The sequence below is a fragment of the Denticeps clupeoides genome, chromosome 19, assembly GCF_900700375.1.
Source record: "Denticeps clupeoides chromosome 19, fDenClu1.1, whole genome shotgun sequence".
In the NCBI taxonomy this organism is placed as follows: Eukaryota; Metazoa; Chordata; class Actinopteri; order Clupeiformes; family Denticipitidae; genus Denticeps; species Denticeps clupeoides.
The window spans coordinates 8,642,236-8,867,918 of record NC_041725.1 but is presented as its reverse complement, the minus strand read 5'-3'; the positions used below and the strand labels follow the sequence as shown (position 1 = coordinate 8,867,918).

The window sequence follows — 225,683 nt, the reverse complement described above, 5'->3', positions numbered from 1 at the left end:
TGTTGGAAAGTTGAAGGCAGTGTGGTGCAGGGGTAGAGGGTACTTTTAATTGTAATGTCGTTTAGTTTGCGATTGTCTATGCAAGACCTAAGGCCCCCATTACAAAGTAGAACGGGGCTGCCGCAGGAGACGTTGAGGGCTTTATGGACATGGCCTGATGTTCAGCTTGTGACACAGAATAGAGACAGCCCATGGGAGGGTGTGGTTCCATGCACCAGGTTGATGGCCTGGTCATAGGCCTAATGTGGGGGCAATGATGTGACCCGATCCTAGTTGAACCCCCCAGCTGAAATGAAGATCAAAGGGGAGCCCGGTTCGAACCTTGGAGAGGTTGTGGGCACAACCTGGGCCAAAAAGCAAGACATGGGACGAAGAACATTGCTGGGCAGTGCACATGATTCAATGCAGGGTTCTGCAAGACAGGCAGTCAATGACAAGGAGTGTGGTAGGTGGTAGGTGTGGCTTAATTAGGAGCATGGCACATAGTGATTAGCATGGCTTGGCAAGCATGGGACATGATCAAGGATGTGGCTTGGCAAGGGGCGTGGTGCTTAATTATGGGCATAGTTTGGAAAGAAGTGTCATGCATGATGGTGGGCATTGCTTGGCATGGGTCTGGGTGGGATGTGGAGTGTGGACATGGGCGTGGTGGTTCCAGAGGCCAGTAGGGTGTGGTTCTGGCATCTGCTTCTGCACCTGTTTTTCTAGGTCCTTGTACTATATTGACTGGGATAAATATAAGTGCATATTAAAATATCGATTTCATTGACTAAAAAAGACTAAAATGTCATCAGTTTTCATTGACTAATTTAGACTTAAATTAATGCTCTGATGTTTAGTTGACAAACTTAACTAGCCCAAAAGAAGTCTAGACGTGATTATGACTAATAATGACTATAATTACAGCTTGATGCAAAGAATAGACAAAAGAATAAAACTGGCAGCCAAAACAAATGTAATGGCAAATTATATTTACTATGCATATATATATATTAGAACATATTGCATGAGTAAAAAATGTTTTTTTTTTCATTGTGGACTTCTTCAAAACACAACACCGCTCACGGGGCCATGTCACCATGGCACCACCGACCATATAAAACAATGCATGTGACATTTCTGAAGGAACTCCGTGGAAGGCGCAGAGAGGGGGGAGCAGATATGTGGGTCTATCTGTGCCTCTTTATCTGTCTCACCTGGAAACCCTCAGCTTCCGCCCTGAACTCTTCTTACTCATTCACCTCTGGCGCTGTCTGCCAGCTGCGAGAACAGTTTCACCTGGTGGGCATGCAGCAAGAAGGAGACATCGTTTTAGGGGGGCTTTTTGAAGTCAATTTACTGACAGTGTTTCCAGAACTGTCTTTCAGGACTGAGCCAGAGCAGCCATGGTGTCATAAGTGAGTTTGAAGACACCTGAAAAAAATCTGAAAAAAATATTCTTTTAATGGTTTTAACAGAAATAATGTGTATAAATAGTTTTTTATTAATTCATGGTTCTATGTTTTTTTTTTTATCGCCAGATTTGATGTGGAAGGATTCCAGGCAGCGCAGACCATGGCTTTTGCAATAGAAGAGATCAACAGAAATCCCAACCTGCTTCCCAACGTCACTTTAGGCTACCGGATCTACGACAACTGCGTGAAGCTGGGTGTTGCATTTCGCGCGGCAACATCTCTCATCAGCGGAACGGAGAGTTCCATCTCCAACCTCAACTGCAGCGGGACCCCCCCGGTGCTGGCCATCGTAGGAGACCCTGGGTCCACACATTCCATCGCTATATCCAATGTCCTGGGTTTGTTCCGCGTGCCCATGGTAGGCATTTGATTCACAGGCTCACATGGTTATTTTATTCATGCACGTTCCAAGCACTTCTTTTTTTCTACCTTTTGTATTTCACCAAAACAAAAAAATCTAAATCAACAGTACATCAACACATTAGTCAAGAGTAAAGAGTTTAATTTTTATTATAACATCTGTGTTATTTCTAACTCAGCGGAATGCACAGACTGTTGTTAGTTCATAATTATTTGTTAATACATCAAATTGAATGATTTCCAAAGCCTGTTGTGTGCTAATGATGTATGAATGCTGAGCTCTTATAATGCTGACAACTTATACATTCTGAATTACAAAGTGCAACGAAAAAAACACACTACTGTATGCATCACTGGTGCACTAGCGGTTTGTGCAACAATTTTAAAAGCTTTTTATCCATGTTAGCAAGTGAGAATGTGTGTGTATTTAAAAGTAAAAGAACTGCATACAGTTTATTGCTCAGTTAAATCTTGTATTTTCACTTTTCTCACTTGTAGGTGAGTTTTTTTGCTACTTGCTCCTGTCTGAGTGACAGGCGCCGATACCCATCTTTTTTTAGGACCATTCCTAGTGATGCATTTCAGGTGAGAGCCATGGTGCATATTCTGAAGCGCTTCGGTTGGACCTGGGTGGGGCTCATTGTCAGCAATGATGACTATGGCATAAATGCTGCACAGTCTTTCCACCAAGATATTAGCGAATTTGGTTGTGTGGCCTTCTATGAAATCCTGCCGAAAGACAACGACATCACAGAGATCCGGCGTATCATGGGCGTTATCCAGCGGTCCACCTCCAGTGTTGTCGTGTTATTCTCAACTGCATCTTACTTACTGCCGCTCATGGACGAGGTAGCCCAACAGAATGTGACACGACAGTGGATTGCTAGTGAGGCCTGGTCCACATCTCCCATGTTCCTTACTCCACGTCTGCTACCGTTCCTCAAAGGCACATTGGGGATTGCCATTCGACGTGGGGAAATTGAGGGCCTAAGGGAGTTCCTGCTGAGCCTCCAGCCTGATAATGACCCAAATAATGGTCTTCTGAAGAAGTTCTGGGAGCATATGTTTGATTGCAGGTTTAAGGCTGAAGAAGCAGAGATACAAACTGAGGGAAGAGTGTGTACTGGAAATGAGGATTTGACAGCCACAGATAATGCATACAGTGACGTATCTGAACTCAGACCATCTTATAATGTCTACAAGGCAGTGTATGCTCTGGCACATGCTCTTCACAACTTGCTGAATTGTGTACCAGGACAAGGACCCTTCACAGGGCACAACTGTGCCAGCCATCATGACATTCAACCCTGGCAGGTACAAAACATACAAATGGTTTTAAATACTGTTGTTTTTTTACTGATTACATGCTATTGTACATTTCATCTATTTCTGTCTCTGAATCCAGCTTCTCCACTACCTACAGAACGTCAACTTCACTACTACTTTTGGAGATCAGGTTTCCTTTGATGAAAACGGTGATGCTCTGGCCATCTATGATATCATGAACTTCCATGCAATGCCCGATGGGACAATGAGGGCTCGTACAGTGGGTGTGATTGATGAGTCACAACCTTCTGATAAAGTCCTCAGTTTGGATGAAGAGAAAATATTTTGGAATTTTAAATCCAACAGTGTAATTACACTAAAATGATTAATATTTGAAATCTCTTTAAAATATAATCAGATGCCTAAAATCCAAAATCTGACTTTTTATATAAACTGTTTACTGTTTATTTAATCATATAGACCCAATTGTAATTACATCACCTACGTCCTTACTTTACAGCCCCCTCGATCAGTATGTAGTGAGTCATGTTCCCCAGGCACTAGAAAAGCCATAAAGAAAGGGAGGCCAGTCTGCTGCTTTGACTGCATAGCTTGTGCAGATGGAGAAATCAGTAAAACTGCAGGTAAATATAACATTGTCAAAACTGCCCAAGAAAATTTATCTGCTTTTGATAAAGGTTCAACTCACGTCTCCATGCAGATTCTGTTGAATGCTTCAGATGCCCAGAGGAGTTCTGGTCAAGTCCGGAGAAGGACCAATGTGTTCTAAAGGAAGTAGAATTTCTCTCCTATGAAGATGCCTTGGGCATTTCTCTGTCCACAGCCTCTCTGTTTGGTGCGTGTGCTTGTGCTGGGGTTCTGGCAGTCTTTGCCCACCACCGTCACACTCCTGTGGTCCGTTCCAACAACTCAGAACTGAGCTTCCTGATCCTGATGTCTCTAAAACTCTGCTTCCTGTGTGCTCTGCTGTTCATTGGTCAGCCCAGACTGTGGACCTGCCAGCTGCGTCATGCAGTATTCGGCATCAGCTTTGTTCTCTGTGTCTCCAGTATCCTGGTGAAGACCATGGTTGTGGTGGCTGTGTTTAAGGCGTCACGGCCTGAGAGCCAGGGGGCCATGAAGTGGTTTGGTGCTCCACAGCAGAGAGGCAGTGTTCTGATCCTAACTGCCTTTCAGGTGGTCATCTGTGCCGTCTGGTTGTCCACAGCCTCCCCCGCGCCACACAAAAACACCCAGAGCTCAAAGATTGTGTTTGAGTGTGCTGTGGGCTCAATGGCTGGGTTTGCTACACTGCTGGGCTACATTGGTCTACTGGCTGCTGTCAGCTTCCTGTTGGCCTTCCTGGCACGAAATCTTCCTGACAGTTTCAATGAGGCCAAGTTCATCACCTTCAGCATGCTCATCTTCTGTGCTGTGTGGATCGCCTTCATCCCTGCCTATGTCAGCTCCCCAGGAAAGTATGCAGATGCTGTGGAGATCTTTGCAATCCTGGCCTCCAGCTTTGGCCTTTTAATTTCTATATTTGCTCCAAAATGCTACATAATTCTTCTCCATCCAGAGAGAAACACCAAGAAAGCCATCATGGGACAACCCCAAGCCAAATAAAATTTCCAACATTCTCACATTCTAAGCATCTAATCAGTCATGCCCTTCAAAGAACTGCTATTTAAACTATGCAAGTAATTCATTACATTAGCATCAAGCCAATAACATCAAGCCCTACTGAACAAGCCATTCTCTATCACTTTCATAAACTGCTTAATTCACAATTTGGTCACAGATAACAGAGCCTATTCTGGGTAGGCCCTGGTACTGGGACACAAGGCAGGGACTCGCATTAAGCAGGGCACACAAACACTATTCACTCTCTCTCTCTCTCACACACACACACACACACTCACACCTGCAGCCAATGCAGAGTTGTCCATGCAAAAAAAAATTCCACACCAATACTGGAAGAGCATGCAAACAAACAACTGAACACCTTGTAGGTTTGAGTTCACAGAATTAAACACTTGACCACCATGACACTATTCATTAAAAATGTAAAAACAAATGAAGAAATGTACTCTTTAGAGATTAAAAAATATTACAGAAAAGTGTTAAAGTGAAAAATTTATTACACATACATTTCAGATGTCATTTTATATCTAGTAATTCATGAAGCTTTATATCATATTATGCACTCATGCAGTAGGATGTTGTGATGTCCTAGTGCCTCTGGGCCACCATACGGTGCCACATCACATCAGTGTCTGTGTTACTGATTAATGTATATCATCTACTGCTAATCATAGCAGCTATATATATAATCTGATGTCACCAGTTCTGGTTGGCAACATTTGTTAGGTTTGGCCCTTGACCCTATTTTGGTTTATTTTTATGTTTAATAAAGCCATGTTTAAGTTATGCGTTTGTGTCTCGTGTCCTCCTTCAACTGTGCCATATGCAGAGAAACAACGGAAAAAGGGGACGTGTGAAGAAAACTGAAAACTGCCTTTGGACTTGAGTGGACTTCCTTTACTAGAAAAGCAGCTGGATCCACCAGGCAGCTCCTTGACAGAGTGGACACTAAAGAATAGGATGTCATTAACAATCTGAAGACTGTTGGAAGACAGCTTAGAAGCGGTGACTTTGTTTTTTTAAAGGGGAGGACTCTTTAGTGACTGCAAAAATATTCATGTTGATTCATAGATACACAACTGGCTGATTCAAGATTCAAAGGAATACTGTTTTTGGACTTCACCACCACATATGTCTTGATATCCAACAAGCTGATGCTGAAAGTGCTGGAGATGTACCATGCTCAATCTCTCTTTCATCTTGATGGTCTCAGCAGGACTACCTGACACAACATCAGACAGTGGGTGGGAATCATTACAATTTGCTGGCATCCATTTGCATCTCTGAAATACCAAACCCTACCATCTCAGAGTTGGACCTTTCTGTAAAAGTGGTTTATTTTAACTTTGCCAAGAGTATTACTCCTCTCCCACACCTCCTTTTTCAAAGTTCTTTTATGGAAACCATTGTAAACAATGGACAACCCTCAGGTCCATTGCAAAAAAAGTTCAAAGTGTTCCATGTAAATGACAAGGCCTTCCATACCGAGGATAGGAGGTTTGCCACCGGGTTGTTGCAACGCACCACCATAAATGGACAGACGAAGCAGGGCCTTAGCGTCTTAGAATCGGACAAGACAGGTGGTGACAAACTGGTGGACATCAGTGGCCAGAAGGGGCCTCCAGAAGGTTCAGCAAATGATATCCAATGTCTGAGTATGGCCGGGGTGACCTGACAGGGAGGCGGCATGTTCCCGCTGCAGAACCTGGGAGGGATTTCCCACCAGCAGGATTGCGAGCGTGGCGGCATGCTGGCTGTAATTTTGGATAAAATGCCTGTAGATGTTGGCGAAACCCAAGAGCAAATTAATCTGCTTGATTTATTCAGGGACAAGTAGGGACAAGCCAAACCACCACTGTGGAAACTTTTGTCGTCTCCACAGCGATGCACCATGTGCTGAGGCAAGAGAGAAGTCCTTGGGTAGGTTGGTTTTTGTTACTGTCTTTTGTCCAAATCGGCATCCTGAAGGCTTGGACATGGTGTATTGGTAAAAGTCAGGAGTTGGGAAACAGAAACAGGTACAGAGGTAATCCAGAGATTGAAGTCCTGGGACAAATTTGTTCTAAACCGGGGTAGCCGTCTAAGAATCTCCAGTAGCAACCATTCAGGAGATATGAACAAGTGTGTCTCTCTTTGGGGCCGCTGTGGCAGCACAAAGCCTGAGGGGAGTGGACCTGTGGGAGACATGACATATATGATGTGACCTAGTATAAAAAATGAAAATCTTTCAAATCTTATTCCGTGGCATTTGTGGTGCACAAACAGAACCACTGGCACTCAAAAAAAGAAACAGGTGGAGAACAAGACACAATGTCAGTGTAAATATAAGCCAAGCAAATAATTATAGAAATTCAAGCCCAATAACAAATCCTTTCACATGGTGATCGTCTGTACATTTTAATGCATATTTTAAGCCCTTTTTACAGTGGTGGGGCTCTTTAATCATCATAATGGTTTTCCTCAAAACACAACTCCCCTCAGAGGTATTGGAGAAGCACGTGTAAAAGGACACATCACGACAGCACCACCTACCATATAAAACAAGGCATGTGACATTTCTGAAGGAACTGAGAGGAAGGCGCAGAGAGGGGGGAGCAGATATGTGGGTCTATCTGTGCCTCTTTCTCTGCCTCACCTGGAAACCCTCAGCTTCCGCCCTGAACTATTCTTACTCATTCACCTCCGGCTCCAGCGCTGGCGGTGTCTGCAAATTGCGAGAACAGTTTCGCATAGTGGGCATGCAGCGAGAAGGAGACATCGTTTTAGGGGGGCTTTTTGAAATTAATTTGCTGTCAGTGTTTCCAGAACTGTCTTTCAGGACTAAGCCAGAGCAGCCATGGTGTCATAAGTGAGTTTGAAGATACCTGAAAATTTTTTTTTTCGTTAATCAGCAAAATAAATGTGTTGTACTTGTAGTATTACAAGTACAATACATTTAACTTTTAGTATTACTATTTAATTCATAATAATGCAATTGATAATGAAGGTATAATGTTTGATTTTTCTATGCAATGTTTTTATTCTTTATATTTCCTGTCTCAGATTTGATGTGGAAGGATTCCAGGCAGCGCAGACCATGGCTTTTGCAATAGAAGAGATCAACAGAAATCCCAACCTGCTTCCCAACGTCACTTTAGGCTACCGGATCTACGACAACTGCGTGAAGCTGGGTGTTGCATTCCGCGCGGCAACATCTCTCATCAGCGGAACGGAGAGTTCCGTCTCCAGCCTGAACTGTAGCGGGACCCCCCCAGTGCTGGCCATCGTAGGAGACCCCCTGACAACTCATTCCATTGCTATATCCAGTGTGCTGAGTTTGTTCCGCGTGCCCATGGTAGGGGACTGAGTGAAGGGTATTATTATGCGTAGACATTTAATGACATTAAATGATGTTACACGGCAATGTGCAATTTAGTGCATAAATCATGGGGTCTTCACGTATATAATGATGTATTATAATAAACCTGAACTTTTACTCAAGATGACCAAAGTAAAATAAGTGAGAAAATAAACATATTAACTACGTCCACAGTAATGATTAATAAACCTTTATTGACAGATATTTGAAAAATCAAGAAAATGCTAAGTAATATAATGTATAAACAGTTGGATCATGATTCCTTTCATATCTTTTCATTAATGAGTCTGTAAAGTTAATTTTACTGAACATTTAACAGAATTAACAGGGTTTAAAATGAAATAAAGCAAAAATACATATTTACAGCATTTATCAGATGCCCTTATCCAGAGATGTATACTCTACATGTACTCTACATAAGCGATTAAAACCGTTTTTGTGTAGAATATTTTCACTTTTAATGGATGTAAGCAATGATGACACACTCAGTTAACACATTATATAATTACATATGTAAATAATGTCTATCAATATGTATAATGGTGGAATGTAGCATCCATTTTTTTTATATTTTAAAGTTACCATTTTAAACTTTTTCTTACATAATTTCTCACATGTTCTATAGGTGAGTTTTTTCGCCACTTGCTCCTGCATGAGTGACAGGCGCCGATACCCATCTTTTTTTAGGACCATTCCTAGTGATGCGTTTCAGGTGAGAGCCATGATGCAGATCCTGAAGCACTTTGGATGGACCTGGGTGGGGCTCATTGTCAGCAACGACGACTACGGTCTGAATGCTGCACAGTCCTTTCATCAAGATATTAGCGAATTTGGTTGTGTGGCCTTCTATGAAATCCTGCCGAAAGACAACGACATCACAGAGATCCGGCGTATCATGGGCGTTATCCAGCGATCCACCTCCAATGTCGTCGTGGTCTTCTCAACTGCATCTTACTTACTGCCGCTCATGGACGAGGTAGCCCAACAGAATGTGACACGACAGTGGATTGCTAGTGAGGCCTGGTCCACATCTCCCATGTTCCTTACTCCACGTCTGCTACCGTTCCTCAAAGGCACATTGGGGATAGCCATTCGACGTGGGGAAATTGAGGGCCTAAGGGAGTTCCTGCTGAGCCTCCAGCCTGATAATGACCCAAATAATGGTCTGGTGAGGGAGTTTTGGGAAGATATGTTTGATTGCAGGTTTAAGGCTGAAGAAGCAGAGATACAAACTGAGGGAAGAGTGTGTACTGGAAATGAGGATTTGACAGCCACAGATAATGCATACAGTGACGTATCTGAACTCAGACCATCTTATAATGTCTACAAGGCAGTGTATGCTCTGGCACATGCTCTTCACAACTTGCTGAATTGTGTACCAGGACAAGGACCCTTCACAGGGCACAACTGTGCCAGCCATCATGACATTCAACCCTGGCAGGTACAAAACATACAAATGGTTTTAAATACGGTTGTTTTTTTACTGATTACATGCTCTTGTACATTTGATCTATTTCTGTCTCTGAATCCAGCTTCTCCACTACCTACAGAACGTCAACTTCACTACTACTTTTGGAGATCAGGTTTCCTTTGATGAAAACGGTGATGCTCTGGCCATCTATGATATCATGAACTTCCATGCAATGCCCGATGGGACAATGAGGGCTCGTACAGTGGGTGTGATTGATGAGTCACAACCTTCTGATAAAGTCCTCAGTTTGGATGAAGAGAAAATATTTTGGAATTTTAAATCCAACAGTGTAATTACATTCCTTATTTTTATGCTGAGAAAAAGCCATTGTTATTGCGAACACCTCACCATCTTACTTCCTTATTTTTCAGCCCCCTCAATCGGTGTGTAGTGATTCATGTTCCCCAGGCACTCGGAAAGCTACAAAGAAGGGCCTGCCTATCTGCTGCTTTGACTGCATACCCTGTGCAGATGGGGAAATTAGCAGCGCTGCAGGTAAAAGAAATGATCAAATAAATAAGGTTGCTCTTTAAAAATGCATTTAAGTTTAAAAGTCGGCATGCATCTCCTTACAGATTCTGTTGAGTGCTTTACATGCCCAGAAGAGTTCTGGTCAAGTGCTGAGAAAGACCACTGTGTCCCGAAAGATGTGGAGTTTCTTTCCTATGAAGATGCCTTGGGAATATCGTTGACTGCCATCTCTCTTCTTGGTGCGTGTGCTTGTGCCGGGGTCCTGGCAGTCTTTGCCCACCACCGTCACACTCCTGTGGTTCGTGCCAACAACTCAGAACTGAGCTTCCTGATCCTGATGTCTCTAAAACTCTGCTTCCTGTGTGCTCTGCTGTTCATTGGTCAGCCCAGACTGTGGACCTGCCAGCTGCGTCATGCAGTATTTGGCATCAGCTTTGTTCTCTGTGTCTCCAGTATCCTGGTGAAGACCATGGTGGTGGTGGCTGTGTTTAAGGCCTCGCAGCCTGAGGGCCAAGGAGCCATGAAGTGGTTTGGTGCTCCACAGCAGAGAGGCACTGTTCTGATCCTAACTGCCCTTCAGGTGGCCATCTGCACCATCTGGTTGACCACAGCATCCCCAGTTCCATTCAAAAATACCCAGAGCTCAAAGATTGTGTTTGAGTGTGCTGTGGGCTCAATGGCTGGGTTTGCTACACTGCTGGGCTACATTGGTCTACTGGCTGCTGTCAGCTTCCTGTTGGCCTTCCTGGCACGAAATCTTCCAGACAATTTCAATGAGGCCAAGTTCATCACCTTCAGCATGCTCATCTTCTGTGCTGTGTGGATCGCCTTCATCCCTGTCTATGTCAGCTCCCCAGGAAAGTATGCAGATGCTGTGGAGATCTTTGCCATCCTGGCCTCCAGCTTTGGCCTATTAATTTCCATTTTTGCCCCAAAATGCTACATAATTCTTCTCCATCCAGAGAGAAACACCAAGAAAGCCATAATGGGCCGAATTCCTGCTAAGAAATAATTGACATGCAGACTTGATGAAAATGATAAATAAAAGAGAAAACCTGTGTACTGTACAATTCTTGGAAAATTTTTAGAATTAACATGTGAAAGGCATGCTAATGTAAATATATGGATAATTATTTTTATAAAGTGAATAAATGTAGTAAGTGACTGCTTTATTAAAAATGTAAATACTTGCAATCTGTATTATATAATTTTGTTATTATTTGCACAGCCTCAGTCATGAGACATAGACCACGATGAAATGGGATTTACTTTAATAAATTGAAAAATAAATTGATAAAAAAAAAAAAGAATTGTCAGACAAATGACAAACTTCTAGAAAGATATGATCATTACCAATTCATGGTAATTATGGTTGGAGGAGCCTTTCTGTCGGGGTCGCTGCCCACAGGGGGCCTGCAGATGTCCATGTGGACAGCCACCCAGAAGCAGACTCGGGCGAGGTCAGCTTGGACTATTGATATATCCAGCTGCCACCTTTAATCCTCACCCACTCATTACATAGATACTGTATATACACTAGATTTAAGCTCCATTTAAATGAACGTCTATCAGGGCCAAAGTGGCATACAGAATTAAATGACCATAAACAGTCAAATTTCAGACGATATTTGGTTTGTTTTAAATGTCAGACATGTATTTAAGAATAAAATACATTTCAGTACAGGAAAATACTTTATTTTGTTATATTCAATAAGAAAGGTGAACATCTAGTTACCTGTTTATTTGGAAAAATAACTATAGACAGGACAGGTCCATGCAGAGGCATTTTGTATAAATTTGTCAAGAACAACAGACAACGTTTACTGATTTCATTACATTTACGCCAATTACCAGAGCGACCGAGAATCAGTAGTCACAGGGACAGTCCCCGTGGAGACAATCAGGATTAAGTGTCTTGCTCAGGGACACAATGGCAGTAAGTGGGGTTTCAACCTGGGTCTCAAGGTTCATTGGTGAGTGTCTTACCCCCTAGGCTACTACCACCCACTCTTCTGGATTGCCCCTCTGGTTTTGGACTGACAATGATGTCACCATTTCTCCGCCTGAACCCTGATGATCCTGAATGCTCCCCTTGTACCTTGATGCCTGCCGGAATTGAGAGCCTGAAGTCTACTAACATCCGTGCCACTTTCTTCTTCTTTAAATCTTTACATTTAAATCTGCTGTTAGTTTAACACCTGTTGGTCTGCAAATGCATCTTCAGGTTCCCCCTGACAGTTCCATTATCAACCTAAAAGGAAAGTCTAATTTTATATTTTTGACGAATGTAACCATTTGAATTGTCACAACTGTTGCACAGTGATAACAGAACAAATCCTCCACATTTGTGAGTGCTCAGTAGAGACGAGAGTTTAGGCCTTTTCATGTTCCATGCAACGTTGTAGGTGCAGCAGTTGCCTCTTCAGCCAGTTCTGTCAATTATGTCTACTTACAATTTGGTTGAATGACATTTTAAAGGCCCATTTCTAGTCCAAAAAGGGATTTACATGCATCAATTATATGAATTAATCACCATAAACGCAAGATTTGAAAAGGCACATGGAAAATGGGAGGTTTGGGTAATGGACAGTGACCCTACTGGAATCAAGCTGGAAAACTGCCCTCCCCGCTCAGTACCTTGGTTAAAAATATCTGCCACAGTCCGCTGCTGCCCCCTCGTGGCCAGTTTATGCCACTGTATGCATGTTCCTCTCACCATCATAGAATACATCATGAATTCTACTGTGTATCAGAGGGTGCTTGAAGAAGATGTGGAACCATCTGCAACAAAAAATTAAAGCTGAAGCGGAACTGGATACTGCAACATGACAATGACCCAAAGCATAGCAGCAAATACACCAAGGACTGGCTAAAAACTAAGAAGTGGACAGTCCTGGAATGGGCAAGTCAAAGTCCTGATGTTAATCCCATTGAGATGCTGTAGGGTGACTTGAAACGGGCTGTACATGCAAGAAAACCCTCAAACATCTCACAGCTGCAAGAATTCTGCGTTGAGGTGTGGGGAAACTTTCTTCTGATCGATGTCAGAGACTGGTAAAAGGCTACCAAAGGTGTCTCACCCAAATTACATCAGACAAAGGGGGCAACACTAGTTATTAGTTTTTTTTTCGTTTTTTTTTTTTAAATAAAAAGATAATTTTTTGTTGTTTAATTGTGATTAAGTCACTTTCTTTTCCAGACATACATAAAACTATGATTGGACATTGATATGTGAACATTTCCTAATAAAGAGCTGATTATTTAATGGGGTGTCCTAATTTTCTCACATGACTGTATGGTAAAGAACAGCACGCTGCCTCTCGGCTTATGCAGGAATGCAGGAACAAAGTTGAACCCAAATGCAGCCTACTGGCTCACCGACAAACACCATGGAGCTAAAGAAGCAGAATTTCGGAAAGAGCAGAAGCATGAAGCTGAGTTCTGAGTTGACTGCTTTGACAATGTGGGTGTCTTCGTTGTACACATAGACCACAGCCACTGTTGTCATCATGGCACCGCACAGAGCAATGGTGGTCAGGGTGATGCTCATAGTGTCTGTGAAGGAGAGGAACCCCACTGCCATGGCGACACATGGGTTCTTGTGACTGTTTGAATAGAACTCCTCTGGACACTGGTCACATTTCACAGAGCCTGCGAGAGAAAACAAAGCAAAAAGAGGAGGCATTTGACATGAGGATAGTACTAAAAATACAAAGTGAACTAGACAATGACAAGTTTTTTCTAACTCATCTCATTTAACAAATCTGCATTAGATGAATTGGTGTCACCTGTAGTGTTGCTGAACTCCCCATCAGCACAAGACAGACAGTCAAAGTAGGAGACGAGCTGTCCCTTTCTAGAGGCTTTCCGAGTCCCTGGAGAACTTTTTTAACGCGCCATGTTGTTAGCATGCGATTTAAACAAGACATTAATACAACGCCTGGGCATATTTACTCTCTGAAGACACAACACATACTTATGAATCATTTCATACCCCATTTCACCCTGGGGAAATCAACATCCGTGTACCGGCTCACTCTAAGCTTTGGATGAAGTACCAGAGACGCACCTGAACCCTTGCAACCAGAGCTCTTTTTTAAAAAAGTGTCTCCTGAATGGCGGGAGGGATTGAGCTTCTGAAGACAAGCCTTCAGACCAGGGATAGGCAAGGTCCGGACGGCCACTCCCAGCAAGCCCTTAGTGATGTTTTTGCGGGCCGGGTTGCTGAGAATGTATGAAATGATGCTCCGGGCCTCAATTTAGTGATGTTTGATGACACAAGCACCATATTTAAAAAAGCAAAAAAGCAGGATTGTGTCTGTGCTTATCATTTGGATGATACAAATGTACGGAAAGTACAATTTTAGAATAAATAAATAATTGCCTTGGCTAACCTCCACTAAGTTTACCCTGGCTAACTTGCAACAGTGTATGATTTACCAGGGGAACCTGCTGAGGGCCAAGGGTTCTGGGCAGTATAATGGTTTGGGTATCATAGACGAGGCATCACCAATAATCAGTCAAAATGGCCCTGTTTTATCACACATGTGATTTCCACCAAGCACAAGAGACACTGCTGCACACAAAGACCAGAGGGGTGACCGCTGCAGCTGTCCAAGATCCGAAATCCCAGCCGCACCCCTCGCAGCAGGGAAGGATTAATCTTGTCTATTGCAAAAACCATTGTACGAGCCCAGCAGAAAGGAACCATCTGGAAGTTGACTACAGTGAACTCTCTTAACAGATGTTAAAGGAGGTTAAACAGGAATAAAGAGTCTTATAGAGGAAGCAATTTGATTTTTGTCACAAACGATTGATGGCTGCCTCAGTGGCATTTGATATACAAAACCCACTATTAAAGCCACTGAACATAAATAAAAGGGATAACATTAAATTTTTTTTAGCATTTTAATGTGAAATATTTGTGAGATTTAAACTACATTTAAGCTACATTTTGTAATAATAATTACTACATTAAAAATTGTTATAATAATTATAATACATTGTGTTAAGAATTCTCAAGCAGTGTGTAAAGAATACAAATTATTGACAAGTTTAACATGTCAACATTTGTTTGGATAAATCTATATATCAAATAGAAAATACTTTTAATTAGTCAGTGCTGAAATTTAAAAGCTCAACATAACTGGAAAAATCTTATATTTTTAACCATATGCACAATTTTCTACACACCACCTGTCAGCTATGAGAAGACAGACACAAACAGAAAACAAAGGCAAAGAGAGACTCACTTTGAACCAGGGACCTGGACCTGGGTTCATTTTAAAACTCAAGTTCAGAAAAGGGGGTTGGTTATTTACAAGAAACAAGCCACTTATGTCCACATCACCATCCTGTGACCATCCATGGTCATCAACCCCTTCAGGATGATACCATGGTAAGCAGGTCTGCTCCTGCTCCAGCTCCAGCATCTGTGCCATCACCCAGGACAGGAGCAGCAATGTTGGCAAAGTTGGCAAAGTCTTCTATAAGAGGTGAGTGGTTGACTGGCGCATGGTTGGACTGCAAATGGGTATTTGTAATGGCCACAAAGCCCTGAGAGGATGAACTGCAATAACTGCAAAGACTGAGAGGACCTCCAAATCACACTTCCCATGAGACCTGGTGTTAGGGCTAATCATCCGGTAATTAGCAATGTGTTTGTAGTTGACTGGCACTGCAAAGGGAGAATAACTCATTTGGGAGTGTGGTTGAGGACTAAATTATGTTAGCATTTAAATGAGGTATCAGAATATTGCTTAACAAAAGTTTAAAGGTTGCAGCAAGCAAGAATCTAAGTACTACTGGAAACAGCTAAGTACTACTGGAATTTTACAGCATTTATCAGACGTCCTTATCCAGAGCAACTTACAATCAGTAGTTACAGGGACAGTCCCCCCCCTGGAGCAACTTAGAGTTAAGTTGCTCAGGGACACAATGGTAGTAAGTGGATTTGAACCTGGGTCTTCCGGTTCATTGGCGAGTGTGTTACCCACTAGGCTACTACCACCCTGTTGGCAGTAGTGTCTTGTCATAGAAATGCTGCAATGTGTGATAACAAGATTCAGTTCCTGGGAAGATTTGATGATCAGACAGATGTCAAAGGACTTCATGTGAAATGTTAATTCATTTTATTGCATTGGTAGGAAAATGCTCAATTAGATGAGCAACCATACAAAGAGAGAATCAAGATGCAGTGAAAAAAATACACACAACTGCAATTTACTCTAGACCAAAACCCACATCTGTATGTTTTAACCATGTCACCGTGACACTTTCTGTTCTCAAAATAAAAATAATAAAACAGTTTCACTTTTTTTGCTTTTTTTCGTATCAAAGCAATTATAAAAAAATAAAAAACTCACAGCTTTGAAATATTGTGTATCAGTCATTGACATATGCCTAAAAGAGAGCAAGCAGTTTGGAACAAGCAAGTCTATTTATTGCATCCAATGCAATAAATAGTTGTTCTGTGCAAAGTTGGGGCACAAACACATCTAAACATCTGTGCATAGTCATGCTTGACAAGTTCACTGTTGACATGCAACTTCCTAACGATGAATTTCAACAGAATCCATAGACCAAAGATGGCATAAATAAAAACTGATTTCTCAACATCAGTATGTACAAATAGTACAGACATAAAACACAGAAGAGAGGAAGACTGAGTAAAGATCTATTGTAAAGATCTATCAGAAAAGCCAACATCACAATTTTAGACAATTAAAAGAACAAGTGAAAGACCCAAGACAACAGTGATCTTCGTATAATTTTGTCTCTTAATGAATGCAGTTCATCTAAACAGGAAATAGATTTACAGTCAAGACACTGACCACGAGGGACACAAAGAGTGTAGCAGTGTTACGTTTAACTGAGCTGGAAGATCTAGGCCCCAATTCAAGACTTTGTCACAATATGGGGGTATATTTACACAAATATGAAGTCACCAGTGTCCTCAACTTCTTCATCAGCATAAACGCGGACCAAGGAATGTTGAAGTGCAGTCATAAAAGGGCAATAATCACAGTCTGAGAAGAAAGTAGACTTCAGGTTCTGAAGGAGGACAAGAAACGGTGGGCATAACAGAGTCATCAGTATAGAAGTTTTCCGCATATCCATAACGTAACATGGCACATGAACCTTCTGGAAGGCCCCGGCCCTCCAGACCCAGCTGGTCGAGATATCCTGCAATATAGGAACCAGTAGAGTGCCTGTTAATTGGCGGGTTCTGGGTGGAGGCTGACTTGTTCCTCAGGACCACGCCCGTAGAACACGCCATTGGCCGAGTCTTGAGCGCCTCTTGCCTTTCTCTCGCCCGGCTAGCGATGTGACGCACTCGACTCTGACTGCGTGAGGACAGGCGTCGGGTCAAAAATGGTGGTGGGTCTTCCTGATCATCTGTAATCCCAGCGGAGTTGAAAGCACAAGGGTGTTGAGATGGCTGGGATGGACGGATCGGTTCCTGCTGTTCCTCCAGCTCCAGGGAGACCAGTTTGCGTAGTTGCTCAGTTAGCGGGTCTGAAGACTGCTGCCACTGGGTCATTCCACCTCCTTTCCTTTTATCCCGCAAGGACGGGTTGATGAAACTTCGACTGAGGACTTTGTACTTGCTTTGAAAGTTGCAAGAAATGTCGTCAGATGTCAGGTCTCCCAGGCTCTTGGATTTGCAGGGGTTGGCATTCTGTTGAGGTTGGGACAGACCTTGGGAAAGGGCAGGTGGTGATTTGGGGCTTGGGTGCAAATGGGGATAAGAGCTTTTGGAGGAAAAGCAGTCATACGTCATTGAACTGTAAACATTACCACAACCAGCAACAGGAGAAGAAATCTCTCTTCCTAAGGGAGATCTTATTCTCTTGTGCCCAGAGAGATGGTTTGAAGTGGTGTGGCCATTATGGAAACATCTGGTTCTGTCTGAAATATACTGTAAGTCTTTAGTCTGTTGAGGGTCACCAAGCAAAGTCATGGTATTGTGACTGTCATGGTGCTGTGGCCGTTTGAGAGGGAAAGGATTGTATATTGTTTTGTGTGTGTGAGATGGCAGTTGTTTAGGTCTGTGAAAGGGTCCACAGGCAAGAGGGGGCTGGAAACCTGTGGGAGATGGCTGGCTAAAACTACTAGGATTATCATGAGAGTAAGCATGGTTTGTCAAGATTGTAGTAGTTTCCAGCGGGTCGCCATCTACATTAATCTCCACCTCCATCAAACTGCTACCGACAGAGTTCTGGCATAGCAGAAAGTCATCTGAGGCTTCGCTATTCATTGACGTGCAGCCATAGCCCTGTTGCAGGGGCTGCAATGACCTGTTGGAGAAATCGTGGTCTTCATGATTTCCCTCCATACAAGGGTGCCAAGGATGTGTGACCAGGTTGGTCTTCTGTTTGATGGGTGAGGACCCCAAGCTATCCATATGGACATTATCCGCATAGTTGCATGCAGATAGTGGGGACCCTGGGGACAGCACTTCCTCGTCCAGTATAGTATAGACATCTGGTTCAGTGGTTTCAGGACTAGCAAGTAGTGGCTCAGAGAATACAGGAGAGTAAGAAGCCCTACATGGGACACTTGTGTTCATAATTCTGCGGTGAGGAGTAAAGGAGTCCCTCAAAGACACATGTGAAACCTGGGTAACTCTGTAAGGGCTATGTGCTTCAAGGGTCCTTTTAAGGGGAGAGCTTGAGTTGTGTTTGTGCGAGTGAAGGCTTGGTGCTCTGTTGAAAGCAGAATTATTAGATATTGAAAACTCAGATGCTTTTGTCGGAGTACTTTGATCCACCGTAAGCTCCAACTGACCAATTAGGGCAGATATTGATCCACAGCTGTCGTGCTCATTGTCCAATGAGACAGCATCAATGAGTCTGGAGAGGGCACTGTCGTGCAGGGGAATTTGCAGGGATGAAGATGGAGAAAAACAAGCTTTGGGAGTCCCTTTTTGGGAGTTTAGGTCAGATCCAGTATTTTGTAAATCCCCAGGAAGGATTTCAGATTGCAGAGTCAAAGAATTCCCTGCTGTGTCCAGAGATCCCCGTTCCTTAATCCTGTTTTTCTCAGAGACTGTGAGGGGATTACCTGTGTTCTCTCCCCCTCCAATGACCAGGTATGAGCTCTCATCCATCTCATTAGGTTCGGAGTTCCTGAGGGCTACTGGCAAGACACGTCCATCAGTTTCGTTGGAAGCAGAAGTTTCAATGAGCAGGTCTACAGAGACAGACCTGGGGCATTCTGAGGTGACCAATCCTGTTGGGAAATAAAAAGCAGTAAATGTATTACTAACTTCTGAAGAATGTTGTGAAGTGGAACATCAAAACCAACACAAGCCAGTTGAAGCACAAAGACAAATGTGATGTGCAGTACCACCAAAAACACATAGGTGAGAGGAGGATAATGAAACTTTAGGTTCAGAAGGTAAATATTTTTGAGACAAAAAAGAATTCACTTCTCTAACAATATAAAAAAAATTACATCAGTGGAATGATGTAATACTGGAATGTTTTGGATGAGACAACCTCAGGAAGGTTTTTGGATTACCTGCCATGGTATCCTAGTCAGTTTTCTACTACAGAAAAGCACAACAGTAAAGACAGAACAAGACAAAGGCAAGTTAAAGTACTGAGGGGGGAAAGTGTATATGCACGAGTCTGTCATTCATAGGGAATGTTAGATATGCATAAATAAAAAAAAGAGCATGAAAGCTGTAAAATAATTAGAAGAAAAAAGATTCTGATTCAAATTTGTGAGGCAAGACTCACCAATAAGCGTATCAGCCCCTGGTTCAAGATGCTCCTGGACAGGGGATGTTAAGGTAAGCTGGTCCTGCAGCAGCTTCTCCACGGGCATGGAGGCAGGCCGGTGCTGAAGGGGCGCCCGGGGGCTTGTGTGGTGTTCCACCACCACTTCCGGCTCTGCTTGAGTGTCTCCGGCACTGCTCTTCCAGTCTGACACTGACTCGGACACTGGCATCTTAATCTTCTTGCGGCCCTTGGCAGGAGCGCTGGCAGTCCGACGCAGGATGTGGTCACTGAGAGAACGCTTCCGCAGCGGCAGTCCAGTATGAGCATCTACCGACGACTTTGAACTCCTGTTAAACAAACCTCTAATGCCTCTTAGCTGACGTCCCTGAGACATCATTTGACATCATTGAAAGGGAAAAAAGAAGAAAGTGTTGTAATAAACCCAAAATAAATGAATAAATAAATACTCATACAATATGAACATGCCAAGACACAAGCTGTATGAGCAGTTTGCCATTTAAATCATATAACATTGACATGGAATTACACCAAAAATATAAACTTCACATTTTTCCTAGTTTGAAAAAGGCAGTTACCAACTACACCTGGGTATGGTGGTGTTTTACATAAATCTGCCAGGGGAGGGCAGCCTATTCCTGACAAGCTTGTCCTTGAAATCTACATGATATTGTCAGCAGTACCAGACCTGCGTCAATTTCCTCTCAATTTCAAAGGACTGACAAAAACAGGTGACACACTAAACAGCACGAAACGAAGAAAATACTGAAGCAGAGGTGCAGAACACACTTATACAGTGTATTACACCACAATGACACACTGATGTACAGCCATGCATCAACATGCATCGACACTGAATACCCAGGGTACCTTATGAGCTCCTAAAAAGTGCATTATGGTATAGCTGGGGTTGAGGACTAGAGGGCTCCACTGGAAAGTAAAAAGGTTGTTGGAACTTCAATTTTACACTCTTGTGCCTTCCTTGTTCTACGTGTAAAATTTAGGTGACTTTAACACACTATAAAGATCAACAGATTATTATAGAATTTAACAATATACACATAGATGTGTTTGTTTATATTCACAATATTTCTGAGGATTAAAGGTCCCCCTCACCTTTCCATAGATATCATGGACTGTCACATGGACAAAGATGGAGGCCTCAGTCATTCCCTCAAGGTATACATGTCTGTAGCCTACAAGAAATATGGAATGGTCAAACTATTCAATTTAAATACAGTCACTTTATTTAGCTATGAAAGGCTTAGAGAGAAAAGAATGGCACGGTGTTAATACTGGACTCATTAGTTATCACAGTCAGGTGCAATCAAATCTCCAAATTTGTCATTCCCAGCGGTCTTGGTGTGCTTTAGCAAACGCCCATAGACTTTTATTACTGCATTCCCTTCATTCTCTGTGAGATACAGATGTAATGGACACAGCTGACAGAGCACTTGAGCTTCTGTTGTGACACCTGATGTATGAAAGAAGCTGAGATTTACGAGATTATAGGAAATAGCTTGCTTGTGATTGATTACGAAGGAGCAGACTTTAATAACTTGGAAGCACCTACCCCATTTATTATAGCACACTGGTGAATTCCCTAATTACCTGGCATGAGGCTGCTAAAAGCCACAGTCCTCTGGCCCACAAAATCTCGCCCAATGGGGTCATGATCCCAGACCAGGAATCGCACAAGGGCAACTTCAGGCATGTGAACAGTGAAAGTCAGAGTCTCCTCCCAGACAGGGTTAAAGCCTTTGCGAGAAGACATTGCAGCATTATTACAGCATAACGCACATCTCAAACTGAAACAAACATTCATAAGGATAAAATTCAATTGTATAACACATAAAAATTGTACACAAATGGCTGTTGAAGACCTACCATTATCATCCACTACTCTTGTCTGTTCTTTGCAGCAGTCAACTGGAATGCCGATGATTTCCACCTCAACAAAGGGGTCAATGATCTGTGAATGGATAAGGTAGACCTGGTAAGCTCCGTCATTATACATAATTCAACAAATACAACCCTAACACGAGGAGGGAAAAATATACAATGCAATTGGCAAATCTGTTGCATTGTGGGGAAATATTGCTTTTTGCAGTGCATGGTGAGTTACTGTCTCCCACCTCTCCACGGTCTCCCAGCATGGAGTCAGGTGGCTTCGGGAGCTGCTGCCCACTGATGATCTTCAGCAGAAGCTGCTTTTTTGGATATGCTGGGAGGGGGTCATCAGAGTATGGGTTGAATGAGCCTGGAGGGAAACAGCCAATCACATAATATAAATATTCACTTTTGGTTGTTGTCCTGATTGTAAGTCACTTTATATAACAGTTTAATGCAACCTTTAATTATATTGGCCTTGGCATTGTGTCATCAATGGTATGTAATATAGGATGATAGTTAAGAAACAAATTCTCAAGCAGAGAATTTCTCTATTATTCTGTTTTTGTACCAGCACACATAAGACAATAAAAAATGTAATTCCCGGAAGCTTCATGTTTCTCAAATTAATAGCATGCATCCTCACTTGGTCTGTAATTTGTGTAATATATCAGCATCCATATAAGAAAATGTTAATCTTCATATTATCCAGATTTCACATTTTATTGCAAAAAGGTTTTAACAAAAAGGCATAATGAACACCATTTACCCTCTCTAGCTTAAATATATTTAATAGAATCACTTCCATTTTCCACATAAACATTCACTCAATATAGAGATGAAAAAGGGTGATAATGCACACAGACCTTTGCACATGGGTGGAGGTTTAAGGACGTAGCCACTGCCACCGTTCACCATGAACTTCGCCCTGTTCAGCTGCATCATGCGCCCTTCCGTCTGGTAGTTCAGAGCCACTGGAGTGACCAAGGAGAGGAAAAACAGGATAATCATTCCATGATTAATTGATTCCTCTTTGACCTTTAACTAATTGAGTGATTGCCCTTTGTTATACACAGGATGAAAGGTGAGACATATTCAAATTTGTGTGAATAAAAAGGGCATACATCTCGCTGGTCGCTGGTCTCCAGCTGTCTAGAACCAACACTTCTCCTTGTTTACAGTCTAGTGGAATCCTGACTTTGGTAAGTGGAGCAATTATCATGGCCATTAGTCCTGATTGGATGAATCATTACAGAGTGAGTGGCACTGTGTGTGTGTGTGTGTGTGTGTGTGTTTGAATATGTGTGTTCGTGGCTCCAGATGGTGTACCGGGTGGAGCATATGGCAGACACGCCACCAGACGCATACACACCTACACACACATTCTCTCAGGGTCAGTGTTCTGAATGACAGGAAGAACTAGAGGCCCCTGATTGTCACAATTAATCCCTAATGTGCGTTCACCTAGCTGACAGCCTGCATTCCAGTAGACCTGCGGGTTGAAGTTGCTGGAGTCGATGCGGTAGGCTGAGGGGTAGATGCGGGAGAGCTGCCGCTGGTTGAAGCTGAGGAAACGCTCCACTCTGTGGTGGACCAGCTGTTGTGCTCGGGTCTCACTAAATGAAAGTACATTTAACGCAGAGCCTAATAATCAAAAGAGACACAGAATAAAAAAAAAAGTGAATTAAATATATAGAAATATATTAGAGGGGAATTTTATAAATTGGACAAACTGGAACATGAACAATTTGAGTTGTTTCAGAATTTATAGATCCTGTTTAAATCAGAGTTTGTGCCAGCAACCCCCCCCCCCCCCCTTTTCCTGCATGCCTGCATCACATAAATTGCTTAAATACTGCCACGTGCCAAAATGAAACAGGTCCCCGCGTCACCCGTCTGCTAAAGCCAGTGATATGGTTCCTGATTAATTATTCATTTGATAAGATGCTTCAGACCATTGGAACCAAGTGTACAACTGCCACCTTAATGCCACCAGTGCCACCAAGGTATCCACAGGACGACATCTCACCTTCATCCAGTCCCTCCTGAGAGGCCTGTGAGTTGGTGAGCACCACCAGATCTGACAGGTCCCTGCTTAGCTTTATAGTTTTCCTCCTCCGAACACCCCTGGATAAAGAAGCAGCAAGTTACTGGAGAACCATCGAAGCGTTCATCCAAGCAGCACAATTGCAGCACAAATCTCACACCAGCATGCAGACACACACACACACACACACATACAAACAAAATGTGCATGTGCTTGCTTTGTTTACTCCCCCGCAGAGGCAATTCTCACTTTAATTGGCAGTTTAACTAATCACGCATTTCTTTAATAAAATGTTTGTTATTTATATTTTGTTATTTTATTTCATGTAATTTTATCCCATTGTACATGTTTAGATAAATACATATACCTATTTACGTTTACATATACATATGTATATTCCAATACATACATACATATTTTGTGTTTCTAGATGTACATTTTATACATTATTGTTGTATAGTATTTTATTCTGTTCTATTGTTTTTTAATTTTTCGCTGCTCTTACCTTTGTTCTATCCACTTTCTGCCGTGACAATGCATTTTTGTTTGTTAGATGGTGCACATAAATGTTTATTTACTATATAAGTGATAGAAACAGTGGTGTTAAGGTGCGGAACTGGGTTGTCGCAGTCACATACCATCTGACAGATGTCAAAAAGCTAGTAAAATCAAGTTAAATTTTGTACTTACAATTGACAACAAATATGCATGCAACCATTATCACCTCTGTGTTCAGGCAAATTACTCACACTGCTCTATCCTCTCTCTTTAATTTTGGCAAGATCACAGAGCCTCTTCAATGGCCATGTGCCACAAATAATTTCTGTCCCTTTGTGTCCCTTTAGGGTGCCGCACATTGTCATCAAAGACCTGTCATGTTTAATTAAATGCTCTTTCATGTACCATTCTATCAACTCCTGTCCTCTGTGTTTATTATTAATTTCAGTTCCCATAACCATTTTTAAGTAACGCCATGTCCTCCTCTCCTCTGCACCAGAAGTCACTGGGGCTGGAAAAAAAGTCCTAGACATGATGACCTAGTTCCTCAGGCACATACACGCTTGCGCTGAAAAAATTAATACTGGATAAACTGTCATACCTAATATTCTAACATTGACGTAATGTACATACTAAACCAGGTTACAGCTGGTTTGGTTTATTTACATTTCATCAATGTTAGAATGTTAGTTGTGACAGCTTACTTACAGTTTTTTAAAGTGTAGTCAGTGCTCACTGTGCATTGTAGTGATGCACTCAAATACGTAGCTGTTGTTTGTTTAATGTGGGTTTTTTTTCTCTCTTTACAGCAGTTAAAAATATTAGTTTGCCCAATTTTTTTTTTTTACTTTACTATAATGCTACTGACAGCATGTTTGTTTGGTTTATCCATATTACAGCAATGCTAAAATATTAGGTGTGACAGATAAATGACATTTTTTAAGTTTAGCCAGAGATTACTTTTTCCAGTGTGGTTAAGACCACACAGACAGAGACAGACAGAGGCAGACAGAGAGACAGAGAGAGAGAGAAAGAGAGAGAGAGTACCTGTTGAATTGTCCACACGTCTCCTTTCCGGAAGCTTCCTGATGCCCGTCATCCTCGTCTGTGCTCTGACACTTCAGCTTGGATTTGGAATGCCTCTGTAGGCAGGAATATATATGACCATTGGAGGCAGAGTGACTTGTGAGTGTGTGTGTTCTTTTGTGATATGGTGATATATTATTTTAAAATATTTTCACAAAGATGTAAAAGTTGGGATAATTTACTAGCCCTCACTAAGAAAAAAAATACTAAAATATACTAACAAAGCTATAAAAATTCACGTGTATATGTGTGTGTTAACCACACATATACACATATAACCAGTACTATTCCTTATAAAAAATGTAAAAAATTTAAAAAGCAGGAATGGAGAGTGAAGATAAATGCTTATTAACGAATGTTGACTTTCCTTAGAGTGTGAGCAGAATTTCACAGTTACCGTACACACATGTGTGCAGGCACACACTCACATGCACAAGTGGAAGGGAAGAGTAAAAAGGAAGAGTAGAGAGGCGTTGAAGGAGGATGAGGAGAAGTGGCTATGAGCTCTGAAAAAAACAAGCTGCTAAGCCTGAGCCTAGTGCCACTCATGATATAAAACTAATTAATGGTGTGAGTATTAATTAATGTTTATTAATTAATTAATGGAGTGTTTATTAATCCAATAATGTAAAACACCAAATCTGTATTATTCACAATAAAATTATGAATTTGAGTTACCCAGCAGTCATTTCCAACATGTAGGATCCCTCTTTAAATAGAACAATCATAACAGGAGGGACGATGACGAAATATAGACATCCAAAAACTCAATTTAAACCTTCCTTCCTTCTGTGTCTGCACTCCTTTAAAAAAAATTGGAGGAGAGGAACAAGAGGACCAGGGCAAGCGAAAGAGCTGTGGCTGAGTCATTCCCACACCGTGAAATTTATCCTCATCCTTTAACGGGTTTAACCTATCACTACTTTAACAGCGAGTGGGCGAGCTGGCCGTTTGTTTTCTATTTCTGTTTGCTGTTGAGATTATGTTTGCGATTAAGTAAAAGTGAAGCTGTTTCATCGTGACAGTCCCTCCTATACATATGATAACACCAAACACAGCAGAAACCTCTCCAGGACCCACCAGCAGGTCCATACACCTGCAGCTTTACTGCTTTAATAAAAAGTATTTAGCAAATTGTAAAGAAGAGTAAAGATGTCTGTGGTGTTCATGTGTTAAGAGGCAAGTAGAGCTGAATTGAAAATGTGCGTATATGTTTGGCACAAATATGAGATATTTCTATCTTTTAAAAAATGGTGCCATTAGTTTCGCCTTGCATTCAGGATCCTCACAAAAACACAACACCAGCAAGTAGCATTATACGTATATTATACTTTTTTGTGACAAGTGTTTAAATTAGTCTGGAAAGGATGCATAAAGCTTTTACCTTTTAGCACTGACGCATGTAACAATGGCCAACAACTCAAGAGTCATGATATCATCTTCCCTCTAGTCCTAGCTGTACAGCACTGTTTGCATAAATAGTGTTGGTGAATTTGTTCTTTACTTTCAGTTGAACTTGAAATAAATACAAGCAAAATCTACACTCTCACCTTGTGCTTAAGGTTACTGATGAAGGAGCGACTCTGGGATTTCTTCAGGACCTCCCTGGAATTCTAAAAAAAAAAAACAAGTTAAGACTCCCCTCACTCGTTCAGAGAGGACAACTGCCAAAACGTAGTATTAAATGAAAGTATGGGAGTTCACCCAGCAGATAAAGGCTGTTGAGCTGTATGACATTAACATTATTCATTCCTTAAGCGCACAATATAAATTTAAACAACAGCCTTGACTAAACGACATGCAGATTATTTCAACCCACCCGGCATGATTTTATATCTTTGGCTGAGCGAGTTTCTAAAACCTAGCCCACAGCATGCATGCTATATGAGTTTTAAATATTCATTTATTGCATTAACCAGCAGCGGAGGGATGCAGGTTTCCGGAGCCGCAGCTGAGGATCAGAGCCGTGGCCCTCACAGCAGTCGCAGGGCAGGGAGAGCAAAGGACTGCCGGGTGCACCTGACATACAAGCAGGAGGAACCCGGAGGAGCAGGCTGTGTCTGGTGGGGGGCGCGCAATGTGGGGGTTCTCCCAGCTGAGAAAAGCAGGAAAACCATCTGCGCCAACGTCCCAGCGCTTTTGTAGCCCAGAAGGGACAGAGCTGTCCCAACGTAACAGTCACACAAGGCAGACAGCTAATCATGACCCGAGTGGCACTGCTGACCAGTCCAGGGGATGTGTCCCTCTCTCGATCCCCAGGCCGACTTATATTATTATATAATTTTTTGCCGAGGATATCGTGAAAAGGAAAGAGCACAACGGAAGCCCTCAGTGCATAATGCATGCTGCATCAAAAAGGACTCTAATAATAGGCAGGGTGCTGAAGCAGAACAAATGAAATATTAATAAAGATGCTGGAGTTTTTTTTTTTTTCTTCCCCTCAATTGTGTCGTTCTGTGTTGGTACTAGGGGTGTTGAAATTAATCGTATAATCGACGTGGACGATATTGCATCGATGCAGTGCAGAGCATAATCGATTATCATAATGATGTTGCTTGGTGATTTTCTGTTGGTGAATCTCGTTAAAAAGTAGTGCAGGTAGTGACTGTGGCGGCCTGTTCTACAGAATACAGTGCCGTTCCGTGTCGGAGTTTTACGCTGCGTGGCGTGGCGACCATGACGTATTTTTGCGGGCGACCAATAGAATCCAAAAACACGCATATTTTTCGTGCGGTGAGCATTCAGTTGAATAAAAAAAATAATTCTGTAATGAATACTATTTGGAACTAAGGTGTCAGAATAATTTGGACGTTACACGTACCAAATATTACCGCTATATTAGTATATAGCATGTTTAGTGCAGAAACATGGAGTTGTCTTTGACCTATTTTCTCCGGAAATGTGAACGAGTGCTTCGGCAGAATTAGGAGAGAAAACAACGCATGTACACGCTAAATGTGCCCTACACGCTTGTGCCTTGGGAAACTTTCGTCTTTGTGAGTATTGATGTGTTCATAAAGCATGCAGATATGTATGGGAATCACTTTTTGGTTGTTAACCAAATGTAATGCAATGCGCACGTGTTTAAGCTAGGCTAATAATTAAATGTGGCATTGAAACGTGAGTATTAGCTGGTAATTTATTTTTCCCTTTTTGAATGTTTCAGTTACAATATAAGAAAAGCGTTCTTCAAGAAAAGCAAGCCTCGTGTGGAGACCTATTTTATTTGTTCGCTGGCTGTCTAGCTTCACATGGTCACGTGTTGTGAGGACAGCACAGCGGAGCGTCCACACAGGCGAACGAGACCTTAACATCATGTGACCATGTAGAAAATGTCTGGGATGCATCGCGATGCATCGATATCGAGGCACTGATAATCGTAATCGAATCGTGAGACCAGTGAAGGTTCACACCTCTAGTTGGTACTATACAGAACATCCCTAAAACTGCATTTAGACAACTTAAATGAATAAACATGGTGGAATACTTACTTGTTTTTTTTTGTCTGCATTAACCTATGACATTGTCTTCTTCTATTAACATGTGCAGGGTGGTAGTAGCCTAGTGGGTAACACACTCGCCTATGAACCAGAAGACCCAGGTTCAAACCCCACTTACTACCATTGTGTCCCTGAGCAAGACACTTAACCCTAAATTGCTCTGGGGGGGACTGTCCCTGTAACTACTGATTGTAAGTCGCTCTGGATAAGGGCGTCTGATAAATACTGTAAATGTAAATGTGCACACACCAATAATTGGTAAGAAGCTATGTACAGATTGCATATGCATTTGTGGTGGGACATTCTGGCACACAGTCAGAAAAGGTTTTTTAGGCATTTTTTAATGTACACTAACTTCACTTCTTACTCTTCTAAAACCCAGTTGTCTCAGTACTATCTTAATACCTTTTAATATATATTAAGATAATATCTAAATATCTTAATAAAACATTTTTGTGCAGCACATTTCATTTTCTGACAGGCCAAAATAGTTTAGTTAAATAGATAAATTGTCTAGTTCTGGTTGCATTACATTTGTGGCTCACTTTGTCCAGCAGAATTGTGGTCACACATACTTGCACAAACAGCTACTAGATGAACAGTGGTCAATGACCTGTGGTGAGAAGGAAACCTCATTTAAAAGCCACACACTGTGCCTGTACCAACGTCAACCCCATTCTCTCTCTCTCACACACACACACACACACACACATTTTTTTATTTATGTCACTCCAAGGCTTTGTTGACCCAAACTATGTCTTGGTGGTATTGACCTTGATTAGGGCAAGTTCACCCACATCATGGGGTTGTTGTGTCAAGTTACTAGACTTCTTTAAGTCCACAATAATAAGCTGTTTGAGCCATAACATTAAAACCCCTATTTCAAATATCGTGTGGATCTCATTCACAAAGTAAAACAGCCCTCGCCAACCAAAGCATGGTCTCCAAAAGAACTCAGATAACAGATCTTTTAATTGCAAGGTGGAATATTGTGCAACCCAAGAGGGGTCTGGATTCAACACCTTGAACATCAACATCACTTCTTCTCCATATAAATAAGACATAGCCCCCCTGGGCATCCACATATCTAAATGAAAGCCGTCTTCAATGTAAGATACATTTCTGTAATGGCTAGCATTAAGGTCTTCAATCAGTCTGTACTACAGTTGTACCCGTCTGGCATTATAAAGACAGCTCTAGCCTGCAGTTTACACACGCACAAGTGGAGACTTGGACATCCATTACAGCTTTACTGGTTGCAGATCACTTTTGACCACAATCAGAAAAGCCCCCACACAACCTGTAGTTTTGAAGATGATCATGGTCAGACAGTTTATTATGCTCTGATCCATAAAAGATCAAATTCGTGAACTGACTGTCCACTTAGAAATCCAATATTCAATACCTTTTTTTTTTTTTTTTACCTTTCGAAGATTTTTTTGTAACCCCTCATGGGTGGCACGCAGCAGGGCTCGGATGGAGAAGCTATCTGTGTCCTCCTTGTCACCAATCTGCGATTCCTTCAGCAGTGAGTCCAGTTTCTTCCTGATGTGCGATTCTACATGGTTCTGGCTGGAGCCGTTGCTCTGGGGTTCATAGAGAGCAGGCACATGTAGGCCTTTAGTGCATTCAGAATCAATACTCTAAACTACACACATGGCACATCTACAGAAGGCAGTATAGCATTATGTTGCAGAAGAGGGTGTCTCATTTCTGCATTGCCTTTTAAGGCAGCTCTTCAAGGCAAGCTGTTTATAAGCTACAAATTAAATTAATTGTGCGGAAATTAGATGATCACATTACGTACCTGCTCATTTTTTTCAGATATGTTAATGCAAACGAGTGGAAAATGAGCTGCTAATATAAAATGGTTGACAGTTAATTCGTTTTATTCTGTTGACAGCACTCTGCCTGCGTATAATGGAAGTGTCTCTGAATGGGTTGTTAAGTACTAATTGCCCTTAAGAAAACTAATCAATATTATGAGAATGAACTAGATTAAGAGTCAGTCCTATCTAGTTCTTGTAGAATCATATTAACAATAAACATTGTGCTCCATTATACTGTTCCAAACCAGAAGACTATGTGTTATTTTATACTCTCTGAGCCCATTTGCAGGTGTCTGACACTGTGCATAAATGACAAAATGGCTCATTGTGTGACTTACAGTGGTGTTCTGAAGCTTGAAATCATCTTCTATCTCATCAGCGCTGTCATCGTCCGACACTTCTCCCTCTTCTGCGTCAGCCGATATGTATGGGGGCAGGCGTTTACCCTAAAGAGAGAGAAAAGGGCTGAGAAAAGTATTCCTTCTTGCCCCTTGAGCATTTTTTCCACAACTCTTGAAGATCTGTATGTTTAAAATGTATTTAACAGTCACACTGTGTTTCATTTGCAAATGTATTTATAGTAAAGCATATGGTGTAGCCTGAACCAGTCTACCAAACTGACAGTCTACCACATTTTCTACATTTGTTTCCTCCCACAAAGCACACTCTCTGCCTCCTCTCTCACACTCTATCTCTCTCACTTACTAACAAATACACACACACACACAGCTACTGGCATAATAACACTAATGCCTCTAATGCAGCAGCACGTTTTCGTCTCTCTCTCGCTAGCACCTCGGATTCCTCTCCAGGCTTGGCAGAGCACTTAACCTCTTCAATGAAGAGAAATCAGGCTTACCATACACTGTTCACCCAGCATTTTTCAACACGCTGTGTGTTACAGTCACAGGTCTGAGGTCAAGAGCAGGTTCTAAGATTGGAAATTCTGATTATCATTATCATTCATAAGTATTGCTGCCATTTATACATAAAAGAAGCATTTACTTTGGCCAAGTATTAAAATGTATGACTCTTGGATGGTAGCATCACATATCGAAGGTGAAGGTGAACTACATGGAACACCAAAAGCATGGCTTGCTCCTTTCAGGATGGTTGTGATGCATGACATCTGCCAGAGATTCATTAGAGTGAGATCAGTATTCAGAAACATGTGCAAATTAACATTGCAGTGGTCCTCTGCTTAGAAAAACTAGAGGGATGCCCAATAGCTGCCCAACGTTTGTTGGAAAGGTCATCACCCCCCTGTCTCTACCTTTGCATTGGGTACCTATCGATTTTAGTACTCTGTAATACTCACTATGAGATAGTAGATGAAAATAGCTTGGAGAATCTTTGCTATATGTGAGCCCTGGGTTAAAAACTGGATTAACTGATGAGTTATAATTAGGCTCACTTAAACAAAATGTAGAATGATGGAAGTGTCTCCAGGCACAGAACTAAGAACTACCGGTCAAGAGCGTGTAAAGAAGGGCAATTATCAAAAACCACATCATGTTCAAAGGCCAGAAATTTACATTATTGATACGGATTAAAAACACTGCAGTGTTCAGAATGTTAATCAGACTCTGCAGGATTCTATTCCAAACATTTCCTTAGGTCTGTGAAATTTGCTCTAATTTGTATTGATCATATTATGAGAAAGCAGTGCCAAATGAATTTACTTTCATTATGAAAAAAATGTGTGAAATGTGAAAGTCCAAGGGAGGTGAACAGTCATTTTAATCCCACTGGCTGTGAAGTCCAGTCTATTTCTAGAAAATCAATAGCGAGTAAAACAAAGCAATCTCAGACACCATGGGCCTGTCACATTCATGCACTGAAGGCAGGAAAAGGTGGATTTTCATCAAGTAAACATCAATAAATTGGGAATATTAATGACAAAAAATGCATACACATGTATACATCAGATGGAATCGGAGCAGATATAATTAATGTTTAGAAAGATGGAGATGTGGTAAATGGTTCTGTGCCCCAGTATAGGCAGTTTCAGAAGAACTTGCCTATAAATTATACACAAACATTTAAGCCTGATAGTAAACAGAAACATACATCTATACACCTGGGACAGAGGAGCTTTCTGCAGGTGAAGATGAGTTCCTGTGACCTAAAGTCTCCGAAATTAGGTCAACATGTCAAGAAGAAAGACATTTGAGGACAGTTCTACTGAGTGGCCTTCTGCTGGGACCATCTGTCCCCGGACCTGAGTTAATTTCCCACCGACTTTGTCTTCGGAAGACTCCTCTGCTGTGAAGTCTGTTCCCTGTTCCCCGTTTATGGTTTGGCTATACTTGGGGTGCACGTGTGTATGTTTGCTTCTTGCCCAGTAGGTACACATCGCTCGATTCCAGACGGCACACTGACCACCAAGCTGTTTGCTCCATTTTGCATGAAGATGTCCATGACTAATTCACTGGCCTACTTTCACTTTTTTCACTTTATTCACAGAGAAGGGAAAACACGCAATCCCAGGTGCTCAAACTAAGACAGCTCCAGAGATCAACACTAAATATGTTCATATTCATATTCTTCAAAACATTATGTGCATGACTGTGATCAAGCTGACACACTGTTATACCACAAAAAAATATAAAGCTAGTGAGCAGAACACAGATCTACAGATTTACTTTTAACAGCTTATGTATCCTTTCAGGTTTATTATGTTTCCATTGTGTTTAAGTGCAACTAAATGAAAACAAATCTACCTTTATAAGGATCTTCCCCTTTAGGCTATTGGGACTTGGTAGCTGCTTTGGGTCTTTATGCAAAGCTTCACACACGTCCAGTTTGTCTCCAAAGATCTCCTTCAAATGCTGGGCAATCTTCTTCTGCTGTTGAATGCTGCAGTGGTTCTCAATGGAGAGAATGACAGGGAACCTGAGGGGAAATAGAGATTATAACCCTGTTCCCTCATGTTCTGCCAGTTCTCTTATTCCTTCAGAATGAATTATGATATTTCTTTCATATAGGTTCCAATGGTTGCCATGCAAAAAAAGAAACCTTGATATCATGATAATCTTTTATATTCACAGTAGGAGGTAATTGAATTCATTGATTAATTCCTTATAATGAGAAATGGCTTTTTCAAGAAAAATTTACATTAGAGTAAATAATCTCATACAATCTCATTTTACTGATAAAACTGGCATTGAATATATGTCTGAAACTGATTTTGATGCATAATATTTCTCCATGTGTCAGATTACAAAAAATATCAAGGCTGTTTCTCTAGCTCATGCATATATTTACTTGTTTAGATGCTATACGTGTAAATTTCTTTCTAATACTAACTGGCTAAAAAAGTTTGGAGAGCCTATTTTCTTTATTTTTCTCAATATTCAATAAATGATCAATAACCTCTCTTTTTTAACTATGAACAGACACATTCTCCAGTCAATAATGATATTCCTGATCTCACAGAACGACACAAATACAGATGTTAAAGACATGTTGGAATAGCCTTCTATTAAAAGACACAGTCCATTTTTAATTTATGCATCTGACAATCATTTGATAAACTATAAAATCAAACTGGCATACTGACATGAATGACACTACCGCTGATGATATTTGGAAACATTTAGACATCTTTATTTATTCTTAAATGGCTATGGCAGAAACATCTATTTCAATTCAGGAAATATGAAATGGCTTGTTTATTTCCTTTCTGGAACACTGACGCAAAATGGCACCCAGACAGCAATGTGGTCTAAATGTCAAGCCTGTCTGATGGGCAGGGACACCTTCGGGGTTGAGAACTGAACACTTTGACTGACAGACACCTTGAATTTAGCTCTATGGGTACACAGCCACACAGAGATAAACACACACTCACAGACTCAGAGAATTACCCAGATACAGAATCACACACACACACACACACACACACACATCCATACAGTGAATCCAAGCTAAACACACCTGGTTTGTGACTGAGAAAATGAGGAGTGTAATTTGCATGTGATGCACACACACTCTAATATTAGGCCATTAGCCTAACAGGTATCAAAATTTGAAAATATTATACTGAAAAACAACTACAAAATGGAGAAATGGCTATTGAGTGGTGTTAGTTATAATGCACTGCAATACAAAACAAAAAAATAAGACCCTGAATTTTTTTGCTATGACTTGAAATGCAAATTAAACTTAAAAAAAAAAAAACTCCTACTTCAAAGTATAATGCCAGATAAATGAAAAAGCAACATCAAAACAAGAACAGCAATAAGATGTAAATTGTAAATTCGAACATACTCGTTGTTGATGAAGGCATACTTGTTGATGGTCTCTACTACAGATTTGAAGGTGATCTTGGAGGTAAGGGTGTATCCATGCTGAACCATGGGCTCACCGTCTGGACCATCCCAGCAGTCCACTGAAAAAAAAGGGATAAGAATTAGATGGATGGAGCCACCCTTTCAGAAGACTAAAAGTGGAAGTAGCCTAGCGGGTAACACACTCGACTATGAACCAGAAGACGAGTGTTTCCAGTGGGACTGTCCCTGTAACTACTGATTATAAGGCACTCTGGATAAGGACATCTGATTAACGTAAAGTAAATGTAAATGTAGGAGAGGGTGGATCATTGGACCTCTGGATGGACGCTCTTACCCTCAACGCAGCGGCAGCCGGCCTGAAGCACCCAGGCATACATGTCAGTCTTAGAGTGTGAGAGAAGCTGGTCTCCAGTCAGATAGGTGTTGTGTGAGGAAGCAATGAAGTAGTTAGACAGCGACTGGTCCATATCCTGGTTCACTTCATGATGGGAGGGGTTGAAGATGTCACAGGTTGGGCTGCGCATGAAATTGGTGAAGCCTGGTAAGAGATAATTGACGCTGACATTTAAGACAGTTTAGCTCCAAAGCACACATATTTGAATGCTATTATACACACTCTGTCATGACCCAGATGGAGAGGTTATGGTGCACAAATGCTTTTTGAGCCTATCTGTATTAAAAAAAGCAATATCTCCATCATTAGGTAATAAAAGCAGATGCAATAAAACCATCCATTAGTAGCTCCACTAAATAAATTGTAAAAAGCTAAAAGCATAAATTAACAGAGTGATGCTGTATGATTGGAGATGATTTAGACAGCGGGCAAATTTTGTGTGATTGATTTTGCCACAGGCAGATAAACAGTGAATGGAGTAGTGGAAAGCAATGAAAGATCCATCCTAGTCAGTGCTCTCATCACAAAGCACAGCAGGTCCATCTCTTTTGTGCTCCGTCTGTCCCTCTGTACACACACATACACACACACACTTACATTTACTACACAATCCTGGATACTACAGGGCAGAGGAACTGTCACAAAGTTCATTTGTGGCTTTTTCTATTTTCTGAGCTGAATCCTCGGGGGCTGTGGTTCAATGAGAGCAAGAGAAGAGTGCATAGGGAAGGGCACAGTGAAGTGCCCTTCATGCCCTATAACTGTCTAGCTCGCATAGTCATGGAATTTGGTTGGACACTTATTACCCAGGGTCCAGTGGCTTCCTGACAGCTGTGATAGGCTGAGTTTCTATTCAGGGACTGGGAAAAATAAATTCTGCCACAAATCTAGGAGCTTCTGTCAAAGACGCAGCTTTACAGCTGTAATGCTCTGAAAACTAAACACAGCCTGCACATGGAGCAGCGTGGTGCATGTGTGTGCTATGACCAAAGAAGGGATCTGCTGTACTATGATGACAAAAACCTCACATTCCAAATTCCTAGAAAACAACTGACAATCTTTCAGAGAAATTATTGCATATCAGTTACTCCAGAACATAAAAATAACCTTTATGATTGTGTTCCAGTGCTCGTTTTTTTTTTTTTTGTAATAAAACACTACATAACTCAAATTATAACCATACACTGCAAATGAATGACATTATTTGTACATTTTGTTGAGGGCAATTCTTAAATAAATAAATAAACTTTGTTCTGCGTGAAACATTAGATTATTTATGGATCCCCCAAATAATTTCTATTCTAATCAAGAGGCAGTGCTCACCTTCAATTCCCAGAATTCCTTGCTGTTTGTTCTCCTCAGAGACCTCAAACTTATCAATGATGTCCAGACAGCACTCCACTGTCACGTTAGTCATCTGAAGAAGAGGGAGTGCGAAAGAGAGGTGAGGACAGACAGAGCAGATATCACCCGTGACCCGTCAATCACTGTGTCTCCAGGGTGGCCTCTTCTGAGGGCAAGGCTCATCGCTTAAACATTTTTCTCCCTCTCTCCTTCATGCCATATGTTAGTCTATTCCTCAGTCCACCCCCCGCCAAACACCCCTCTCTCCCCATCGCTCTCTCCCGTGTATAGCTGTCGGGGCCGAATCACTTAGTGAAAGGCGGGAATGCATTGTCCTTAGCGCCCCGTTGAGGTTCCTTTCACACACCCAGCTGGCAAGCAGAATTATATGGGAAAGAGGTCCTCAAACTTATAGGGAAAGAGGTCCTCAAACCGGGAGCAAAGGTTCATTGGGGCAGAAGACCCATGTAAGAGTCATCATTAGAGGAAAAGGACACCAGCAAACAAGCAAAACGAAATTGATCAGTTTGGTTCATAACAGGAAAAAATTTTAAGTAGGTAAAAGGTGAAAAGGCCAGAAGAGAAGAAGAACTGCAGCTAGGTAACCCAGACGCAAGCTGTTCAGAGGGCTGGAATCCTCCAGCTTGACACAAATGGGAAATAAATATTCTTTTAAAATTCCAGGAAAGCCTAAACTAAACAGCAAAAAAACAGCATGTTCGGTTGAAATTCATAGGACTGTCAATAAATGTAATAAATTATTTAATGCTCGAATGCTCCGACGATACCAGCATTCATGTTGTATAGATTCAACATTGGTGTTCAGGACACCGATTCATCACAGGGTGCGCTCACACACACACACACACACACACACACACACAAACCAGGGCTGATTTGTCATGTTCCACTTGTAATTTTGTAAGCTGGATTCCCCTACTTCTGATTTGGAACAACTTGTGAAGACAGCAAATCTTAGCAATCGTAGTTCTACACTAATAAAAGCCCTATTTGTGTTTGTATGTATGTTATCATTGTGATACACTTCAGCGCAGCACACACAACAAAATGTGTCCCTTTGCATTTAACCATCACCCTTGGTGAGCAGGCATGAAATGCGTTCTTTGCTCAGTGGCACCTCTGCGGTTCGGGATTCAAACAGTCAACCTTCCAATTACGGCTCCGCTTCCTTACCCGCTTGGACATCATGTGTGCTAGAAATGCGAGGGGAAGACACACACTCTGCACCTCACTTAATTCATAAAGCAGTGACCCTCTGTTCTTCAGTCATTTACAAGTGGCTCGGATCAAACCTTTTGCTCTGCACGCAGAAAGTTGCCAAGCTCCTCAGCAGTCACGTGGTCCTTCTTCTCGCTGTAGCACATGAGCAGGAGGAAGAGGTCCCGTCTCAGTGACATCATCTTATAGAAGACGCTGAACTCCTCAAATGTTAGCGTTCCTTGCCGGTCATCAGTGTCTGCTTCCTGGGAGAAGAAGTGACTTGTGAAGGTGACAGCACTGGCACTAGTCTGTCAAGACATCCAATTTAAATATTGAGCACTTTAATGTAAAGACTTACCAGTTGTTTAAAATTAATAACTTTCGAAATTATGTGTTTTCAATCAGAACAGTAAAAAAAGGCCAATAGTATAAAAAAAAACAAGGCGTCATCAATTCCTGGATTTTTTTGCTTGATCCAGTGTGACACCACAGGACTCCCAATACCCAAACCATCTAATGTGGAGTGTATGAGAAGTGACACTAAAAGCCATGTTCTCCAGTCTCCAGAACAAAAAAATCATGTGCCCTCATTTCCCACAATACTCATAGTCTATGTTTACCCCTTTTGTCTCACACATCTTGAGCACAGCCTAAGGAATGAAAGTCATGCCAAGATGATGAGAGAAATGCTTATGGAAGCTAACAAGGGATTGTCTTATCAAGGCATAGACCCCTCTTTATGGAGCAAAAAATGTAAGTCTTCACCTGAAACATCTGCTTAACCTTCCTTCGTGGCAGGTTGACGTTCAGTTTATGAAGAAGCTGGTAGATCTCATCGATGTTCAAAAGGCCATCGCCGTTCTTATCCGCCTCCTCAAATGTCTGTTTCATCCATGTTGGCTGGAGTTAAGGAGGAACATGTCTCCATGGTGAAAAGATGTTATATCTGCTTCTATAAATGAAACAGGATGCTTTGTCCCATGCTTTTGAGAAGATGGTGAGAACTGCTCAGATTAGGCGCCACCTCATCACACTGGGCAGCGGGTCGTTTCTAAGCCTCTATCAACATTAGAGCGACCTGTGCTAATGGACTGCAAAGCGGTAACCGTGGACACAGCGACTGCGCTCAGACTGAATTATTTTATGCCAGTTGTCTTCTCCCTAATGAGAATGTGCTGCAATCAGTGTAATGTGATGATTTATGGCACACAGTGTCTTCTGCTGTGGCTCGGTCTCACCATGTTCTGCGAACGTGACGGAATGTCATGCCCCTTTAACGCATGGAGATGCATGGTGACACGCAAAAGCCCCCACAGTGGGTATCATCGTCCTCAATGCGATACATTATTCATATTCAATTAACGCAGCTGCACAGCTGTCACACGGGGGAGGCGAGCATGCCGAACTGTGTGTGTGTGTGTGTGTGTGTGTGTGTGTGTGTGTGTGTGTGTGTAAAAAGTGATGGTGAAACTGTGTGGGTGTTTGCCTGTGCATGCCTGCATTCGTGTAAGGACACATGAGTGGTGTTTTCAGAGCATGTGAAAGTAAGGTGGAGGGAAAATGAAAGAGAGAGAAAGAAACTAGGAGAGACACATGGAATATAAATGTTTCCTCTGGCTTGAGAAGGTGTGAGCTTTGAAAGGCAGTGCCAGTACAGGTGGAGGATCTTGGGAAGGTGGGCATGCTGCCTGGAACGAGAGCGAGTGCATCAGTAGAGAGTTTTAAAGTCACACACATGATCGAAAACAGAATAGCTGCTGACTAAACTGGGTTAAAACTATACTACTCATACACCATTGTTTCTTATGCCTCTTCTTTTATATGGGTATTCTTTTACACTGTGGATAGGAACGTTAAAGGTCTCTGTTCCACCTTCATGGCATCATTGCTCGAGGTGTGTTGTGCGTCACGCTTCAGGACCGAATCTGATGCACTGGCTGCTCATTCATAAGCAGCACCAAGACCGAGACACTAGGCACACCTAGGGCAAGGTGACAAACAACCACACACAAACACCATTCACTCAGACATATGGACAGTTTAGAGTCGATCAATCACCTTGTGAACATGCCTCTGGATGGCAGGAGAAAAATGGAGACGCCGATCTGAAACAATCCTGAGAAATCGCATGTTACAGCAATGGTTCTCAATCCTGATCACGAAGGACGCACTTTCAGGAGGTTAATCACACTCTGAAAATCCTTCATAGACTAACAATGAAGACAGAAGGTGGAAAGCTGTGTGGGCCGGGATGAAAACATGATGATGGGGGTTCCTACAGGAGCAGGATTAAAAAAATCTGCTTTTAAGAATACACTTGCAACTTTGCTGATGAAAAGGAATTATCCAGAACCACCCCTTTCAGCCCATTCTGTCCTCACAAAAGTGGCTCACTAGCTTCAAAGTAAGTGTTCTTTGCTTAAGATGTGGGCGTGAAGTTCACTGCAGAAGAGCTCTAACTGTCTAACAGGTCTGTTACAGGTCATTTCCTCATTTAGAAAGCGAAGCCAGAGAGTTCCTCTTCAGAAAAGCATTCCGTGATGCTTTCCCCTGGAGGGGAAAGTCTGTCTTTGTTTTTGCTGCTTTCGGAAAGGAAGAAATGAAGAAGTAATGCGTGCTCAGGAAGTGGCTCGCAGGGAGCTTGGCTTCCGCAGGAATGACTACGCTCGTGGTGGCGGCAGCCATATGTCCCTTCAGTGTTTTCATGACAACGCGACGTTCTATTTGCTACAGACAAGGAGGCCAGATGTCTCAGTGTTTCACCATCATCCATGTGACTCATCATTTGCACAGACCACTTTTCTGAAGGCGAAAGAAAAATCTCTCTTTTGCTCAACTCCCTTAATATTTCCACCCCCGAGTACGCTACACTCCATTGCTGGTCATTTGAGGTCACACCACCAACATTTTAAAGGATATTGGTCATGTGTGCGCTGTCTCTTTGCCAGAGAGTCCTCATCACTGATGCCTGCCATCAGGTACCTCAGTCCAGTCACCCATGTGCGGGCCTCCTCAGCATTGGAGGTCACTAGGTCAAGGGATTCCATGTGGTTGCCGTGATAAATGGTGAAGCAGCAGGCAGGGTCAAAGCTCCCCTCTGCATGCCTGTGGAAGATGTCTGACTGTCGACCTTCTGTGACCTTGTAGAGTGAGTCAATTGTGACTGTGAATAGGAGAATAGGAGATGAATGAGTGTGAACTAAAAAATAAATGACAGAATTTTTTTTTTTTTTTTTAAGCGTAACGTGTCAGTCGAATAAACATGAAGCACCATTTATTTGCAGACACCCCTTTTTTCCCTGGCCTCCTCCTCCCCCTCCTTTCCATCCATTGTTTCACTAGCAATGGCAATGGTGCCTAAAACCATATCATCCAGTAATAAGATTTCAGCTCCATCATGGCTCCCCTTCTCTCAGCCTCTCTCCTTGTCTCTGAAAACTACAAGACTGACGTTAGGCATTCGGTCACTGAACATAATTTGAGTGTTCAGCTATGTATATTGTCATTGGGCTTCAGAGAATTTGATTCTGCTCCATAAATAAACAGTAGTGAGGACAATTAAAGTTATTTGTTTTTAATTATGCAAATGGAGGCCATGTAAGAGGCTTACACAACTGGTTCACAATCAAAACAGCAGAAAGTAATACGGGGGGGGGGGGGACAATGGCTGATGGGCTGGTTGGTAATCCTCCAGCTGGGTTAGAGCATCCTGGGTAGATGCACCAGAAGACTGAACTCGGTGGGTGAGATTAAACATGGCCAGCCAGGAGTTCAGATGTGGTGAGGGGGAGCACCTGGTCAGAACAATCAGCAACCAAGCATCCGGTAATGAAAGTCCAGGAAACATCTGGTCTCTCATTGTTGGTTAAACACGGGATGGGCAGCAGAGGACTTTCAGACGATGGTCATGATAAATGCTAAAGTGTGGGGTTTTAAGCATTGCTTGTCTAAATGTGACATTTTTATGATGTGATGTAAATTTTTTAAATTATTTTAAATTGTCATTTATGCCATTTATCAGACACCCTTATCCAGAGCGCCTTACAATCAGTAGTTACAGGGACCGCATATCTGAAGACACTCAGGGTAAAGGGTCCTGCTCCTGGACACAAAGGTAGTAAGTGTGGTTTGAACCTGTCACTTTGTGGTCTTCTGGTTCACTAGGCTTAAATTTACATTTACAGCATTTATCAGACGCCCTTATCCAGAGCAACTTACAATCAGTAGTTACAGGGACAGTTCCCCTGCAATCAACTTAGGGTTGAGTGTCTTGCTCAGGGTATTACGTGGGGTTTAAACCTGGGCCGGAACCTAGGCTACTACCACCCTAATTATTCTATTCCAAATAATAAACAATTGCCATAGTTTTGTCATTTTATTAATTATTTCTGAGTCATTGGTAATGGGTTTTATTTATATTTTTAATGGAAAAAATAACCTTTAAAAAGTGCCTAAAACATTTGAATGATAGTATGAGATAACGTATGCAATTTTATTCATGCAGTATGATGCATATTGCATATCCACTTAATCATTTATTCCACTAGAGCCTTTGGTAGTGCTAAGGTATTCATGGTCTGTGTGAACTTCAGAGCAGACAGACTTACTCTTGGCTTTCTCACTCTTTCGGGACGGCCTCCATCGGATGCAGGAACGATGCTCATCCAGGTAAAACAGGCGGACCAGGCCTTTGGAACCATTCTTCAGTTTGATCATCTGGGTCCCTGACTGCATGACACTCATGCATCGTTCGACTGAAAAAAAAAAAAAAAAACACAAAAAAGGCATGAGGGTCCTGAAAATGCATTCAATGTTGTTGTTGAAATACAGAGGAAGATTAAGTGAGAGCCTGCTCAGAACAACAGGAGGAGATTATATAATATATATTATATGATAAGAACGGCGATATGTATATTTAGAATACCACAGAGACTCCACTGATCTGATGCAAGGAATCAGAGTGTTCCTGCAACGCCCTGCCTACACTCTCTCAACTCGGCATGAGGTGGCATCTATAGGGATGAGCAGAGAGTCTGCTCACATGCACTTAGCTCATCACCGCAGATCACAGGATGCACTATGGCAGCAATGCGTTTCAAAGAAAAGTTTTTGTTGGCTGAGGCAGCAACAACAGCACAAAAAAAAAAAGCCTTGAGGTGCCTTGGGCAACGGCAGTATGTTTTCTTAGATGGTGGTATCTGCACAAATTCATCACCACTCTCTGTCAGCAACGTGATGGAGCCGTTTCGGAGCAAGGGAGAAGTTTTCCTCCAAACATAGACACATTATCATGTGCCCGTCTCCTGTATGAAAGTAAAGCGTCTGAGATAAGCTCGGACTCACCAGACCAGAGAATGCTGGAATATCACACATCCACTGAAGCGCAAGCACCCAAGCCCAAAAAGGAGCGGTCCCCCGGGTGCATTAAAACACCCTTATCTCGGCTACAGTGCCCTCACCCACTAGCACTCTTTCATTTACGCTCGCCCCTCGATTTAGCCCACAGGTAATGGAGAAAGCGAGGGAAGACAATCCGCAGGGATTTACACACCCTTGTGCTCATACAGCCTCCTTCAAACTGCCATGCCAGGCACGTCTCATGCCTTGAAATAACGGATGTTTATCCGAACCTGGTTTGGGGCTAAAAGCTGACACGGCATTTGCTTCAACATGCTGCTTTCACACCAATTTTTTTTTTTTTTATTAATTAATAAACAAGAGACAGAGAGAGAAAATAATTTGTGACCGTCCACTCCATTTTCACCAACATGTGGATTTATATATAAATAGTTTTTATGCCTAGAGACGTTAGGACTAAGTTGTTTATCTGGAAAAGAGTTTAAGGGTTTATACATGACAACAAACAGTATTTATTTACCATGTGAACCAGATTACAAGGGAGACTGACTGAGGCATATGCCATGCTACTCATCACTGAGAGCGAGGGGTTTCATCTGTCAGTCCTCGGGTCTGAGGAAGGCCGAGTGAATCCGGCCCACTTTTGCTATCAGCGCGGCACACATTGTACTTCGACGCTCAATCCAATTAACACTGCGGTGTGCGCGGAAGACGAGGTCTCAATCACCCTCTCAGCCTCTCTCCCTCTCCACAAGTCTGATTACGAGACAAATGAAGAAGCATGGCGGATGTCTCAGCCAAGGCAAAACAAACAGTCGAATGAGGGCAACCATGCAGACCTACGGAGAATTATTCATCAGGAAATCCTTACTAAACTAAAACTATTCAGGGATATGACTACCACGGTTAAAAAAAAAAAAAAAGAGGTTTACTAGCAGATGCTGAATAGCATAATTTTATGTTACAGCCCATCAAAACAATAAAAGCCTGCATGCATTTCAGAAGCTATTCCACCAGCACAACAGTGCCAAGCACTGGCAATCTTGGTATACAACTGAAAACATGTCATCCATTTTCGGGAAAAGGAAATAGAATTATCCTGAATGGTCTTGTGAGTGTTTGTGTCTTTAGGGCTGCATACAGATCATGAAAGTAAAGGAAAGAAAGCGGCACCAAGCAAAACCAAGCACACTCTGAATCTAGGGTTAAAGATTAATGTTCGTAGAGCGAGGCAGTGTGAAAGAGCGTCTGGTGAGTGGTTTAAATGCAGCAAAGGTTTATAGCATATTGGACCGTCCCTGTCAAAGTCAAATACGGATTTCATACATCTTGACAGGGCTTGGAACAACACTGAAAGACAGACGTCTTGTGTGGTTTCATCACATGAATGAGACCTCATTCATAATGAGGATTTTGCTATACATACACACACATGTGGCTTTGGATTTATAACACTCTTTGTCTGAGACCATGTGTAAATAATTAGTATAACATCCATTACTTGCCATTTCCATTATCAGTCATTGAATGCATTCATCTTTGCCCACCTTTACCCTTACAGCACTAATTACAAGTAGTGTTCTAAAAACTCATTGCTTCATGTCACACATTAATTAATATTAACTACACTATACAGAAATATAAAACACCTATAGTTCTTTATTATTATGGACAGTGATCCAACTCTGAAAGTGGTGTGAAGCAGAGGAAGAGAAAAATGATGTTTCAAAACAGAATTATTTTAATCACTTCATGTAACTGAAATCCCCCATGACCCTGGTATCAGTAAAATCCGTGTCTAGATATGATCTCCTTTGCATAATCTCACTCACTCCCTGGAATAATGGAAGCAGCAAGGGATGCTTAATACGTTTGGACATAACTTGCCAGAACAAGCTGCCACTGGCGCTGAGGTGACACCATCCTTCCAAAATTAGGCATTTTGAATGGTGTTGGTGGAACACATTATCTCCCAGGCTGCCTGTGTTTAATCCAAAAATGATAATGGCATAAAACCAGTTTGTTTTTCATAAAAATGCCTGCTACTCAGGCTGAGCAAGTCAGTCAGATGATTATTCAATAATTTGGCATTTGGCAGACCTTGGCAAAGTCTTCATAGATGTATTAGATCTGCACCGGATTGAATCTGAAGAAGTTATATTTGCAAAACAAAATTCACCTGGTGATTCTGTGGAATCTCTTGGAAAAAACACAGCACAGTAAAAGTAATTCATGCAAAAATACATTTCCTCACATTCCTGAAATGCAGCCAGTATGTATGGTATAATCCACAATGAAGTACATACTAAAGAAAAACAAAAAGAAAAAAAATACCATAATATTATTTAGAATACATCATTTTGAAATTATTTAAATGTATTATCTTTACTTTATTTAGCAGACGCTTTTATCCTAAAATATGTTAAAGATGATCTGAAACACATTAATGGCCAAGGATAATGCTAAAAAAATCATTTGTGAGCATGCTGAAGATTTTTGTTCCAGCAGTATGATCACAATCTGGGCAGTACCTGGGCAGCTTCATTCTGATCCCCTCTGAATGTTACGCCTACCTTAGCTACCACACGTTCAGTTCAGTGGAGAAACTGTCTCTCGTTTCTCTGATATATTTATCAGATTGTATTTAAGTATACCCACAAAATACCAACATTTTTTTTAACTCTGTTTTAAATGATTGTGAGTCTGTAATATAATTTACTGGTTATCCTAACAGCCTGGTATAATTTACTGGTTATCCTAACAACCCTGAAACGTTTTTATTAATGTAATATGAGCACATTTTAAAATGTTTAGGTATAAAATATAGTTGGGTAGTAAATGTTCTGACTGATTATTAGTATGCAAGATTTGGTGTTAAATCACATATGGGTAAATTGTATTGGGAAAGCTCCTGTGCCACTTTGTGTCTTAAGCTCTTGATCATCAGTGACCTACTCCATGTGAGCCACTTTTTTTTTTTTAAATAAATGAATGTCTGAGTGTCAATTTCACTAAGCCTTGAAAACACAAACATGCATACTATTACCGGCTCGTTTGTTTGAGGTTGACAAGCAGGTAGGCATTATAGTGGCCTTTCAGCATTCTTTAGAGTCCTCAATACTAGACACTACAACACTGTTTTGACTTGTAGCAAATGAAAGTAGTAGGTCTCCAATAACGAGAAAAGACCCCATTAAAATGCAGCCCCCAGAGAGCAAATGACTCGAGTTTAGCCACTTTAGCAACATGGCAGAACACTTAGGAGGCGTTTTTTTTGCGTGCTGGACACAGCCAGCGCCTAGGATGTAATTAGGTAATTGTAAAGGGATTTCCCAGAGTGCAGTGCTTTGATTGACTGTTTAATCCCCCTGGTTATCTCACACACTGGGGTGTCATTAATTGCCGCCAACTTATACCCGAAAAGACTAACCTGTTTTAATGAGTTTGGGTTGAAGCGGGAGGCTTGACATGAACTCGTCCCTCCTCCACTCTCTGCTCTCCAGACTTGCTATTACCCCACACCTCCTTAGCTCATTTTAACCCAATTAGCAGTGATGAGAGTATACCTTCACGCCTGATTCCCTACTATGCCCGTATCAATGGCCCTATTAGGCTAAAGTGAGCCTTTGCCCGGCTCCTCTGATTAACTGCAGCCACTGACCACAGCCGTTGTGCCACCTGACACTAAATCAGCAGTAGCTGCGTTTCCATTACAGGGCAGCTCCAATACGTCAGTTAAACAGCGTCATTTTTCCTCTGTCCAGACATAACATGGATTTTAGAATATTACGTGGCCTGTAGATAAAAACTTTTTTGCCTTGCTTTCTCAGAACTGACAGTTTCCTGGATTTCATCCGGAGATAGGGAGAGACACCGGGAGTCTTCAGAAGGAAAATGGGAACGCAACCATAGCACTGCCCGGTTTTACCAAACACTGTCACTCATCTTGGATGGCTGCCCATCATCTCACCAAAACTGAACTATATTCATTCCAGCAGATTCTTCACCACATTAGGATCTTGCTATTTACCTGTACAACTCACAGCTCTCTCCTTCTACAACAGCCCGCAACCTTGGAGTAACAATAGACAACCAACTCTCCTTCTCAACTCACATCAGCAATCTTTCCCGCTCATGTAGATTCCTTCTCTACAATATCAGACAAATCTGTCCTTATCTATCAGCACAGGCCGCCCTGATACTGGTTCAGTCCTTAGTAATGTCACGACTGGATTACTGTACCTCCCTTCTAGCTGGTCTACCACTATGTACCATCCGTCCTCTACAACTAATACAAAATGCAGCAGCACGACTGATCTTCAACCTTCCCAAATTCTCCCACACCACCCCTCTGCTACGTTCCCTTCACTGGCTCCCAGTAGCTGCACGCATCAGGTTCAAAATACTGATGCTGGCCTACAAAGCCAAACATGGAGTAGCACCATCCTACCTCACAGCCCTTATTACACCTCGCACTGCACCTCGTTTACTCCGAGCCTCCAGTACTGCTCGCCTGGTCCCCCCATCTCTGAAGGTAAAAGGAAAACATTCATCTAGACTCTTCTCTGTCTTGGCCCCTCGGTGGTGGAATGAACTTCCCCTCGAGGTCAAAACAGCTCAGTCAATGAGCGCTTTCAAACGGCAGCTCAAGACCTACAACAGAGTGAATAAAAAGATTGTATTCATAGTTGGGGTCCTAGTGAACCAGAATTGATCACATCATCAATGGTAGCATGATAGCACTTTGTAAGTCTTTGTAAGGGCGTCTGCCAAATGCGTTAAATGTAAATATAAGTAGAAATTTTTAAAAAAGTAGAATTCATCATGAGCACAGTATAAAAATATTTAATATCATGCCTGAAACAGATTAAAGGCTTTCAAGGTTTTTGTTTTAAAGTTGTGCCCATGCAGCACAGATTTACCATGGTATGTACATAAATAACCGGAACTGGTACGTCGATCATACATGAGAAGTTACTCCAATGTAATCTGACAGCCACTAGGTAAAATATTATTTTATGTTTTGCAAGATAAAAAGAAAGAACAATCTATATTTACATGTAGACACATGAGAGAGTGATGAATGAAGGAGGGATGGGAGCTGGGTCGAGAAGAGCAGGGGAGGGTAGCCTGTACTAAACATACTGATCAGTCCCGATCTTGGCAGATGGATCAGATCAAAGCAACCTGTTACTGCCAGGCCACTGAGGAAATCAAACGTGGGATAATTGGGTCGTAAAGCCCCTAGCCTGTGATGCTCCCATCAACAAAGTGCACTGCGACGTCCCTCTGAACTATCAGACGCTAACGCACAACAGAGGGACATGCATAATGCAGGGGGACACCTGTCCCCACATTCTACTTCCCTCTGCTCGCTGCAGGTCATCAGGAGGATTGCATGAAATATTGTGGCCTAAGGAACCCGGCCTCCCTTAATCTATTACACCCACCATCATACAATCTTTTTTTATATTGTTATATCAATTATATGAGCATTGTAAATCTCTGCTAAATATCATTAAAGCTGCTGTTAACCCAGCTTCAGATAGACAAAATCCTTAAACCTATAATACTACATGAATCTGCACCACAGAGACCTCGATAACTACATTGTATTAATTAAAAAGATACACAGGGAAAATGAATTTGAAGGGCAGTTTGGTTGTTCCAAATGTGTGTGAATATGTCCATAATTAATTGGGTGTCTTTGTAGTATAGCATTTTAAATAGTTCAATGACAGTTTCCCAGGTAAATTATCATTAAAGAACTGGCCAACTGCTGATCCGGACAAATCCAAGAACCTAAATAGAAAAAAACTCCAGCCTGGAGACCACGGCCTTGTTACATATAATTCCTGTTCATTTTCACAACCTTTCAACGCTGCATATCACAGTTCATGATGCAAAATGCGTGAGTTAAAAGACCAACATGCTAACAACAGGATATAGATGAGGAGGTAAGGATATAGATATAGGTAAGGAGGAATGCTAAAATGTTATAAAAGAGGTGAGTGGGTGAAAATCATGTTAATGTGGGACTCAGTGCATTAGGGAAAAAGAAAAAAAAACTCTGACCAGACAGAAAGGTGCTATAAATAACAGACAATTCATTTCTCCTGCCTTCATTATGCAACGCATCATCTGATAGTGCGGCCTAATTTGCATTCTTAACAGCTATGTTCAGTCGTTCATGCTCCGGAACAAGCCAAAAGCACCCAACACAACCATCACAGCTCAATTGGCGGCTTGATCTGGCCGTTTAAAAAGCCTACTCCAACATGAGGAGGACAAGAAAAAACACACATGCGTGCACTTCACACGCGCTTCTGGAATACGTTACGTAAACACTTCACGAGATGCCGGTTGTCTAGAGAGAACTGCAGAATTGCTTTATAAAACAGAACACTCTCCTCCTATAAATAGCCCCGATTCAGAGCCGTGCCTTTTTGTTTTTTTTAGGGGGGTTGTCACGTTCAACGCCATCTGTTTGGAACGTACGTTACCGCCGGCTTCTGTCAGCTAGAGAGCAATCCAAGGAAGGGATTTATTACGGAGCGAGTAAAATACTCCCACAGGCGCAGGGTCCCACAGCCACACTGTGCCAGCAGGGACCAATCCTTATGGGCTCTGCGGTTCTGAGTTCATAAAAAAAAAACTAACTGCCAAAAGAGCAACTAATATTACGTTTTATTTATGCAATTTTCCGAAGGTGCATACATAATTAGAAATAAAAACTGCAAAAAAATGAAAAAACGGCACTTGGTAAAACATACAGATGACAGTCCACACACTCACCTAAAAGTGCGAGGCGGCATTTGTGAGGCACGGCCACACAGCCTCCCACATGATAGATCCGCCTGGCGAGCTGTGAGGCTGCAGAGGCCACGGACGAGCGTTCCGCCGCTCCACACAGCTCCATGCCCGGCTGGTCTCCGCCAACACCCCAAAGAACACACGCGAAAACACCCCCCTTGCCCATTTGTCCAGTCGAAAGCTCCTCTGTCTAATCTTCTCTCCAGGTCCCCTGTGCCGACCCCAACATTATCTGTCTGTCCACCCCTCTCCCCTTCCTCTCCACCCTCAACCTCTCATGGACCCCCTCCAACCAGCCTACTGATCATCCGCCGGCTCTCGGTCCGTTCTTTGAACCTTTGTGATGGAGCCCCCAGCCAAAAAAGGGATTTAACTGGAAGATATGAACACATTTTATTAGTCACGATGACCATAAGTAAAGCTGAAACATGATCAGCTGTATGCTCTAAGCTGTGTTCAAGAATAATTCTCATATCCAAACATCCAAACACATCACAACTGCGTGGGATGATTCTGCTATTGATCAAGTCTTTTTAAACACTTTTATAGATTTTCAAATGGTCAAAACAAATCCCATACGTTGTTATTCTAAAGCTGCTTGAAACTTAGGGAGTTTAAATACAGCATATAGAGACCAACCTCTAATTCCAAGGTAAAATGAAATTTGAAAACAATTTATGAAATATGAAGGCCAATATATTATTGATTTCGATTAGCCAGATTTAGGTCAAATGCATAGGGCCCATGAACATATCATTATAGAGGGAACATTCACATCAATGACTAATTGAGACAAAATAGTGTGTTTGTGCTATAGGTTTGGACATCTGGGGGAAATAAAGGCAGCACACTTGAACCAGGATCTGTGTGCTTTAGTGATTAACACTGTCCGCAACTGTCTACGAAAATTAATTAAGATTATTATATTGTAGATCAGTAAATTATTATGTTTGTTCACAGAATGAGCATTTCTATAGATGTACAGTCAGTTTAACCCCCCTCCACACACACACACACACACACATACACAATTCTGAGATTGCAGATGCAGGTGAGGAGATGAAAATCCACTCAAAATTGAATTAGTCAACTGCACTGCTGCTTGATTTGTGGGCTCTGACCCCCAGTCGAATGTGTGAAAGGATCGTTCAGTGGTTGGATGGAAAGTGCTGTGGCATTTAAGCTTCTTACAGTAAATTCTTCCACATACCAGCCCACATCTACCACAGAGCAAGTATATTTTCCGATTTATATGTTAAAATATTCTGGAGTTTTCTTGGCTGCCCTACAACACTGACATGGATGGATGGATGGATGGCTGGCTGGATGGATGGGTGATTTTAAAGTTTGGTGAAGATTGTTTTAGTGTCTTCGAATATTCTTTTTTATTCTTTTAATTTATAGGAGGAACAACTCTGGCAGGTAAAAAATTGTTTTGTACCAGACACCTGCACCTGGAAGCTTTTCTTCTGCCAAAAGGCAAAAAAATGTTGTTAGTAGTTACCAAAAAAAACCAGCCTCAGCACACACATAATTTCTATGTCCAACATTGCAGATCTACCTTTTTAACTTTTGCCTGACTGCTGTGGTGTAGTACGGCAGCAAAAATCCAATGCTGTCCACACAGGGAACAGTTGAAGCATGGAGGATCTATCATCACAGGCTCTCAGCAGCAATTAGCGGCGATGGTTCTGTTGGCACTACTGCCACTCCACACATCTATTCTCAGGAGAGCCTCTGGGAGCTCCATCCAGCTCGGGTAAAAATAACACGGGTGCATCTTAATGATTTCATAACTGCAGCTACACGGTGTTCCCGATGTAGGCTCCAAGGATTCACATCAAAGGAAGTCTGTCAGGGCTGATGGTGGGTGGGGGCTCAGCATTAACGGTTGGCGCGCATATTCCCACACCATCGTTTCTCCCCTTTTTCACCCAAAGCTGCGCTGAAGCACGTATCTCTAAGAGCAGAGGGCGAACTCGCTAATCTCAGACAAAACACACAAGCTGGCCAAAGCTGGCGGTCTTAAAACAGTTTCACGCCCCATGTGAGGTTGTGGGTGGATCTGAATTGACAGAACATAATGGATGATAGGTTGAGTTAATGGATGTGTGTGAAAAATAAAAACAATACGAGCGCCTTCATCTATTCAAATTCTGCATGAGCTGACATGCTGGAGGAAAATGAAATGGCAGTCGTCCTCCTCCGGTGAGTCTCTAATATTGAAAGTGTGCACAAATTCAGCTTAGAGAAAGCCATACCCAAATGCCTGTCCTTGAGAGATTAATCCAAATATTGTGAGTTTTTTTTTTTTTTTTTTTCCAAAAGTAATGCTAAAATTCTCACTGCTGGAAAATACATCCAGTCTGCATTTGAATGAGCAAAACAAGGACAGAGCAGCAGAGCACTAGAAATAAGGAGCACTTGGAGAAACGTTCTACTCTATCCTGCTGAGCATCATATCCTGAAGCAAAAAGGAGCTTACAGTGATGTCATTATCATGGGAGAGGCATGCAAACACACACACACACACACACACACACACAAACACCGTACATGAAAAAGCCACTTTCCCATATATGAGAAGTGAACATTTGCACAAAATGTCATATTAATGCAAAAAATGCAAAAAGTCAGTTATAATGGGCTCCAAAATCTTCAAGCATAAGGTACAACCACACAAAATATTCATACACATTCATACATTCGGCACAACTGTTCACATGATTATTGAGTCATAACCTTTGCATTAATATTTCATTCATTGTCTTAATGCAACAAGGCTCAGTCCATGGTCCACTCCTATTTTACAGAAGAGGTTGAAAAAACATCTGAAGTAAGAAAGTGGCAGCAACACTGAAGAGACACTCTGATGGCTGGCACGTTTCTGTGATGAAGAAAGCCAAATCGTAGTAGTCACCACATTTCCCAATAGCTCCACAAGACCAGGTCAGAAAATAACAGGAAGTTGCCAGCAATATCGTGCCAGCAAGCCCACGCCTCACTGTGCCGAAAATATGTCCATACCTACTTACCTCAGACTGCACATGAACATGCAGAAGGCAACCCTGAAAATAGTTCAGCATGAACAACAGCATTTCTCCACCCCATCCATGACCACCACAGACAGGTCCTACTGGCCAGGTCCAAAAACAAAGCACCTGCACAACTGACCAATACAGAATGTATTCACACACTCACACAGCATGTGACACAACATACAAAAAAAACATACATTTTCAATACAATGTCTATTGGGGGGGTCATTACATCACGTGACACATGATGACTACACAACAGCGATAGATATAATCTGAGTCCTCAAAATATTTTCTGTAAACACGCAAATGCATTACCAGGGTATTCATGCTCGTGTGGCAACAGACAATATGTTTATATTGAACATTTACACACGACAATTCCTGACAAATTGAAACTTATTGCCTCCCACTTAATTCACAATTACTGAGACATTTCCTCCAGGGTCAGTTTCTTATTTGATCAGCAGAAAGAAGAGACATATCTTCAGCGCTCAAGTCAAAGAATACAGAGCTGTGTTACAAAATAAACCGGTGAACACATTTTCCTACAGAACCTATAATCCAGTAGGCTATGTCTGAAATACTCCTTCTATAAAACACACACACACACACACACACACACACACACACACACACATGCCATTAAATGCTGGCATTCCCTTGCCTGGAGAAATTAACCCCTCAGTTGCACCTGGGGAGACGATAGAAATCAACAGGCTGGAGCGAAATTCACCGACAAGCACACACACACACACACACACACACAGGCTAGATGCGTGTGAATCATTATAATGCGTCTTTTTTTCTCCCGTCATGCACATCTCTAACGCTGCGTTCAAATGTTCGATCCATTCGACAACAACGATGTAACCTCTTTGCAAACTGCGTACATTAGATTTTTTCCTTTGCTTGTTAATAATTAGAAGTTAATTCGCTGCGTCTCGGTGGGGTGGAACTTCTCGTGAGTAAATGCAGCACCATGGACAGCTGCCGGCTGCTGCGTCTACAGGACCGTGCGCTTAACGCACGTCGCGCCTTCAAATGTCCTTTTCGATTTTCCCCCTGAAGTGCAGTGACCACACAGTGAGATGATACACAAAGACAACTCACCTTTCTCGAGGCTGAGGTTTTTAAAAACTTCTAATTCGGCCATGGCGGCGAATGTCAGGTCTGCGCCGCTTTACCCGAACAACCCCTCGCCGAAACGCAGCGCTCTTGGCGACGCTCGCGTCAGTCCGTCGCTCCGTTTACTCCCGCCATCGTTCGCGGAGAGGCTCGGGTGCGGCGGCGCCGGCAAGGGAAGAAGTTTTGGGGAGGGGAGGGCGTCGTGGGGTGCTCTGGAGACGCTCTCCATCGCGCTCCGCCGGTGCCTCCCTACCCATGTGGGCTCGGTCCGCTCCTCTCCTCCCCTCTCCCGCGACAAGCCGGTTTTCCTAACACGTTCCGCCTGGGACGCGGACCCTACCCGTGTCCCTAAACAAGGCGTTTTTCTATTAATACGGCACATGCAAATGAGGCAATTCGTCTCCTATACAAACAGGTTACTGCTTGGAACCAGGGCTGCTTACGCACTGCGTAACACTCAGTCTATAACTCTGTGGGGTCTAATTGCTTAATATTGCTTAACACGTGCTGTGTGTCCTCTACTGAAGGGGATCCCTGGAAAGGACGTGGCTGAAACACTTCCCTCTCGTTTTGTGTGCAAATGTGGGTTTAATACGGCATACGAATTGAAAATTGCTCCATGGCGCAACTCATTTCATTACACCGATTGTGTTATATTTGTCTGTAGGGTCCTATTCACTTTGTGTGCGTGTCCATTTTATGGCATTTAGCAGACGTGAGTGACTGGAGTGAGAGGGACAGTCCCCCTGGAGACACTCAGTGTCTTGCTCAGGGACTCACCTGTGGTTCATAGGTGAGTGTCTTACCCACAAGGGTACTAGACATGAGGTACCAGGTTCTGTAAATACAGAATATTGCTTTCAAGACACAGATTAGTATTGTATGGTGGAGGTTTTCCTTTTTTTATAAGAGTGGCTGACATGCAGTCCTAAGCCACCATGTACAGGTGCAGACACTTACTATTGTATCTCTCTTCCAAATATCAAATATCACTAAGACCTGTTGCAACTGATTTTCAGCGCTTGCTTCATTTGACAGGTTTCCCATCCTTTTGTTGAAAGCAAAATATGAAGACATGAGGTCCATCATTAGGCATTTATGCACTTTTATTATCATTATTTGTGCAATAATCCATATAGGGATAGTACACCAATTACATACCAATTTTCGTCAATTGGTGAATGGATTTGCCCAGCACGACTGTCTCATTACTTTCCACAAGACCTCATGAACTGGCAAACACCAAGACATTATTTTCAGCTGCAGAAATGCAAATAGGTAGTCACAGTAATGAGGGGCATGCTGGGTAATTACAGCAACAACACGGCAGCAGCCAAGCTGCACGCTCATTCCAAGCTGCAGCCTGACAAGCTTGTTGTGTGCTCTGTGTGACGTTCTTCAAGGGGCATTGTTCAATTTTGTGTACCTATAAAATGAAAATGGCTTTTCCCATGACCCGCCAATATTCCGCACCTTCCTAACTTTTCATTCATTTAACTCTGGTATTTGGGCTGCTTTCATGGGGGGTGGGGACCCCTCAAATGTCAAAAGTGTCTGTAAATATGATGGCAGGACCAGACAGTGAATTTTGACAAAGCATGGATTAGTTGGACAAATTTATTTTACAGCTCTTTAACAACCAGCCACATTAAATGATTGGTTGTGATCTGGGGAGGGTGATTACATTTTCTCTAGGGGTGGTGTATCATATCATTTATTTCAACCCTCTATTGCACCATAGCTCCTGTAAAACACAAATGAGGCAAGATCAGAGAGCCTGGTGACAGGAGGCAGGACAGTAAAAGATTAGCTGTCTTGGTTCTCGCATCAAAGACGGCTGAATTGAAATTCCATTGCTTCAGATGTTAGATAAAATATTGTCAGGCTGCATATCAGACTTTAAAGCAATAAAGATGATGCCCTCAAACCCAAATGTTTTCCGTAATTATATGATCCCTGTGACTTTCTTCACACATGGCTTCTTGAGGAAAAAAAGGCAGAATGGCAAAAAGAAGGGTCGCTTTGAAAGGCTTTTGTCATGCAGTGTTAAAAAAAGCAGAGAGCAAGATAAGAGGCAATTTCCCCATGCGCTCCCGATATAGCTGACCAAAGCAGCTAGCCAGATTACGTAATGATCTGGAAAAATGGAGTGCCATGAAGCCTTGAAGGGTTTACACAATCCTGAAGGGTCATTTCACCTCAGGCACATTTCATAAATAAATCAAAAATTATTTAAAAGCTGCTGATTAGAACGTCTGTACAGATATTTCAGTGGATTAACCCATGTTGTTTCTTTTTTTTTTCTACTGGTGTTTCTGGGTCTCCATTTTCTCCTCGGTGTGCTCTTCACTCAGATGAGTTTCATCCGTCACATGTGCCACCCAGCAGGCACAACAACAGCTGGAGTACACCATGCCCCAGCTGTGCACCAATCATCTTTAGCCCTTATGTAATGCTTCCTTAATGATCAAAGGGCCACAAACTAGCAATGGAAAATACAGCCATGAGACATGCACGTATCTAGATGTGAACATGGAAGTGGGAATATATAAATTAAGCTACATAATGTTTAAATGCTTGGACTGCTTGTTTTCTGATATGGTGCATTACTCAAACTAATAAATCCCTTTCCTGGGCACACAACCTGTAATTTGTTTGCATTTCATATGTGTCTCCAAACCATTTTGCTTTGTTTTTTGAATACTGAGAATTCGCCTCTGAGCTTGTAATGTGATCGAGGAATAGTCTCTGGTCTGAAGCACTGAGAGAACAGGGTGGAGTTTATGAATGGAGAAGGTCTGACAAATAGGCTAGAGCCAAGCCATTCAGCAATTTAAGACTAAATAAAGGAATTTTAAAACGGACTGACAGGGAGCCAGGGATTGGGGAGAGGCTAGGATAGGGGTTATGTGATCTGGCCTGTTTGTACCAGTTAGAAATCGTGCAGTTGCATTTTGTACAAATTGTAGGTGAGCTAGAGATGTCTGGCTGATCCTAAAAAGTAATGAATTACAGAAGTCAAGGCGAGATGTTATGAAAGCGTGAATCACTGTTTCCAGATTTCGTTTGGAGAGGACTGGCTTGAGTTGTCAGGCGCCTCAGCTGAAAAAAAAAGCACGATTTTACAAAATTGTTAACCTGTGCATCCCTTTTCAGAGTTGAGTCCATTTTAGCACCTAGGTTTGTAATCAATGATTTTTCACAAGGGGGTAGGAAAGTGAGGTCAATAGGGGGTCACCACTACCAAAAAGCATACATTCTGTCTTACTCTCATTTAGGTCCAGGAAATCAGTCAGACAGTCGAGGAGAGGTTGGATAGAGCTTGTTACACTTAAGGGGAAAGTATACTTGACAAACATCTGCATAGAAATGAAAGAAACATTGTGTTTTCGAAAAATAGCTCCGAGAGGATTATTTATTTGTAGCATGAATACGACCTCCATAAAACTACGAAATTTGTCATTCTGGACAGCTCTTCTCAGCTTCGGGAGCGTAGTCTTGACCTGGAAATTGATCTACAGTGTGCTCTGCCAAGTCTCCTCAAAACGAGCCCACCCCCTTCTCCACCTTGCAGATTATAGAATTATAAGAGACACTTGAATTACCGGCTCGAATAGCAGGTAAAGGCAGTGATCTAATTAAGGAGAGCTGAAAAGGCTCCTGATGGGTAGATTTCCAAGTCTAGTCCCAGGCACCCCAGCCTTAAAACATCTGCCAATGGATGAGGAGATGCCAGCCCACCTCACATGCTGAACATGATAACAGTGCTGTCATAAACTTTAGAGAGGTTATAGAGGATTTTAAAGGTTAATGAATACGATAAAATGTTTTTTTAACCTATCTTAAGTATATGTTAGTAAGAATGTTTCATGATATTGTCTCCAGAGCCAATTAAGCACAACACTATGAACCTCTGGGTGTAGTTACTTCTAAACAGTATACAGTAGTTCATTTTCTTGTTTCAAACTTCATGTCCAGGGCTTCTATGCCTATATTATAGTTCATGACCACAAAGCAAACTACTATGCATTTACAGTATTTATCAGACACCCTTATCCAGAGCGACTTAAAATCAGTTGTTACAGGGACAGTCCCCCTAGACATAGCCTAGACTATGCCATTCACCACTCTTGAAGGGCAAAGGGAGAAAACTGTGTGTGTAAGTGTGAAAAAGATTAACCTTTTTTTTTTTTTAACATTATTGTGATTATTCAAATGTGTTTTAATTAGTGGTGGGCCGTTATCAGCGTTAATGTGCTGCGTTAACATGAGACTTATCGGGCGATAAAAAAAATCGCCGTTAATCTACTCACAAAGTTGGGTTGGGAGCTGGGTCTATACTACGCAAGCTATTGTGCCGGAGTTAAATGGTTACACTAGATTTAGAAGTATGTTTCTTCTTTCCTGTGTATTTTAGTTTCTTATTTCCTAAAGACTTTTATTTTGTTTTTGAGACCCGGTTTAGTTCTCTTGGACACATGGCGTGAGTTGTGAGAGGTGTGTGGGGTTTGTGCAAGTGTGTTATTTTGTGAATATTTTTTTTAATGTTCTTTTAGTACTGTATATTGTAGAGAGAGGTGCAGAAAGACGCGATGTGACGCGATGTTCTGACGCGATGTTCTGACGCGATGTTCTAGCTTTTTGTACAGAATACACTTTGCACAGAAAATCTCTTGGGTGTCACAGCTCATCATTTGTGGTTCAAGAAACGAAATCAAAAAGTTACCGCTACACTATGATGACTTTCACCTTGATATTTTAGCGAGGATGTATACCTAGCCGAATTGCACTGTAGGGGGCGAGAACGAGTCTTCGAACTGTGAAATTACCACATCAAACGTGACGTGGAAACATGGATGCAGCTATTTAACTGAATAAACAGTTGGTAAACACAAGTACATCTTATTGAACATAATGTATTTTCATCACCAACTATCATAGTAGAACAGCTTTCTCAAGCAGTTTGTGATGCATTTTGGAAACAGGAGATGAGCCCCTGGTCTAATGCGCCACCTGGCTTGAGAAACCCGTATTTGGGTAGCACACATATTCTGAATGCCTTCGGCAGAAATCAAATGATCCATTTTAATCTAGATTCATGTAGATAAATCTAGATTAATCTAAAATATAGATTAATCTTGATTAATTTAGGTTACTCTAGATTAATTTAGATTAATTCCAAGATTACTGTGAGATTAATCTAGATTAAGAAAATTGATCTATGCCCACCTCTAGTTTTAATTCACTGTCTCAGCCCACCACAGTGTTGAAATTCAGGGTAGGTGCAGGCTAGGTAGGGAGAGGGAGGCAAAAATGGGTAAGGAAGGAGCACAGGTTCCGTAGGACTTGATTGTCACCCTCCCCTCTGTCTGTTCAAAGCCAGACAGGTCAATCAATCTTCAGTGGGCCGATAAAGTGTTTAAAGTCTGACGGCTGAATAATAGGACGGCTCTGTTGAACACAGAGATGGACTACTGGAAAATGGACCATTTCCCACCCACCGCCTGACTGCGGTCGTACATCAGCCCCCACTGATACAGTTCCCCAAGGTGGGAGGTAATCCTGTCTGGTCTTTAGCCTCAGAATGTTTCATAAATACAACAGTGAGGGTTATTCTTCAGACAGTATATGGAGGTTTTATAGACTCAATTAAAGGCGCCATTGTGAGGGCGATGAACTCAATCAAGTGATAAATGTTAAATCTGACTCCACCTCTTTTAATCAATTATCTCATGTATTAAATTGAGGGATGAAAAGAATTAACTGAACCAAGAGGTCAAACTGACCTACAGAATAGAAGATATTCCTGGACTGATCTGAGGGATTAGATTGACTACTTATGATTAAAATCAAAATAATTGTGTGCTTCTTTAGATTCTTGCAGTGGCAAGGACTGAAGGACGATAATATATTCTCGGATCAGTATTCATTTATTCATTTGTTTTAACAGAGCTGCCATCTGAGCCCCCCCCTCAACGCAGTCAGTATTTAAAAAACAGCACCTGACTAAATGTTAAAAGGGAACTGCACACAAATGCACACAAAGGCTTCTCCATCCTGTCTCATATTCAACATTCAAACATTCTGGGCTTCCAAATTGTCTAATGCACATGGAGTCCAGCTAGAATAAAAAAAGCATCTATATAAATTGTTGGGGCGGCAGGGGCAGATATCGCCCCCTGCTGGAACACCGTTCATTAAAACTGTGTAGAAATGAAGGCAAAAGGATGTGAAAACCCCTCTAATCATCTTAAAAATGAGTAATTTCTATTCTCCAGACAATGTCATGTGAAGAAAACCTGATTACCAAATATTGAAATTAAACATAAAATGCAAAATGCACATAAAAGGTTACAAATAGCCAAATAACACATCATGGCATATAATGTCTGTTTACCAATTTATGCTCATCCTTTTGAAATGCTCTGAAGCAGCTAAGCCAAGCAAACAATTTTCATACATCAGCAGTCATTAAATGCCCCAGATAATGCGCGGATTTGTAGTTAATTAATTTTTGCCTTAATCCATGTCATTTCGGGGGGTTCTGAGTCTGAAGAGATGTTATTGCATAAGGACCCACCATGAAAGAGACTGTTGTCGGTCAGGAAGTGACGGCAGTACTGCGGGCTGCCACGCCTCTCCGCCCCCCAAGAGCTCATTTTTGTGGGGAATTCGAGATGAGGGATGCAGGCAGAGATATCTGTAATGAAAACAGAAGATAAGATGCTGGATGAAAAGACCTTGAAACAGCCCTGTGCAAAAAAACGATTATCAAAAAGAAACTGTCCTGGTTTGAAAATGAAAGTGGCACATAAAAAAAAGTCATATATGCAACAGGATAAATAAAAGTGAAGTGATCGTCATTGTGAAACACTGCAGCACAGCACACGGTGCACACAACAAAATGTGTCCTCTGCTTATTACCCATCACCCTTGGTGAGCAGTGGGCAGCCATGACAGGCACCCGGGGAGCAGAGTGTGGGGATGGTGCTTTGCTCAGTGGCACCTCAGTGGCAGCTTGGCGGCTCAGAACTGGCAACCAGTGGTGGCCTAGCAGTTAAGGAAGCAGTTAATGGTATTTGCTTGCCTATAAAAAATTTTTTTTAAAAATCACATAATATTACCATTTTTATTACAAAAACAGGTACATTTCTAATACAGATGTACTACATATAGCAGTATATAACTGCTGGATATAAATGGGACATTTTAGGGTTTTCAGTGCTAATACAAATTTGTATTTGTTGTTGCAACTTCACCGTCGCCCCTCCATATCCATTCCCTGTGAAACCCTGTAAAAAGTACTAATAATAATAATAAATACTCACAACTGCCACGGAAGAACAGGATTTAGCCCCACAGTTTTATATATGTTGTATATGCGGCCGACGATGGATGAGATTTGCTAATTAAATTAATATTTCGTCAAAATATATTTAATACATTTATTTTCAACATGCAAAAATTTTACCAATCAATGTACAAACAAACGTACAAGCAGCAAATCATATGGAAAGGATCGGTACTATAGACCAGAAATTTGTTTACCAGAAACCCCACCCCCCAGCAGCTCAGTACCGAAGACAGATACCACACGAATCTCAAAACAACACAAACCTCCTCACTATTCCAATAATATCCAATAATTTTTTAATGCAAGGAGACCGTCTGCTGGTCTAGTTCCATACATGGTTCCGCTAATTCTGATCTCATACATTAAAATTCATGTAATTATTTATAGGTTACCAGTAAAAAAAATGTATAAGGACTGCAGTATTTTAAGAGCTTTAACTCTGGAGTTAAATCTAATTTAAGACTTTTAAGGATCTGTGGAAACCCTGAAAGAGATATACTACTGTTTAAATGTATAGGATCATAATTTAGAATCACTTAGAACCAAACTTTATTAGCAATGTCAACTTTATCTGTGTTGAATTCCAATAGGAATGTTTACTAATGAAAGTCTGTCAATTTCAAAGGTTCTTTGATTATTAGAAAATCCCTTTCATTTACCTTAGTACAGCTGAATTCAGATGTCATGATTAAAGAAGTTGTGCATTTATGTATAACACTGTAAATGACCCTGAACAGTAATGTATATCCACAAGCAGGTGTTTTGTCAAGAGTTTCTGTCACAAGTTCTTTTTTTGTTAATGATTACATTTCATCACTGAAACATAATTATTGTGTGCATGATCTGCAGTCAGAATTGGAAAACTAAAAAACACAGATTAAAATTGACAGATTGCACTGGTAAGATTTCTGTTTTAGAAGAGATTGCCATGTACTGCTCAGGGAGATATTTTGTGAGAACCACAACAATGAGCTACAGTAGTACGTTGTCATTTCAACAACATAATAATCCTGTTTTTAAACAGGATTCTGATACATATTAGCCGTTTCATAAATCATTCACTAAATTAATCAATCAAATAAAAAACTATGAGACTTTTCACATGTTTTACAATAAAGTGGCAGCACATTATAATCTACTAACATTTCTCTTGCATCTCTCAATTTCTGGAACAAAAACTGTGGATCATGAACTCTTATATCAGGGGATCTGGGGGCAATTACACAGAACAAAATTGAAAGCAGATTTCATGTGTGTTTGAACTGCTCTGATGGGGCCAAATGCCATGAATTGCAAATACAGCTCCCTTCATCATTAAAGATGCTTTTTATTTGGTATAATAAAGCATTAAATATTGATGGTGGTTGATTGCACAGAGGGTAGCACATTTACATTGCAAATTGTCTTTATTCTTTTTTCAGATTCTTGCCCATATTGCCAGAGGGAAGTTTTAGATTCACAAAAAAAATTACAGTTTTCTTATCTCCTCTAAAACAATGTAGCCACCCCCCACCACATTATCAGTTTTACCATTAAAAGATACATAATTATCATCACTCAATTATTGAAAAGGTGAGAAACACACATGAGGTGTATTCATTCAGGAAGTTATCTGACCTCCACTAATCACTAATTAATATTTTGAATACTTTGAGTTAAGATTTTTTAAGAATTTCAATGTTCGAAATCACAATGCAATATATAAATCACCCAATCTATGGTTCTCCATTTGTTGAGGTAAGCGTCTTTCTTCAGCTTGTGGACAGAAATGGACTGACAAATCAGTCATAAGGCAGATGAAATGGACAGAGCTCTGAAAAAAGGCTCACAGACAGCTTTAGCATTAAACCCCACAGGGTTTTAGTGTGTCTTTGAAACACTAGAAGAGAGGCAGGAAACAGGTGCTGCTTAAGGAAGGAACCATTAAAGTCAAAAAGTGAAAGTGAGATGGGTGAAAATATGGAGAGAGAACAACAAAGAGAGAGAAGGTTAATGGGTGGCATGTTTGATTGTGTATTCTGACATGAAAATATTTTAAAAGATTTAAACATCTGAAGATGTATGTAGAAATGTTATTTGCAGACATGGAATACCATGATCTCATTAGTGGTTTTAATGCCAATCTAATAAATACTGTGTCTTTGTAAGCTTAAAGGGAGTCTTTACATATAGGGAGCTCACCGGAGTTTCTTCCAAGGACCCAAAATGAACAAACAAAAGTACGTAGCTAATGGCACCGGGTAGCCACTGTGAATGGAGAGGGAGGGGTTCTATAAACCCCCACAATGGTTTTGAAATGACTTTTAGCTTTAATTTGAGGGCGTTACATCCAAATATGGTGAGCAGCGTAGGGATTACATTAGTTTGTATGCGTGCCTCCCATTTTTTGAGGGACCAAAAGTAATAAGACAATTGACTGCTCAGCTGTTCCATGACCAGGCGTGTGTTATTCACGAATTATCCCATTTAAGAGGAGCATTTAAAAGTTCTAGAGCTCATTTCAAGAATGCTATTTGTAATCTGTTGCTGTCAACTCTCAATAAGCAAACCATCACTAGCCTGAAAAATAAAAACAAACCCATCTCAATGATAGAAAGAACATTAGGTGTGGCCAAATCAAAGAATGCTCCTGTTAGCTCAGCAACGCAAAAAGACTATGGAAAAAAACTAAAGAATTCTTTGCCTGCTGAATAAAAACCCTTCCCAACAATTGACCAGATTAGGAATACTCTCCAAGAGGGAAGAAAAGACTTCACCTGAGTAAAACAGAGGGTACACCACAAATTTAACATTTACAGCATTCACCAGACCCCCTTATCCAGAGCGACTTACAATGGGCTGGTGATGTCTATGCGCGCCAGACTTCAGGCTGTACTTGCTGCAAAAAGTTAAAAAGTGAAAGCTTGTTTTATGATTGTTAATTTGTCCCATCACTTTTGGTCACTTCAAAAGTGGGAGGCACACATACAAACGAACTATTTTGAAATGCATTCTTCTGGTTTTTTTTTTGTTATTGTTCTGTCTGTCACTGTTCAAATAAACCAACCAGTGAAATTATAGACTGATCATTTTTTTGTTAGTGTGCAAACTTATCATCAGCGGTTCAAACAATTTTGTATTTTCATTTGTTGCGTCAATGCAATAAATGCGCACACTTACATGTGCATTTGTAAGCATCAGTATTGCACAATTATCACAAAAACCTGTTGACCATAGCGGGTGAGGACATTTTAGTCTCAGCTGTATAGTGAGCAGCTCTTAACACGCTCATCAGCCACACAGAGGGTTAGATTTAGTGTCATTAGTGTGCCACAGGATGGTAATATGAGAATCTTGATTCGCTGCACTGGTAGAACTATCCCGTCCGCCTGAGGGGAAGACAATCTGCTCTTCCCTGTCAAGTGGGTTGTCATTATCACGGGAGGAGCAGAAGAAGGAGATCGGCCCTTGGGAGGCCTCTGGCTCTGGATTCTCGCAGGCCAGTGTCAGAGCTGCTTAGCGGCTCCATGAGGATATCTCGGTCCCAGAGTCTCATGGGTAATGAAGAATAAAAGAGCAGCCAGAGCTCCACAGTGGGGTATGACAGTTGCCTAATGACTAAAACATGAAGCCCAGATGTAAGACAAGAGCACAAATGGGATGTGAGGAAAGGAGAAGTGGCTTTTGCCCTTCATGATATGATATGATATGCGAAGATTTATAACCATGTGGCCATGCAACAATCCACATTACCTGGGGTGGGGATCTCAAATACTGAGGGAAATCCTTTGCACAGTAGCTCTCTCTAATGGACTGTTTCAGTATTACTAGCCCTCTATTAGTCCTCTGCATATTTTATCTGATCGGTGGATCAGTAATAAAATGAAACCACGGGTGCACGTAATTGATCCAAATATTAAAATTCTTGATGCTCTGGACAAAGCAGAGACATCAGACTTTCTAAAAAAACATTTTTCTTTTTTGTACTTTTGTGTACAATTATTGGTTGCGCTTCCACGGAATGTAAAGAGAAATGTAAAGTTCACGTGTCATTATCAGGCGAACATCAATCTCCGGCATGAACACTGCGACTGGCTTCTTAGAGACCTGTTAAAGATGCGCTCTAGGTTGGCAGTTCCCAAAGGCATAAGATATATTACACTTCCATTCTCCATCTCTGCCTGTCGTCCACTCATTTTCCTCCATTACCCACACACACAGTCCACACATCTCACACGGCCACAGCTGTTTTCCTCGCAAAGCGAATCACCAGCCCCATGCCACTGGAGAAGAACTAATTCAATAAGTCATAGGTGATTGATTGCTTTTTTTCTGTCCAAAAGAAAAATTACTCCTCTAAATTGGGTTGGCTCGTGGGAGCACAGGCACAAAGAAGAGCATCTGTCTCTCATTCGCACACCGCAGTGGATCCAGTGCACATGAAAGGCGTCCTCTTAAAAACAAAATCAAGCTACATGGAAACTTTTGGCGACCCTCGTGCCCCACCATGAAAACTCGACACAAGTTCACATCTATTTACCCACACCTTGACACACAGCCACCGGCGACTGTCACACGGTGTCTGAGATTATCGTTTTATACTCCCATTCAAGTTTCGGAAAGCTGGAGCAGATCATCAGAGTGATTATTATTTTAACCATTTATATGAGATTCATGAAAAGTGACACCAGATAATGCTTGAAGGACGGAAGTGGCTGATGCAGGTGCACGATCTCTTGGCCAAAACACTGTGACACCTTTTACTTTATATCTGACACTCATTCAGTAGCTGGTGTGCTTCACCATACCAAAAAAAAAAAAAAAAAAAAAACACTGGCTGGTTTTAAAGCTTGGATGTTTTCCCTTCTTCACTCAGTTTAAGACTAAATTATGAGACTAAATTATTCTTTTATGAGTTCTGCATACCAAACATTCAGGAAGCTCTTCAAGAAGGTCATTTAGTTTTAGTCTGTGCTACAGCAGTGTTGCCAGATTAGGAACTTTTGGGTTTTGTTTTTTTTTTGCATGCTGCAATAAGTAGTTGCAGCAGTTTAATACTGGCAAGACTGTACTGCAGGCCAGACGTTTCCCCACCAATGGATTTGCTAAAAGGTAAATATCACACATCTCTTTTCATAACAAGTGACTTATTTTGAGTGTAATGTACAAATACATGGCAAAAACAGGGAAGCCTGTCAGCACCTTTCAAGCCTGCAAAGTGAATGTCAATGTACTAAAGACACACCTGCACAGTGTCAGTAAACTTATTTTAATCTAGAGATACAACTCTATGAGAGTAAAATGTCAGTGCTAATATAGCATAGAAAATAACACTAGAAATAAAATTGATATATCATTAAACATATTATTCTTATCATATTACTCTAACATGGTGCATAAACCTCAGCATTAAATATTTTTACACATTTCATTGTTAATTTTGATACTAAATTGAGTAAAATTAACTCAACACTGAAAAACAATTGCTCTAATTTTGCGTGTAAAATTGACACTTTTTACTGTTATTGTTTCTACTGTGTGCTATGTCTTTTTCAGAGCAAGTACTTTGAGCCTATGTGGCTATAAAAATATTGACAGACATGTACAGAGGGTACGGAAAGTTTTCAGACCACCTTAAATTTTTCAATCTTTGTTATATTACAGCCATTTGCTAAAAGAAAGAGTGCTCACTGTCCTGATGGAGTTGACCTCTGCCTTAATTTTCAGAACCTTGACTCAGGCCTTCATCACAGTTTTCACTTCACCAGGTGTTTCTGGCCAAAGTTGACTTAAGAGGGTGAAACCCTTCCCGGAACAGGATTCTGATAAAATTTTGAACAATTCATGGATGCACCAGGTAGAAGAACATGCAGAACCTGCATTCTCCAAAATGCTCAGAAAAAAATTCACTTTGGAAATTTCTCCGGCTGGAGAATTAGGCATTAGAGTAAATGTGCGGTGGGACAAAGCCTCTTAGCTGGCAACAGCCCTCCTCTTTCATGACCACAGAGCCTCCTCACTGTGACCACAAAAGCTGCAGTTGCCCACCGCCTCCCCATTTCACTAAGGACAAGGGGTTAAATAATTCATTAGACCTCAGCAGCAACAATGAAGCTTGTCTACAGCACAACCCAACACCAGAGCAGGTCAGCAAGTTGATACACTCTGGGGCACTTCAGTTGGAGAACGCCGGAGTCATTTTACCTCTCCACGTTCCTTCACTGAGGCACACAGTCACACAGGTGTGGGCGGGACCGAATGACAAGGACGAGATTGGTTCCCCTTGTGGGTGGAAACATTCTCTCTCTCTCTCTCTCACACACACACACACACACACACACACTAAGGAGCATCATGGACACGAACACAGGTGATGTAAACACTCGGGCCAGCTATCAGTCCCGTGCAAGGTCTGGACGCATATCAAAGCCGACTGTATCACGTGGAAAGCTAGAGCTGGGTGGCCTACAGCGGGGTCCGAGAGCTCGGAGAGCTTGATCGCGTTAAACTAACAATCTTTCATTTGAATTAAACGGTTTGCTTTATGACTGGTGCATGCCATGTTTTGGGAATCATCCTGAATCGTAAATATATTACAGAAAGCACACCAGCTAATGTATCTTATAAATAAAAAGAAATATTTCTGTAAAAAAAAACATATATACACACACATACACATATACAGTACAGGCCAAACATTTGGACACACCTTCTAATTCAACATTGGTAGATTCTCACTGAAGGCATGAAAACTATGAATGAACACATGTGGAGTTATGGTGTCTGAGAATCTACCGATGTAAATGGTCATGAAAATAAAGAAAACACATAAAATTATCTTTCAATACACAATATACTGTGCATCCTGTCGTTCTGATCTCTCGTGGATCTGGATACTTGTGGAGAAAGCAGTGCAGGAAAAACAACGTGGACCCTGTTACACCTGTGTGTCCCTGTATCGGTTTACCTGCGTGTGGGTGTGTTTGTGTGTCACACACCTCCTGCAATGGCCAAAGAGAAAGGCCACAGTCACTTTTGACTATAACGAGGAAGCGAGAGCCACCTTTGGGCCCTTGTCCCGTTGTCGTCATCTATCACGGACCACCGAGGCCTTTTCTTCGTCTGAGTAATTCAACATTTTTAAACGTCGTGTTACTGTGCGACCGTCCCCTGCTGTTTACGTGTTTGGGCTGCATTTCAGGATGCAGCGCAGGTGCGACGTGCCATTTTACACCGAGCCGCACGCAGCACAGTCACGGCTTCACGTTTTCACAACAAGCTGTGACAAATGAACAAGTGCACCACACTCGTGCTAACAAAGAACGGACGCTCGGTACTTACTCGGCTGTTGTTGTGTTGTGTTGTGTTTTTTTTAATAAAACTTTTTTTTCTGTTCACAACAAAGCATCTTCTCGCCTCGGACGCGGAGCACGTTATTACTTCCCGGAGCTGAAAGTGTTCACTGTGTAACTGTCCCGCGCTGGCGTGGGACCGGTCCCCCTCAACGCCACCAGCACAGCGGGTCCGGTTCAAACGACACGCCTGGCGGCGGATCTGGAGCGGACTGGGAGGCGCAGCGAGCTGGACTGGATTTCGCGGATCTGGAGTCTCACGGTCAAAGACCGACCGCGGTGTTACTTTCACGTTAATTATTTAAGTCGGTAGTCCTGTATGCCATTAGACTTCAATTTATTAATAAACGCGTGTACAATTATATACAGCAATGCATAACACCTTAAACACATGTTATTTACCATTTACATTTTTATTTTGCACCTCTTACTATTGGCTCTTACTAAAGGCTACACTTGATGAATTGTAACATCACAATAATGACTTATGTGACACAATATGATATTTTATAGGAATTCAGCTATAACCAATCAAAACACAGCACTGATTGTAATTGTGTTATGATCATGTGTGCATTTGAATGGATTTATAAATAATGCAGTGGCTGCACTGAGGTATGGGAATTATTGATGAAGATGGTAAATGTGCTTTTGAAATGGGACTCTCTGAAATCTGAACTCTCTACTCTCCTTGTTTTCCCTCTCACAGTTCCCGGAGAGTAACCGCCATCCTCACTGTGTCAGTTCAAAGTCTGCCAGCAGGGCCAGTAGGCAGGGTTTAATTCACCTTTTAATTCAAACGGCCTGGCCAATGGGAAGCCGGCAGCGGCTGGCAGGGAAATTTACACAACAACAAAAAAAAAAAGGAGGGAAGAAGGGAGAGAAAGGACTATCCCCTTGTCTCTCTCTGGTGGGGGTGGGGTCTCAGCTCAAACAACCCCCCCATCCTCCCCCGGCTTGGCCCATTAAGGGGAGCTGAACTGCCGCTTCTGTAGACCATGGTGGACACAACCCCCCCCCCAGCTTTATCCCAGGAGGACCTCCTGCAGATGGCTTTCACTGGGCGTACCGCGCTCACGTAGCGTTCAGGCTAAACCTCGGCCTGAAATCTCAGCCTTCTGAAGTTTGCATTTTCCCCCCATTTCCTGTATCTATTTTGTTCATAGGGTGGTTGTAGCCTACACTCGCCTATGAACCAGAAGACACAGGTTCAAATCCCACTTACCACCATTGTGTCCCTGAGCAAGACACTTAAACCTAAGTGTCTCCAGGGGGGGGGCTGTCCCTGTAACTACTGATTTTAAGGTGCTCTGGATAAGGGCGTCTGGTAAATGCTGTAAATGTAAATGTAACTATTTAGTTCTCTGGCCATGAGGATGGATCGAACTTGAAGGGAGAGGGGAAAAGACAATACTTAACAGTGTGTATAAGCTGCAACTCTGTTAAAGGTCATTAACATTTTGTCAGTGATCTTTGTCAGTTTTTACCCCTTCTTCAGCGTTTAATGTTTGACTAAAAGTGCTTTTGTAACCTCTCTCGTGTTCACAGCTTCCCCCCTCTCTCTTTTTAGACCCACGATTAAACCTGTTGACACAGATTTTGTCTTTCAGGCATAGGACTCCTTAGGAAGCGCCTTCCTTGGAGCTCAGTCTTTGCTTTGTCCTGGTGACACAGCCCAGCAGCTCCCCCATGGCTTGATGGATAAAGTAAACGGTACCACCCCCCTTTTCACCGGGGGATAGGGCACAGGGAAAATTACAAGACAGCGATTTCAGAAAAGGCCCTGTGATCAAGCCAGGATTATGATGCCACCCGGGCATCAAGGAGCGCAGCTCATGGCTCTTTCCAACTGATAACTGATGTATTGCATAGTCTATATACGATGTATAACATATTATTAAGAAGCAATATTCGCTCATTATTGTTATTCATATGTCATATTATGTGCAGCAAACAATTAAGACTCAAAAGTAGTTCAAGTTGATTAACTTAATCACGTCTCAGACTTTTACATACATTAAGTGGAATGGAACTTTTACAGAAAAATAAACTTTTCCACGCTGCATTTAAAGTAAACTTTAAACATAAAAAATCCAACTTATTATACATTTAAATATACAGATACAAATATAAATATACATTATATAGTGCAATAGCAGACTCTTTTTTTTCTAAGCTCAGTCCTCTCTGCTCTTTTACGTCCACCTGAAAATCCTCTTGAAGCTCCTGACAGCCATGTTGTCCCCAAAGGCGTCAGACATTCGACTCCAAAAACTGTCCTTCTTCCACAGTCCTTTCCCTTTCCTTTCAGCATGAAGTTCTGCCTTCAGCAAACGCCGGTGAAGCCTCCAAAAGACACGGGAATGGTGGTCCAGACCCAAAATGGGAACGGTCCTTGCTAAGCCCAGCCTCAACACCTCTTCGTTCAAGCATTTTCTGAACATGGAACCCTGATGTTCATGCAGAGAGACACAATAAAAGCTGTCAACCAACACAACAGTGTGTCCCAATAAGAACATGTACGTATATATTCATTTGTTTTAGATGATGCTGTTTCTTTTTAATAATGATAAGCCCAGTGATAAGTCAGATTGAGTGTTGTTACTCAGCGACACAATAGCAGCGGCAGGATTTGTAGGATTCAGATTTATTCAGATCTACTTTGACCTCTAAATTCAGTCTACAGGCCAGTACTCAACTTTCTTATTTGTGATCAGGCCATAAGGGTTTGTACTACAAGACTGATCTGTTATTGTGGGAGGCGGGTATTATAGAGCACATCTCCAGAACAATGACATGCAAGACCTGGCATGGTGAATGGTGTGATCTTCTCGTGGAACAGAACACCTGAAAAAAAGGGCTCTATGGGTTGATGGTACATTATACGTTAAAAAATATGTAAAAAGAAAATATAACAACTGCGGGTCAAGAAATGCAAAGGCACACGTGGGAAGTATGGATTTTTTCTACAGAGAGAGTTGGATGTTGGATCAAAACAGGGCTAAAAATTGTGAACTATGAGCCGTCCTGTAAGTCCGATACCAACCCGGTTCTGCAATACCAGGCAGTCCAGCGTCTCACCGTCTCTTCTGATAAGTTGGAGCCACACTGTCTCAGCAGGCGTCAGCTGCTTGCCAAGCCAGTCACGCCCCTCCGGGGTCAGGTCCACCCCGGCCAGACGCACCTCCAGGGGAGCATGCGGGTGACCTGCTGACACCAGAGGGACTCGGTGAGTGTGTCATACCTGTTCGATGACCCTGTAAAACCAGAGTGTCCACCGGCATCAGCATCAAAGCACGGAAGGGCTGTAAAAGGCCAAGACGTTGCAAAACAATGACCTGTTTATGAGCTTTAGGGGACTACTGTTTAACCTCAAAACCAGAAGAGTTCAAAAGAAGCCCGTTTGAAGAAAAACAAGGAACATGGAAACAAAAGCAGGGCAGTCAGACAAAATCATTACGGAAGCTTGAATCCCAAATCAGACAGGCTCTGCAATCAAATCATTGGTTTAGCAAATGCACAATTTCATGCATTGATAATTCTGTTTTAAGGGGATGGGCCTGTCAATAACTTTAATGCTGTTACTGGATTATGGCACCCTTTTAAACTCTAGACAAATACGCAAATCGTATTTTATGCATTCCGACAGCCTCAATAAAACCTTTATTTTTCTCCAAAAAAAAAAGAGAAAGAAACAAAAGAAGCAACAAAAACTGGGATTCGTAAAAGATGAACAATGCGATTTGAAGACAGCTGTCTGTATTTAGGAGGTGGTCTCTCCAGCAGCCACAGTGATTTGATTTTAATTATCCCCTAATCCTGGGGGAGCACAGACAGAAGTGGAGTAGGATCGGGGGGGGTCGGGGCTCTTACTTTTCGCCAGCATGGAGGAAAGCACAGGGACACGAATCGGGACATGTTCCACCTCCAGCCCCTTGTCTGTGACGCCGCACACCTTCCCTCGGAGGTTCACGTTCTTCTCAACGAACTGCGCCGGGATTTCAGAGGCGGACTTAAACTTTGTGAGCTGCAAAATCAAATAATGCTTCAATGTGGCTGCCCACCATACATTAACATTTACAGCATTTATCAGACACCCTTTTCCAGAGCGCCTTACAATCAGTAGTTACGGGGACAGTCCCCCAGCGAGACCCTCTAAGAGGCTAAGTGTCTTGCTCAGGGGACACAATGCCAGTAAGTGGCCACCCCTTGTAAATCAGGGGAGGGTCGAGGGTGTCGCCCACCAGGCCACCGCCACCCTGTGTAAATCAGGGGAGGGCCGAGTGTGTCACCCACCAGGCCACCGCCACACAATGTTTCCCCCTCGAACCTGTCAACTGTCCCTCGGTTGCTCTTACCGATTCCCCATCACACTTACTAGTCTAATGCTCCGTCCTAAGATTATTATGCCTGCGACCGCCAGTCCGGCGCTGATGCTCTGTATTAAAAAAGAAGAAGAAGAAGAAAAAATCCTATTTAGGTAGATTGTTTAATGCATGTTTCATTTAAAGTATCGTAGTGGTGTTAGCATGCTACTAATGTTTGTAGGACTCTGGCGAATGAGTGAACGGCTCGTACCCGAACAATAGTTAAATTGTCGTCGGCGAACTGAGACACCGCTGCTATGAAATTAGAAGAATTCATTTTGTCTGTGCGACCGTCTTGCGGAGGACGAGCTTCGGCCATGTCTACGCGTCTGTGTAGCCACGCCCACAAAGTACGGCAAGCGTCCCCGGCCAAAAAACCCTTAATAATAAAAAGAAATAACCTGTTATAAACGAGACATGACACGACTTCATTTAACATTGAAACCTTTAATACACAGTTGTTATTAAATCTCTTCAAGGTATCGCTGTAAAAAAAAAAAAAAAAAAAACAGATGATCCTTTGTACAAGCATGAAATTAAGCCACCCATAATTTCATAAATTCTAACAATTAAATTCTTCACCACAAGCTCATGAAATGGACACCAGAGGGAACTTGTTTGTGAAGCAGAGCATACTAATTTTCATTGGATTTAGTTATATTTCTGTGCAAACCAAGGGTCTATTAGAACTTAAGAAAATGCTGGTGAAATACAAACAAAATAACTTAATTATTTGGTCTGTTCAAGTTCATTAAATCAAGACAGTCTCATTAAGAACTGCGTACAGCGGCTGGCATCATAGATACCATTGTTTGTGTCTTTCAATTACAAAAATATATCCCCCCCACCTCCTTGTTGTTAGCTCCTGTCTCATCCCAGGGCTCCTTACTAGGAAAATGCTATCTATGGAGCAGACAAAAAAGCTGTATAAAATAAATGATGATAGGTGACACATCATTTAACACGCCAACACTCTCTGCACTGCTCCAGTTCATATACAGTTACGTGCGATAAGCTTAAAGGAATAATATGATTATGCTGTGGATATCAGCACCATGAAATATGGTGCATTTGTTATGTTTACTTACACATGCCAGCATCACATTTTATGGTACACTTATTACACCATAACAATTAGATTTTGTATGACCATAAAAGGCACATGAACCAAAGCAAAAAACAAAAATTAACACCCAAACGCCCCAAAAAATTTAAAGCAGCTACTTCCTTGTCTGTGTTAGAAGGACAGGAATGCCCAGTGAGACAGACGTCTTTAAGGTTTTTACACAGATGTAATTTCCAAAACAATTTTAAAAAGTCCACAGTCCAGCAGTGGTGAAACTTAAAAGCCAGAGACCAGGCTGAAGAAAGGCATTGTGGGAGCTCACAGGAGCAAACGTCTTGAAATGAAAGTAGTGCACTCAGGGTCTTGGTTAAGGTTTGCAGTGCCAGGCTGCTGGGCTTTCGTCTTGTAACCGTTTCATCCTCTTTCCTAAAAAGATCCACCAGCTGAGTCCAATGATGACACACACCAGCGACTCGACGTAATATCCATCCAGCACGGTCACACAAACTCCACCCTCTTTAACACAGAGCTGAGAAAGAGAGAAAGTAAGTTTGACAATGTAAACATCATCTTTAGTTGTAATTATCATACAAAGTTAAACAAAGTCCACATCATCACCATCAGCTTGGAATGGCCGTTCGTATTAACGCATCATTTCGTATATAATTCCATGAGACAAATGAGAACAATTACATTTCCTTTTCCTGATTGGAAAATTATGTATAATTAATCTGTCATTACACATACTGTTAAATTTTTATAAACTCTGAGCAGATAATGAACAAATAATATAGCACTTATGCTGCAAAAAACATTAGAATCTTCCTCTGCCTACGGCTTCTCCAGTTAGGGGTCGCAACAGCGGATTGGCCGGTCTGGCTGTCTGCACAATCAACATGGCAAAGTTTTATGCCGGATGCCCTTCCTTACACAACCCTCCTCATTTACCCGGCTCCAAGAGACGCACGGTCACATTATAAATGTTATCGAAGCATAAGACATGGGCCCACAGACGCTCACCCCTACGTCTTCCGGTGTACCACAGGTCTGGCCGATGGCTCCCTGACATTCCTTAGAGGTCAGTGGGTCCACAAGCCAAAGCGCCAGTGTAGAGGGCCAGTTCCCTCCTAAATTAGTTACAGTGTTTAATAAGGTCATATAGGTCCCCCCAATCACAGGGTCACTGACTTTGGCATGGAAAGCCATTGTTGCGACATACATGCTGTATAGTGCCACCTGTTGGAAAATGTTGAAAAAAAATTAAACAAATGATTTTTTTTTCCTTTTATAAAATTCACTTGAACTTCTTTTTAATTTGCAAGTTCACCTGGTGAAGAGCATAGCTCAGGAGCACAACAGCATAGTAGTAGACTGGAAAACCGTCCTCATGTTTCACGCTTGGGGTCCACCAAACAAGCAGTGCATACTCCAAACCAATCAGCAGCCTGCCAACAAAAACAACCAAAGACATTAGGGAAAGTTTTATATAAGCCTTTCATTAAAAAAAATGTCTGTAGTTCATTCTATTTAGGTAAGTAACCTAAACAAATTGTTTAGGCAATTCTGGTAAGTCAGCATTTTTCATGCTGTCCCCAAAAAGCCCCACAGGAAATATACAGATTCAGATCGCATGTGCACCTGAAAGGAAAAGCCTTGTAGAAGACATCTAAGGGCCGAGGCCCGGCTGTGTATTTACTGATGACCAGGGGCAGCAGGATCTGCAGAGGCACCATGGGTACGGCCAGCAGGGCAAGCTGCTCTTTAGGCACTCCCGCCTCGATCAGCTTCAATCCTGTTACTGCATCAGCTGCAGAAAATCCAATCTGAAACACACAAAAATATCAAAATAACAATGAGCAGTGTTGCATAGAGGTGCAGTAAATGCTGCAGCAACAGGAAGATGTGATAAATAATAGCAGAATGACAGGGTCACACAGTTTCCGTACTTTAGCTGTTAGCAGCAAACTGCAGAAAGTGAAGACTGTAGGCATCCGCACGATGGAGAAGAGCAGCCGATATGTTTCCGTAACTCCCTGGGTCTCCTCGCTGGCCGCCTTCTTATACTGCTGCCTGCCATTCTCCTTTTTCAAAACTGCCACCAGGGTGGTGGACACCATGAACACGATCCCCCAGAAAAACAGGAAATCTGGAGGAAGAGACAATATTAAAAACGCTCATAAATGAAACATTACAAATGCTCCTAAATCTGTTTGAAGACTCACCCGACAAAGTCACAATGCCCTTGTCCTGAGGCTTCATCCTGAGGTACTTGTTGCAGAAGTCAGGCGACTCCAGTGCCAGGAAGAGCACATTTCCGAGAAAGTACCCAGCAGTCTGGCCCACGGAGTTGCAGGTGGACGCGTAGCCCACATTCTCCCTGGACAGCATGGTGAGCGCCCAGCCGTCCACGGCTATGTCCTGCGTGGCTGCCAAGAATGCCAGCATGAAGAAGACGGCCGTCAGGCTGGTGACGTTCGGCCCCCTCGGATCGGCGCTCTCCAACAGAGAGTCCACCGTGACGGACAGGCACAGCATGAACAGGCCCAGCATGTACTGGGTGGGAACCAGCCACGACTTCCTGCGGCCGAAGCGCTGAACGTAGAGCGCATCCACCAGAGGCGCCCAGAGCAGCTTCAGGCTAAAAGGCCAGAAGACGAAGCTGAAGTACGCCTGGTCTTTGTAACTCACATTCTTGCTCTGCATTATGAGAGGAATGCTGCCCGCCAAGCCTAAAGGGATCCCCTGGAGGACGTAGAGGCAAAGCAGCAGCATGATGTTTCCGAGCTCGCCCCGAATTCCATTGCGGACTTTGGGGTGACCGTCCTCGCTGTCCGAGCCGCGCAGCAAGTTCTCCTCCTCGGCCTCGACATCAGATGATTTGAGCTCGCCGTCCCTCATGTCCTGATAAAGAACAGGCTTCCTCTGCCTGCCGTTTTTGTACGTGATCGAATCCGACAGCTCCATGGCAGCCTACAGCACATCAATTCTGCAACATCCACGGAAGATCTAGTACGATACAACATTATCGTTAAGTACGTTCAAGAAACAATTTCATACAGTTTGACGTGGAATTTCGTAGCTCCACTTGAAGTGCTTCCACATTAATTTATTATTGTACTACCAGGACTCCTAGAGCAGAACATCAAGCTAAAATCTCGTTTCGCAGATCGCTTTCTCGCTTCGACATCAAAACAAAAAAAAAAAACGAAAGCAAGTCTGGTAAAATGGTCACATAAACGCGGTGCGTATAAAGCATAAAGAAATTAAAGATTCAAACGAACGAAAAGAACTGAGCACATGTCACTGAAGGCGGACAGTACCTCTGAACATGAAACACCACATGACACCAAACGAATAGATGGAAGAATCAGCACCACACAGCAAGGCTCATGCAAACATTGAAGACAGACTTCCGACGGCCGATAATGTAGAGCGGAGGCTTTAAATCACAACTAAAAGAGCTAACCGGCATTAGAGGATGCTTGTGAGGCAGAATGAGGAAGTTGTGTGCACCCGTTAAATGATTCCGAATACTTCAGATGACGTGTCATACTGCTCCGGATTTTAAGTTCCTACCAAAAGATATTGTCTTCATTTTTTTTTTATTTGTGTTCTGAAAAGCATACATCAATAATTGTACCAGACAATTTAACTTCGGCTGGTTAAACAACCAGTTCTCTTGTTTAAAACAAGGACTATGTTGTCGAAATTGGTAAATTAAACTACAGTTGAATTCACTACAGTTCCCATGAGGCAATGCGACCGAAAGAGCTATGACCTCTCTGCCCCGAAAGAAACATAATTGTAAACGTTTTACAGTGGAATAAAACTTAACTAGAGCTTATGATGAAATGACAGATTAGATTTTTGTAGGGGAAAAAACTAACTATGTCTCATGTTTAGACAATGTTCGTGAGGTTTAGTAGCATTATTATTGGAGCATTTTTTATTGTTCGTTAACTGGATGAACAATTATGTCCAGCACAATCTGTTAAAAAAATAATATTTTGCATAAACTGATTATATTAAATTATATTTAGTCTGATACTGGTTTTTATCGGTTTTATTGGTTCTAATGAGAACGTTTAAACCTGGAAATATTTGGAAATATTTGAACAGTAATGTAACATGAGATGGGTGACAGTGTGATGGTATGATGTGTGCAGTACATCCCCCTCAAGTGGTACGTTTCTCACAGATCATGTGGGGGAATGCAATAGTAAACAGTTCAAGTCTGCTGTTTGAACCCAATGGAGCCATTCAATTTAAGAATCTATTCCAGCACACCTGGCACAGTATAACCTATGCCGAGACGAGATCTGACCAGTGTTTAACAGCTAACGCCTCCTCACTGGTGCACCATGATGAAATATGACTGACCCTTCAAGCTCCGCTGCATTTCTGGTTATTCATTATCCTACCCCACTTAGACATACTTCTTTTTATCCTCTCACACAGTCCCAGGGGAATTAGAGAAACAAGATCTTTTTGTCCAGTTTTAACTCAAATTTATGGGGACGTGCCTATGCAAAATAGAGCACCCCCACAACATTAAAAAAAACCTGCTTGGTATTTCCTTCTGTTACCTGTAGCCAGAATGTTAGCAGCAGAGCATTTGTGTCCAGTAAGATGTGAGGTGGGGTGGATGAAATTATATATTATACCTGTGCATGTGTTCTGCAAAAATCCGTAGATACCTGATGCATGTCATCCACACTTGTGCCATGTATTTATCATGTTAACTCTTTCATCCAAGCACATCTCATAATGTACATATATCATATATCATGGTATATCCAAAATAAATGTAACATTTTAATACATCGTGCACCTTAAAAAACAATACACTACCTGTCCTGCTTTACAATTTAACACTGTCTAAAATACATTTTTGTGACTTCAAGTGGAAAAGGCTTCTCCTCACATATAGTCAGTCGAGTCCCTGCCCAATGTCCCAGGATGGACTCCGGAATCCGCGACACTGTTTCAAAAGTAAGCGAGTGAGTTATTAAAAGGGCAAGGAGCAAGAACGTTCATGACAGGGACGACATTATTATCTTGAAAAAAGTTTAATTAATTTTTATCCCCAGTGATGATGACTGTCAATTGTTTTGTTGTTTATAGTTTAATTTGTTTTAGCACTAATTACAGATTCATTCGCTTTGGGCCAACAATGGGTTAAATTTCTTTATACAAATACATTTTCACATACAACCCTGTGTCATCTCTCTAATAACACAGCAATAGCTGAGTATATCAGGGGTGGGCGAGACTAACTAAACCAAACTAAACCGTCTGTAGGCCAGCATCAATAAAAACATGCATCTGGTAACAGATTCTCCTCAGGAGAGTGAGGTTCTTAGAGGCATGACTACTACCCGTCTGTTGTCAGTTTCTGGTGCGATACTGCGTCTGACTCAGTCTATAAAGCTAGACTGGGTCCGTTGGAAGGGGTGAAAAAGGAGTAACCTCGAGACCAGAAGGACCGTGTGAGGTGATTCCAACCCTAAGCTATAAGGGTCCATAATGAGTCTCCTCGTGGAGGGGATGACCTTCTTCTATCAAATTACTGAACTGCTGGATCACATTCACTTGGTCATTCATTCTTGAGAAATGGTAAGGTAATTTGTGCAAAATTATGAATTTTTGAGTTTTGAGTGCATGTGTGTTTGTATGTACAAGATAATGGACTGACTAATGATACCTGATCACAGGAGACTATAATATTGTGTACATAGGCTTTTATAGGCTATAGCGAGGATATAGCGAGCCATAAATGCCAATGATGTCTGCCAATAACGTCTGTTCTGTGAAGGCACTATGCAGCAGTTCACGATCGATCACAATTCAGTAAGAACTGAAAGAAGTGGGGGGGCCATGTCACATCCTAAGTATGAACTTTATTCTGGGAATTTTTTTTATAGAAAATGATGTTTTTGTAGCAATTTTAAAACTTGGTGACTTCTTTGTCACAGTGCAAATCTTTGTCACCCTGTTCAAGCACAAACAAAGAATAGGTGGCGTTGCAACAACAATGACAGTGACAGGCTTTTTTTTTTCATCATCGAGCCATGCATACAAACGGAAACAATATAAGGGCAGATATAAAAACCAAAAAAATGGCATTCAACACATTAACAAGGCATTCTTTTCACTGCCCCGATAAGAAGCCTTCACCAGTGAAAGAGGAAAATCAATTTTGTCCCTTTCTCGACTAATTAGTGACTGCATGAGTGTCTTTTCCTGTGGAACAGACATCATGTGAACTTGATTGAGTTTAAATAGCATGTGACTGGCCATGATTATAAACCTCAAGAGCTTCAGTGTTTCGGGTCCTCAGGCCTGGCCGTGCCCTTTAAAATACATTTTTTTTGTGTACCAGTGCCTTTAAATGAAAAGTGTCCCATTATGCACTTAAGATACTATCATTCAAGGACATGGCTGGTGCATAATGGGAAGGGGAAAAAATAAGTAAGATATATATATATATATATATATATATATATATATATATATACACACACACACACACACACACACACACACACACACACACTGACAGAGAAATTCAGTCCTATAAAAATACATGGCAGTACATCACACTCCTCAATCCCACACATGATCTTCTGAAACGTGTCTCACTTATTTAACTGAATTCCTACTGTGGATATAAACCGAGTACAGGTTTTGGTGATGTAAAGAAAAAAAATCAGCCCACAATCAGAATCCGGATCGGAGCCAGAATCAGCTTTATTGTCAGGTATGTTTACACATAGTGACAAAACTCTACAGTAGCAAAAGCAGTTATGTACAAAAGAGCAAAAACACAATATATAATATTGTGTGTGTGTGTGTATTATTTATATACAGTATGAAAAATACTAATAAATAAATTATGTCAAAACTTTTTTCCAGCTTTAACGCGAACCTATAACCTTTACACTTCAACCATGTGAACTTTAAAATTCCAGCCACCACCAGCGCACAACTTTGTTTTTTTCCGCGTAAACTCCTCCCCTGGTTGTCAGCGGCTCGCCGCGCAGTGAGCTGCCGACAGCGGGCGGGAACGGGCGGACTACTGCTGCTGCCGAGGAGGGGGGGGCTCCAGTCTGTTGCTACTCCGGCCGCGGGACCAGCGCTGCCGCCTACGCCAGACGCGAACGGGGACGTGGAAGAGGCCGGCCGCGCACCTTCGACTCCAGGCATCCATGGCTCTGTGCAACGGAGACTCCAAGGTCAGTCGGCCGGCCTGCTCGCGGCAGACAGCGGGAGATTGCGGCGTGATCTCTGACCGCGCTCGGGGGGCCCTGCCCCCTCTACCGCGGGTCTCGGCGGCCGGGATAGTCCCCGGTTAGGCCAAACTTGCAGCGTGTCGGTACCCTCATGCTTCTGCCTGTTGCCGCCTGATTTACAACTATAAAAAAACACACACAACAGACTGGTGTTTTACAAAAAAAAAACCCCTTCAAATTTGCACGTTAACGCGTTGTGTTGACTTGTCGTCGGAGAATTCTGACAGGGGGGGGTTTCGCGTTTCTCTTTCCGGACGGTGCGGGCTGGAAACGGCGGGACCGAGAACCGCGTGGACGCGAGAGCCCCGGCCTCGCCGGAGCCGGGCCGCCCCGACGGCGAGTCGGTCGGCGGTACGGCGGACGGCGCGTGGAGCCGCGGGTCCGTATTTTTTCTTTCTTTCTTGCGGGGTCGTGAGGACCGATGCTAACCCGCTAGCAGCGCGCTAGCTCTCCCCGGATGCCGGACAGGCCACCGCCGTCTCGCCGCCGGCTCTGCCCGCTGCCCCCAACAGAGTCTGCCCTCCTCTTTTTTTATTATTATTATTTTAGGAGACAGATAGCAGCGTTCGTGCTTTGTGAGGTTTTTTTTTTTTTTATAGGTTGGCACTTTCTTGTTTTTTTTTTTATTCCGGAACGTCAGCGCGCGTCCTGCGCTCCGGTCGAGGAAGTGAAGAGACGAACCACGTGGGGAGTCTCCGGCTTCACCGTCGAGCACAGGGACGGGGACGCGGCGTGTCGCATGGGACAAACATTTTTGTCTCTTTGTCCACACGCGGAAAGTAAAAATGTATTGATTTATTGTGTATGTGTGTTATTGACATTATCTTCTTGTGGATAATGCATATTATGCATGAATATTATTTGTGGTAATGGCCGGAATAGTTAACTTTTTCAAAATATGCATCAGCGCATGCATAGTTTGTGTTTGGATCCGTACCAATAATCATATACAGAATTCACAACACTGATTAGTCATGCATTCGTGCTGGATTCTTGCAGATGTGCCCTAATGTTAAAATGGGTTGCAGGGCCTGTAAGAGCTCAGGGATAAAATACCCTGATATTGACATTCTCCCGTTAATGTGCAGAGAATGTGGTGGTTATACCACACCTTCATTGATTGGGATGCGGTCATGGGGACAGAAATGTATTAAACTAAGTCAAAACGGAAGTCACACAGCTTTCACGTGTAAGACAGCGTGCCAATACACACATGCAATCTGAAATTAAGCCATGTGGGTATGTGGCGCCTGTTACAGGGTTTCATGTGACCAAGTGTGAATGAGCATCTGGTTCGGTGGGTGTCATGAGTTCACACTTCGTGCTAGTTAACTGCATCAAGAGTTTAATAAATAAAAAAATATTAACCTCATGAATCGCTTTGTTTCCTTTTTTCTTCTTTAGCTGGATCTCAGCAGGGAGGCAAAAGATGGTTCCAGTCAGTATGATGGCGCGGTGGTGATCCTAGATGCCGGGGCGCAGTATGGGAAGGTGATCGATCGGCGTGTGCGGGAGCTCTGCGTGAGGTCTGAGATCATGCCACTGGAGACGCCAGCCTTTGCCATAAAGGAGAAGGGCTTCAGGTGAGGTGTCAGGGAGTGCTGAAGAAATTAAAGCTCCTGTAGCTATGTGCACGTCCACAGACATTCAATAAAAATTCAAATGTGCACTAGAAGAAAATGTATGAAGAAATGAGGGAAGAACTCTGCACCTGCTGAGCTACTGTCTAGTGTAAACGCGGACTGGTTCTCGGTCGCTTCTGCACTAGACCGGCACCTGGCACGCAGTGGGCCACCATGAAATGCTCCCGTGGATCTGTGTGTGGGGAAGGTACCTTAGTAAAGGGGACCTCAGTGCCAATTCATAAGACTTAATATTATGTGTGCTTGTGCATTTCTACAATTGTGCAAAAAGAACACTATGGCCACATGAACGGGTTCCTACTAGGTGCTGACACCATGTAGAACCTGGTAGAATCTACCAGGTCCTGCTGTCACTAGACCTAAAGCATAAACCTGCCCAGTTGATGTTGAATTTTAGTTCCCATGAGTTCTGTGTATTTAATTTTAGGATTCAAATACAGGACAATGAACCAAGGAATTGGTGCAACTGTTGGAGGAAATGTAGTTTTTCACAAATGACAAAGCTCACACACAGTCTGCAGGAATAAAAATAGTGGCTTACTGTGGTCACTAGGACCATTTGTATTCCGTGTTATCTCAATTTGGGAAGGACTAATTTATCTCATGGCCGGAGAATATCGAAGAAGATGCTGTGCTTTTCCATTCTAGTTTAAATGGGAGTTTTTCTCTTTGTCTTTTTCTCTCCCACTAGACCTTTCTCAGCAGAAGCCGTTCGGTTTTTCCTGCTCAGCATCTCCAGATTCTCTGGTTCTCTTGTCTGTGCTCTTTTGAAATACCAGTCTGCTTAATGTGTGTCTGCTTGAAGAACAGGCCCACAGTTGCAGCACAAAATAGCCTGACACTTAAATCTTATTAACTAATGTTGAGTAGTCGTTTTTTCCCCCGTCTTTGGTTACCAATAGTTGACTACGTATGGAAACCAGTTCTAAATGAGTAAAAACTAGTTTGATCCTGAACCTGACATTATATTGTTATCGTTACACTGTGCGGTCATTAACTTGAACTGGAGTGTAACAAAGATGCAACTTGTGTGTACCACGCCCTTCTCGCCATGGCAGAGTGATTTAAGCGTGAATCTGGGTCATCTGTTTCTGATTAACGCTTTCTGTGTAAGTAAGAAATTATTACTGACTAAAATTTTACACAGCCTGTAGTGGCAGGAGGTATAAAAGCCAAATTCCTAAAGGGTTGTTAAATGATAGCATATTGTGTATTGTTATGAATTTGAGCTTATCCAGAAGGCATTTTATGGTTCATGATAACACTCAAATGTACTAAATAAATAACCTAAACCACTTCAGGCAGAAATATACGTGCCGTTAACTACATATGTATTAGGGGTGTTAGAAAATATCAATACATGGTTTCTGTGGATCCATGGATTTTCCAAAAATGAAGGCCTTAAATATCATTAACAATGAATAGTAATCCTTAAATCCAGAATTTAAAAGTTTAAATTTAAATTTTATACACAATAAATCAAATTAAACAAGCCTTCAAGGTTTAAAGCCTTCTGGGTTAAAAAAAAACCCCCCAAAAAAACATGGCGGTTTAGGATTTGAACCAGCAACCTTTCGGTTACGGGTCTGTTTCCTTACCCGCTAGGCCCCTCACACCCAGCGCAGCGCACGCATGCTACCATTTGTAAAGTAAGTGCTTTACGTTTGACCTCAATATAAAAATGTACCAAACCCTTTAAGATGACAAGTGGCTGTTTTAACATTTTATAGCTAGAATGGGTATGTATTGCAGATCCACAATTTCTCTTTCAGACATCCATCTTTCTAGGCGCAATGATGCCACATTTCCCATTCATGTCTATTGGGCTATTGGTCTATTTCAGATATCCAGAATTAGTATTCTACATCTGCAGTACAATTCTTACTAGGATAAATGCACATAAGAGATTTACAATCCACTTCTTACTATTTACAATATTCATTTTGAACATACAAAATATAACATTTCCTATATTCATAATGAATATCCACAATGCATTTATTACTATCTAAAAGCCATTAAGGATTACTATTACCATTAATACCATTAAATACCATTACCATCAGAAATACCATTTAATACCAGGACTTGTCGGGTCGATCTTGGACCGGGTCAGGCAAGAAAAAAAAAAAGAATATTCACATTTGCCAGGACTAACAGCCACAGCAGATATTCCAACCCAGATATTCCGACGTATATCAGCATAAATGTTAACAACTGGGTATGGATATGCATACGTTGCTCACAGCAAGTATATTTCTGGCTTTAGCTCTATGACGAGTACTTGTATGATGGGTATAACTATGCCCATGCTTGTCCTACTCAGATTTTGTCCAGATTCATCGCATTGTCTTTTATCTCTGTTGTGAATTGTTCAGAATGTCATTAACACAGTTTATTTGGGAAATGTTATTTTTGAATACAGTCAGTTAACTGTGCTTCTTCAAATCCTTGCTTAATTTCATTTTGTTTGCTTTTAGGGCTATAATTATATCTGGTGGGCCAAATTCAGTCTATGCGGAAGATGCCCCGTGGTTTGATCCTGCGATATTCACCATTGGCAAACCTGTACTGGGCATCTGCTATGGCATGCAGGTAAGAGTTGGGCAACACATAATAATCTGTGCGTCTAGAGTCTTGGACACATGAGAGTTGTTGGCTTGCTGCTTTCTAAGAATTTCTTCTGTAAAAAGTACTCTGCACGCGGGGACTTCTACCTGGCTTTGTACATTGTCAGTGATCAACAGGCTTGTTTCTCTTTGATTTGCAGATGATGAATAAAGTCTTCGGAGGCACAGTGCACAGAAAGAGTGTAAGAGAAGATGGCGTTTTCAGCGTGGCACTGGACAACTCCTGTTCTCTTTTTAGGTTGGTCCAAATCCAAAGCATCATTAGTCATGGTGGAGCCTCAGGCCACACCGAGCACCTAAACCCCCATAGCAATGAATCCTGGACAGTCCCTTTTGTCCTTTCACTTTAATTAAGTCAATACAATTTTTTTTTTTTGTTACCTTAGGGGACTTCAAAAGGAAGAGCTGGTTCTCCTCACCCATGGCGACAGTGTGGACAAACTGGCAGATGGATTTAAAATGGTAGCCCAATCTGGGAGCATCGTTGCTGGTAGGGAGACAAAAATCAATTTATTCAAATAATTTTTCATAAGAGCATCTCATTTGACACACAGTTTCCTTGCTGAACAGCTAGAACAGACAGTGTGCAACATTTTCTTTCTTTTCGTCTTTACCACCCAGGCATTGCCAATGAGCAGAAGAAGCTGTATGGGACTCAGTTTCACCCAGAAGTGGACTTGACAGAACGGGGAATGGAGATGCTGCGCAATTTCCTGTTTGAGATAGCTGGCTGCACGAGCAACTTTACAGTGCAGAACCGCCAGCAGACGTGTATTCGGGAGATCCAGGAGAAGGTCGACAAGTCCAAAGTTCTGGTAAGATCTAGCTTTTCCTTCAAAGGCTTTCTACATTTACAGCATGTATCAGATGCCCTTATCAACGCTTACAGTCAGTAGTTCCAGGGACAGTCCCCCTGGAGCAACTTAGGGTTAAGTGTCTTGCTCAGGGACACAATGGTAGTAAGTGGGATTTGAACTTGGATCTTCTGGTTCGTAGGCGAGTGTGTTACGTACTAGGCTACTACCACCCTTTCTAGTGTTTAGCACAGGGGTTGGGGAACCTTTTTGGTTGAGCAAGCCATGAACAGCTCATATTTTTAAATGTAGTTCTGGTAGAGCCATACTAAATACAAAATAAATGTATTCATTTTATGTCAGACCAACACTTTATAGTACAAAAAGGCCCCGTCCACATGGAAACGATTTTCTCTAAAACGGGTGTTTCTAAAAGAGCTGCATCCACATGGTAGCATTATCTGAAATGTCATTGTCCACACGGAGCCACTGCAGCACAACCATGAACGTGTTATCCACCATTGTTTTGTGTATGACTCATTTGGGGTTATAGGTTAGGTCAGGTGTGGCTTTACTTTGATCCAAAACTGTATATTTTTTGGATTCTTGTGTGGGCACCGCATTCAAAGTCCATGCAAATTTCTTTTTCCCGGAATCCCAAACCTCGTGGTGATCGCATCGCATGCCATGTTCTTCTTGAACACTGCTTTATTTCCACGTCGGCTCTGCCACGCAGCCCTGAATTATCAGCCCAACCTATATAGCTTAGCTGGGTCGAGTTGAGTCTGTGTTGATGTGAACTTGGTTACTGAGCGCCGTATCTTCGGCTGGTGCCTGTTTTATGTTGTGGGAATCACCTGTTTCCACCTTCCCAAGGTTATCCCCACATGAATTACGTGACACTAAAACGTCAACACTTTCACAAAAAAGCCACTCTGCCATCCACACAGAGATGTGGAGAAGAGAAATTCACTCTGGAACCCCTTTCAGAAAATAACCGTTCTGGGGCCCCTGAAACGTCTCCATATCAGACAGAAATTTGACATTTTCAGAGCAAAACGTTTCCGTGTGGACTGGGCGTAAGTCTCTGAATTCTTTTTTAATAACGTTATGTTGTTGAGAACCAATGATAAGTAAAAAAAAGACCTCTTACCATTAATGCGACTTCTGGTGCTGCGTGGTTTTGCTGATTGCTTTGTAGTCTGGTTGATACGTGGTGAAGTTAAGCTTCATGCAGGCGTCGAGACTTCAATCTGTTAAACGTGATCGCAGGTTGGCTGCCGAAGATCAAGATGTTGAGCAGGCTCACTTACTGTGCATACATTCTTAAACTCTCCCAGTTTTTTCAAAGTGTAGTAAACAACCTGTTTCAATGTCGGCGACGAAGAGTTCTATCTTGTGTAAGGGATGAGACAAAATTTCCAACGCCTTGCATTTTCACATTGAGTTAGTTCAGATGTTCAGTCATGTCCACGAGATAGCTAACATGGAGAGGCTCCTGAAGTTCTACTAACTCAGGACTCAGGGTCTCTTTCCATGTTCACAAAGAAGCGCCATGAATCCTTGGTTTTTCCCCACCAAGCACGGAGCACCATCAATATACACCGAAATAAGTTTATCTATCGGTAGATTAAAAAAAATAAATAAAATTCTTAGCAAGCTCAGTGACTAAATCCTACCTTCCTGTTGTCCCTTTCATTGGCAAAACGTCAAGACTTTCCTCACATAGTGTTACCGACAGCATACCTTGCAATCACATTTACATTTACATCATTTATCAGACACCCTTATCCAGAGCGACTTACAATCAGTAGTTACAGGGACAGTCCCCCCCCGGAGACACACAGGGTTAAGTGTCTTGCTCAGGGACACGATGGTAGTAAGTGGGGTTTGAACCTGGGTCTTCTGGTTCACAGGCGAGTGTGTTACCCACTAGGCTACTACCACCCAATCACGTATGTCGAAGTGCCGCTTTGTTTGACCGTTTCATCAATGTAATTTTATCATTGCATATTAGACACACTGCAGAACCTGCTCTCTCTGCAAAGGCGAGGAAAGTACGATACTTTTTACATTTTTTTTTTTTTTTTTTTTTTTAAGCCATCTTTTCGATAAGGGTTTCTGGTCTGTGTACCTAAGAGGACAAATTCCAGATCAGACCATCTTTGCTGCTAGCTATTTGCTTTGCTGCTAGCTATCATGACTTCCAAACTCTGAAGAACCAGTGGGTTAGTTTAATTTTCTTTGGAAAAACACAGACTCAACTTCCTGTTTTGTGGTTGTGGTTGGTGAATGGTGTTGATGACATCATTTCTGTGAATGCCCACTCACTTCTATAGGCCACATTGCACCCACTACACACTGTCTAGTCCATGTGTTCCAGACTCGAGTCTGGACATCATGGTCACTGCAGAAGCCTTATGCCAGCTTTTCACCTGTAGGCCACTGTGTTGGGAAGCTAAGATGGTTGAAGTAATTATGGGCTTTGCTTACTGAACTGTCCCTAACACCAAAACATCTCATTAAGACTCTTAGTGGTCACCCAGCTTGGTACAACTCTTACTCCTGCTTTAAGAAAACCAATTATTTGGCATACTGAAATAGATTTAACAGCTTATTCACACCAGTCTGTGAGATGTGTTCCAGGGTTTTAATGTGCATGTCTTTCTCCAGGTACTCCTAAGCGGAGGTGTGGACTCCACAGTATGCACTGCCTTGTTGAATAAGGCCCTGAACCAGGACCAGGTGATTGCTGTGCACATTGACAATGGCTTCATGAGGAAGCAAGAGAGCCAGAGTGTCGAGGAAGCCCTGACCAAACTGGGCATCAATGTTAAAGGTAAGGCTATAGCATTGAATATTACATTGAATTTGATATGGCATATGCAAATGTTTTTTTATTGAAATCTTATGAATTTTCTTAGCTTACAAATCAACTTAGCTTACAAATGTTTCTATAGTAATGTCCAAAATGTATATTTCTCACACACACACATGTATATATTTTCTTCTCTCTCAACAGAGATTGGGTTATATTTCAGCATAATGAGTTGTCCATACGGACAACGGACGAGATATAACTAATGTTTTTGTCATGTGTTCAGTTGTTAATGCGGCACACACATTCTACAATGGCACTACGACCCTGCCCATCTCTGAGGAGGACAGGACTCCCAGGAAACGTATCAGCAAAACCCTAAACATGACCACCAACCCAGAGGAGAAAAGAAAAATCATTGGTGACACCTTTGTCAAGGTATGTGGTTTGAGTGTTTCTGATCCTCGCGGTTACAGTAATCAGGATTTATTGGCATGTGATCACTCAAGCTGCCCCCCTTTTAGTGAAGTATGAGTTCATGTTGAAGTGGGCTTTAAAGTCCCTAATTATCTTTGATTTTCACTCATTGCATCAGGTGGCCAATGAGGTGATTGGTGAGATGAACCTCAAGCCTGAGGATGTGTATCTGGCTCAGGGGACATTGAGGCCAGACCTGATTGAGAGTGCTTCCATCATCGCCAGCAGCAAGGCAGAGGTCATCAAGACGCACCACAACGACACAGAATTAATCCGCAAGCTCCGAGATGAGGTAAGAGGTCGTGATCGAGCCAGTAATTACTTAATGGGAGGTCAACTGGGGTGTGAGAATGAAGTGATGATGTGGTGATGCACCGCAGCTTCAGCTTATTTTTGCAGAGTACTTATGATAAACTATGCTTTGTAAACACAGAAAATGTATTCCTCAATGTTTATCATATAACAATATTAATCGTTTTGATGAGGTCTTTACCATGAGCAACATATCAAATAGCAGAACGCTATTTCTCTCCGAAGTAAAAGTACATTATGATTATAAGAATAAAATTTGTATATTTAGTACAGTGTTTTTTGTGCTGTGTTTTGTGAAGCGTAGATTAAACGCACTTCACATACATATGTATTTGTACCTCTAGTTCAGATGCCGCGTCAGAACACATAATTCAAATACAATTCTTTATTGTTCTTTTAGAGTTTGACTGCTTTTTAGAGAGAGCACTCCTCACAATGTCCCAAAACAAACTTCATCCCTGTGCCTTTTTATTCAATATTTCAGGGTAAAGTGATTGAACCTCTAAAGGATTTCCACAAAGATGAAGTGCGGGCACTGGGTCGCGAGCTTGGGCTCCCTGAGGAGATTGTTTATCGACACCCGTTCCCTGGTGAGTCCTCCTCTTTTTGAGTCAGTGGAATTCAGGAGGTTTTCTGTACTTTTAATTAGTATCTTGATGAACTGGCAAACCGTTTTCCCCCACAGGCCCCGGACTGGCCATCAGAGTAATCTGCGCTGATGAACCTTACATGTGTAAGGACTTTGCAGAGACAAACAACATCTTAAAAATCATCACAGACTTTTCTGCCAGCGTCAAAAAGGTATATATATATATATATATATATTCCTAAGAGCTTCCCATGGGGTGAAGTATTAATGAGTTTTTATTTTTAAAGAACTGTCACGTCTCTCTTTGACTGTAGCCACACACACTGCTGCAGAGAGTCAAGTCATGTATATCAGACGAAGAGGAGGAGAAGCTGATGCAGATCACCAGCCTTCATTCACTTAATGCCTTCCTGCTGCCAATCAAAAGTGTGGGTGTCCAGGTGAGTCCGCATGGCGTCCAGCACACTACAAAAAGTAGTTTTACTCCTCTAATGGCACTTTGTAGGTGCCTTGTTAGAATTTTTGTGTGTCTAGTTTCCCTCAGCAAAAAGGCTAAAGGGATGTTAATGGGATTTGCCAAAATCTTTAGAAAAAGCTAAGTTACTAAAAACTGCACAAAATAACATGAAACTTGGGCTCTCTAACCATACTTCAAGCTTGTTTACAAAGTAGTCTGTATAACCACAGCACTGTGCTGAAAGAGCAAAATAATTTTCTTTCATTAAGATACATAAGCAAATGAATAATATATATATATTTTTTTGCAAGTAAACATAAAAAGCGTTAATTTAAATTTTTTCTGTTAAAACCAAAGTTTTAGGATCATGCAGCTCTTTTGTGTGTCAAGATGTTACTGTCTTTTGCACCCTGTCTTGAAATGGGTGAGCTGATACCGGTGTGTATGTATGCTGAAGTGAACCATTTTTCTTCATATTTACATGGATCCTTAAATTCTTGGATTTTTGGTGGTCACCAAATTTCTGGTCTATAGTACCTATTATTTTTGGTATGAATCACTGCTTGTAAATTTGTTTTTTACATGTTGTAAATAAATCTGTTAAATATTTATTGATAATGTTAATTTGATTTGCAAATCTCTTGACCGCATATGCAACATATATAAAACTGTGAGGCTAACTCCTAAACAAAACCATAATATATCAAAGAATAATATATTACCTAAGCTAAATACAATTAATACAGTATTTTAGAAAAGCATCCTGGCCCTCACAGAGTGTGACAGGAAAATGTAGTTGATGACCCCGATGAAGGGTCTTAAATTTGATGAAAGTGTCCACAAAGAAAGTCTTAAATTTGACTCTCTTAAACCTACAGAAATCCTGTTATATCTGAACCTCTGTTTGTCCTGAAAATGTTTGTTTGGCTGACATAGTGGTTAACCGCTGACTGGAAAGAGTCTCGCTCCCTTCTACTTTTCTTTTGCTAAGATGTACGTTCCATGCAGTATGAGTTGTCTGTGAAGAGTGATACACACAGATAAATTCAAATGGTGTCTGTGTCTGAGGTCCAGAATGTTTGTTTTTGCTCAGTTTGTGTCAGTAGGGATTTTGTGGTGGGTGGGAGAGGTGAGACGTTCTGTCCCAGTAGCTGCTGCTGGGAGTGTCTTACCCAGACATCCTGTTCTACACCACAGAGAGCTAAATTTACTCCGACTGAGACTGAGGGTTAGGTTTAGGTCAGTTAGTCTTGGTCCCTCTTCACCAATTTAGACTATAATGTTGTAAATATTTAGCAATATTAATATTAGTTTTGTGTGAAGGCCAGCTATAAAGTGTATTTACATTTTTTGAGAGACTAATCAAGTGTTAAACCAATATCTCTCTTTTGTTTTCTCTCTCTCTCTCTCTCCCTCCCTCCATCCCCAATTTGTGTACAGGGTGACTGTCGTTCTTACAGTTATGTCTGTGGGGTGACCAGTAAAGATGCGCCTGACTGGGAGTCCCTGATGTTCTTGGCCAGACTCATCCCTCGTATGTGCCATTCCATCAACAGGTAATACACTCCCTGTGTCTCATTTCATGATAAAACTCGGTGGCAGCAACAAATCAACAAAGATGCAAATGCTTTGGCTCATACTAATCAGGTCACTTGAGAAAACACACCATGCGGTCTTTATTAATATATATTTAAAACTTTCCAACATTTCAGTTTTGCTCATTTATTCAGAAATAGCATTCACAAAGACAAATCATTAATCAAAAACATATCAGCTAATGTCAGTATCAGCTAGCCATCTTGGCATGTCGTGACTGGGAAATCAAAATTGACCACCAACTTTTCTAATAATTCAAATGACAAAAGTAGGATTACTGCGCACAATAAACCTTGCTAAAAATAGTTTTTGTTCCTCTTTTTTTCCTCCAGAGTTGTATATATATTTGGGACGCCAGTGAAGGAGCCACCCACAGACATTACTCCCACCTTCCTTACCACAGGCGTCCTGAGCACGCTCAGACAGGCTGACTTTGTGGCACATTCAATCCTGAGGGAATCCGGTAAGGGGCAATCTGAAATCCAGTTTAAAGTGCAAGGTTTTACAGTTTTAATCTTAATTTTATTCATTTTTTTAAATCATAGTTAGTATTATTTATATCTGAATTGGTGGAGGCTTACCCAGGCCTGTTTGTTACTCTTTCTTCCCAGTGTCTGCCATAGAGTGCTCCTTTATCCATAATGGACAACTAGCTTTCAATTTCACATTTTTATATTTGTCCACCAGATGGCCCTACTTTTTCTTTCTGAATGTATGCAGCAAAGTTTAACACCTCTTGATTTATGTCGGTGTGCCTTCCTAATGAAATGTTTAGTTAATATCAACATTGATGCTGGATTGATGGTATGTGTAAGAAGTGTTGAACTTCTAATAGTACAAATGTATTTTTAGTTTTAATGTAAAGTTTTTGGCCTTCAAATAGTTAAACACTTGAAAAATATTTACTATGTATGTTATGTATGTTTTTTTTATATATGGATTATTAAATGATTAACCTGCATTCGTACCTCTGTGGTTTCTGATGTTCATCAGGCTACTCCAGTAAAATCAGTCAGATGCCTGTGATCCTGACGCCGCTGCACTTTGACAGAGACCCCCTGCAGAAGCAGCCGTCGTGCCGGCGCTCCGTGGTCATCAGAACTTTCATCACCAGTGATTTCATGACTGGCATTCCAGCCACGCCTGACAACCAATTCCCAGAGAAGGTAAATGTTCTTGGATTGTTCTTGGAGTCTGTAGCTAATTTGCCTGCTCTACGTGTCTTAACTTTGTCTTGCATGTCTGGTCCATAGGTGGTAATGAAGATGGTGAACGAAATTAAGAAGATCCCCGGCATCTCTAGAGTGATGTATGACTTGACATCTAAGCCTCCTGGCACCACGGAGTGGGAGTAGTGTGCATTGTGTGCACATGCCCACACACTGTTGTCCCCATTGTCCCATACCTTCTCTTGCCCACCCCATAAGAACAGAACATTCCCTACGATGATAGCAGGCTGTACTGTGATCTCTGCACACCACAAGCCGCTACTTTTTTTTTTAATCCTCCTCCTTTTTTGAGGTGGTGGTTCAGAAATCTCTTACTATAGGTTATCAAAGGTACTAGAATCCTTTTTTTTTAATCAGTTATCCATTGTTTGCAATTCATTGTGGGTTTTCAGTTCCTGTAAGTGCTGTGTACTGATTGATGTGAGATGTTGGGTTGATGGTCTTGGGTGCATCCAGTGTCCATTGCAGTACTGCACCCAGCCTTTTGGCTCTTTTGGCTCCTTCATGTAGCTCACCTCTTTCCCTTTATTTTTTTTTAAAGTAAGTATGGCGAAAGTAATTCATTGTTGATAAGATGTGACCAATATATTTTTTTGCTTTGCTTTTCTTTTTTTTTTTTTTTTTTTTTTTTTTCTTTCTTTCTTTTTGCCAAATGTAGAGAACGTGAGGTTGAATCTCAGGAGAATGAATTGTTTTGCTCTGGATTATCACCCCCCTTTCACACAGAACGAGCCTTACCCTGCAGACAGCAGATGTGGTATTTGTTTGAAGGAGTTTCTTAAATGATGTGACTCTTATAGAATTTGTGCCTGTTGTGTGAGAGACTGTGCAGGTGTGGGTGACTTTGTGCTTTATATATAATATATAAATACAAACATACCCTCACGTTGCATTGGGAGATGTGAAAATTTTCATCCCCAAACATATTCACCCTTCCCAGAGGGAATGATTAACATGCTGCAATGTATGCTTTTTAATACACACACAAAAATGTATTCAAGTTGGAGGAAATATTGGAACATGAAATTGTCATTGCTCACCATCTTGGTGATGTTTTGCACATAAACAGCATTTTATCCCCCCTTCATAAGGCCTTGGTGTTGTCTTATGTGTAGAGCAATAGTTTTCATTTTCAAGATGCTAAAGGACTAAGGAGAGCTGCTGTTGTCCCTGCGATCTCCTGGCAGCAATGCTCCTTAAAGGTCAAGACAAGACAAATGCATTTTTATTATCTGGCTGCCGGTTTGGACTCTTGAAGGGGACTGACACATGAACACAGGCCCAAACCAATCTGTTCACGCTGAGCTCCGTGTAGAAAACCTGCAAGGGCCAAAAGGAGCACGTCACCGAATCCCCTTCACCAGCACCTCCGATGTAGATACTTTTTGCAGTGTTGATATGGATAACATGCTAGTTATTTATTCTCTGTATGTTTTTTTTCCCATCAAAAAGTTCCTTTTTTCCAGTATTGCAAAAACTCATGGATGCAATTTGGATTTTTCTTTTTTTTTCTTTTTCTTTTTTGTGTGTGTATTTTGTCTTAATTGCAAATCTTTGTCTAAATGTTCTCTCCCAGTGTCGCCTTTGTACATGTACAAATTTTACAGTACATATGTCTACTCAGAAAATGAACTTAAAACCAATTAGATAATTTAGTAGTTTGTTCTGCAATACAAAAAAAAAAAAGTTTAATTTATGCAATTCTGTGTGAGGATTTTTTTTTTTCTTTCTTTCTTTCTTTCTTTCTTTTCTTAGTATTGTGCCTCAAACAAAGCCACCGCATGCAGTTTCAAAACTGAAAATTTGTATAATGAGAAACAAGCTTTAATAAAAGATCATGTTCAAACGTGCCTGGCTCTTTTCCTGCAATCTAATTCTTTGGTTGTGCGTATCTTGTTGAAAATGCTCTTTGTCCTACGACTATAAAGTCACATTATCATTACATAGGCTGAGCTAAGGATGCTCATTGGCCAATGTTGCTAAAAGCAAGACTTCTTCAAATCCAAGATACCCTTTGCCATGGCATGGGTAGTAGCCTATTGGGTAACAAACTCACCTATGAAACTGAAGACCAGGAAGTTACAGGTTCAAATCACACTCACTACTATTGTGTCCCTGAGCAAGACTCTTAACCCTGTGTGTCTCCAGGCGGCCGTCCCTGAAACTGCTGAATATAAATCGACTTCAGTGATGCAATTTCGCCCACTAGTGGGCTTAGTTTCCATTACACAAGTCCCGTGGGCTCGAGTTTTACACTCAACGTTGTTTGGGAGGTTAGTGTGCCTTTTCTGTTTACCTAAAAGAATGGTTCAAAATCAGTTAATAGAAATGCGCTTCGGTTCACTGAGAAATGGCAGATCCCGATCAGTGTACTTCACATTTTCATCTTACTCTTGCTCATAACTGTCTTCTGGGACGGGCATCAGAGGACACCTTTGCTTACCAACATTCGCACAAACAGGTGTCTCTGTGTGTCTCCATGACAATTCGTAATTTGGCAACATTCTTGTCGGTTACTTGATATCAAATCCAGCAGTAGAGTTCATCAAGGACGTGTCTACTTATTACACACCACAAGCCGCTACTTTTTTGCTCCTCTTTTTGAGGTGGTGGTTCAGAAATGTCCAACTATAGGTTATCAAAGGTACTAGAATCTTAATTTTTTAAAAATCAGTTATGCATTGTTTGCATTACATATGGGTGCATCCAGTGTCCATTGCAGTACTGCACCCAGCCTTTTGGCTCTTTTGGCTCCTTCATGCAGCTCGAACGTGCCTGGCTCTTTTTCAACAGTGAAATTCTTTGGTTTGGGACCCACAGGTTGTCGGTCATTGTGCGCATCTTGTTGAAAATGCTGTTTATCCTATGACTCTGAAGTCAACTTATCATTAGCTGAGATAAGGATGCGGTACGATTTGTGCATCTTTTAGCCAATGTTGCTGAAAGCAAGACTTCTCCAAATCGAACATAGCCCCAGGTTCCGATTATTTCAGAGTAACCTGGATATGTTTTCTTCTATCAACACCGGTGGATCTGTTTATTTTTTTGCACTTTTAATCAGTTGGCTGGGGGACCTGGTCACAAGGTCCCTAGGGGCCCATCAGGGCACAGGCGCTGGGTGAAGGACAAGTCGTGACAAGCACCTTGTCGCCAAAGCGTCGTACTCAGAGGACACAGTATCTGTGTTATTATTGCTATTGACGAGAGAGCACTCTAGTGCACGCGATGCCAATTAAATTAGAGCCCGTGGTGTTCCGTGTTACGAATGAAACCTACGTGGTTCCTATGTTACTTTCTTCGTTGATTGGTCATGCATCGGATCCTTTTTTAGTTTTTCCTTCTTTTTAGTTTTTCGGAGACAATCTAGTGTCTCCAAAGTATACACAGATTGTTATGTGATTGTGTGTTCTTTATCTTAATTGAGCATATGAACTGCAATGTAATTGCAGTAACACGCAATGAGATGAATATGGTCATTTTAATTTTACTGAACTAATAATAATAAGAAACTATTCCAATGGGACATTGTTTTTAATATTATTATAATGAAAGCAGGAAAGTACCACTGTGCTGGTTTTACCCTTTGTCTTATGCAACCTGCCTTAACTCCCTCTGGGACTGAAGGTGCAGCTGTCAGTAACAGCAACTATCAGTCCCTGCTCCCATACTTCCTATAAGCAGTACAGCAGACAGTCACTAAAATGGATTTTAAGGGGTGCAAACGGAAATGGCGCTTGATGGTTGGGATCTGCGTGGTTCTGGGCCTTGCTCTGTCGGCCGAGGCCAAGTCCAGTTGTAAACTGAAGGCCAAGTTTAACCTGAATGGATATAAGAACGTGGAGAAGAAGACGGTGGTTGTTGGCGGGATGTTCCCGGTGCATAAGCGCCTCGCTTCATCTGACATCAACACGACGTCGATCCCTGTGTCTTCTGCGTGCGATGGGTAAATATCCTTATTTTGAGCCAGTAATGCATAAACGTCTATATAGTTACATGTCTGAGATTTTATTAACAAGCATATTCTTTTTTTCTGATTTTTTCCTTTTTAAAATAAATGTCTATATAGTTACATGTCTGAGATTTTATTAACAAGCATATTCTTTTTTTCTTTTTAAAATAAATGTCTTGCTTGCTCTCATATGTGCATCTTAATACTGAATGATTTTGTAAGGTTATTGGAATTCTATTTCTGATCCTGACGTAAATCAGAAGTCACAGTTAAGGGTGTCCCTTGAGACTGGCTAAACCTGTGGTATCTCAGCCAATCAAAAACACACTTCAATTCTCAATGACTAATCAAATGCAACATTAATTCCCTGTGTGCTTCTGCTTCGGAACCAGTCATTACCTTTAATTAAATATCGGGGCGTTTAGTGACAGTTTGTCATCCTATGGGACACATATACAGTACCAGTTTTTCAACGCATGTTCCCCGAGGCAAATATTGTGCGGGGCAGGAAGAAAAGGACGTAATCACATGACTGACGAACACAGGGAAATTAATTTAAACAACGGGGTTGTTTAATCAGGCTGATCCTCATATAAGCATATGGGACAGCATTAAGGCACAATGACCACACGGGGACAAGACATGGCAAGGATACATTTATAGTTAACGTGACAGATGAGGGACAATGAGGGAACCAGCAAACATGAAACTCTGGCCTGAAAATCAAGACAAATACATAATTTAGGCTCGTGCTTGACCATCTCAGAATTTTTTTTTTTTTGTGGTCGGATATTTTCAGATGCCTCTGTATATTTTTGCAATGGTAACTCTCAATTGGAAAAAATGTTGAACCATTGGGCCCCAAATCTCATTGTGTCATTTGACATTTTTAGGGCACCTTTACATTTTATGTTTAAAATAATAATAATAAATGTGTTCATGTAGCTTATACTGCCCAGAACTGACTGGAAACATTCTGTAACATCATAAAATGAGATCTGACCTTGGGAGTACCAGCATAGGTTTAGAATGTTAAGTTGGATGCATGCTAGAAGCTAAATGAATACAAATATTTAATATTAAGCCAAATAATTATAGGATTTTTGAGGTTCCTATGTGTTATTGTTGGAAAGATACATGAACATGGCCAACCAATGTTTCTTTAATGTACCCAAAATGTCAAAATTTAAAGATAGCGTATGCAGTGAAAATTGTATGACCTTGTTCATGGAAATGTCAAATTTTTCTAATGGTTCAATTCTGAATTTATCACAGTGCCCGATTAAAAAGTTGTTAAATATTACTCCACAGGTTCAACTTCCGAACATTTCGCTGGGCGCAGACGATGCTGTTTGCTATTGATGAAATAAATCTTCGCTCAGACTTGCTGCCAGAGACCGACCTGGGCTACGTCATATATGACTCATGCTTCACCATCTCCAAAGCAGTGGAGGGAACTCTGACCTATCTCACAGGGCAGGATGAAGCTGTGCCCAACTACCGCTGTGGCACAGGGTCTCCCCTGGCAGCTCTGGTGGGAGCTGGGGCCTCCGACCTTTCCATTGCCACAGCCCGAATTCTCGGCTTGTACTACTTCCCACAGGTGAGGATTTTTTTTTTCTGTTCACATTGTTCAAATTTCCATGAAATAATATACATTAAATGAATTTGTAGGTGAGCTATGCCTCATCATGCTCAGTACTCCAAAGCAAGTTCCAGTTCCCCACATTCCTACGCACCATCCCCAGTGACGACCACCAGTCACAGGCCATGGCCCAACTGGTGCTGCGCTTCGGCTGGACCTGGGTGGGCACCATCGCAGCTGACGATGATTATGGCAAATACGGCATCAAGAAGTTCATGGAGGTGGTGGAAGAGGCTGGTGTCTGCATCTCCTTCTCTGAGACACTGCCCAAGGTGAGGTCACCTGACGACATCCACCGTATTGTGCAGACAGTCATACGCTCCACGGCCAACATCATCGTGGTCTTCTCCTCTGATGTGGACCTCAGCCCACTTCTGGACGAGCTGCTGCAGTACAATGTCACCAATCGCACTTGGATTGCCAGTGAGGCTTGGATCACGTCCGCCCTTATCTCCCGCCACCCTGGTGTGCAGCAGGTGCTCAGTGGCACACTGGGCTTTGGCCTCCGTCGGGCTGATATACCAAACCTGCAAGACCATCTGCTGGGCATCGACCCCTACCTTGACCCCCTTACTGAGGAGTTCTGGGAAACAGCCTTCAACTGCACACTGAGCTACAGTCGGGCTCTGCTGAATGCCAGGGCGCAGGCGGCACAGGATGGAGGAAATGCCACGGCCTCTAGGGCAGCAGCCGCTGGGGTGCCCGCGGGTATGTGCACCGGTAAAGAATCTCTAATGAGCTTGAACAACACGTACACCGATGTGTCTCAGCTGAGGCTCACCTACAGTGTCTACAAGGCTGTGTACGCTGTAGCAAATGCCCTGCACAACATGGAGAGCTGCACGCCAGGGGAAGGTCCTTTTGAAAAGGGCGGCTGCGCCAACATCAGCAACTTTGAGCCCTGGCAGGTGTGTACGATGAATCCAGAAGCACAATCATAATGGAGCTGTACTCAAGTCACTTTCAGAATCAAGTGTTTGCCCCCACCACTGCCATGTGCTTTTTGTAACTTGCAATTACTTGGTTCAGCCATTAGATGGCGATTACTACAGTACATCAGTGTGGTGCATAATATCAATTATTCTTAATAATAGTGTTAATTTCACAATTATCCAAAAGTAACACACTCGTCTGTGAAGCAGAAGACCCAGGTTCAAATCCCACTTACTACCATTGTGTCCCTGAGCAAGACACTTAACCCTAAGTTGCTCCAGGGGGGGACTGTCCCTGTAACTGATTGTATGTCGCTCTGGATAAGGGCATCTGATAAATGCTGTAAATGTAAATGTAAGATGTATTTATTTATTTATTTGATTAATAACAAAGTCTTCTTTCTCTGTAGTTGATGTATTACCTGAAAAATGTCAAATTCAACGTCCCTCACACTGGTGAGACTGTGTACTTCAACGATGGGGATGTGGATGGCTGGTATGACATCCTTAACTGGCAGAGGAGTCCCAGTGGTGAAATATCCTACATCAAAATTGGACACTACAACAGCACAGCGCCTCCTGAATCTAGGATGACCATAAACAATGCATCAATCCTGTGGAATAATGCAGCATTAAAGGTCAGTGATAGGATATGTGGAATATTCACGCATCTGGAACGTGGTTACATTTGAGTAAACCGTTATAACTAAATTGCAATCAAATATTTAACAAAGTAGCAGTACTAATTCAATATATCAAAAAAATCCATATTAAATTATGGTTATTAAATAAATTTTTTCAGATGCCACGCTCTGTGTGCAGTGAGACCTGTCAGCCAGGCACCAGGAAGGGAATCAGACAGGGAGAACCGGTCTGCTGCTTTGACTGCATTCCTTGTGCAGATGGAGAGATCAGTAACACCTCAGGTGACGGACATTTAAGAACACTGACCTAACAGAATACCCTTAACAATTCGCTGTTATGGGTCCGTTATAATGGGGTTGTTATATGTGTTTGTTTTGTTTTTTTTTAACCAGGATCGCTCATACAGTACAGGCTAAAGGTTTGGACACACCTTCTCATTCAATGTGTTTTCTTTATTTTCATGATCATTTACGTTGGTAGATTCTCACTGAAGGCATCAAAACTATGAATGAACACATGTGGAGTTATGTACTTAATAAAAAAAGGTGAAATAAATGAAAACATGTTTTATATTCTAGTTTCTTCAAAATTGCCGCCGTTTGCTCTGATTACTGCTTTACACACTCTTGGCATTCTCTCGATGAGCTTCAAGAGGTCGTCACCTGAAATGCTTTTCCAACAGTCTTGAAGGAGTTCCCAGAGGTGTTTAGCACTTGTTGGCCTCTTTACCTATACTCTGCGGTCTAGCTCACCCCAAACCATCTGGATTGGGTTCAGGTCCGGTGACTGTGGAGGCCAGGTCTCCACTTTTTGCTAAGCACATAACTCCACATGTGTTCATTCATAGTTTTGATGCCTTCAGTGAGAATGTAAATGGTCATGAAAAAAAAGAAAACACATTGAATGAGAAGATGTGTCCAAACCTGTACTGTATAACATGAGTCCCGTTGTCCAAGATTCAAAAATATTGGAGAAAACAGCTTTATTATTTAAAAAATATTCATAATTTGATTGCATGAAATATAATCGCAAAAAATACAATTTTGCCTGTTTTGACAATTAAACTCATTTTTAAGGAATTTACATCAGTACATGCCTTTGCATTTTATGTGATTTATTGCATTTGGAAGACAACCAATTTTAAAATGTTCCATCAAAACATGTGCTGGTAGTAGCCTAGCGGGTATCACACTCGCCTATGAACCAGAAGTCCCAGGTTCAAATCCCACTTACTACCATTGTGTCCCTGAGCAAGACACTTAACCCTAAGTTGCTCCAGGGGGGGACTGTCCCTGTAACTACTGATTGTAAGTCGCTCTGGATAAGGGCGTCTTATAAATGCTGTAAATGTAAATGTAGTATTTCAATTAATTTTTTGGGATTAACTGAGCATTTCTGCCACTGCAAATGCATGTCCTTTCATTTTCTTTGTTCTGGCTTTCACAGATGCCAGAGCTTGCATCCAGTGCCCTTCTGAATACTGGTCCAATGCCAACCGTGACACCTGTGTGCCGAAGACCATAGAGTTTCTGGACTTTGCCGAACCTCTGGGCATTACCCTGATTGCGATTGCTGCCTTCGGGGCCCTGGTGACCATTGCCGTTGCTGTGGTGTTCTTGATCCACATCAACACTCCCATGGTGAAAGTTAACGACGCTCTCCTGAGCTTCCTGCTGCTCTTCTCTCTGGTCGTGACCTTCCTGTGCTCCATCGTGTTCCTGGGGGAGCCAAAGCCCTGGTCCTGCATGACGAGTCAAGTGGCCTTGGCCCTTGGTTTTGCCCTCTGCCTCTCCTGCATCATGGGCAAGTCTGCACTGCTCATGCTTCGTGCCCGGGCCATAAAGTCTGTTAAGTCTGCTGCCAAGTCTGCCGCCAAAGCCGCGGCCAAAGCAGAGCAGGACCCAGACGCCCCACCTCCACCCCCGGCTCCTGCACCTGCTGCCCCAAAGACTTACGAAGACTCTCTGAAGCCTGGACACCAAAAAGCAATGGCTCTGGTCTGCACCCTGATACAGGCGGTGGCCTGCACAGTGTGGCTGTGCCTGCTACCTCCGCGGCCCAACAAGAACATGACTGCCCAGAACATCAAGATCATTCTGGAGTGCGATCCGGGCAACGTGGTGTTCATCAGCTGCATCTTTGCCTACGATATCCTGCTGGCCCTGCTGGCTTTTGTATTTGCTTTCACTGCCCGGAAGCTGGAGGACCACTTCAGTGAGGGCAAGAGCATCACATTTGGCATGCTGGTCTTCTTCATCGTCTGGATCTCCTTTGTGCCGGCCTACCTAAGTACGCGCGGCAAGTTCATGGTGGCCGTGCAGATCTTTGCCATCCTGGCCTCCAGCTTTGGCCTGCTGGCATGCATATTCCTGCCCAAGTGCTATGTGCTGCTGGTGAAGCCAGAGAGGAACACGGATGAGCAGATGAGGCCGCGGCAAAAGGGCAAAGACAACTCTGCAGTCGGCACGTCTCTCTCCCTGGCTAGCAGCACAGCCTCTGAAGCTAACGGAACCATCGTGTCTACTGTGTCTGTGGACTGAGCGCATAACTTCAAGGCCTTTGAGAAGTCATCTATTAAGCACTGGAAACACAGCAGTTAAAATCAACTTATTTGACATAGCGATAAGAATCTAAACTAATTACTAAATGCTTTGAAGCTTAGACTTCTCAGGGATCATTAAATTTATTACAGTCTACTGATTACACTTTATATTGAATAGATCCCTTAATGACAGTCAACAAAGCAACTGTAACATTTCAGCTCTTGAAGTAAAAACAGATTTGGTTAAAATACAACCTACACAAAAAATTATGGAAAACATGGTTCACCTCAGTACAATAGGGGAAGTTTTGGTTAGGTTAGTGTCAATCTGTTGAATTATCACTGAGAAAATATTCAAAATATAATGTACTGATACTCTTATATCCACACTTAATTCTACATTACTTATATTAATAAGCACAGCTGGAATGATATGGACAGAACAGTGGATATGTGGTCTTTTTACTCATTATTAATTCATTAATAATTAAGAAAGCATGAAAAATTATTATTAATATTGACACTTTATTGTAATAATAATCATAATAAAATAAATACAACAATAAATTATAGCTGTTGTTCAGTTGACACAATTGCTGAATTTATAACAATCTCTACAATGCTGAAATTAATGAACATTCAGTGCTCTACATGCAGCTATGAAAAATTTATTTAGTTTGTGTCATAACCTTTGTCCTTTGTGTGTTCACCGTATAGCAATCTTATATCTGTAGTCCAAGAGGCCTAATGGCCTTATGGTTATGGAAGATCCTGCTTAGAGTTTCTAATTCTTTTCATAAAAGTAAATCATTGTATGCAAGATTCTAGCATGCATACATCTGCCGACAGTATAACTACGTTTTTATATATTTGAGAGCTCAACTGAGATAGGATTAAGGTTATGGTTTAAACCATGTCTGGACCTCCACTTGGTTTTACTGTGTATTATTTTAAGATTTTCCTCATAAGCTGGTAGTTCCAACTCAAGTTCAGATCACTTTCTTTGTAAGCCAATACAAATATAGCGTCGCCTTGTGACTGAGTAAACAACAGCGTGAGGGTGTGCTTCTGAAAACGGACGGCACTCTAGATGCCTTGTGTGGTGTGATGATATTGTTCTATAATTGGAAGTGTAACAACACTCCGTCCATGAGGTTTGGCCTGCCATGCCGGAGGAGGACCTCTGAGTGTGTGCATGTGTGTGTGTGAGATTATGCATGTGTATGTGTATGTTACGTGTGAATCAACTGCTGCTTCACAGTTGAGGCAAAGAGTTGCAGAGAAGCGAAGAAGTCCAAAATAGGAGTCCAAGGTAAGCGCTGTAATTTGTGCCTAATTTAAACAGTTGCTGAATTAACGAGAGCTGGAGTGTGATGGGATGTGTGTAAATGGGACCTAACTCTTTTCACTTGTTACTTTAGGACTGGGAGGGACATGCAGGGACAGGAAAAAGCACACATATATTCAGTGCATGTACTTATTAATGTATGGGTGCCTCTCTCTTGTCTGACAGGACACTTAACACAGTCCAGAACGCAGCGTGGCACAGCCGTAGAGTTCACAGCCATGCATATCACCTCTTTAGGTCTTTAGGCTGTGTCTCGTCTGGGAGCTCAAGCCGACATGTGGCTGTGCTGGTTTGTTATAAATACCAGACAGTGGTTGTATCCAGCCATGGGACATAGTGATCTAGATGACCAGCCTTCTACACATTAAAATGTCATAAAATACAGGCCTGTATAATAAGACACATATATGCTAATGATTAATTAGCTTATGAATAATGGTTTAATTAAATATCTCTCACTTGCAGTTGAGCATTGGGTCAAAGATCCAACATAGAACAATCTACATGATTTTTGGAATTAGAACTATTTTTTGGTTTTATTTTATTAACTTTTTCATTTGCCAAGGACCAGAAAAAACTTGATTTAGTTAAACATCTTTTTTTTAAAAACAGACATTTCTGATAATGCATGTGTAAAAAAATTGTTTTAAAGTACATTTTTAAGAAATGTAAAGTTATGGCCAAGGCTTTTGTTGTCAATAAAATGTTTTTAAAAAGCATAATCTACACAGATATGAAAAGATTAGCCTTATCCTGAACATCCCAGACTAATTTACTGGTATAAAAAGGAGGGAATGCTGCTCTAACATTGAACCAAATAGAATATTACTTTGGACGGAGTTGACATCTATGAAGATGGAGGCAACATAACAGTCATTTCTAATCAAGAGTCGAATAACATGATTGAAATTAGGACTGAATTAAACACATTAATATAGTTCAACCTACATAAAATCAGGATCATTTCCCATGGGAGGAGTTTTGAGAGCCAGAAGATGATGTCAGCGAAGACAACAACTGATGCTCCACCTCCAGCATCCATGCTGAACTTTTTGAATCCAAGCACTTCTTGCTAGCCAGGCTGCAAGACACCAGCAGATGTAATGTATGTCTGTCTGTATGTCCTTTTTATGTCCTGACAAAAATCTCACCAATGAGGGATATTTAATTTATATACATTTATATACATATTCATTTATAAATATATGTTTTGTTCACACTCGGACTAAAGTGCTTTAAAGGTCACAGATGATTGGTATCAGTGTAACACCACAAGCCATCACGTCATGAACGGGGTTGCGTAGCAACACCAATAACTGTACAATAGGGAGTATTAGATCTAAAGTTTCTTAGCAAGATATTTGTAATATACAAACATTGATTAAAAACTGTGTTAATATCAATAAAATGCAGATCTTTTTTGCTTTAGTGTTAGATATCTCCACTGGAGTCTAAAAAAAGTTATGGATTTATGGACTGCAGAACACTAGTTGCATTTTTTATTGGAATATGGGATTATTTCATGGGATACAGTCTTTTGCTGTTTTTAACTATGCTTTTAAAAACTGTCAGAATTGATGGCACCAAGGGACTCAATAAGGATGCCGGTTTAAAAGGCACTGTGGAGCAGCCGGTTGGTACTGCAACACTCTTTGTGGACCTGGTAACTGTTTGATAGCATTTTGAGTTCTGGCAATCACCACATGCCTGCGGGCTAGTTTAAGTTTTCCCCTTGTTTTGTTTCCTTGTTAATAAATCCTTGTTTGCATTATGTGCCACCTCTGCGCTTACTTCTGGATTCTGGATTTAGCCTTAAAGACTACACTTCATTACCACATTAGAATGTTAACAGAACGCTAGAACGAAAACATTCTGCCAGGGGGACCTCCACAAATTGGACTGGGAACCAAATGTATTACCTATCTGTAGTATTTGTATTAGTATGTAGTATTAGAATTTTTATGTCTTGTTGGCTAGATCAAAATGGAGGCCCCCAAACTTTTTCACCATAGCCCCCCTATCGCTCATATGCAAATTCAAATCACCTTTTAGAGTGGAATATTTAAAAATAACAAGTATCACACATTCTCAGTGTTAACTGTGCAAAAGCTTTCGTTGTTTTTAGGATGTTTTGTTCTTGTATTAGACTATCAGTCACTGCATTCCCACTACATCAATAAAGTACAGAAGCAAAATGTCAGTGTGTCCATTCAGTGATGTTAAAAAAAGCATTCTCGCCTCTCGTGCCATATATTTAAGAGCTTCGTGTGACTTGTAAATGGAAAAAAGTGAAAAAGTTTTGAAGTGAAATTGACGTGTTTGCAATTTTAATCTGAGGCTTAATGGAAACGTGACATCAAAACTATGAATGAACACATGTGGAGTTATGTACTTAACAAAAAAGGTGAAATAACTGAAAACATGTTTTATATTCTAGTTTCTACAAAATAGCCGCCCTTTGCTCTGATTACTGCTTTACACACTCTTGGCATTCTCTCGATGAGCTTCAAGAGGTCGTCACCTGAAATGCTTTTCCAACAGTCTTGAAGGAGTTCCCAGAGGTGTTTAGCACTTGTTGTCCCCTTGGCCTTCACTCTGCGGTCCAGCTCACCCCAAACCATCTCGCTTGGGTTCAGGTCCGGTGACTGTGGAGGCCAGGTCTCCACTTTTTGTTAAGTACATAACTCCACATGTGTTCATTCATAGTCTTGATGCCTTCAGTGAGAATCTACCAATGTAAACGGTCATGAAAATAAAGAAAACACATTGAATGAGAAGGTGTGTCCAAGGATTTGGCCTGTACTGTACGAGGAACAATAGAACAAGGTATGCTGATTTAGACTTTTTTCATTTTCTGAGCACCTATTTATCACCCTTTGAATTTAACCTAGTTCATGGACTGAAACTGGTCCAAATACATCAGTGCTCTGGCTGGAGCCTGCATTTGCACTAAAAACCACAATTTTTGATAGGGCCAGTTCATTTGACCATAGTTTGTATAGGAGCTACAAATCACCACACAACGAATAATCTGTATACAACAATATCAAATTATTGCACGCGAGACAATGCAGTTTGGTTGATATCCACAGCATTTCAGTAATCAAAACAGTCATTTTTTTCCAAGCCACTCACTGGTTTTTACTGATTAGTGAAGTTGTATTTCTTCTTCACTGTAATGTTATCACTTCTAGTAATTCATCCGGTCTAACTTTTAGGAAACAGGTGCTGGAATAACTGGAATTTTGACTGAACATGATGGCTGCACAGAAGTCCGTGGCAATCCGAGGTGACAAAAAGTTCTCGGATCCTAAGATGCTGTACAGGTAAGGTTTCTTTCTTTAAGCCACAAAGTTCTCAGATGACCTGCTGTAATGGGTACAGCAGATATGCTGCACGTCACACTTTTTGCTTCAGTGCTCTGAACTGTGTTGCTTGTGGCCTGTGTCCAGAACGCAGGGTGGCCGGGCCTGTTCTTAAACACAGGGTAGTGTCCTGCATGATTGCTCCACTGGATTCTGTGTCACGGCCTTTGCCGTATAAGGAACAGTTGCCCAGGTATGAGTTTAACACATACTATTATCTTTAAGCTTTCAAATGTGTCCTGAGGTATCTGGCATAAAGAAGTAAATAATTCCTGAAGCAAAAACTACATGGACCTGAACTGGTTTTTCCCCAGCAGATGCTCAATCTGGGAATTTATACAGATGATACGGTTAATGGTTCACTAGTTGTTAACCAACAAAAACTAACTACTCACTTAATACTCAATACACCGCAACCCTTAATAAGCGCCGTGGTAACAAGATATTCAGTGCTTTTGTCTCCACGTGTCAGTGTTTTTATGTTGTGACACTAGGGGGCAGAAAACACTTTCTAGTGACAGCACGTTGCCTGTTGAAACGGATCTGTTATTTATAAGAAACTTTTACTTAGTACTTAGATTTAGATGTAATTGGATGTAATCGGTAGCTTTGTTACATTTTAATCTAGGGTTTTGAATGTTGGGTAGTGTGACAAAACTACTAGTGTAAATAATGTAACTACTGTTACTGTTTTATAAAGTAAAAAGTCAACGTCAATTATTACAAACCATGCCCAACACTGCAAAAGGGCAGAAATAATCAAGGATACGGCCAATGCATTGTGGTACAAATATTCTTCAGTTTTGAACATTCAGTGCATGGGGAAGGTCCTCCCACGGTCCATAGGGACACCACAATAAAAGTCACCCTGCTTATTACACAAGTCCATGTGGGGATCCTGGATCTGAAATGTACTTTTTTGTTCCTGTTAATGAACAAAGAGGCAAAATGGCATGAAAAGGAACTATTTTCCCAGGCTAGCAGCACTGGATACTCTGACATTTTGGAAGAATTATTCTTATCAAATATTCCAGGACACAGCTTTGTTTTTCTTTTGCTGTATGAAGCTTCTCGACGTGACAGACGTGTATTATTTCATTTCCAGTGTGGATGCTGAAAGAGCCGTCTTTATAATGATAATTAGAGTCATTTCTTATAGAGGGTGACTGGAGTGTTGCAGCGTGAGCCGCACAATGATGGTAATTTTCTCCCCCGTTTCTCCCTGCCTGTAAAGTGATTAGCTGTGACAGCTGAATCGTGGCATAAAGACTCCGTACGTCGGACTCTCCGGTTTTCACGAAGCGCGCCTGGCAGAGGAAGAGCTGCTCAATTCGTCCGCGCGCCTCAAAAGCAAAGGCCAAAAAGAGAGCAGAGAAAAAGGGAATTCAATTCGAAATGGGTCTGGCTGGATAGGGCAGAGACAAAAGTCGTCATTTAGCTGTCATTTTCTCTGGGCTTTTGGAGAAGCCCTTGCCTGTCATCGCTTGTCTTGTGTAAAGAGAGGTTTTTGGACGCAAGTTTGCTTCTGTTGTGCAAGGCTGCCCAGACAGATCTCTTCTAAGGTCTTTAACTCTCCTTTCCCGTTTTCTCTGTCGCTGAGTCAAACACTAACACTGCATGGAAAGAACAAAAAAATGTTACAACTGATCTGTAAGCTTCAATGAATGTCCATCTTCCTTAGATGTGTTAGTTGGCAGACACTTACTGGTAGATTCAGCCATTAATTGTTGTCCCTGTGTATTTTATTGCAATTTCCCACTTGTGGGACTAATAAATGTTGATCTTATCTTATCTTACTGGTACCAGTCTTCACTGCATTGCTTAGTGAGATAAAAAAAAATCTGGTCAGTTTAATAAGCTTTACTGATTAATAATTTAGGCAGTGGTGGCTTAGTGGGTAAGGAAACAGACTGAGGTAAGGAAGCATATTTATGTATGCCACTCGGAAGGTTGCCGGTTTGGATCCCAACACATTGCTCCCCAAGCGCCTATCATGGCTGCCCACTGCTCGCCAAGGGTGATGGGTCAAAAGCAGAGGACACATTTCGTTCTGTCACTGTGTGCTGTGCTGCAGTCTTTCACAATGACAATCGTTTCACTCTCTTCAGACCCTTCAGATGCAAAAAAAAAAAGTCTTAGTAAAATCCACTGGGACTAAACCAATTATAATGCTTATACATTTCCTGCGGCTTTAGATCTGTGTTTTTGCAGCAGTGATGCAAAACTCCTTCTGAAGTTTCTGTTTGAGAGAAAAAGGGTGAGAATGTGTGTGTGCGCTGTAATGTTGAATCATCTAACTAAGACTTTTATTTTATGCCACATAAAATTTATCCAGAGCACCTTACAATCAGTAGTTACAGGGAAAGTCCCCCTGGAGACACTCAGTGTTAAGTGTCTTGCTCAGGGACACAATGGTAGTAAATGGGGTTTGAACCTGTGACATTGTGATCTTCTGGTTGATAGGTGAGTTAGGCTGCTACCACCCTACTACCACAATGTATTGTACTGTTTTTTTGTAGATTTTAGAGATGCTGACAAGACCATGGAATATTTCAGTTATACGTACTTAAATATTTTTATTAAGCAATGACAACTTATTTGGCTGAAATAATTCTAACGTTAAAATAATTTGCTGTTTTTTAATATGAACATGATAATTCATACATTTTTAACTAATTTCATTTGTTCTAATTTTTCTGTATTTTTATTTTAACAATACATATTCTCTCTCCTGTAAGAAACAGAATGGAGTCACAAACAAACCCAATACAATACAGTGTCAGTGAACAGTGAAGCCGAACAGTTATGAGGACAGTATGACTTACACAATAAGCAAAGGAGAAATCTTTGAGGTCTGTATTTAAAGTACAGTTTAAATCATGTTTTTTTTTCTAATTTTAGGTTCCAGTTCCTTTCCAAAATGTTGTTTTTTCCTTTCACTCCCTTTATTTCCACTGTTTGCTCTTCCTTTTAATCTTGTATTTGTTGCTGTGCCATATTTTTTGCCAAGGTAGAGGTTGGCTTCAGAGATGTATTGTGCCATTCTTAGAGAGAAAAAGATTTGATACCATTTGTTTTGTGGCTGGGAAATGAAAAGTCTGCACAGGGTAATTTACAGGTTCACAGAATCTGCAACAAGGCAGCTGTGATGGAATATTGCATTTACTGGAAGCAGTGTGCTGTCCCCCATCTTTCTCTCTCAGCCTGTCTCTGCCCTTTTTTATAACAATCTCATCTGTCTGTCTCTACCTAAAAAAAGGAAACTATTTTCTGCATGAAGCTGGTTACCAGCTTCATACTTTGGTGTACAGTGCCTTTATTTCTGAGTAAAGAGAAGTATGTGGGTTTGAAGACTGGGTTTCCCAAAGACATTGATATCACCGTTAGTGAATGTTCGAGTGAAACTGGGTCCTGGTTGTATAGAAATGCTTGTATAGAAAACACGGTCCTGTCCTAGTGGTGTTGACAGATTTAACAAACCATGGGATGTGGAGGTCTTTTTGAAAGGACATTGAAAGCCGTACTTTGTACACATTTTGCATGAAAAGACGATGTTTAAATGACGTCATGAATGTACATTTACTCATGTACGTTCATTAGCATTGCTTGTGTCTGTCTGGGCTCGGTGTCATGGTTATAGACAGTGTGTTTTTTGAGGAGGCCCACAGGTGCTATTTGAGCTGCTGCAGACAGAGTGAGAGGAGAGATGGTCGAGAGGCCATGAACTTTAGTGGTAGACGTGAGAAGACGCCATGGAAGCTGGGAATAAGAGTATAGGCCTTGGGGGAAGGGAGTTAATGGCTCTTGTTACCAGCTTTAAATGTGCCTCACCTCAGTTGGTGAGTGAGTGTGTATGTGTTTGGCCATGTTCAAGGACAAAAAAATAGTATTGCTTATTGCTGACTGCATTTCAGCACATACCTTTGTATGCCGTCATATCAGCTTCCCAAGTGAGGGTTTTATGACAAATTAAATGTGAGTTCAATTCAAAAAACTAAATGTCAACATGCCATTCACAAGGACTAAGAGAAAATATCGACTTGGACTGAATACAGATTTTTTTTATTTTGAATACATACTGTCATCACATGTGTCCCCAAAAAGTATAGTAATGTAGAGTAGTTTTATTCCTGCCATTTCAAATCAAATCAAATTCAAATTTTATTTGTCACATGCACAGTCATACACGGTATGATATGCAGTGAAATGCTTTAGCTACTGCTATAGACCACAGTATTGCAAACATTTCAAGAATACATTGAACCAATATGCAAATATTGCAAAAATGTAGTGTTCTCTATATTAAAAATCCTAGGAGGCTCAGAAACTGGTCTTCCAAACTTAACTGCGTCAATACAATTGAACCTCACCTCGCCACACTTGAGTTTCTTTATTTATCTCCAGCAAGGTCCCACGGGGTCAACGTCTCATGGGCTCCGGCTCTCCGTTTTCTCCATTCGCTCTGTCTCTTTCCATCTCACCAAGACCTGAGGCCAGTTTCTCCATGCTCATAAAGTTCTCCCATCTGCATTACGGGAGAACCCCGAACTCAGATCGCCATTACCTCCGTTAATAATTTAGCAATGTCACTATGACTCAGTCACTATGACTAGTTGCTCGCAAGGTCAGTGGTTGCTTTTTGTTGAGCAGAGGCCTGATATTTGCAGATTATGGAATTTACTGCAAAAGCTTTTCTAGTGTTTTGTGAGGCAGAGGACACGATTCACTGGCTAAATTAATTTGAAATGAGGGACATCTGGAAATAGTTCCTCGATGGACAGGTGTAGAAAATAGCCCTCACACTGTGTTCCTAATTTCAGCCTATGACCCCTGAACTGCCTGTCTTCACTGGTTCCACTCACTGTGACCGTATCTGTTTCTCAAAATGTGGGACCTATAGCTGCTTTCCTTTCCAGTCAGGTTCCAGGTTCCTCTGCTGTCATCTGGCACAGCAGAGTTTCATTCGACACTGGCCCAGAGTTAAAAGACAGCCTACTTCACTTTCAGCATGACTGGCTTTTGCCTTCATTTGCATGCATGCTGGCACGATGCAGAAATAATGATTGAGTGAGCAGGCCAGGCAGAGTCCTTCTCATGGCCTTCAGGTAAAGCGACTGCCTTTGTGTGTGGCACTGCTGCTTTTTTGTGCATTTGCCATTTGTGCACTCAGGCAGTAAAAGCGGCCGTTTAGCTCCCAGCAATCCCCCCAGAGAGCTGACTGTGAGTTTCAGAGGTTCCAGGTTAATTCAACAGAGTGGTTCTTCTCGTGAAGGTTCTTCAGGTATGAAATGCTATTTTTTTTCTTCTTCTTCACATTATATGCATATCAGGCGCAGAGACTGTGAAGGATGTGACAATTTCAATCAGTGCCAACAGCTAGTGCTTTTCAAAACCAAATGGGAGCACAAAACAGTTTATTTATCCTCCAGTTACTCCAGTAAAAGTAGAAGTCGTCCCTTTGTACTTTTCTCAAGTGAAAGATTAATCTTCTTAAACATCAAAAGTAAAAGTACTGTGATTTAATTATTACTCACAGGACTTGTAAAAGGACTTTTACATAACCAACCCATTATAGCTGATAAAAGGAATGATAGAGTTTACAGTGCAATGGAGTTAAAAGTAAATTTTTTGAATGTATGTACATACTTTAGTAAAGTATATAAATGCAAAGTGCACGCAAGTATATTTAATATCTAGTGGGATTCTTCATGAATATGGAATGAACTTCATTGGAACTGTAAGGCCCCACCTGCAGCCTTTCGGGGGGTTTAGGGGTGGGATAATCCCCGGCCCTGCAGGGGGCAGCTGCCTGTGCGGTCTGGGTGCCTCTGACATCCAGGCTCTCTCACCTCCTTCCACCCTGCCCTGCCCAGCAGACGACCAAAGAGCCCCAGAGGATCTGATTTCAGCCCGTACATCAGAGGAGGATATAAGAGAACCAGGAGAAGAAGATCGGAGACAAAGAGCTGAGAAAGAAAGGACGAATCAGGGACGGAAAGTGGGGAAGAGAGCAGAGACACCAGAGACACGAGCAAGAACAGCGGAGACTGACAACTGTGAAGTGATCGGCAACAGCACAACCTTTCAAACCTTCCCCAGGCCAAGGGGGCATCCCCCCAGCCGAACATGTTGGCAGCTCGTAGCGGGGGCGCAGTGGGGGCTCGGGGCATCCACGACGAGCCCCCGAGGCTCAAGAAGCACTCGGTGGCCTCGCTCAGCGGGTCCCGGGCCCACCGCAACTCGCAGGACAACAGCCGCGAGAGCCGCTTGTTCCAACAGGCAGCGCTGCAGAGGGCGCGCAAGGCCGCCATCATCCGGGAGATCGAGACTAACTGGTACCTGAAGCTATGTGGCTGTGCCAAGGAGGACACCGTGGCCTGTCAGACTGGCATGCAATACAGGTAAGCAGAGAAGGAACGGAAGGAACACATTCCGGTGGGGCGCGGCCATGGTTGGAAAACCTGACGCCTGCAGACTCCATGTGGGCATGGCTTTTCACACTGTTACCTCTGTTCCTTTGGATTCTTGGTTGTATTTGTTAAATACAATATATATATATTCTCTATCATTTTCTATTTCACTTGATGTTCTTTATATTATTCAATAAACTACTTAAAACTTTTGAATCAATATTGGATCAATAACAGGGGTGGCATTAGTCTAGTGGGTTACACATGTGCCTATAAACCAGAAGGTCACAAAGTCACAGGTTCAAACCCCACTTACTACCACTGTGTCCCTGAGCAGGACGCTTAACCCTGTGTGTGTCCAGGGGGACTGTCCCTGTCACTACTGACTGTAAGTCTCTCTGGATAAATTGTTCAAAAGATTATGGTACAAGGATATTAAACAGCAAATTAAACAGGATTAAATGGGGGGGGGGGGGGGGGGGGGGGGGGGTTCAAGTCCACAACTGTGATTCTAAAACCTTTCATTGTGTTGATGAGATTTGCTTGAGCTGATCATCCAATCAGCAGCTCATCATATTGAAGGGGATGAAGTTGAAATTCAACAATTAACATGGACTGATGGGAAAATGGGACGGCTCTTTCAAGATGGAATGCCATCTTTCCTGCAACAAGTGTTCCTCCAAGCGAATGCGTAGGCGAGCACTCAGCGTGGCATTTGCATCAGGGTGGCCAGGATGCGTACGTGTCTCAGCAGCTGAGAGGAAATCCATGCCATCCTAAGTGTTATGAGCCCGTCTCAACACTGACTCGTGATGGATGGCGTGTGTCTGAAATGTGTGTGTAAAGCGCAAGTAAAGTGAAAACCTTTCTCCCGTTAGGTGCTGCGGTTCGGGTGTAAGTGGCATGGGTGTGCTTTCATATCTCATCAGGGGGGGAGGGACAGAAAGGAGAGACGAAAAGATCCCTTTATTGCAGCATTGGAGCGTTTTTTTGTCCTTTGTTTAGTCTACGTTACGAGGGAAGGCAGCGGCAAACTGACCTTCCTGACAGCGACCTCCCAGCTGGCTGCATTTCCAGCATTGCTTGCATCACGTGGCTTCTCACTTGTGCAGTAATGGACACGGGCAGCTGCAGTACGCCTAATTGTTTGCCTTCTCTGTATTTGTGTTTAGCCCGAATGCTCCATTACACGTACACTACACACCTCTTCTTTCGTCAGCGGCAGGCTCCCTTTCAGTCTCTTTAGCGTCACTCTCGGTTCCTTTTTCACGTCTCTGCTCTCTGTAGCTTAATCTTGTGTTTATGCCTCCCTTTTGTCACTTCTGCCTCCAAGCATTATCATGACGCACAATCACGCCATTTTTCCGGAAGCTCGCGGTAAAGCCGTTGCCACCTCATGTTCACAGACCTACAACTCTCTCCCCTTCGCTTCACCTCATTTCACCTGGCTTGTTACACTGCAGTGTTTGGGGAAGTAAGGCACATAGTTGGCCAGGGTGGAGCTGAGCTAAGTGATGGGATATTTACTGAAAAATTCATCAGGCCCCGTTCCTCTCCTTAACTGACCCAGCCAAATTTAAGAAAGGGGAGAGATACGGTTACACAGGGCAGGCACAATCGAGCTTCTGTGATGTGCGAGGCCTCTGAGGACTCGGAAGGAGGTCATGCCTCGCATCTGATCCACGTCTCTGCCTGGCCCCTCTGTTCATCTGCTGTCCTCTTATGAGCGTGAACTAAGACCAGCGATCGGGCCGCAGTGCTGATCTCCCACCTGAGACGATGGCATCACACAGCCGCGGGCATCTGCGCCGAAATGGCAATCCTCACTGGCAGGAGCTCCAGCCTGAAGCAAATTCTGCGAATCATCCTGATAAGACTGAGGGCACTGCGTGGGTCTTGTTTGCTTTTATAACATCAAGAACATCCTCAGGATTTAGATTAATAAATAGATAAACCTTGAAAGGAAGACCCTTTTTAATGATGTTTTGACAGGCGTGGCTTTAAATCCTCCTGAATGTTGGAATTAGTTTGCATGACAACTGTAATTTATTAAATTCGTTACAAAAAAGGATTGTTACATTACAGTACCAAGCAAACCCAGTGCCAGATCAGAAATGCTGCCTTGCTTTTCTTATAATGCAGATTGATTTGCATATTTTGTATGACCGTATGAGTATGTGCTGAATGTGCTTGAGGACACAGTGGGTGTCACATGTCTCGTGATCACTTATCAGTGTGTTTTATTCCATGACCTATTTCTCATAGCTGCTTATTAGGCATAATGGGACTTTCATGAAGCTGTGGAGGAGGCATTATTCAAAAATGACTACACAGTGACCCAGAAAAAGTGCAAGACAGCAGACTGCTCTGTGAATGACAGAGCTGGAGTCTGTTTCCCCTGATAAAAAAAATGCATTTCCATGTTCTGCTTGTATGGATTTCAAGTGTCAAGTGAAATAAACTTTCTTTTTCTTCATCACCTTCCTGTCCATGCTGGGTTCAAGAAACAGTACTGTCACGCACAGTAGAACAGTGCACAACCACCTTTGCTCAGTGGCACATCAGAGGCACATTGGCGGATTGGGATTCGAACGGGCAACCTTCTTATTACGGGGCCGCTTCCTTAATCGCTAGGCCACCACTGCCCAATGTTAACTGTCAGTTTATAATGAAATTACGAATGAAGTTTGAGGACTTTTGATGACTGTGACAAGTTACCTGAGAAGTCCAATGTTATAGGCTGCTCAAACGTTGTTCCTTGTCACTCTACAATTTTGCAAAAACAAATAAATGTCAACTCACATAGCTATTTGCACTGTGCACACATAGCTATTCACACTGTGGCTTATTAACTCTAATGATACTACAATACTACATCAATCTTGCTACGTAGTGCAACTTTTTGATGCTTTCTGTTCTCTTGTTCTTATTTGTTCAAGGTTACAATAAACGCAGGCCTGTAGGGTACAATTCATATAGGCCATCTAACTGTGCTCTTAAAATAATGACTGTCCCTAGAGCTTTTCAGTCATTAATCCAGATAGCATTGCAATTTCAGATCATTATGTTAAAATGAACCCTAATTACATTTGGGGCAAAAAAAAAAAACATCTGAAAGAGAGAAGGTGCCTCATCTTTTCCCTTGTGAAGGGAATTAGAACATTTTCAAGGTTTACCATTATACTCTCAGCCCAAATGCATTTTTCAAGGGGGAGGGGGGTGCATTTGACTCATGAGTGGAAGGGATTATTAGGTTCTCACGTCTGTTTTCTGTTTATGCACAACTGTGGACTGTGATTTGTAACAACCCCCATACTTTAAGTCTCCCCAAATCTGCATTTCCAATGTTGCTGAGCCCTATTCAGCTTTGAGACTGTTATAATGTGCCCACAGCCTCCATCAGAAGCCTCTCTACCAGTGAAAACTAATTGGATGTTTTATGCCCCCTATCCCCAGTAAGAAGTGTCAAAGAATTACATAATACCCTATGACATTTGTCATAATGGCCGGGATCATTTTTTCCATTTGGATCTACCGATGGACAGTAGGGACAACTGTGATGAGAGAGGGAGTTGATTTATGGAACATGGGAATGTGGGGTTTAGTTTGTGTGTGCCTGTGTGTGTGTGGGTCTGTCTGTGCACTTGCACAGTTTGTGTCTGTCTGTGCCCATCTACCATGTGTTTTGTCTCTGTTGCCCAGTTTGGCACTAGAGGGGGAGGTGACATTGGGGACGCAGCTCGTTGGGTTCCTGTGACCGCATACATCCCGCACTAGTTCTTTCTCATAGCAAAACTCAGTATATGGGGAAATTATGGCAGTCCCTTTCCCACAATCCTCTGGGTGGGAACTTAAGTCTGAAATTGAGTCATAGCTATGGTGAGAGGTCAGAGGTCAATCAGATCGCCTGGGCTGTGTCCAGAACATTTAGGCAACAATGGATAGAAAGAAAAACTAAGTGAATAAAAAGATTAAGGGAGAGGGGTGGAGCAAATGAGAGAAAGAAAGAAAAAGAGAGGGGAAGGGAGGGAGACAGAAAGAGAGAGTGGGGGTGGGAGGAGGGGAATGATAGAGGGAGGAAAAAAAATGTCCCAGATTCCCATGGCACTTATTAGAGAGTGAAAGCGAACTAAGCTGATCGACTGTGTTTGCAGTGGAAAATGTGATGGAAAAGGCAGCGGTTTCATCTATGACACTCCACCGACCCTTCAGCTAGGAACATCAGGACCTCTGCTGAAACTTTTTTTCTTCTGACATCTTGAAGGCTTTTTTTTCTGTCGACCGTGGGAGACCTGGGACCAAGAGAGAGACCTGAGAGACATGTTCATCTAAATCAGACCAGACAGGGACTGTTCATGTGTCAGAGTAACGAACAAGCAGGACACAAAGAGAGATGTACCTTTATAAAGCCACCTGCTCCGAGATCCCTAACCCAAAGCAGAAGGGGGCTCAGAAACCTGGCGAGAAGAGCCAGCCCAGATTCGGGGGGCAGAGTTCAAGGGTGAAACCGTACACCACGATTGGTTGCTGGGGTGGACTGAAGGCCAAATCCCATCTGGAGCTGAAACACCTGGAAGAGTTTCTTAACGTGCATTCGCTCTCACTACAGGACTCGGTCAGGGCCACCACTGGCATGCCGTACAGGTACAAACACACTCACACAAACACATTTGATTTATTGGTGTTAATTAAGAAAGTGTAAAATAAATGACTTAGATACATACAGAGCTGCCTACTTACATATATGTAATAGTAAATTTAAGGAATGGGTATGGGGGAGATTACGTTTTTATGTTTTCAGTTTTTTATGTTGGTCCTAATGGGGACCAAGAGAATGTACACACAACCGTACAATTCACTCAAACAGACACATATATAACCCTGCATGCATACTCTCTTTAAGAAGTCACAGGAGCGTGTGCTCACAAAGCTATGTGCTCACACAAAGAGATTGAAAAGCTGCTGATGTGAGAACTGTGGGGGAGGAGCTTCATAGAAAAAAGTCTGAATTGGGCAGCATTGCACACCGTTATGATGGCAATTAAGCTCTCATGCTTCTCACTGTTTCTCTGAAATTTGATGGTTTAGTGGAAGAATTCCTTGTTTGGTGGTGAAATCTGGTTTGTGTTGAAAACCAAAGGGGTTTATGTGCCTAAAAAAATGCAGTTCATTGCTTCGCCCACATGCTTCGCACTCGGGTCCTGAAGAAGATTATTTGAGAGATTCGTCTTTGTGGAGCTCATAATAATTACCGCTGCACCTCTACATCATAATAAAAGTAAACACAAGCCAAAGCTCATATAGGAACAGATTAAACTTCTATCTATTTGGATTCTATCTATTTTTCTTTCACAGAACAGGTGCCCATCCGTACAACGTGGTTATTAACTGTATTCTTAAAGTCTATAGTTAGATTTCTTGATATTTAACTGTTCTGGAGGTTTTTAATGTATTGATGTATTTGTGGCAGCTATTTAGCCAAAGAACTTCATCTTCACTTACTTGCCTTGTACATTCTGTGTTTGAGATATTTATGGCAATATTGTGGAAGTGAACAGCTGGCTCTGTGTTTATGTGAACATACTCATATGTTACTCTGATTTGGCATGTCAGGGGCCAACAGAGAAAGTTGGAGAATGACATGAAGCGAGCTTGACGGTGTGGGGACTAAGCTAATAAAATGTCACTAGAGTTAATGAGATTTCAGGCAAGCGAAGGGTTAGTGTCTTCAAAAATCCATAACTTGTGACCTTGTGATGTAGCACACCCATTTATCCATAAGTGTCCTAAGGGCACAAAACTCAAATTTAATGGGATAGTATTGGGATAGATTTAGAGCATGAAGTGTTCTGTGTGTGTGCTGGTGTTGACAACAGATCTTTTTTCCTGGGCACGAACTTGCGTACTAAAAGTGGCCCATGATGACAGTTGAAAAGTATTTGTTTGTGTGTGCTATTCCTCCCATCATGCTCTCCATTTGACTACTAGGACATCCCACAGTTATAACCACACAAAAATCATCCTGTGCACTAGATAATAGATTTTTACAAGGCACTTTTTAAAGTGATTTAATTATTTCTTTCCTCCGTTTCTCTTTCTTGTTCTTTCTGCCCGTATATTGAATCATGACTGCAGCACTTTTCCACAAATCAATGACAAACCACTGTGATCCCATCCTAATGCATTGTGGGACATGATTGACCACAGGCACAAAGAACAGATGCCGGTCCCACAGGCCAGTGGAGCTCACAGCCAGCGACAGAGACACGCCTCTTTCCATGTTCACAGCCTCAGAGGAAAAGTGTTTTTGAAATGTTCATATTACTATTTTTAAACCATGCAAACCTTGAATAGATATTCATGCATATTTCTTACCCATATATGGACTGTTTAGGGAATGTTGTTCAATTTATCATGTCTGGAATGTAAAGCTGTCACTGACATAACTACTTATTACAGTCCTGCAATGTGCTTTCAGGACTTGTTCATTTAACTGCAGGTCTGATCCCCCCATTCCCTAAATAGCTAAAAACCGTGTCCAGTCCGGTTTATTGTCGCGAATTAACATTCTTAGGGACTGTTTATACCCTGGGACGGTGCATGCAGCGCTGACTTTCACTGGATTTCCTTGGAGTGTCTAGGATGACTGGTCATTTATATGATTATATGTGTCAAGTTAATTTAGGGGGATTTACAGTGCCCGATATTATCAAGGGCTGCAGCACATGTGCGACTTTTATTGAGGTACTGACACTTCTTGTCTAACCCATGTCACTCAGTGTGTTCTCATATTACATGCAGTGGCGGGGCAAGCATTCTTTTCTCTGTTTGTGGGTTGGTTTATTTATGTCTTTGCTGGACACACATAATAGAGAATGGATAATAATTCGATTAATAAACAAAAATGAAAGCACAAAAAGACTTGCGTTTTGTTGCCCATGTTTATAGGTTTAGAGGTAGTAACACATTTATAATATATATGTTACATTTTCATTCATCACAAAAAAATGTTCCTATTTGTATATATTATGTACTATATATTAGTTTTCTGTAAATTAAGTTCTAAGATGATGGGATGATGAAGTTTGATATGTGTATGTTCGATAAATGGGACAATCTTTTAATCCCAAAGAGTGAAGACCGTGCTTGTGTCAGGTATCTGGTTTTATTTTGAGATAAGCTGTCCACAAAGAGTAGGTCATGGAGCAGTTTAAGAAATCACCTCAAATGTGCCAAACTCTGATCATTTATTAATCTCGGAAACCCAATAAATACTTAACCAGGGATCCGTAGGTGATCACATTTAATTCTTAATTGGCCCCACAAGCTCTCTCTCTCTCTCTCTCTCTGTGTGTGTGTGTGTGTGTGTGTGTGTGAGTGTGCACGTATTCTAAGATGTGTTTACTTTGTGTGTGAGCTGTAACAAAACTTTATATCATTGTGTGTTCATCATCTGGTCTGTATTAAGAAGATTATGTCATTTTCACAGGAGACCTGAAGACGCTCTTTCTGATTTATGGATGCTACCTGTGACAGACGTTCGGCTGTTACCTCCTCTCTCTCACCGTCAAATTTTTTTTCCTCTATCTATAATTCAGTAATGTCGTTCAGCACTCCACTGTGCACAGAGCAACCACTCCCCATGTGACCCTTAACTTATGGTAGCAGCTCCAATGATGACCAGGGCAGCTGAGGTTGTTCCTGCATCGGTGATTTACGCAGCCACGTGGCTTTCCATAGTCCCCGTGGTTTAACCTTGAGAAGCCAGCACCACACACAGCGCCTTTTTAATTGTACACATCTCCATTTTATTAGCGCTTGTAAGCGCATGGTATGAATACGAGTTAGAGGAGAGTGTTAAAGGGTTCGTTTCTGTCTGCTAAGCTTCTGTCACATATACACTGGGAACAGCACCTGTTGAGATTCTAAAAAGGTGGCAGCTGAACACTCCTGAGTGTATGAATATATATTTGTATTCACTGATCGGTAATAACATAATGACCAATGACAGGTGCCATGAAGAAGATTGATTATCTCATTACAATGGCAACTGGCAGCGGACGGCCAGTAGAGAACATTTTGTTCTTGAAGCTGATTTATCGGAAGAAGACAAAATTGGCGAGCGCAAGGATTTGAGCGACCTTGATACAGGCCAAACTGGGATGCGTCCAGTAATGCAGCTCTTGTGAACGCTCCTGGTCTCCAGGGGTCATAATCTGACTAAAGATCGCTTGCTGACCTGGGACTTTCAATCCAACATCTGCAGCTCAGTTTTGCTGAAAACATTTAGATTTACATTTATGGCATTTATCAGACGCCCTTATCCAGAGCGACTTACAATCAGTAGTTACAGGGACAGTCCCCCCTGGAGCAACTTCGTGTTAAGTGTCTTGCTCAGGGACACAATGGTAGTAAGTGGGGTTTGAACCTGGGTCTTCTGGTTCATAAGCGAGTGTGTTACCCACTAGGCTACTACCACCCTAGCTGCATATCTGCAGACAAAGTCAGGGTGCCCATGCTGGCCGGTGTCCAAGGACAAAGGCACCTAAAATGGACACATGGGCATCAGCATTGGCGAAATGGCAGAAGATGGCCTGGTCTTTGACAATAGCAATGCAAGTTATCCTGCAAAAAAAAAAAAAAGAAAAAACATACATGAATGTTTCAAAGGATGCAGGATTATTTAACTTTAAAATAATGAGCATCCTGCAGGTCGTGTTACTCTCAGTTTGAAGCGTCATGCTGTTCCTTATCTAGAAGATCGTAATTTCCAACACCCCCCTTTCTTCTTGCTTCAGCACATAACTGCATTATTGATTAGGGGCTGCTTAATGGTGATTAAGGGCATACTGCTGCAGGATGTGTACACTGGTCTTGATAAGTATGAACACTTCTACTGCGCTGCGGCAGCTCGCCGCGCCATTTTCAGCAAGCTGGCTCTTCTCATTAACCTAACAGCACCACCGCATGGGTCCTCACCGAGGAACACCTCTGTTTGTTCTGCTAGGTTGACTAATGATCAAGAGAACGGATGATATTTTCAGGCTCACGGACGGAAAGTGATAGGTGCTTCCCTGGAGATCTGGTTACGTTGTCGTGAGTGGGCAGCTGGTGGTTTTGACGGATCCTTCTCGTAGAGGGTTTGCTGATCCACCAGCAGGAGGTGCTCTTCTGTCAGTCATTCTCCCATATATATATATACACATTTCCTGGAGGGGAGAACTTTCACTGACAAAGCTAAAGACCAAAAGACCACGTGGTTCCTCGTGGTAATGAGCTGGTGGTGCTGAAGGAGCACAGCGCACCGCCTGGTTGCGCTCTGCAGTCAGTGCGTTCTTCCCGGTGGGAGACCGCCGTCATTTAGGCCACTGGCAGCATCGCTGTGGTGGGCTGCTGTCTCCTTGCCCTGGAAGCCTCTGTTGGCCCCGGGCTGCAGCTGCTCCACTCGGTGATTCAGTGTCCTGGCTGGGGGGACCAGTTTTCTCGGGTAGGACGGGGATGAGCTGATTGGCTGTAAAAGAGCCTGCAGTTTGTTGTTTTTTTATTCACCCTTTTCCAGCTCTGCTCGTCTGCTTTGCCACTGATTCTGTTCTGCAGAACCATCTGGTCTGTGCTAAAATGTATTTTTCTTGTGTTATTTCAGCTTATGGCTGGATCAGTAAACCCCGAAATGTGTCTGCAAAAACAATTATTGCCACTTTGCATTCCTCATTGTGGAGCGGCTGTCAAATTGCATTGTAACGTGTCCTCACATGGTGCATTTTCTCCTTCGTGAGACAGTGGAACGGTTTGCTAGTACTGCACGTTTCTCATGGCTGATTTGCTTGGCCGGTGATACAGGGAGGTCATGCCAGTCAGTATGTTAAAGAGAGAATTAGGAATAATGAATTTTCATGTCAGTCCAACAGAAATTGTAGCAAATCATGCTTCTCAATATCAGACTAACTCAACCCGGATCGGAAAACATTGCGTGGACAACCTGCGCATGGAAAGACACTGAATAATCTGTCACGACGTTGCATGGTAGGGATACATGTCAGCAGATGTGACTCATTTTCATGGCCATCTGTGCTATGGAACATGTGTAAATGAAGGGTTGTTTGTGTGTGTGTGTGTGTGAGAGAGAGAGAGAGGGAGAGAGAGAGGACCCAATTGTGCCTTGTCTGCTCTACTTTCCTCTGTGCAGTTTCATACACAGATTTAGTGCACAGGCTCTGTTCAGCCTCAAAAAAAAAAAAACCTGCTTTCCCTTTCATATTCATAGTACTATGGTTCTTGTGTGAAAGTGGCTGGGTGACACATGAGTGGGAGACTGTGGGACGTTTGCTGGAGACAATCCGGCTGCTGGAAGACTTTTTTTCTTTGCAGTGTGTGGCTCTGATAAGCCAGGGCCTGTTAGACAGTCTGACTGCTTCTCAGATGGGACAAGGAGGACAATCTGCTGGGTTGGCAGGAGTCCCATGTTCTTCAGTGTTTCCATGTAGGAAGGCTGGTAAATTTATGGACACTGTTTCAGCTCTTTGGTTTTTTTTATGGGGTTTTTTTGCTAGAATGATGAAAATACATCCTAATACATCCAATATTTTGGGAAGGGACATTAGCTCCGCTGAAAAAAATTGAAATGTCAGGGGAAGGAGCTTTTTGAATTCTCTTTTCTCTTTAAAGTAGAACCAAGACTGGCAAGTGCAAGTGTCCATCTTTATTGTGACTAAATGCAGCACAAAATGAACCACAGCTAAGCCAAGAGGAAGACGAGAAAATGGAGGGAAGGGTCTTATACGCGCGGGAAGGTGAAGGGAGGACAGAACAAGGATATCTTTCAATCGAGGATACTGGGCTTCCTGGAGGCAGGTGTGAGGAGGAGCCCAACGAGACCATGACAAACTGAATCTACACAGTGAGCTAAAAATATGTTGGCGAATTGTACTAGAAACGTTGTCGCCTCCAGTTGCCCAACTCCGGTCCGCACACATCTTTAATCAAAGCTCTTTAACTTAAAATAAAAGGCTTAATAATTCTGAATTCCTCGATTGCTGCATGTATTTTAACCCAGTGTCCAAATTAACATGAAATAATGGAAAGACCTTTGACTCCTCTGCACTCCTGAAAAGGACACATATTTGGCTGGAGGTGAACCTTGCACCTCTACTATAATTTTAATTTTATGTCCTTGCTGGGCTGCTCGGCATAAATCTTCTTGCAAAGAAAGGAAAGACCAATGACCACAAATGGACAGACACACACACACACACACACACACACACACACACACACACACACACACACACACACAATGCATTAGCCCACTCAGCCTTACTCCTCATATTTTATTATTATTGCTCTCATTATTAGTGAATTGCCACAGCCAGGCCTTAAAAAAAATTCACATAATTCTTCATGAAGTATGTTTATTCTGCTGCAGTCGATCATCTTTATGGCTGCCTTATTGTTTCACTAGTTTTTTGCTAAAATGAAAACGTCACATTAAACTGTGTTTATGCACTCTGTGTCTAGCTGGTATGGCTTAAGTGAATTTTACCCTGATAGTAAAAGCACAATGATATCACGTCAGTGGCTGTTACTGTTCCAGGGTCGTGACATCCCCATAATGCTGGTGCCGCATAGTTTAGTTGCCGCTCTCTTTGTCAGTCTAACTTCTTCATATGTCTAGATTTTATGACCGCTCTGGAGCCCTTCAGATTTGCCCTTGTAGATAATATGCATACTGTATACGCCTCTTGTTCTTCAGTGCCTTCAGTGACTGAGAATGGGATTGAATGGGAATTTTGGGAGACAATAGGATTGTGTTTTATTTTATTTTATCAGGATGGTGCACCGATTACCTTGTGCACTCTCCCAGGATTTTAGTTGCTCAGCATGCAGATTGATGCAGTTATGTGTGCAGCCAATATACATTTTTTATTTTTTTTGGAATGGAATGGAATGCTTAATAAATAGAATTCAGAATGCTTTTTTTTATATGGTAAGCTTAATAGATTGATGGCAGATTTATATTATAGAAATAAAGTCATCCATAACATCTTCTCATGAGAGTGTGTGGGGATGGTGCACCTTGGCTGATCGGGATTCGAACCGGTTACCGTCCGCTTACTTAACAGCTAGGCCACTACTGCCCTCATACATTATATGGAAAACTATACAACAAAAGCTCTAACTGTATTTCTCTGTTATTGCTTCCACATGTTTATGCTGTCTTTCCTTTAGGGCACCCTGATGCTCCACTGAGCCTCGTCTTTTAAAGCATTTGAATGGTTTTCAGTGACGTCAATCCATGTTATATTCTGATGAAACCAGTAGATGGAGACATTTGGGCCTCTCTCTCTTGCTGTCTCTTGTGTGGTCTCTCTCTCTCTATCTGTCTACCACCTCTCAACTGTCAATTTACAGTGAACACTTTACACCACCATTAAAGCAATGATCAGAAACAATAGTTCAGACTGTCCCAGACTGTCCATACTGTCCTGCTACTGGCCATGACTCAAATTTTTATTTTTAGACCGAGTCAGACTGATTGTTTGGAGGGAGGGGGCAGATCAAGCGAACAGAAAGATGATGCTTACCAAGTTTTTTCATGACTGGTGATAGTGGTTTTGGGATTAGGGGGAATTGTCAGCGGTTCTTCATACCCTTCTGATTCGGCAGTAATTAAAAACTAATTAGAGCACAAAATGTATGCAGCCATCAGGCCGAGCGCAGGTGTGTCCTCTGCTCCACTCATCAGCTTCAACATTGAAGGAAACTTGCAGACGCAATGATGCTTCTTCTCATCATGGTGTTATGAATATGATTACTACTGTCAAATCACCATCTGTGAGATAATGGAATTTAATCAGTTACTGTTACATAGTAACATTATCATGACTGAGAACACATTATATATTTAATGTGGTGAATTTTTCTCGTACAATCAGTAGATTTACGGTAGTGACCTCTACCTGTGGACTTTATTCGTTTATTAGTTAAACCTGGCCTTACCCACTATTTGCCTTTATACGGTGCATCTTCAAAGTGTTCACAGCGCATCCACATTTTGTTATGTTACAAATTAATTCCTTAATGGATTACATTTCCTCAGAATTCTACACACAACACCCCATTGTGACAACATGAAAAAAGTTTACTTGAGGTTTTGGCAAATAATAAAAAAAAAAGATCACAGAGTTGTCCTGAAGTCACTTCTTTCATATCTTGCCTGCGTGTTTAGGGTCGTTGTCCTGCTGAAAGATGACCTGTCTCCCCAGTCTGAGTTCAAGAGTGCTCTGGAGCAGGTTTTCATCCAGGATGTCTCTGTACATTGCTGCAGTCATCTTTCCTTCTATCCTGACTAGTCTCCCAGTTCCTGCAGCTGAGAAACATCTCCACAGCATGATGCTGCCACCACTATGCTTCACTGTAGAGAATCTTTCTCTCATTAGACCAGAGAATTTTGTTTCTCATAGTCTCAGGTCCTTCAGGTGCCTTTGGTCAAACTCCAGGTGGGCTGCCATGTGCCTTTTACTAAGGAGTGGCTTCCATCTGGTCCCTCGACCATACAGTCCTGACTGGTGGAGTACTGCAGAGATGGCTGTCCCTCTAGAAGGTTCTCCTCTGTCCTCAGAAGACCTCTGGAGCTCTGACAGAATGACCATCAGGTTCTTCGTCACCACCCTGAATAAGGTGCTTCTCCCCTGATCACTAAGTTAAGGAGGCTGGCCAGCTCAAAGATGAGTGCCAGTGGTTTTGAACTTCTTCCACTTACAGATGATGGAGACCACTGTGCTCATTTCAACCTTCCTGCCTGGTTTGTGCTCTGACATGAACTGTCAGCTGTAAGACCTTATATAGACAGGTGTGTGTCTTTCCAAATAATGTTCAATCAACTGTTTTTTCCATATGTGGACTTCAATTAAGCTTCAGAAACATCTCAAAGATGATCCGGGGACACAGGATGAACATGAACTCAATTTTGAGCTGCATGACAAAGGCTGTGAATATTTATGTACATACAGTATGTGCTTTCTCAGTTTTGCCAAACCCTCGTGTAAACCTTTCTTACTTTGTCATTAAGGGGTGTTGTGTGTACAATTCTCAGGAAAATGAATTTGATCCACTTTTGGAATAAGGTAGAAACATAAAAACATTATGTCCCCCTTGACTTTATTTTACCCTTTTACACTTGTGCCTGCTTATCTCTGACTTTCTGTGGTGTGAAAGCTACTTTTCCATGCTTTACTATCAAAAAGGGCATTATGTGACACCCCCTGCACTGTAAGTGTGCCACACTTTCAGTTCTTCTGTGATTTGCAGAGAAAACTGAAGTGAAAGGGAAGAGACAACCTCTATGGGATGGAACTTATGAAATTACACATTCAGCTTATAACAGATAGAAAACAAGATGATTCAACAGTGCAAAGACTTCACATTCACCTAATCAGAAATGGAGGTAAGCCAACAAAATCCTGGCTGGATCCTTTCTTCACTCCTTCATGTTGTAGAGCAACATGGATGCCATCTATTTTGTCATTGTTGTTACTGAGTAATAAAGAGCAGTAAACATTCTTGGAGTTTTAATGGTAAATTCCCTCTTAAATATATTAACAAATAATTACAGTTGAATTTATGCCCTATAAAATGCCCTATCTCTTTACAGAGAAGGTACTCTAGAGGCAAGAAGCTTTTAATGGTTCTGGAGATAAATAAAGAGCATGCATTTTTTCCAAGAAAATTAAAAAAATTAATAAAATAAGGTCCAGCAAGATGTCCTGATGTTGGAGAACTTGTGGGTATTGGTACACAGATGTTATTTACCAGTGTAATGCATGTTCTTCTCTCGCCATGCACAGTTTCCATAGCGATTCTAACGTTGAGATCAGGGGTTCGTTTTTTCATTCACTTTCAAGTGTGCTGCAGCACAGCAGACTAAAGAAAATCTACTTTGAATCCTCTGAGTTTAGACAACTAGTGTGTTCCAGATCTGCATTCTGATAACAGTGGAAACCATAACCCGAAGATGCTATACATAATTGCACTTGCTTTGTGTTTTATTCTGCTTGGTGCAGTCCCTCATTGTGACTGGTATATTATTCCCTCTGTTTTGATCTGTTTAACCTCAAGTAGCTCTTTTAATATCAGTCTTTAAACTAGACCCCACTTGCTCTGGTATGAAAGTCACTGTTGTTGAGTCTGGTGTCTTCCTTTCGTCTTTTGTGAACGTCAATGACCTCTTGCATTCCAAGACCCCAGCATGCTGAAGTTGTACCAAGACAGCAGATGGTTGATAGATGAGTCGCTAAGGAGTGAAGTCAGTCGCAGCGGACGTGTCACCTCCGCAGCCCCACGCAGTCAGCACTGAGCTATTGCTCTGGTTTTCCACTGAATGCTCCCACATACAGCGCGCGAAGGCGAAACCCGGATCTAATGCTGGGAAGAGCGCAATATCTGCTTCATCGGTGTGTGGGATTACTGCCATCTTTGCTATAAATCACCTTACAGTAAATGTGTGTTACACTGCATTTTTAATACAGTACATGCTTTTACCTGTATGTGATTGTATGTCGTGATTTCTGGCAAATGCGTCTTAATGATGCTGATACACAATATTCACAATCACCAGTAGATTTCATGTGGTGTGTGATCTTCCAACTGATCCATTAACTGCAGGAATAGAACTGAGAGTCAATATTCATTTAAAGGAATAAGACAGCATCCATATGGGGATTAATTTTTCTTTGCTATTTTATTGATTTAAGAGAGAGAATGAGGGGTGTGTTGGGGAGGCTGCTGGTGCTACGTGATCTGTGTTACAGCCCTCAAGTCAGAAGTCCATTACAGAAGTGTAATAATTGCCTGATTGCATCATTGCATCTTTATTCCAGCAAATGGAGGGGAAAAAAAACAGAAATGTTCATTAGAAGCTTGTGATTGGCTTGAGCTGGACAAAATTGAAATGACAACGTGCGTCTTTCCATCACTGTGAAGCCCTCCAGTGGTGTATGAGCTTCTGAGGGAGGCAATCGGATCATTCTTCATTCAATGACACTCCTGTGGACATACAGCCGTTAAAATTCAATACAAGCCGTAGAGTCACCAGCTGGGTGTCAAGGTCTGACTGTTTGTGCTCTTACAACAGTGTGCTGAATCTCAGTGGCAGGTTGTTTTTACTTTATATCTTCACCCAATCAAAATTAAGGCTACCCAACAGCAAAGTAAGGCAATAGGCTAGCCCATCTTTTATGATGTCGTTGTGAACAAGAGCTTAAAATGGAAGGATCCTGATGATTAACAACTCTCACACATTCTTCTTCCTGGTTTTGACCTTACGGCAGCAAACAAGCCCCATGCCTTAGTGCCAGTTTGAAGTCAGTGTTTAACACCACTAGAATACAAATTAGTACAATACTGTGCAATTTATTATGGAAGTTGAAAGAAAATCACTTGAAAGAAGCCACGCGGTTGCCTGTTTGTGTTCTTGCACTGCCAAGATCCATGCTGTTCCATGCTCTGGCAGCATTGTTGTGGGCTTCTATTATACACAATAAAGGTTTTGCCACTGCTGTTTCAGCCTAAATTTGTTGGGTTTTAAGAGAGCTACTGGTTGCTTGACAGAATCTGTTTAGACTGAATGGGTGGAGTCATTGCCAGGGAATTCATGGTATCTCACTATAGCATTCAAACACTTTTTAACACCTGCTCCAGCACCTTAGCACCCCAGCAGGGTTTGCCAGTGTTCAAATGTGTATGCACCTCCGTCAATAAATTATCCTGGAAACTTGAGCAAGCAAACAAGTAGATGTGTGAACCTTCACTGGTCTCATGATTTGATTTGATTTGATTTGATTATTATTACGATTATCAAAGCCTCGATATCGATGCATCAAGATTAATCCCGTACATTTTCTACGTTGTTTTATGATGTTTTTTAAATACTAGAGTTAAGGTCCCTGTGGACCCTTTGATTTGCTACAATGAGCAGAAAAACTGTTGCCGTATACTTGTAGTTCCCTTTTAAATGCACACGACACTGTGCTGCGGGCGGAGTTAGTCATCTGCCCTGGCCCTGATGCAGATGAACTCTCCACCAAGCTGAGGAACTGCGATGTTTTCTCCTGGTAACTCCTGGCAAAACAATAATGTTGTGTTGTGGATCTCTGGACACTCAGAGACTGTTAAGAGCAGCTTTTTCTCCATTCCCGCGTGTGTGTTTCGAAGTGGCAGAAAGAACACTCACCCGCTTTATTCTATTGGTCGTGTGAAAATACGTGCTGCGCTGCGCAGCATGAAACTCCTTCCTGGAGAGGCGCTATACTCAGACAAGGCCGCCACAGTCACTACCAGCACTGCTGTTTAGCCAGTATTTTTATGCCACCGCCAGAAATTCACTAAGCAATGTCATTAGGATATAACTGATTTTATTCTGCATTGCATCAAAAAATAAAATATATTAAACACATTTCACCTCAGAGTGCAGGTTTTGTACGTTTTTGCAAGTTGTGATGTCTGGGCTGCTGAGGATCTGGAATATGGAAGCAACCCATGCAGCACCACGTGACACGTTTCATTGTAAATCTGTCAAAGAGCGAAATGGCTGAAAACGGAGCCGAGAAATAGTCATGGTTTTATATGTTTATAAAAAATAGAAATTTATGGTCTTAATATACTATGAATACATTATATGTTGGATGGTACAGTATAATACTTAGCTTAATGCAATACCTTTTGTCATTGCAGTCTGTCATCGTTCTGTCCTCAGTGAACTGTACTGCACTGTACAGGTCAGCACCGTGCCTTTGCTGTGAGCTCCAGTTCTCACATGGCCTGGAGATCTTGCTCCATCCATTTTTTTTTTCATTTGTTTACATTGCTGGGAATGCTGTCTGTTCATATCACTGCTATCATGGGCATAAAAGCATGAAGAGGGACAAGTGCAAGGGGACTGGATGAGGCTGGGGACACTCCGGGCAGTGTGAATGTTTCATAGTGACAGGTCCTTGACAGTGTTTGCGTGTGTGTGCACTCCTTTCACTTAAGTTGTTACACAGAAAAGTTTAATAAAATTTGGATTTTGATGTGACACAGTATTTTGGAAATGACATGGGTTGTGGTGCATGAACAGCTGCCACCTTGTCCTGCTTTTCACCTCAGCGTCCATGCAAGCGTGACATGGACAAATGGGTTTTAGAGTCTTGCTGGATGGACGCGATGGATGTGAAGCGAGTTTGGCCTTGTTGAATTACGTTTGAAAGTGAGAGAGGAAGTGCAATCACTGAACAGTGTTCCTGTCCCTCAGGGTCTCCCCTGTGTAGCCTTTAGGTGCTATGACCATGTGGCAGGTTGGACCCGTGCAGCACACATTTCTACACATTCTACGCAGGATTACTTCGGGGATTATTCAATTTATAAAAATGTATTTCAGTAAAAGGGAAAAATAACCCGAAAACGTGTTGTGTAACTACACCAAGAATTTTTTGTGGTGTCATTGTATTTTAATGACAACAGGCTTTGTCACAGTCATCCATCTTTGGCATGTAATCTAGTCCCATTGCTTCACTTGGATGAGCACAAGGGGACAGTTCCTGGTCTTGCTTCAGCATGGTCAGATTCAGTTTTTGTGTGGAAAGGGGCTTTTTGTGTGTGTGTGTGTGTGTGTGTGTGTGTGTGTGTGTATATACGCTTCCAATATATATATATATGGGTGGTGAAGCAAAATGCAGTGTGGACCTTTTATTATTTCCATGTTTGTGTACAAACTACTTGGATTTAATGTTTTTCACAAGCTGTTAAAAGCAAATATTAAGCCTGTGAGTTTTCCCACAGCAATGACGCACCCAAGAGCTGGTATGAAAATGAACATAAATGGTTTGTAGGTTTTCTTTTGTTATTTATGTATGATCATTTAAGATAGGGTTTGTGGTAGCCTAGAGTCTTCTTATTGCAATGCAAGCCTCATTTAAAAATATATGGCAAATACATTAATCCACCCCTTTTTCAGTTGAGGTGTTTGACAGAAACCGTAGGAGCCCTTTTATTCGGTTAGGATCGAGACTTTAGTACCATGCATGCACAGACATGTAAGTGCAGAGCAGCATTCCAAGGCCCAATAACAACAACATAAGAATCACAATCCAGATGGCCACAACAGGAAAAATGTTTAAATGCATGGAGACGTACAGTCAGAAAATGGAATGTTTATTTTATTCGTTGTTCATTTCAAGAACCTTAATGTTCAATTTAAATAACACAATGTTGGATGGCTTTTAGAGCTTTTTGCTTTTCAGGGGTGCTGAGTTTCCCTTGGCTCCCTCCGTAATTCAATCTATGACACTGACTATAAAATACGTGAACGCTGTCGCTTCATCGCCTTCTGCTGTATAGCAATGAAGCAAAAATGTTACCCCTGTGTTGACAGCATCTGTACGGTAGAAATGGGGTCAGGAACGGTTGCCCCCCCTGCAAGATGCTGATGCTGCAGCCGCTCTCATTACTTCATTCTTAACCGTAACCACACCTTTATATAGTAGAATAAAGTAGAATAAAAAAGCTATGCTCTGCAGCCGGCCAGCAGGAGCAAAAGTCCTTATGGTGGCTTTGCTCCTTGTGTTGTTTTACAAAGATTGGGACTAAATGAACGTAGGGAAATGGGAGGTTCTGTTGCCAAGGGGATTGTGGTACTGTGCTATGCCGTTTCCATCAGCTCGGTAACAGCGCTCTCTAATGACCTCACTCTCATTATCACCTTTTTTCGCTGCTCCTCTGTTGTCATGCCTGAGAAGAAGCACCTAATCTGTCAGGGGGGTCTCAGAGGTCATCACCCACATGCAGATCATTCAGCTTGCCACCCCCCCACCCCTCTCCAGGTCACAGAAAAGAGGGAGTGGTGACGTGGTAAGGTGGAGAAAATGTGCTGTGGTGTGAAATTGTTCTTCTGCGTTGGCTGCTGTGTTTTGCCCTCCATAAAGTTATAAATTGCGAGAGGAAAGGTCACCTGTCTCAGGACCGTTGAACTTTGTAGCAGCTCGTATGGATGACATTTACAGAGGCCGGCGCCTTTCTACACCACACATCAGTGAAATGACTGGTTGCGCTATCAGGTCGACGCAGACCTTTGAAAACCCGCTGATATGCAATGGCCCTGAAATGTACGGAACGGAACAGTGACACGTTCTTCACCAAAGTCTGTCATCGAACCTGCAGAAAACGATTTAGCCAGATGGTCACAGGGTACAAAGTGGAACTATCGCAGCCCATGAAGAAGACGAAGACCCTGGGACACCGCAGCTGACGCAGGGGTACGCTGTAAATGGATCACGCTTCTGTGCCTACTGTTACTGTTTCTTCTCGACCACGGTTGCCAACTCTCGTTTGTGCGCAGTCTGCATTTTGTGCAGCGTTTTTTTATTTACCTCGTGGGTAAATCTTTCTTCCTATCTCCATCTGTCTCTCTCTCTCTATTTCTCTCCATTCGCCTCCTATATTATCCCTATATCTACTTTCCATTCTTTCATTTTTTTCCCCTCTTCCAAATAGGCTGCTTGTAGTTTTGTGCAGTGAAAATGGATACTGTTATCCAATAGAAACACACTATGTTTGTGCCAATTTATTAAGTCAGTGCTGTTATTGTTCTACTGTCAGAGTGTGTGTGTGTGTGTGTGTGTGTGTGTGTGTGTGTGTGTGTGTGTGTGTGTGTGTGAACATATGGAGGACTGTGTGTGGACTGATTCATCCGGTTCTTAACACTCTTCAGAAACGATGTAAAGAAGAAATGCGGAGGGAGCTGACAAAAGAGATAAAAGAGAGCGCGTGGAAGACAAACTATAATGCACACACTGAGAGAGAGAGAGAGAGAGAGAGAGAGAGAGAGAGCTGTACTGAAGTGGACGGCTGCCTGCCTCTCACTCCCCTGGAGCTGCTGCAGCGCACATGAAGCTCCACAGCTGAGATCACCAGGAGAGAAGAGTGGAGGAAGAGGAGTGCAAAGCAGAGAGAGAGAGAGAGAGAGAGGGATGCAAGCACATTAATGGACAGAAGAGAGCAGGTTTGCACACGAGAACGGGGGGGAAAAGAAGGGAATAAAGAGACGAGACGAGCAGACGGTCCTTTGCCGAGTCCTGGAAAGCGATGGTGCGCTGAAGGCGACAAAGCGTCCCGGCCGGTCCCGAGGACCTCCTCTCCAGCCCCCTTCTTCACTCCTCTGACAGTCCCACCCCTCCCCTCCCCCGACACCCCCTCCAGCGCGGGTTTTTTTTTTTTTTTTTTTCTTGTCGCTGACCCCAGCGGCAGCCAGCCATTCACATCCTCCCGACACCTCCTCCTCTCCGTCTTCAGAGTCGCACGCAGTGTCCAGCGCGCCATACGCTCTCACACACTCTCTGTTGCTCCGGCTCTGAGCGGGAAGACAAAGGGAGTGAAGTTTTACCTTCTTTATCCTACGCTTTTCATCCTTCTAATACGGCTCGGGGACAACTTTTCATCTGTGGACAAGCAGGCCTCTTTGGGACCCTGGAAGCCCCCCGGAGAGCCCAACCTCTGCTGACTGCTGTCTCCACCTGCCAGCCCCTCCACCTCCAGCCATGCAGGTCTCCATCGCCTGCACCGACCAGCACCTGAAAAGCCGTAATGGGGACCACAGCAAACAGAACGCCACCAGCCCCAACGTGGTGAACGCAGCCCGGGCCAAGTTCCGCACCGTGGCCATCATCGCCCGCAGCTTCGGCTCCTTCACCCCGCGCCACCACATCTCCCTCAAGGAGTCCACGGGCAAATACACGGGCATGAAGTACCGGTGCGTCAGTCTCCTCCTTTCACGCCCGTCCACCTTCATCCGCTTCGTTCGTGGCGCCTCTTACCCCTTCTTTCCATTCCTCCTTCTCTCTCTCTTTTCACTCTCTTCATCAGTTCATCACTGCGACTATTCAGCACCCCTCATGGTATGTGACAGAACTTCCCATCTGATGCCAGCGCCTTGCGTGTATGTGTGTGTGACAGCTTTGCCGGTGTCCTGTTCACTTTTCACGCTGATGTTTTCACCTTTTGCTTTGGAGCTAATGAATGTGTAATGACTGCTGACATAAGAACCCATTGCCTTGCTTTTCAGCGCTTGCTTTGAAACAGTTTCATCGTGGCTGTGTGTGTGTGTGTGTGTGTGTGTGTGAGCTACTCTCCTGAAAACTGGACAAGTGTCCTTATCCCATCTTCCTCTCCCTGGAAGCTCGGGGCTCTTTGTCGAGTGCCCTGTTTGGGTGATGGACAGATGGTTTTACCGGGCTGTTTGTCCCCATGCGCCTGTGCCGCAGTGTGTGAAATGGATTGTGCCTCGCCGCGGCTGCACAGATCATGTAACGCGAGCGATTCGGCGACAGAGATCAAATTCTCACTTGTTGTAATTTTAATCCCCTTTCACTGGACTATGATGTTTCATGGTGTGCCTGTGTGTGTGTATTTGTACATTCTTCAAAGTTAAAGTCATATTACTGAGATCAGATTAGCGTAATGACCCCAGGTAAAGTTTTTGTGACCCTAATGTGACTTCTAATTAGGGTCAAAAAACCTAATAAAATGTCCACTTTATAACAAAATGAAGAATAAGGAAGTCCTTTTTAGTGCACCAGTTGTATCATGGTGAGTATTTAGGATCAAATGTATGCCGTAGCCCCAGCGGGGATGCTGGCTGTCATCACTCTTGAGTCCCATTAGTGAGGTCGTGCTCTGACCAGGAGCTGGGGGAGTCCCGCTGTCAGGTTTTAACACCTGCAGGAGAACGAAACGCTGAAATCTCAGAGCGCTCGGCGCCGCCGCTGACACGTGACGTAGTTTTTGGTAATTAATGCACTGTAGTCTGTGCCCTCGTCTGACTTTAACTGTCAGGGATGACGGGTTGAGTTCACGTATACATAGGTGTGTAGAGCGTGAATATGGCAGACGCTGAAGGATCTAAAACTAAAAGCAGAGGACAAAGGTCCGCCCTTTCTTCCCTTTCTTCAGCTTTTGGAAGAGGAGACCCGTCTTTCACCCCCCACACTCTGAAGATAAGGCTCAATGCTCCACTGACGGCCCGTCAAGACCACATTAAAAGTGCAGGAGGTTGCAGTATGCAGTATAGATGGCAGAGCGTATGGTGTTGCGTTTCTCGAAATGATGCCTTTCACTCGTCAAATCTGTCTGCATCCTATTGTGCAGTGTCAACATCATGCACCCCGTACGGGGGCTTCTGTGCAGCGGTCTTGTTACATGGTCACAACTATATGTGCAGTCACTCGTACAAAGGGTGCTGTAAGTCCACAGACATAATCAAACTTTTATCTATCATTAATCCCTAATGTCAGACCGAAGAAAGGGTAAAAGGGTTGCAGACGTTGAGCAGAGGTGGCCCCTGCCAGATGGACAGACCTTTCAAACCCTTTGCAGACCTCTAAAGATGATGGCTGGAGTACAGCATCTTCTAAGGTGGTGAATAGGACAAGACGATATTAAAGTAAAATTCCATTAAAACAATTCTGTCTGGATGATGTGTATTAAACCCTGTAATTCACAAACACTTCCTCTTAATTTTCAGACACTTATATCCACATTGTTATTTTCAGCAACAATACATTTTAAGTATATCTTACACAGTCAGAAGTTTGGTCGCACCTTCTCATTTATGGGTCTTGCATTTTTAACATTATAAAAAAAACTGAAGGACTATGAAACAACACATGTGATGTTATGAACTAAAGAAAGAAGGGGCAGGGCGCATTTCGTAGTGTCGCCATGTGCTGCAGTCTTTCACAATCACTTCACTTTCACTTTTTAGTGTCTGAATAAATTCTTATTAGTAAGCATAATAACCAGTTGAAAAGGACAGAAATCTAGAGTGGTAAGAGTGAAATTTCTTGGTGTGTTTAATGCTGATTTATTGGAAACTGTATAATCCCAAAATTTGTGGACATCAGAAAGTATTGTAATCCAAATAGAATCAAGCAGAATTTTATAATATCTAAAAAGCCTACTCTCACTTTCCATTTCCACTGTAATTTAATAGCCACTAATATTAGTACTTCATACTGGGAAAGCTGGAAAAAGACTCTTTAAGCTAAACTGTTCAGCTGCTTGGAACTCAGGGATTGGGAAAGGTCATCTATGTTACTGTATTTGGCTGTTCTAGAAATGAATTCTCCATGGGAGACCACAACGAAAAGGACAAAAATGAGTTCAGTCTTTATCTTAATTGGTTCTAATCACACACATTTTCTTGAAAATCTCCCTCTCCTTTTTATGACCTAGAGATCTGATTTAAACAATCATCTAATTTGTCATAGTTGACCTTTAAAGATATTTAAATAGCAGGGGAACCAGAGCCCTCGTCTGGGATCTTTTCAGCTGAAAGTTGACAGAAAGGTCAAAACATAACATTCAGACGGGTAAAGGTGCCATCGCAGAAGAGCATTAGACATTAGAATATTTCAAACAATAGGGAACCAGTTAGTTGGAATTACATTAGGGTCTTGGCCTTCAGTTGTCACCTGTAACACTGCTGCAGCTGTTATTGGTTCAGTGTCATGTCTTGCTCAAGGACAAGGACAATGGGCCATGGGGCTTTAACCTTGTTACTACAAGGCTTTGCAACCACTTTGCTAATGTACTATCCCCCCATTACTTGGCTGCAACTATGTTGCTACCATCTACTCTCAGGTGTCAGTAGCAACACGGAGATGAGGTAACGTTACTCCCATAAACTGGCAAGATGGCCACTGCCAGCTGCTCAGTCATTGATTGGCATTTGTCAATTCGACTTGGCTCCTTCTCCCGCTCAACTCGTAAGAATTGTCCTGCTCATCTTCTCACCCCTCAACTCTACCCTCTCAACCTGCTCCTTCTCCCAATCAACCTAGAATTGTTGCAGCTCACGGCGACTCTCGTTCGCATTTTAAACCGGAGCAAACTTACCTGCGTCCTTGCGTCAAATCACTCCGGGTTTCTCGTTTCTTCAAACACGCACTCACGTTCTGGTCCTGCACTGGTACCGTGACATCAGGACTATCCATAATTAACCCTAATATAATTTAAAACCTGTATAGACAGTGGATATGTGTTCAAATATTTACATACATATACATATAAACATACATTTGTTTGGTGTGACTGGTTGTGTGTTTTTGAAAAGTCAAAAGAGAATTACAGAATTCTGTGGAATTTTTAAGTGATATAAAAAAATTTCCATTGTCCTCTTTGTCCTTTAAGAAAACAAATGTTATAGAAAGCACATTTCAATTCTGCATAAATATAGTATGAAAGATTACAGAGATGTGTCACAATGGCTGGACATGGCGAGGAAGGAGGACGCATATGCACAATGTCACGAGACAGGGGTTTAATACATAACTCACCAGACAAGGGAAACATCACCAAACAATGACCCAATGGCGAATAGACATGAACATGATAGTTTTATACAATTAGATAATTATAAACAGGTGAACACGATCAGGGAACATTACACGAGACGAACATAAAACTCCGGACCTGGAGTAACCCCTGCTGGACCGGATCATGACAAGATGTGTAGGTTTGTAAACTCCCCTCAACAAAGTCACAGACAAAGGATGAATTATTGGCTGTTTTGATTATTTAGTTCAGATGTCAAATTAAATTTGCACTGGAACCTAATTTTTTAATTTTCCCATACAAATATATATTGCTAATGCTAATTCCTAATGCTTTTTCTTGTGAAATGTTTTGGAGTTGATTTCATTAGTTGCAAAGTGTAGCAGGAAGCAATTTGGTTAGGAAACAAAATGGTTAAACCAAACCTTTTCTGCATTGAAAAGCAATGTTCTCTTGCTCTGCACCTGAGCAGCTTTTAATGGCACACAAAGTACCTCCGGTGCCAAGAGCTTTTGGCTCAGATACAATGGCCTAAAAACCCACTGCCCATGGGCCATGAAATGCAAGTACCTTTCAATGTCCCCATTCCCCCCCCAAATATAAAAGTAGTGCAGAGATGCCAATCGGACTGTTCTGCAGTCAACCAGAACACTGTTGGAGTGGGCAGTTCAACCGGAAAAAAAGGAAAAGGGCCCGGGCCAGCTTGGCAGCCCCTGATTCTGAAAATTGTTAATGAATAAGATCATGATTGCCTATCAAGCATCCTCAAAGTGGCCAATGTGGCACATCATTTTTGCCTGTTTCCTTGACAACATATCATGGACTAATCTGTGTATTTGGCAGAGCAGCGTTTCATTTTCAATATCTGTGCGTAGTTGGAAACACACAATTGTCTTAGACATTGAATTCATAAATATGTTATAAATATGCTATATACCCATTTCATATGCACTAAGAATACAGTGCACACACACATATATTTGCATAGACATGACTAAAAAGACACCCCATTGGTTTCCAGGGCACTGGCACAATTGAAATCCTACACATTAAAGACCGCATGAAGTTTGTTAACATCTCATTCATCGTGTATTCCAGTCTGGAAATCTCTCCAGTCCAGTTTATTCTGCTCTAGGTTTGAACTGAAATGTGTAAGACATGACTCTCCGAGACCTGAGGCAGACCGATTGGTCAGTTGCGGGCGCCTCAGTAAAAAGATGAAAATGCCCTTTGCTTTTATCGACAGTGACAATCAGGGGCCTCTGGACTGAAAATGAATAGATATATTTTTTAGTGCATCATGGATTCACGGTGCTGAAAAATGTGTTCGAGTGACAGGCAATACTTCATTTTCTTACTGGAAAGATAACAGGACCCTTGGGAGCGATGGGAGTAAAGCAACAGTGGCTCTTTCCCTGGAGTAAAAAAGTCCTTATAAGGAGGACGGAAGGGAGCAGCGAATTTCAGCACAGGCCTTGTGGGAAATTATCGTGTTATCGTAATGAAGATTTAAGCTTTTGAAGATAAGACTAAAACCGATGAGCAGCAGCAACAAATGTTTGTTAGATCTACGGCAATGGAAGTGTCACGACACCAAGGAAGGGGAGGACCCAGGCTCAGGTGCTTGAACAAAAAACAATTTTCTACTTTGAGGAAGGGGAAGTGGAAAGGGGGAAAGAAAAGTCTCACTCACATGTAGGACACTCCACACACACACACACACTACACCTGAAAGTAGAAAACACAACACTCAACATCATAACTACAACCATGTGACCCCGAGTCAGCCGACGCAGTACCACACACATTACATGTTCACAAATCCACATTCTCACACTACACACTGTTCTGCTGACAGTGGAGGCAAACAGGTGAAGGGGGTCAGGAAAGGGCGGGGCCTATGCTGGACGCCGTTCCTAACACTGTTTTAACCCCAAGACACTTAAGGTTACCTGAAGGAGAGACAAGGGCAATCTTTTATCTCCCTTGACAAGGAAACATGCAGACCTTCGCTATGGGAGAAAATAAACCTCCTGAAAATTTCTAAACCACTGGCAGACAGTGCCTTAAATTGGCAAAATGGATCCCTTTCAGCTAATTGGTGCTGTGATTCGTCAAGGCTAGTCCCCACACACTGCTCCCGGGGAGCAGTGTGTGGGGACGGTGCTTTGCTCAGTGACACCTCAGTGGCACTTTCGGGATTCGAACCGGCGACCGTCTGATTACGGGGCCACTTCGTCCAATTAACCGCTAGGCCACCACTGCCCTCTATTATGAAAATTTTCTTTTCTTTTTTTAGCCTTGATCGTAACAGAATGGTGTTGACATTCCATGTATTCAATGTGACTTCGGCATAAGTTGATTTTGGGAAACAATTTATAACTCAAACTGCTTCAGGTTGCATTTGTCAACATGGCCGAGGTCTGGAGCATAACTCTACCCATTCAGACTTTCCACTCACTGCCTCTGTGATCGTTTTGCTGTAATAACATCAATCAAATGATTTAATGTGCAAAATGACGTTACATCTTGATCATGAAATGATAGAAACTGGACTAAACGGCTGTACTTGCCCATGGCCAACAGCCACCACTGAACCAAAATATTACATTTCCATCTCCATGGAAATGAAAATGACTGCGCTTGGGGGGGTGGGGTGGGGAAATGAGCAGTTGTCTCTTTCAGAGAACCCCACCCCCACCCCAGCCCCCCACCCAAATTACAGGGGCTGGAGTGTGTTACTGTAGGTAGTGACAGAGGGAGAAGTGAGTGTGTGGGTTGATGTAAATCCACGGACAGGAATGGTCCTGTTTGTTTCAGCTGCTGCGCATGTTTGCACACCCTAGCGACAGTGTGAAATGTGACACCACGATGCAGATATGGGGCGTCTTTTTACATATTTTTCATTCTGATGTGCATAAAAGGTCTGATCTTTTGAGAAAGCTTTTATTTTTTCCCCTCTTTCGCGAAAATCCCACTAGTTCGTTGATCCACCTGATCATGGTTCCTTTTGAACAAAGATGTGAACGTACCCAGGTGCACCTTCAGTAAGGTCGAGCCCCACAGATCGACTTGAAACTGAAAATTACACACGCACACGTAAACACACCAGATCGATGCCGCGCAGGGACAGTGGATTAGTACAGCGGGAAATGAAAGTGTCCGATGCGTGGCACCTTCGCACGAGAGCTATCGACAGCTCATTAATCACCAGAGGTGCCGGTGACGAGGCTCCGAGAGGTGACATCCGGAGTTTATCACATTTATCACTTCGTCACTATCCTCTTTTCCCCCGTCTTGTGAACACATCACTTTGAGGGCCACGACTTCTCTCGGGTCTGTAATTTTCCACTGGGCAATGGTATGTTGTACTGACATGAAATATAAAGATCAGAGCGATCCCAGCATGGCGTGTGACAGTGTCTGCTTCTGATAATTAGAGGCATGTGCATTTTGTCTGATTGTGAGGTGTTAGTGAAAGCTAAAAGATAAAAAAAAAACTAAAGTGTGTCATTAAAACCTCAGAGCTTCCTGGCGCACTGTTGGTGGCCCTAACAAAAAAATTTAACAAGAGACCTCTCCAAACACTCTTCTGGTGATGATGGTAGTAAAAGTATTGCACCAATCTCACATTGGCCCGTGTGTGGAGACTGAAGGTCAGATCATATGCCACTCAGTGCCACGATTGTGTCCTGTGGATGTGGCCACTGTCACTCCATCTTGGAAGACAGTGCTCCAATAAGGGAATTGATCGGCAGTGACCCTTCACTCTAAGCGGAGTCATTTAATCAGGTTTTTCCTTTTAACGACCAAGCTATTTACAAGAGAAAGAAGTGTAAGGCAGTGAAGTATTTGACAGTAAACACTATCATTATTTATTGCTCCGCCCCCCATCCCCCATAATTTTCTTTTTCACATCTCTCCCCGCTTGTGACACTCCCTCGGTTGCTCCGGGAGTGTGATTTTCGCAGTAGATGCTCCATCCCCATTGTGCCTTTCGTGTGTCGCAAGGCTGAGAATTCCCTGCCCCTACTGCTGTGCAGTGCTAATTAACATGACTGCCGTTTAACTCTGACCTCAGCCGCACCGTGTCACGCAGGCTCAACCCTCCCTTAGTTTGGATGCCCAAATGAACGGATGTCACACTAACAGCTTGCGTCCAACTTTGTCTCTGCTGTGCTGCATGTGCAGAAATTAGCCTGAAACTGCTTCAATCTGGATCCTGGTTAATTCGTCTGAGACTAGTAGTTATTTAGAATAAAGGCCGACCTGCGTCCATCTTGGAGTGTTCTGACAACAGGCAATGATGAGCATGATGAAGCGGTGGCCCTGTAGAACAGTGTGGGTTGAGTTTAATGACCCAAAAAATAAAAGAACCAAACTTTTTTTTAAATATATATATATATATATAGTGATGCTTTTGAAACTCTAATACTGCTTACCTGAGTCCCTGCGGGCTCTGTCCCCCGCACCCCACCCCACCCCACCCCACCCCAGCCCAACCTTTTGTTCCTCCAAGCGGATGCCTTAGCAAGCACTTTTTGCAGAACCCATTTATTACACTTTTACGCCCAGGAAGAAAATCAGAACAATCCCAGGTTTTATTTTTAACATTTTTTTGTGCTCAGCAAACATCCCGTGCCCCCTGACCTCGGTCTTCCGATTTGGAAGCTGAACAGGGAATGGAACTTTAATTACCGGTCCGAGAGGAAGAAATGCTGAATCTGTTTTTTTTTTTAGTTCTTTAGATTGTAATAAAAAAATTGACCGTGTGGTATTGTCACAGCACAAGCTGTCCATGAATAATGGATAATATTGTTTCCAGTGTACATGCTACTTGTGATAGCTGGGCTAAACATTCCTCCAGGGGCACGCCAGGGGCATGTGAGTTATCCGAGATCCAGGGTGAGCTGAGTGAGAAGAATGAACGATTGGAGGCTTTTAGAAGCACCACTCCAAGCATAATCATGTACACTATAAATACACTCAGCCATGCACAAATGCAGCATTTTACTTCCCAAAGAAAACATGGATCTCCATGCTTAGTTTTTTCCTGTCTAACAATTTGTACTGCACATCTCAAAAATCACACCAGCTTTTCATAATTGCACATTACACATAAAGCTGACCATAAAAAATCCTTCTACTGCGTGTTTTCTGAACCACATTTGTTTCATCAGGTTGTCTAGTGACTTACTGCTTTTGTGAAACCCTGATACCGTATTAAATTATGACAGCGGCGCAATTAGATCTGTTAATTGAGGTGTAATGCACAAGAGAGTACTCAGTGCATTATCGCACCCTCTGAAATAAAATGGAGTTTTATTGCAGTTGAGCCATATTTTTCTGTTTAGTAAATATTTATAGCCTTTGACTCAAAAGACTCTAGATTTATCTTCTGTGCTAAAATGCCATGTGATATTGTTACCATAAACTATTTAATGCATGCGGTGAAACGCTTATTTCACAAGCAGAGTAAATACAGATTAAACACAGCCTGCTTCCTGCTGACGTTAGTGCGGATGTTGCTGTCTTGCTCTTTCCTGGGCGCCCCTGGTTGCCCTCTCCCCCGCCCTCGACACCTTCTGTCTCCTCTCTGGATGAGCGCCGGGCGATGTGGGCCAGGTCCTCGGCTTGGCCTCTAAACCCCAGAGTGATTACCGCACTCCGGAGCAAACGCGGCTCTTTCCCGTGGCCGGGCCACGCGTTAACAAGCTGGTGCTTCTTGTGCACGTCTAAATCCGGCACGGCAAAAGTTAATCCTCCCCTCAACGGCCCATGATAACCATTCAATTAATTGTGTTTACCGGAGGTAATGCGATCCAGCTGAAGATTGATGGCGAGTGTTGTGTCTGGTGGCTCATAATGCCGACTTGTTGATGCATCATTTCTTTCCGAAGGCCTGTCATATATTTTCATGACTCTGTATTAAGAAATTACTACACTGCGACAGTTTAGGACCTCTTATAACCATAGTGTAATATATCAGCATTTATACAGCAAGATGAATGCTTTCTAGCTTCACAACGCAAAGAAATTTTGTCCTGTCAGAAAGCTGTGTTCCAGTAAATGTCTGACTCCCCTTCTTCAGTGAACTTTTACTAAAAAGTTGGTTCATGGTGACATGAAGGTTTGTTCACTGGATCTTGGCATCGTGGTGCAATAGGAATCAGAACCATGGATAGCTCCCTATGGCTTTTATTTAGTAAGGAAACAGGACATGCAGTGGTGGCCCAGCGGATAATGGAGCGGCCCTTTTGCAGGCAACCTTATCCTGAGTGACTTACAATCATTAGTGACAGATCCCCTGGTGACACTCAGGGTTAAGGTTCTTGCTCAGTGACACAATGGCAGACTTGTGGTCTTAGTGGTCTTCTAGTTCATAGGTGAGTGTGTTACCCGCTAGGCTACAACCACACCTTAAAGGACTAAGAATGCTGCAGCACAACCATGAATGTGTTATATGACATTGCTGTATGTGTGACGCATTTGGGGTTATTGGTCAGGTTGGGCAAATACGTCTGTGTTTTCACAAAAGAGCTGCTTTGCTGTCCACATGAATACCGAGAAAAGGAGAAATTCACTCTGGAACCTATTTTGGGTGCCCTTAAACTTTGTTGGACAGATCAGGTCAGATCAGACAGTTTTCTGGTGGAATGAACTACAACGAGCGTCTCCTGGATGGTGCGAGGCTGTAAATGTGTAAATGTGAGAATGCAAGGGCCCAGCCCATAAAAACTGTCAATGAGCATGCGGTGCTCAGCAATATCAGAGGCTTTCATTCATAAACCTTGTGTGTCTGAGTGTAATTTGGCAAGGCAGTCATTTGCTGGTTCAGAGATTGAATGTTGCGAAATTAAAATTGGCCTAGAAATAGAATTAGTGAAGGAATGTTGCTTGACCTTTTAAGAAATGGATTCCAACGATAAGCACCTCTTATGCTTTTGTACCCGCCTGAAGTGTTTGTAACAGTAGGGTCAAGAGAACAAGTGAAAGACTTCCGCCTCATGACTGCTGCGGTTACCCTCTCAACAACAAATCATCAGCGCCCCCCTTTTTAATATGAACAAAACAGATTTATTGCTCATGCGTTCAGCCTCCCTCTCCTCTCCCACCAACAAAATGGATAAACAAATGGAAATTGTGCTGGCTTTGGATGGTGTATATTAAAATAGTGTGTGTGTGTGTGTGTGTGTGTGTGTGTGTGTGTGTGTGTGTGTGTGTGTGTGTGTGTGTGTGTGTACAGAAGCCCTCTAGCAGCTATTGTGTTCTGTCACAGTTAAAATTGGCTTTCCCACAGGTCCTGTTGACTGTCAAGTGATATTTTATGGGTTATGTTGGTGAAGGGTGCCCTTTTGAATGATCAAGTGTGTAAAAAAACACTGTATTCAAACTCATCTGATGTTACCTGGACATGAAGAGGAATGGCACAATAGAAGTTACAAGAATTAACAGTTTCTAATTGATTAACACAGGTAGGCTACTATTACAAATACATGTAAATTTTGTATGTAAAAAGGTACCAGTGTTACAGAAAAAATCATGACTTTCCTGTCATGGCACCTCAGGCCATTTGCTGGTCTTTTGGCACCTCTTGCTTGGGGGAGGCCACAGCTTACAAGTGACCTTTAGAGGTCAGTAGTTTGCAGGCCAACTGCATGCCTTTACAGATACAACATGCCGGTTGCTTATAATTTACAAACTTTTTTATTGTATTTCTGCAGCCGCCGGACTGCCTCCAAACTAGAGAAAAATGCTTCATGTGGTAATAGTGCTCAGGCAGTCTTTGATGTAATTACGCTTCTGTTTATGCCAGCAACATTATTACCCACATTACAGCCAAATGGGTGTAAAAGTAAAAGACGTTATAAAATATGAATGATGAAACACAGCGTGAAAATCAATTGTACTCTGGCTTTTCCTTTGTGCTTGCTTAATCATTAATGCCTGCTTTGGAAGGAGTGGTCGAGATTGGGTCCGTGGCCAGTACCCAAACCGGAGCGGCGATTCATGACTGCAGGCCTGATGCTTACTTTGAATGGATCGAGAAGTTTTTTTTTTTCAATACATGGTAAATGTAATGTCGCGCCGATCAGCCACGCTCTACCTGAAGTCAGACAGTGACTTAAACTGAACAGCACGGTTCACACATCTATCAGGCGTGTCACATTCTCACTGGGAAAAGGCATTTTGTTCAAATGAATTGTACTACTTTTGCAACTTTATTATACTTTGCCCATGTCATGGCAAACAAAATGGGTAAAATGGGTAATCAAATCATTTAATAATGATCTTACTACATAAGGGTTATAAACAGAAAATTAATGAACCTCATTGCCACTACGTAATCACAAACACGTGTAATCTTTGTGTCTTTGGGGAAATTGTTTCACGAGGGTGTTTGTGTGTCAGTCAATGTTAAAGTATTTCTTCTTCAGAAGGGAGCAAACGACGGGTCTTGTGCAGGATAAAAATGTGTAAAATTGCTTGTATTGTTCTGCTGTAAACCCTACATGTTTTCCCTACAATCACTGGGGATAAACGTGATTGTTTTCCCACCAGATCTTAACACAACATAAAGGAGAACCTTTATTTATTTTTATCACTCTGCTGCTGCAAAAATGAAAGGCTTTCGTTTCACTCACTTCATGATGTGAATGTACAGATGCATCCACTGGACACGCACACACATGCACATATGTGACCCCACCCATCTTTGTGGGTCATCTGATGGTGACAGCACAGAGCCTCCTTCATCTGCTACCTGCACAGCTGCACCACTGCACCAGATTTTTGAACATGATTGTATGTGTGGGGTGTGTGGATTTATTATGAAGGCGGTTACACTGCTGTGTCTTCTGGGAAATAGATTGTAGCTTGTTTGCCAGCTTGCTAGTCAGAAAATGCCCAGATTATCTATTTGTATGTTTGTTAGAGGTTCTGAGATGTCAGTGACAGAGGTGAACATTTGATATCATGAGTAGAGAAAATAACAGGGAATGCAGGAGAAAGTGAGGAGGTAAAATTGCTTGCTGAGAATAGAGGTCAAGTAATCGAGTTAGATTTACACTCTTTAGCCAGAGCGATTTACTATGTGTTTTCATGTTACCATCAATGAAGTAATCAGTTCTGGTTCACTAGGAACCCAACTGTGCATACAATCATTGTAGTCACTGTTATAGTTGTTGTTACATAAATCATCTTATAAGACAGTTACAATTTAGTCTAAGTATTGTCTAAAGAGGAAGGTCTTTTGAAAATACTCAACTGTGCTGTTCTGACCTTGAGGGGAAGTTCATTCCACCAAGACAGGGAAGAGTCTAGATGAGTGTCTTCCTCGTATCTTCAGCAGTGGAGGGACCAGGAGAGCAGTACTAAAATTAGGGCTCTGAGGTAGAATGATGAAACCCAGTGTTTGGCTTTGCATACAAGCATCAGTACTTTTATTATGATGTGGACAGCTACTGGGAGCCAGTGGAGGAAGTGTAGCAGTGGGGTGGTGTGGGAGAATTGGGGAAGGTTGAAAACCAGTCTGCTGCATTCTGTATTAGCTGTAGAGGTCGGAGGGCATTCAGAGGTAGGTGTTACAGTAATCTAGTTTTGAGATTACCAGGGACTGAACGAATATCTGGGGGGGGGCTGTGTTGATAGATAAAGGTGAATCCGTCTGATATTGTTGAGAAGAAATCTACATGAGCGGGAAAGATTGGTGATGTGATTTGAGAAGGAGAGTTGGTTGTCTATAGTTACTACAAAGTTGCATGCCATTGCAGAATCTGTGAGTACTCTCCAAGTCACTTGGTAGGAAATCAAGGTAGGAAACATCTTTCATATAGTTAACTGTGGTGTTATTGATGCATCACGATACATTCCATAAATTTTCTACATTGTCACATGATGTTTTCAAATACAAGAGTTAAGGTCTCGTTCCAAACCCAAACACGTAACAACCTGAAGCCACAAATGCCAGAAAATTGGCATTTGATAATGTTCTGCGCTGCATCAATGCAGAATATTCCACATCTGCATTGCAATGCATTGATTATACAATTAATTTCAACACCCCGACAGAGAGGTTGAGGAGAATGAGAAGTGCCATTTCATTGGACTGACCTGCTCTGAAGCCAGACTGGTTGGGATCCAGGAGGTTTTTCTGAGAGAGATAATGTGAGAGCTGATTGTAGACACAGCGCTCAAGGAATTTAGAAAAAATGACCCTGGACCGTAGTTGTTGATGTCTGCAGGATCAACGGTGGGTTTCTTTGGGATTGGAAGAACCCAGAAGGTTTTAAAGACAGATGGTACATGACGAGATGTAATTGAACTGTTTATGATGTGAGAAATAAAGGGCAGAAGGTCGGGAGAGATTGTTAGGAGCCTTGTGGAGGGGATTGGATCCAGTGGACAGGTGATTGGATTGCCTGTAGATGTGATCTGAATGATTTCATCTGCTGGAAGTTTTGAAAATTGTTCTAGAGCCATTGGAGAGTAGAGTTGGGGTTGTAGTGGTGGAGAATGTCCGGCAGATTAATGGTTAAAGGGCAGGGGGAGTCGGAGGCTTGAGTAAAAATGAGAATATGGGTTTTTGAGGGTTGTGGGCTGAAGCTTCTAGTTTTGATCTGTAGAAAGTAGAGGTGAGGTTAGTGGAGATTTTCATAGTTGCATAATTCTGATAATACAAAAGGTCAAGCTGTGATTTCTTATATCTTCCTCTCCCTTTGATTGCTGTGCAACGTCTCAGATAGCCGGGGAGCAGGGGGAGAAGTCCATTTAGGTTTGAAAGGACAGAGATGATTCATAAAAAAGAAAAGTGAAGGGGAAGAGAGTTAGTGGCTAAGGAGTAGAATGACTCAGACGTTGGAAGATGTGAGAGAAGATACAGATGAAGGTGACACAGAGTGAAGGTTATGTCGAGTGAAGGATGGATGGAGTCAGTCTTGGATCCGGTCAGCAGAGTGACGGTGAAGGACAGAGATGTGGAGTGGAGTGCAGGAAATGTCAGTAGTTGGGGAGGTATGCCTGAAGACCAGATTGAGGAGACATCACATATCTGGCAACACTGCTTGCACTACTTTGCACTTGTGCTATTTTGACAAAGGAAGGTTAAAACTGCACTTCAGAACTGTCAATCATTAAAATTTAAACAATTACACACCAGACAAGAAGGCTCTAAATCCTGATCCTTGCTGTTGTCCTTTGTTATGCAGATCCTTGTTGTCATGCACTGTGTGGTATAGACATTAGTTGTCGTAACACTTTGCGTAACATACCAATCCCCTTAGCTTCCACGAACTCCAGATTACTTTTCTTCAATTAAGGAGCATCAACATGCTCTGTCAGTATGGCTGAAAGACATAAGTTCAAGCGCCTTGGGCTAAGACACCAGGATTCATTGCCATTATTGCTGGCGCCGTCTTACTTCATCGGCACAACTCAAAGCCTGGTGTCTGCGGCACCCCCCTCCTCAATCAGGCATTTAAGATGATCAGTGTGTGCACAGAGCTCCCCATTATCCCTCCGGCAGCCAGCAGTTAGGAGGTGCTGCACTCGTCGGAAAATGACTGGGATCTCGCACTAACAAGAGGGGGTAATCAATTGCATCCCTGGCCAACAGGGCGCAATAAATAATGCACGGGCGGAGAAGCTTGAGCTGGAAGTGGGGGAGAGCTGGAGGGGCAGACCTGAGGAACAGAGACAGTTTCGCTTGACAAAAGTAAAAATGGAACATAAACCAACAGCCCCACGGAAAGCCTCGAGTTAAGAGACACTGACAAATAAACAAATGAACTGTGGGGTTGTCTGCTGGAAAGCAGACGGATGGAAAGCTTTGGAGAAAACCTTCAAGAGCACTGTGGTTTTTTATTTTTATGTGGTTGTCTGCGCTCTCCCTGCTATACTGTACTATGAGCCGTTTGAGCTCATGAATAAAAAAAAGAGCATCGGTGCCTTCTCAACACCCACATTGGGTGATGGAGTGCCTCTGGATGTGCGCTCTGACGCGGGCTCGTGGTTGCGCTTCGCCCACTCGTTCCAGGGTTGCCGGGAAACTCATGGCCTCGCCGTCATGGCTCCTCTCCTCACCGCTGGGGCCATTATGTTAGAGAATGCACTCAGCCTGCACCGCTGGCCCTCGCAAGCCCCCAATCATGGTCAGACAGGACGAGGGAGGCAAGTCGCATGCCACTGGAGCTGTGGTATCAAGGGAATATGGTTCCCTCCTTTTTTTGCTTGCCAGTTCATTAACTTAATTAACATGATATGCGTCCCTCTGTAGTTGCCTTGTACATAACGAATCACAACCCAGACGAACTGCAAAACTGAGGGGAGCTGGACAAACCATGATTTGTTATTTACAGCATTTGTCCATGACGCCGTTGTGTTGGGTAATTGCCAGGCGGATAAAAGCCATACTGTCGGAACTCCACGGGAGTCCGTGTAGTTAACATCTTGTAGCGGCCTCGGCCAGTTCTTTTGGTGTACAGTGAATCTGAGTTTTTTGTTGTTTTTTTTTTGTAATGAAACTTTAATGGGCCTTGAATGCACTACTCCAATACTTTAGGAATTGCAGAGCTCCAGGATCTGATTCTGTCTTTCCATCCCTCTTCTTTCTACATAATTTGTAGATGTAAAACAGAGGCCTTTCCCTTTTCTGATGATAGGTGTGGCTTTTAAAGACACCAAACAAAGCAGTAATTTGCTTGAATTTGAGGTTTCAAACACCTGCCTGGTGAAATGGAAAATTCTTAAGATACACAAGGTATCACACAGCCAGCCTTCAATATTTCAGTATTACAAACACAGAACCGACCTCATACCTCACCCTTCATTGACTGTGAAACGATGCCTTTGTTTGTGAGTGTTTTCTATACAGCTGTGTTAAATTTTTCGGACAAAAATCATCGGACTTAAGTCTGGACCAAATCCATGTTGGCAGCTTTGTCTCTTCCTGATTTGCACATCTGGAGACTATTCCCAACTATTCTGTGCCGGATTAAGCACTCAGGCAGCACTGTTGAGTGGTAATTCTTTTTTTTTTTTTTTTTAGACGATGAGTAAAGTTCTTGATTTGACAGTTGCTTGTGGATTTACACAATTGTTATTTAGAAGCATGAAAACTGAACGTTGATGAAAGTAAATTGCTCATTTCTGGCCAGCCCAGTAAAATCAAATAACAAAATGTCCGAAAGATTTTGTTTAAATGAATATTATGAGGCATTGTGTGTTACATTATTTTGAATTGCAAAATTCATTTCAGACATTTAAGAGAACAGAATATTTATGCTTTATAGTATTAATGTTCATTGTTTATTTATTTATTTATTTATTGCAGTCTCTCTAATTCTGAGGAATGCTTGTTTATTTTGCTGGGCTCCATGGTGTCTCATTTCAGTGCTGAGGGAGCCTGTGCTCAGTAATGAGGTCTCTGCCAGTGAAGCCTGTGAGGAGCTTTGCGAGTTGGACCAGGCACATTGAACCCCATTAGTCAGTGGGAAGGACTGTTACGGAAATCTGGACAAACAGAGCTTGAAGCGATTGATTGAGGTTAAGCTGTTACGGCAGTGCTGAGCGCGATATCGCCAGGTCCTAAATGCATTTTTATTGGTATAGATGAAGGGAACAGGGCTTTTTAATGTTTTGCAAAAAAGTCAGCTTAATATTACTGTCATTGCTGAGACACCATATTAATGTTGATTTCCGGTCGAAATAGGGACGCTCAAGATAAAGCTTTTTTGTTGTTTTAAGTTATTTAATATTGCATATCAGCAAGTGCACATTTGATCCTTATTATTTCCACATAGTTGAACACAATTTATAATGCCAGGTCAGGGACATGCATCAGGGCACTGCTTTATCCCTTAATGTGAAAAGTACTTCTTTGAGGGACCCACTAAAATCTTAACATTTAGTACAGACATGAGCAGTTTATTTCAATTCACAATTTGTGAAATAATGGAATACATTATGTCTATTTTAAAATACATTGCTGCCAATTTATCATGACATGAGCTACGGACGTGAAGTTTCACAGTGGAAGGGATGGTGAAGAGTGTGGTGCAGTCACTTTAAAGTCTGTTTTCCAAACCATGCAGCTGATGTTGTTTTAAACTGTTAAAACTCATCGTATTCAAATGATTTGATGAAATGTGTTATTGCTTCACTCCAATCCATAGGGTGATTTCATGTAATGTCATACCAAGGCCCCAAAATCAGGTGGAGGGCAGGAAAAAAGTGAAGTGATTGTCACATGTGATACACAGCAGCACAGCACACGGTGCACACAGTGAAATTTGTCCTCTGTATTTAACCCATCACCCTGAGTGAGCAGTGGGCAGCCATGACAGGCGCCCGGGGAGCAGTGTGTGGGGACGGTGCTTTGCTCAGTGGCACCTCAGTGGCACCTTGGCAGATCAGGATTCGAACCGGCAACCTTCTGATTACGGGGCCGCTTCCTTAACCGCTAGGCCACCACTGCCCCCAAAGTGGAGTGAAGCAGTGTAGATCTGCCGCCTGAAAAGATACCCATGTTAAAGTGTAATTTACAACTGCTCAAATCATTCTAACCGAGTAAAGGAAAAGTGATTTCACCTCACAATGTAAACTTTGTGTATAATGACTCTCTGTCGCGGCACAAAATTGCTACAAAAATGCCTTGTGAAAAGGTTGGTTGGTTTAGTTTTCTTTTCCATAAAAAAGTCGGTATGAGGTGTGACGAGTTCCCACCAAGAGAACTCGTCACACTGAATAACAAATGCAAACATTCAGCTAATGTACATAGTTATCACATGTAGAACATTTTACACAATAAATTAGCCTAAACGCAGTTTAGTTCAAGAGGAATAATTAATAGCTGATCATAAATGTACATGATTTTATATAACTTGATTAGAATTATAGAATTGAATTGATTTACTTATGGAGAGTTAAATAAGGGACTTTGATGTTTTTTTGAGAAGGCAGCAGGAGACGGAAGCAGATTGGAGAGACAGTTTTTTGACGTCTCCTGAAAAGGTAGCTCTCGAATGTTTAAACAGTTAAAATTTCCGAATAGTTTTTCAAGTAGATAGGATGAGAGAATCTTCAGGGAGTATCATGTTAAGCTCCAACAGAAAACAGGAACCTATACATGCTATGTAGGCATTAAAATTAGCTAAATATCTGCCGATCCGGTTGTTGCTGCATAGACAATTTATGCATATAGATCATTTATATGATGTGACAATAAACGTGATTTGACACTTTTTATGTAAGCTGTAAAATAGAGGAGCAATTATTTCTAAACTATGTCCCACCGCCTGGGACACACCGCACATTTGGTGAAAAATATTAGCAATATATTTAATGAAGGAATGGTTTAAAGTGCCAGTACGGAAACCAGCGAAGAAGACTGTAACTCAGGATAAGGGCATCTGATAAATGATGTCATTGGATCAATAGCCTCGGATCAGTCAAAAAAAAATTTTAAATAGTGATTGTCATTGTGATACACAGCACAGCACACGGTGACACAACAAAATGTGTCCACTGCTTTTAACCATCACCCTTGGTGAGCAGTGGGCAGCCATGACAGGCGCCCGGGGAGCAGTGTGTGGGGACGGTACTCACTGGCACCTCAGCGGCACCTTGGCAGATCGGGGTTCAAATCAGCAACTTTCTGATTACAGGGCCACCACTGCCACTTCTCTTCATGAGAAACAGTCCAACATATTCACGTCCAACATATTTTTTTTATTTAATTGACTGTATCGCTGTCTAGACACTGGGTCTAAATCTGTTCAATACAGACTCTCTGCATCACTATCCTCCCTTTTCACTTCCTGCCCTCTGTTGGAGCGTCATCATAACCACATGACTGAAATCAAGCTATTCTTTTTGCTCCAAAAATGTTTTTTAAATGGCTTTTGCTAAATAATCTGTTATTTAGACTCAGCCTACATGATTGTGTTGAGTGATCTTTTTTCTGACTATATCCTAGTTCATTCAACATTTGTACTGTTTCCATAATTGGGTGTTTATACATTTAATATATTAACAAACTCATAGATTTATATCCATAGATCAGATCCAAAGAAAGACTAAAGTGCTTTTATTTTAATAAACACCCATGTGTTATTCTCAACCTGTTGATGCGCATGTATGGGACATGTCCATTTATGATACCTTGTGGATTGCCTCGGATGCAACATGTAAAATCGCATTGATTCCTCTAGCTTTAGGCCTCATCTACAAAGTTTAATCTCTAAAACAGGAAAAATCATGGGACCCAGAACGGTCATTTTCTGAAACAGGCTCCAGAGAGAATCTCTCTATTTTCTGTGTCTCCGTATGGCAGCTTGTTTTGTGAAAACGCTGACGTATTAACCCATCCTCCAAGCTGACCTGTAACCCCCAAACCACTCAACAATGGCAGCTAACGCGGACATGGTTGCGCTGCAGTGGCTGCACAACTTCATAAATCAACTACAAGAAATACTCTCTATGGTGCACATTTGTAATAAAAACACAAGGTTGGAGAACAACAAAGTTTTTAACACACATATCGGGGAGTTACAGCGCCACTTACAGGCGTGGAGGGAACCACTTTTTAGAGAAAAACGTTGTTGTGTGGAGAACACATTCTCTTAGTCTCTTATGATTTTGTGTGTGTGTGACTCAATAACTGGAGGGTGTGAAGCCATTCGTCTCTACACAGTCCTTAATGCAGTTTTACAATCCAAGTGATCAATCCCTGTGAAGTCGTCTGGAGCTCATCCAGCCTGAGTTTGCCTGGGGGAATAAAATGCACCTCGAATGCCATCACTCTTCTGCTACCTGACTCAACACATTCCGGGACAAGCACTCAAAATTCTTGACGTCACTTAAGGTTGCAATCTCCGCAGTTCTCTCTGTGAAAAGTAATTTAGTAAAAAGGATTTGGTCCAGTTGTGAGAAAGCGTACGTGCGGAGGATTGCACGTCAAGGGCGTTCTTTCTCAAGTCTCTTTCTCTGTGTTTTTTAGATGCAACACTGCACAGTTGCATAGAGCCAAGTCAATTCAAACTAGAGATGCCAGCTTGATAACTGCAGAGGGAAATGAGGTCTGAAATTCTTTCATTAAGATGAAGTAGAATTATAAATTGTATTTCATTGTCCAGGTTCGACTGAGACAGGAATTCCATGCATTGTTCCTCATCATCTGCATGTGTTTTAGACACCACTAGGTCATCAATAAAAGCTACTGGGACTTTCATGGACATCTGAGTTCCTGTAGAATTGTAGACCATGTTTTGTAACTCTGTAGTGTGTACTTTGAAGTTTTACTCATATTTTACTCTTGTCCCCGGGTTGTTAACTGAGCAAAATATGTAGTTGGAGATATTGCCAGCACCATTCCTTTGCTTAAATTATGTGCTCCACTTGCTCTAATAGCAGTGAAATCGATGCTGAGTGCTTCATAATGAGCTGATAATTTGACTTTCATTCGCTGAAGCCTGGGAAAAGGCAAGCTGTGCAAAAGTTTGGGGTTATGCTGAGTCCACACCATGCTCTGTGGTTCTGGCTTCAGTTTTGTTCTCTCAGAAGGGCCGATGGTTTTTGTAACCAAGCAGCCAGTGATCTCACTAATTAGCACCTTTTCTAGAACCCAGGGCAAACTTTTGGCTGTGGAATGGACATTGTCTTTTTCAGCGTGTTTGGCGGTGTGTGCTGGTTGATTTTTCAGCACTGCAATCCCTGTCACGCTGTATCTGTTGTGCACCTGACCCAGAGGATTACATAGGTTCACCATCAGTGCAGTGTCTCAGTAGCCCGTGAATGAACAGTAGGTTGCACAGATGTGTGGAAAGAAGACAGAAAGAAAGAGACATGTGCATCTGATGTGTTGTTGTGTGTCGGTTGTCTTGGCGATGTGGCTGGTGTTTGATAGGGAGAAGCTGACAGATGAAATGTGATGCCTGATTGGTCACGCCGGGATGGTGGAGAACAGTGAAGAACTCGCGTCTGCCCTCGCAGCAGCGGTGTTACAGTGAGTCACAACCGCTGCACATAGCCAGGCGTGGTCTTACGCGGAGTAAAGAAAAGAGTCTTAAAACACAGTGATCATTTGTTGCACACTGAACATGCCCTATGTTGCCTTTAGATGGTCATGTGGATTGATTAGGCAGTGGTGGCCTAGCGGTTAAGGAAGCGGCCCCGTAATCAGAAGGTTGCCGGTTCCAATCCAGATCCGCCAAGGTGCCACTGAGGTGCACCGTCCCCACACGCTGCTCCCCGGGCGCCTTTCATGGCTGCTCACTGCTCTCTCAGGGTGATGGGATAAATGCAGAGGACAAATTTCACTGTGTGCACCGTGTGCTGTTCTGCTGTGTATCACATGTGACAATCACTTCACTTATTGATTAGTTTCCTGTTAATGGCTTTCGATTAGAGTCTTATGTGTTTTTCTCACGCTGACCTGTAAGTATGTCTTTGAATGCGGCTCTTGAAAGCCAGTTTAAAAATGTCATGCAGAACCACCACTTTGTGACATCCTGGTAGAGATTAACATCCTCAGTGCTGCTGAAGCAAAGAGAATGATCTATCATGTTGCTGTCTCTGGCCTTAAATCCAGCCCTCTCTCGCTGCCTACAGCTCAGCTGGTCTACGCCTCGCTTTTCTACGTGATAAATTGTCTCCTTCAGGTGGGCTGTCAGATTGCGTAAAGTGCTGCACAAATAAATATATTTCACAACAAGTACACAGACAAAACTACCTATTCCTTGGGTTTTTGATAGGGTGGCATTCATAAAATATAGTTCTTTCCCATATAAAGGCACATGCCAATTACCCAGGGTGCATCTGGCTCTCACAAGAGATTTCTGTTTTCCAAACCCTTTTCCTATTCCCAAATAAACAAGAATAGTTTTGAGTTTCTGGGTTTCTGCTTGGTAAAATTAAGTTCATTTACATAATTTGTCCAGCCATTCTAGAATATTCTTCCACAATCTGACCAAGCTCAACACCAGATTGTGAAGAGTTGACTCGTCACCCTAAAAACTAGGTACAGGAGTTCCTAAATTGTAATCCCTTGTAGTTGGGATACTCTTAAAGATGGTGTTGCAGCCTTCTTGAGAATATTTTCACTAAATGTAATGGAACCTATGGTTCAGTGTCTTTTGTCCTATTTTTTCTGAGAAACTGTGGACCAACTTTCTACCTCTTACAACCCGTAGTGGTTATGGAGGCAGCTAATCCATTCCTCAGGTACTTTGTGTAATCCTTTGGGAAACTGTGGGAACATTCACCAAATAGCAAATCCCACCCCTTCATGGTGGCTGTCAGATATAAACAATAGTGCACCTTCTTTACCCTCCGCTTCGCGGTGTCCACAGACAAGGCTTGACAAAGCATTTTGGAGGAATTAGGGTAATTTCCACTTGAACTGAAAAGACCAACAATGAGGTGCTGGAAGAATTTGCCGTAGAAGCTGCTGTGTCCCTGACCTGGACACGCATGGAGACAAGAAGTGCACCGCATGTTTGTGTATCTTAAAGCAACTTGTGTGGTGACAGATAGGAAAACTGAGGTTCCCCCAAATATTTACACTCCTGTATCCTTAATATCAGAGTGTGATTAATTTGGTCTCTAGTGCTGTGTAGTAGTGCCATACTGCAGTGCACCCCGCCCTGCCCGTCAGCACTTTTTTGAGTGCCTGAAGGAGATTATTGTTGCCAGCGAACCTGCACAGGCAGCAGTCTAATGCACACTCCCGCATCCATTCTAATTCTCATGTGTTCAATAAAACAATTAGTATTATACGTTGTGCAGGCTGTAGTTCATTGTCTTTAATGGGAATGGATTTCTCTTTTGGAATGTGAATGTTTGTGAGGCCTGTAATACAAACAGAATGCCAGTACCAAGAGAGAGCAATTTTTATTGAATTATGCTTTCTGCGTATACGCTTGTACATAAACACATTTTTATATAGATTTTTTATATTCACATACTGCCGGTTGCTGCCTGTTGCTCGCATATTCGTTGGACCTCCGTTTGTACTCTGTGGTGGCCAATCCTGGAATACCTTTCTAAGCTTAAATGTGGCCCTACCCACAAACTCTTATCAGTAAATCGATTTCATTTCTAAATAACAATTTTACTCGGGGAGGACTAGAGAAACTTCAACAGTCTTACAAATAATCTTACACATAACAGCCTTCTCTGCACTGGAGTATGGATATGCTCTCATGTTTTCCTCTTCATAGTCACAAATTCATTAACGTCTTAACTTGTTCTTCTCTTTCCCTTCTTTTGTCCCTGTCTCCCTGTCTTTTTCATAGAAACTTGGGTAAATCTGGACTAAGAGTGTCATGCTTGGGCCTTGGTGAGTATCCCTGAAGTATATTTTCTGAGAAAGTGAGCCATTTAACTCATACTTTCAGTAGATAATAAATATTGGCTGCAGTTATATTTACATTTACATTTATAGCACTTGGCAGACGGCCTCATCCAGAGCAACTTAGAACTTTCATGTTACCATCAATGAAGTAGTCAGTTCTGGTTTACTAGGACTCAAAAATGAATACAATCATTTTATTCATTCTGTTGTAGTTTTCTTGCATAAGTCAGACTATAAGAAAGTTACAGTGACCTTGAGGTTCCACCACCTCGGGGCCAAGACAGAGAAGATGCATTTCTTCCTCGTGCCTTCAGCGGTGGAGGGACCAGGTGAGCAGTACTGGAGGGTCAGAGAGTGCCAAGAGAGTTGGTTGGTTGCAGTGCGAGGTGTAAAAAGAGCTCTGAGATAGGATGGTGAAACCCCATGTTTGCCATTGCAGTGGGGTGGCGTGAGAGAATTTGGGAAGGTTGAAAACAAGTCGTGCTGCTGCATTCTGTTTTAGTTGTAGAGGCCAGATTGCATTCAGAGGTAGTCCTGCTAGAAGAGAGTTACACTAATCCAGTCGAATGAACCAGTATCTGGGTGGCCTGTGTTGACAGGTAAGGATGGATCTGTCTGATGTTGTAGAGAAGGAATCTATATGAGCAGAAAAGATTGGTGATGAGATTCAAGAAGGAGAGTTGGTTGTCCATAGTTATTCCAAGGTTGCGTGCAGTTGCAGAAGGAGAGATCTGAGAGTTGTTCAGGTAGATAACCACATCCTGATGTGGTGAAGAATCTGCTTGAATTAATATTATTTTGGTTTTGGTGGGATTTAGCTTTGGATGATGGGTTGCCATCCAATATGAAATGTCATTTAGACATGCAGAGATTGTGGAAGCGGCATGTACATCTGAAGGAGGAAAAGAGAAGATGAGTTGTGTATCATCAGCATAGCAGTGGTAGGATAATCCATGTGAGAAAATGACCTCACCAAGTGATCTCGTGTAGACGGAGAAAAGGAGAGGACCAAGTACTGAGCCCTGAGTGGCACCAATGGCAAGTCAGCATGAAGCACATGTGGATCCTTTCCAATTCACTTTGTACATCATCATGTTTAGGCTAACACTATACTATAAATACAATAATGCATCACTAAATGCCACTTACTTGTCTATAAACAGGAATAAGGTGAGAGAAGTATAAGATAATGCCAGTGGTTTTGTGCATCTCTGTTGGCGGTTCGTGCACTTACGTGTACACACTTACAGACACAACGAATGTGTGAATGGGCCTGGGAGAAGTCTGTGGGACAGAAAGTTCCCATAATTAGCAGCTCATAAATCTTCAAACCAGCACAGTTTACCTCAGAGAACTATAACCGCACAGTCAGCACTGAATGCTTGTGTGTGTGTGTGTGTGTGTGTGTGTGTGTGTGTGTGTGTGTGTGTGTGTGTGTGTGTGAGTGTATGTGCATGCGTGTTTATGTGTGCGTGTGCGCGTTTGTGTTAAAATGTTTGTGTTAAAAAATGTCTGCATTTATGACATTTTATCTTTTGCAATCATATCTTAAGGGGCTACAGTGCAGTAATCAGGATTCTTTCACCAGCAGTTTGTAAACTGGAAAAGTTGGGACTTTGTTGGGAATTTAAACTAAAGGACTTTGAAATCATTAAAATCAAAATCAAATTAGAGCCAATACTCACAACAGAGAATGCACAATTAACATTACAAATGTCTAATGTTTTGCACAAAAAGTGCTCATTTCAAAATGGTTGTCTGCTAGAGGTGTCAAAAAAGTTAGAACAAGCATCTCCTCTTATCTTCAAAACAGGGCATCAGAATTATTTTTAACATTGTAATTTGATCCTATTCTTGTCTGATATAAGTTAATAGCTGTTGAAGGGTTTGTGATGTATTTTTCTTTTAACAACATGCAAAATGTTCTCTAAAGGTGAATGGTCTGGACTTTATAGCACCTGGACTCTTCTACGATGAAGCCATGCTGTTGTAATAGCTGCAGTGTGTGGTTTTGTATTGTCCTGCTGAAATGCACCAGATCTTCCTTGAAACAGATATCATATGGAGGGGAGCTTTTGTTGCTTTTAAACTTTTTTTTATACTTTTCAGTATTCATAGTTTCTTAGTTTTACCACGGTGGCAGTGGTCTCATAGCGGGTAAGGAAGCTGACTCAAAACCAAAGTGTAACCAAAGTTTGTTATGTTACCTATATTCCATTGTGTGTAAAATATTGGATCATAGGATATATGCATATATATGTGTCACAGGGGGAATTCGATGACGTACTTGCAGACATACTTTCGGCGTGGGGATAAGCCGTCGTACCGGTAGAGGGGAGCGGGGAGTCGGTTCGGGATCTTTGGGAAGGACCGGGGCAGAGGAGAACCGGAAGACGGCGGGTTTCAGGATGGTCCGGGATCTTGGACTGGACGTGAGTAGGTCTTGGGCGGCAGGAAGGTAGGGGAGCATGGAATCCCGTCTCAATCGGGACGGGTCAGGTAGGTTCAAGGTCAGGGGCAGGTAGAGGTTGTAGCCAGGAAGTTCCGGTCGGGGTTCCTTTCGTGGTTTCCAGGGGGTCAGGCAATTCTCGAAGTCGTGGGCAGGCGAAGGTCGTATTTCAGGAATCACTATTATCGTAGGTCGGGGTGAGAGAGCTAGCGTCTCTGGCGAGTAAACTCATACAAAGAGCGGGCATGTCTCCTTGGGGTTACCTCACTTTTATACTTGCCACCGCCCGCTTCCATTTCCTCTTCCGGGTCGTCGTCTCCCAGGCTGGTGAGGCGCCCTCTAGCGGGCTGGAGGCGCATTGGCCATGACAATATGCTATATACATCTTTCATTGAACTCAGTTTGCAAAATTACAAGCAATTAAGTAAGATATATGGAATTTTTTTGTATATTGCAATTTATGCTAAACTTTTTTCTGTTTTCTGAGGCATGTACTAAGTAGCCAAAATACCCTTTGTGTAACTAATAGAGGTTTTGGAATACTGGTCAAATTTGAACATGTTATTCCAGACCTATCTTCCCTATTCTCCTGACCTGTGGGGGGTGGGGCAGAATTGGTGACAGTGAGACTCTCCCCAGGTGGCCATCTTACCAAAGGGTGGCCCGTGTTTCCCACTGTGCTGCAGGTGAGCGGGACTACCACACTGTCAGTAAATTTCAGGAGGGCATTTGAATGGAAGCTTGTATGATATAAATATCCCTGAGGTAAAAAAAAAGTGTGTTATCCACTAGGCAAATATGGTCAATCAATTACTGCTAATGATCATCAATTTCAAGTATACATTGAATCACAGCCATTTATGGAACAATAAACCACTGTGTAGGAGACTATGGTGACAATGTGGAAGACACGGGACACCATGGCAAGACTAACTGCGGACTGGGGACTTGTTCTTTCAAGCTCTTGAGGATCATAGACACAGTGGCTGGCAAAGGAAACACATTCAGAAAATGTGCAGCAATGCCATCAACTCAGATCTGGCAGAAACCAGTGGGATGCAGGTTCACCCATCTACTGTCTGGAGAACTCTGGTCAGAAGTGGTCTTCATGGAAGAGGCCAAGCAGCTCAACTATTTCTGAAAACATTAAACGGCAGAAGGCAGTTTGTTCAGGATTTAGATTTCTCTCCTGTTCGTTCACTGCATTTTGTTAATTTGTGGAAATAAACTATTAACACTTTCATTACAGACATTACAGTATTTTTTCAGATATGTCTAAATTACTGTTTATTCAGATATTTAGGTTATATGATAGGTTACATAATCATGAACCCTGTTAGGTGCAGAATGTTCATTTCTTTGTCACACAGGCAGTACCACTTGCTTCCTGGAGATGATTTGTCGGTTCAAGGCACTTTTTTTTACCTCAGGGATATTTATATGATACAAGCTTCCATTCAAATGAAGACTGTTATGAGTAGACTGTCTTCATTGCTTTAGGAGATCTTGATGCTGATGCTCTCTGACAAGTTACAGAACAGAAGGGTTGGCATCAGATCCAGCAGCCCTGCATCTCGCCGTCAGATCTATTTGGATGCTGTACTCAGGGCTCAGTGCAGGGTCTACCACGTCTCCCTCAATCCACTCTGAGGACTTCCTTCACTGATTTCATTGATGACTTCTTTTTTTTCCCCCTCCCTCAAATTAATTTGTTGGTTCCTCAAGCGAGGATGTGAGCAAATTGCCTTTTGCCTTCAGTTCCGTATCTCTCTCCCCACACTGCTAGCAGGGTCTGTCGGGGTGCTTGGTGCTCATTTATTATCTGCCCGTAAAGTGCCTTAGCAGTAAAGGGGGAATTAGTGATCATGTTCATTCATTTAACCCCTCCCTACTTGGGGAAGAGTGGACTGGTTTCCAAGTGAGCAGATGCTACCTTTCAAGTGCCCCTGATTTTTACATTGTGCGGATGTCAGATGAACACGGGCACAATGACATTCCATGTGTGAATGCATGCACTGAAAGATGCACGTCTCCTTTTTTTAATTCGTTTTGGATCATGGAAAGGCGTATATTTATAGATTTTGCAATTTCGACGACTAATTGCAGGATTAGTGGTGTGATTGGTGTGGTGTAACAGGTTAACACACCAGTGCTGCTGAGGAGCTGCTGTCACAGTCGATACGCTCCTTAAATGCTCACTATAGGCCCTACGCTAATTCTGTGGGTTTGAACACAAATAACCAACACAATGCACATGAAAACAAAATCGATTAGTTCAGTCGCTCTAATCGTCAGGTGTAATGACACCCCTTATTTATCCAACTGAGAGGGATATTTACTTTATATCATTTTTATTATGATATTTATCCTGACCCGCTGGACAAACTAAATTTTGGCCATAAAACGTTCGTAACGTGTTGAATTTGTTCAGCTTTCAAGTAGTGGTGTCATTGGAATGTCAATGGAATATGTTGTTGTAAATATGGAATAATTATGATATTGGAATATGGAATAACCCATTTAATCACAATAGTATGCAGTGATTAGTAATGAGTAATCAACAGTAAAAAAATGGCAATATTTGCTTTTTTTTACTTGGAAAATGAAACAAATGCATGTGCACTCTTGAACAAAAAAATGATTTATTGACAACTGCATTTGAATTATTATAAGGGCATATGCTGGGTCGGGGGTTCTGACCTGAGTTTCATGTTTGTCCTATGTTCCCTTCATTCTGGATTGTTCTCACCTGTGTAGGCATGTTTAAAGCGGCCCTGTTTGTTTCTGTACTCCGCCAGGGTGTTTTTTGCATTAACTCCCCTGTCTCATGACGCCGTGCGCATGCGTCTTGCCACGTCCTGCAACCGTGACGATTATCCAGAAGTTGCATTTGCTCACAGTGCGACCAACCAGCTGCTGACCCAGGGGACGTCCACCCAGTTATGTCATCATGGCTTTTCATTAGAAGCAACTGAAGGGAAAGAATGCACCGTCCAGCCTACACTGATCACTGTGTGATGAACGTCAGGCCTCCACCATGTCTGCTCGGATGTGAGTGGGACAGGGTTGAGCTCACTAAGAGCCTGCCTCGTGGTAAACTATGTTGACAGAACTGATGGTGTTTACTTTCTGCCGAGACTTGGAATAAATAATGAATGAGACATACGCATTTCATGCCCGTGATTTCCTCAACACGATATCTCAGCATCTAATCCGTCATTAAAAGCCTTCACGAACTATAAATATTTCATTTGTATCTAGGTGCTGCAAGCTTTTCATGACGGGAGTAGAGCTGATCTCTTGCCTCCACTCTGTAATTGGCGTGGCATCATTCCCATCATGCCCCTGACCTGCAGCTAATTCCCTTCCTTGCTTTTGCAGTCATGTTCTTGCCCACAGCAGCATGGCCACAATGTCATGACCCCACAGACTCCCTATTTTTAACCGCCCACCCATCAATCACCCCTCTGCTTTTCTCCATGTTTTCTGCTGGTTCGAAAATGTGTTGGTAAAGGGTGTATGAAATGACTAAGAGTCAGAGATGAGTGTAGATCCAGTTGCTACTTCAGATGTTTGAGCGTTTGGATAGATTGGCTGAGGGCTGTGGCAATTTGTGGTTATGTAACCTTCTCAGAAGATTTTTTTTTTCCCCATTTGAAACTGGCCAGCTCTGTTGTCATTAGTGTCTGCACGAAGCTTGCGCAGGAGAAGTTAAGCCTCTGCAGAAACGTCTACATCAGGATTGGCAGAAATTCCTCAGGTGGATTAGTAGTCTGTCAGGGCTGATTACAGACAGCAAGAAATAAATCCCCTCCAGTACCTGAACTTCTGGTGCTTAGTTCTGCATTCGGATACTTTGTGAAGTACAGTTCATGAACTTTTATAAATGTTTTGCATTGCTGCCCGTATCTAACTTCTTAAGAAAAATGTTGAACAGACAAATACCACATGTTTATACACCAGAGTGGCAAAAGTGCTGAGAAGTTTATATTTAAATTTTTTGAGCCAAGGTGCCACTGAGGTGCCACTGAGCAAAGCACCGTCCCTGTCATGGCTGCCCACTGCTCCCTCAGGGTGATGGGATAAATGCAGAGGATGAATTTCACTGTGTGCACCGTGTGCTGTGCTGCTGTGTATCACATGTGACTTCACTTTCACTTTAAATGAAATCACTAAAACCATGTCAGAGAGCTTTCAGATCAATTTTTCATCTTTAAATTAAGTAACAGATTCATGTGCATTTTGTTTTCACTAACTGCATTAACTATACAAATCTAAGCATATTTTACAGTAAGTAGCAGTGACAATGCTTATCAGATAGCTTTGTCAGTTCAATGTTGTTTTCTTTGGGTATGGGGGGGCGGGGCGTGAAGCGCAGAGGCAGGACATAGGGAATAGGATTTATTCATAACAAACACAAATAAAACGGCACGAGGGCCAATAACAGGGGAAACAAAAGGAACTAACCAGGAACTGAAAAACATACACGAGGTAAGTAACAGGGTCCACATAAAAATGTCACAGCCTCGATGGGCTGCTGAACAAATCCTTATAACCCGGCTCCAGCCATGTCTACCGAATTAACCACGCCTGTTCCATGGCTGAATCTTACTTTGGAAATTTGTGTAGAAAGGATTCAAAAATATTCTGTTAAAATGACAATTAAGTAATAATTATATTCTAATCTTAATCAACATAATCATCATAAAGGTTGCACAACTATGGTTATGAAATTGCTGATACTCTGGTACTTAGGCACAAGTTTAAACTTTTAAACCTTTTACCTTTTGATTTTCTGTCTTCTCTCCCACTCTCTTTCTCACACATACTGAAACACAAGGTGTGCAGTTTAACCCTTTGCACAAAGTATTTTAGTCAGGTTTGCCAAGTCTCCAGAAAAGAGACTTTACCTCAGGTTAGCTGATGTCTGGGAAGCACATCCGAAAGTGCATGTGCTCTGAGACAATGTTACATGCTTATGTAAGGTAGGCTCATGCTGTGCTGGGGAAAGCTTTTTACTTCTTCTTTTTTCTTTTTGTTCTATTTTAGGGACTTGGGTGACATTTGGTGGACAAATATCTGATGAGGTAAGGATGGTGCACTCTCTACCTGTATCTATATGTGTGTGTGTGTGTGTGTGTGTGTGTGTGTGTGTGTGTGTGTGTGTGTGTGTGTGTGTGTGTGTGTGTGTGTGTGTGTGTGTGTGATAGAAATATATCGTGTGCTGTGATAAAGTCACACGGGACTCCAGGGGCACTCAGGGATTATATAAACCACAGCAACCCCTTGTGACCCCTGCCAAGGGGTCCAGAGCCCGGCCCACACTGTCCCTATTCTATCTGAATGTCCAACCCCTGTGGACAGCTCTCAAGTACTGGGAGGACATGAGCCTTAAAGTCCACACACACACACACACACACACACACACACACACACACACACAAACAGCTGACATGGTGACTCAGAATGTCTCCTGCAGTCAGGCCTCAGCTCTGAGCCTGTTCTCTCCTGTCATTAGGCGTTTGTTGTACACTGAACATGACATGCTGGTGTCTGGGGTCACTGTGCCCTGTGTCCTGTGTGTGTGCTCGGTGTTGAATATATATCTGAAGAGTGTGTGTGTGTGTGTGTGTGTCATGGGTTAGGATATAATCAGATTCATTAGAACCGAGTGCAGGGTAAAGTGCAGAGGGAGTAAAAGGAGGCGCAGAGCACATAATAGGGATTTGAACATTATGTAACATCACCCTGTAGTCTATTCACCTTTTTTTAACTTCTCTGTTTGCACGCACATAGAGTAGTGTGTTGTCTACATATTATCTACATATTTTCATTTTTTTGTCTGTTTGTCCTAGTCATGCCTTCACAGCAGATGGACAAAAACAGACAAAGTAGAATAGGTACAAGAGCATTATATTTTATATGGATTATATAGACAATATATAGAAGATACAGTTTATCCCCTCAAATCTAAGCTTTTATGTCGGGTCTGAATCATTTTGCAGTTACATGGCTTGTTGAAGGAATCAGAAAATGTATAAAACAATGTTAAACATAATGTGCTTATTACACATTTTTTAGTAGCGCAATAATTTGTTCTAGATGTGTGTGGGGCAAATCTTTACGGTGCTTTTTGCTTTCATTATCCAGATGTTATGCACTTCTTTCAGCTAATTCCGTTTAAACAGGGCTGAGCTGAAATATCCTCGCTGCCCCTGGCCCAGCACTCCAAATTGTTCCGTCCTTCTGCTCGTCTTTAATTAGGACCGTCACGTATCCAGTGACTGCTGACTAGAGTGACTGCTGTGGTTTTCTTAGTGGAATAGAATGGTTTTAATTTTTTTTTTTTGCACTTACACACAATGAAATTACCCACAAATACCTTGTAATTTTCCACACTATGGGGACATGGGGAAAAGGTGAATCTTTACAAACATTGTTAGTGATGGGGCAATGATTTTAAGCGTGAGACGGTTTAAATATAATGTTTAGACATTTGCATGCATAATTGTTGCTGTTGTTATTATTTAAGCAGAATTTCTGTTTGCCAGTAAGTTGTGTGAGCCGATTTTGACGTTTCAACTCAGGTTGCAGAGCAGCTGATGACCATCGCGTACGAAAGCGGAATCAACCTTTTTGACACTGCAGAGGTGTATGCGGCAGGGAAGTGAGTGAACGGCAAATACTTCAGAGCAAAGCTCCGGTCTGGATCTGTGAACCCTTACATCTGATTCTTGTCTGCTTTGTGTGTCCAGGGCTGAGGTGATCCTTGGCAACATCATTAAGAAAAAATGCTGGAGGTACGTGTCTGTGTGTCTCTGTGTCTGTGTCTCGTTTTTTCATCCATTAAGTTTCTTTCAGACTTTTCCCATTTGTCCAACGTGTACTAACAAATGCACCATTTTTAGACTGGTCAGATGTTAAGGTCACTGTGACCGAACAGTCTGGTGCTTTACTTCAGTGACTGTGTTTTCAGTGACTAAACATATAGCATCTGGCCAGTAATTCTTAATCATTTGAATGTGTACTCATGTTGAGGAACACAAAATAGATTTTTTAAAAGAGATGAGAGTTATAGCTAGCAGATCAGCTAGTCGTGTGGAACCCTACACTGCACACTCTCTGATCGGCCGCCTTTGATAGATATTTATATCAAAGGCTGCCGATCAGAGAGTGTGCAGTGTACACGTCACATTTTCATCCTTTTATATATATATATATATATATGTGTGTGTGTGTGTGTGTGTGTGTGAGACGTGTGTCAGAGGATCGTACTATAAACTGTTCTCTTATGACACAAGAAAGGACCTTTAGAAGGAGTGCCAGAGTCTATTGGGAGACACTCTTCATTTGCTGCTGCTTAACAGTTTCCCTCAGTAGGACTCAAAATGATCTCAGCAGTATCACAGGGGTGTAGTGCATAGTTCATCGGGACCAGGTGCTAACACAAATATCAAAAGAGAGGGAAAAGACTGCCGCTCTCCCCTCCTCCGAGGTCCGGGGCCAACAGCTAGACTCATTTCATCTGCCTGCTTCGCCTTCCCAAGTCTTTCCGGCTCCTCTCTCTCCATCTTTCAACACTTTTTCCTTCTCTTTGAGTTTTTGCCTCATTTCTCTTCATCCACACAGAGAGGCCAGTACATTTCCTTCAAGCGCCCTTTCATTTTCATTCGCTCTTCCCTGGCCTTGGTATGGCAATGTTCGTGCACCTTCACTGCCCGGCTGTTCTGTTGCCACGCAGCTCAGAAGCTGGTGCGAAACTGCCCCGGCACCCATTATCACTGAGTCAGGGAGAACAGCCCTTACACATGTTGAAGTTGAGCTTTATTGTCATATCAGATACATGTTAGACAGTACGTAGTGAAATGAAACAACATTTCTCCAGAACCTGGTGCTACGTGTAACATTTAGACAATTAAATGAAGTTGTATACCGACATAAAGTGCACATGTGCGACACATAAAGTGCAAACAGGGGACTCTGGCAGTACAAGAGTAACATTGAACATTTACAGTACCTTGCAGCCCTTAGAACACCTCACACTGCACCTCGTATACTCTGCGCCTCCAGTACTGCTCGCCTGGTCCCTCCATCTCGGAAGGTAAAAGGAAGACATTCATCTAGACTCTTCTCCGTCTTGGCCCCTCGATGGTGGAATGAACTTCCCCTCGAGGTCAGAACAGCTCAGTCACTGAGCACCTTCAAACGGCAGCTCAAGTTAATTTAGATTAACTTGTAACTTTCTTATTGTCTGACTTATGTATAGAAACTAGAACAGAGTGAATAAAAAGATTGTATTCATAGTTGGGGTCCTAGTGAACCAGAATTGATCTCTTCATCGATGGTAACATGGAAGCACGTTGTAAGTCGCTCTGGATAAGGATGTCTGCCAAATACCTTAAATGTAAATGTAAATTTAACAAAAACCATGTAAACAACAATGAGACAGACAGCGCTACACAGGTGAAATGAATAATAAAGTAAAGTAAAATAGTGCAAAAACTGCTGTGTAAATGGAACATTGCAATAATAGATGATATTACTCAATATAAAAGAGGTAATGTGTGTGTGTGTGTGTGTGTGTGTGTCAGTCCAAAGACAAAAGCCCCTGAGCTGTCTGATTGTCTGTGGAAAGAAGCTATTGCTATAATCTGGTAGTGAGGTCCCGAATACTTCAGTACCTTTTCCGGATGGGTGGTAGTAGCCTAGTGGGTTACACACTCGCCTATGAACCAGAAGACACAGGTTCAAATCCCACTTACTACCATTGTGTCTACCAAGTTGCTCCATGGGGGGACTGTCCCTGTAACTACGGATTGTAAGTCGCTCTGGATAAGGGCATCTGGTAAAATGCTGTAAATGTAAATGAAGAGTGCCTGTGAGGGGTGTGTAGAGTCTTTTTACAATGCTTGTGGCTTTCCGGATGCAGTGTGTGTAGTAAACGTGTCATGGAGGGAAGAGAGACTCCAATGATCTTCTCAGCTGCAACATGCTGACCAACAGCATGAGCCGGGTTGACTCAGTGTGTGAAAAAGTGTGTGAGTGTGTGCACATGTAAATCAGAACATGCTCATATTCTTGATCTGTGGCAGACATCGTCTTATTTGCTTCTTTGTGCGCTCGGCCTGTGGCTGTTTTACATTTCCTGGTATTACGTAAGCCTGGAATGCAGATGGTGCTCTGGGTGCAGCATAGTTGGATGTGGAGTTGGGGGGGTTCACACCACAATCTCATTTGCACTCATCTACAATGCAAATGCTCTCCGTTTCCAGAGGACGGGCAAAACAGCAACAGCGCGTTGCATGTAGGTTATGCCTAAGTTGGTCAGGAACACTTTTAAAATCTAATTAAAGAGGTGGAAACAAATGGCAAGTGCAATTATGTAGCGATAACATCATTTAACTTTTAATGTCGCCATAATTGCCGCATGATGAGTTCACACCATAAGCTGTCTCTGCAGGCCAGACACGATGGCATGGGGGAGATTGTCTAGTGGCAGAAAGGGTATCATTAATGTCTTTAAAACGGCTGGTTTAAAATGGCAGTGACTCACAAGATCTTCTGTTTTTCGTCTTCTCTCTGCAGGCGATCCAGTCTGGTCATCACCACCAAACTGTACTGGGGTGGAAAGTAAGTGCATTGTGCAAAGGTTTATGGTCATTTAGATATGTACTTACAATTGATCCGAATTTATCAAAAACAGGGTCCAGACGGCTGTACATGGCTACGGTCGATAAAAATGGCTGTTAATGAATGCAGAGAAGCCCATTATTAGCAACAACTAGTCTTCCAATGGGATGTTGTGCTCATTAATGCCAGTCTGTCACTTTAAAGGGGTTCATTTTAAAAGCTTTTTTTCAGCCTAATTGTGTTGTGGGTTCGACCGCAGGGTTATTTCCGATTTTGTCAATGGAAAAAAAGGATATTTCTAAATGTCCCTGAACTTTTTAAAAGTGGTGTATGTGTGGACATAGTCACAGACCGGATCTCACGCACGTTTATTTATGTTTTTGTTCTTCACCCATTACTGAAATCTTCTGAGCCTGTTGGAGGATTGCAATTGTCATTTTACTTCAGCCTGTGCTGTCTAAGACAAAAAAAAAAGCTTCAGTAATTAGTGTAATTGGCTGAATTGAGTTAAATACAAACCCCTCGGGTTGGAACAAAATACCACTGAGAATGTTTTCTTTCTGAGCCTGAACTTTTCAGCTCTTTTTTATTATGTCTTATTTTAGTGTCCTTTAGAAACTAAATCAGAAATTAAGTCTGGTTCTGCCTCAGAAGTGCAGAGCATTACATTTCTGATTTAAAACACAAACTGATTCAGTATACATTGAATTTGCATGTAAATCCCCCAATTACAATGCAACGTTCATATGAAAGTGAAGTGAAAGTGAACAATATTTTGCCTAATTACCATTAATTAATTGTGAATAGTCTAATTAATGTTGATTGTAGCCCTTTTGAAGAATAATGCTTCTGGGCTAAAATTGTATTTATGAAGCAATAATTCTGTCACAGACGAGAGATAATGCTGGCTTGTTTCCATTATGATGCATATTTTTCAGTTGTTTAAAATCTTTGCCTTTCTTTCTTCATTCAGCAACACTTTATCAAACAGAAAAGAGCAAAGAGTGACAGCTTCTTCCTTTCTGTTCAGAGAATGTACAAGTATTCTGTTAGCGCAAGTATGCTGGAAGTACTGATAAGGTTTGAAGAGGCCTGATTCTTTTTTTTTTTTCTGGCATTTGTCTTTTTTCATGAATAATAATCAGAAGTGGAACAGGGACTCAAAAAGGAGGACAAATGGTTTGAGAAGGATGAGTTTGTGTGAATATTTCATCATGTAATAAAAAGGGCGAAGCTCAACTCTGAGAAACACAGAGTACAAGTTCACTCAGTAAAAACTTTGCATATAACAGTGATTATATGACTTCATATAAACCAAATAGCATGCGTTAGTGAGACAAGTGAACCATCATACCTGAGATTCCCCTTAAAGAAGGAAAATATTTGATTGCTGTGGCTGGGAAGGTGTCTGTATGAATGAATCATGGTATAAAATTGCATATAATTATTAATCATTTAGGAATACAATGCTGAATCTTGTGTTGTTTGTTATTAAACAGGGCAGAAACGGAACGAGGTCTTTCAAGGAAGCACATAATTGAAGGTGAAACACAAAACTCACACAAATTCTCATATTCATCTTGTGTTTTTGGTGAAATTTATTTTACATATTTTAAGCGAAAAGCAGTGTATCCACCACACACACCATAAAGGTACATCGCCAAAGGTCACCAGACAAGCTGAAAACATAGTGACAATGGCAGCTCCTCGCATTCAGCTGTATCACTCATGTCAGATGGCGGTTAATTATGGACACACTCATTATCAAAAATTGTCCCTGAGTGTTAGAACACCAGGCCTTTTCATTTCCTGTCCTTATTAGATCTGAAAAGACTCACTGCGCTTAATGGAAGGCAGACGTTAATTAATGCACCGTTTGTCTGATGAAAGTTTAATGCATGATTCGATTGTGGAGGGGCACCAACACACCTCGCGCGGCGCTAGATAAGCGCGGTTAATAAGAAAACGTTGATAAAAAGCCATTCTTCATTCCCCATGCTCCTCTGGGTGCAGCCACATAATCTGATTGATTAAGTTCGCATATGAGTTGTTGTGGACGTCCCAGCGGGGTTTAGGTTTGCTTTATAAATGCCAAGATAGAAGATGAAGCACGTGCCAACAAGACACACACACACACACACACACACACATACACACCGTTACCTCCATGCCCCAGATAGCCTGCAGGAGGGCCCGGGGATAAATTGCATCTGGTCTGCATTGCTCCTGCTTCTGCCCTGGAGTTGTGTCTTGCTGTGCAGCCTCTTTCTTTTTTTATCTTTGCCTTTTGTTCCTATTTCCCCGCATTACCCTCCCTGCCCCTTAGCCTGTGTAACAGGCTTCTCATTACTTTCTCACATCACATTTGCACTGGATGAATTAACACTCTTTATTCATTCATGTACGTATTCGCTATTTCTTAACCCTAGATACCTTTTGAGGGGCACTGGCTCTTCAGGTGTACTTTGAGGAACCACCCTTGATAAATCAAATGATCAATATTACAGTTATCTATTAGCTAAGAGTTATCTATCTATCAAAACTAAACACTTTACCTTCTGAAGGTCAAAATAATTCTCCTTAATCTGCTGTGCTGGTTTTCCTGGTAAGAAATCAGCAATAAACGACACATTGCAAATGAAGTGGATGAGACGGAGTCTTGGTTTGTTTTGTTGCCAGGTCTGAAGGGATCCCTTCAGAGGATGCAGCTTGAATATGTGGATGTCGTCTTTGCCAACCGACCAGACAACAACACTCCCATGGAAGGTGAGCCTGGAAATTTGGGACTTTCATTCATTTCTGTATTGTTATATCTTTGCTCAGGATTTTCTTTTTTTATTGATCTTTATTTGGCTCTCTGGTACTTCTTGTACTTGACTGGTGCTTTCTAAATTATTACTGATGTGGCTCCTTATTGAGGTTCTTGAAGTTGCATAAAGTCTGTTTCCATTAATGGAGCAAAAGGTATCAGCGAGTGTCATTTGGAAAGTCATTGATAAGATATTGACACAAAAGACTGGTTAACTCTCTCTTTTAAATTAACCTTCATTTAGGAAATAAAACTTGATTTGAATGAATAATTGCTTCTTATAATGTCATTAATGTCAATAAAAATACATTTGTATTTTCTCTCTCCATCATTTTTATGATACCTTGTACTGCAGAATTTACAGTGTAGAACATGCAGTAAGAACATGCAGTAACATCAAAAGGATAATTTAATGCATCCCTGTCTAGGTTTAGGGCTGATGGTAACTACACTAAACAATCATTGCACTCTTTTGAATTGTGTTAGTAACATTCATCGGCAGAAATTATAAAAGACATGTAAACACCGAACGCTGGTCAAATATGGCAGATCAGTAGGCAGGGCCACGAATCAACCAATCCAGGAAGCCCACGGTGTGTGACAACCCTGCTGACAGAAAACAAACCATGGAAAGCGAGCGAATTGTTCTCCTACCAAAGCTTAGCTCTTCATTTTTCACCCACCACCTGGGTGAAGCACATTACTGTTTTTGGTGAGGGATGAGACCACATGAGAGTTGACACCCCATTTAACGCCTCTATTTTGCAAATGTCAACAGGAACGTGTCCTGCTGTGGCGGACAATGACCCTGTCATCGTATCTGTGCGCTGCTGGGTGGGGGGACATTTTTCTTTGCTTAAAGCCTGGTCCTGCTGGGGCTCCGGGGTCTGCTGGGGCGCCGGGCTGATGAGTAATCAGGCCAGGGCCAACATGCGAGGTGGGATCGCTGCGTGCAGGAGGAGGAGGGTATTTTTGGCCCAGTCTGCCGGCAAAAACTCCCACCGCTCCCAGCGTCTCTCACATTCAAGCCTTTGTTTTTCCATGCCATTTTTTATTTTTTTTTTGCTACTCACTTTCATTCACCTTCTCCCCCTCGTTTACTGCGAGAGTGTGAATTCATTAGTTTTTTTTTTAACTTGCTCCACTTTACAAGCTATAACACGATTGTAGCCAAAGGACTAAACAGTGCAGTACAGCATTATGAAAGGGCGTCATTACTGAGCTGTGGTTTGGGTGGAGCCCCCTGGGGTCTCTACGTCTCTCTTCAGCATTTAATAAAGTCATTTCAGCAAATGAATAAGAACAAAAACTGTACCAGGACAAGCACCCTCTAATCACTCAATCGAGAAGCATTACAGCCTTGATGTGTTGGACGGTAGAAATGACACAGAGGTCCTAATGGCAGCTGATGATGTTTTATTTTGCTGTGGCGAACGGAAGTGCCTCACCCGAGGCGCGCTGCCCTTTTTTTCGGTTCAGGAAAGGTCAGAGGCACAGTAGGGCAACACCGGCAGCCACAGAGACCCTCTGAAAATCTTCCAAAAGTAGCAATGCAGAGAGCAAAGCCACTGAGAAATGACAAGAATGCCCACCACTTGTGCCGACAGAAATGGAAGTGGCACAGGTTAATCCGGACATCTGTGGCATGACGGCATGGGGCTTTTTGGAAATTCCAAAAATTCCGGCTCCGTCCACCTGCAGCAATGAACCACTTAGAGTTCCACACAGGGAAAAGTAAGCAGGTAACTAAGGTTGTTAGAGCATTTGTAGATCTTTCAGAATGACAGCGATCGGCTGAACAAAGGGAACCACCAATTCAGTGAAAATCATTTTCTTCCAGGATTTTTTTTAATTTTGTGTAGATTGTAAGAGAACAAAATGTTTTCAGACTTATTTTTAGGAAAAAAAATTTGGACCACAATGGTATTTAAAATTATGTTAATTCCTGTTTCAATTCGTTTTTTCATTCATTTCTGATGGTTTCTTATTATTTGCACATGAAATTCTAACAACGCTTGCAAAATTTGGCCACCCATGTTGCAAACGCACACACTCACAGACACACATCGGTGAGTTTCTGTGGCCACCCACCCACCCTTTTCGGTCAATACTGCCACAGCGCAGTTGCACCTTGTGCTTCCGCAGTTCTGTTCTGATATAACTGAGCCAGTTTTCTCTGCGTGTTTACCAAGGTCACGGTGGTGCAGGAACCTAACGCCGCCTCTTCTCTGACTGACGTTTGCCATTCATATGGGCAATTGACACAATACAAAGGCCAGGAAGGGAATTAAATGTGATCATACCTCAGTATCCATCCTTGACATTTTATATTTATTTCATGGTTTTGCAGTGCATGCTGGGAGCGTCCGTGATCCACACCCGTGCTATTCTTGGGCCTTTGTGTGGTGGTACTAAGGAACAGACCTGGTCGCAAATGAATGTTTCCTCCTCATCTCTTTTCATTTTCACTGTCATTGTACAAAAGAAATAACATAATATCACAAAATTGTAAATATAGCTTGATATATTCTACCCAACTACTCACAGATCCATAAATAGTTTTCTAAATAAAGATTTTCATGATTTTCTTAATTAAACTATAGGCACGGGTCAGTTGTTTTGTGCTCTGTTTTCTGATGCCCCAGTGTACAAGGGGTGTTAAGAGCATATAGAATGAATGTTTATTGAACGTTTTTTCTGCAGTTTCCTACAGCGCTATTGGTCCCCTGTTCCTATTATTGGGGGTACATTATTAGGTAAAAAGCCACATGTAGTGATTTGGGGCTAATTGGCACATTCATTATTCCTTTGGTTGAGAGGATGAGAGTGCCTTTACTGCTTGGCCCACTTACGGGGTCCGGCCAGTTTAAAGACTATGTGTATTTTATGTCTCACTGACTCTTTTTAAAACCACATTCCGCTAACATCAAGCCCATTAAGAAGCCAAGCGTTAAGTAAAAAAAAAAAAAAATGGCCAATGCTCAGTCCGTTCATCACCAGAAACAACTCCCCTCTCTTAATCTTGCATGCACAGGCGGTGCCCGGTGCAGAGGATCTGCGCAAGTGTCCAGAAGTGCGGAGTCGTCCCTCCCCGCTGTGCACTGCATGTTAAGAGCTCCCCTGCCAGCTCACCGAGCACATTCTGTCCTCACAGGACCCACATGGCACTGCAGAGGAGTTCTGTAAATGGGCCAGCATCTCAGGAGTTGTCGCTGGAGTGCTGGTTTTACATCTCCGGTGTTCAGTGTTGGTTGGCACATGCAGTGTGTTTTACTACCCAAAATCAACAAATCAAGGTCGACCAAATACAAGGAATCTAAATATACACTACAAACTTTTAACATGCAGACACATAAAGGTACACATACATCATCTAATTAATATACTTATATTTATATTAATTTTTAAAAAACTGTAAACAGTGAGATCCCCCTCCCTGACTGTCCAGCGGTGTGGACACCACAAAATGGCATGCAATGAAACCTGTAAAACCAATTATAATCAAAATATAGAAAGACAGATGTATTATTCGTAGTGGTGTGTGACAGGACTGTGTGTTGGATCATTTGATGAGAATCAGGAAGAGATTACCGTACCATTTCCATATTTATTGGCTCTTATAGTAGTCAGATGGAACTGGGTCAAACACTGAGGTTTTATTACTCTCGCTGTCACTTCTTCCAGATGTTGCCCTGACACGCCTTTGGCTGTCAACACTGACGACATGTCACTTCCCACAGACTTTCCCGGTTATCTGTGTTTGGTGTAAGTTTTGGGGGTGTCTCTGTGATTGTCCTTTCTGCTCTGAGCGAGTTAATAAAAACTGGCACTGGCCATCCAGTCTGGTTTGTTTCTTGGACATGTAACACCTACATATTCCTCAGTGGAGAGAAGAAGAGGGTTACCAAAATAAAACCGTTTCTATAACAACAAAACAGTGGCTACACATGTCATGGAACACCGCTGAATGGTCTAGCACATCCTTTTTATTTAGCAACCATGATCTCCACCTGTGATTTGATATTGATGTTTGTTGTTGCTAAGCAACATAATTACATCATCGGTCAGTTAGGTATCATTTCACTTTACATGTAAAGGGCTAAAACAAACCGCAACAACCCACTCTGGTGAAACAATTCCCAATTACCAGTCTTGTCTGGTAAATCAAACATATTCCTTTACGGTTGTACTACATTGTGTGCGTCCATTGTTTGAAATAATGCAGGTGAAAACAGTTACAAATATGCTGAACTGAAATGTTAACAAAAAGGCAACAAACTTCTCTCAAAACAGCCAACATTTTATTTGCAAGTCAAAAACTCAGAACTGTCCAGCTGAGCCGTCCAATCCCGCAATGCTGGTAATGCAATTTGACGAACTGCAGTCAGCTATATTGCATTTTTAGCATCTTTTGCCCTCATAACCGTTGAAATTTGTCTATTGTGATTAATTATTGGATTTAAAAAAAATGATTCCTGTTTTTCAGAGATTGTTAGAGCCATGACACATGTGATCAACCAGGGCATGGCCATGTATTGGGGGACATCCCGGTGGACAGCCATGGAAATCATGGTGAGTGAAAGCATTTACATAACCAGCTCAGACACCAAATATGAAATATGTCCTCTAAATTGAGCAGATGAGACATGTTCATGAGACAATAGCAACAGAGACACAAAACGCTGAAGCGTCCCTCCGGGGAAGGTCTGTGGCTTATGAAATGGTTTCTAGCTGCTGGTGTGCCGAGATATATCTGCTGCCTGTCTGATGTGAAACCAGCCATTCAGCAATGTCACAGCAGCCAACGCCTCACGTGGGACGCCATGACCCCTCTGCAGCTTGGTCTCTGACCACTGACCACACAGCCAATAATATTTTTTTTTTTTAGCTGACTTTGAGGGCGTGATAGAAAAAAAAAAAAAAAAAGAGAAAAGGAACGAACAAAGCTTTGTAAAGTCTGGGAGGGAATGCTGGGACATCTTCAAACGTCCCCCTATTGTGAACACTTTCCATTCTGTCCTATTATTTGTCTGCTGCCCTCCGACTGGCTCGGCGGTTTCAGGCACCTCTCGCCGCAATCTCAGCGTGCGCCAGTTTCAACGTGATTTTAATTAGAACCAGTTTGAAGCCGCGGGGAGGTTAGAGCACGCCAAAGTGCTGTAATTTGAGACACATCATTAATTCATGGTTATAAATGGGGGGACTCGGGGCATGCAGATGGCGGGAGAGGAGTGGCAAAACAGAGAGCTGCGGTGACGGCATGTAATTTTTGCCAGAGTATTTGCGGCTTCATGTCAAATGGGAGTTCCTCCCAGTGCAGCCCATTCTACACCAGTAAACATCATCTCGTGGCTGGGATCCTTCCGGCGTGTTCATATATGGCTCCTTAGCTGCACGTTTAAAGTTTTAATTTGGCCCCGCCCTGTGCCAAGTGTCCCACCCAGGACCATGCTCAAGGAGATCAAGGTGCTGTGGATAGTCAAGTTTCACGTGGTAACATGCAGGTAGGGCTGGTCCCAGGTAGGAGCCACTAAGCACAGCTCACCCTCTCACAGTGAATTCTCGCCATAAATCTAATCAACTTCACACTTTTTAGGATTGAAGGATGAAATATGGTTAGGATTGATTGAATAATGTTTTATCCTATCTCACGAAATGTTTTTGCTCTGAAAGGGTTAATAATACGACTGTCTGAGTCGATCAACACCAGATGCTTCGAGCAGTGTGCTTGTGAAACACTTCATCTTGTTGGGCTTGGCTAATTCCCTCCCTATTTCCGTCTCTGTCTCTAGGAAGCGTACTCCGTGGCACGGCAGTTTAATCTCATCCCCCCGGTGTGTGAGCAGGCAGAGTACCATCTCTTCCAGAGGGAGAAGGTGGAGGTGCAGCTGCCGGAGCTCTACCACAAGATAGGCAGGTGTCGTTCATTGCTCGTCCTCCCTGCCTCTCCTGCCATCTGGTGTACACAGAAACCCAGTGGCACGTCGCCCATCTGCCTCCATTGATGGTTAAAATGACAGCATGTTAACTGTGAGCTCAGTGAGCTCAATGGTCACCACCATGAAGGAGCGTTGCTGCCATTTTCACTATAAGCACGGGGTATCGCTGTATATTTAGGCCTGAACATCCTTGGCGAAGACTGGATCTGTAATAGTCCTTTTTGTGCCATGGCTGTAGGGGTTGGGGCCATGACGTGGTCGCCGCTGGCCTGTGGCATCATTACGGGGAAGTATGAGAACGGCATCCCAGAATCTTCCAGAGCATCCATGAAGGTATGTACAGAATGCCAGGAATTAACATGTTAAACCCCTGCTGTGCCAGGCTCGTACGTTTAACGCGGCCCTCTTTGCACTCGCCTCTCCAGTCGTACCAGTGGCTGAAGGAGAAAATAGTGAGCGAGGACGGCAGGAAGCAGCAGGCCAAGCTGAAAGAGCTGGGCCACATCGCAGAAAAACTGGGCTGCACGTTGCCACAGCTGGCCGTGGGTGAGGCAGAGGTTTTCCTTTAGACACACTGTGCATGATCTTCCAGTGTAGACCATTACAAACACCCCCATTCCTCCGATCGGGGAGAGCTCATTTGCATTCCATTCTATTGGCGTGAATCTGCAGAGTGGAGACATGCAGCAACACAGTGGATGAACGGTGGATGTAAAAATTCCACACATCCCTGTTAAGATGTCAGACCGCAATAAATCGTTTCAAAAACTTTCCTTGCCTTCAGTGTGGCCTATAACCTGTGCAAATCTGCTGAAAATGTTCACATTTGGGTCAGTATGGTGCTTCATTGCCATGTGTAGCTATGCCTTCTTCTCATGAGTTTACGGTTTAGAAGCATAAAGATCAAAAAAAAAAAAAACAGAAATCAGCACCTTTTGGAGACCATGGGAAGACCATGTCTCCAAAGTGGTAGTAGCCTAGTGGGTAACACACTCACCTATGAACCAGAAGACTCAGGTTCAAATCCCACTTACTACCATTGTGTCCCTGAGCAAGACACTTAACCCTGTGTGTCTCTGGGGGGGGGGACTGTCCCTGTAACTACTGATTGTAAGTCGCTCTGGATAAGGGCGTCTGATAAATTCTGTACATTTTTTATGTAAAACTGAGAGTTGATTTATTAGCTAGAACTGGTGCAGAATCAATTTTATTTAAATGCTCTCTGTCTTTAGTACTCTTCATCCCATTAGGGGTCGCCACAGTGGATCAGGCATCTCCATTAACCCCCCTGTCCTCTGCACCTTCCTCTTCCACACCAACCACCCACACGTCTGTCTCACCACATCCATCAACCTCCATCAGTGCGTCAATGCATCCAAAGCAACACAATCTCACTTCTCAGGCTTTGTCTCCAAAACATCCAACTCCAGGCTCTCTGCCTTTAGTAGTAAATGCCTTTCACTGTGCACAAAGGAAAATACATGCACACTCAGTGAACAGGTAGAATAATAAGTGCTTACTAAACGGGTGGGGGGGGGCTGACATCAACAAACCACATGCAGGGGACGTGGTGATCTATCCTCAGAACGGGCGGATGCCGAGTCAGCAAGGGGTAGGCCAGCATGCAAGCTCCCTGGCGCCAAGCCGCTGACGCTCTCTGCAATATCAACAATAACAACACTTCATACAACTCCAATACACTCCAGCACTTTCACTCTCAATCACTTCTGGACTCACTCCCCCCCCGAAATCCTTGCACAAACTCTTAATTCAATTTCTAACTCTTTTTACCTTGCACAATTTTTTTTTTCCTGTTATACTTTGTCACTTTATACTTTGACTCCACCTATTTGCACACCTTCACCCTACCCGTTACACAAATTTGATGTTTTAGGTTAAAGACATAAAAGTGTTATATTTACTATTTGCATAGTGCAATATTTGCAATACTCTGGACTGTAGCAGTCGCTAAAAGCATTTCGCTGCACATCATACCGTGAATGACTGTGTGTGTGTGTGTGAGACAAATAAAAATTTAATTTGAATTTGACTGGAGTTACGAGGTCGGTGTGCCACACCTGCAGTTCGGCAGCAGCAGGACAGTGGTGCTGCTCCACCTAGTGGCCAATCAGTCAATACCGTCCACCTCCCAACATAGAGCATTTTTTTTTTCATTGAATGAATTCAGTCTGAGCCCAGTTTTCATTCCGATATTAGTATCTGTATCTGTTTAAAGACTTAACACCGATAGTGACCCTATATTTTCTCACTTTCCTCTTCAGCCTGGTGTCTAAGGAATGAGGGCGTGAGCTCAGTGCTGCTGGGAACGTCCAATGCTGAGCAGCTAACAGAGAACCTGGGTGCCATACAGGTGATTATGTTCCGCGCAATGAGTTTAACTCAGTTTTGGAGTATCAGAACTACAGACTAAAAACCGTGTTTTTCCTCCTCAAAATGCAGGTGCTTCCAAAGATGACCTCTCACATGGTATCAGAGATTGACCACATCCTTGGGAACAGGCCATACAGCAGGAAGGACTTTCGCTCGTAGGCGGCCCTGTCCTCGTTTTCTGAACAGACAGTTGTGAAGCAGCCAGTACACCCAGCGTGGTTTCTGCCCTGTCCAACCCTGTCTAACCCGAGAGCCCCGCCTCCAATCCGAGGGGGCCAGCCGGAGCCGAGCCCCTATACCCCCTTTCCGTGCATGTCACCGCTGGGTAGAATCGGAGCAGCCGGTTCTCCACCTCCAAAAACTAGAAACAAAGCCGTGCATCTCCACCATGTGGCCCAAAGCAGTGCTACTTGGCCTTTTAGTTCATTGCCGTCACCGCTGAGCCCTAGAGTATGCACCCCCACCCTGAATATGGTCCCCGGAGCACTGAGTACAGTACGGCACTATGGAATTCTGAACGAAGCATGCCGACCTCTGCTGTCGGGACATGGAACTGGAGCCTCATTCCCATAAATCCCGAACCGAGAACCTTGTCTTTCCCGAAGGAAGAGAGAGCTCCGCTTTTGCATTTGCCTGTTTAGTAAAAACCCGCATCGTAGGTTGCTGATGTAAAGTTAGAATTATGCTCAAAGTTATCTGGCTTCGATCCCTGAAGAACCCGAGTCTACCCTTGGTGTTGGTTTTTTTTTTTATGTATTATATATTTGAAGAATGTAAAAGCATTTTTTACATTCATGTAATATAAAAACTGACGTCAGCCCTTACTTCATGATAAAAAATCAGTATTATTATTATAATTATAAACCTCTATATTGTATAACTTTACCGTGTATCTTCTCTTTTACCTGCAAACCATGCCGACTCTGGACATAGTGCTAGCAATGATTCAGCCAGCTTTAATGACACGATCTGTGGATTTTCAGTAAATTATAGTGAACCAGCAAAAAAAAAAAAAAAAAAAAAAAACACACACACACACACAACCATTTAATATGTTTGCTATTCGTTTTTCTCATTCCCCCCCCCCAAATTCCAGTTTCATCTGAAAGCAGCGTTCCTGGACCCCATTCAGAAATTCAGTACTTGGCGTCACCCCACAGAGTGCCTTCAACTCTTCCCTGCATGTATGACATTTGGGGGTCTGTGCTTGATCTATGTAAATGACCTTGCAGAATTCATAGTTCCTCTATGTTTTCTAATGTTTGTACAGCGGTGATATAGACAGGCTATATTTGACCCATTGGGATGTTTTTCCACGTCACACTTTTCCTTCCTGTTCTCAATGCAGTGACTTATGTAAATATAAACGTTCGATCCTGTGTTACGCTTGAAATTCAATAAATGCATCATGCCATGAAATGCGAGTGTTACCAATATTATGAACAGGCTTTATTGAAAAATTTTCAAGACCAGTAAGGAGGCATGAAGTATTACGAAGTTCTGTCTTGTGATCTTCGATCGGTATAAAAACAGAAGGCCGAGATCCTCCAGAATGACCATCGCGAATTTCATGAAAAATACACAGACGAAGCCTTCTCCTTCCCTTGTCCAGTCCGTTCCCACCCCACCCACACAGAGCCACCCCGCAACACTGTTCGCTTTATCCTCTTCTTATTGCTCCTCGTTCATTTGCTTATTTGGATCCCGTGGACAGCAGAGCAATGAGGCCAGAGGAGGCGCTGATCGACAAAATGTAGTTACTGAAGGTAAAGAGTTAAGGCCAGCCAATAAATGCAAATGAATGAAAGGAAACACTGCAGATAGAACACTGTACAATATTTTCACCCCTGACTGGAAAAGGTGAGCCTCCATAATTATGCAGATCGCACGTTCCCATTTAAACTTTCCTATTGAAATAGAAAAAAAAAAATGCTGAAGTTGTCTAATAACTTGGTTGGACCACTTTTCTTAATATGAAAATAGTAGTCTTATGGTTAAGTGCACCAAAAGTGCACCAAAAATTAAGAGCCAAACCAAACAATTGTAAAGCAATGCTTCCTGACAGTGTCTGGTTTGAATGATAAATAATTCTGCAGGATTAACAGCATACTTCTTCTTTACACACCTCAAAAGAGACATTTCCCATCAGCCACCACAAGGTATGGAAACTGTGGAGGTCACTCCACCTACATATAATTCCCAAATTTAATTTCCTTATCGCTTGATAAAAATCTATTTGAAAGTGAAATATTTGTCATTGTGAAGCACACAGCACATGGTGACACAGGAAAATGTGTCCTCTGCTTTTAACAATGACACTTGGTGAGCCCGGGGACGGTGTTTTGCTCAGTGGCACCTCAGCCAGACTTTGGAACTGGCAACCTCCCAATTACAGGTCTGTTTCCTTACCCGCTATGCCATCACTGCCCTCCTACTTGTATTTTTAATCTTATTTGATGTCTTCAACACCTTTTAACAAGCCCTATGTGAACCCAGGTAGAAAAGGATACACGGTGGGGTTGAAGTTCTTCAGCAAGAAGAAAGAGGCGATGATGACCAGCACCAGGAACAGTGTGTTGTTGTAGAAGATGGAGAAGGTGGTGGCCTCGTAATCTGCAACCTCATTCTTCTTCCACAAGATCCTGTAGGAGACATTGCATAGTTTTTGTTTTTTTATAAATCACCCTGTTACTGTTTGAAACACTGATAACATAAGATCACCATGTAAGCAAGAAGCATCTCTCTTCAGAAACAACCAACCCAATCAGCACCCACGCCATTTACATTTACAGCATTTATCAGACACCCTTATCCAGAGTGTCTTACAATCAGTAGTTACAGGGACAGTCCCCCCCCGAGACACTCAGGGTTAAGTGTCTTGCTCAGGGGCACAGTGGTAGTAAGTGGGGTTTTAACCTGGGTCTTCTGGTTCATAGACGAGTGTCACCCACTAGGCTACTACCACCCTACACCGCGACTTGCCTCTCATCCTTCTCCTTGCGGGACATCTTGCGGTTGTCAGCCTCAGACAGCTTGCGGGTCACCTCCTTGGATACAGCATCTTCACGTTTCTGTGCAACCCTGGGGCCAGAAAGTAACCATAAAAATCCCCACGAATAACACGGAAAAACACGCAAATTCACACACACACACACACACACACACACACACACACACACAAAGAAAAAAAAAAGTTTAGTTACTTGTGCTTTAAGACAAACTTGACGTTTTTGTAAGCGAAGGCCACCAGGTACGTGCTGACGAGCGTCATGACCGCATAGAGGACGGCAGACTGGACCAGGTCCATGTGCCAGATCCTCCAGAAAAGCCCTGGGCGAAAACGACGAGGCAGAAAATCAATACGCGGGTTCTCCCAGCAACACGGTCCGCCACGCAGCAACAAACAACCAAAACAGATGCGTAACACTGCACAACCAACAACAACTTTACTCCTGTGCAACAGTTAACTTCGTCAAGGCTGAAGTATATTACCTCGCATTTTACGGTTCTGATTTGTGCTGCGTGCTACACGCTAACCCCCGGCTACTCACAGATGGGGATGGCGGACACGATGAGGGCGTTCCCGTAGAAAAGAGCCGTGGACTTGGCCGACAGGTTCCTGCTGAAGTCCTGGAGCAGGAGGTCCTCCTCGGACTGCTGCTTGTTGCTGCCCTTCGGCGCCATGGCTCGTACGCTTCGGTGGAGCTTTCGGCCGCGGTCGCTGCCCGCGTCTGAGACCGACACGTCACCGCGCTGGGCTTCGTACGAACGGGAACGCCGCGTCAGCGCAAACGCGGAAATGCGGCCTGGCTCGCCGCGTCGGCAGGTCCGGTGTCGCGGTGGCTGCCGTGAGCGCGGCCGCCCCCTGGCGTCCCGGGGTGGCCACGGCTGTTTGTGGTTTGTGCCACAAACTCCCCAACAAAAACACAGTTTTCTGCTGGGACACGCCCGTGTTAACTTGTCTCGGGTACTGAGCTGCTGGGGGGCGGCTTTGGTGTGACCGCCCCTATCTTTGTCAACACTGAGCCACGTTATACTATGGTTATACTATGGTTATACTATGGTTATACTATGACGTTTGTACTGTTCCTGTAGTTCTATGACGAGACAGTCCTTGCACAGGCCTAGCAGGTGAGGAAGCAGATGAATCCCGAACCTCCAAGGTGCCACTGAGCAAAGCACCGGGCGCCTGTCATGGCTGATGGCTTCGACTGAATCTTCTACTCTTCCTGTGATCTGTGGTAATATATCTCTGCACAGGTAAACCTGTTGAAACATGTGTTCATTAAACAATGGAACCACAGTAATAAAATGACAGCTCAGAGTGACTGCGCTTGAATAACCGATGCTGGCAGATCTCTCCACCTTTCCACTGATTTGAGAAACAGCCAGTTGGGCCTTGACTCTTACCGCCAGGTTTCACAATAGACCATTTTTCATAAAGTAGGCTATAGGTTGCTTGTAAATATATAGGCTTTATTACTTTTACTAGTAAAAAACCTGGTGGTAGTAGCCTAGTGGGTAACACACTCGCCTATGAACCAGAAGACCCAGGTTCAAACCCCACTTACTACCATTGTGTCCCTGAGCAAGACACTTAACCCTAAGATGCTCCAGGGGGGAACTGTCCCTGTAACTACTGATTGTAAGTCGCTCTGAATAAGGGCATCTGATAAATGCTGTAAATGTAAATGTAGAATACCTTTTCTAGTATAATTCTTGGACAGAGAGATATCAAATTAGACAATTCAGTCTTTTTAATAAATCGCCAACTACCATCCTCAATGTTTTTTCATCTCTCCACAAAATAAGTAACAGAAACTCATAACTCGTTGTGCGTGTGGCATGTTCAAGATACAGTACAGGCCAAACGTTTGGCCACACCTTCTCATTCAATGTGTTTTCTTTATTTTCATGACCATTTACGTTGGTAGATTCACACTGAAGGCATCAAAACTATGAATGAACACATCAACACTTTCGCTTCCTGCCAGTTTCCATATTCGGTGAATGAGACGTATGCTTCTGGAGTCAGCAGAAGGAGAAAAACAAGGTAAACAGCAGATTACAGAACATAAATCCATTTTCAGGAGGATGTGGAGCAGAATGTCTGGATTAACTAGATGATTAACTGGATTAACTTTTTATACACCGTATCGGCTCTCGATGTACATAAAATGAGCCATTATTAACATCTAGTAGAAACAAATATGCATCTTGCAAAGGTATTTCTTTTGATTCCACTGCTTACTTTTTAGTCTCTTTCTGTTTTAGGAGTGCAGAAGATTTAATGGCTGGATGACACTGATAGAAGACCATCAACAGAAAGAGAAGCTGAAGACCAGGTAACACGTTCTGGAGATCTTGATGATTTCTTTCAAAAACCAACCTTAAGTCCTCAAAATCCATGTATACTGTGTATTTGACATTCCCGGGGTCCACATGCACCTGATTATGGAATCCTGAACCGTCCCAGCTGGCACCAAATGGGCTTAATGTATCGGGACTCCATAAAATCGACACTCAGAACGCGGACAGGGCTGCTGCATTAATGTGGACACGCGAACAGTGCCTTTGTATTCGTTTATGTTCCTGGCCTTGTGTCTCATGCCTGCGGGATTGTTTCTGTTTGTTCCCTTTATTTTTGCCCTCGTGCCATTTTCTTTGAGTCCTTAAATAAATCCCATTTGCTCAGATGTCCCGTTCCGCTGTCAACTGCTGCTGTAGAAGGATCAGGACTGCAGTGCAGCATTTACTGTCATTACCATAGCTCTACATTTACAAGGATCTGCAGTTTTGTTCAGTTATTGGGTTAAAGCCAATCCACTCTTTCTTCACACAAGACAACTCCAAAACCAAGAAACAAGTGGAGCGACCAAGACATGGTCCAGGCTCAAGAAAAAAGTCAGCGCCTTAATTACCGGAACTGGAATAAATTCTCCCCAAACATCCCCCGCTGCATAGATTATAGAGAAATAAGGTTTTCATTTTTTTTTTAAATTAGTGTTATAAGCCCAAATAAAATATTCCCTTTACTGTTACAATCTGTTTTATTGCATGGCTATATAAATGTAATAACCCCAGGGTCAGGACAATCTCTCAATTCGCACGCACAAGGTCTGACATGGAACTCAAACTTGGAGGCGTGAGGCCATGCTGTGCCACCATTCAGCCCTGGAAAGGATTTTACAAAACACAAATATAAAAATACATATTTGTGGATACAGAAATATTAGCAAATCTCAACTTCTGAGAGTTACAAATGATATATTCCAATAACTGCTTCCATATTTTACATATGCAGGCAGTACATTTAATTCACTGTATGACCACTAGATGGCAATCCTTGATTAAAATGTACAGTTAAAAATTAACATTTAGTAAATGTGCTTTAACATTTTTAAGCAGCTGCTGGACTATGTAGAGAAAATTACAACTATGGTGCAATTTAATATTTTAACCCATCAAGACTTTTTATGTCACCCTTCTTGTCATGTATGTGAGCTAAGTGTATTTCCGTATCTAAAGTGTATTTTAGATAAGTCCTTCAGCCCCAACATGGCCTCGGCCCAGCAGGCTGCACTTTATTCCAGCTCCTAAAACGGTGACAAGCTAGCGTGATGGTGTCTCCAAACGGCTGACGCCGGAGGATTAAATATGAACGGCAGCACAGAGGAAAAGGCCTGCCAGGACAACGCGGGGTGTGCTACTTTATGCACTGACATGCTCTGGCTCTGGCTCCACAGCCAGCTTACCGCAGTATCGGCTGGTGAAGTATCACAGTGTATACTCACCAGGAAAAAAAAACAGGAGCCACACATTCTCAGCGTATTTAAGCAAGTTAAAAATATTTCTAGTTAAGGTGGCACCTTGTATGTCTGATGCATACTTTAGTGAAGGGTCAGAGGCTCAAGATCAATTGTTATTGCCAACGCGGTTTTTCCAGTCGTGGCAGATTGAATAAACCGAAGCGGGCAGACACTCAACTTCACCATGCATGGGGACAATAACGACAACAACAACATTTATTCCTCATATAGCCCATAATCACATACAGTATGTCTCAATGGGCTGTGACAGGCCCTACAGTTGACACCCCCCCCACACTTGACCCTTCTGCGCACAAGGACAAACTCTAGGAGAGAGAAAAAAGGTCGGAAGAAACGTTGGGAAGGAGTGATACAGAGAGGGACGCCCTTCCAGGGTAGAGTGAGCCTGCAAGTGGTGTCAGTGCGGGTTTGGTGATGGTTTGTCCAATAAGAGAAAAAGGTCCTACAGTTGTGGAGGTGGAGAAGTCCAAAGTGTAGTCCAGTGTCATGGTTTACATTACGTGTCCATCATGATGCTACTCTTCACTCTTCTCTTCACCGGGGTCTGCCGGTAGTCTGTGTGCTTGATTCGGTGTTTCGGCGAGAAGCTGCGGCAGACGGCGGCGTTGTACGACTGATACTGAAATCTGTATTTATAGTGGTATATTGGTGCTTCAGTGGCCCGGTACCCTACCTAGGACAGCCTAACTAAGGCGAATTTAACACAGTGACTGTGTGGTAAAGTGGACTTAATAGTTGACACCGTGTCTGGGACTTTAACAGAAGAATGCATCTCTGGACGCCTTAAGCACAGATGGCCGTGCATTTGTCATTTTATTGCAGACACATCATATCTAGCGTCCTTGTAACTGTAACTTTGTTACACTTAATCACATCTTCAAGTGTTTGCTGTAACATGATGATCTGTAATCTGTAAAACGATGAGCACCGATGCTCAGTGCTTTCTTAATACAACATTTATTTCTTATATAGCCCAAAATCACATACAGTATGTCTCAATGGGCTCAATGGGCAGTATGTCTCAACAGGCCCTACAGTTGACACCCCCCACACTTGACCCTTCTGCACACAAAAAAAACTCTAGGAGAGAGGAAAAAAGAAAGGAAGAAACCTTGGGAAGGAGTGATACAGAGAGGGACCCCCTTCCAGGGTAGAGTGAGCCTGCAAATGGTGTCAGTGCAGGGTTGGGGATGATATAATAATAAGTCCTACAGTTGTAGGGTTGGAGAAGTCCAGAATGTAGTCAGTGTCATGGTCTAGATTACGTGTCCATAATGATGCTACTGGTCCACTTGAAGATCCCTGAAGCTGTACGAATACGAATTCAGTCCGTCTGTTTCACTGCCACCAACGCACCCGTCAAACTGAGGACAGGAAACCAGGCCGAGAAATGCTCAAAAGGGCCGGGAAGGAACAGGAGGAGGAGAGAGGACAGGAGGACCGAGCGTGACAGCTCCTGTCCCAGGGACCTCGCATCCCCTGCTGGGTTTAACAGGCGCCGGAGGGCGGGGGACCTGCATGACGGTGCTCGGAGGAGGAGGAGGTTTGCACTGGTGTCACACCACTGACGACTTCGCTCATGTCATCCCTGAGACTGTGGGCGGGCGCCGCAAAAATCCCGGCTGCCGTGCGGATGGATGCTGAAATTTTTATATTGTGTCCTCGCAACGTCTGTGTGCTCGTCTTGGCGTCCTTGTCTTGGTGTCCTCGCATCATTGGTAGCTCTGGGTGATTACAGCGTCTCCAGCTATAGTTAAGTTTGTCCCAAAACTGTTTCAAAGAGGAATAACGTGATCTTTTTTTTAAATTACTATTCTACTGACATCCATTTTATCTCACGGGAAATGCGATTTAAGCAATGAACTGTGGGATAGGCTGCTTCCGACGCATGCGCCAAGATAATGTTATTCACCTCACCCGTCATCGTGCTGATCGCGCAGGTATCAGACCAATCAATCTGCCAACGGGGTGTGTTGCGTTTTATTAACAGCCTTCTTCAGGTTCCTCTGTGAACCCCAGAGGGTTCTGCACACTGTATATTTAGCCTACTGCATTTAGCTACAGCCTCACATCGAGACGTTCTGATGTGCCTGTAAATATCACATTGCCGTACATGCCTTGTTTTATGGGTACAATGTACTGGCGAAAGCATCTGCGTGTCTTTATTTGCCGTTCTTTAATATTAACACATTCATATTAAGCCATGGTACACTAGAGATAATGAAATCTGCAATCTGTGACCCCAATAGTCCAGTGTCAACAAGGTTATGTGATAAACACTGAATGGGTGTAATTTATTCATGTGTGAACGGATGCCAAATGACAATATCTTCCCTGGGGTATAGTTATTTATTGCTCGCGTGGGGTAGATCAGAAGGGCATCTGTACTTCTGCCTACACACGTGTCCGAGGCTAAGAAAAAAGTGACATCCTCCTTACACACACACACACACACACACACACACACTATAACTAGATGCCACGTGATACTCTGCCCTCTCAGTTTTCAGAGAAAAGTCGCCGTGGGGACGAACGCCCGGTCCAGATCTGGCTTTGAAGGTCAGCAGAGACCTGCTGAGGCATGTGTTGTTTGGCGGACATGGACACTGCTTGTTTGACACCGACACCGTCTGTTGACCAGCCTCATAATGATTAAATGATAATCCATTAATATTTGAGCACCCTTTCGCCGCTTGGTTTTAACTCAGACGAACCATTTATCCATGGCAAGGGGTACAGGATTATCTGCTCTGTGTGCCTATGTAGGTGCTCCTGGCGTCGGCACAGACTTGGCCTTTGGGATCAGACACGCGGGTTGACCTGAGCGGCCAAGTCGGCTCCTGAAAAAACAAAACGCAAGACGCTGACATTTTGGCAGAGGAGAAGGCCTTCTTCATCTATCTGCATCTGAAAGGTCACTGTGTGTTTTTTTTTTGGAGCCCTGACTGTGTGTGTGTGAAGAACACAGGGGATGGAAAAACAAACTCGGCGTGACCGCTCGAACAAGCAAAAACAACGCAGCAGGAAATCCTTCCAAAAAAAAAAAAAGGAGGCAGGAAACGAATGAAAAGAAACCGAGACGGGGGAAAGAAAGACAGAAACAAATAAATGTTTAGCCCTTCCAAAAATCGAATTGGAACATCACGACGCGTGCGCTAAGAATACACTCCCTGAGAAGGTGATGAAGAGGAGTGCGGCCGGAACCCCTGCGCCCACGGCCTGGCGGGATATGCGCACGATCATAAGTGTTTATGCCAAAAAAAAAAAATCCTCTTTTAAAATTTCACCCTGATGCCATGCGTGCGCGTACGAAACCCTTGTATCGGTGCGGAGATGTGGGTCTTGTGGCGTTCCGTAACTGATGATGAGACACTCCGTGGGTGATGAAGGCCTCCGTCCGGGCTGCTGCCGAGAGGCTATAAATCGAGCAGCAGTTGAAAATAGCCGTCTGCTTCCACGCCGCAACTAGGGATACATCTAAAAAAAAAACCAAAAAGCCTTGGAAGATGTCTCATCATTTATGTCTTTAATCACATTTTAACAAATAAACCAAATAAATGCGTCAACCGCTTATTATACACCAAATATTTCTATCCTGCCATTCCGTGGATTATTTTGGATTACAGAATTGCACAATGACTTCCACCATAAAATCAATGTAGGAGGATTTTGAGTAGCCCAGTTAAGAAGGTTCCCAGTTCAAATCCCGAGTGCCACCGAGGTGCCAGGGTGATGGGTTAAGTGCAGAGGACACGTTTCGCTGTGTCGCCGTGTGCTGTGCTGCAATGTTTTCACTTTATGTGATTTTCCTCGTTGCTGTGCTAAATGACAGAATTGTAATGAAGCAGACAGCTATGGTGTTCTCGGCTCTAGTCCTGTGTCACCCCGTCCCCACCGCAGGGCCACCTGGGACTGCGGATCTATCTGCATGGCAGAAGCAGCGGCCGCCTTTTATTCAGCCGACAGTGCAGCCAAACGCGTGAATTTGTTAAGGCTTTTCGGGCTGGGGCTAAATATTTGGCTGCACGCATTAATCTTACGTAATGATGCTATTAATAGTGAGATGACGTGGTGTCATGGCGCGGGAGGAACGTTCCCGCTGCCGTGCGCCGCGATGGCGTGATAAGGGAGCCGCGTTTGAATGTTTTTTTGCATGAGATAACGCGCCGAACGGCCCGACGGGAAACAGGCGGGGGGAGGCCGACAGTGGCTTACCTTCCACAAACTTCCATTCGGTCATTTGTTTTTACCGACCGGAAGTACATTTCGCAGACACGTGCGTCCATGTGTTTTTCGACCTTCCTTATAATACAGTAATGCTGCGGGGGGGAAAACCGCGAACCTGGCAACCCTCCTCGCTTACAGATGCGGATGGAAAAGACCAGATCCTAAACACCCACAGCAGGGACCGCGGGGCAGAGGGAGTTTCTCACACCAGCTCAAAGGCGGGGTGGCGATCAAGGCGATCATGATAATGGGCCCTCCCGCCTGGCGTTTCACAGAATTAACATGACCATCGCTTGACGGGCGGTGTGTGTGAGAGATAAAGTTCTCCGTCTCTCTCACACACACACAGCTGTATGCCAGATGGGGCAGCTTCCTTGACGATCTGCCCGGAACGGCGTTACTATCCGTTCTCTGAAGCGCGAGTAGCGGCTGTCGCCTGCTGGAGCATCGGGAACTTTCTCCCCGATACACGGCCAGCGAACTGCGGTGGCATTTGCCGATGATAAAGGCCGTGTTTTATCCTATTACAGTCTTTATTTGTTGTTCTAATGATTTTATTAGACGCAAACGGAATCGGGAGTACGCAAGATAATACACAAAAAAAGCTACTGCTCACAAAGCACGAATGCTTCCACTGTCCTGAATATTTTATTTAAATAGCTTTGAATCATTTTGGCGTAAAAGCGGCGACTCTGGCAACCCATAGTGCATTTTCCCAGTAGCGCCAGCAGGTGGCGGGATTGCACGGTTTTCCTGACCGCGGGTTCCAGGTGAAGGCACGATTACAAACAATCACATTCTGGAATATTACTCATGAAGCTATATTCAAGGACAAGCTGATCTTTCCTGGCCACGTTCATTGGCCACAGTTTTATTCGCAGAATAATACCGATTTAGAGAGTATTACGTAAATTACAAATCTATAATGCACGGAAAATGCAGGGGCCTTCCGAAAAATGATTTTTTTTTTTCCAGGATATCTTGACAAAAAGGAGAACCTCATCGTGAAAACGAGCTGTTTACCAGCATCACCATTACGGGAACCCATTTCATTTCGGTGTGAAATGAGTGTGTGTTCGCGCACGTGTGTGTGTTAAGTAATAATACAGCTTCCACTCTGGTCGTAATAACGTGTGTCTGTTTCCTATACAGGAAGAGCGGGGGACCTGCTGCCACCATTTATCTCTTTCCTGTCTTTATTGTTGCTCCCTCTTAGTTTTTTTTTTTTATTTTTCTTCCCCTTTCTTTTCTTTCCAGCAGATGTGCTAAAAGCAACCTGTTAGTGTCTATCAGATGTCACGAGCAGTGGAAAGCCCCCCCCCAGAAGACCCAGGTTCGAACCCCACTTACTACCACTGTGTCCCTGAGCAAGACGCTTAACCCTGAGTGTCTCCGGGGGGGGACTGTCCCTGTAACTACTGATTGTAAGTCGCTCTGGATAAGGGCGTCTGGTAAATGCCGTAAATGTAAGAGGGGGGAGGAAACCTTGTTATCAAGTAAGCTTTTATCCTAACTTCTCCACAGGCCTGCGCACCACGTCAGGACTCTTCAGCCACCGTTCCCGTCCAAAAAAAATAAAAAAATCTCTTTGAAGAAGTAGCTATTTCAGTTTCTCCCTCGTTTTTAATGGCCTAACACTTCCTACACTTCCTGCTCCGCTGGTTATGCTGAAGGTTGATGTATGCAGCTTTTCACGTCGCTTCCCGAGCGTGATGACGTCGGCGTGGACGGAACAGGGCGGCTTGTGTGTGTGTATGTGTGTGTGTGTGTGTTTTTTTTCTCAGGCCCCATGTCAAACGGGTGAGCTCGTGCGTGCCGCGCTTCCCTCTCATCTGAGCGAAATTCCTGAGCGATGACAGGAAGGGGACTCGCGCCGCTGCTGTGTCACCGGAGCCCTTGGTCACGACACGAGAGAAAGGAAAGCTGCCGACGCCCCTCCCCCCTGCGAACGAGGAAAAAGAAAAGCAGCGCGCCCTTCGCACCTCCCGCCCGGCCTGTGTTGGAGAACTGAAAGTCAGGCCCGGGCGCACGAGCACACCTAGTAATGTAAGGAAATCCCCCCCCAAAAAAAGGAAATGAAACTTAAAGGATCAGGACAGGCTGCTGCACAGAAAGGGAAATTCATGGCTCGCATGGCAGCAATCTGCCGGCTCCGTGGCGTCACGGTGGATTTGCGCCTTAATCCTGTCCCGAAAGGTCACTGGTTGGTGTTGAGGAGAAGCCGGATGTAGCTTCTGTCCTCGTCCTCCCAAAAAAGTAAAAAAAAAAAAAAAAAGGAGGCCCGAATCACACGAAGGCGAAGGCCTTTTTTCGGTGGAAGCTGATTGACTCACGCAGGTGCCGCCACCAGGATACCGGGGCGCGCTGCTGTAAACCTATACGCTCATGAGTCAGGAGCCCGTCACTTCCCGAAAAACCTGGGCAGGGCCTCGGGTCGACGGCCGCCTCCAAGCACAGAGAGGCTGCCAGGCCGGGTCTTCACCCCCTCGTTCTGGGTCAGAAGTTCCCCCGAGAACGCACCCGGCGAAGGGAACACGGATGAACTCCTCCCGGTATCTACTGCCTGGCGAGGCATCCGTGGCATTTCTGAAGCGGCAACCTGCCGGGCGGGTTTTCGGGAGGGTCATTAAAATTCCACCTCTCCTCTGCTGCCACTAAACGCTACGTGTTGGCTCTTGTCCACCCATTCTCTCACTCTCCTTTTTTTTTTTTTTTTTGTATCTGCTGCACTTTTCATTTCCACCTTCTAAGACAACAGGAACTGGACGTGCTATTTTTTTTTTTTTTTTAACCCCCTCATTGATCAACATCTGGCAACACCATACACACGTATAAATATTCATCTTCAATGCGGTGAAATTTATTATTTCTTTTAATTCTGTCCGTTGATTCATAATTCTCATTTCACGCGGATCCTGTCCCTAAAAGCTTTTCTTTTAAAGGATAAATGGCTCTGTGCGCCGCGTAACCCGTTTAATCTGTACCGACGCTGGGAGCCTTGCAGACAGGCATTTTGAAACGTGCGTAACGTGAAACCCACGGACAAAGCAGGTAAAGGAGCTTGGCTTTGAAGATGTTGTGGGTGACCTCTGCCCACCGCTGCCCTCCACCAGGCTCTAGTAAGGCCCCCTTGAAAGCGCGAGGGTGAATTTGGCCTTTGATCAGCACAATGTGGAAGGCACATGAGTAACCTTGTCATGCGGAGATGAGAGAGAGAGGGAGCGAGCGTGCAAGAGCGGGGCATTGTTCCGAGCATCCTGTCCTCCTCACGGGGAGCGAGGGGCTGTGGCACGATGGGGGCCTTCTTTGTTTTTTGACCCCCCCCCGCCACACATACTGCCACATTACCAAACGCGGGCCGAGGCCCTCCGCGTCCTCGACACAAACCAGCACAACAATAGCTGTCATATACGACTGCGCGTGCATCACATGAATCGGTGGGGATTTCAGCGTAAGAAATTCCAGATTTCAGTCGCTATAGAGGACCATAGGCATTCAAGTAAAAAAATTGAAACAGGATTTTTCATTTAAAAATAACGCCACGCCTCTTCTCACCTCTCCCCAGTGGCTCCCGGTAGGCGCTCGCATTGAGTTTAAATCCTTGATGCTGCCTACAGGGCTGTAAATGGAAGTGCACCCTCTTATATCAACACACTACTAGCTACACTCCTGCACGCCCTCTCAGATTAAAATTCCCTCTTCACGGGGTCTCCGATTCCAATAGACTCTGTTCTCCTTCGTTGTCCCCGGCTGGTGGAACAACTTGTCCTGCTCCACTCGACTAGCCGAGACCACCACCACCTTTAAGAAGCAGTTGAAAACCCACTTGTTTAAAAAGTATTTCAAACGAGTCCAACACTAACACACACACATGCACACACAGTGCACAAAAAAAAATCTATTTCGTCTAGCACTTAACAATTCCCTAGCATGTTCTTTACCTGACACGTTAGGCCTGATCTATAGAAACCGAACGAGAATTGCTGGTGTCTTCCTCCTGTAAGTCGCTTTGGATAAAAGCGTCTGCTAAGTAAAGTAAAAGTAAAAGGTACTTTTATTATGGACGCCAACCCTCAACATGCATATCTGCACGTTATATCTTCACTAACTATTCCCTGCAACGAACGGTTACAGAAGCCGTGTTTGCGGAACGGTGACGCACGTAGAGATCCCAGGCTGAGCGTGTTAAGTGTGGTGTATAGACCCGAGGTTTCAGATTGCCTTGCAGTGGCATGTTGAGACATGAACAATGGGACATTACGCATACTGGTTCAGAAGGAATGTTTGAAATGCATGGATGTGTAGCCAAGCAATTATGCGTTCACGTCAAATTTCTTTACAATTGCAGGTGTTGCGGAGCAACTCCACGGCACCGCGGTCTCTGTGGACGTCGGTGACGGAATCGTTCGTCTGACTTGTATATCTGTGTAGTCTGTCTGCTGCCCTGCAACTCATCCGTTTAATTGCGGAAAATATGACATTTCTGAGAAAGCAAAGCCGCTTGGAGGCCTAGCGGTTAAGGAGGCGGCCCCCTAAGCAGAAGGTGGCCGGTTCGAATCCCGATCCGCCAAGGTGCCACTGAGCAAGGCACCGTCCCCACCCACTGCTCCCCGGGCACCTGTCATGGCTGCCCACTGCTCACCAAGGGTGGTGGTTAAAAGCAGAGGACACGTTTCGTTGTGTCACCGTATGCTGTGCTGCTGTGTGTCACAATGACAAACACTTCGCTGAAAAGGTCCCTGTGTTAGGGGAATATGCTAAATACATCACAGAGGAACACGGCTCTCCTCCACTGGAGCATCGCCTCGTCGTCCTGACAGATGAGCCAATCCAACCCTGCTCTGTTCTTGTCTATAGCTTGCAAGTGGAAGGTGCATATTTTTAAATGCCTTCCATCATTCTACACTCAAATGTTAAAAGTCCTTGCCTGAAAGTCGCTCTTGCCCCTACACAGATATGGTCCTGCTTACATGGTTTGGGGTGCTGGGAATATGATTCTCCAAACTCGTTAACAGATTGATGGTTTTGCTTAAACAACCTTCCGCATGGCATCATCTAACAGCAGGTGACAATGCGATTGCTCATATAAGGAGACATTAATTATTAATACTTCACCTGCTGTAACAATAAAGAGTTGCACTTGAAGCGTCCATCATTCTTTCTGTTGACTAACGTGCAAGTTACGAAACTGGCGTGTTTAGGCTTGACGCACGAACATTGGGTTGAGTTCTGCGATGCCGTGTCGCGAAGGCCAGCTCTAAACTGCATTTTACGGTCTTTACGACCTCGAGAAGCAAAACGAAACTCTCGCAGTCATGTTTTTTTTTTTATCTCAGTTGAATTGCTGGTCACGGTTAAAAAAAAAAAAAAAAAAGAAAGAACGAAAAAACAGCGGGGTGAGTCAAAGCGTTCAGCCGCCATACGCTGGAGTTGACCGGGGTTGCCAGGTGTGCGTCCCTAAATCACGCCGGCTGCCCAATCTGGCAACTCGCTAGCAAATGCTGACAAATTTCACCAACCCACTTAAAAACTGGTTCACACGACCTTAAAGGGGCATTTATTACATATTACTGCAGTTTAGTGTAAATATGTGTCATTGTGACTTTTTTTTTTGACAGCTTGCTTTTTCAATTTGTTGCATCTCTTTTGTCTTTTTTTTGTTCAGTCTTTTTTATTTTTCTTTCCTTCGTTTTCCTAGTTTGGCTACAGTGGTTTGTGTCTGAATCATCTACTTGTTCACGATGAAGTTTAATATAATTAGTTTACGTTTTGTCAAATTTGTTTCAGATGGAACATTGGTTATCTTGGGTTTGGGATGAGTTTAAGATGATGCCTAAATTGATTTAGGCGATGCAGTAGGACTTTCCTATGACTCTTCGATCTGGGGTGCTGGGTATTAGATTTATGTGGATTAGATTTATGTACATTGATGTATTTCGTGTAATTTGATTCATCTACTTCATGCTTAATTACAGACTGTGTATTTTTCTTTTCCTTTCGCCGCGTCGACGTTTGTTTGGATTGCAGGTTTGACCCTGTCACACATTTTGGGTTTTCTTTTCCCAGAATAATACTGCCTTGGTGACTTGCCCTTATTGGCATGACTCTATGACTCAGGGCTTTTTAAGGCCCGGCAGTCAGACCTCCCTCCAAAGACGTCGGTCCTGGCGCGCACCTGGCAACCCGGTCGCCGCTCTACTTCTTCCTGGTCGCAGGTTTCTTCTTTCTTTTCTTTTTTTTTCCGTCCGCGCTCCCTGTACGCCGCTAAGCTCCGCCCACCGAGCGGGGCCGGCGCGGCTTGGCGCGGCGCGGAGCGGCGTGAGCGGCTGGGAGCGCAGTGCCGGAGCCCGGAGAGAGCAGCGCTGCAACGGCGGCGGGCTGCGCGAGTTCTAACGCGGATTTCCCCGGGACAGCGGAACACTCATGGTCGACCGGGACCGGCGCCTTTACCGCAACGTCGAGGGGGAAAGGGGGACAGCACCTGGACTACAGGTATGTGGGGTGGATTATTATCTTTTTTTTTTTTTTTTTTGCATTTTTCTTTTATTGTATTCTTTCGTGGAACCGAAACCCATCTGTTCCACCTCCGGGGAACATAAAACGCGTGATCGCCTCGCAGCGCACGAAGCAGGACGACGCTGAGAGCGCTACGCAGCCTTTGCGCCTGGTTAAATGATCCGTAGTTGTATAATTTTTGTTTGTTTGTTGTTTTTGTGCGTCCGATCGCTGTTTTGGCCGGAACGGTCGCTGTCACGGGGCTCTTTGTGCCCGCCGCAGTGAGACGGTACGTGCCGAGCTGCTCGGCGGGGTTGCCACATCTTGCGTTGAAAAAAATAAATAAAATCAAACCTACAATCTAAAATGCTCCAAGATAGTCGGCTCCGCGAAGAAGGTTCGTGTCATTTTACACTCTTTTCCGTGTCGAGCGAGAGGCTTATGATGGATCACTTTATGCTATATGCCACGTCGGGATCGCCATAAAAGTAATTTATTGCCGACGGGAAATCATGCAACTTGCCATCGAACCCGTTGCTTACCGTCTGTTTAATTTACATTTTGCGAGTCTTCGGAAGCCCACGACCCCCGACTGATTGTATTTAACTCTGTTTTTTTTTTTTTTTTTAAAGGAGCGGTTTATAAACGGCGGACCTGGCAACACGGGCGCCGGAGCAGCGATTTGCAACTGGGCACGTAGCTCCGCACTCAGCGCTTCCCGGGGTGGGAGAGCTTTACAATTTCACAGCGATCGTATCGGACCCTTCCGAGCCCCGCCGCTACTCTTCCGGCGTCGTGCTGTCGGTAGTTCGAGGAGGATGTGGGAGGAACAAAAAAAAAAAAAAAACGTGCCTGGCAGCTTTAGAGCTTTTGGTTGTTTAAATACCGTCGGAGCGCCCCGTACTCCTGGAAAGTCTGCCGTGTCTGTGGGGGGAGGGAAAAAAACGTTTCGTAAATGTTGTTAACATTTAAACCTTTCAGTGCACAGCTCTGAATTCACATAATGGCGTTTACAGACAAGAAAGAAAGACTATAATAAAGCCGAAACAGTGTAGAAGAGTGATGGGGGTCTAAAACTAGGGCACGATGAACGTTTTTCGGGTTCTGTCGTACCCCGCCTTGTTGCCCCATCGCACCTTCCACGCAGACCTTTCCGTGGGAATGGGGGGGGGGGGGGGCTAGTGCAGTAATTGAAATGGCGTGTTCGCGTCGGCTTAGCGATTATTTGCCGGCGTTGCGCAACGCCGGAGAAAACCGCAAGTTGAGCGGCCGCGCACGCCTCTCGTAAACGACTTCGCATCTCGCACAGCCCACGCGTGTCGCTTGGTGGAATTCGCCCGCGATCTGGCAACCCCGCCCCCCGGAAGCGGCTGAACTCTCGCTGACACCGGCGCATGCGCGCCGCGGACCGCCCCCCCCACTGGTGCTGAAGTTGCAGAAATTTTATTTATTTATTTATTTTTTGGCTCCGACAGGTCTCTCGGGACGATGGAGGACGCCGTCGCGCACAAGCCGGCGGACGCGACTGACCAGGTCCCGGAGGGGTCCGCCCTGTTCCCGGAGCAGCGGATGGGACTCGGCGACAGCCCCATCCCGCTGGTGAAGCCCTGCTTCAAGAAGAAGCACGGCGCGAGGAAGCTGGACGCCAAATGCCTCCGCGCGCTGGGGGACCCCATCCTGACCACGCTGCTCAGCACGGACGCGCTGGTGGCGGGGGACGGGGTGTTCGTGCCCCGGGCGCAGAGGAGCCTGTGCGGCGCGGCGGTGGCGGCGGCGGCGAAGCAGGCGCGGATCGGCCAGGTGTGCCTGAAGGACGAGGGCGCCGTGTCGGGACTGATGAGCACCGAGGCGGACGCCGCCATGGCCGACCCGGCGTCGGAGCTCCGCGAGGGGGGCCGCAAGGTCTCCATGGACGCCGGCGAGGCGCCGCCCGCGGGCGAGGCCGAGAAGGTCGGAGACGCCGTGGACGGGGCCGGCTCGCCGAAGGGCGAGATGTTCCAGGACAAGAGCGAGGAGGCGTCCCTGGACCTGGTCTTCGAGCTGCTGACCCAGCTGCAGTACCACACGCACCAGGCCGAGGCCGTGTCCATCTGCGTGGACTTCCTGCAGGGGGTCTGCAGCTACGGCAGCGACTGCGCCCGGCACCACACCGTGCTGCCGTACCACTGGCAGATCCGCCGGGCGGACAGCAAGGCGTGGCAGAGCGTGGCGGACGACTCGCAGGAGCAGCTGGAGAGGCTCTACTGCAGTCCGGACCACGAGCAAGTCCGGCTGAAGTACATGTAAGTACCGGCGGCAAGAGTGAAGGTGAAGTCAGTGCAGCACAGCACGCGGTGACACAGCGAAACGTGTCCTCTGCATTTAACCGTCACACTTGGTGAGCAGTGGACAGCCATGAAGGCCCAGGTTCAAATCCCGCTTACTACCATTGTGTCCCTGAGCAAGACACTTAACCCTGAGCGTCTCCAGGGGGGGACTCTGGATAAGGGCGTCTGGTAAATGCGGTAAATGTGAACGTAAATGTAATGACAGGTGTGCGGGAACGGTGCTTCGGGATCCAAACCCACGACCTACTGATTGCGGGGGACGCTTCCTCACCCGCTACTCGTGCCGGGACGCCGTCCCGCTGTTGTAACCGGCGTGCGGGACGTTGAGTTCGTTGCTCTCTCTCCCTCCTGGGAATGATGTCAGCGCGACGGAGAGACGGGCAGCTTGCATCATTCTGTGAATTGAGGCAGCGGTGCCCACGCTGGCATGGCTGACTCAGTCTGCACCCGTGTGTGTGTGTGTGTGTGTGTGTGTGTGTGTGTGATTCTCTCCGTAAGCCTCCTGTTGGCCGGCCTCTGATGAGGAAGTGTGTTGTCGACTGTAAGCGGTGAACTTGCATGACCTGCTGCTGCCCGACGCGGTCACACACACACACACACACACACACACACACACACACACGCACACAGTCACACGCACTCCCTACATCGGCGGCGGGAGGTTCAGGCGCGTTTGTAGGCGCGTAGATAAATGCGACACACGCAAGCACATTCCTGCAGGCAAGGTCACGGCGAATTCTGCCTTAAAGTCACACGGCGTCCAGTTCGCGCTGCGCCTTGTACCTCACATACAAAACAGACGTGGAATAGATCGTCTTACGCGGCAGATCGTTTGGCAGCGGGGACAATGGCGATTTGTTTAACAAAAAAAAAGCGCGTTTTGTTTGAGAGAGACTTTAAACTGGATCTGTATGCAAAACCCGAACGCCAAAAGGAAGTGGTTTGGTGGCGGCCGAGCGAGATGCGCTCTGCTCTGATTACAATTTTATTTGGTTTTTTTCGGAGGGGCCGAACCGAGAGAGAGGGGGGGGGGGGCATTTCGCGGTTGCCAGGTCGTAGCCGGGCGCAGTAATTACACCGTCGCGCTCGTATCAGGTTACCTCCGCGTTCGCTCACCCACACCAGGTTCCCCGTAGCGATGTGGGGTAGCCGTGGCAACCACATGCAGTTAAGTGCAGGCAAGGACTGGGCCAGCATGAGATGGCAAATAAACCGGGAAGGTGGGGTGGGGGCGCCTCACAAACGAGTGTTGTCTGTTTCTGTTGACCTGGCAACGCGGGGAGGGTGATTTGAGCTGCTTTGTGTGCGTTGGAGTGGTTGAGTGGAGGTTCTGGGGGGGTAAAGATGCTCGCTCTCTCACCTCCAGACCTCCCCTGGGATTGTGTGTGTGTGTGTGTGTGTGTGTGTGTGTGTGTGTGTGTGTGTGTGTGTGTGTGTGTGTGCATTTGGGGCTAGTGTCTGCTTTCACAGTTTATCAGTATTTTTATATATATATTTTTTTAAAGGCTGATCCATGCCACACGTTAATGGCTTCACTGGCAGCGTTAATGGAAGGTTGACTGTCTAAAGAACAGAAACTCCCAGTGTACCAAGGGCACTGTGATCCGATCTGAAACTAAGGTGTGTGTGTGTGTGTGTGTGTGTGTGTGTGTGTGTGTGTGTGTGTGTGTGTGTGCGTGTGCGTGTCAGAGGGAGAAGTGAAGATAACATGACAGACGGCCCATGAAATGATTCACTCGGGCGAGGTCGCACTGCCTTTTCATTACCCAGCTCTGTCTCTTAACCCTTACCTAGCCAAGTCCCTCGTCCTCCGGCCCGCGTTCCCGTGAGCCCCCTGTTGCCCGCAGGCCAGCTTGAGCCTTTTGCGGCGCAGCAATTTCCTCCCTCCCCCCCCCCCCCCCCCCCCCGTTTGTTCTTTCTCTAAATCTCTTCCCCCTTTCATCCCCGCCCCGTCGCTCTTGACGCTCGGCATTAGAGGCTGAAGAGAGAGGGCAGAGATCCGGCAAATTCAATATTCTCGGTCCCATTCTCTCTTTTTACGGATCACTTGCGCCGTAAATAAGAACACTTGCAATAATATTCGCTCCTCGTTGAGGACACAGAACGTGTGAAGACAAAATAGTTTCAAGGAAAACTAAACAAATTTGTTCTAGCCTCTTTAAACATTGAGCTCCTAGTATATTTAGTCTTTGGACGGACCATCACACCCAGGAACCTCACAGCAAAAAAGCCATCTTAACAAGCCAGAAAATCTTGTTTTTAACATTTTTAAGAAAAAAAAAAAAAGTATTTTTCTCTGTCCTCTTTCCATACAGATAATGTTTTTATTATTATTATTATTATTATTATAACAATAATATTACAGTGCAATACGGTATTGCCGTGATTTATCGCCATTGGTTATGGTTCACGTTTGCACGTATTGGAGAAAGTTGCCAGGTTGGTTGTTTCCTGCCGCCCCGCGCGTACGGTGTGGGCCTGTTTTTCGTGCCGCTTCAGACGTTTAAGGGCCGCCGCGGGTTTTCTTACGCTGTCGTCCAGACAGGGATGTGTCACCGTGGACGTTGGTGCGGGGATGACGGAGTAGCCGTGGTAACTGTTCAGTAGACACGGCAGTAGTGTTTCAGCGTGTAGGATAGGCTCGTGTGTGTGTGTGTGCGTGTGTGTGTCCCCGTCCCTTCAGCCCGTCGGAGATCTTCTCCTTTTTTTTTTTTTCTTTCTTTTCTTCCTTCATGCTAGACTTCCTCTGCTAAGAGGAGGAAATGAGAGCCGCGAGGCGGTGAATGGAAAGTAGAAGGGGGGAGGCTGGGCCGGGCCCGGCGCTGGGCCGCTGTGATGTTCTGCTTGTAAACGGGCGCGGGGGGACGTTAGGAATGCCCTCCGCGGCTCCGGATCAGACGCCGCGCGCGCGAGAAGACGTGACCGTGCCGCCTCTGCCGGAGTCGGCCTGCACGGCGTGGGTCAGCTGGCTGTGTGGTAATCCAGTTTTGGCAACGGACGACACGGGGACGGTGGTCCCGGCGCGAGAGGAAACCGGACTGGGACGTCCCGTGTCTCCTGATAGCCTCTCGTCTGTCTGTGTGTGTGTGTGTGTGTGTGTGTGTGTGTGTGTGTGTGTGTGTGTGTGTGTGTGTGTGTACACACCCTCACATAGCTCGGTCTCACGTGACGGTCTGGTCTGCGGGCGCGGTGCGTGGGATTGCGTGCTTGCTGCTCGCATGTGTGTGTTGCCGTTCGGCCCTTTCTGGTGGTGTGACGTGTGTGTTGGGGTGTGAAACACGCTGGCATGCGGGCCGCCCCTTTGTTTTGAATATGGGTTAATTGAAGTGTGTGTCACCTGAGCGCATGATTTGTGTGCGGAACAAAGTGATACACAGCAGCACAGCACACGGTGCACACAGTGAAATGTGTCCTCTGCATTTAACCCATCACCCTTGGTGAGCAGTGGGCAGCCATGACAGGCGCCCGGGGAGCAGTGTGTGGGGACGGTGCTTTGCTCAGTGGCACCTCGGCGGATCGGGATTCGAACCGGCAACCTTCTGATTACGGGGCCGCTTCCTTAACCGCTAGACCACCACTGCCACACTGTGTGTGCCAGCCAATCATTCTCATTCGCCGAGGCTACCGGCGATGCAATATGCTGCGACGCTGTTAGGAACCGGCTCGGACCATAAAGATAGACGACACCGTGAAAAAAAACAGAAGTGTGCAATGCGCCGTGGCGTCCCACGGGCACGCGTCCTGTTGGAACATTTCCCGCACTTGCTTTTGCGGTTTCAACATGGTTCTCGTTCTCGTTCATGGGGGTTGTAGTGCGCCCACCGTCCGTTGTTCCGGTACCGCGGGCGAAGCCCCGTTTAATGGCGGCCTGTTCCTTTAAACGCACACACTCTATATATCATGTAAAGATTGTGCCTGCTCTGTGAGCAAAATCTCTGTTCAGCTGTGACACGCGTCCCGCATGTCAACTTAAATACATAAATCGCCGGTCCGTCCGTGATGCAGGAAACAAAAGGAGGGATGAAGGCGAGCTTTGTCTCCGTCCAGTAATCGGATCACTTCCCCTTTTTCTGTCCCATTCCAACTGACCACAAACCGCAGCCGGCACAGAGGTGCTTTTTAATGGCATGTTAGAAGCGTGTCTGTGTTTTTGTGTGTGTGTGTGTGTAGGCCTGGGGGAGTACACAAGGGGTGGATGCAGTCAGAGGCTAATTATCAAAGGCTTTTTCCTCTCCGCCCTGCTTATTTGAAACATGTTAGGGCTCTGGACCGAACATGCTCATTATTACCGAGCAGCACTGCCATTAGAGAGCATGGGCATGACTGTGTGTGTGTGTGTGTGTGTGTGTGTGTGTGATGAATATAGGAGACAGATGTAGCTGTCGTTGTCCCGTGAAGCCCCCGGCGGGGGTCTGGACAGGCTCAGCGGCTCATGCATTGTCATGATAAGTTGGCCTGGTGAACCCAGACCCCGGGACACCTCGGTCCCTCTAGATCCTCCCTTCGGGACGAGATCCCTGCCAATCGGCGCGCGAGAGGGGACGGTGCGTTATGTACAACCTCTTCCCGACTCGTCAGGTGACCGCGCCCTTTAGACCACCTCTAGAGGAAGGAATAGACGGTGATTACCGTACCCAGGAGAATGTGTCGTCATGGACACGGTCACTCTGTGATGAGGTCAGGGGCACATCAAAAGAGAACGGGGAGGAAGGAGCGCCGCGGCTTATTACCTCCACGTGACGGCACTTCACAGAGAAGGTTTATCCTGTTCTCTTTCATCCGACCTCTCTCTCTCTCTCTCTTTCTCATTTGTCCCTTTTTCAGTCTTTTATGACACTTTATCTAGCAGATTATATGTCACAATTTTGCCACCCACCTACGAGGCCACGTTCCACTCGCTCCTACTGAGGGGGAATGAAAGAAGTGGGGGGTCTGGAGGGGGTGTGGCGGTGGGGGGGCAGAGGGAGGTCAGCCCGGACCCCCGCAGCGGGGCGGGGGCAGCAGCAGCAGCATGGGGCGCCGCCCGTGGCAGCGAGTCCAGACTCGCGACGAGCGCAGAGAATCGTCCTTTGCACCTGATTTAACCGGCGGAATGTTATTTGTAGAGGGCGGCCACGCCCGGGGTCGGGGGGGCGTAACGGCCACGTTTCCTCGGGTCGCCCTGTTGCTGTAGGCGTTGCTATGGGGGCAGGTTGCTGTGGCGGATACCTGAGCGCATGCAGGCCAGCGGCTAAAAGCCACCGCAGGTGTGCCGGGAACCCCCGCCCCCCCCCCCGGAGTGTGTGTTGTCACACAAAAGACAGAGGAGATGGAAGGACAAAGGACCTGCTGGTCTGCTGTGGGGCGCAGGGTCACGGCGGCGAATGAGGCGCACGCTTGATTAACCCTGCGAGGGCCGACGGCAGAGAGACATGAATAACCGACACGATCTGCGTACTGTACGTGGCACGGTTCGGGGCGGTGGAGCGGGAACGCGAGGTCCTGCCATTTATTTTACGTCATTTTTCTTACTAGGCTCATAACTAGAGCGCATTCTGTCGTGTAAGTGACCTACACGAGTGACGAAGCACCAGCGTCCCGGCAGCGCCGCTCGGCCATTATCTGCCAAAGTCCATCACAGGACACGTGACGCCGGGACGCGAACGCGCAGCTGCTGCCCCGGTTTCAGCTCGGCTCAGGGCAGAAAACAGAATTGCAACATAATGAAATCATTACTCGCATTTATGGAGAGAGAGAGAGAGAGGTAATATTTCAGCTCCCAACAATCACAGCAAACTCTTTATTAATTCTGCTAATTCAGGTTTAGGGGGGGGGGGGGGGGGGGGGGGGGGGGGGGCATCCTCGTCCTTCTAATTTCTGCCGCTGAGCTCGTGTTTGTAACAGGGCGTCCGCAGCACGTGGCAGACGGAGCGAGTTCAGTACAGAGAGGTGACGTAGGGGACACAGGCTGCCGGGCTGCGGCCAACCCGCACAGTTGTAGTTATTCTCTCTCTCTCTCTTTAACTTGTTTATTGAATTATTATTGGATATCTTATCTTTATTTTCATTATGGGCTTTTTTTTTTTTTTTTTTCTGTACCTCAAAATTTGGGAAAAAGACTAAACTAAGACGCGCCGTGGGCACGTCCCAGTCTGGGAGGCAGCGCTGTGGATTTAATAGTCCCAGTTCATGAAGGATCAAAACCCATCACAGTTAAAACTGTAATTCTTTTAGCTTTTTCTGACCAGCCTGTCAGACACACAACCATATAAGTTATAACCATAAGCCGTGGACTTTAATGCGCGTGATTGTGTTTCCGTTTCCGGCTCGCCGCGGCCGCAGCGGGTCGTCCTCTGGGGGGTTCCGTCACGCTGTGACGAGGTCTCGAGGCTGCGGAATATTTATTAGTCAGCGCGATGATAAATTTCTACCAAAATACATCACATTAACATGGTCGAGAAGCACATTTTTATTTCAGCACGAGCTGCGCAAAGGAAAAGCACTTTTGTCCAAGAGTGTGTGTTTGGGACACTGAGTGTGTGTGTGTGTGTGTGCCGTGCAGAGAATGTGAAAGACACAGCGTCCGGGACAGAGTGCTCCCCACACTGCGGTGGTGTGCACGCGATTCATCACTTGATCCGACCTGAGAGGAGTGGGAAGGGCTGGGGGGTCTCGGGCGTGATGCCGGCACCGGCCGCGTGGTTTGTGTGTCGAGCAGCGAACATTCTCACCCGCCTGTTTTTTTGCGTGTGGGTATTTGCCCTAAATGAGTTGTGTGGTTTACGCTCAGGAACCCTGTCGTGACCCTCGCTGACCTTCTTCCTTTCCTGGTCTGGAGGGGAATTGGGGGGTTGGGGGGGGGGCTTGTGTGGTCGTCAAAGTTGTCCTTTACTCTAGCATGAGGTGAAGCATGAAGTTCTAATGTCATGGAACACTGAGGTTATTTAACTATACTTATTGTTTATACAGTCCAGGCCAAAAGTTTGGACACCTTCTCATTCAATGTGTTTTCTTTATTTTCATGACCATTTACGTTGGTAGATTCTCACTGAAGGCACCAAAACTATGAATGAAAACATGTGGAGTTATGTACTTAACAAAAAAAGGTGAAATAACTGGAAACATGCTTAATATTCTAGTTTCTTCAAAATAGCCGCCCTTTTCCCTGATTAATGCTTTACACACTCCTGGCATTCTCTCGATGAGCTTCAAGAGGTCGTCACCTGAAATGGTTTCCCAACAGTCTTGAAGGAGTTCCTCTTTACCTTCACTCTGCGGTCCAGCTCACCCCAAACCATCTGGATTGGGTTCAGGTCCGGTGACTGTGGAGGCCAGGTCTCCACTTTTTGTTAAGTACATAACTCCACATGTGTTCATTCATAGTTTTGATGCCTTCAGTGAGAATCTACCAATGTAAATGGTCATGAAAATAAAGAAAACACATTGAATGAGAAGGTGTCCAAATGTTTGACCTGTACTGTATATAGTGTTGCACTTATTACATACATATATTGTTAAATTGAATTGGTGACTATTTTAAAGAATGTTATAATCTAATGTTTGAATAAATGCATATATTGATATTTTATCTTGATTTTAATATGATAGTAGTTATCATTACTGTCACAATGGCAATAAAGATGATATTTGGATTTGGACTGTGGCACCCCGAACCTCCCTCACCCTTCTCGTTCATCCAGAAGGGCCCTTCATTTTCTTGCTTTTCATTTTTTTAATCCGGAATCACTTCAGGGTGATTACAGTTTTTTTTTTCCCCTCCCTCTCTCTCCCTCTTGTTTCTATCCTTCATCCCCCTTGAAGGGTGGTTGGGTGGTCCTGGCAGAGTTGATGGGTACATCCTGCTCTGGCCACGGTAATTCCCCCGGAGGCAGTCTAGCCAAACTTTTGACCCCCTAACCCTAAATCCTCTTAGTCTGGACCAGAAGTAGGATTGATCTGTCCATTAATAGAGAGTGGTCGGCACCCCCAGAGGATGGCCTGAAAATCTGTGTGTGTGTGTGTTTGGGACACCAGACGGGGGAGGGGGATTCAAAACCTTACACGTTTTTACTTATTTCGCTTTTTAAATGGCTCACTGTGTGTGTGTGTGTGTGTGTGTGTGTGTGTGTGTGTGTGTGTGTGTGTGTGTGTGTTTTTGTGCGTGCGTGTTAGATGTTTGCCTCGTATTGACCGTCTAACCTCTCCTCACACAGGGGCCGATTGTTTACGCTGGACTTCAGTGCCATGCAGGTGTGTGACCTGGAGTTCGACCAGGTCAGACGTCTGTCCACGCCCTCCAGCTCCGTCACCACGACCCCCAGCAGCGGCAGCCCCACCCCCAACTGCCTCACCGTGTGGAAGTACTACTGCAGAGACAACTTCGGCTGGAGGGAATACTCTGAGGTAACGGTCCCAAACCCTCATGGACTGGCAATATGCACAAAAACGGTATTATTCAATTAATGGTGACAAATTAAAGGAGACAGCAACATACAGTGTGTTAGCGGTCCTTCATCTGCCACCAGAACAACTTCTCCAGTCTCTCTTCCTTTAATTTGAAGGAAAGGCACCATTCTTCCTGAAATTCTTTTGTTTGGATCTGGTGACAGAAGGCCATATGCATAGTGGGTGACACACTCGCCTATGAACCAGAAGACCCAGGTCCAAACCCCACCTACTACTATTGCTCATCCCTGAGCAAGACACTTAACCCCGAGTGTCTCCTGGGGGACTGTACCTGTAACTACTGATTGTAGGGCTTCTGGTAAATGTAGGGTAAAATGTAACTGGCCCCATTTGTGGGGGCTTTTGTTCACTTTTGCCGTCTCATGGCCGTTTAATATAGGGTTTAGAGCGCTAGAGTCTCTGGAGTGAAGCCATGTGACTAATGTGATTTTTAGAAGTTCAACATTGCACACCTTGGCCACACCTTGCGATTAATAGCTTGACTCGTTTTATGCTTACTGGCCCCCATTCAGCACAGGAGATTAATGTGTGTGTGTGTTTGTGTTGGTTTGAACACAGTGTGTAGTGTGAGCAACCGTCCCACCCTGAAGACGTCCTGTTCTGCCTGCAGAGATCGTCATTTATTCCTTCCAGTCACATTGACCAGCCTGGCTTGTTCTGGGGAAAACTGAGAGTCAGAGTTGTTCTGATTGGCTTGTTGTCTCGTTGTCCCCGCAGCCAGTGGTGCGGCTGATCGAGGAGGCCAGCGGGCGTGGCCTGAAGGAGGTACGCTTCATCACGCTGCAGAACCAGTACATCCTGAACATCCGCGAGGGCTTCCAGCAGAATGCCGTGTTCGGCTTCCGTCGGCAAATCAAGAAGAGGCCGCTCTTCCTGTCCTCCGTCATGCTCACGCCTTACTTGCAGTAAGTAATCATGGAAACGTTCTTCACGGCCCCTGGCCCTGCATGCTGGATGATAGAAAACGAGAAGGAAGGGAGGGGGTGTGGGTGGACAAAGGTGAATGTAAGTAGAACGTGAGCTGAGGATGTTGTCCAGGGGACATTCTCTTGTTGCTGTCCCTCACGCCATCTCTTCCCGTGACAACACCCCTTGTCCCACCCTGGCAGACATGATGATGATCTCTTATCCGAAATGTATTTTACTGCTCCCCTTTCAGAATCAATTTACACAGAAAGTACTGTGTCCGACTGCATTATTGGGGGCCACGCTTAATATGAGGTTTATTGTTCACTGGGAACTCTGGGTAACGGCACCTTCTCGATGAGACTGAATACCTAAAAGTAGATGACAGCGGATCTTCTAAAGGTCCGATATAAAGCACCGGCGGTTGTTGGTGAGGCCTGTTCGTCATGAAAACAGCCTGGAGGTGCAGTAGACCAGTTTCACAGCCTGCTGCTGTACATTTTTACTTTACATGCTTCAGCATCAGAAAGGTTTATTCATATCATTTTTGCAGACACATGAATTAAAATTAATATATAATAATAATATATAATATATTTTAAAAATCCATATATATATATATATATATTAAAGATCTGAAATGAGTGATTGCTCTAATGTGCAGAATAATAAATATTGAAGGCTTGTTGCCCATAACATTTGTGCACATATGACCAGATTTTGACATGGAACGTCCTATACAGCTCCTGGTATGCCGTTCCCTGCCAACAACAGAGATATCATTTTATTGATCGGTTTGAGGTTTGTCACGCACATTACTCAAGGCGCCACGCAGTAAGATGTCAGGTCTAGCCGGGACATCTTAGGCAAGAACGTTCTCTGTCCCGCCTGGTGACTCCTGTTCCCAGGACAGTGCCAGTGCTCTGCACTGTGTACACACACACACACACACACACACACACACACACACACACACACACACACAATAGCCTTCTTTTTAAACAAATTTCAGCTAATGACAACAGCGAAAGTCTGCGAGCGATTAAAACACACACGTCAACGTTGTTTTCCTTCCTTTTCAGGTCTTCTGCGTCAGACCTATTGTCACTCGTCCCCGTTTGTCTCTTTCTTCTCACTCCCCGATTTGCATCCCACGGCCGCAGCTGTAATGAGACTAACCTCGCTTCACTTCTGCTGCAGATTATCCCCTCTCTGTCATAATCACTCGTGGTTCTGGGTCCCAGAGGGTCCCAGTGCTTCTAATAGGAACGTTGGGATTATCTGGGGTCCATTGAGGGACCTTTTCCTTAAAATAGGTTCTATCCATCAAGCCTAAATGCTCAGGGAACAACAAAAATCTGATCCAGATTGAGCATTTAACTGGGGCGTGTTGTAAACCCCATTTTCTGACTGTATAGAAACATTGCAGACCAGAATTTTGTAGAGTTTCTGCTTTGCTCTGTGTTTGTTGCACAAGCATGTTATTTATTTAGTTTATTTGGTCATAGTTGGCTGCAGAGCAGGTCCTTTAAACACTTTTGGACTTTGTGTGTGTGTGTGTGTGTGTGTTTCTGCATCTTTGAGAGGTGCAAATGGCCTCATACATACAGGATCAACCTAAAATTGAGTTAAAGTTTTTGGTATAATTACTTGGGCTACTTCCGGGTAGATACCCATTTACAGTGCGTGTGTAGGATGATTACTGTTATCCAGTCACATGACCATGCATTAATGTAAGTGAGTGACAGTACTGCAGCCTGCAGTTAGCAACAATAGCAACACCACCACCTAAGAATCACCGAATGGGCTGCTATGCCTGTAGACCACAGCAGGAATGTGTTCACTCAAACACAAAATAAATCATGGTTATTATTCTATTATATGTTAATAATTTTTTGTTTTTTTTTTGTCTCTTCAGGACCCTGGGCGGCCTCTCCTCGACTTTCCTGTCCTCTCTGGAAACTTCCGGAAACTCCCATCTGCTCTCACCGACTTCCAACACCCCCCCGAAGATATTCCCAGAGACCTGGGTGTCCATGAGCACCTGCCAGGACTTCCTCCAGGTGCCCGTATCCCGCGACGACCGCAGCTACCGGACCGTCTACAGTCTCTTCCACAAGACGGTGCCCGAGACCAAGTTCCGCATCATGAAGATCCTCCGAGTTCAGAACCCTTTCCTCTGGGAGAAGTACAAAAGGTGAGTACGGTCGGAGGCGTTGGTATTTTGAGGCTTCGGCGTTTTTTTTTTGCTTTGTTTTCTCTCTCTCTTAGTGTGGTGGGCGCACCAACCACCACAACTGCATCTGCAGCGTGCGTGCATGAAATGAATAGGGTTAGTGTGCGTGTGTTTGCGCAGCTGCGTCCGTGCGGTGGCGGCATGAAGGGCTGTTAGGGCGAGAGCGTACGAAGGAGAAGCGTCGCCCCGGAAGCTGAAGGAGCAGAGCGAGGAGAGGGAGAGTCGATGAGTCAGGAGGCGCTCTACCTGTTGGTGTGTGTGTGTGTGTGTGTGTGTGTGTGTGTGTGTGTGTGTGTGTGTGTGTGTGTGTGTGTGTGTGTGTGTGTGTGTTCATACCTGTCTCTGTACCCAGTGAAGGGTACAAGGTCAGTCTTCTGAGATGAGAGGCATCAGGGCTCTTAATTACATTCAAATGTGTCTGTGTGTTGGAGTGTGTCCTATTGGTAGGCCACAAGGGTAGTTTTTTTTTGTTTTTTAGGTATAATGAATCTATGAAATATATGTTTGTCTGCTACACAGTCACTTTATATGAATGTGCGTGTGAGTGTGAATATATGTTTGTGTAATGAATAATTTCGAATGGCAGTGTGGGTTTTAGTTCAGTGGATAGTTTGTTTCATGTAGCCGGTGCAGGTGAGACATTAGACAGGACCTCTCATTCACCGCATACGTCAATCGGTGATCACTGGGCGCCTTGTCCCGTCAAGAGATAGAGAGAGAGAGACACACGCAGGCACTATAGGGACCAGATTAACTCGGCAGAATGGAAAACGAGCAGAGAAACGGAGCGGCGCGGAGCAAAAGCGAGACAGCAGATGGGGCAGAGAGACACGGGGTCTGTGGAGGAGGCGAAGCTGCCAAGAAAGAAAGAGAGGCGACTGGAGGTGACGCTTGAGCCGGCAGCTCTGGGTCACCGTGTCCTAGCTGTGTGTGTGTGTGTGTGTGTGTGTGTGTGTGTGTGTGTGTGTGTGGCTGGCTGGGGCCGGCTACAGGCGGCACGGTCAGGGGAGCTTTTTGTTGCTAGCGCACAGCACTACACTTCCCCCGAACAATAGAATCAAACACTGTTGATAACGTCCGTCCGTCCCCCGCTCACATGTCTCACAGAGGCGGCTGTGACCGCCCTGCGCCCGACGCTCTTCATAAACACGCCTCCCTCGCTTTTAATCTCTCGCCCAGTTCAGGCCAGTTCACATGACCGGACTGCGCCCGACGCGCAGTATTTCCAAAGCAGATATACGAGGACATGGCAGCAGCTCAACAAGAGCTTTAAACAGGCATACATTTATACACACACACACACACAAACATTCATACGCAGCATGTACCGACTGTGTAGCAGACGCTCTTATCCAGATCAGCAGTGACGGGGACAGTCCCTCCTGGAGACACTCAGGATTAAGGGTCTTGCTCAGGGACACGATGGTAGTAAGTGGGGTTCGAACCTGGGACTTAGTGGTCTTTTGATTCACAGGCAATTCTCATAAATTGCAGTGTTTTATAACAATGAGAAAAATGTGACGGATGGTCCTCCGCAGGGTTAAAAAATGTGGTTCCTCTGTCAATAAAAAAAAAAAAAAAAAAACTTTCTTTCTCACACAAAGTTAAGTGGTCAAAATGAAAGCCTGACCATGACATACTGATTTATTGTCCCACCCAGTCATGTATTTCACGTTGTATATGTCACCCCTTGTGACGTTGTCCCTCTCAATTTTGAGATTGAAAGTCTCAGACTTTACTGGTAACCGGGCGAATTTTTCTCCTGCTGGAGAAAGTTACCACAAAGTCTTTTTCTCTCTAGACACTCGTGATTTTTTATTTTATTTTTTTTTTTATGTCCGCCCTTTTTTCTTTGGCTACATAATGCTCTCTGTTCCGGTAGTGTTCTCTGCTGTGAAACCGCTCCGAGACAAAGTGCTAAAGAACGTTCTCTCGGGTCCGTCTTGTCCTGTAACAGCACAGGGAGCTTCGGGGTTGACGGAATGTTCTGGACTTTTTGACTTCGTGGCGTTGAGTCAATTTGCCCGTGATGATGATGATGATGGAATTTCGGTCGTAGGCATTTCTGCTTAATCAACCTTTTCCTGTTTTGTCTCGGCAGGAAGAAGGAGTACATGTCGCGGCGCATGTCGGAGATGGACCGCATGCTGAACGAGCGCCACCTCTTCCACGGCACCTCCCAGGACGTGGTGGAGGGCATCTGCAAGCACAACTTTGACCCGCGCGTGTGCGGCAAACATGCCACCATGTTCGGCCAGGGCAGCTACTTCGCCCGTAAGGCCGTCTACTCCCACAACTTCTCCAAACGCTCGCCCAAGGGCGTGCACTACATGTTTCTGGCCAAGGTGCTGACGGGCAAGTTCACGGTGGGCAACCCCTCCATGCGCCGGCCGCCCCCTCTCAGCCCGCGGGACCCCTCCAGCGACCTGTTCGACTCTTGCGTGGACAACTGGATGGACCCGCAGATCTTCGTCATCTTTAACGACGACCAGAGCTACCCGTACTTCATCATTCAGTATGAGGAGGTGTCAAGCACTGTGGCCATATGAGGAAACTCCGCCCCTTCCCCATGATGCATGGACTGGAATATGGTGGGGGTCAGCGGAGGTGTCTCCTGGAGGCGGTACTTTTGGGGGACGTAAGGACCTGGCGGTCCCATATTACTACTCCAAATCCCACTTCACTGAGGCGTAGGGCTGCGTGCGATGGTGTGTGTGCTTAATGATCCAATGTCCTCACACCACCCTGTAATCTGAAACAGGTCTGTGTGTGTGTGTGTGTGTGTGTGTGTGTGTGTGTGTGTGTGTGTATGTTTGTGGCCCTACTCGAACCTCTTCGAACCTATTTCACTCCTCAGTGACGGACAAGCTGTTGGCGTCCAGCAGCTCTCGGTTGTGTGTGGGTATGCGTGGGAGAGTGAAAGGACGTTGTGTGGACTCGTGTCAGTGTGGCGGCCGCAGTTGGACTGGATGCTGCTGGGACTGTGCAACATTTGCTCCCTGGAAAAAAAAAAAAAAAAAAAAAAAGACAAGACTTCATCCCCCGCTGCCTTCCGCTTTCCGTACATATTTTGTGAGAAAAGTTGTACATATGTCCTCCTTGTTTATATTTGAACTCTGTGCCTTTTGTGCATAAATAAAATGTTTATTTATGTTAGCTAATGTAACATTGAGTAAATAAAAAAAAAAAAAGTTTAAAAGGAAGCGACCCTTCTCATATATTTGCTTCAGTGCATGTTGAACTGCACTACTGTACACATCACAGTTTAAATGCACACTATGAATATATATATATATATATATATATATTAACAGCATTTATATCAAGGAAGAATGCGCAATAAAGTACAGGTGTAGTTTTCACAGTCCTTGCATCAGTTTGAAACCAATCCCTCTTCTTCACAGACAGCATGTACTTACTTTGCTATCCATAGGTGTTTTGTTGTTATTCTTTTGTGCGGGGTTAGCAAAATCCCTGTACAGAAAACCTAATCTACTCTTCATATTTTCTGATTAACCATGTCCCTCCCACAGGCTAATCAAACAATTAGAAACCTAATTTATTTTTATTTTTTTCCTAAAAGTAATTTTTCTACTACATGATTCCACAATGATGTAAAAACCACATAAAATCTCAGATAGATAGATAATGTAATAGTTAGGGTGTCACATTTTATGTTTTCTGAAGCCTGTCCTTGAAAGAATCGTAATGAAGAAAAGTATTATGATGATTATGAAGTTCACGTTAAAGGAGAATGTTGTACATGCCACTCTGTGGGTGTTTGGGCGTGTGAATGACCTGTTGTCTGTCTCAACTGCATGCCAAGATTAATGTCCTTTCACGCTCAGCTTATCGTCGTGACAACGGGGCGCCTGCCCCCGACCCCTCATCCTTTACAAATACGCCCCCGCCCCCCATCAATCTCATGTGAGTCACACCCGACCCCGTCCTCCCCTCTCACTCTCCCCTTACGCTTTTCTTTCCTAGGAGATTACCTCCCACCGATGGCAAAGGTCCTCCTCGTCGCCATGGCGACAGGTCGTCTTGTATTCGAGGCTCTTGTGTTATCGGTGACGAGTTAACACAATGTGTCCAGTGTTGAGCCCCGGTGGCCTGATGGGCCGTCAGTGGCGACTGGTCTACAAAGCCGTAATTGGTCCTCTCCTGTGTCCGGGGGTTTAATGGCGGGATGGAATCGCGGGTTTTAAACCCCGTTTCCCTGCGTTTCGAGACTCCAAGTGAGCAGGGTCGCCCTTATCGGCCCGTATTAGTTTTGAATACGTTCTCTGTTTCTTTCAGCTCTTTACAAGAAAAGGAAAGATTAGATGCACTGGAGAGGAAGGGAAAAAAAAAAAGAAATCCCCCTTTTCCTAGTCTAACTCACCCCCCCCCCCCCCCCCCCCCCCCCCCCCCCCCCCCCCCCCCCCCTCCCTCGGCATCAAGGTTCCCGGGCTTAATGAATCTCAGAGCTCCACGGGCCTGGCAGCCGAGGAGCACCCGTCCCACCCTGGAGCCGCCGGGCTGGGCAAACAACTGTAGCTTTGCTCCCTCTTTCCCTCTCTCCGTTTAATTGCATGGGATGTTTACTGCGCTCTAATTGCAGTTTGGGCTCTGCGTTATTGTGTTGCTTTGAAAAACCTCCACCAAGCTTGTTGTGTCTGCGCTGACCGATTGGCCTCGAACCGCCACGCTCGGGCGACTGCAACCTGCTCCAGTATCGCCAACAGTGAAGTGAAGAAGGGCCTGTACCGGGGTTTTAAACATGCAGCATAACTTCGACCAAACTTTCAAAATCCAAAGCGCGCGGTGCTATTAATAGGCGTTTATTGATAGTATTATTGCCACGTATAATCAAATGGTTTTTGTCTTACTAACTAAACCTCACTAAGAACTAAGAAGTTTGTTTTTTCAGCACACAAAGCAGCTTTATATTTTGACGTACGGTATATGTAAATACATATACAAAATATATTGACTCTCAAAAGAGAATATCTGAACTACGACATTGCATGTATTTTCATATACATGCAGTATGAGGGAGCCTTTGTAGTGCTGGCATCTACTGCCAATATCTAAACAAATTGGTCATTCGCTGTGGCTCACAAATACAAAGGCGTGTCTGCCGTTTTATTTGAATTAAAAAAAAAAAAAAAAAAAAGTACCAAATGTGGTGAACCATGTTTTATGACCAATGGTAATAGGATGGAGCTTTAATTAAAAGAAATAACAAATGTACAATGGAGACCACACATTTACTTTAAAACGTGGAAGTACGTTTAAAGAATAAAACAATGTGCATTAAAATAGTCATGACATGTATAATGAATATTTGAATGAAAATTAATATCTCTGAAAATGAACATGTAAGTAATTATTTAAACCTAAATGAATACTGCAAAAGTTCAGATTTTCACCATCACCATTTTCTGGACCATTTTCACATCATGCTGGGCTCAAGTGGATGATCAGGTTTTTACGGCAACTGCTCGCAATGCTATTAAAGCACTTTTTCTTTTTTTTTTTTAAGGGGTCAAATTCTGATATTTTCTGATGTCATTTGGAATTAAAAAAATGTGTACATTCTATGACCACATGCAAGGTTTGCTTCTGTGGGAGTGGATTTGTGAAAGTGTGCCGTCCGCCGCAGACTTGCCGTTTCCCTTCGTGACTTTTCGAAGCCGCGTGCTTGTCTGGGCGCCTTGTGCGCCTGCAAGATAATACAAGTTTCCTCCCTCTCTCTCTCTCTCCCTCTGCCTCTGCCTTTTTTTTTTTAAAATTTTTGTCTCCTTGAAGGCTCGTCTCGCAGCTCTGGAACTCGTGCAGCAGGCGGGAGCAGCGATTGTCTGCCTGACTGCCCTCTCGGAATTATCGCTGGCATACAGCCGCTCTCGTTTACCAGCCGGGGGGGGGTTTGGGGGGGCGGTGGGAGCGTGGAAGTGGCTGCTGAAGAGAGACGGGGGAGGCGGAGCAGAAGGGAGGGGGGTCGTCGACCTCTGCCCACCACCGTGTGATACGGTAGACCTGATGAATAATGTGGTGATGTAATATGGTCGATTTGATGAATAATTGATCGGATTTTTTTTTTTCTTCCTTCTAACTTTTGGAAGTCACATGTGACTCTTCCTTGTCCTTATTCACTCGTGTTCTTGTCGTCCTTTTGTGCACTTAAACAAAAAAAGTGTGGAAAAAAAAATGTCACTCACAATGCCAGTTCTGGCTTTTGTCGCTGGTTCTGAGGAACTGGTGTAACGTTGATCTCAACCCCTCTGAATTATTTAGCGTACTGGGGGGGGGGGGGGGGTTGTGGGACAGAATGGAGCGTTCGGTTGCGGGTCGCGTGCGTCACTACGTTTCTTTTTCCCCTCCTAAAAACAATTGCACTTAAAGGTCAGAAATGGTGCCCACTCCCGAGCTGAGCCGAAGGCCCTATCCACGTACTTCCTGCGCCGCTTCGCTCCGTATTACTCCAGCGACACCCCAGCTGCAACCAATGAACATTCCAGCTCGCTTTTTTCCTCCATTTCAAATTTCTGCCATAAGACCGTCGGAGCAAGGCGGCCTGAGCCAAATATGGGCAGGACCGCACTGTGAACTTTGTGCAACCTACAAGGCAGCCTGCGCAGTGTGACCTCCAACCCCCGGAATAAAGGCTTTGTTCCTTTAATGTGGAAAACCAGGTCAATTTTATGAGTCTTCTGCAGCGTTTGTTTCCTTCAAGTCCCTCTCGGCCTGTACGCTTTTTTTTTTTTTTTTTTTTTTTTTTTGAAGGGTCCAGCCAGCTCCGGACTGCCCCTGGCCGCCTGTCATCTTCAGTTGGCCTAATTGATTTTTGTGGGATTTCTGTTGGCGAAGAGGAGCAAACATGGCCAGGTTTCCGCAACTGGCCTCAGCATGGCGACAGCACGGCGTAGCGAATAAAAGAGGCCGATCCATATGCCCGTCCAAAACACCGTTCGATTGGAAGATAAACCTGCTATGTCCGTTCAGGGACATTTTGCAAGCTGGTATGAACCAGAGCTGACACAGGGCAAGCCTGCGGCTACGGAGGAGCGTTACAAGAGGTAGCGTGCCGGGGGACTTTAGCTAGTTTACTAACCAGAATTCCTGAATGCAACCAATGCTGGTTGGTTTAGTGGTGTAGTGGTCCTGAGATGTTGTGCGTTTCAGATCATTTCAGCAGTTCCACATATGCGTGCTAGATTGTACTCACGTTGACAAGAGGATGTTTAAATTGCCCCATATGAGGCAGTGGGCTGCGTGACAGCTGTCAGTCATAGCCATTTTCCCATTTTAAACAGTTCCTAAAAGCATCACTATTGTCTCCATGAGACAGGTGACTCTGTAGCGGGTCTTTCTTGTTTGTTCCTGTTTATTTCAGTAAATGCTGACGGGCACACCCCATGTGCTATGTTTGTTATCATTTGTTTTCGAAGGCTCTTTGAGAGCCTCTTGAAGGTGCAGTCAGAAGAAGAATGACGGTGCCGTGTGTTTATTTCATTTTTTAGGTTTATTCTGCGCCTACGAAGCCGTTGTCAGAAATGAGTTCTAGAAGCTTTCCCGGGGTCTCCCGAGTGTTCTCATTATAGAAGGAGGGGCGGAGCCGTGTGGATTTGGACGAGCGAGCCTCGTTCCCAGTGTATACAGGTGGAATTAATGTGAAGCGGCAGGAAGGGGCTCTTTCTGAGCACCTCCTTAAAGCCTAGAGGATTACGCTCCCCTGACACACATGTGCAGCACACTTGCTTGCACGTTCACACACAATCACTCGCAGGTCCCGCAGGCATGCAACCATAGCAACGTCTGAGGGGGAACGTATTTTTGTTCATACGGTTCGCTCGCTTTCTTTTGTCTCGTATACTGTAATCATTTTTCATTATTGCTACTTCTGGTTTATGTTAGAATCGAATGCCAGACAGAATACCTGCATAACATTAATGCGTTATCAGATAGAAAGGTGAACTCCCGGTCTTGCCTGGGTTTATGGATGGGAAAAATTAAGCCCCTATCAGATCTGGCCTGTTTAGTGAAGGGTTGGAAAAAACAGATCCCTCGCTTTCCCCAGAGAAGGCCCCACGCTGCTACCAAACCCCCTCCAGAGAGTACACTTTTCATCGACTTCATTCTGGGGGAAAGGAAAAGCAGTGAAAAAGAACTCCCCGAGAGGATCAAAACTCCTCCATTTGAACCGGGAAAAGGAAAAGAGCAGCAGAGAAGGGTGTGGAGGGGCACAGAAGAGGAGGTTCCATGGTCCCTGGTCAGGCTGTGCACGGTGTAGTCCGTCTCTGGGAAACTAAGGCCCCCCTGAAACTGCCTTCCTGAGCTAAGATCCAGGAGGCGAAGAGATATGCTGGGTGCCTGGAGGACATGAATGGGGGATGGGGGGTGGCTGGTGCGGGGGGAAGCGGGACGAGGCATACGTGCCACGCTGTGTGCGGCGCTCGAGTGAGGTGGAGAAAGAGGAACAGGATGCTCAGCCCTTCTGGAATGTGCACGCCCAACTGGTGTGTGTGTGTGTGTGTGTGTGTGTGAGAGTGTGTGTGTACTTATTCCACCCATCCCCAAACCAACGATTACTCAAGCAGGGAGGAAGAATTAGAGAGAAAGAGGGAAAAAAGAACAGAGGAAAAGAGGGAGGGAGATAACAAGCCCATGAATGAACACAACTTCACATCCTTTCCAGGCCTGTACAAAACAAAGTGGCCAGATATGAAACAGAGCTTATAAATGGCTTAAAACACAAACAGATGGGTAATAAAAGTTTAGGAAATATAGGAGTATATAGGCATTTTGTAGGGGGTACACGTGGAAAACAAGGATGTCCATTTCAAATGTTTCAACATCGTACACATGCTTCCGTACTTCATTAGCATCAGTGTTAAGCGATACGTCCAATAGAGGGCACGTCAGAGTCAAACGTTTCGAACATTCCAACCACAACAGACAAAGCAAACATAACATATGTTGTAATTATAAAGAAACATATAATGTAATTATAAAGAAAAAAGCAAAAGTCAGCTACGTTTATGTGTTACCTTTCTTCGGAAAAAAAAGTTCCTCCATTTTGTCATCGCAGCTCACCTGGACAACTAGCTATACTGTCCCAATGATGGGCAGTGGTTCTGGCCCATTCTGTCCACATCTGCACTTTTCCTGAAAAACGGGCATTAAAAACACAAGTAATTTAATCTCAAGAATTTTCTGGCAAATAGGTTGAGACTCATTGCTTTCATCCAACAATTATACACACGTATCTATCATAGGACTGGTGTGTTCCAGGGAGACAATGTCCCCTCCCAACACAAGAATCACTAAATGGCCCCCGTTAGGAGTCGCTACAGTGGATCCACTGATCTGGTTGGCTGCATAATTGATTTGGCAAATGTTTTAATGGCGGATTCCCTTCCTGACACAGTTACCTGGGCTAGGGACCAGCACAGTCGCATGCATCCCCAGACTGGTTAATAAATGGCTGATGTAAATAATTCAAATAAACTGAAATACAAAAAGCACTATTTGTGGACGATGTCTTCCCAACCATCATCAGAACACCAACTGAGGCAGCATCGTTGTAGAGTAAAAGACACGAGAAGAGAAGGTACTATGATGGCAGCTTCCATCTGCACCAAAACTCAAGACGAAAATCCATGAAATAATGAAATTCACAGAAATATTGTACAGAAAGGAACATCTTTTGCCGTGATGATGTTATTTCACACTTTTTGGCCGCTCTCTACCAGCTTAAATTAGACAGTAGACATTGTTGTACAGAAAAGAGTTTGCGCGTTGAGCACTTGGCTCCACAATACCAATAAATTTACATTTACAGCCTTTATCAGACGCCCTTATCCAGAGCGACTTACAATCAGTAGTTACAGGGACAGTCCCCCCGGAGACACTTAAGTGTCTTGCTCAGGGACACAACGGTAGTAAGTGGGATTTGAACCTGGGTCTTCTGGTTCATTGGCAAGTGTGTTACCCGCTAGGCCACTACCACCCTGTAGTGTCCAAAAGTAGTCATGAGGGTAAGGTGAGGGTATAGGTTTGGCAGAACCCTTGAATGGCGGTGTAGTCGAGATCGAAAGCAGGCCTTCCTGCTGTGTCTGTACACACAGTTGCAGCAGACCCACACACATCCTCTCTCTGCACTCGCTTGCCACAGCTGCTCTCCATCCGGGCCTCCTCGGATCGGTCCGACTCCACGTCCACAGAGCAGCTCCAGCTAACTGGTTACACTCTCGAGGCCAGGCCTGGGCAGTCAGTCCGTCAGCTCGCCTGGATAAGGTGTTAA

At 43.4% G+C, this 225,683-nt stretch overlaps 10 protein-coding genes across 24 annotated transcripts; 6 read left to right on the top strand and 4 right to left on the bottom strand.

Annotated features, from left to right (window-relative positions):
• The first annotated feature begins 1,250 nt into the window (after positions 1 to 1,250).
• LOC114769068 (extracellular calcium-sensing receptor-like) lies at positions 1,251 to 5,124 on the top strand. Its single transcript, XM_028961768.1, has 6 exons — positions 1,251 to 1,397; positions 1,521 to 1,812; positions 2,313 to 3,128; positions 3,220 to 3,447; positions 3,601 to 3,724; positions 3,802 to 5,124. The coding sequence occupies exons 1-6, from the start codon at positions 1,288 to 1,290 to the stop codon at positions 4,704 to 4,706; spliced, it is 2,475 nt and encodes an 824-aa protein (XP_028817601.1). The 5' UTR covers positions 1,251 to 1,287; the 3' UTR covers positions 4,707 to 5,124.
• A 2,183-nt stretch (positions 5,125 to 7,307) lies between these two features.
• Positions 7,308 to 11,076, top strand: LOC114769029 (extracellular calcium-sensing receptor-like). Its single transcript, XM_028961709.1, has 6 exons — positions 7,308 to 7,572; positions 7,767 to 8,058; positions 8,795 to 9,523; positions 9,615 to 9,842; positions 9,925 to 10,048; positions 10,129 to 11,076. Exons 1-6 carry the CDS (start codon positions 7,325 to 7,327, stop codon positions 11,034 to 11,036), a joined length of 2,529 nt encoding a protein of 842 aa, XP_028817542.1. The 5' UTR covers positions 7,308 to 7,324; the 3' UTR covers positions 11,037 to 11,076.
• A 2,220-nt stretch (positions 11,077 to 13,296) lies between these two features.
• On the bottom strand, positions 13,297 to 69,044 carry plch1 (phospholipase C, eta 1). Of its 10 annotated transcripts, none has more exons than XM_028961874.1 (24): positions 50,028 to 50,168; positions 42,482 to 42,628; positions 40,794 to 41,037; positions 38,640 to 38,769; positions 37,967 to 38,137; positions 36,633 to 36,726; positions 35,250 to 35,453; positions 34,893 to 35,013; positions 33,344 to 33,515; positions 30,959 to 31,066; positions 30,216 to 30,377; positions 26,842 to 26,904; positions 25,253 to 25,347; positions 23,690 to 23,787; positions 23,125 to 23,304; positions 22,527 to 22,634; positions 21,906 to 22,030; positions 21,658 to 21,742; positions 21,382 to 21,528; positions 20,887 to 20,966; positions 20,641 to 20,700; positions 19,771 to 20,137; positions 19,091 to 19,258; positions 13,297 to 13,675 (listed from the first exon to the last, which is right to left on the bottom strand). In XM_028961874.1, the coding sequence occupies exons 1-24, from the start codon at positions 50,149 to 50,151 to the stop codon at positions 13,350 to 13,352; spliced, it is 3,579 nt and encodes a 1,192-aa protein (XP_028817707.1). In that variant the 5' UTR covers positions 50,152 to 50,168; the 3' UTR covers positions 13,297 to 13,349. The 10 variants fall into 10 exon arrangements, with proteins under 10 accessions (XP_028817707.1, XP_028817700.1, XP_028817703.1 ...); XM_028961867.1 differs by lacking the exons at positions 13,297 to 13,675; positions 50,028 to 50,168 and adding exons at positions 60,792 to 60,911; positions 68,886 to 69,044 and having other exon boundaries at positions 16,133 to 19,258; XM_028961875.1 differs by lacking the exon at positions 13,297 to 13,675 and adding an exon at positions 19,550 to 19,577 and having other exon boundaries at positions 19,145 to 19,258.
• A 1,826-nt stretch (positions 69,045 to 70,870) lies between these two features.
• On the bottom strand, positions 70,871 to 73,616 carry c18h3orf33 (c18h3orf33 homolog (H. sapiens)). 2 transcript variants are annotated; one of them, XM_028962482.1, is made up of 5 exons: positions 73,475 to 73,616; positions 73,275 to 73,334; positions 72,770 to 72,923; positions 71,943 to 72,106; positions 70,871 to 71,346 (listed from the first exon to the last, which is right to left on the bottom strand). In XM_028962482.1, the coding sequence occupies exons 1-5, from the start codon at positions 73,580 to 73,582 to the stop codon at positions 71,092 to 71,094; spliced, it is 741 nt and encodes a 246-aa protein (XP_028818315.1). In that variant the 5' UTR covers positions 73,583 to 73,616; the 3' UTR covers positions 70,871 to 71,091. The 2 variants fall into 2 exon arrangements, with proteins under 2 accessions (XP_028818315.1, XP_028818316.1); XM_028962483.1 differs by having other exon boundaries at positions 71,058 to 71,346; positions 71,978 to 72,106.
• A 171-nt stretch (positions 73,617 to 73,787) lies between these two features.
• On the bottom strand, positions 73,788 to 77,856 carry slc33a1 (solute carrier family 33 member 1). 2 transcript variants are annotated; one of them, XM_028962409.1, is made up of 7 exons: positions 77,796 to 77,856; positions 76,552 to 77,335; positions 76,276 to 76,475; positions 75,968 to 76,152; positions 75,657 to 75,774; positions 75,350 to 75,565; positions 73,788 to 74,858 (listed from the first exon to the last, which is right to left on the bottom strand). In XM_028962409.1, the coding sequence occupies exons 2-7, from the start codon at positions 77,291 to 77,293 to the stop codon at positions 74,697 to 74,699; spliced, it is 1,623 nt and encodes a 540-aa protein (XP_028818242.1). In that variant the 5' UTR covers positions 77,294 to 77,335; positions 77,796 to 77,856; the 3' UTR covers positions 73,788 to 74,696. The 2 variants fall into 2 exon arrangements, with proteins under 2 accessions (XP_028818242.1, XP_028818241.1); XM_028962408.1 differs by having other exon boundaries at positions 77,650 to 77,831.
• Positions 77,857 to 81,324: 3,468 nt separating this feature from the next.
• On the top strand, positions 81,325 to 94,743 carry gmps (guanine monophosphate synthase). The gene is made up of 16 exons (XM_028962061.1): positions 81,325 to 81,564; positions 83,026 to 83,204; positions 85,745 to 85,859; positions 86,035 to 86,132; positions 86,281 to 86,384; positions 86,516 to 86,709; positions 89,362 to 89,527; positions 89,793 to 89,944; positions 90,102 to 90,275; positions 90,780 to 90,885; positions 90,981 to 91,096; positions 91,199 to 91,324; positions 92,782 to 92,897; positions 93,270 to 93,400; positions 93,931 to 94,103; positions 94,191 to 94,743. Exons 1-16 carry the CDS (start codon positions 81,538 to 81,540, stop codon positions 94,290 to 94,292), a joined length of 2,079 nt encoding a protein of 692 aa, XP_028817894.1. The 5' UTR covers positions 81,325 to 81,537; the 3' UTR covers positions 94,293 to 94,743.
• Positions 94,744 to 97,490: 2,747 nt separating this feature from the next.
• vmn2r1 (vomeronasal 2, receptor 1) lies at positions 97,491 to 104,467 on the top strand. Its single transcript, XM_028962159.1, has 6 exons — positions 97,491 to 98,109; positions 99,427 to 99,718; positions 99,790 to 100,668; positions 101,103 to 101,330; positions 101,495 to 101,618; positions 102,784 to 104,467. The coding sequence occupies exons 1-6, from the start codon at positions 97,868 to 97,870 to the stop codon at positions 103,875 to 103,877; spliced, it is 2,859 nt and encodes a 952-aa protein (XP_028817992.1). The 5' UTR covers positions 97,491 to 97,867; the 3' UTR covers positions 103,878 to 104,467.
• A 557-nt stretch (positions 104,468 to 105,024) lies between these two features.
• kcnab1a (potassium voltage-gated channel subfamily A regulatory beta subunit 1a) lies at positions 105,025 to 184,955 on the top strand. 4 transcript variants are annotated; one of them, XM_028961548.1, is made up of 15 exons: positions 105,025 to 105,191; positions 108,446 to 108,553; positions 160,653 to 160,696; positions 168,210 to 168,247; positions 169,748 to 169,827; positions 169,916 to 169,960; positions 172,746 to 172,790; positions 174,290 to 174,333; positions 175,470 to 175,556; positions 180,086 to 180,171; positions 181,392 to 181,512; positions 181,777 to 181,871; positions 181,964 to 182,084; positions 183,821 to 183,909; positions 183,999 to 184,955. In XM_028961548.1, the coding sequence occupies exons 2-15, from the start codon at positions 108,483 to 108,485 to the stop codon at positions 184,086 to 184,088; spliced, it is 1,056 nt and encodes a 351-aa protein (XP_028817381.1). In that variant the 5' UTR covers positions 105,025 to 105,191; positions 108,446 to 108,482; the 3' UTR covers positions 184,089 to 184,955. The 4 variants fall into 4 exon arrangements, with proteins under 4 accessions (XP_028817381.1, XP_028817378.1, XP_028817379.1 ...); XM_028961545.1 differs by lacking the exons at positions 105,025 to 105,191; positions 108,446 to 108,553 and adding exons at positions 113,735 to 113,873; positions 114,469 to 114,993; XM_028961546.1 differs by lacking the exons at positions 105,025 to 105,191; positions 108,446 to 108,553 and adding an exon at positions 119,087 to 119,646.
• A 399-nt stretch (positions 184,956 to 185,354) lies between these two features.
• Positions 185,355 to 187,730, bottom strand: ssr3 (signal sequence receptor, gamma). Its single transcript, XM_028961550.1, has 5 exons — positions 187,481 to 187,730; positions 187,133 to 187,259; positions 186,912 to 187,010; positions 186,440 to 186,571; positions 185,355 to 185,689 (listed from the first exon to the last, which is right to left on the bottom strand). Exons 1-5 carry the CDS (start codon positions 187,611 to 187,613, stop codon positions 185,623 to 185,625), a joined length of 558 nt encoding a protein of 185 aa, XP_028817383.1. The 5' UTR covers positions 187,614 to 187,730; the 3' UTR covers positions 185,355 to 185,622.
• Positions 187,731 to 201,154: 13,424 nt separating this feature from the next.
• Positions 201,155 to 218,594, top strand: tiparp (TCDD-inducible poly(ADP-ribose) polymerase). The gene is made up of 6 exons (XM_028963021.1): positions 201,155 to 201,478; positions 202,957 to 203,763; positions 212,001 to 212,190; positions 212,971 to 213,158; positions 215,078 to 215,356; positions 217,497 to 218,594. Exons 2-6 carry the CDS (start codon positions 202,970 to 202,972, stop codon positions 217,942 to 217,944), a joined length of 1,899 nt encoding a protein of 632 aa, XP_028818854.1. The 5' UTR covers positions 201,155 to 201,478; positions 202,957 to 202,969; the 3' UTR covers positions 217,945 to 218,594.
• Positions 218,595 to 225,683: the final 7,089 nt, after the last annotated feature.

Excerpts from the sequence above, each read along its gene's own strand:
- LOC114769068 (XM_028961768.1), top strand. The coding sequence starts at position 1,288 with ATGCAGCAAGAAGGAGACATCGTTTTAGGGGGGCTTTTTGAAGTCAAT. Across the intron at positions 1,813-2,312 it reads GTTTGTTCCGCGTGCCCATG|GTGAGTTTTTTTGCTACTTG; the intron begins GTAGGCATTTGA and ends TCTCACTTGTAG. Across the intron at positions 3,448-3,600 it reads GGAATTTTAAATCCAACAGT|CCCCCTCGATCAGTATGTAG; the intron begins GTAATTACACTA and ends CTTACTTTACAG.
- LOC114769029 (XM_028961709.1), top strand. The coding sequence starts at position 7,325 with ATGTGGGTCTATCTGTGCCTCTTTCTCTGCCTCACCTGGAAACCCTCA. Across the intron at positions 8,059-8,794 it reads GTTTGTTCCGCGTGCCCATG|GTGAGAGCCATGATGCAGAT; the intron begins GTAGGGGACTGA and ends GATGCGTTTCAG. Across the intron at positions 9,843-9,924 it reads GGAATTTTAAATCCAACAGT|CCCCCTCAATCGGTGTGTAG; the intron begins GTAATTACATTC and ends CTTATTTTTCAG.
- plch1 (XM_028961866.1), bottom strand. The coding sequence starts at position 50,151 with ATGGAGCTGTGTGGAGCGGCGGAACGCTCGTCCGTGGCCTCTGCAGCC. Across the intron at positions 35,014-35,249 it reads CGGCTGCCGCTGCGTTGAGG|TGGACTGCTGGGATGGTCCA; the intron begins GTAAGAGCGTCC and ends CTTTTTTTTCAG. Across the intron at positions 21,529-21,657 it reads AAGAGTAGTGGATGATAATG|GCTTTAACCCTGTCTGGGAG; the intron begins GTAGGTCTTCAA and ends CTTCTCGCAAAG.
- c18h3orf33 (XM_028962482.1), bottom strand. The coding sequence starts at position 73,582 with ATGGCCGAAGCTCGTCCTCCGCAAGACGGTCGCACAGACAAAATGAAT. Across the intron at positions 72,924-73,274 it reads TAGGACGGAGCATTAGACTA|CTCACAAAGTTTAAGTCCGC; the intron begins GTAAGTGTGATG and ends TTGATTTTGCAG. Across the intron at positions 72,107-72,769 it reads TTCCTCCATGCTGGCGAAAA|CAGGTCACCCGCATGCTCCC; the intron begins GTAAGAGCCCCG and ends CTCTGGTGTCAG.
- slc33a1 (XM_028962409.1), bottom strand. The coding sequence starts at position 77,293 with ATGGAGCTGTCGGATTCGATCACGTACAAAAACGGCAGGCAGAGGAAG. Across the intron at positions 76,476-76,551 it reads GGGCATTGTGACTTTGTCGG|ATTTCCTGTTTTTCTGGGGG; the intron begins GTGAGTCTTCAA and ends CTCTTCCTCCAG. Across the intron at positions 75,566-75,656 it reads TGAGCTATGCTCTTCACCAG|GTGGCACTATACAGCATGTA; the intron begins GTGAACTTGCAA and ends ATTTTCCAACAG.
- gmps (XM_028962061.1), top strand. The coding sequence starts at position 81,538 with ATGGCTCTGTGCAACGGAGACTCCAAG. Across the intron at positions 83,205-85,744 it reads ATAAAGGAGAAGGGCTTCAG|GGCTATAATTATATCTGGTG; the intron begins GTGAGGTGTCAG and ends GTTTGCTTTTAG. Across the intron at positions 92,898-93,269 it reads ATGTGCCATTCCATCAACAG|AGTTGTATATATATTTGGGA; the intron begins GTAATACACTCC and ends TTTTTCCTCCAG.
- vmn2r1 (XM_028962159.1), top strand. The coding sequence starts at position 97,868 with ATGGATTTTAAGGGGTGCAAACGGAAATGGCGCTTGATGGTTGGGATC. Across the intron at positions 99,719-99,789 it reads GCTTGTACTACTTCCCACAG|GTGAGCTATGCCTCATCATG; the intron begins GTGAGGATTTTT and ends ATGAATTTGTAG. Across the intron at positions 100,669-101,102 it reads GCAACTTTGAGCCCTGGCAG|TTGATGTATTACCTGAAAAA; the intron begins GTGTGTACGATG and ends CTTTCTCTGTAG.
- kcnab1a (XM_028961545.1), top strand. The coding sequence starts at position 114,719 with ATGTTGGCAGCTCGTAGCGGGGGCGCAGTGGGGGCTCGGGGCATCCAC. Across the intron at positions 169,828-169,915 it reads GAGGTGTATGCGGCAGGGAA|GGCTGAGGTGATCCTTGGCA; the intron begins GTGAGTGAACGG and ends TTGTGTGTCCAG. Across the intron at positions 183,910-183,998 it reads AGAACCTGGGTGCCATACAG|GTGCTTCCAAAGATGACCTC; the intron begins GTGATTATGTTC and ends CTCAAAATGCAG.
- ssr3 (XM_028961550.1), bottom strand. The coding sequence starts at position 187,613 with ATGGCGCCGAAGGGCAGCAACAAGCAGCAGTCCGAGGAGGACCTCCTG. Across the intron at positions 187,011-187,132 it reads AAGTTTGTCTTAAAGCACAA|GGTTGCACAGAAACGTGAAG; the intron begins GTAACTAAACTT and ends TTCTGGCCCCAG. Across the intron at positions 185,690-186,439 it reads AAGAACTTCAACCCCACCGT|TAACTACATTTTGTCGATCA; the intron begins GTATCCTTTTCT and ends CTTTACCTTCAG.
- tiparp (XM_028963021.1), top strand. The coding sequence starts at position 202,970 with ATGGAGGACGCCGTCGCGCACAAGCCGGCGGACGCGACTGACCAGGTC. Across the intron at positions 212,191-212,970 it reads GCTGGAGGGAATACTCTGAG|CCAGTGGTGCGGCTGATCGA; the intron begins GTAACGGTCCCA and ends TTGTCCCCGCAG. Across the intron at positions 215,357-217,496 it reads CTCTGGGAGAAGTACAAAAG|GAAGAAGGAGTACATGTCGC; the intron begins GTGAGTACGGTC and ends TTGTCTCGGCAG.